This window comes from Patagioenas fasciata, chromosome 4 (assembly GCF_037038585.1).
Source record: "Patagioenas fasciata isolate bPatFas1 chromosome 4, bPatFas1.hap1, whole genome shotgun sequence".
Taxonomy (NCBI): Eukaryota; Metazoa; Chordata; class Aves; order Columbiformes; family Columbidae; genus Patagioenas; species Patagioenas fasciata.
The window spans coordinates 25,589,309-25,833,596 of record NC_092523.1 but is presented as its reverse complement, the minus strand read 5'-3'; the positions used below and the strand labels follow the sequence as shown (position 1 = coordinate 25,833,596).

The window sequence follows — 244,288 nt, the reverse complement described above, 5'->3', positions numbered from 1 at the left end:
TTTTCTGAGGGCTTGAAAGCACTGGGGCCTCCAGGAGAAATGCAGGGAAAAGAGTAAGATGCCAAGAAACTCTTCAGCCCTTGGACAGGTGAGAAGGAGCTGTGAGGGAGGACAAAGGAGAGTCCACTTCTCCATACCTCGAACATGGACTTTTGCTGGTTTTTCACTAAATCTGCTGCATTCCTTGCCATGAGCTTGGCAAGAGCACACGAACTTTCTGATTGCATTTGTATTTTTCAGTGGTCAAGGCTGTGAAACGCAGAGGGAAGAGAGATAGAGACAGGGTTTCTGCAGCCTATCCAAGAGAGGAGGCTATAGAGTGGACAACACATTCTAAATTCCAGGGTTCGCTTATCTGCCTCTTAAACTTCTGCCCCTCAATGCCTGAATGGAAATGACTTTATTGGAACATTCTGCATTTGAAAACTTCTGGTAATACAAAAACCATCCTCTGACTGATTTTTTTCTTACGAAAATGCCATTCAGAAGTATGAAGGGAGATGTTTACATCAACAGATATCCTTAGTTTATAACATGGTGAGTGATTGCGAAATTTAGGACTGACTTTCCAAACCTGTTTAAGTTCTCCAGTGATTGTAACACAGTTAACACATCCTTTACAGAAAACATGCACAAAAATAAGGAAATGAATGCTTAAACACGTAATAAATCTTTTGCTCTCCACAGAATAAATACACTGTCCTTATCAGGTATAAACTGTGGCCTATTTCTTCATAACCGTAATCATAAATCTGGCTCAGTTATTGTATACATTCTACTATCTGTGTATTTACTTTTGAAGAATACTGCTGTAAATTTCAAAAGATAAAGGGATTCATTTTTTTCATAGATATGTACAAGTTACTAGTTCTTGGTGGTAATAGCAGGAGTATTGTCAGAAAGGAAAGTATATGATGACAATTTATCTTAAAATTATTTATGCAACTGAAGTTGCACCTGGGATTTGAAATAGAATATTGATATTGCTTTTAAAACTCTTTAATATATACATTTTGAGATTATTGAAGAAAGAACATAAAATTTGGGGGGCACGATTGAAACAGTTGTGTTACATACAAACATACCTTTTGTTACAGTTTAAAAAGGAATGGCTGTTTTCCTTAGTGTTTTGGATGTGTAGGATCTAGGACACTTGCTGCTTTGCTTTTGGGGATGCAGCATCGGTGCTGCGGTAGCTCTCCAGCTGTAACACTTAAAAAGCCACCTTGCTGTAATGTGAGCTCTGTGCCCAGGCTGTTGGGCTGTCTGTGGGGATTTCACTAAGGGTTTTGACTTTGTGAGTCAAAGTAATTTGTTGATACCGCTATAAATTTGATGATCTAACAAGTCTTTTTATGCAGGGTGTTTTCATTCAGCGATATTTTTAGAAATGTTTTGTGGTTACAAACAGAGTTAAGTGAACTGACGTGTTGGCCCTGGTGTTACAGAGAACGAAGTTTGCTAAACTGCCGATGAGCACTAAGGATGCTGGCAGTGCCACTTACTCATGACACTGTTAAGATACAAGAGTCCTTATCATGAAGTAGTTATGTGCAAAGAGAAAGATAAGGGAGGAAACTGTCTATGACTTGTCATGTGTAAGCAGTTGTTTTTACTTAGCTCCTGCTCATAATGATAATCATTTGCACATTAATTTCTTCAAATGTCTTATCATACACTTGGATTTATGTTCACTCTGGAAAAAAGTCAGAAGTTATGTTTCAATCAGGACCATCTGGTTTGCTGTGGATGTTTAAAGTTTATATGGGTGCAAAAGCAATTGAAGAAATTAACTGAAGACAAATCTGTCAAGTGATATTACATGTAAAGTTACCCCATCTGTCTGTATGGTGTCCCTCCCACGCCCTGTAAACTGCTACAGCATGTAAAGGCACAGCACTATATGTTTAGTCTCTTATATTCTACCCCAAGGACATGCTATCGACCATTCGCAGATGTTGAACTAGTGTGCTTTTTGATGGGATCTTGTATAATGCTCTAATGCACTTTTTTCTTTTTTACCTTCGATGTGCTTTTTCGAGATGTCATAATGCTGATAGCGTCAGAAAAATTTTGGGCAGGGAAGCAAAGCATTTGGTAAGTTACAGTGCCATCTACAGAAGGAACACAGCACCAGCCGGTGTGTCATTGCCTTCAAAAACCTTATTTTGTACCTTCAACAACCAGGTCAACGTTTTAACCATCAGCTGGAACTAAACATTAAATCCAACAGAAAACTCTGAGCACCACACTGAATATTTAGGCATTACCGAAACCCTCAGAAAATCTGTTCAGCTTCTCCCTCCCTAGTTCCCTCAGACCATATTTTTCTGCCAGCATTGTCCCAGTGTCAAATTTGTTTTTTCTGGTGGGTCCCCATTTCCTGGTACCACAGAGTAGCTTCATGATCACAGTTAAGGGTCAGGAGACTCTTAAACTTGGCCTTCCCCTTGCCAAGGACGTGGGCTGCTACAGGTACATAGGTGAGGTTTTGCACGAGTCAGAATTGAGTGAAGTCTTACAATGCTCAGTGTGCACATCCAGGCACCAACTGGGAGGTTGGGGGTCTACCTTGTACCTGCAGCTGGTGCTTCCATATTTTAGGAGCTGGTGACCAGCAGCAGGCTGTTGCAGTTGTGCAGGTCTCTGAATTATGGTTTGCATAAAGAAACTGGATACATGCTAAGCCAAGGAGAGATGTTGAATTCATGATGAGTAGTCAGAAACTGGTGTGGAAGTGTCTAATTCAAGTTCCTATTCCAGTAAATATTTCATTGCTTATATACAGAGGACTACTACAGGAAGTAAGAGGGAGAGCCATTTACCAGGAAGTGCCAAATAGCTTAGCAGTTAAACTTGGCAGTTAAACATAGAGGGCTTCAGCAGATGTTTTGGCTGCAGAGCAGGGGAAAAAGCCTAGCCAGAGAAGGGACATAGCCCCGGGCTGTCTGGCATGTCTCTTCTTTTTCTCTCATTCAAAAGGGTGCCTAACATTGGGAGAATATTCATGGCGAGTGTATTAAGCAGGGATAAACACCTCCCTCTTGCCATCACAATGTGTTTAACTCCTTTTGGAGTAAACCGGTGCCCAGACTCAGTATTTCCCACTAGCTAGTTTAAGCAATGCCCCACTCAGCTTGTTGGTCTCTGTGCCCCACAGCCAGGAGCCCCTCATCTCTCCTGTTGGTTCTGTAGAGGATCGCACTGCCCAACTGAAGGCTGAGGTTTCCCCAAGTGACAGAGTATGTGGGAGTGGGGCTTCGGCCATGCAGTTTGCTTGAGAAAGCTGGGGGCAGAGCAGGACATTTAATGCAAAGCTCTGGTGACCTCATCTGACTGGTCAGCCCTCCTGCTCTTTTCTACCAGTTGGCCCCAGCACCATGGTTTATCACTAGGCATCCTCATTAATTGGTGCAATAATAGCTTTGACTTGTAAACTCTCCCTCTGCCTCTTATAAGTCTGTATATTTTGGTGAGGTGAGTAAAAGAAGACCCAGGATCTAATGTGGTACCATTTACCATCATGGGGCATTTAGCCACCAGCTTCAGCTGCCGTAGGAGCTGGTTTTATGACCCTGAAGAAACTGGATGAACTGTTCTTAAGCTAAATGAAAGAAATGGTTAACTCCAGTTACTTTTATAACATCTTCTTGTCCAAACTTCCTTCAGATCCTGATTCTGGATGACATAAGATAAAAAAAAAACCAGCTTCACTGTGCAGCTGAATTTTCTGTGCCTACTTACAGCAATCTGCTTCCATTCTCAACACTGGCAAAACCTTACTTGCAAGACACCTCTGAGAATATGAAAACAAAATAAATAAGACAAAAATTCAGAGACTTTTTAGAAACAAACAGTTTAAAATCTTGCGCTGCTGAAAACTATTTAAAAAATTTATTTGGTTTTCACAGAAAACGCTGTGTTATCTTTTCAAAAACCTTTGACTTCTTAGGTTGAGGGAACATATTTTGAATGAGCAGGGAGAATCGGCGTTTGCCTTCCAGCAGGACTAACGCTTAGAATCTTATTTCCGTAAAAGTAACAAAATCATTGTTAAATCACAGAAGGCTGACTAGCTGAGATGAGAGTCTAGATGTTCCCATTCCAGAAATACAGAGCTGTAGTTCTTTCACCACTGACACCTTCCTTTGCCCATCATCTAAGTGAATACATCTTTTTTTCTAAATGCCCAGCAGCCTGTAGAAAGTAGCACAGAGTAAGATGATACACCACAAAACATGAGGGCATGACAAAGAGAGTTGTTAGCTCTCATTGAGATGAGAGCTCCATGGAGTCTCTTGGGCAGATTTATTCTTTGCTCAACCAAGAAAAGCTGTCACCCTTCGAAATATGGTGGGAATAGGACAAAGACCTTTCCAGAAAATAATCCCCACACCACTGCATGCCAGCTAAACTTCAGCATAGCTCATGCTGTGTGGCTGCTGTGAAGGAATGCAGACCTGGGTTGCTTCTGTCTGTCTGTTGTGTCTCATCCTGAAGGGTTCCCAGACCAGCAGACTTAGAGATGTACTAAACCAAGCACATCTCGGCCACAAGACATCAGTGAAACTCGTTACTGATTCAAGTACAAAATCTGTATGTTAGAATACAGCACATCTCTATATAAGAAGACCATTCCAGACTGTGAACATTTTTCAGATCAGCAGTAGTTTTGAAGGAACTATGAAATGAAAGGCCTGTCCATCTGTACTGTGGGCAGCAGTTTTATACCTGAATACCATAAACATGTGCTGGCTGTAGCTCAGGAAGCCTTTTCTGTTGCAATAATTTTGGGTGTCCTGTCCTTTTTCAATGTAGAAAGGTCGACTATGATACTGTCCAAGAAATGAGATGAGTTTCAGTGCACTTTGCTACCTCATGGGTGATATTTTTCTTTTCACAGCTTGCAAAGTATGTCTGTTAGAGTTTGCAGAGGTTTCCTCCAGCTAGTTACCTTATATACATTGGACAGATTTTTCAAAGGTAATGCTTATTAAAGGTAACACTTTGTTATGGATTTCACTCTTCCTACTTCATTGGCACAAAACGTATGCACAGGCATTTATTTTGCCCTGGGTAAGAATAAGTATAAATAAATAAACAAACAAGCAGGCTTTGAAAGCCCATTCTAGTTCCTGCATCTGTGTTCCCCTCCTGAAACAGAAGTAATTCTGAAAGCTTCACTGAAAGCTTGCTTTGAAAATGAGCATTTTTGCAGACTGCTGACTGTGGTACTACATTTACTAAAGAGAAGCTGTCACACAATGGTTTGCCTCTGTATTATCTAGGTCATGGGCCAGAATTCTCCTGGCTGCTAACATTTTCAATTAAGCTGAACTTGCCAGTGCACAGTGGAGCTATTTTCCTTTTTAAAGCTGGTCCTAAATGAGCATGCTGAGTGTCATGCCTGGTTTAACTGTTTTTGATTCTGTGTAGAGTCAAGGGGTGAAGTCCTGTCTGCGAGGGACTGGCCACTCGCTCTGTCATGGCCAAGCATTAATCCACTGCCGGAGTTCCCTGGTTTACACACCCCACCCCATATGTTCACCACTGTTGATTTTATTAAGTGACTTTGTCAGTGTTGTAGGGGGATACCTGGAGGGGTAGCTTGCAATCATCCATAAAGGATCATAGCTCAACAAAATATAGTTTAAGCCATTCTCCTTAAACCAAGTTTAAGTATCAAGAGCCTAATTTAAATCTTAGAAATGTAAAAACTAGAATTTAAAACCTAGCCAATTGTAGTAGTCAGTGTGTGATATATTTTCCCTAAATTCAATGTAGTAACCTATCTCCTTTTTGTCCCTAACAAATCATTTTCCTGTTACATATGAATATACTTGTGAGCAGTAGCTCTATCCCAAGCATTTTAAAGAAGTACCATGCAGGATGTATGGACTGTGTTTAGGTTTTATGATTTCTTATTGAGCTTTAAAGATTTTAGATAATTCAGGACATGGTGATGATGATCCATGTTGTATGCTGCATATTTTGTACAATGCGGATAAGGTATTAAATGTTATATCCAAAAGAGAAACTAATTAATTCAGCCAGTGATTTGTTCAGGACAGTGCAAGAAAACCTAAAGATAAACTGTGTGACCAATTCCATCCCTCATTGCTGCTAGTTCTCTTCTTTTCTCTGGAAATAACCTTTTCTTCACCTATTGGGACATATTGTATGTATGAAGTTATTATATGGATATAACAAGAAGTATACCTTGGCATGACTGCTGAAGTACTAGAAAGAAGAATATTGAGATCTTCCCATAAGCATGAAGAATAATGTGGGACAGGATAAACCATATCCAACTTGTTATTGTCTTATTTCTTAAGAAGCTTTATAGAGCTTACTTCTTAAGAAGCTCTCCAGCAGCATTCTTATGAAAAAAGCCCTGAACAGAGGGAAGTTTCTCTGTTGGTGGTCACTGCTGCTGCAAAGTCCAAAAATCTCCTGTCTGAGAATGAAGGCAGAGACAGCCCACACAGGTCTGCCTGCTTCTAATACACACAAACATTATCTATTATATTGCAGTGTGCAAATATGCTAAAAATGTATACTTTATTTATACAAACTCATGTTACTACTGTGCTAAAAAATATTTTGGAAAGCAGTTGAACTCGTGAACGCTTGCACTTCAGACTATAGTTACATTGTTGAGATTCACATTTTCTGCCTGGTTATAATTTATAAACACTGGGTTTAGTCAGGGAAAGTCTTCATACAGCTTAACTGTAATTTCCTGCAGTTAATGGAGTCTGATGAGTGAGGATATGAAACCTTGGAAAAGTTTAATCATTCTGAGAAAAGCTGTCCCACTTGATGTAGTAGAATTGGTATAATTTTGTAAGAAGGATTGGTAGTTTGCTAACTCCCTGTCTGATCCAGAGTGAAAATTACCAAGTGAAGGGCTTCTGCTTGAAAGCAAAGGGATCTGAATCTAAGCAGATGTGGAAATATCATCAAGCGTCTGACTAAGGAAATCACTTCAGCCTACACATAAGTTCAACCATGTGCTCAAGTCGAACTGAAGGCTGATTTCAGCTGAAATCATGGACTAAATGTAAGCTGAGGTGTTTTGTAAAATCAGGGCCCCAGTGGTACACAGTGATTAAAAATAAGTTCTCCTGTTGCAGCCTAGGAGCTGAATTTAGCTAGTGTGTTTGAGCAGAGAACTTCCTGCCTCACCAAATCTAATGGATTCTACTGCCAATGTGATAAAATGACATTTCCTGACATGCATCTATCAAATAAATGTCAGTAACAAAAATAATGTTGCTGTGAAACTAATGTTTTAACCTTTTGAGAAGCATTTTTTCTCTCCTTTTGTTTGTAACTCACAGGGCCCCAGGTGTACTTGTAGATTTTGCTTTCAAATGTGCCAGTCAAGCCAGTACGATAAAAAAAAAACCCAAGACCTGCACATTGTTGGATGCTGGCGGGAGAAATATCTCAAGTTTCGAAAATCAAATAGATTTTAAATAAATTTCTTCCTACATTTTTTCAGTCTGTTGGTTCTCGGCTTGCAACATAACAAGCATATTCCCTGTGGAAAACACAGGCAGTGGCCACAGGCTCCCCTGGGACTCTCTCCTTGACAAGCCTCAGGAGTGCATGAGCTGCAGCTAGGCAGGGCACTGAAGTCAGTCATCTGAATGACCAGGTATCCCTGTGGCAGCCACAGTATTCAGGGTGGGAGGAATTAAACAACTTTTGTAAAACATGTTGTGCAAGATCTTCGGCTGCTTAACCAGCAGTTTCTCATTGCCCTGCAACACTGCACTTTCCCAAAGAGCTACTGCGTGCCTGTGGAAACATTTTCCTAAACCTTCACATCCTGACACAGGGCCACGAACATGCATCAGATTGATTCAAACCAAACAGAGGATTTTGCCACCTTTGCATGACATTTTACAGCAAGTTTGTCATCACTGCTTCCTGCACCAGTAATTTCTCAAAATGCAGAGAGTGTTACTTTATGACTTGTTGCAAGAGGGTCTTGTTGGGATACAGAAAATTGAAACCCAAGACCTAAACTGTGTGTCATAGTTAAGGGAGATCATGTCTGCCTCTGTTTGTAGCATTGGGCTGCATCAGAAACCTCAAAAGCTGCTTTCTGCAGTAGTGAAAAATTAACCACTCAGTATCTAATACCTTCTCTTGCTTTGTTCAGTAAAAAATGATCTTGACAAATGTGTTGTTCATTGGCATGACTTGATTTTCAGGTCCATCATTCAGTAAAAGGAGAAAGAATGGTTGGTAAAGTCAGAAAAAGCATCAAGATAGACAAAAAATTATATTATTTTATGAAAAATCTTGTTCCTTCATCAATACTTCTTCAAACCATTCCATAAAACTACCAGGAACATGACCCCAACTTTGCAGCCTGACTCTTCTGTCTGTCAGAAAACCTGAATACTGCAACCAGCCTCTTTTCTGTAATCATCTGCAGGTCAGATTTATGCATACTGCTCAACTTCCCAGTGTTGCTGAATATTTTTGTGGGATGGGAGGGGGGAAAGGAGTGAGAAAGTAATCTTTCTTGGGTCTCTTTAGCTTGGAGGAGACTGAGGGGTGACCTCATTAATGTTTACAGATATATAAAGGGTGAGTGTCACAAGGATGGAGCCAGGCTCTTCTCGGTGACAACCAATGATAGGACAAGGGGTAATGGGTACAAACTGCAACACAAAAGGTTCCACTTAAATTTGAGAAGAAACTTCTCAGTGAGAGTGACAGACACTGGAACAGGCTGCCCAGGGAGGTTGTAGAGTCTCCTACTCTGGAGACATTCAAAACTCGCCTGGACACCTTCCTGTGTAACCTCATCTAGGTGTTCCTGCTCCGGCAGGGGGATTGGACTCGATCTTTTGAGGTCCCTTCCAAACCCTCACATTCTGTGATTCTGTGAATCATGATGCAATAGAAGTCTACTGGAGAAACATCTTGAGGTGTTAGAAAGGGGCTCAACAGACCCTGTTTTGCAGACAGACATGAGTTCACCTGACTCTTCTACAAGTCAATCAAGTTGTGGTTAGCCTAACACTGAGCTTTAGCTAATAAGCCACGCTAAGAGGTAGGGTATATTAGCTCAGGCACAAAGCCAAACTAGCGTAAACATAAAACTCTGCCTGCAAAAGCTTCACATGTAGTTATAAAGTTAGTTTTAATTCCAACTCTGCCATCAGTTTCAAGTATCACCTTAGGCAAATCACTGAAATCTACATCTCAGTTCCTTACTTGCAAAGTAAGGACAGTAAAACTGTATTTCTCTTGCTCTCCATAGAGTAAGAGCGGAAGCTGTTCTGGTAAGATGTTAACATGCACATGTGTAAGACTTGAAAAGAAAATGCAATTCAGTCTTGCTACGTTGCTTTAAGTAATAGTATCTCTCAGTATGGTATCAAGTGTTATTCAGCAATGGAATTGACTGCTGTGTTTTTTATAGTAGTCTGCCTGAAATGCTAAACCCACTGGACTACCTTTGCCCAGTCTTGTTCCTTCAACATCACACAGATCTCCTCACAGTTTATATCTTGCTGCAGGCCTTGCACTATCAACTAACCACATCTGAAATTCATTTAAGCAAAAAGTACATAAGAAATTTTCCAATCAGTTCTGTGTTGCTTCTTACTTCTGCATTAGGCTTCATTTAGAACTTCATTTCTGATGCACGGCAATTCTCTAAGGGGTTGGGAAACTTCATTAAACCATCTCATGTTGTTTATGGTGCTGCTGGAAAGATGACTCTAAAAAAAAGCAGGAATTATCTCCTTTTCCCATTTTCCCTATCAAGCATTCTCTGCTCTTTTTCCTGCATTTCATTTCCAATAGGGTTCTCTGTTGCCCTCAGGGATGTTACCCACATTCTCAGGGAGGACTCCTCATACTTCTGTTTCTGATTCATGGGCTGTGGATGAGGTGCCTCAGATATGCCCCTGATCTTTGCTTTCCCCAACTCCTTGTGAAGAGAAAACCCTTCCATCAGTGGCAAAACCTGCACCTCCTCCTAGATGCATTGGCTGCTGTTCCTGCAGCCATTCTTGTCCTTTCACCCCAGCTTGAGCAGAAAAGCAGCAGTCAGCAGCACCAGCCTCCAGCCATTCCTGCAGGAACAGCTCCCCCACGCACGGCACAGAGAGGAGACTCACAATTAGCTCCTCATCAAGGAGCGCAGCGCTCCGTTCCCAAGGCTGGAGCTGCAGTGATCGCTGTTCCAGTTGTTTATACTGTAACAGGGCAGTTTAACAAAAGCTGGTTGTTAAGCCCTGGTCCCTTGCAAACTTCCAAGGATGGAGATGTTCCCATTTCTCTGATGACTTGTTCCAGTTCTTTACTACCTTTCCAGTGAAGAAGTACTCCTAGTTTCCAAATGACCCAAACTGAACCCTCTAGGCTGTAATTTGTGGTTACTGCGCTTTGATATACCATCTCCTACTATCAAGGAAAAAGATGGCTTTGTCATCTTTGCAAATGCCCTTGAAGCTGTTGTAGGCTACAATTAGATCCTCCCTTAGTCTCTGTGCCAGACGATACACGCCCAGCTCCATCAGCCTCTCCTTGTATGCCATATTCTGCATGCCTCTGGCTGCCTCAGTAGGCTTCTGCTGGACCCTCTCCAGATCCCTCTATGTCCTTCTTGGAGTTGCGGGACCCAGAGCAAGACATATTAGAGAGGGTTAGTAATTTCCCTCCATCTGCTAGCCTCAGTGCTCCCAACATAGTAGGCAATTTGCCTGACTCATGAAGAGAACACACAACATATGGGCTTATATTCAATTTGGCACCTATCATAACCCACAGGGCATGCAACTCAGCCCATTGCCTCCCAGCCTTTTAAGAGACATGCAGTGGTTCCAGCCAGGTGCCGAGCTCTGCACCTCACCATGTTGAACTCTGTGAGGTTTCTTCTAGCCCTGTCCTCTCATCTATTGAGGTCCCTCAGGTTTGTAGTATTTGGAACTTCAACCACTCCCTGTAACTTACTACCACCCTGTGCAAGAATTTAAAAATTACAAAACACGAGTTATATTTTAATTCCTTTGATCACAAAGGAATTTTAATGCTGTTACTGAGCTTCTGGCTACATTTTTCCCAGTTCTTGTTCACTTATATTTGGTCCACATTTACTGAGCTGCACTCCTGTCATCAGCCTCTTCTTGGCTGTTGGGAGCACCAGGAAACAGATCCTGCGACTACGAGGTTTATTGTCAGTCTTATTTTCTCCCTATGCCCAGCCCATAGGCTGGTGAACCAGCCCCTAACAATCCCTGGTACCTTTGCACCAAAGGCAGTAGGTACTAGTATGTCTAGTTCCCTTTTTCGACTAACTACTTCTCCATGTTAAATATTTATAGATGGGTAAACTGGTCTGTGCATCAAAAGCTGGATGCTGCTGGAGCTATTCTCACTCCTTCCTTAGTCCCCTCACAAAAGAATCCTATTTAGCATGGAAACAGTACTGCATATATTGTACAGCAGTATATACTGGACAAGGAGGTGGTGTGGTGCCCCATCAGCTGCAAATAAGCTACAAAAATGGCTAACAGGCTTTGGACACTACATCACATTCGAGTCAACAACTGACTAAATTAAGGACTGGTTATTTGGCTCTGAAATCAGAAATGTGCTTAAGAATGGGAGTGGTCCCACTGAAAGTGGTAGGACTACTTGTGAACTTAACATTACATACATGGCTGGACAAAACTGTGCCTGATTTGTTCTGCCTCTGGTGGCTCCTAAAACAGACTTGTTGAAAGTTTCCCAATGCTGCCACCTACAGAACAGGTTAGCTACAGCTTTCAACACAGCAGAGAAGAAAACTTCAGAAAATGATAAATTGTGCACAGTCAACACTGGATATGGTTCTAAATTAGCAATGTGCAGGTCTAAACAGATAAGCCTGAAATCCTACCTGAGATTCTTAAATGTTTCTGAAATATTTCCAAGAATAGTTATATATATAAGCTGTCAAAAGTCCACCTCCAGAAGGCAGCACAAAAATAGCAGAAAACCATCAAGTCAAAATAAATAATTTGCTCAGACTCCTCACATACCTGGAAGGGCAACGGTGGCAATAGCCATCCACAGGTTTCTCTCAAGAGTGGGCATAAAACACAAAACAGGCTCCACAAGCTCCTGCCATCCGCAGTAATTGTCACAGTGAAAATTCAGGAAAGGAACACAGGGCTTTAAACGAGAAACAGAGAGGGCCAAAAGAACTCATCATATTAAGGAGGATGAACACAAAATCAAGGAAAGGTGACAGTTCTATATGGAACTACCGATTTAAGATTAAAACCAAACAAACAAAGCCCAACAACAGTGTCCGTCCCCTCCCCCCACCCCGCAACAACCACCACAACAAAAAAAAAAACCAAACACACACATAAACTCACAACACAACCAACCACACAAAAAACCCAAAATCAACAAACAAAACCCCACAAAAATGCCACACACCTAAGAAGAGAAAACAAGGAGAGACAACAAACAAAATGAGCCTCACATTGGATAGGATGTGACCAACAGAAAATATTAAACTATCAGAAAGCATCTTCTCATGAAAACAACGTGCTTTGATTCATAGCATTCTCAAAAAAAGCCTACAGACATTTACACCTCTTGGCCAAAACACTTCTGGCTAAAGTATGAAAAAAAAGGGCAAAGATGAAGATTTGAAAACTTGCAAATAAGTAGAACTAGCTGGAATATAGCATTAAAAGCATTTGAGATTACACACAAAACATCTTCTATCCTTTCTATTTACAGTTTATTGTATATGGTTTTTGACTGGGCACATACACGTTTCCATGTATTGTGACTTTTCTTCTGAACGCAGTAACATATTAGGAACAGCTGCAGTTAGTATTGCAAAAGTTTCCATCTATTCACCTCACAGACCCTCACCCCTTATTTGAGGCCTCCTTCATCTGAGGCGACTCTACCCCAACTCCTGAGATCTCCAATCCCAGCAACTCATCTTCCTCTTTTTATCCAGGCTGTTTTAGAGCGCAGTCAAGCAGTTTGCCAGGCCCCTCTGGGAATTTTAGTGGGTGAGAACAGCCTTATTCTTGTGCTACACATGAGTGGATAGGTAACATTCATTCCCTACTTGTTCTCTTCATTTCCATCCTTTGAAGCTGTACCTGGGACCAGAAAAAAAGAAAACAAGGTCTGTCATAACCCTTCCCCTGTTTTCCTATAAGGCTAAAATTATTCAAATGTCACCTTTCGGTAGATTCTTAGCCCAGAAGCTTGAGCAAAACAGTGAAAAAAGTTTACTAAACACTAAAATAACTTCAGTAGAGGTAGACATTCCTATTGCTAGATTACAAAAAAAAACAAACAAAAAAAACCCGAAAACACAAACAAAAAAACCACAAACCCAGAAACATTTGACTGTTACAATCAGTATACATAAAAGAAAAATACAGTGGTATCTCAAAGGCACTATCAGGTTGTTTCAGCATTGATTGTCTGCCTGTGTAACCATACACAGGCACAGTTAGGGCAAGTACTCTTGGCCATGGCCTTAAAGGCATAAGAGGGGTCCCCTGCAGAATTACAGCAGCTCCCCCAGGTACGGCACACAGCTGACTGGGCTCTGCTCTCTCTCTTCTGCCCCCTCCTCCTACCATATCCAATTTTTATTGCTCCTTCCACCCTCCTGTGCTCATGCCACATGCATTTCCTCTCCTGCAGGCTTTGTTGCTAAGCAGCCCAAGCCACAGGCATGGCTGAGCCTGCGCTAGAGAAGAAGGCTGCAGAGATGCCCCAGGAGAACACCCCCTCCACCCTGCGACAACGTCCACTAACAGGCATAGTAAGATGGTGTTGTAGAGAAGAAACAAGTGATACCTAACAGACCTTTTTTTCCATTAAATACCTTTTACCTCCCTGCTAACAGAAACAGAGATTTTCAGAATTAAAAGGACTGAGCTTTAGTTAACCCTCAAAATTTGAATTAAAATATGTTGCAATCCCCAATAGCTTCAGCTATTGGGTAATTCTACAAGCAGTAACAAGGCCCAGTACTAAACACCCTCAGACCATGCACAGCTTTAATCAAAGCCTGGAAATCAGGAAGAGTTTGCAACACACACAGAGCACCAGTGACCACCTAAGAACATGAGTCACCCAGCACCATACAACATGTTTGGCAGGCACAGACTAGGACAAAACATTGGAAGAAAGGCCCAAGTTCAAGAAGGGTGCCTTACCCCTTCTTACAGCTACCTGAGGTATCAGCAAGGAGCTGCAGATAAACAGCAGCTAGACTCACGTAAGAGTTTCCACTGAAGGTCACAGACTTGAGGTCATTTTTTTAAATATGTATCTTCCCCTTGAACTCAAAATTTCATCCTACTAGTAAAAATTCAGGTAGTATGGGTTTCTCTTTAAGGTAATTTTGGAATGGATAGGTAGCATATGCTCTTCCAAGGCCTTCCTAACAGAATCACAAGTTAATAACCACACACTGTATAGCCAAGGACTGTGTTCAGCGCTAGCCAGCAGGTTTCTTTTAACCACAAGTAGGAAAAAAAAAAAAAATTCAAATGGTATCTCCTGCAAGGAAACACCAGCAGCCAATTCAGTGGCTATTCTGTTGCCTGTAGCATTAATACAAAGAGCCTCTATTTAAGGGGGGGACAGCTTTCACATTTGAGTGTTTGCTTATCACACCTTACCTCTCTAACTATAATATTCAGGGTGGCAAATTGCAGCTTAAGAGTTTCAGACTGGACATTATGAAAACCATTGCCAGAAGTGTAGTGCAGCACTGAAACATTGCACAGACAGTGGTGCTCCTCTCCATCCTTAGAGGCCTTTGGGACACTAGTAAAAGTAATCGTCCTCTTAACAGAAGGCTGATCTTTTTGCTCAGAGGAACACTTTGAGGGTACTTTGAAAACGAGGCTTATAGAGGATGGCACACAACTCTTTTCGGAGAAAGTGATCACATTAGTCCATTTACTCTTCCAGCAGAAGATTTTATTCTCATTTAGGACAAGGAAATATCAACCAATAGCTGAATTAACATGACACAGATTAAACAAGCCCTGTTAAGCATTTTCTACTCAACATGTGAAAAAAGAGTCTAAAGACATCTGCTGTGTCCGAACCATTCACATTAAAACTTGAGCTCATCCTTTAGCACAAGCTCAGCTGATGTTGCTCCTGTGTATAGCAAAAGGTGGAAACAATTTAAGTTACCAGAACAGCTGTGTTTAACAAGTACTGAAGCACTGGAGTTTAGACTGCATTTACTGGTGTGCTATTAGACTGTTTTCCTTGCATCTCTTCAGTGTCTCAGGCAGACTTGCACAAAGCCACAGCAGAAAAACGAACTTCCCCTTTTTCACGTTCTGTAAATTGCCTGCAGATCTTAGCAGAATCCTTGAAAGGAAAAAAAAGCTGTTAAGACTATCAGAACACACTTGTTGTAGAGACCAAGTCATTGCAGCTCCTCTCTGGGTCCCAAAGTCTCAAGGTCTTGTAGCACCAGCTAATAAATATACTTTGCAGATCACTAGCTCTGTGGCACAATACTACCTTGTTAGCACGGTGTAAGAAGCACCAACTTGTATAGCAAGTAGGTACAGCCACTATACACTGCATGCATGCCTCTCACCCTTTTATAAGCCTTGTTTTTAGGGAAACACAAAGGAGAAGTCTTACCTTCAGTAATAAGTCATCTGAGCTTGTGCCATGGTTTACAGGAAATGGCATACGCCCATCTGTGAAAGAAAGACTTGTCACTCAGTGTATTTAATATTATTTCCGAATTAGCAGAAGTGAGCATAGCAGGCCCAAGAAAACAAGTGCACACACAAAGACACTTCAGAGGTCAAAATAAATTGTCAATACATAGCTTCAGTGAGAAGGGGACTAAGTATTCCCAGCTCCACAGGAGATTACATGGTTTACAAGAGACCTAGGCCTTCAGTACAACCCATCTTCAACTAAAATATTCAAGTGAAGATATAAATTATTTATTGGCTTTGAGAGCCTCAATCAACAGTTTAACCAGCACCAAGTATCTAGCGTGAGCCCCCGCCACTGCTGTACAGTGTAAAGTAGGCCCAGTCCAACTCCAGAGCTCTCAGGACCTTACCCAGTTCATACAGATGCCCATCCACATTAACAAACAGGATGAAGTGGAAGTTCACACTGTTGTCATCAACCTTAGGAGAGACCATTAGATACATTTGTTAGACTGAAAAAAGCCTAGTACTGAGAACCCTACTCATGTCTACTCAGAGATGTCAGCAACAAAGCAACAGCAGAGGACTAAAAATTTAAGTTCACCTGAAGAGGTCTCTGCAAGACCTCTACAAGATCAAGTGCCAGAAATCCTAATGTAAAGTTATTTTCAGACTGAGTCTGAACCCAAATTTTCAATCCATGTTTGAGAAAGAAGCTCTACACAAGCATTCACCCACAAGTTACTAATTTTTGTTTCCTCATAAGCTGTAACAGCTATCAGCCAGGCAAAAGATTGTCTTGTTCCACCATCTTTATTAACCCCTTCTCCCAAGATTTTACATATTATCTTACCCGACATTGTCCTTCTTGTGCAACTGAATTGTGGACTTCTTGTATAGCCTTAAGAAAAAGCAGATACAGGTTACTACATCCCTAAGTGCTAATAACCATCAGCAGTTTGTGTGGTTCATATACCTTATTATTTGCAAAAAGTTTAGCTCTCTCTTCAGGAGACAGATCAGCTGTTTCTTCAAGAAACTTCTTCAGAGCAGATCCCTCATCTACACAACATAATAAAACAACTAATTTAGTATAGGTAGAGTACCAGTTAGAGTTCAGATGCAGCCCACAGTAACTAGTCCTTGTTGCACTAACTATGAGTCATTACACTCAGCCTGGAACCATCTCCAGCATAAGCATATTACGACTACCACTTGAAGTAAGATATTTATCCAGAAGCCATTAACAACAATCTACACAAACCGCCACAGTTCAAATACTGCAGGGTACTGCGGATATTCCTCTTGGAACTCACTTTCAAATGGGACTTAGCTTTTCTGATTCTCTCCTTGTAGATTCAGCAGAGGTGTTCAGCCCCATTTTGAAGAAATTCAAGAGGTGGCAGCCATAAGGACACATAAGTATCAACTAAGAGAATATGAGTAGATGGAATTGTCTCACTGCCTTCAGATGAACACAGTGCTTCCTCATCCTAGGATTACTTCATGGTTTTTTTTTTTTTCCAGAACATAAATTAGTAGCACAGTACTAATATCCACAGAGCTCTAGTGTTACATAAAAGATGTGCTGCAGAGAATCCTCAAGAAGGATCCAGCAAAGCTACTCTCATTTAGCCTTCCATATGTATTTTCCTTTGTATAAGAAGGAAGCCCACACCACCCAAAGGGTTCAAGTTCTCTTGGAATAATGAAAGTACGTTACATTTTGCAAATCTCTAGTCTTTGAATAAAGGACTTCCTGGACTCAACGACAACCCTGTTTTGACAAGTACTTGTAACCCTATTTCATATGAGCTTCAACCCACTCATTGCTTAGGCCAGTTTTATATTCTTCTGCATAGGAACAGAACCATCAGAACTATTATCTCTGCAGAAGTCTTATTACAGACCCTTATGGGATCATAAAATAGTTTGAGCTGGAACTCTTCAGAGGTCATCTAGTCCAACTCCCAATGACCCTACACTACTTTCCCAGCAAAAATAGAACATATTTTAGACTTATTTACAGGCTACTGTAAATAGCAAGTAAGAGCAAGTCTGTTCACATAAGTGGCATGAAGAACTTGATCTCTTCAGTTAACATCATCAGCACCAATGTCAATAGATACTTCTGAATATGATACTTCCTAATTACAGACAGACTTGCACTAGCCCTACTGTGCCCTTTTCCTATTGCATCACATTAGGGATGACACCACTGCAGATAGCAGACAAGAGCCAAAGTACATTCCTTCCTGCAATTCAGGCAGTAGATGAGACCACATGCCCCCCCCCCCCCCCCCCCCCCCCCCCCCCAAGCTAAAAAACCCACTTACCAACTGAAGCAGTACAGCATGCCCTAACTTGGCTTTCATCAAAGTCCCAGGTGCCTCCTATAGCCCATACCCAACTCAATCTTACTGTCACAAAAAAAATGGTAATTCAAGCACTTCAGAATATTCATACTCACCAAGCTTCAGTTTGTCTTTATTATTAGCAACTGCATGTATCAGACCAATTGTCCCACAGGAATTACTGACTGTCTGCTTCAGGAAATACACCTTGGAACTGATTTCTTGGTCCTTTATTTTCTCAGTCTGCTGTTTCCTGAAGTTCTCATGCTGTGAACATGTAACTGTTTTAAGCATTTCACCACAGTGGTATCTTTTCATTGTGCAAACTACTACACAAATGAGTTGTGCAGGAGAATCAATACCAAAACTGGATAAAGGTTTACCCAGAAAGTCATCTTCGTGGCATAGGTCCAGTAAAGCATTGTATGTTTATACTGGATACAGGCCAAATCTTGATGGCCTACCAGCATGACTCAGTCATACCCAAAGGCACTGTTCTTGGCCTCTCCATCTGTTCTGTATACTGGAAATAGCTTGGGGTGGGAAATCATATAATGGACAGGCTCTTTTATCTCTCTCTCCATTGTCTTGGTCCATTTAATGAGACTACTCAGCACATCTATGCAACAGTTTGCCTTTGTACCTTTATGTTACTCCCCATCACAAACCCCTCCCCCTCAGAATAATGCATAGACAAGTGTAAATAACACCCATCACTACTAAAAGGCTGAAGCCCTTCCTTTAAAGAACCCACTAAATATACTTTATTTCAACATCCATCTCCTCTTCTACTTCCTTAGCATCAACTGGACTAAATATATTAATCATACATAAGTATTTAGGCCTCTCCAGACAATGATTCAGCATGGTAACAGAATTGCTATTCCTCACACTTAAGACTGCTCATGTCTTTTTTCCTCAGTCTGATACAGAAAGTGTAATAGAAGCATTGAAATAAGAGATCTTGTTTTGTTGCTCAGTTCATTTTAGTTCAGGCTATTTGGAGTCTGGGACCAAGCGCCCAGCAGATACTGCCCATCACCCCCAACAAAAGCCAAACCCACTCCCAACCATCTGATGCTTGGAAAGATGACTCAGGCACACTCCTGAGAGCAGCCGCCACTACCCGCTGTCAGCCAGCAGGCACAGACATTGCTGCTAAAAGCCTGCTCTTTTCTCCAGGGGTGCTTGGGGCAGGCATGGCCTAGTTTGCCTGCCTAAGGTGACAGCAGAAACCCCATACAGCACTAGGGCAGTCACAGGCTCAGTGCCTGAGACCTGACCCATCCAGCCGTCACCTCCAGCCCTAAGGACCTGTGAAGGAGAGCCGTTCAGGAGCACCCCACGAGGGACACCACCCACCTGCTCGGTGAGGGGGAACAGCAGGAGCAGCGCACAGGCCGGGGCCGGCACAGCGCCCAGCGCCTCCTCCTCGAAGCCCAGCACGTCCACGAAGCGCCAGCCGGGACCCACCCCCAGGCGGGACAGCACCTGCAGGGGTCACAGGGGCCGGGAGGTAGGGCCGAGACACCCCCACCCCCACCCCCGCTGCCCCCCCAGTGACACAGCACAACGCGCGGTGCCGCGGCGCCACCTGCCGGCCGCGCCCGGGCGCCGCCGCCGCCGGCACCACCCGCCCGAGGGGGCGCCCCCTGGGGAGGGCGCGGCCTCAGCGCCGCTCCGCAGGTGCGGCCGCGCCCCGCGCAGCGGTACCGCTCCAACCGGGGCTGCCCCGGCACGGCGGGATGCCAAGGGATGGAGAGAGAAAGGGCGGTGTCCGCCTGCGGCGGGGACTCACTTTGTTCAGCATCTGGAAGACAATACAGGTGAAAAGCGGTGAGTGCTGGAGAGAGGGTGCCGCATCGCCCACCCCCATCCCAGCCTCACGACCCAGGCCCGATCCCTCAGCCCCCTCCTCTCCCCACGGCCCCGCCGCCCCTCACACACCTCGGGGTTGATCTCCATAGGCTGCCAGGCCATGGCTGCAGGGAGCAGGTAGGCTACGCCCCAGGCACGACAACGTTGACCGCACACAAACCCCACAACCGTCGACGCTGCAGCAGGGAGCCGCCCACCCACCTGTTATATAGGGGCGGGCTGGCCCACTTCGCGTCGCGGCGGGGGGAGAGGGAGGAGCAGGGCACGACCAAAGCGAGGGGGGCGCGGGGTGCGCCGGTGCCAGCCCGGGAGGGCGGGCGGTTGCGGGAGTCGGTGTCGGGAGAGCCGCGGGGCGGGAGGAGCTCGGCCGGGGCTGCCGGGGGTCGGAGGCACTGCCCGGCCCTGAGTCCCGCTTCCTCCGCGGGAGCGGGAGGACCCCGGCCCGCCTTACGCTGCTGTGGAGAAAGTGCCAGAAGCAGTGGGACCGGGGTGGGGACAGCGGCCCTTGCCCTTCACCCCCACGCTGTGTTGTATTGCATAAAGCATACGATGGTTTTGATACTCAAACATTAAATACTTATTTTTAAAATTTCAGTATGACTATAAAACCATCCCAAAATCTCCTGTCTGAGGATTACATCTATGCAGCGTGAACCAGTTCCTGAACCCACCCAGAGAAATTGGTTATAACATGCGGGGCTTTTTATCTTTTATTCATGACCTGACAGTTTCTCGACAGAATGTCTTTGGACTAAAGCATCTTTGAACAAAGAAACGAAACCAACCTACTTGAAATACTAGAAATCACGTGGAGTCCAAACAGGCTTTCAGACTTCACTGGTAAACAGCCAGATGGGAGCCTTGTGGATAGCCAAGAGATGCTCCACCATTACCTTTAAAACAATGTAAATACTGAGCAAAATAGTCAGCTGCCTGTCTGCAGTCTGTTTGGTTTTGATGGCTTTCTTTCTTTGGTTTCCCACACTGGTGCAGAATGATTTGGACCCCAGTGCGGCAAAAATTCTAAGTACTTGCCTACTTTCAAACAAATTTAACTGTAGATCTACGGCACTGTAAGTTAGTGGGGGACCATTCATATTAGGTGGTTGCACACACTATATATTTAAATTGGGACCTATTTATGAGTCTTCATGAGTTTACAATGAATGCCTGGGGAAAAAGACTGATGGTTTAATCTTTGAAATATGGCTGTAAAACATTCAAGATACAGTGTCACATTGGCTCCACCTGATACAAGACTTTGTGAAGAAAGGACAGGATAACAAAAAGTTTTTTGTATTTTATGTGCAAAGTTGGGATGTTTGTGGACAGGATAGAACCTTGAGCAACCCAGGCTGATCTTGTAGCTGATCATGCTTTTAGTAGGAGGTTGTTCTAGAGACATCCGGAGAGCCCTTCCAATCTGAAGTATCCCGTGATCCTGTGACTCAGTCTATCTCAGTACAGGTAAGAGCAGTACTTTGTTCAAAACCGAAGATTTTCAGGGAGAAGGGGGGTAAGGTTCACAGTGAATTACAGTATTATTTACTTCTGGGTTTTCCTCTCTCTTTTTAGCTGAAAACAGCCATTGATACCTATAAGCAAGCTAAAAAATGGCCCCAATATATTTATTATATATATAGTATCTTTGACTGTCTCACCTTTTGTGATCTTACCTTCACGCACTGTAAGATGCAAGTACAGCAAAGCAACTTGTATGCATAAGGATGATGCTAATGGACCTTGCAGGAGAGCCTGCACACAGCTCTGAGAGGATGGCAAAGCACACATCTTGCAGCCTACAACAGGGAAGGCTAAAAATGGCAAGAAAAATCCTATTTCTGAATTGCGCAGTGGCAAATGGTGGTTTTAATTTCAGCCTGCCTTGGAGCAATGGCCATGCTCAGATGCCCAGGTTACAGATGCATCACTGGGATGGCTTCTGTGCCTGGGCTGTCAGGTGAGACTGCAAACACTGTGCAGGGGCCATAGCAGGAGTGATCATTTCTAAAGGGGAATCTGCCAAATCTACCATTACATTAATTTTAAATAAACAGTGAGTCCAGCGCAGGGCAACAAAGATGATGGAGTGGAGCATCTCACTTATGAGGAAAGGCTGAGGGAGCTGGGTTTCTCTAGCTTGGAGAAGAGGAGACTGAGGGGTAACCATATTAATGTTTATAAATATATAAAGGGTGAGTGTCATGAGGATGGAGCCAGGCTCTTCTCGGTGACAACCAACAGTAGGACAAGGGGTAATGGGTTCAAACTGCAACACAAGAAGTTCCACTTAAATTTGAGAAGAAACTTCTTCTCAGTAAGGGTAACAGAGCACTGGAACAGGCTGCCCAGGGAGGTTGTGGAGTCTCTTTTTCTGGAGGCATTCAAAACCTGCCTGGACGCATCCCTGTGTAGCCTCATCTAGGTGTTCCTGCTCCGGCAGGAGGATTGGACTAGATGATCTTTTGAGGTCCCTTCCAATCCCCTAACATTCTGTGATTCTGTGATAGCAAAACTGCTAAAAACCTGCTACAGTTGCATAAAGATGCCTGCCTTGGGAAAGTCACATAAAAGTGAGTACTGTGTCATATCCAGAAGAGGAAGTCTCTGGACCATCCTTCCTCAGTGTAGGTAGATGTACCTAGCACATTTAACCCAATGCATTCCTGTTATTGCAATAAAATCAAGTCACCAGAAGAAGTGACTGGAAATACCTGTGAACTTTCTGCATTGTTCAAATATTACAGTACTTGTGGTATTATGACACTGTCTGTGAGTAAAGCTTTTTCTCTGATGTCTAATCTAGAAGGAGCATACAGAAAAATCTTTGCTGCATATATAACCTTTTGGCAGACTTCTTTCTCTTAAATGTGGGACTCAGGGTTAATATTTACTTTGTCTCCAAGTTTCAGTGGAAGGCTACGGTAAGGAAGAGTTCAGAAGATCTCCTAACAGAAGTAGCTATGACAAGCATGGTGGTGCTGGAGACAAAGCTGGCCTTAGACAATGCAGAAATGGAAGCTAAGGTTGAAAACTGTTCTTTAGAAAATAATTTTTCTATTCTTATGTGAAAATCTAAGCTCTGAGGCAGTGCAAGTCCCTTTCTTCAGTTACACTATCCACACATACCTAGCAAAACCCACAGACCTGTGTCTTTCCTAATTTTATTGTAGTATGACTTGCTCACCAAAAGAAGGACCCCAAACCCATTCCTGGAAATCTCCTTAATTCCCTACTCCCAACCTCTCCAACAAACAACTATTGTCCGTAGCTGGCTGGTGGTGCCCAGGGCAGCAGGGTGCAAGCACAGGAGCCACAGGAACCCATCACTGCATGTCACCATTCTCCTGGTTACTGCCTGTTTTTACTTACCCTACAGAGAGCTGAAGGTATTTAAGATTGCTGTGATTACTTACTGTAAGTACATCTGCTAGGCTGGGGTTAAACCCTGACTGCGGGCAGTTATGCTAGTTGAGTTATACCATAGTAGTGTGCTTGAGAAAGATTGATGTATGCAGAAATGCAGCATTCTTGAAGAGCTGCTAGGACTAATTTTGCCAAAGGCTAGTCCAGACAAGTCATAGTGCAGCTAAGGTAGCATCCATCCATCTGTTGTAGGGACATTTAGGATGCCTTCATAATCTGCAGCAAGAATAATAAATTTGATAGCATGAGTCAATGGACAAGAGATGTTAGCTCTGGGCTCAGACAAATTGTGCTCCAGAAACAGTAGTTTCTCTCCCTTGACTATAAAGAGAGCCTATGGGACACAGTTCAGGTGTAGAGGTTTACAGTGGGGACACTGGCTTTTAGATAGATGAATCCAACCTTGACTTCCTAGTGATGACAGAGGGATACATATTTTACCTTGCAGCTCACCACTTTATTTCTGTCCACAAGGACTACACAGGCTTCCCAAAAGCATAACAGGCTTTTAGCCTGGTAGATACCTGGCTGTGAAGTAAGACAATTTCCCATCATTTAGCAACTTGTATGCAGCAGGTAACTGGAAAGCTCATAAAACATTGCCTTTATTTTTCACCACTAATGTTTTCCATGTTAGGGTCTCTAAACATGTCTATGTCTGCAGTATTGTAAAGGACAGATGTAAAGGAATTGCCCCCAACTGCATTTGCATATAGGTTCCACCAAGTGATTATATTATATACTCTCTTTCACTGCTATACCACTATTCCTACTATCCAGCTATACCACCAAATGCATATAGCTTTTCCAAAATAAAGAATAGGTATTAGTTGAACACAGCCTTTCTCCCAGATTAGATGCTGGAGAAAGTCTTATATGTTGTGGGTTAACCGAAGTAGGAAGCTCAGCTCCACACAGCTGCTTGTTCACTCCCTCCCAGTGCAATGAGAGAGAGAATCAGAAGTGCAATAGCGAGAAAAGCTGTGAGTTGAGATAAAAGCAATTTAATAAGCAAAGGGGGAGGGAGAAGAAAAAATAAAATTATGCAAAAACCAGTCATTCACCACCAGCCAACTTATGCTCAGCCAGTCCCTGATCTATGGCCCTTGGAAAGCTCACCCCATCTCCCCCAGCTTTTATTGCTGAGCATGACACAATCTGGTGTGGGATATCTCCTTGGTCAGTTGGGGTCAGCTATCCCAGCTGTGTCCCTCCCAACTTTATGTGCACCCCCAGCCTTCTGGCTGAAGTGACACCGTGAGAAACAGAGAAGGCCTTGATGCTGTGCAAGCACTGCTCAGCAACAGCTAAACATCCCTGTGCTATCAGCACTGTTTTGGTCACAGGTCCAAAACACAGCCCCATACCATCTGCTGTGGAGAAAATTAACTCCATCCCAGCTAGATCCAGTACACTGTGTCACAAGGTACCAAACATAAAACATGACAAACATATCTAAGGCCACTGCAGTGACAGCGGGTATCAGGGGTGTGTGTAAGGCAGTAACATCCCCTTCTCTTCTGCTGAATTGTCTGGAGCACAGCAGTAATTCCTGCGTGTGAGTGCCCCAGCCTTTAATTAGAAGATCAGAGAGATCAAGAGGGCAAGCACAGATTACTGCTTTTATAGAGGGCCTGCGTCCATGAAAGCTTTGAGTAGGAAGAGAGGCCCATGTTGGTTTCTGAATTGCAGCCACATTAACTTAAATACTTCTGTGAGGAGTCTCAGTGACTGCAGCCCTGGGCTGTGGGGCAATGTAAGTCCAGTTACTGCTGCTGGCAGCCGTTCTCCAGGTCTATGGGCCAAGAGCTCTAGGCTAAAATGTCTCAAATGTCAAGCAGGGGTAAGACTGGGAAGTGTAAGAAATTCAAAGCAGCTCAGAGTCGAGTAGGGAACGGTGGAAAATCACCAAATCTTCCATTACTTAATGTAAAGGTTGGAAAAGTTAGGTTCTCCTGTCCCCTTCTCCACAAGGAGGGGATGTTTTGGTTAGATGTAATGACTAAGGACTGCTGAGGTGGAGACATGCTGAAGGATGTGGAGCTCTGGCTCTGACCTGTGATGAAGCTCCGCTGGAGAAAGGTAACACTGAGGCTACGCAGATAAAAGGGTCAGGCTGATAAGAGGGGCTGCTCTGCCAAGGACTCTCTTTGTGTGTATTGACTGCCACCAGTGATTCTGCAATTGCTCTGAACTACAGCCAAGTCCTCCAGTACACAAAACCCAAGCTCTAGAGAATGCAATGAATCTTCTGGAAATCTTTAAGTGTTAAAGTGCTAAAATGTATCTTTGAAGACCTGCTTTGAGAGTCTCAATTCTGAAGAATGTGGCTGTGGTTTTCTGGAATACAGATACATCTGGCAGGATGCTTAACATTCTTCACCTTCTTCCTCTGCAGAATTGTGTCCACCATATAGTGATGGTGTCTATCAAAGGCACAGTGATAGTATGTATATTGGCACCTAGGCAATTGGCATGTGTCTTCTTTCCCTCAAATGCTTTCTTTGGTGATGTTAGCAAGCCACCCTTTTTCCTCTATAGGTAGGAACAATCCATCTTTCTAGTCTAGTAGAGAACAGTCCTTCCTCCCTCTGTCTTTGTTTTGTTAGTGCTTTTATCTAGATAGGTAAAATATACATCTCAAGTAAGAGGACCTAATTTTGTGCAGTGTTTTAGTGTAATACACGTAACAGCTAATAATAATGAATCCTAATTTTGATCTAGCACTTGGATGATCTGTGATAAGGATTTACATTCCTACTTACATTTTCATCCAGTCAATGCTAACCTCAGATTAACAGACCCAAGAGAAAATAAGATGAGCCACGTGAATTAAACTACTGGTTGTGAGAGATGTAAATAGCAGCACCTGACCCTTGCAATACAGTCTTTTGTACAACACTGTACCTCTTCCCAAGTGCTGTGTTGTGCCAGGCCATCCTGGAGTGACCCCAGTCTGCTTCTCCCCTGCAGTCTTCAGTTGCTTCAGTCACAACTTAGTTAACAAATTCTGTCCTTAGATTTGCTTTTGAATACTTGCCAGCCACATATAGCACCCAGAAAGCATTCACAGCCTCTCCTCTGGGACTCCTGGAAGAGTCTGGCTGAATTTCCTCTGAAACAAAATGAAAGGCCACTCCAAATCATCTCCTGAGCACTATCTGCTCCTAAGTCAGAGGAGAGTAGGGGGGAAAAAATAAGAGAGCTGAGCAATGTTGTCAGTTAGTTGGAAGAATATAAATACAGTGACTCACAAGTATTTTCAAGGTGGTAGAGATGTTCTTCCTCAGGTGTATGAGGTGCTGAGGGAAAGGCACGGGCCACGTCTCAAACACCTCTTTATATCAGTGGTCACCATCCTCAAGAATGAAACATTTTCAGTGAAAGGACAGAATATGTGCCTTAGGGAGCTACTGAGGAAGGATCTAACTTCTGGACTAAGTCTGTTGTCACTTGTGGTCTTTTTACATGCTACTGTGGCCTTGAAGTTTCTCAGGAGAATCTGAGGAGCAAATGAAGAAATTGTCTTGGCCTGCTGTTGAATGAAGAGGTGAGAGCTAGGGCTCTGCCAGAAAGGAATAGCAAGAGCTTTTGTGTCTGTTGCCAAGAAAATGACCTCTTCCTGCTTGCATGACAACAGAGGCACCTGTAGACAAGGACTCTTCTGTGAACGGGGTTTATTGTGAAATGTTGTCACTCTTCCAGTTCAGCAGCACAAATCATCTCACACTATCTCCTGGAGGTCAGTTTATCTTCTTTTGTGGGAAGGGAAGAGGGGATAAATAGTGATGGGGATTAACCCAGATATAAAATGCATTCCTTCATCCTGACTTCTTTAAGCAAATTGAGACCTTTGGCAGAATTTAAAGTAGTTGACACTTGAAATCAGTGAACAAAGTCACATCATTAAAAAACCAAAAGGCTGTTTAGCTAACTCAGTCACAGAGTCCTGAAAGATGGCTGCTTTGTTCCAGACATCTGATGTGGTCCTGTACCCTTGCTGTATCTTCTAAGTAGTCTTCTGGTGACATGTTTCCGTCTGATTTTTATATACGTATTCAACCCCACCCATATAAAATCTGAAATAATGCATGCTCAGCATAGTCTCTGAAAACTCTACTTCCATAACAAAAATGTCTTGGGTAGTACAAGCTACCTTGAATTTCTGTACATCCACAGGGACATGGGTACCACAGTATTTACACCAACTTGTATTAAAGGATTTACTTCTTTATCTATGTGTGCACACTTTTGAGAAGTGTGCAGATTTTGTTTTTAATTAGAGACGTGCCCTGAAGTAAAGCCTCAGCCACAGACAGTTTGTGAGAAGTTCAAGCATGGTTCTTTTGTTAGACTTACTTCACCTGGGAAGTGATGTTGGCACAGAGCTGCTGCCAGTGCAGAAACTGAGACCCACCTGCCTATCTAATCCTGTCCTGAAGTGGGCTGGCTGTGTGGGACTGCATGGGAAAGACATTTTCTGCATCTGAGAGTCCCAAACTACCTCCTCTTCATCACTGCTAAGGCCTATGGCCTATCTTAGGGTTCCTAGCCACTATATATATATATGTGCATGTTTGGTGTGCAGCTCTGGCAGGCTGGTGACTAAGAAGTGACTCAGAGCAGAACAGCTCTGACTCTCAGGGTGACGATGGTAGACATAAAGCCCCACAGACCTAGATCTGAGCTGCTCTTGCTTCTCCTCTCTGTAATATTGTGTAGAAGCATTAAACGGATCCCTTAGTCATGCTAGCAGAATTCAGTACATGCTTTTTAGCCACTGAGATCTCCAAAGTCTTTCCTGTTCTTGTGTTAATTACAATTAACAGTAGCTATTCACTTGTCCTTATAAGACAAGGCTTTGATTTTGAAATGTGTAAGAATGGGAGACTTAACCCCACGTTAATAACCACTTTCCAGAAGTGCATCTGGTAGAACATAACCCTTGGTTAAGTTTTAATTCTGTCACAAAGCATTTTACATGTGGTGACCACCCAATGTATGGCTAATGCAAAGCAGTTGTGTTGTACGTGCTGCTCTTACCAGCTGGGGAATGCAGCAGCACAGGGGCCAACCACTCTGACACTGCTGGGGATGTTGCTCGTGGAAGGTTATTAGTCTTGGCTCAACTGCAAGCAATTAACATTAAAAACACAGTGAAACAAGCTCAGTTGGGAAACATCACTCCTTCCAGGCTTGTCTTTACTCTGAGCCACTCTCAGCCTGACTCCTGCACGTCTCTAGTGGCTGGTCTCAGAGCATTAGCTGTGCTGAGAAAGGGAGGCTTTTTTTCCATCTCTGCTCCAGGAATTTTTCCACGCTATTCAAGGAGTAGAGCATTTCCAACACCCCACCTTCAAAGATATCTTCACACTGTGTTTGTCAGTGATGGAGAAACTGTTTTTCTGAAGATCAGTTTAACAAGCACTGTTTTGAAGCATTTACCCAAAGCACAGGTGGGCATGGACAACACCATCATTTGGCCCTTGAGCCTTATTGTTTTAGTGGAGGTGCTTAGCTTAAGAATGTACTTATGGAAACAAATCCCTGTCTCAGCGGAGAAAAATATTTAGATGGTAAGGGGAACTACACTATGCATCAGGAAAACAATGGGACTGTATCACATTCTGCAGCTGCAAATATAAACACAAAACATGCTGCTCTTTCCAGTGTATGTTTATACACGAAGGGCAAAACTCTCATTGAGTACATTTGCAGCCTGGGTTTTTCTAGCTGTATTTAGGCCATTAGACACTGGACTTTTGTCTCTCTTGTTTCAGAGACAAAGTGCTGTTAGTAAACCTAGTGTTTCCCACTATATCTTAACTTTTACACCTCTTAATTAGCGTGTATTAGTGGAGGTGAATGTGTATCTATAGCATATGAGTGGGCTAGCCATTCTGTCCCTAGATGTGAATTTCCCAACTGCCTCACTAGGAGCTGCACTGCCCAGCGGGAAGCAGAACTGGCACCACAGCACTTCCAGGGAAAGTTCCAAGGTGTGAGAGCACCGGGGCTGAAAAGACAGCCACTGCCAGCAGTGGAGGGGTGTTCACCTAAAATTTCTAAGCTGTGCTTTATTTTGTGCTGTTTGTACAACTGCCTTCTCAAAATATGGAAAAATTGTATCTTCAAAGGCAAGTGGCATTCCAAAATCTCTATTTCATATACCCCTTTCTCAGATGTAAAGAAGTATTGGAGATCATATGTTCCAGCAGCTGCCAGAAAGCAAGGCTATACCTCCCATTTTGAGCACCCAAGGCAAGAAAATCTGGCTACACCTTAGCTTTGCAAGTATTAACTATTGTCTTTACTTAACTATAATTACAAGCCTTGCTCTGTGGCAACTTCTGAGTATTTTTGTTTGCCAGAGCCACATAAAACAGTAAAAACAGAGTTTGCTGAAAAGTCAGCTCTGAAAGCACCTGCTGCCTTCTAGCAGAGTGTTTAAGCAGCTTTTGAAGGATTTAGGAACTCTGCAGCTTTTTCTTACAAACAGCAGATTTCCCTGGCCTGCCCCCTGCCGCTAGAAGGAAGTCCAAAATGGACTGTTTTCCTGCAGTGGTCACTTGGTATGTTCTCATATTTCAAATATTGCAATTGTTTGCAACATAAGACAGTTACCCTGCTTGCCTGCCCCAGAACTTGCCTGTAATGGTGAAAAAGAAAAATGGAGCTGCCCCTTGTCTGGATGAGCAGGTGGGCTCAGTAAACACATCATGTCATCAGGGAGTTTCTGTGCCTGGGGGCCAGGCCAGCCCACCTTTTCTTCGCTTCACCCATAGGAAATCCCAATATACTGCTGTGTAACAGGCAGGGAAAGGCGAGAATCACATCCAGTCATATGTCTAAGAGATCATTTCTTACTTTACAACTGTTCCTAGATGCAAGCAAGGCTTTGCATCCTCAAGAGCTAAAAAGAAGCTTCAAAATTATCATTCTGCCTTGCTTGGCATATCAAGAAATCAGCAAACTGCCAGCCTGCAAATTGCTCCAGACTGAACTTGTACCCCTAGAGCCTTCATTAATATAGTGGTAACGTGGCCAAGATAGCTAATGCAGTGGATGGGTATAACAGGAACCCTTGATTTAGTTCCCGGCTTGATTAAACTACTGGAGTAATCTTATCTGAGACTGATGTCTCATGGTCTTTGCTTCTCCATAAATAACACAGGGAAGTTCCTCCATTGCAGAATTAGTCTTTCGTGATACACTTGCCCAGGGAGCACAAATGAGACAGGACTCAAAATAACCGGATCAATAGATGCTTTTGTACAGGTTCTGGGAAGCAATGCATCCAGGGCACTGAACCCTCTGAGCACGTTCAAGCCCATAATGAAAAATTATATGCTAAAAGTTTAATTCTTAAATCCCTTAGCTGCATGTGTAATGTAGGTGGTGTTTTTCATCCTTTCTGTCCTTTCTGGAAAATTATTTGATGTAATATTTTAAGATGTAGACTTGATGTCACGACGAGTTGTGTGAATACGTCAGGCAAAGAGTTCCAAAGAAAATTACCATTCTGCTATAACTGATTTTTCCTAATTAAATTTCTGTGTTAAGCTTGGGTTTAGGATCAATATATTCAGGGGAAAAAAGGCTGGTTGATAGTACAGTTTCCTCTGGAATATCGAAGTACTGTTGCACCACTAGATGGTAGCCTTGGTCATTTCATAGTCACCTCTGCTTTCCTCTGCACGGAGAAACAGGTTCTCAAGATACGGGATCACTGCATACTTTAGCTAACCCTTCAGTAAAAAGCTGGTACACAGAAGACAGCAGAGGGGGAAATGATTAATTTATCGTGAGAGAGCACTCGGGGCACAGGCAGCCCCGAAGTGGGGGCTGCAGACCCGGCTGTTCTGAGGAAGGTTGGGCAGAGGCTGACCTGCTGATGGAGACTCTGGCATACCTTTTTCCAGAGTCAGGTGGACATTGACAAAGATAAATTTGCAGTCATAGTTCAAACATAGAAACATCAAGATGATGATGAAATGATTTTGGTATGAGCTGATAATACAGAAAGGCCTCTTTTTTTTTTTTTTTTTCTTTCCTGTTATGTTTATAAACACTGTCTGATCAGATGTTTGTGTCTTATGCAGAGAGGCAGCAAGTGCTCTGTATCAATTCCTGAAGGCTCCAACTGCAGGAACTATTTCATTGTACTTGGGAAGTTAACACATCAGATCGCTCTGAACCAAGAGATGTATATTTGATGAGACTGGCTGAGCCTATGTGGGCAGAACGTTCACCTGGAAATGTTTCTGAGAAGTTTGATAAGTGTATTGAGCAGCTGTCCATTTAGGATGTATATGAAATGCCTTATTTAGTTTCCCCAACACTTCATTTTTATGACTCTGCTTACTGCACTGCAAACCAAAGTGCATTATATAGACTATGTAACTAAATGTTAATCATAATTTTAATCGCATAGCGAAAACCACAATGCAGTGCTTTTACACTTCTCATCAAAGGAACGTGAGTTTATTATTATCTTGCCTGGCCATTTCTGTCAGAGAAATATATTAATAGGCTGTGCACTAATAATCTCGGGTAACCTGATAGTTGTCTTGCATCTCTCCAATAGATACAGTGCAAATTCCAGGGTGAGTTCTGCTCCAGTACAATGTCAAAGCGTAAAAACTTTCCTGCTGGATGATGGGCTTTGCTGAAGGAGGAAGCACCCTGACTTGCAGACACTGGAATTTGGTGAACCACCTTTGGATGTCTCAGGAGGTCATCAGTCCTTCTGGAACTGATCATGGTGCCAGGTTTCTGTTACAGATCATTAGAATTATTTGGAGGCTCTTTTTTTGGAGCTTCATCATAGTTCTGGATTTAAAATTATGAGGTTTAGCTTATAAAAATGTTGCTCTTTTTAAGCAAATTAGAAGATTAAATCACACCTGATTTTAAGACAAATGGAAAAATGTGGGTACCACCAGAAACAAGAACAATGCATTTACAAGTAAGTTATTAAGTATTAAAGTGTAATTTCCAGGTGCTTTGCTCTGAATTATTACATCTTTGTCTAATTGTTGCTACTTCTTGTTCATCACTGTAGTGCTTGGAATTGCAATTTTTTTTTTAATGTTCTTTATGCTGGTGAATGCCAATATGATCTCCTAAAACTGTAAATATTTCTCTTTAAAGATGCTATATTCCTGTGCATCTTAATGGTCTCTTTAATTGTGCTCAGTTCATGAGCATTCTGCTGTTATGAGGAGCAGAGCTGTAAAGCCAGGGAACAAAATACTGAAGAAGGTTCTGGAATGCATAGGAAAAAGAATCCTTTCCAGATAAATAGATTTGCCATTATAAATGATGTGATACATTTTAAGTAGACTTAGACACTTCAGTAGGATTGTCAAATGTGTTTTTTGTTAAAGAGAAAAGGAGACTGGCCATTTCATTATTGTCATAGCCTTTTGTGATCTCCACATGTCTTTGGCACTCAGACACAGCACCATATTTTACTGCTAATTGTTTTGCATCTGTTCCGCAGACTTTGTAAAGAAGGTGTAGGAGTACAAGGTCTGTTAGCAGTTACATACTTTTCCACTGAGCTGCTGTCCCATGTTTTGCTTTAGCAATAAACGAGCAGTTTCTTCCCCTGTAATCTAAAAAGCCTATCTTGACAGAACAGACAAAATCCTGCATATTTGGAAGGCTTTAAACAGAAGGATCTTCCTATGGGTGCATTCTTTTGAGCCTCACTGCTAACTGTCTGGAGATGTTACTGTGATTCTCCACTCATTCAAATTGTGCCTAAGGATTCACTCTCAACCTTAGACTATGGTACTGTGAGTGTGAGGTTTCTAGCACTACTCCCTTTGCTCGTTTGTTTTCTGCACTTGAGAACACCCCGTTTATTTCTACCCATGCTGGCTACCTAACTGTTGAGACCCACCAGAACACACCTGCTTGGCGCACTACACTGAGTCAAGCACCCTCCATTAGTCCACAAACTAGAGGCATTTGCTGATGTTCATCAGCCACAGAGGTGTTCAACTCACCCCCATGTTGCTGCTGGATTCCGTAAACACCATGAAAAACCACCCATCCTTCTAGGTGGGCTACCCAGCCTACTTGATTATCTGGCTCTCCTTATTGCTGGAGGAGCCCTGGGATACCGCAGCTGGCATTTTGGGAGTGTCATTGCTACTGTCTCACCTTGCTGAGACTATTATTAGATTACCAACATAAGCCTTACTCTTCTTTTTCCCTCCACAAGGAGAAAAAATGTGGTGTGGTTGTGTTTCGTGGTGTGTTTTGTTGCCCCCACCCCCGCCCCCCGCCCGGGGTACACCTGCCCCCAGGCATAAAGTCTGCCCTTTCACACAAGGGCATCTGCTCTGGAGGCTGCAGACGAGCCGTGGACCAAGCAGCCCCCAGTGCCTCAGGGCAGCGGCCGCGGCCCGGGGGTGTCCGAGGCGGGAGCTGAGGCTGCTGGCCGCTCCTAGCGCCCCGGCCCGGCGGCGGGCTCACAACATGGCGCCGCGGCGCAGCCCCCCCACCCAGCCCCCTGCGGGCCGCGGCTCTGGGCGGCGGCCGGGGCGGCGGGAGAGGAGGAGGGGCGGCGGCCGGAATCGTTTCCTGGGTAAGCGCAGCGGCTGGGAAGCGTTTCCGGCAGGCTGGCCGCATCCCGCAGCGGGCTTACGGGCGCCTCCGGGAGCGACGCAACGCGGAGCGGCGCGGCGGGCAGGTGCGGTTCGCGGCCGGGCCGGGAGGGGAGAGGGGGCGGGCGGTGCCGTGCGCCCCGCGGCGGGGCTCCAGGTGCGCGGCCGCCTGCGGTGCTGCCGTTCCGACCGGCCCGGTGCGGGCGGGCGGGAGGCCGGGGGAGGGTGCCACTGCCTTTGCCCGGGGCTGCTCCGGCGCATCCTGGCCTCGGGCGTGCGGAGCCGGGGGTCCTGCCGCTTGCTGGTGCCCCCGCTTTCCCCCGCTGTCGCCGCCTTCCCAAGCCGTGCTGAAGCGCTGCGGTGCTGCTGCCGGGAGCTGGCCCGAGCGTCCGTGCGAACCCGGGCACTCCGCCCGTCGGCGGCGAATGGGGACGGCGGCCAGGCGTGTTCTGTTCTGGGGGTCAGGTAAAAAAGCATGAAAAGTGGCGAAAGTGCTTGTGGAAGTAGCTTTGTTTGTTTGTTTTTTGGTTATTAGAGTGGGCTTTGCGAGTTCAGCTCTGTGTTTAAATCATACTTAGGGGTTGCGCGCTGGGTCGCAAGTGGGAGTATCCAGCAATACAGTACTCGGAACAAAACGTGGACCCCGTTTAATCCCACTTGAGGTTCTCGGGAACTCGCTTGTATCCTGTCACAGCTTGAGAGAGAATGAATTCAAACAAATAAAATAGAAAGCGTAGTGGTTTGTGTTTGTGCTTCATTGCTTTGTCTGCTTTTTGGTGATGTTTTATAATTCTTGGCTGGGCTCCTGCTTGCTAGGGAGGATAAGTGCAGTTCTATGCTTTAAACACAAAATAACTAAAACCAATGAGAGGAAAAAAAACAACCAAACAAAAAACCACAACTGCACTAGTGATGGACTGGTAGGCTGTGTGTGTTGTGGATGCTGTTGGTAGCTGTACATGATAATGGTATTTGCAGTAAGATGTGTAGGATAACAGTATCTGCAGCAAGTTACAGTGCTTCGTTTAAGATCTGCTGTGTTGCCCCAGGAGCCAAGGCATGGGTTGCTGCTGCAGGATTGCTTTGTCCTCCATCTCACCACAGTGTTTCTGCAGTTTGTTCTAGAGCTGACATGTCTTCATCCTGCTATCTCATGCTCTGGTACTTTCTGAAAGCCGGAATGAGTTGTCTGTCTTGTTTTTAGAACTATTTTTTGCCTGTGTAATTGCATTTGGTTAAAATAAGGATGCAGGTGTCCTAGCACTTAAAAGGAGAGATATCCTTTTATGGTGACCTTGGGACAAAATCTTGGCTGATTAACTTCCTTGCCTGGAACAGCCATGCTGAGTGTGGGTATTTTTGTTTTTCCTTTACAGCGATGAGTGTTTGTTAGAATACTTCTTGGCTTGTATAGGTTTTTTTGCTACTTAAGAGAAAACGAGGTTTAGAGAAGACTCTTCAGTAGGAAGAATAGTTTTATTGTGTATAATGAAGAATGTTTGACTTGGTTGTAACAGAGAGGAAGATTTTTGGCTCTGAAGCAGCACAAGTGAGTGTGCCCTTCTTGGTGAGCAAGGTTTCTATGCAGTAGGTGGTAACAGTGTAGGAATCATTTCTAAGGAGAGGGGATGCATGGCTTGGGAACCTGGATTATTTCTTTTGTTTTTCAGTTCTACGGCTAAGACAGGAACAGCAACAAAAATGGTCATTTTTGGTGGGGTGTTGGGTGGACTCTGCTGTGCCCTCAGTCAAGAGAGGTGATGATTTCCTTAGGAAGTGTCCAAGGAACCTAGAGATGGCTGCTGCAGGATTTGAGCTGAAGAGAGTGGTGACTTCAGGATCTACTTAGGGAGTATTTGAGCATCTGAGATTGTCTAGTGTAAGAATTTTTTAGCAGAGACTGTGAAAACCTAAAATGAATTGTGATAGTTGGAAGGTGATTGATTGCATCTCTGTCATCTGCCAGATGGCAGATCTATGGACTTTGGAAGCTCTGACCTAGGTTGTGCAGTCACACTTGAGCAAATCATCTGCACTGAAAACAAACTATACCATATGTACACACCTTGCTAGTAGAAGATGAGGACTTGCCTTTGTTCCATGCTGCAAGCACAGAGCTCTGCTGCTGGGACTAGCAGACCAGGAGGCAGCTTGCTGACCAAGCTGCTGCTGTCCTTCTGTGGAGAAAGTAAAAGTGGTGGTGGGATGAGTTAGACCAGGACACTGGTAAGAGGGGTGGGATGGGTGCGAGCTCCCGGGGAGAGCCAGGCACAGGTCCTCTCACTTTTGCTGTGGATGGGACAGGTGCAGAGAGGGGCTGGTGGAAAGAAATGCTAATTTTAACAGAGGAGATGAGGAAAGCCTGGCTTGTTTAGCCTAGCAAGAGGCCTGAGAGAGGATATGATTGCAATCTGCAAATACAGCAGGGATATAAACACTAGAAAGGGAGAGGAGCTATTGAAGCTGAAGAACAATGTTGGCAGGAGAACAAACGTATATAAACTGACATGAATAAACTTAAGCTGGAATTTAGACCATTTCTTCCCTAAATGGAGTGAGGTTCTAGAACAACCTTCAAATGGGAGAAATGGGAGCAAGCCCCCTAACTGGCTCTTGAGGATATATCGAGGAAGTTTATACCGTGTGCTTGGCTGTGGCAGTAGGAGCTGAGGCTTGGTGACTCAGGAAAAACTTTTCCGTATGTCTGAGTTAACTGAATATAGATTTTCTGTGCTAGTGTTTCTTTCTTACTTTAAAAATGACATGCAAAACTGGCATAAAAATAAAATACTTCCTTTACAATTTGTGTCGCTGCTTAGAAAGGGTTGTGATGCGCTTAGTGGCCATTCTCTGAAATGTTTTACAGGTTAAGTTTTTATCCCCTCCAAAATAACAAGTGTTGGCTTACAGCTGCATCTAATTGTATGGAAATTCCTTTGTCTTTAAGTCAAAACTGTGCAAAAGGAGACTATATGTTAGTGTGTGTGGGAGCTGTTTGAGCTTATTATACTCCATGTTAAAAAATAAACTGCAGAATTATTTTTTTATTTTTCTGTTGAAGTAATTTGTAAATCCTCTCAAAAAAAGGGGTTTCTAGGGGACTGTACAGCAGAGCCAGATGGTGGGAACTGAGACCAGTGCTCCAAGCTATGCTGTGGCTGGAGGACTGGAATAAATGAAGTTTAAAGCGAGCTTGAAAACAAGTTTAGTTGAGCTCATTGTGTATGGGGTTTGTCTCATTTGCTGTTATACAGAACAGCTGAGAGTTATCTGGTGTGGTGGTTGCAGTAGCTGAGCTCATAAAGAAGTCTGTAGTCAGTTCTATAAACATTGTGCACGCATCACAGAATACAACCAGCTGTGGGTGATGTGTAATGAGTCCTATGACTGTCAGTAGTACCTGACCGCTTCTAGGAGAATGTCGTAAGTGATGGGCCAAACCAAGAGTTCTTCTCTGTAGCACAGAATGCCATACAGGACTCGAGCAAGCCACGTGGTGGCTGTTTTTGTCTCCAAACAGCACCTTGGAGATGCCTGCAAGTGCTTCTGCATTGTTTCCTTGTCCTATGACAGAAAGTGGCCTCTTGCCATCAGGAGGGATGAGGAGCTCTTGCAGGCTGACTTATACTTTAGGCTAGTTTATCACCTGCTGAAATCACATGTAAGAAAATTGAGGAGAGGTGAAAATGGGTGCATTTATGATGTGCTTCATTGACTCTGTGACTCACATCCCTTTTGCAGGGAAAAAGAGACCTTGGGACATGTACATCTAATGCATGAGGCTGCAGTTCCTCTTCTGGTTCCTTCAGAGCCTCTTCCTGAGCGTATGGGTGGGTTTTTTTTTTTTTAATTTATAGCTTCTCTGTCTGCCACCGCTATGAAAGAATGGGATCTTCTTGCCAGCCTCCTCCTGGCCCTGTCTGAGCTGACCACAGCCCAATGGGCTGATGGGCTCCAGGCTTGATGGGCAGTATCCCAGCACCTCTGGGCCTGTTTCTCTTTCCTTGTCTCATTATGGGTCTGGGCAGAGGACTAATTGCTGCTCTACCCAGAGACTTAAGGAGCAGAGGGTGCTGTTGGGATGCTCTGTGTGGTGCCCTGCTTTAGTTTCCTATTTTTTTAACGCTTCACCTTCAGTCTGCTCCTTTTTTGATCTGTTGCCTTCTACAACATTTTTTTTTTTTAATCTCCTTGTAAGCAGATGTCTAAGAAAAAATAAGAACAGGATGACCTTATTCAAAAACTCCTCTATAGATGTTCTCTGAGCCTCTGGCTATTCTCAGCTTAGGGCTGCCAGAGCTGGGTGCAACCTTTCCCTCTTCAGAAACATTTGGTGGCTTTTGGTTCCAAATGCTTGTCTGGTCTGTCTGCAGCCCACTGGGACCTTGTTGCAGCCTCCTCAGCCTTTGGCCAGGGCTGCTTCTGGCTGTGGAAAAATTTCCCTCCTCCTGCTTGTTCTCAGCTGGCTTCCTTCATTTGGTGGCTTTTAGCTTGTGTGTGTCAGAGATGGTTGGTGATCCTCTATTATGCCACTCATGATTTTGTAGGCCTCTGTCTTCCTCATCAAATTGATTTTTGACCTGCCTGAAGAGTTGCCTACTCAGGTGTTTTGTGTGGAAGCCATTCCTGAACATGAGCATCCCTTTCCTGGAGTCTGTCCCAGTTCTACATATTGTTTTAGGATGAGATCGGGACTCTATACAGCTTTCAACATGTAGGTGAACTCTGAGCTGTACAGTAGCATAATCGTGGTTTGTTTTCTTTCTTAATGATTTGTAATGTTTGCTTTGCTTTTTTGGACTGCTAGGGAGTTAATTTCGTGCATCTGTGAAATCCTAATGTCAGGATATTGCTCGGGAACATAGTTTGGAATCCCTCTGTTATGTGTAACCATAGTTGTGTCTTTTGCTTGTGCATCTTTTTACATTTATGTTTATTTGCATTAGCTTTTCTCTGTGCCGTTATTAACTCAGTCTCCCAGGACTCTCTGGAATTCCTCCTGTCCTGACCTTGCAACCACAATGAATTTATCATTGGCAAACTTCCTCAACTCGCTGCTCGTTCCCCTTTCATTGTCTCACATGAATGTGTCAAATAGCCGAAGTCTGAGCACGAGTCTTTGCCAAACTTCATTGGTGACTTCTGTTTGCTCCAAGAAGAGATTGTTTACTCTTATCCTTACCTGGTTTCCATTTTTCAACCATCTATCTCTCCACATAGGACTGTTTCTCTTACCTCTGTCTGCCTTGTTTCCTTAAGAAAGCCCTTAATTTATAAGAGGTTTGGTTGAAGTCCTTCTGGAAATTCAGTTAGCTCAGACTGAATGGATGTACCTTGTCAACAGGTGGCACCTTTGAAGAACTCAGGTTTGTTAGGCAGGGTTTCTCTCCGTACAAACCAAACTGACTCTTCTACAGCAGGCTATTTATCCAGGTGACCAAATTCTTTCCTTTTATCATTAGCATCATTTGAGTTAATTATTAGCCCAGTAGAGGTGTTAGGCTTTGCAGCTCTATATGTCCTTGGATTCCTACATGATTGTCATCTCTTTTGCCACTTTCTATTCACCTTCTGCAAAGGATGCTCTGGCAGAAGAATTTGACTGAGGCGTTGTGGAGAGTGCCCTGGGATTGCTGATGTACACTGGTTTAGCTGTGCCTTGTCTCAGGTGTCCTGGCTGCATAACCTATTGCCAAGGGTACAAGGGCAGATCTGGTAGGCTTGTGACTGGAAATTGATGTAGGAGTCTGCCCTGATAAAGACGGGACGCTTGGCCTCCAACACCTGTGGGATGATGAATAGACCTTGTGTGGTGGGCATTTTGTACGCTTTAAAAAGATCAAACTCGATTTAGCTTGAGATCTAAGGTGGACCTCATAAGTTCTCTCTTCTAAAGTTAAATCCATTTGCTTTTTTTAACTAAAATGTGCTGAGCTTCCATCTCCCCTGAAAATGTGATATTTGTTTGGGTAAGTGTTTAGATGGTGATTTTTACTGCTGAACAAACTTTACATCTGTGTGTAACACTGATTAGTGCCTTTTTAAAGTGGTCTGCATAACAATTAGGATGATGAACTAGATGCAGATTTCTGCCATTATCAGTAGTCTGTGCTGCGTTTGATACTGAACACTGATCTCAGATGAATGAAGTCAGATGCAGTTTACGCTAGGATATTCGTGAATGTAGACTAACTTGGAGCAGTAGTGCCTTAAGAGTAATAATATGACAGAAGAAGGTTTGCTGTAAAATATGTGAATTTTTTTCTTCTGATCTCAATGCCGACTAGCCAGTGTCTGTAATTCTGGTTTAACTAATGAATGGTGCTGCTGTAAAGTACTTGGAGCAAATTCCTGGCAGACTTATATTTGGCAGTTTAATCTTTTGGACTTCATAATTTAAAAACTGCTGCTAAAATCTTGGTGTCCTCCTGTAACTGTGCCAAAATAGAGTTGTAAACCATCGATTTAGTCATCTAGTTCTTACTGTTTGGTTGTCTTTTTTTCTGTAGAAATCTCACAGAAATTTTTCTCTTTTCCTTTGTCTTCCTTGCTGGATTATATTGCACCCCAGGTAATATATCCTGTCAGACAAGCATCGGCTCTGCCTGCCCTTGGGAAAACGCTTGGAAGCGCTAGACATGCTTTGCTATGATACGCTTTTAAGCAGTTTTGCAGTGTTTTTAGTTCTTTTGTTGAAGGTGGTATGTATGTGTGTGTTTTTTCGTCAGTGTGAGTGCAGTTTAATTTTCAGAGGCACTGAAAGTAACATCTCTAAACTACTTCTGCAGGTGTCAAGTGTAGAATACGTGTTTAAAAAATATGCCTTGGGTTTGATATCGGTGTTTCGTGCAGGACTCTGTTAGTCACAACTATTGGGTTGTATTTTCTTAGGTCTATTAGCTGGTTATGGAGGGAGGTTTCCTGGTACAATTATTGTGTGGAAAGGATGGATTCCAAAGGGAAGGAAGCTGGCAGTACCAAATGTTCCCTACCTTCGTGAATTAACTTGTTTGGACAGAAGAAACTGCCATAAACCTTACATATTTTGTTGTCTGTTGTAGAAACCTGTCACTCCTTTGCAGCATTCTTGCAGTAGAAAGCCCTCCAAACAGTTATTAAATGACAATAATTTGGTGTGACTAATATTGGCACAAATTAGTTAAACCTTTATCGGAAACCTCGTAAGTATAATTTCTCAGATGGGCTGGAGGGAGATGCTTCAGGGTGCTCACTGGCCAGCTGCCTAGTTCAGCAAATAAGAAGCTTGACATTAAGCCATCCTATGTATTTAATATAGAATTTCATTAAGGGGAACTGGAAGCAGTAGTTGGGTAAATATGACAACTAATTAATTGCTCCCACGTTTACATTTGCGTTGTTAATTCTATTTGCAAAGAGGATTATTGTTAGGAAGGGAAGTTTCTTAGCAAGGTATTGAATTGTGTTGCTATGGACAAAGTAATTTATGCAGATGTCTCTTGCTGTTTTTTCTTCCTTTTTGAAAGCGTAAATGGCCATTTTTTCTGCATGTTTAAAGTAGTTTTCTTCTGACACAGGAAAAGGTAGGAAATGGACAATATACAAGGTCTATGTTGCCATACCAGGAAAGTTTGAGGTCTGTTTTAATGTGTTAAAACATGTGGGGAGGAGCTGTGCTGCTGGGATAGAGGCAGTCCAGCGCTGTGCTAATGGAACAGGTACTTGATCTCCAGGGAGGCAGATGTGTGGAGCCCACGTGGTGTGGAAAAGGAAATCCAGGGCTAGTAGAGGGACCGCTCTATACCACCTGAACGGTTCCGTATGGCTTTGGTCTCGTTGCCAAAGGAGGTGCCATGGTCTGGGAGAAAAGCCTTTGCCCTGGGCTGGGAGGAAGGAGGTGGGCAGCCCTGCAGCATGGATCCGCATAACTGTGGGCTCTGAAGCCTATTAAAAATGTCGATAGGTTAAAACCCTATCTCAATAATATATAATTTCATGACACAGTAGTACATGGTGGGTGTGTGGTTGTGTAAAATGCCAATACCTCAACCAGATTTTCTGTTAATCTAGGCTAAGAAAACAGCATCGTACTCTGTGCTGCTTACTGTTACATTTTTATTGTGGTGTGAAATTTTAGGAGAAATGGAAATGTTAAAAAAAAACTTAATTTCTTAAAAGGCAAAGATTTTTAATCTAATATTATTTTTTTTTTCTGACTGTAAAAGCTTAAAAACACAACAGAAATTGAACATATACTGATAGTTAAGGAGGAGGAGAAAGGTTATAATTTCACTTGAATCTGAAAGACAGTGAGAACTGCTAGCTTGAGAAATAATATTTTTAGAGTCCTATGGGAGTCTATTTGACTTTTTTTTTTTCTCCTTTCTTCTGTTTTTTCCCACTGTACTTCAGGAAAGCTGTGAAAAACATGAGAACCATCACTAAAGGGAGTAGCTTAACTAACACATCTGTATATGAAAAGCTGCATCTATTCAGGCAAATAAGATTTATTATTATTAATTTGAGGACTTTGAGGTTTGTTAGATTAAAAAGTTGTTACATATAAGAAAAATAGATACATGTGTATTTGAAAACATAAGCATTAAAAATGTGTTTAGTTATTTGGTATTTGCTTCTTAGAAATGTCTGAGATTGGACTTATTGTTAAGTTTGTAGGCTGGTAAGATGACTACTCAAGGATATTGAAATAACTTGATGACAAAGCAGTATAGGCTTCAAACATGTGCTGTTATTTAAGCATGTGCAAGAGCTGCTGGCAGACCATGCTTGACTATATAAATATGTTTTAACCTCATTTTCATAATCTTTGCATGTTGTTACATCAGCATTCATCTAACTGCATTTTTTGCCAATTCTCGGCATGTATAAACTTTTTCAGTAAAATACCCCGTATGTTTCCCTTTTATGCAAGTATGGAATTAAACTTGGGTAAACGTAATGGTCCTATACGTTCCAAAATATAGGAAGTTCTCTTGAAGAGGCATATGGCCATTTAGGGACCAGTAGGTCTATTTTTGAAAACCAATATAGATAGATCCTAATGTGATAAAGATGATGCTGTTTGTCAGGGAAACTGCATGAGTGGTCCCTGGGAAATGTATCTTTGCAGCCTAACAGCACATTGATACTGTGATGTTCTGTCGCTGAAATGTAACTCTAATAGAAGACCACAGAAAATTCAGGTTTTGTCAGTGAGGGGTCTGTGTGGGGTAGGGGGATCAAAAGGGAGGATAGAGAGACTCCCAGGGGTGTCAGTGAGGCCTGATGCCAAGGAGGTCCTGGAGTGATGTGGCCCTCAAAGCATCGTTAAAGGTTTGTATGTCAGGCAGAGCATTGTGTTTCAGTTGTTTCTAGCGTGCTTTGGGCTAAAAATCAGGCAGCACTACTGCATGCTGGTTCTGAAATACAGTCTCCAGGCTCTGGTTTTGGCCAGCCAGTGCGTAACAACAGATGCAATGGTGTGATGTTGTTTTACTTATTTATTTTTGGGCAGAAAAATGGGGATTCCTCAGTGCTTCCCCAGTCCAGCCAGCAAGTCAGGAGGTGATGCTCCTTCTTCTGCTTCCCATGCGTGCACGCTTGTTGAGATGATGGGAGTGGCTGACAGGCGGGATATAGCGAGGCACATCCCTAAATTTGTGGCAGACCTTGCTGGTAAGAATTGTATGAAAGTGTTTCATGGTAGCAGTGGCTCTGATGACACTGGGAGCCCCAGAGACATAGCAGCTGAGAGCTGCCTCTGTCCTTGCGTGCAGCGACCGTAGACTTCAGTGCTCACACCTGCCCTCCAGTCTCTGAAGAGGCACAGGAGTCAGTGACCACTGGCCATCCTGCAGCACAGTGCTTCAATCTGCTGCTAAACCAGCAGGTAGGAGTGCTAGCTGGGTGGAAAACATTTTGTGGGTTTTGTCCAAAATAAATGCCTAATTTTACATGGGTGAGGCTGAAATTCTTTGGCTGTGCCTCCTTCCACAGCAGAAGAGAAACCCTCCTTCCTCGCTATGCTTTTCCAAAGCTTTTGTGCATGTACAATGTAAAAAGATTATTTTCCTGAATTTAAAGCTTGGAACATCCTTCTTTGAGTTCTCATGGATGCCTAAATCTTACTGCTTTGAAAACCCATTTGAAGACAGATAACCCAAACTTTTCTGAACCTTCCACAAAAGGTTCACATTGAGGCATTTGGCTGGCTTCTCTACTTCTGTTCTGCTCCTGCATAATCCTTAAAGTGTAAATATAGAGCTCGAAAAAATAACACTCAATCTGGTTGACAGTATTGCAGCTTGCACTAAGACTTAAATTAAGAAATATGAGCTTCTGCTATAAATCAGAAATTTGAGTTTGTAACCCCTTAATTTTTGGCCCAATAGATCCTGTAACTCCCAGAAAGCTGTTAACATTCATCTCTGTAAGTCCTGAGGATGTTCTAAATCTGTGGATTATTGAAGTAATGCATGTGCCAAGGTTTAAAATAAGACTGCTAACCCGCACATCACGCCGGCAGTAAAACCAGGAGTGGACAGTGTGGAGCTGATTCGGGATGTCCCAAGTGACTGATCCAACTTCAAACCTAACTAATGTTGAGCTTTAGCTCCTGCTGCCTGTACTGCTTTTGCTGCTGTACAGGTATGGAAAATTCACAGGATGCTGACGTTTGTACTAGTATAATTATTTTGTGCAAACTAATGGGGTGGATTCTGGTTGCATGATGGCATCTGGCTCTTGTAGGATATTCTTGCTTGGCACGTGGTATTAGTATGTCCTGAGTTTGCTGCTGAATGTGAATGCTTGAGGACTCCCTCAAGCAGCCAGTGTTCAAGCACAGAACTGAGTTTTCCCCATTTTGGGGTTGCTCTCTGAACTTGGACTGCAAGCAGATGTTTTTGGCACAATTAAATGTGGTGTGCTGTTATGGCAGGATGTCAAGCCTCCTTGCAGAAGGGTGGCTCAAAAGGAGGTGTTGGAATTCTAGATCCATCATGGTAGAGGATTAAACTGAATTTGTGTAGATTTTAAAAACTGATGGAGATAATGCTCAAGAGAGAGTGATGCATGTACCCTGCATTTCCAAAATGAAGATACTGGTCCTCTGAAAGGCTGGCTCAGGTGGTGGCAGGAGCTAGCACATAAATAGATAAAGAGGAATTTTATTTACACAGAGGAGTTAAATGATGAAATGGGCTGCAAAATGCAGCAGTATTTTACTAAATCACTTGCTCCTCTGTGGAGCAGTGGGGAAGCATGCTTCATACTGGGTACAATATAAACCCACTTAAAAATGTTTTCTTGACCCCTTCCCTGTTTTAAGGACAGTCCTGGAATATTCTAAAATTACCTACGTTTGAGAATAAATGTGTTCTGTTTCACAGAAATGGAAGTTTAGATCTAGGAGTTTCACATACAAGTTTTTTTCCTGTGCATTTGTTGGACATTCCTAATATAGTAGGGTCTGCAACTTTTGTTATTTCTGGTTCAGATGCGTGGGCTAACTCCAGTGCTTTCACAGCACAACGGGAAGTTTTAAAAGGCCTTGAGAGACCCTGTGCAAAGCTTGTCAAATGGCCACAGCTATTGGGTAAAAATGGACGATTAAAAAGTAGTGTTTTCCAAAGGGCTGTCAGTTGCATGTGTCAGGCTCATTGATGAGTCATGTTTCTGCCTGTCTCAGAAGCTGTGGGTGACAGAACCTTTTCTTCCAAGCAGAGCAGCGCACACATGAACACTTGGCTCTTCTGGAGGCTGATACAATCTGAGGTAGCAAGTATCTGCACACCATATGGAAAATGGTAGTAAAATTATTAGTGCTTTTGAAATGGATGTTTTCATAGTTGTTAGCCATAACTTGAAAGCACCACAATATCTTAAGCTCGATAAAATGCTTAAACTTAGAGCAAAACAGTTCCTTTAAAGGACCTTCAATTACAGAGAACCTCTCAGTTTTGCAAGGTGAGAGGGATGGAGCTGGAGCAGATTGATTTTACTGAAGACTGACAGGCAAAGCACTGTAGTGAAATAGTGTGGGTTTGATTCCCCTCTGATGGGGAACAGGTATTTAAAAAGAAAAATAAAAAGGCCCACTCTGTTGGGAAGTCTAACTCTAGTGTTGATATCTTAAGAGGCACCAGAAGTGGCTTCAGAAATTGAAATAGAAAAGCAGCTCATTATAAGAATCACAATCAGGAAACTTGCTTTCTTGATTCGGAGCAGGAATAGTCTTAAGAGACTTTTACATGTTCACTTCCTTCATATGCTCATTGCTGTTTCATGGTATAACAATTTCTGTGTTTAAAACAACCTTTAAAAAGAAAAAAAAAGATAAAGAGCAAAGTATTTATAATTTTAGTATGGGGTTGACATCTTTTAATTAGGTGCTTTAAATACGAAGTTAAGAAATGGCATGCCAACAGGAATTTTTAGATCTGGTTTTCCTGTTGTCACATGCATTTCTCCACATTGACACGTGATGTTAGACCTGCTCCCTGGTCTTGCAGATGAAGCTGTGCTGTCATCTCTGGTGAGGAGGTGTCCTCCCTCTGGTGAGGCCAGGGCTGGCTCTGTGTCCCATGAGACCCTGCATGAGAGGCTAAAAGGACAGGGATTCCCTCCCCAAAATACTGATCATGAGGCATGAGTTTCTTTAACTGTACTATAAACTTTAGATGCAGGTTGCACATTAGTGATGATGAAATTGCCGGGGGGGCTGTTGTTGCCAGCATTCAGGCAAACGGTATGGTTTGGCTTTTGTTCCTGTGAGATGATGATTGCCTGCTGGCCACATAATGAGGGCAGAAGAAGGTATTTCAGTGATGCTTGCACTAGGCATGTTTCAGCTGGGATACCTGACCTTTGGGGCATGGGAGTGTGCACCTTGGTTGCTTCCATGGGTCTCTAAGGGTCGCTCTTCTGAATCGAAAGGATTGGCACCTGCCAACCCCCTTCCCCCCCCCCAATAACAAGAGTGTTTTTTAAATGAGGAATAATTACTATTTTCATTTTCTGAGCTCGACCATTGATGATACAAAAGCCACTAGTCCATTATTTTGGGGTTTTTTTAGGATAAAAATAGGAGCTAGGAGTGATGATATGGTAGTCTACCAGACTCTTCATAGTTCTTTTTGTCAGAAGGAATCTGTTTGCCTGAATGTTCACTGGTAATCATTATCATTTAGGTTCTTCTGTCTCTTTTTCTAGAGGAAACAAATCTGACTTTTCTCCTGCATCCTGTTTTTGTGTAAATCACTAATTGCTCTTCTGTTTCATTAGGCTGTGGCCAGCTACCAGATTTGGGATCATAGTATTATTATTAAGGAACTCTGGTGTTTTAATAACATATGTGGGATGTGCTGGCCATGTGCCAGACTTTTGAGTGGTACGGAAGGGATGTTACGTGCTGCCTGGGCATCCCAGCAGGCGTAGTGAGAATTATACTTGGGACTTTTCCTGTGAATTTTTGAGTGACTGCTATTAAGACTGGCAAGTGTATCGAAGTCTTGAACATACAGAGCATTAATTGCTGCTCCAGCTAAACTTGGAATGTGTAACCAGTAGAGCTCTACTCTGCTGAGTTCGTTCTCATGCTCTCAGAGGTCAAAATTGGCTTAAATGTGGTGGCTTAGTTTCATGTCATTGACCCCTTTGTACAAATGCACACTGTGTGGGATGGCTGAGGAAGATGCTGTGAGCTGCTGACCGTGCCAGCTGGGCACCTGTGTCCTTTCCTGACACGGAGCAGCCCAACACCTCCTCCCAGGGCTGGTGGCACAGCTCACAACTGTGCTCCCCTGCAGTTGGTCGTTTGGCTGTTGCCAGCTTTGGTGGTTGCTGATGTTGGTTGCAGAGGTAGAAATGCCATTGCTCATGGCATTGCATGAAGGAGAGAAATTAATGAGTACGTTTTGTTAAGGAAAATGTGGTTTTTCTTGGGGCTGTTTTTCCTGATGGAAGGGAAAACACAAGATTTGAATTTCTGTTTCTTAGAGTGCTACTTCTTGCAGTAAGTGAACCAGAAGCTGTAAGAAAAGCTTTCATTTTCTTGGGTGACTAAACATTCGTTCTCCAGATACACATCAGCCCTGTTTGTAGTGAAAGTGAACTTCATGGGGTCTGGGTGTGGTGTATTTTTTTTTAAACAGATTTTAAACTTCTACCCTGAGTGGTGAAATATTGTTTCCATTCTTTGCATATTTCTTGGGTTTGGTTCTAATAGAATATGAACATGTGCAAAAGTTATTTATTTTCCTAAATGGTAACAGCTGTGGTGTGTTTGAAGCACTGTGTGGTGTGTTTACAGAAGAAACAGTCAGTCTTTTGATATGTAAAGTTTTAAAACAGATATTAAAGGAAGGAGTAATTAAAACCAAGAATGGAAAATGGGACAAAATGCAGCATAAGTTTATCTATAGGTAGATTGTGCCAAAGTAAATGACCCTTTTTTTTTTTTTTCCCCCAGCTTAAAATGCAAGTTAGGATAAATATATTGATTTTTATCTAGTCTTTAATAAAATGTTTTTTATGGCATGAAGTGGGAAACTCTGAGCTAGAGGAGCAGGTCATTAGACTTATAAAGCAGTTGAGGGTCTGGCTAAAGTTGAAATAATAGAAGAGCGAAGGAGACCCCCAGGCTGGGGAGGAGTAGTGATGGGATATTGCCACAAAACCTTTGGCAACCAGAAATTAGGAGTACACAGAAGACACGTTAATCTTGCTGGTATTTAATGAGATGATGTAGGCATGTAGATGTATCAAGCCATTATCTAGTGCACTGTAGAAGTTTTGTCTAGGAAGAAATGAATCATTTTGGTAATGAGAAGTGAGAAAGATAGGTTTAAACCCAACTTGGTATAAGAAGGTTCCTTGCTCTGAAAATGTGCATTGGCTTTGCCCCGAACATGTGCATTGGCTTTCCCCCAAGCAGTACCCAGCATTTTACAGGGAGATGCTCTGGGATTTCTTATCTCTTGTTTCCTCTGGTCTTCCCCAGTTTCTTTTCAAGCTCTGCATCAGTTTGCCTTTTTTATCACACTTTTTCTTTCTCAAGTCATACAGTACTCTTCTTTGTGCCGATGGCTCTGGAAAAGCTATTGAAAGGAGACTTTGCCAGTTGTGTTTGTAGATGGTGCTGAGGATGACTGGGCTGGCTCACTCAGCCGGGGAAGGGGGACAGGGCTCTGCAGCTGCTGGGCTTTGGGCTGCTGGTGGCCCTGCAGTTTCAAGGCTGAGGGTGCAGCCTCCCATGTGGCCTCTTGGATCATACCAGGAGGTGGATTTGAAAAGCATCAGCAGAGTTTTGCTTTTTCTCTGCTTGCTGTAAAGGCTTTGGCAAGGACTTTACTGCATACATGATTATAATAACAGTACATTAAATGAGAAGGCTGCATAATATGCTTCTATTTATTAAATACTGTTGTTATCTGAATTTAGTTCATGGTCAGATTGTGTGTAACCTGAAGCTCCTCAGGTTTAGGGCTTAGTTTGCGTTTTATAGCTGTCTTACTTAAAAATACCAGACAGCATCTCCCCTCCCCAGTGTTTTAAATGTCATCGTAGCCCTACTGTGGGTGATTTATCTTTGAAGGCAGTGATGGCAAAGGGTGAGCAGTCCTAGGAATAGTGTTAGGAGCTTCCTGCTACCGGCCTTCCTCAGTGTGTGGTAGGTCAGGAGCTGCCTTCATCTCCATCCCATAAAGACAGGGAGCGGTGATCCAAATAGTGTCTGTTCTTGTTCCTTGCAGACCTGCATAGCGAATTAAGGCAGCTCTGTAAGGTAGGCAAGGAAGATATTAGAGCAAGGATGAGGGAAGGCCTCCCTAAATGCTCCACTGTGTTTAAAATCTTCATGGCAGCAATTTGAGATTTTTATAGATAGTAATTGTTGAACCTTTTATTCAAGTGGTAAGTTCTGTCCTGTGTTAGACTCAAAGAACAGTGGAGGAAATAACATTTTTCTTCTCTTAAGGAAGGCGTTTGCCACCCTTGTTGATGATGTATGGTATGTTACTTCTAAGTAACCAGTTACAATTGGGTGAGCAAGAGAAGACTGACTGTGCCGACTTTGGGTCACTCATGGTCAGAAATTAAATAAGGCGTTGTGCATGCTTAAGTCCATAAAAGGTGTTGTTTCCAATATCCTGGAAGGCCTTTGGATCAGAATGGCGTGGGATGCTGCTATTAAGTTAAAACAGGGATTTTGATTTTTCTGGGAAAACCAGAAAAATATTTTGTCCATTTTGCGTAGCAATGTCTGATTTTTTTTTTTTTTGGCTTTAGTTTTGTATTTTAAGCACTACATCAATGCTTGCAGAACTTTCATTTTGGCCCACTGATGTTAATGAGATAGATGCGCTGAAGTACTTTCCTCTAAGTGGGGCCTGAAGCATGTTTGAAAGGCATGTTGCTTTGTTCATATGAATTATGCCTTCTTCCTCCCCAAATACTACAATATCTTGATATTGGGTCATTTGCATCCTGAAGAGCACAAGCCAGAGACAGCTTTGCTTTTGCTTGAAGTATTTGGCTCTCAACTGGTTTGGCTTTAGGCTGACAGTGTCTTAGGGCTGGCCAAGTTGGAGCGTGTTTTTGATGCTCTTAAGTGGCAAACATTGTGACCTTTGTAGTTTCAGGATATTGTTTTTCAGCTGGGCACTTTTAGCCCTAATGGTTCAGCTGGTACTTCTTTAAAATTGATGGATATCCAAGAATGAGGAGAAACTACTTGTCTGATGAGGAGATACTGGAAACTGAATTAGAATGGTGAAATATTGAGGTCAAGATACTCTTTAATTGAAAGCATTAGCTCTTCACATGTGGTGTGTCTTTATAGCAAGAATATAATTCTTGCAATGAAGAAGGTGCAGAACACAAGGCAAAATTACCCACAGCCAAAGATTTATTGACTTGGCTATGTTTTTTCTTCCCAAAACAGGCTGCAGTGTATTGTGAAGGAGGGCAGCTGTGTTTGGACTCAGAAGTGTTTAGCAATCACTTGCTGACTGCGATGGGTTTGATACAGAGCAGTGCTCAGAAAATGTATGGGTTTGTGTTGAAATCAGGAGCACAGCAGTGGAAGATTACTAATGGGGTTTGTATATGATTAAACGGGCAGAGACGGGGAAGCGGCGGCAGAGCAGAAGAGGCATAAGCACATGTGCCTTTTGGCTGTATTTCACTCTGCCGTGGTGGGTTGGGCCATCAGCATCTCTCCTACATCTTCCTTTTTTGTTTTTTTGCTCCTGGCTGAGGAAAATGTAAAGTTGCAGTCTTATTTGAGGTTTTTCTGTACAGACTTACCTTTTAACTGCAATAATGATGGGACCCCTACCTCCCCCATGGGTACCCTGTAGTAGCATTGCTCATGTCCCTGTGTAACCAGAAATGCAGAGAAGGATTAATAAAGCCTTGCCTGCTGCACAATGGTTTCCCTCCAAGTTCTAATGGACGGGAAAGTTCCATATGTGGCTGAGTTCTGATTTCTGCCTGCCTGCTCCCCCCCGCCCCAAAACAAATAATTAAAGGTTGCTGTTATATTCCCTTCATTTTCTTTTTAAGCCCTCAGGTCATATCAATGTGCCTAACTTCGGTGTTTTTGGCTTCAACTTAAGTAGTGTTTGGGGAAAGTGTTACATTTAGAAAAAACACTTTATTGTGGAACAGTTTTAACATTATATAGAAAACTAGTATTTAATGACCAATCAGATGATTTATGTTGCTAAGGCAACCATGTTGCAAGATATCAGAACAGTGGAGTTATGGGTATTTGTGCTGCGGAGGTGTGTGCCTTCAGTTTCCTGCATGACCACACTGTGCTTAATCATAAAATGATCTGTCTACATTTGCAGTGGTGGGGAATTTAAGACGTGCTATTATGTCTAGTTTATATAAAGATTCCTGCATATATTAAATATTTGGTTACTGTGCTCATGTGTTTTAGGGGAAAGAGTAGAGGGAGGTGGCTTGAGTGATGTCATGCAGTTGATAGTAAAATAGATATGCATCTGTCTTTTCTTGCTGAGTCACAAATTTGGCATGTAGGTGTCCACAGCCCCTCAGAAGGTTTTTCCACCTTTGTTGTTAGCACTGTTGCTGTGAGTGCCAGCGGCAAGCTAGCGTTTGGTCGTGTAGGTGATGACTGGCGTGGTAGATACACTGACAGGGATTGTGTGACATCCAGGAACTGGCATAGAGGAAGTTTGTCTGGCTGTTTGTTTACTTACAGCTCAGCTCTGCTTTTGTTGCAGATGGTTAAGACAAGAAAAGACTTCATTTATGACTTTGAGGCACTGCCAGGCTGTTTCTCCTTGAAAGACTAGCCAACAGATTGTTTAAAAACTTATAAACAACAAGAATTAGCAGCCTGGCAGCCTAAGCTGACACAGACTTTAAACAGCATGTTCTTGGGAGCATTTCTCCTTTGCCTTGTCAGGATAGCCGCATTTTACTACAGTTATTATGCTCCTTACAGGATTTAAAAACACATCCAGTCATGTGGGGCTCCTGACTCCCGTTGCTGGGGTGTTTTGTCTTTTCAGAGCATCTTAGGCTGCCTTCAATGCTTTTTATCTATCTGGCCTTACCACAACATGGAAACCAGAAAGAGTTGCATAGAAAGCTGCTGTTTGGACCATGATTAAAGTTACTTATGTGTTTCATCATACTCTTCTCCCAGCAGGACTCTATCTCTTTGGCCAGTGAGGACTGGAAAGGCCACCAGCTCATTTGCAACACAAGAAGCTGTGCTGGAGAAGTGTTCCCTGGTGCTGAGCTCTTTAAGTTGAAATGAGGAGACTTGCTTGAAAATGTAAGTTTTTAGGTGTTCTTGAGTAAAAAGAGATGACATATTTTCAAAACTTACCTGATGCCCTGAAATGTGCAGTTTGAAGTTTGGTCTAAGTTGTGATAAATCAGTACATTTAAATGAAAACCACCAAATGTTCACAGCTAAGGATTGCTGTTCAGCTCCTTAAAAGTGTTAATATTGAGTTATTCTGTTCCAAATTCTTTCTTTTCCTTAATGTAAATGTTATTTTTTCATACCGTGTTTGTGGGGTTTTTTTGTGCCTTGAAAGCTGCACTCTTAGTTTTAAATTAACTTACAGTAAGACGGGTAAAAACAAAAGGCTAAAAATGTCCTTTTTTTTCTCCTCTGCTTCTGAAGATTTAAGGCAGGGAAGCTGGGGGATGTTATAAAGTGGAGGCTTAGGGATTAGCTGTAGGCGTGGTTGTCCCATCTGCAGAGATACAAGAAACGTGCTGCTTTTAGCTCTTCCAAGAGCTAGTTGTTGAATCCAAAAGAAGTGTGACTTGGAAACCTTCAAAGACCCCATTCAGGCTAAATGCAGTATGTAGTTTTAGATTTGTGCTCTTTTTCAAGAGCCTCAGGCCCGTGTCACTGACAGCAAACGGTAAGAATATGTGGGGAAGTCAAATGAAGGATAATGTGCATCTCGCTGGAGTCAGTCACACTGTAACTTGGTACTGTCTCATCATTACAAAAGCAGTGGGCAGCATCCTGGGTTGGAAAAGCTTGTTGTGGAGGAGGATGCTGTCCAGCTTGGTGTTTCTAACTGAGGACATGTATATTTAATGGTTAAAAGAGCAATTTGGGAAAGATGTTGCTTATATGACTTCGGTATTGTGCAGTGTTAGGGCAGCTGCAGTTTATCTGTCTCTGACATGAGGGATGATAATAGCCTTCTTAACTCAAGTAGAAGTTGTATAAATTAGTACTTCAGAAATTCTTATCAACTGCTAAGATAAAAGATACACTGTGGTTAATGTGAATTACTGCCAAGGAATGATGATGAGATGAAAAATGGAGTATCAGACACCGTTTTCACTTAACAGCTGTGGTTTCAATGATAAAGACATAGAAATCCCTTCACATGGAACAAACCACAGTTTAGAAATTATTTTAAATATTTTAGCGTGTTTTGAATATATACTTAGATTTTAAAATACTTTAAATTCTGACAGGAAGTTTTTTTCTGTCTCCTTGATGGTCTCCAAAATCACAGAATCACAGAGAATGGTTGGGGTTGGAAGGCACCTCTCGAGATCATCTAGTCCAACCCACCTGCTAAAAGCATGTTCACCCAGAGCAGATTGTACAGGAATGTGTCCAGGTGGGTCTTGAATGTCTCCAGAGAAGGAGACTCCACAACCTCTCTGGGCAGCCTGTTCCAGTGCTCTGGCACCCTCAGTGTGAAGAAGTTTCTCCTCATATTCCGATGGAACCTCGTGTGCTTCAGTCTGTTCCTGTTGCCCCTCATCCTATCATTGGGCACCACTGAAAGGAGTCTGGTCCCATTGTCTTGACGTCCACTCTTGAAATAATTAAAAACATTGATGAGATCTCCTCTCAGCCTTCTCTTCTCCAGGCTGAACAGGCCCAGCTCTCTCAGTTTCTCCTCATAAGATGCTCCAGACTGCTGATGATCTTCGTAGCCTGCTGCTGGACTCCCTCCAGTAATTCCTTGTTCTTCTTAAACTGGAGAGCCCGGAACTGGACACAGTACTCCAGATGTGGCCTTACCAGGACAGAGTAGAGGGGGAGGAGAACCTCTCTCAACCTGCTGATCACAGTCTTCTTAATGCACCCCAGGATACCGTTGGCCTTCTTGGCCACAAGGGCACATTGTTGACTCATGGTCAGCCTGTTGTCAACATGAACTACCAAGTCCTTCTTTGCAGTGCTGCTTTCCAGCAAGTAAATCCTTTCAGTGAGAAGGGAAGGAGTGCTTAGAAAGCAATTTCTGATATTAAATGGCTGAATTTGGATTTGGGGAGTTCATAGGGTGGGAAGAATTTTATTGAGAAGCGGCTCATTGCACAGGGCCAGAGGTCAGCTGCCTTGGGGTGCTTTGGGCCCCAACGTCGGTCCGCAGCCATGCTCTGCTGCCAGAGATGGGGCTGGTGGGATGCGGCTGTCCCTTCCATGGGGCGCTGCTCCTAACCAGGGGACCGTGAAGCTGAACAAATGCCAGTGCTAGCCAAGCTTGTAATCAATTAGGCACAAGGTGAAAAGGGTAAGGAAGGAAAACAAAAAGCTGGGTGTGAAACATCAGCAGGGCTTCATTAAGGGTCATATGACTGACAGCTACTCAGCATCTTTGTGTGTGTGCAAGCTGGGCCAAGGCTTCCATTGCATCCGCTGCAAAGACTAATTTGATTGTATCCCCACATCTTAACTATTTTTTGCACATACGAGGGTGTCCTGTGCTTCTAAAATAACCAATCCTGTGTTGCTGCTCTACCCAGTACAGATATTTGCCTCCCCCTTGCTCCCCAAGAACCTTTGGTTTAAATGTTCAGACTAAACCCGATTTGTTCAGGTTCTTTAACTTTGTTCTCATTTGGTTTATGTCAGCAATTTTATACAGCCTTCTGAGGAGCTATGAACTCCTCTCACAGTTTTACGGTTTTTACTCGGCACACTACTTTTTTTTCTCCCCCTCTGTTAAAGAAGCTACATGCAAAGGGCATGAATCAGACTTGACAAAACCTCCACCAGCCCCTGCTGTGGCTCTTTGAGAGGGGGAACCAAAATCTGGAGGGAAAAACTGTTGCTATGGTAGCAGAAGTAATTTCTGATTGGTACTTGCTATTCAGATGCTGATTTCATGTTTCCTGTTTCAATCTCGAAAGAAGTCTGTGTTATATGATGAATTAAATGGCCTTTTAATAAGCACAGAACTAGTATCTCCCAAACTCTGTAATTTAGGCACTTATGTGAATAATAGCACATGATGTATAATAGCATGTTGCCTTCGATTTTCTAAACTAATATAGAGGGCAATGAGGCACAAGTATATAACTTAATTAGGTCTTAATTTTTTTGTACTTTGCAGCCCACTTTATGCAGATATCTTTATTTGTATTGTGGTGCAGTTGAATCACTGGAATAATCTGAGCAGCGAGGCTGCCCAATTATGGTTGCAATGAGTCTGCAGAGGTTAATAAATGAAACAACTCTTCTAGATTTTAGTTTTATTTTCCTCGGGCAAAGTGTGCTGGAAGGCACAGTTGGGGAAAAATAATCTGTTTTTACCTTGATGCATTAATATGCATTTCTATACTGGCACCCAATGCCTGTTAAGCGCCTGGTGTCTGCAGAAGGCGGCTGCCCCATGGCTGAACCTTTCCTCCGAGAGGTCGGGCTCTGAGCACCTTCATGCAATGGAGCAAGTGGTCCCAGTTCCCTCTGCTTTCTGTGCAGGCACCGCTGCTGCCGAGTGGCTGTGGGAAGGGGACTTGCAGCATGCTGTAACAGGGAGAGTAAACTTCCATGCTGTTTCTGGAAAGGACTGGCCAGGCACCTCCATGGAGTGTGGTGTGGGCTCTGTGAGCATCTTGCAGTGGGTAAGATTTCAGGCAAGTCCGAATATTCCCGTTTTCTCTGCTTTTTTTTTTTTTCACCCCATTTTTCCTTCCCTCCACACTGCGGGGCTTTCCACAGTGAAATTTTTAATGTGGTGCTGTACAATTTGCCACAGAAGTCTGTTTAGACATAATACCTGTTTTCCTGTTGGTGTCCCGCTTGGTTTTACATAGCCCTGCTTCTTGCAGGAACATCTTCTTGTTACAGCTGAAGCATCTTCCATTTGGGTAGAGGTGATGACTGAGCCTTCAGTAGGGAGAGAAACTGAATGGGCCCATGCAGACTAGAATGGGTTGCTTTTCTTGGCCTGTGTCTTGGGCCAAAGAGGCTTTTAAAAGCAGACCGTGTGGAGAAGATGGGGTTTAGATGAGCTGGAAGAGGCTACCTGCTGGACGAGCTAACGTCCTGGGAAAACAATGACTTGGACAACAAATACTGGTTGATCTTAGTGCAGAAAGGCAGGTGACATGACAAAACTTGATGGTCTCCAAATACCACTTAATTAACTCTGAACACAAAGAAATAAATCACATTTGTCTGGCTTATGAAATGGCAGAAAAAGGCATAAAACTGTTATTTTTCGTCAGTTGGGAAGAAATTCTTCTGGGCTTGTCTCAAGGGCAGCAAGTTGATTTAATCTAAAGACTATTGATTTATCTAAACTTCATGCCAGGATATTAGTTCTTAGAGAAAATAGATCTTTGCCCACACGTGACTCTAAATATATGCTTCCTGAGATGAAGGGGATGAAAAGTCTTTAGCATCACATGTAGTACTGAGAAAATCATTAAGGAATGTGTATGTTTGCAGATGCTGAGTATGCAATTTCTGAAACAGTTTAAACTTTGCTCAGTTTGTGTAGAGGGTCCCATTCTGTCTGTGTGGAGCAACGGGAGGAGGAGAGCTCTGTGGCTGGGGTATATGGTTTCCAGAAACGTCTGATAAATCTCCAGATGGAGAATGCACCACAGTGTCATCGAAGTCAATATTCTAGAGCTATGTAAGAGGCGGCTCTGAGATGAGCGTTCAGAGGAGAGCTTCTCTTCCTTCCTGAGCAGCAACCGGCTCTGCAAAAGTTCAGCCTTTCTCCGAGGGCCCTTGTGTGCTGTTGGTGTGTGGCCGTTGTCATTCCTGCTTGCATGAGGATCAGAGCCTCCAGTGTGCTGGGTCTTATGGCCATCTGTGTGGTCATCTTTCTAGCTCTTGTGTCTTTTTGGCTCTTGGCATTACATGATTGTTGCTTCCCTGTTTTCCCAGTCGGGCTGGTTTTGTGTAGGTGATGGCCAGGAGAGGCGGAGATGAGATTGTAGGGCAGGTAGAGCCATAGAATCACAGAATAGTTTGGGCTGGATTGTAAGGGACCTTTAAAGATCATCTAGTCCAAGAAGGCCCCTGCTGTGGGCAGGGACATCTTTCACTGGATCAGGTTGCTCGAAGCTCCATTTAACCAGACCTTGAACACTTCCAGTAATGGGTCATCCACAACTTCGCTGGGCAACCTGTTCCAGTGTCTTGCCACCCTCATCATAATTGCTTCCTTATGTCCAATCTGAATCTACTCTCTTTTCAGGTTAAAGCCTGGTCTAGTTTCAGCAGGTGATGCTGGTCCTTTTGACTGGTACCAGAGCCAGGCCCACTGTGGAGTGAACTTCACCTGTGCCAGCCAGATGGTGTTCTGTATGCTGTTTGAGATTGTGGTGATTGTCAGGGTGGATCAGACCCAGCGTCCCCCTCTTGTCGGTGTCTCATCTACAAGGTGTCAGTGCTATATGTTTCTAGAGGAAACAGTAGGAGAATCTCTGCTTTTTATGGGGTAATCTCTCCCACTGTTTTGTTATGGTATGTAATGATTAGAGGTAGACCTACGCCTTCAAGGTTGTTGATAAATGAATCTTAGTAATATACCTTGCATAAATGTAAAAACTATGCCTGGTCTTGGTCCTCACATAAAGCGTGCCATGCTTGACTTCCATGACTTCCTGCAGGAATTCAGTGTAGTTTGTGTTTATACACACAAACATTCTTGTATATGCAAACAAACTGTCAGATTTCCTTTTCCAAGTAATTTTCTGTCTTATCATACTTGGGTGTATTTCAGCAGATTTGGATTGTTCAGGAAGACAGTGTATTCTGAGAGTTTTTCCATTCCCAGAGCCAGGCATATTACCTCTTTCTTAAACAGGCATATGACCCTGGCTTAGGAGCACCTTTTGAGGTGTCTGGCACAGCATGCTATTATAGAGGAGTTTACACTGTTGTCTTCTAGAAGACATTTTTTACGCTAATGTTATACATCATCTCAATTTTGTCGATGCAAGGCTATGCAATTTGTGGTTCTGTTTTTCTGCATTTTAAAACCATGGCTCTGTCTTGAACAGAGACTTTAAAACACAAGGATGTGGGAGACAGATTGCTACTTGTCTTTGCTGTTTTGCACCCTGAGCCCTTATTCTCACCTTGCTGTTGGTCTCCCATCACTTGTCCATCACCTGCTTATCTGGGCAAGCCGGTGCTGCCTGGGGAGGTGTGCATGGCAGCCCTTCTCTCCCTCCTCCTTGGTTGGGTAGGCAACGCAAAGCTTGCGTTCTTCAGAATGCTTCAGCAACTACGGAATGTCAGAGCGGCTCTCGGACACCAGTGTGCATGTCATGGTTGGCCAGGGTTACCCTGTGTGGTGGTCGGAGAAGTTTGGATTTGTGTGGCAGTTACTGGTGGCCTTCATGCTGCAGTCTGGTATGTGCTCTTTTTTGCATTGTATTAGTTTTGTAAAATACATCAACATTGATAGTCTTATGTATGATGGACTTTTTGAAAGAATGAAGAGTAGGTCAGGTGAATAAGACAGTCTTGCCCTGGGAACTACAGCTATTTAAGAATTAGGAAAAAAAGTTTTGGCTGAAATGATCCAACGTGTTTTCTTCTTTGGCCAGTATATGCTAGTTGCTTTAGAGGCATTAAAAACTTGGATCTGTTCCAGTCCCATCTTCCAGCATTTCTTGTTCCTTTCCCCTCCTGTTTAGCTGTATGCCAAGAAACACACCAACTCTGATGATTCAAACATGAAAACTCTGCTACTTATTTTCATTTTTTAGCCCACCTTTTATATACACATGCATATATCATTAACTTAAAAAAAGCCAGTGTTTGGAATCAACAGTAAGCAGTAACAATGACAGTGTGTGTTTGATTCCACTGTGTAAAAACTTATAGTAGTTAAAACTTTTGGGAAGGGGGTCCCACATCCAGTGAGATGCGGATGCACAGCTGACAGATGCTGTCGGGTGCTCAGAACTGCAAAAGGGAGGGGGCTCAGGTCACGTCTCCAGCTCATTTCCACCATTTCTCATCCAAAATTAGTTGTTATGACTTCAGCATTTCTAGGTACATGACTGAAAAGCATAAACTTTGAAATACAGCTTTCCGAATATTTCTGTGTAGCAGTCAAGCTTTTCATAAGAAGTAAGGGGATAGTTCAGTATTAATTTTTAGTGGCCCACAATGGCTTTTTAAACTCAAAATGCGTTGTTTCTATCCTGAGCAACTAAGGCTTTATTGCTTTATTAAGTAAAACATCATGCCAGAGTCCATGGATGTGGCGAACTTGATGTAATGATGGTTAAAGTTCAGTTTGATAGCAGCGTCTATTCACATGGTGCTCTGGTTTGCTGTGCATGGACCTTAATTTTTAGAGATTCATATCTGTTTTGTATTCAAATGTTAAAAGAAATGTTGGGGTAGCTTCCGGCAATAAAAACTAAACTGACCAGCTTTCCTGTGAAACTTCCAGTACTTCCTGCTTCTGTTCTGGCTTAAAATTAATGGTGTTAAAAACACTCTTTCTTCTGTCATTTCCACTTTAGCCAGAATGTGAAAGCAAGGAAGCATTATAGCAGTAATAAATAAAAATTTAAAAATTCATTGTGATTGCTTTGTTTTCAAATGGCAATGGTCAGAGCTTCAGGTTTCTGTCATTGTTTTTATACAAAAAATGTTTCTATGCCTGCCTATGCTTCCATGTATTAAGATCTCAGTGTGCAATATATAGAGATAAACAGAGAGAGAAGGGGGAAAAGTGAGCAAAAGCAAGCAGCTGAACAAAGACAAATTCTATGTAAAAACTACTTGACTTGAGAAACATTGGGAGATTAGACCAGATAATGGTGAGTATGTTACTTTGGGGAAATTTATCACGCAGCATGTGAATGCTGCATTGCTGTTCCTGATGCAGGCCCAGCTGCCGAGATCAAATGGTGACTGAGTGTTAGTCAATAATTCTGTATGTGTGGGTCAAATATTTTCCAGCTCTTAATTGTCTTCTATTTATAGTGTCCTGATGATACCCATTATTTCTCTCGCCATTCAAGGCTGTAGCCGCTTTCTTCTTAATTTGTCTTTTTTAAATTTTTTTTTCCATAAATTTACATTACTTTAGAAGCATTGGAAACTTAATGTGTCGTGTCTAATTCATTTTGGCTTATATTTGTGATCCACCCGATACATCTTAGGTGCAGATATGACCAAGTGGTGTTCATTTAGTATAGTATAGTTATTTCTTTCCTTTACAGTGCTTGAAAAAACTTGCCGCATCACATTTGGCTTTTAGTGCTGAGCTGCAGTGAAAATGAAGGTATCTGGAAAAAGAGGATCACTTCAATTTTGTGTTGTAATAGTATATGATAAAAAGTGGAGTCCTGCAAGCAAACCCTTGCTCTGCAGTGTCTTCAGTCAGCTTGTACTCTTGAAAGGAAGTAGCTCTACTTCCAGTCTCCCCAAACACACAACTACAATTTTATGGTACGACATGTTTCTGCAACATTGTAGCCAACATGGAACAAAAGTATGGGAATGGAAGAAATTAAACCCAAGTTTTAACAGCACTGAAGAAATAAGAAAAGGGTTTAAAAATGAGGTGGTCATTACATATGTAGGTGAGTATAATTTTTCAAGTAGGTTTGATTTGTTGAGTTTAAAACTTGGATGTAAGGTAACTTTAGTGGTGTTTGTGGCAAGGTAAAAATGCAATAATGTAAGTGAATGGTTTTCCTGACTATTTTTTAATTTGGGTACAAGCAAGCATAGCAGTAACCCCCCAAGTGAGATTATTACTGAGTTATAGAATGTTTCCTTACAGCATTTTGAATTTGACCTTGTTGGAAGTAAGAACAATTACTCGAGTCCTGCATCTGCATAAACCTGATCTGAGTCTGATCCAGTATCTTCTCTTGAGATCAGGGTTTCAGGGTATGGTTCTCTGCTTTTTTTAGAGGTACTGCTCTGGCAAGTATTGTTTTAAAGGTTTTAATTGCAAGAATTTACAAGTGGTATGATGTAATAAATAGAGAACTAGATCAGGACACCTGAGCTGGTGGAATAGTGTCTGTGCTCTGCTGAATTCCAGCTGACTTCAGTGGAGTCAGGCTTTACTGTGTCTTTTCCACTCATGGTCACTGATGCTGGACTGATACTGCTGCTTGTGTGGTCTTTCTTCCTTTGCTTTACGAAAGGATATGTTTCCTTTCAGTTCATGAAGCTGGTATACTGAACTAAGAATGAGGAAACTGCAGCTTTCTTTTGCTTAAGTGGTACCCAGTAGCTACCCAGGCAGAACATTTCAGGTCAGGATTGCACATGCTACTTGACAGCTGTGTCTTGTTCAGTGAAGCATTGTTGGAATTTTTCTTGTATTGAATAGTCCCCCTGCACTTGGTTATCGTAGGAGGATTATCTGCATTGCACGCAAAGGTGCTGTGGCTGCGGAGGAGATCTGAGCTGGTCTCATGCGATCTGGCTCAGGGCCAGAAGCAATGTGGTTGAGCTTGGGCAGCCTTGGCAGTTTGGGCTGGTGCCATCTCAGGGATGGATCTCTGTGCTTTACAATTGTCATTGCTGATGTTTCTAATGTGCTCCTGCACCTTAGTTGGTATAACTTGTATTACTCTAGTTTTTACATTTGCAAGACTGTATTTAAAAGAAAAAGCTTTATAGGTTAAAAAAAAAAATCACTTGTGATAACAGTCACCTATCTAGGTATTCTGTCCTTTGCATCTTAACTTTATAATGTGAATAAAGTTATAAAACATGTAAACAACAACACTTGAACTCTACTATAATGTTATTTTATAGCACTATAACTGAAGGTCTTTAAGCCCTACTGTTTATAAATTGTCTTTGGGTTTCTGTGTGGAAAACAGTGCTGATATATTCATCAAATTTAAGGGACTAAGATGAGGAGGAAGTTAAATACAGTGAGAAGTGTGTTTGAATTGCAGAAGCACAAACAGGGTTGTATGAAAGATGTCGGGAAACAATCTGTTCTTTGTTACAGTTTGAGGTCTTCAGTGAAAGAGAACTTTTTTGGTTTTGCACGCCATGAGGAATGCACTCTCTTGCAGGTGGGGTACCTTTGAATGCTTTTAACAGCCTAATCAGCTCATGAACAAAACCATCCCAAAGGCTGTTTTTTTTTTTAGTGTAAGGACTCTGTGTGTGTGGTATGCAATTATGGCTAAATCCACGGGTTTTTTTCAAGGCCTTTTGCCTTTTTTTTTTTTGTTTTGTTTTGCAGTAACTCTCTGAACAAAACATTTGGAGAACACAGCCCTGTTATGTTCCGAGGTCTTCTCTCTTGTCAATGATCTGCTGTGTGAAAGCTGTCTCTCAGATAATATACCTGACTACTTTTTCAAAGTGTATCTTTGACATATTTCTGTGCTCTGCAGTTTTTAATATAAAGAAAAATACTACTGCAATGCACTCTTAAGGTGATGTTCACCAGCAACATAAGCCTGCATAAGCTGGTGGTTTTGGCGGTGGTGCCTTTGTAGGCAAGCTTCATGTGTTAGACTAGTGTTAGCACTAGGAGCTGCTACCCAATCGGACTTTTATATTAGAAGCAGCTGGATGTGTTTCATGATTTCTGGAGAAAGTAAGAATTCAGTGCCCTGGGGTGAATTTCCTTGATTAGCTTAGCTTGACTCTTAACTTTCCAAAAGCCATCTCTTATCTTATAATTGAAGCTGATGCCTGACTGAGGTCTGTGGTGAGAAGCAAGCAGAGCTCCCTGTACCCCCTTGTCCCTTGAAGAAGCTGGGCCCCTCAAGCGTGTGGGGGCTGCTGAGCATCATCTCCTCAGCTCAGTTTGCTTCCCTGCAGAGAACTGAGCCAAGCAAGTGATCTTGGACTTGCTGCTGCATTTTTCCCAACTGGCCTTTCCCTAGCAAGGGACATATATTTCACTCTAGCTAGCTTCTGGTGCTGCAGGGGTGCTGGCAGAAACAGTTCACAAGAGCAGAATAGTAATTCTTTAAAGATGCTGCAAATTGTAGAAGAATCTAAATTTCTCTAATGCTAGTATGTAACTGTAGTACCTTCATACTGCCTCCAGCTGATTGTTGGTTGGTTGGTTGTTTTCAAAGCCAGCTTGAGCACAGAGGAACCATTGCTGGCATTCAGTTCCACTTTCATCAGAAGACTTTGTGGATGGTTATATACGACCTCAAATTGCAAACCTTTAGTGGAGAACATTGGTGTTCCCTATGAATAGTTGTGCTCATGTGAGGTTGGGGTTTGTTGGTGCTTTCCCCTCCTCCTCGCCCTAGTCCTAGCCTGGGTTTTCTGTGGTTAATTAAATCTGGCTTTATTATTTTTTTTTTTTTCCCACTTACAGAAGCTTGTCAGTTGTCAGCTGAATTGTGTGCACATGTGCTCTCCTTTCATTGTACCTGGAGCCTAGAGGTATTATTCCAGGGACTTTTTGGTTTTTTAGAGTGTGGAGCCATTGGAACTGCACAGGGATTTTTGGTGTGTATATATAGTTTCTGTGCACTCTAAGCAACTGGTTATCAGTGATTCCATGTTAGAGTACTGAGTAGTTTGGGTATCAAGTTTTTGGTTACCTGAGTGAACAACAGGAACATCAGCTCAATCAAAATAAACAGAAGAATGAGCTAAAATGCACTGCAAATGGAAGTGAGTTGTTTTAGAGGACTTACTCCTTTTGGAAACATTTAGAGCAAAAACCATCCAAAGTCCTGCCTCCTTGTTCTTCTGAGCATTTTGCTCTGCAGCTGGCTGCATTTTTTTCAGTAGCAGCCCCCCTGGATTACAGTGCTACCCACCAGCATGACAGAACTCCTCGAGATGATCAGGGTGACAGCTCCTTTGTTATGCATGTGTGGTGTTCCCTCTTATGGAGATGTCTCTTTCTGTGCTGTAATATGTGGAAAGGAAGTAGCATAAATTTGTGTGGTGGTGTTTGTTTGTGTGTGTTGTGTTTTTTTTTTTTCCATCACTTCTTGTGTTCAAAAGCAAGTGCCCTTGCATAGGAGTATCACACTGCAATATTTTGTGCAACAGAAGGCTGGCTTGTGAGTGTATGAACAGAAATAGTGGGTAGTTTTTTTCTTCCCTATATATGTATATGATGGTGGACTGCTAAAGACACTTTACTGACATGCATGTCTTCCAGTTAGTGTAGGAAACTGTTCATGAAGACTTGAGCAAGGACCAAAAGCTGAGAGATCCTGTCCTGGCTACTGTTGTTGCTGATGGTGAGTCACCCTTATGCTGCTGTGATTCTGGGAGACACAGCAGCCATCTACAGCTGGGTTAAGGCTGTTCCGCTTGATTGGAGCAAGACAATGTTAACTGTATTGGACCTGCCCAGACAGTGTACCACAGCTGAAGTATGCTATTTTGGGTAGGTGCCCTTAGGACGTGGTTTGCCTTATCTTTTAATGGGAAGGGTGCTAATGCCCTAGAAGATGCCTGTCATTCTTGAGATGGATGTCAGTCTGGGCTTTCACAAGACAGAGCCTTGATGTTTATAACAAAAACAAAGGTGTGAGGCACTGGTGTGGCTTTGTGCCCCACTGTGCAGTAGCTCTCCAAACTACTGCTCTTGGTTGTTGTCCTTGGGACTGCTGTTGCTGAAGTAGGTTAAGTGTATCAGCTGTCTAGAAGAAACTGCTTTCTTCGCTGTAGGGTGGCTGCTGGCATGTGTTTTGAATTAAAATATGCTTAGGCATTTGGGTATATCTCTTTTTGTAAAGCTTCTGAATGCCTCTTTCAGTTCTTCTATCTCCCTGCTACTCCTGCCTCTTCTGAGCTCCAGCAGGGACAGCGTGGGTCTAGTCATCAAGTATGGGATGGATAGATGGTGTGTTTCTTGAGGATGCTGTAACCAAGGTTGGTGAGACAGTCAGGGAATCACTCATTAAGTGCAAAAAGAAGTTAGCTCAATACAATCAGTATCCTTCCCTATGGATATTTGTCTAAGCACAGATAAAAGTGCTTGTGGACCGAAGTTTAGTTTTGCTTCAGAACCTTAGTCAGCATGCAGCATTGTGAGTACACAGGAGATGCATTTTTAAGCTAGCATAATCAAGCAGAGAAGTAGTTTGAGTGCAAGAAGATGCCTCAGAGAAACTTCTCTGGTAAGAATGCAGTAAAGTGTACCACCTAAATGGTGAGTTGTTGTGGTTCTTTCAGGTGTGACTTGACATGTCCAAGGACTGAAGGAGGAAGTATTTGAGAGTGTAGCGGTGTGTTTTTCAGAAGATAGTGTAGTTGTCTCAGCAAAGCTCATGCTGGGAAGTTTCTAAGGGAGGGTTTGCTGTGAAGAGCATTCCAGGAGGCTTGGCTTGGAGGTGCAGAGGTGAACATGCTGCACTTTCGTTTGCAAGGAGCATGTCTCTGGCTGGTGTGTCTCATGGTGACCTTTGTGCTTTCTCCCTGTTTAAACTAGTTAGTTGCACTTGGTTTCCTTCAGTAATGTTGAAATTAACTGGATTTATGACATCAAGGGAGGAATATAAGCCACAGGTAGAAAACTTTCTGGTTTTGCTGTGTCTAACAAACTCTTACTTATTAATTTTATTGGACTGTGTAACGTTATGCTTTACTAGCCTGAAGTAAGCATTTTAACAAAACTGAGTGCTCACTCACTGGCTTCCATGTCCCACTGAAAGTCTGTGCTTTGCAAGTGCTTTCTGTTCCACAGAATTTCTGTTTTCTTTATTTTTTTTGGACGATTGCCTAGTGTTGCCATTTTGTGCTCCTGCCATGAAGTGGTGTGTTAAAACAGGATGGCTTTGTCTATGCTTAAGCACCACTGTTTTGAGGGAGGGAGCGGGTGGCTGGTGTTTACAGGCCCCCAGAGGAACCAGGCAAAATGATGCCTATTCATGGGGCCCTAGTAGTAAAATACACCTTCCCCAGTATTTCTCTGCTGTTTTACTTGGCTCTGCAAGTTGCCTGAGCCACACAGACCTCCTGACTCTCAGCTCTGAAAGACATTTTGGGTAGTTGAGGCTGGAGTGCCTCCACTGTCTTCCCTGTGGCTGCTGGCTGGGCATGGAGGTCCTGTGGTGTCGGGCCCTGACGAAGTCCTGTTTGTCCCATCGCAAGCATTCCTGAACCCAGGCTGACCCTGTGCTGATCAAGCTTTTGTGAAAGGAGCCTTGTGTCCCATGGTAGATAGGTTCAGCAAAAGATGAGTTTTGAAACTGAGTGGTCATTAGCTGTGACTGTAAGTAGCCACAGTGCAGTTGCCTTGGCTGTCTTCTGCTGCATCTGGCTTCTGGGCAATGGGAAGAGGACAAGGCAATGGAGGGCTCTTAATGTACTGCGTTCACTTTCCTTTAGATATTTTTGGGTTGTCTTGTTACCCAGTAGTCTTGTTGGAGTGCAGTAGTTCTCAAAGCCCTGTGCAGTTTCACTTGGGAATTGCGGATGTATAATAAAAGTCACAGCAGATGGGGGGAGGATTTCCTTTCTCCTTGATAAAAATAATCTTTGACTAAGGAGGAAAAATGATTCCCAGAAACTTAAATCTCTGCACTGGGCAAAAAATGGTGTGTTGGGAAGTGCTTGCTGCAGACTTGCTCGTGAGCCTCCCGGAGGGTAGGTGTGTGGTACCATCTCTGACAGCTGAAATGCTGCGAGGAGAGTAGCTGTTCATGGGACATGGGAGAGGAACATTCCATGGAAATCAGTTGTGACTGGCTGTGGATTAATTTCTCTGAGAGTTTTGGCAATTAGTCTTGGCTGTTTGGCACTAAAGATGAACTAACTGGTGTCTGGGGCTGGTGTCCTCTTTAGAAATGAAAACTAACAACAGGAGGGAACTGAGTACCTGAGATGACATACATTTCTGATAAAATGGATGTATTTTGTACATCATGAGAGGTGTAGATTTTTGTTTTGCTTTGCAGTTCTCCTTTTTAAAAAATTACCCTTTCTTGGAGCACTGGTTATTTATTTGCAAAACAGAGCAATTAGGTTGTCCTCCCTGATGTTTTATTATCCCTGAATTAGTCCAGAGGCACATATGTAGGAGGAAAACCCACAAAGGGGCAGTGTGGATTTGGGAGCTGGTGCTGCTTGCACTGGCTGTGTAGTGTTCACAGCAAGCAGAGGAAGGAGTGGGACCAGCCCAGCTGTAGGCTGCTCTGGAGGTATAGGGTGACTGCAGCACACTGTCCAACGCTCTTTCCATATTAATTGGTGGGGTTTAGTAATGAACAATGGTTCCTCCTGCGGTAACGGTACTGTGCTCCTGCAACAGGTACTGATTCTCGCAACATATCCGGTCCCTGATTCCTCATGAGTCAGAAGGAGAACAAAGTTGATCTTGTGTCCTCTGCCCAAGTTGTTTATTGGCAGGTAAGATGATGTAAGAGCAGAAATGAAATATTGGCAAGTTTTGACTGGTGGATAATGGATACCAGACTGGTTTTGTTACTAAGTCACATTAAACAGGGTAACTTCAATGAATGTACTGTTGCTGTGTTAGCGAAGACCTCCACCTCGAGGTAATCAGTAGACTCTGCTCTATTTAACTCAGTAATATGCTTGCTTATTGCTTCTTCCAACTTAAGAAAGAGCTGTGATTCTACTGTTTTGGACCGTGGGGAATGAAAATATTCAAAATATGAACTGTGGTCCTCTTACTTACCAGTTACCATAGAGATCTAAATAAAGAATGCTCTGCAAATATTGTAAATATAGCACTTAACTTTCACAGCTCTCACTTTCTTAAAAAGACATGCCCTTGTTCAGATTTCTGTAGTAACTGATCCATAAGGGCACACATTCTGAATAAAACTGCTGTAAAAGTGATGTATTTACACTGTCTGCCAGTATTCTCAGTATCAGAGAACTTTTAATGATTTTTTTTTAACGTTAGTTTGTTGAGACTGTCTGTGGTAAACGAGGTCAGTAAAAGCTGCCTTGCGTTCTTTGTGGGAGCTGCAAAGCGTTCAAGATTTTATAGATTATGAATGAGTCGCCTACAGAACTGTTCCTGTGATTCCAGTGAGAAACACGACCCAGTGACATGCGGAGCAGCCAGCTTAGCTGCAGCTAGAAATTCAGGAAACAACAAGATGTCTTGCCTGGAAATGTGCTGCTCTTCTGTGGACCGCTCAGGCTCTCCCCTGGTCTGATGTTCTCACTTGGCTCATTGCGTAGTCCAGAAATGGGGGGGTGGAGGTGAGCTGGCTGTTGGGTTGCGAAGTCAGTTTGTGACCTGCTATCCTTTTAGGAGTTGAGAGTTGTTGCAGAGTAAACCTGCTCCAAGTTTCTTCCGCTGGCCTTAGGAACACATATTGTGCATGTTTTATCTGGTGTGGGACCTGATGGTATTCTCACCACTTTTCATTGTTTTTGAAGGAATTAAGACTTTTTTTTAAAACAGTCACTGTGGTTTCATCGGTTTTCATCTGTTTTCTGTCACCTCATATAATGTAAATCACTTTCATATTCCATGGACTTTTTATTTTTGCCTAGGGCTGTCTGGCTGGCAGTAGTAACCTCCTTGCAGAAAGAGAGCTTAGCATGTAAGAATTTTAAATGATTTTCCATCTGGTGTTGGTTTTGGCTTGGTAACAGGAATAAAAATGTTTTGCATTTTTACAAAGTAGAGGATTTTTTTCTCCTGATAATTAAAATCTGAATCTAAAAAGCGAAATGGAAATTTACAGATTTCCAGAGCCAGGTCACTGAGCTGTGCTCTTAATCAGCATGCAGCTGAGGGAAACCAAAAACCATTTGCACCATGTGAGGGGTGGGCAAATTCGGGATTTTTATGGGCAAATCTGAGGTGGTGTGGCTTCTCAACAGCTCTCTGAGCAATGTAGCTGTACTCCTGAGATGCTGTGCTCTTAGAATCTTCTAAGTTAGCTCTACCAGCCATCTCTAGTTAATCCAAATACAGTCCCCATGTCTGTATCATATTCAGGTGTTAGAGTGGATAGTACTTCTGTGGATCTTGGCACTCCAATAGCTACTTATCAGCCTGGTGCAGGTTTGGAGAAAATGAGGCAGCAGTTCTGGAGGATGGGGAGGTTAATGCCACTTTCTTGAATTTTTTTGCCTAGGTGAGTTGGTTGGAACTCTTTGTCTGGGGGGCTCTGAGGCTTTTGCAGATGTCATTGGTTTTGCTGCATTTGTCCAGAAAATGCAGACACCTTTTTAATGAGTGGAATGATGTTGCCTGAGGATGGTCTTGGGAGGTCTGCTCTTGTTTCTCTGTGGCTGTGTTGTTATTTTGTGGGGTTGGTGCTCATCTGTTGCTGTCCCTCAGCTCTGTGCTGTGCAACTTGCAGAAATGGCCGTGGAGGGTTCTTCACCTTCGTTTCCCTGTGGTCTGACCAATGTGCCTGGCTCGGGGTGACTCTGTAGGGAAATGGGATTCCTTCCTGTGAAGGGTTGGTGCCTGAATGTGCCTCTCAAAGTGAGGAGGAATAATACAGATGTCATTTGCCATGGCTGACCCCTTTTCTTTTTGAGGTCAAAAGGATCAGGGGGATATATTTATTATTAACAGATATTTGATAATGTTTCAAGTTTTCTTTCTTGATGTCCTGCCAAAATAAAAACAGTTGTTTCAGTAGCACTTTTATGAGACTTCTGTGATAAGAAACTGATCTGAATGTAAAGTGGTTGTGTGGTTTTTTTTTCCTAAATGGATCTACAATTTTACTCTTTTTTTTTTTTTCTGTGTCCTGCTTTCTAAAAAGCCTATTCAGCAAATATGGCAACTATTATATCCGTTGACTATTGGCTGTATGTTTAGGTGCTTGCAAAAATAGTAGATGGTGGAGCTTTAGCTAAGCAATCCACTGCTTAGATCTATGCTAATATGGTGTTAGCATTTCTTTTTCTCCACTAAGTCATCAAAAATGAAGGCAGTTCTCACTAAGGCATATTATGATAAAGAAAGGTTTGATTTAGATGCAACTCTGCCAAGTAATTATTGTCTACTGCACTAATATAGGTGTAGCTTGAAATAAACTTAATTGCATTTGAAAGAATTTCAGTTGCAAGCCAGTTTTTGGTGTGTGGTGTTTTGTGGTGGTTTTTTTTTTTTTTTTTTTTTACTTTTGATGTTTTACTGTTTATGGCTATTGTTCTTTTTCTTTCTGTCCTCACAATAAAGAAATTTACAACATATTTCTTAGGTCAAGGGTTTTTCCGTGTTTCTCTCTTCTAAGACTGATTGACGAAACAGCATAAATTGCTAAACCAAAAGTCAGAAAATAAAGGTGAAAATTTTATGAGTTCCTGGCTTCTGACTTTGAGAGCAGGAACATTAATGCAGGATCTACCTGCAAAACTCATGAGCTGTGTCCAGGGAAATGCTTTAGCGTGGTGATGAATGGGGAGGTGGGGTTCTGCAGCTGTCAAGAGAAACAATGCTGCTTTTTTTTCTGTATTTGTTTACTTCTCAATGATTATCACCTGCAATGTCAAATTATATCATCAAACCTTGTAGCCCTGTGGTTTTATGAACTGCATGTAGGTGTGTCAGCCATTTGATTTTAAGCACTGCAGAAATAAAAACTTAACTGAATTGCTTCAGTTGTCATTGAAACAGAGAGGATGAGCGCATATGGGTACTAGATGTTTTCTAGGAGGGGTGTTCTTACAGAATCAAGAGCATCCTTTTAGCTAAATGGCTTTGACTAAAATGAAAATTAATATTACAGCGAAGCCAGTGAGTTACTGCTGGAATGGGCTGTCCTTACCTCATTTTTTCACACATTGTGTGATGTGGGCCTGCACCTTTGCTTCAGCTGTCTGGGGCTTTTTTATACCCATCCCTATTAAATACACTGCCTGGGTTCTTCCTACTCCCTCTGCCCCCTCCATGTTCTGCTGGGTTAATTCCCTGTGTAGGCTCCGTGCTCAATTAACCAGGTGCCAGAACAGGCCCAGGAGAGTTTGGAGGCGTGTAATGGGGTAAATGGGAATCCCACTGAACTGAAGCACTCTGGAAATCAAAGTTAAAGCATTTCTTGTGACGAGGAAGAAAGACCCATTGCAAAGAAGCAAAACTATTGCATAGTTCTGTAATTTCACAGGACACTGTGTCAAATTTTGAGTGTATTGGGTTTTATTTTTTCAGAAATATCACAAATTTCTTAGGATAGGGAAGCGATAAACTGTCAGGGCTCTTGAAAACTGGAATTACCCAAATTGAACACAGACATTGAAATGCAATGGTTATTTATCTCCATTCAGCTCTTCACAGTAGGTAAAAATACAGCTTTCTCCTCTTGAACCCTTAGTATCTTGCCGTTTATCACCATTGTTGCTGTTTCCAATCTGTGTTCCCAATCATCTGGTGATTGCGGGTGTGAATCGTCAGAGGTGCCCGTCTCCTGGGTTTCCTCACAGGTGTGCTGAGCAGGAGGCTGACCTCTGCACGCTCACAAGAAATAGTACTGTGAGAAATGGCCTCTTGCCTGCATAAAACCTGGCTTCTCCTCCAGAAGCAGAGTGGTTTCTGAGCCTTTTTTACTCACCCTGTTTGTCTTCCTCTGACGAAGTAAATATACACTAATTATCAGCTTGATTACATGGTGCGATTTCCTTGTTTATCTTAAATTGCAGCATTTCTGTGTCACTGCCAGCTTAAGGACCTTTGACACCTCTTTGGCCTTGAGTTTTGCAGACATCAGGTACATACTATGCTGCAGTAATCTGTCAGAACGTGCTGCAAGACATAAATGGACTTTGAGAATAAACATTTGTAATACTTCCCTAGCGTAAGCATCCGTGGTAAAAAGCTTTTGTGCTGTGGAAGACTGCTGCAGCTGGTATCAGATTTAAATCGGTCATTGTGTTTGACAGCTCTTCTGACAACCAGATCTCACAGTTGAGTACGCTGCAGCAGCATCATCTCTAGGGAGAGCTAAGATGTTGTATATGAGCTTGGGTCCCTCACTATGGAAGATTCATCCTTTTATGGAACTTTGCATAAGTATTAAATGCTTGGAAAAGCCTATATAAACAGATGCATTTTGGTAATATTTTTTAGTTGCCGTAGGTGGTGTTCTGTAAGGATCTGGTTATGCCCTGTAGGACACTGAGTATCATCTCCTGTAATTGCTAAGGAAAAATTGTGATTCATGATATTTTAACAATTGATCAGTCTTGAGCTTTTTTTGCTGTTTCTTGATCTAAAGCAAGAAGTCAACTTACTTTGCTGCATGTTTGCCCACAACTTAACCGTAGCCTAGCAAAATGGGTGAGGATCCAAACTACCCTGTATTGAGACATTTTGCTGTTGGAAGTTGCTTCTGTGGATTGCAGTGTTGATCACTAGTGAGCTGGTGCAGTAGTTACTCAAAAGACTAGCTCTGTTAGGAAAGAGAGCGCTCCTTACATGTCCCTGTCATGGGCTTGGATGTGTACATTATCCTGTAGCTTGTAAATTCTACAGTCTCAGGCTTAATATTGATCACAGTTGTATTCCACCAGAGCAACTAAATCGATTGCTTTAGAAGAAATGCTATTTCGTGGAGGATCATTTATAGACCCTTGGGTTTTCTGCAGCTGAAGATTAATCCTACAGTTAGCTTTGTGTTTCACTTAGATGTGGGTATTTATTACCTGTTTAATCATATCCCTCTGATGGTTAAACTGATACAGTAGATTTTTCTTGTTATTAGCTAGCCTAAATTGCTGCTTTATTTATCATGTGAAACAAAAAATCTTTGTATGGCTTTTTTGGTGGTGGTGTTTTTGTTGTAAAGTGCCTTACCTGTATCTAAAAGGAAGGAAACCATAAGAGCACAATGTAACAGTACGGCTTAGGTTTACTGATAATGTGTACTTGCATATTATCTTTGGTCAGTGGCTCAGGAGTTATTTTGGAGACTTTCAGCAAGCCTCTCATGTCCTGGAAATCAGGAGTTAAGAATATCAGAAGATGTATGACTCTAAACAGCAAGTTACATTATAGCAGTAGGTGACAGTAGGCCCTTCACTCATCTTGCCTGCCTCGTGTGGGCAGGTTTGGCTGAATTCCTGAAGATCCGTCTTATCTTGCAGGAGCTTTGGTGTAAGAATAGTTAGTCTGAGTCTCCTCTGACTGTTGAAATAATTTTGTTTGTGAGTAATTGGTGACTTTGGTTTTGTATGGCTCTGATCCTGTCTCATTTATCACTTTCTAGTAGCTTGCCATGTTCCCTGATTTGGAAATCATGGAGAGGAGAACTCCTCTGACTCAGTGTTTTGTGCACAGGATATACCTAAATGGAGGGTCTCTAAGCAGTGTCAAAATGAGTTATCGATACACATGTAAATGATTTTACAGTTTATCTCGTCCAGTTTTGTTTTGTTTTGATGCACCTGTCAAGAAGCCACAGGTACTACTTATGGTGTTTTTGGGTTTTAGTAGATTTGTAAACCATCCTATGGTGGTCTCAAGCAATTTGTACAAGGCCTTAGCATTAAATAAAATCCTTGATCTTCCAGTCTCTGAGCTGTTACTCTGTGTTTAGCCTCAGCTATGATTTTTCATTAGCTTAATACTTAAAGTAATATTGTATGTGATGCTTGTTCAGCTAATACATTATAAAAAAAAAATACAGTTGCCTCTAAGTGCTAGGTAAATTGTAGCTAACTAACAGGAATACTCACATAGCTGCATGGGTGCAGATATTTACCTTTTACGGTACTTGAGAGGGTGATTCAGCCCAGGGAAATCTGAGGTTTATTGGCATTTCAAGTGTGCTCTCTTACTGTGCAAATAAAGGAAACATTATCCTTGCCTAAACCTCATCTCTGAAGAAGAGATGGAGGCTTGAGAAACAAGTTGTAAGTTCAAAAGAAGAATCTGATATTTTAGCACTATCAGGTGAAATAAAATCTCTTGTTTCAAACCTCTGCATTATCTCTCATTTTTTTCTAACTGTAATAACTGTTCTTATGTTTCATTACCTCCAGTAATCACAATCACTTCTTTCTTTTTTGTGTAAAACTTGATTGCCACCTTTCCTCTGAACTGGGCCTTGTTGTATCTGTACACAGGTGAACAAGCTACATTCTGTGTCATGGGGAAGGTCTGCAGTAAAAAGGTGTGTGTGTGATTTCTTTATACTTGGTTTCTAGCTGTTATTTTATTTAGTAGAATTTAGAGAAAGCTTTGCTTGTGTAATAGGCAAATTGGAAGAAAAGTGTTTTCAACAGTTATTTTTAGAGGAACTCACTGTAAATCTGCAAAAGCAGTACAGTATTTTAAACTTCTGTAGTGCCTTGTACCTTCATCAGGAGAAGATAGGCTTTGTCTAAGTTGGGTTAAATTATACCATTAGTCACGTTGCATCAGAAAATTTACATTAATTTCAAAGCAACAGTTGTACTTTTCTAGTGAAAAATTGTAAACAGAATTTTTAGTCACTGTTTAAAACCAAACCTTTCCTCACAGCTAAAGAGAAAACGCAGTGCATGTTTGGAAAAAACAGACTGCTGTACTATGTATTTAGAGACCGATGTCCTCTGTTGCAGTGTGATGTGTAGATTAAACCATAAGAACTAAGTTTTTGAAGCAGTTGGTTAGACTATCTGCAGTATAAGCACAGTTTGGCTCGTAACTTGTTGGATGGTACTGGAGTTCCAAAGGGGCAGAAGGCACCTGGGGCAGCTGCCACAGCCTGGGCTGCTGGAGAGACCTCGTGACACCTCAGCCCAGCAGGCCTCTGTGGTTGTATTGGGTTTGCACAGCAAGGTTTTGGTAGCAGGGACTATGGGATGGCTTCTGAGAGAAGCTGCCAGAAGCTTCCCCTGTGTCTGATAAAAACAGTGCTAGCTGGCTGCAAGGTGGACCTGCCGATGGCTGAGGGTGAGCCCATCAGTGATGGTGTAACATAGGTTTAAAAAGTGCAACACCAGCAGCAGTCAGAAGAGAGTAATGAGACTATGTGAGAGACACCTCTGCACACACCAAGGTCAGTGAAGGAGGAGGGCAGGAGGTGTTCCAGGCACCGGAGCAGATGTTCCTCTGCAGCCTGAGGTGCAGACCATGGTGAGGCTGGCTGTCCCCTGGCAGCCCATGGAGGTCCATGGTGGACTGAGACCCGCCTGCAGCCTGGGGAGGACCCCACACCAGAGCAGGTGGATGTGACCAGAGGAGTCTGTGACCCCATGGGAAGCCCATGCTGGAGCAGATTTCTGACAGGAGCTGTGGCTCCATAAATAAGAGCCCATACTGGAGCAGATTTGCTGCCAGGACTCATGACCCTGTGTGGGACTCACACTGCAGCAGTCTGTTCCTGAAGGTCTGCACCCTGTGAAAGGGACCCACGCTGGATCAGTTTGTGAAGAATTGCAGCCCATGGGAAGGACTCACGTTGGAGAAGTTAATGGAGGAATGTTTCCCATGGGAGTGACCCCACACTGGAGCAGGGGAAGCGTGTGAGGAGTCCTTCCCTGGAGGAGGAAGGAGCAGCAGAGGCAATGTGTCATGAACTGACCGCAGCCCCCAGTCCCCATCCCCCTGAACCTCTGGTGGGGAGGAGGCAGAGAAAATAGTGAGTGAAGTTGAGCCTGGGAAGAAGGGAAGAGTGAGGGGAAGGTGTGTAGGATCAGAGTTTATTTTTCATTACCTTACTCTGATTTGATTTGTAATATATTAAACTAGTTTTCTAGGTCAATTCTGTTTTGCCCATGACAGTAACTGGTGAGCAATCTGTTCCTGTCCTTATCTTGACCCATGAGCCTTTTGTTATATTTTCTTTCCCCTGTCCAGCTGATGAGGGGAGTGATAGAGCAGCTTTGGTGGGCACCTGGTGTCCAACCAGGGTCAACCTGCTACAGTGACCTGGCTTCGATAAAACACATGCTAATTTGAAGGAAAAAAGGATTGTCATTGCCTTTGACAGGTATTTAATCAGCAGTCTTTTTATCCATTTTAATGTCAGCACTGATCTGTCCCAAATTAGTCAACTGGGGAGATGAGCTGGGGTTACTTTTTTACCGGATAGCCTCTCTTTTTTTTTTTTTTTTTGAGAAGCATAAGCAATTAAAATAAAATCATCAGGACCTACATGGCAGAATTTAAATTACTTTAAAGTATTCTTTACCAAGAGGGAATTGGATGTGGCCCTGGTGAGGAAATGCTGTCCCCAGTCTGGAATTGTTGGTGTCCATTGTACCTGAGATGGGGGAATGTGCCAGATGACTTGGGTAACATTTATTTCCTCTCCTGGGGTCAGTTTTATTTAAACCATCATAGTAGAAGTATTTGCTTGGCTTATACAAAGCACAGCCACTTCTTTTCCTGGCTGTCAGGATTCACAAAAATAACCTGGTTACGTTTTTTGGGGGGCTTCATAGGATTTTTGAAAGTCTTGTGAAAAAGATATCAAGTCTTTGTGGGTTTTTAAATGTTCTCCTCTTCCTTATTGCCAATTTCTTATACAGAAGTTGGTCGGGAAGCTGCTACTGCTTTTGGTCTGTCAGCCCTCTGGAAGTGCCTCTTGGGGTTGTGTGGCCAATCTTTGTTAGGTGTGAGGTGGACCACACTGTTACCTGCTAATGCAGTACTGTAGTCAAATAACTTGCTGTCACCGTAACCCAACTACTCCATGCCATTAAGTTTGAAAGCTCTGGTTTTGCTGACTTTCTAGCCACATTGGGGTAGTGTTAAATTTAAACATAAATCTTTATGTGCCTGTACAGTGAGCAACTCAGAAGGCTGTAGTTCATAATCTAGTGGTCCATTGCTAATATCTTCCGCAGTGTGCATTTTGCATACAAGTATCTCTAAATTGGATTTTTATCTTCTAGAGTAGTAGCACATTTAGTATGGCGAGTTTTTTAAAGTATTATGAATTTTTTGCTGATTTGATATGGTGATTTTGCAAAATGGTAAGCAGCAAAGTTTGTCTCCTAGGAATGCTTGCTGGCTGGCAGTAACTGGGTTTAAGCACTAACTGTTCATAATTTTTTTGTAGTAACTAGAAATAGAGTTGATTTTTTTATTTCTTTTAGTAGACTTTCTTTAGGTGAGTTCGAAAGGTCTGTGATAAAGTACAAACAGAAACAGGAAAGATAATCAGTAATAAATACCTCAGGAGGTCAGATGCTGACTGGCGTGAAAGCACTTAGAATTTTGAGCTGTGCTCTCAGGTCAGGTTTTTAAACACATACCTGCCGTGGCATGTTATATGGAAGATGTGTGGTGGTTTAAAAAATTTTTTGCTAGAAAAAAAAGGTTTGCTAGAGAACTGGCCAAATGTATACATAGTTGAAATGTGTTAATTATGGAAACAGTGCAGAATCCTAGCCCCACTGATTTCACTGGGAACAGGTTTTGTCTGCTAATTACTGCTATGAACAAAGTTTTCCCCTCACACCAAAGCATTCTCCAGTGATTTAAGACCACAGTTAAATTACTGTGACTGAAAGTATCTTTGCCAGTGGCGCTGTCTGTCTCCCTTAGGGGAGGGATGCAGAATGCTTCTCTGGTTTCTATTACATTTTCTCAATTTAAGCTGCTTTTGAACTGTCGTGTTGGTGCTTTCTCAAGCTTTATATTTACTCTAATACTATCGTAACTATCGCATAAACTGTATGACTTGCTGGAGCACTGGCATCTCTTTGTCAGGCAAATATTCCTCTGACCAGGTATCCAGTGTGCAGGAAGTCTCAGGATGTTTCTGTAAGTGAAACCCTATTGTTGCTTGTTGCACTCTGCCTCATGTGTCTGCTGAAGCTCACAGGGCTTCTGGGTATTGCCCAGCCTGGCTGATGTTTCTTACAAAAGGCATCTCTTTAAAAATGCTTGTTACTGTGGGCAGCATGCATCAGTTACTTGTAGATTATTTTGGGGGGCTTTTGCTTGATTGATGTTGGGTTCACCCTTCCTATCCTTTCCTAGGTGGCAAGGAGTGAGCAGGGCTGTCCTGCATCAACTCCTGCACCCTCCTTCTGGACTTCAGAGAAGAAGGAGAACCTATTTGTGTGTGCTCTGTGCTGAAATTAGATCCATCTCCCATCTTAAACTTATATGAACCCATGTGTGGATCTCTGTAAGCTTCAGCTATGACCCCAGTGGAGTTTCTGTTTGTGGTTTTGTTTGTTTGTTTTGCGTATTTTGTGTGTGTGTTTTGTTTGTTTGTTTGTGGGTTTTTTTGTTTTTGTTTGGGTTTTTTGTTTGTTTTTGTTCTCCTTGAAAGCACAGATTGGTCAGGATAAGAGTCAAGCACACTGGTGAGGTTGTGTGTCATCTGAGTCATTAGTGCTGGTGGTGCTTCTGGCCTGCAGCGTGTGCCAGATGGGACATCCTTCAACGAAGCTTAAAGGCGTGGTCAAATATTATGGGCATGGTTTCATATCATTTTGAACTACTTTGAAATTAACATTTTAAAAGCGGTTGCTGAGAACTACTGTTAAAGGGTGTCTGTTCATCTTCTTAAGTCATTAGTACACACCTTTTCCTCCTCCCTGGCACCCTTGTGGCCCCTCCCATCCCAGCTGATCAGTTTGAGGACCCATCTGAAAACCAGCCCCTCAAAGAACATGCATCCTTGTGACAGTGTTGCTGTGATGAGGTGGCTGAGCCAGTCTAAAGCCCAACTGCTGCTGAAAGGGCCAGTTGGCTTAAATCAGTGTGGATGTAAAACTGTACTGTTACATGGAGGATTTCAGCCTGCCGGCTGTGGAACAGCAACTTTGACTTTCTGCAGCTGAATGTACATGAAATGATTCTGTAAGCAGAGATGAGCACTGCATGTTTGTACTCAGAGTTTAACCTGTTTGAGTTCAGGACTCTGTATTCCATTTAAGTTCTGCATGCATGAAGTTAAGGACAGTTCCAGCTCTTGTTTATGCATATTTCAAGTTTATACTGTGCTTAATAGAAATACTAAATTTGACTGTTGCTTTTGACTATGTAAATAAGTTGCTTTTAAATGAAGACTCAGAGTTGGCTGGCCTTGCAGGCATCTATAATGTGTGCCTGTGTCCATCCACACGCGTACTTACACGTATGTAGATACGCACAGGCACTTATATCTTTGACAGGAAATCTTAGAGCCACTGATTCTCCCCCAGTAGCTCTGAGCACAGCAAGCTTCCCAGGTAAACTGGAAGCAATGGGAATTCTTCCTAATGGCTTCCGTAGACTTCAGCTGAAGTTGTAGGTGCTTCCTTCTCACAGTGCTTTCTAGCAACTCCTGACCCTGTTGAGGTTGTGGAGGCTCTGGTAGACAGTTTTAATGTTTTGAGAACTGGGGATCCTACTTCAGCCACGTGTGTTCAACCTTGAGCCTTGGAGTGACTGCTCAGTGATTATTTATTTATTTAGTTTTTTCCAGGAGCTGTAACTCTTCACTTGTACTCTAACAGGTTCTGAGACCTCTTGGAGGTGGCATGCCTGAGAAAAATACTTGTAAGCTCCAAAAGAGTTTTGAATTTTGTTTTTGAGTTGTGACAGAGACTGCAGTCTAGTTCTGTGAAAATAATGGTGTTGTGCTTGGACCCCAGCTGGCAACTGAGCATCACGCAGCCCCTCACTCACACCTCCCAAGTGGGGTGGGCAAGAGAATTGGAAAGGTAGAAGTGGGGAAACTTGTAAGTTGAGATAAAAAACAGCTTAATAGCTAAAGCAAAAGCTGCACACACAAGGAAAGCAAATCAAGGCATTCATTCGCTACTTGCCATGGGCAAGCAGGTGCTCAGGCATTTCCAGGGAAGCTGGGCTCCATCATGTGTAATGGTTACTTGGGAAGAAAAATAAAACGTGACTTCCTTCTTCTTTCTGCTTGTATATGCTCAGAATGACTTCAAATGGTATGGCATATCCCTTTGATCAGTTGGAGTCAGCTCTCCTGGCTGTGTCCCCTCCCAGCTTCTTGTGCACCCCCAGCTTACTCGCTGGTGGGGTGGTGTGAGGAGCAGAAAAGGCCTTGACACCGTGTAAGTGCTACTCAGCAATAACTAAAATATCCCTTTGTGATCAACGCTGTTTCCAGCACAAATCCAAACACAGCCTAATACTATAATAGCTACTATGAAGAAAGTTATCTCTACCCCAGTGAAAACCAGCACAGGTGGCTAAATTCTCATTGACTTACTGGAGGCTTTCTGAAGACTTTTCCATCAGTATTTCAGCTCATTGTTTTCTATCTATTGCATGCTTTATTTCTTGTTGTAGAGCACCACACCTTCTTTTTCATTTTTAACTTCACAATACCTTGCATCTTTTGTCACACTTTTGCTGGAGAATATCAATACTGAGAAAGTTCCAGAACTTTCCTGTCCAAGCCAGCATCTCTCTGCAGCTTCCAGTCATTACCAGTACTCATTTAAGAAGCTATCAAGCCCTCCTGTCACTAGCTAGAGGTTTGGGTTTTTTTTTAATCTTTTTTTTTTCTTTAATCTCTATTGATTAACTTGACTGTTTTAAGTAAATTTGACTGCCTTTGGCTACTTTACTGACCCTAGATTCCTGGAGTACCTCCAAGCAAAATGCTCAACATAGCTGTCATTCTTGGTACAGCATGAGTGGGCCTGTTGGGAATTCAGGAGTGCTAGGACAAAGCACTGCAGTGCGTATCCAGGGCAATCTTTTATATGGCAAAGAAAAAAAAAAGTCTTATTCTGTGTTAAATTCAGTTTGGGTGCACAACATTGAGAGATGAGGTTGCTCTTGCTGTGATTATGTGTGATGCCCCTTGGTCTCCTACTGGCATGGATGGTTCTGCATGGATTGGAAAAAAATCAGTGTACTATGAGAACAAATTCAGTGTAGTTCTCTGGAATTGAGGCCTTAGTTATAATGAAGGGGTGGCAGGAGGTTTTAATTCATAGCCAGAAATTATAGGGACGTAAGTGAGCTGAGGTGAGAGAATGTTATTAAGGTGAATTTTCTTGCTTCCTTTTGGAGCATCTACTAATAGCTGCTGTCAGGTCTGTTCTGAGATGGTGTTTCCTGTGTTTTAATGGAAGTGGTTATAGCAATGTACAGGTTATTTTACTGAATACTTGGTAACAATGCAGCAACATAATAATTTCTGTAGCTTGACTTTTTGGTATTGACATAAAGTGTAAATATAACCATTAGGCAGTGTAATTAAGTATATGTGACATCCTGTAGGAAAATTTCCTTCCAATTCAAGAAGAAAGTCATTTATAAATTTTCTGATTTAATGCAGGGATAGCTGCCTCTTGTGTATATGTGTATGAGCTTATTTAAAAAACAAACAAAACCAAAATGGCCACAAAACCAAAGAACAAAACCACAAAGCAAACCCTAAACCAAAAACAGAACAAAAAGAGCCATAACGCTTGCTAATGAACATCTAGGTCTTAAAACATGACGAATGGAGAACTTAGAACCTAAAAGAGCATATTTTGGGCACAGCAATATAGTTATTAATTAATCTGCACCCTTATTTTTGTTATTTTGTTAAATAAAACACTTATTATCTCATTCTTTTGAAAGAACTTCCTAATCAAGCTCCTTTTGGAAGAACTTCTTAATCAAGGACCAAGGACCAAGGATCAATAAATTAAATAAATTGTCAGGGTTTTTCAATTTAAGAATTTGCTTGTGTTGCAGGATATAATATTCTTAAGTTTAAGGGAATAAACTTTTGAAGCCTGTAGGATGATTAAGGAAAGCTCTGTATAATGTAAGGCCAAGATGCTGTCAATGCTGTTCTGGAGTCAAGTGTCATCCAAGGAACAACGGGAAGTCATTGATCCAGGTGGGAAGCAAATATATGACACAGGAGTAACATCTCTGGCATATGGGCACAAAACTTCTTGCCATCTGACAGCCACCCGTAGAGTTTGCTCTTTAGGTTGTGGGTCTGGTGACATTTCTGTAGCTGATGATTTTGTATCTTCTGTCTTCCTGATTTGTCTTCTGTGGAAAGCATATTTTTTTCCTGTTGTTGCTAGGGTAGTTAGTCACTGTTTTCTCAGGAGAAAATGCAGGATCTTTTCTACCAGTGGCTTCAAGTTGGTTTAAAATATATACTAAAAGTATAGGGATTAGGTGAGAAGTTTTAGCCTTAGGGCAGATTTTATGACACAGTGGGAGTATAGTTGTTTTTTGACAATGATCAGAAAATTAATCCTTTTTATCAGGCTACCGCACCATTAATCTCCCTATCAGAGGTGGGGTACTGAGAAAATACTGCACAGCACTAGAACTGCAGTGTTAAGCAAAAAAAAAAAAACAAAACTAAATATCCGTCTCTCTGTGAGAATTGTGAGACCGCAGCTGCTGTATCTTTTATCCACTTTGCTTCCTTAAGAGATCAGCCTTAGATGGTGAGTCAGCTAGCCAGCATGATTAATAAAGGAATAAGCTAAATAAAGATTTTTTTCTATTAACCAGCGGCTGTTCTGAGCGAGATATAGTCCAAGTACTCACTGACCCTGTGCTGTTAAAAAAAGAAAAGAAAAAAGGAAAAAAAAAAAGCCACCCTGAAACCCCCTCCTAAACCAACTAACCAAAAAAACCCAACAAAACAAAACAAGCCCACACAACACCCCCCCAACCAACAAACCAACAAACAACAAAACAAAGCTACACAAAATTCCCCCACCAGATTAAAAACAAAACACCTCCCCCCAAAAATTTTGTATTTGAGGTGATAGAAGTGGGATAGGTCTGACATTACTTCTAATAGTGGTTCTGCATTAATTCTACTAAGCACGTCTGTAATGATCTGTTCCAAACCTTTCCTAGGCTTACATAAGATCTTTTACTGTGGGGGAAAAAATGTGCTGCAATGGTTTTTTAACTTTATTCTACCCTTCTTCCCCCTTCCCTGACCCACAATGACAGAGGCTTGTAAGGTAGAGGGGATGATCCCATTTTACAGCTAAACAGATACTGTGCAAATTATTTTGAATATGTTGTCCCGGTGTGCAGAATCAGTATGATTTCTGGTAGTGCACGTTCCCTATGTTAAAGGTTCTTCATTGTCTTTTAGCTAGCTTTGAAACCAAAATTATGAGGACTTGCAACTGTATCATTAAAATTTATTATGACAAACTGGAGGGCGTCGGGTACCGAGGATGCTCTAAGATGGAGGAAACACCCTGTTGTGTGCAGCATAAGCTGGAAAGTACTGGAGAATATCAGGAGAGGTTAGGGAGAATTACACAGTGATAACAGTACTTAGAGTAGGAGTGAGTAGCTGAAGTCAGTTACTGGGAGAGTTTGTACTTAGAGCACAGGTGATAATGCCTTTTTAAAAAGGAGCTGACTTGCAAATTCAGATTTCACTTCAGTTTTGCAGTGGGCTTTAATAACCTGACTTCATTTAGGCTGGGTTACAAGCTAAGGCCGGTGTGGCTCCATTTTAATTTATCTTGGTTTAGCTAATGCTTTGTGAAATGATTTTTGTAATGGCGGGAAAGTACATCTCTTGGCAAAAGTAAACAGAGGACTACCTTGTTGGGAAAACGGTGTGTCTGGTTTGTGGAACTCTTGAGTTGAGCAGATGATTTTAACGTAATCTTGTGAGAGGATGTATTGCATTTCTGTTTGTGTCCCTATTTCTTCTGCAGCGATTCATCCTGTTTTGCTGGGTTTGACCTGTTAATGTATGTGCAGGACAGGAGGTGGAGAGAGAATAACTGAAACGCGGTGCTTGTGCCCTGGAGGGGAGAGGATGACTTAAGCTAAAAATGCTGCCTCCATATCCCATGGGTGTGATATGTGGGAGAGCGACTGGGTGTCCTGCATTATTCATTGCCACTGGCTTCTGCTGTGACGAGGGTGTTTATCACATGAATAGTAGTGCTGTGGGTTGCTGCAGGAAAGGTGTGTGTGACCTGAATACTCATCACCCACAGGGCTTTTTCCAAGTGACAGATAAAATCTGATCTGAAGTATGGAATGTCTGCTAAGAAGTCAAATCGTTTGGAGATGTTTTTCTCTCAGACAGCTTGTGGATGAACATCTTTACTTGCTTCTAACTCTCGTGGTTGGTCTCTGTCACATGTATGAATTCCCAGACTTAAAATTTGGTGCCTGTGTAAAAAGTAAGTTTAATTTTTAACATGTATTTGGAAAATTCCTCACCTGGCTAAGTTGTACCCCATTGTGCTAAGAATAAGATTTTTTTTTTTGAGAGAGAAATTCCAGGCTACTTTGTTTTCAAGTATTGATTCAAGTTTCTCTTTCTAGTTTTAATTTTTTTAAATTCTTTTAAACTCAGCTGCTTGAGCATTTTCAAAGCACACTTGTTTTGCTGCTGAAATGCTAACAACAAATTGTGTGTTGGGCTTTTGTGAGTTCTAAGCTTTGCTCATCCCTCCTGATGCAACAGAAAATATGGCTTGATTGCCATCCACTGGGGGGAAAACATGCTGCAGTGGTATTTGGTCTGTGCTTGAAGAGTTGCTGTTGAACAATACATTTCCCTATGTCAATCATGCTGTGATTTGGCATAATAACCTAGGAACCCAGGAACCTAGCCCAGATGTTTGCTCAGACAGTTGTGTAATGGAAGCTACTTCTCTGGTTCGTGTTATGAGTTGTGATAGCAGCGATGCTGAAAGCTGGAGGGAAGGGATGGGTTTGGGGACAGAAAGGGGGACACAAGGCTGGGTTGTGCTGTTGGGGATGCTCAGGGCAGTGCTCAGGGTGTTTCCACGCTCTCCTCCTCTTCCATTGGCTTTCGTGCCTTAGCTGTATGTGTGCTGAGACCAAGCACCGGAAGAGCATCGGTCTTTCTGGAACAGGTCCTTGCCCTGGCTGGCTGGTTCACCCTTAGGAAGCGAAATTACTCATCAGTGGAAATATCAGCTGCCTCAGGCTACAAGGACAGGGTGTTTCCATAACTGTTCTTATTGGTAGGGTATTATGATTTATGAGTAAGTATAGAAGCAGAACATTAATCAAAGAGGGTTTTTTGGATTGCACAGTCTGACAGGACCAGGTGATCTGTAGCCAGTGCTGTGCAGTGGTACATGTCAACCTCTCCAAGGCTGAAGAGGAATTCTGCTTCAGTGTCAACCCGGTGCTTTGCTCTCTTCTGCTTCAGTGCCTGTGCAGCATGGCTTGGTGAGCAGGAACACTTGAGAAAAGCAGTAAGTTATGCAGCTGAAGGACCAAAATAGCACCCTGGGGTTTGGGAGCTGTCACTGGCAATGTGGAGGTCTGTGTATATGATTTGGAGACAATGGTAGGGAGGATTTGCTAAAATGAAAACACAGATTTGGTCCAGAGTAGCCTGAAAGGAAAGTTTCTTGGCTCTCCTCCCTGCACCCCATTCTGTGCAAAACTTTAACAGGAAGAACAGAACCCACCTGAACATCTTCCGGTATCCACTTTGGACAATCTTAATAAAAGACATCACTAAGGCATCACTAAAATGAAGAAGACAGACTTGGGTATCATGCATAAATATCAAGACTTTCCTACCTCACAGTCTCTTCTGTAGTGACCCTGCAATCAGTGAGCATTGTGGGGCTGATGCCCATGTTCCTTTTTGAGCCAGGAGGACCTGACCCATCTGCTGCCCTTTCCAGGAAGGTGTCCAGAATATGCCTTTTAACCTGGAAGGGGAAGAGTGGGGCCCCTCCTGTGAATTGTGGATAACCAAAGCTCTTTGGCTTTGTTAATAAATAAAACAGTGCCATGTGCATTTCAGTGTTTTAGTCATTAATTGTGAGAGAAATGCTTCTTCCTGACCTTCAAAAACTTGGGAAGGTAGAATACCATCTAAGTTGAAGCTATTTTCCTTTTGGCCCTCTAGGGCAGTAAGTGAATTGATGTCTAAGATGCTTCCTTCTGTGGATTTGGCAAAAACTGCTGTCAAAGAAGGTAAGATGCAGACGAAGAAGGGTAGATGCTAAAAATGTCATGGAATTCTTGAGGTGGCAGTGGCAGCCTTCTCTTCCCCCCCCCCCCCCCCCCCCATTTTTAATCAGTCTTTTACCCGTCATTGTGTTATGAGAGTCCTCCACATCTGTCAGATGGCAGTGCCACTTGTTAATCCACCTGGCAGGTCTTTTTGTGTGGTTGGTTGGTTGTTGTGGGTTTTTTGTGCGGTGTTTTTGTTTGATTGTTTGGGTTTTTGGTATGTTTTTCTTTGTTCTTGTTTTGGATTTTTTTGGTAAGAAAATAGTCATTTGTTCTTTTGATTTCGTGTGGTGTGTATTTTTTTTTTTCCTTTAAAATTATTTCCCAAGTAAACCCCCTAGAAATGCCACAACAAAACTCAGCTCTTCCTTCTCTCCTTTCAAAAAACAAACTCCAGCAGCCTGGGTTCTTGGGGCCATTGCATGAGGCTCACCAGGAGGCTGGCTGATGGAGTGGAGATAGGACATCACCAGTCTCTTTCTAGAAGAAAAGAGAAAAATTTGTCCCTAAAATAGATGATCACGCTGTACTTACTAATTATTAATGTTATGCTGGACTGCTTCTTTCTTCTATTTTTAAATTGAAGGAAGAGGTGGAAATTTTAATGGAGAGAAAGGTGGGGTCCTGTAATTCCTGTTTCAAAGACGATTAAAGGCAGAGTCCCCAGTCTGATAATGTCAATGCAGTATGCCCGCACATCTGTGCGTGCCAAGAGAAAACTGCAGAATGAAAACTCTCACCAGTTTCATACTGACATCACTTCACTCATCCCTATATGATGAATACTCTGCATGTGTAATATCCTCAGCCTCGTGCATAGATTCACAACTGTGCTTCCATTCTAAAAGCACAGGAATCGAGAATTCTTTAGTTATTTTCCCAGAGCAACTGAATCCCTGCCAGATTGCGTGTTACTGATTTTACACCCTTCCACGCTGCCCAACACAGGCAGGTTTGCAGGCTGTGAGCAGTATATAGCCATTACTACAAGGCGTACAGGAGGAGTGCTTCAGAGTGATGTAATCCTGAAAGTTTCTATTCCCTGATGCAAATAGTTGGGTTTACAAAACAAGATTTCTGTTGCTCTCCTTGGAGAGCCGTGCCAGCCCCAAGCCCAGGCTGGCTGCTTTCTGCTGGGACCGTTGGAGATGCATCTGCCAAGCAGGGAATGGGGAAGAGTTGGTGAATATTTTTATTTTTTGGTGTCAGTTTTTCGATGGAGTGGATTTAAATCCGAGTATCAGTCTCTGTCTCTCTATCAGGTAAATGTTTCTCTGTTTTGAGAGATCTACAAAAGTAAGTTTTGTTCTAGCTTCTCAACGAGGGCGATAACTCAGTACTTTAATGCTGGCTGGTTTCTATTTGGTTTTATTATTTCTACTAACTGAATTTCTGTGATGTGCCCAAGATTATGTTCATGCTGACACCTGTAAGATCACTAGTTTCAGAGGCTGGCTGAGGACTGAATTGCAGATCTGCGTCCCATGGAAATGCAAATACCCAGGAATATCTAATCCCATCATAGCGTATGTTGTGGTTGCCCATCTTCACAAAAGAAGGAAATACGGGCTGTTTAATTCTTTTAATCTTGGTCTTAATATCACCTCAACCAGACAGTTGTTTATTTCATTAATTGTAACAGTATGTTCCTACTTTGGCATGTGTGGGCGTTTAGCATTTGCGAATTCTTATTCAAATAAGGGTATCGGTGCCTGTATGCTATCTGCCTTCCAGTTTACTGGTTTTTCATAAAGTCCTAAATGAATTATTCCAGTTTGCATAGGTCTGAGAGACTGGACTTGCTGCACTGTTGGCTGACTAAGCTTTTCTTTGAAATACTAAGATTTATAAACATGAAAAAATCCTCTCCTCCTCCCTGAGTTGTTGTTTTCAAGTCTGCCAATTTTCAAAGCAGGCAATGTGGTGTGAATGTGGGTGGAGAGAAGGACATGTTCATCAGGACACGGAGAAAAGGGAAGGACACTCAGGGTGGGGGAGAGATAATCCACTGGGAAATTAAAAATGCTGGGTGTGCAGCAGCACAATTTCAGGAATTTATGTCAACAGTGTTAATATCCCTTTGGATCTGAGCTCAGCTGTCTCTTGCTGAAACTTTGTTTTGCAATTTCCTATTGACTGTTTTGTTGGGGAGCTTGGTCATTCCTACCTTCGAGAGCTGTATTTTGTATTTCAGGCTTTCCTCTAAACCCAGAACTGGTGGCTGACCCTGTCTTAGTTTGGATCAAAAAATTCTCTTGTTCCAGAAGTAAAATGATTTTTGAGCTGATATCTACTTTTTATTTAATTAAGCACTGTTCTGTTACACTATGCTTAACCTAAAGCAAATTAGGTTTCATATGTAGGATAAGGAGAGTTAATGCCCATGCCAGCACAGATGGATGCATGTTTGCTTATCTCTGAAAGACACTCCTTAAAATTATTTGGAAAAAGTCTAGCAGGTGTGCCCAGTCTGTGGAAAAGATTGGGGTCTCAGCACTTACCCTAAAAAGTTCTGTTAATATAAAACCTGTGAATTTCAGACAGAAGAAAATCACTAGGTTCTTGGCTTTACTGGTATGAGATGTTAACATGTGCTTTCTTTCTTTTTTTTTTTCCCTTGAACATTGAAATCTTATAATGTGATACAGAAGTCCACAACTGTGCCTGCTAAATTGGGTTAGAATATTACTTGAATGAGCATTTTTGTGTTTTCTTCCTGCTCCCTTGAAGAGTGTTTTAAAAGTGCAATTTCATTATCAAAATAAAAATTAGTAATTTTCTTAATTTCTTCAAAAAGCTTTATAAAAAGGTTTATAAAAGGGTCCATTTCCAAGTTTCCAAATGAGAATTATGATTTTTTTTAACAAGAACACTTTTGTCTCTCTTAAATTATCTGTTCTGTTTCAGTACCTTCTAGGATTCGTAGTTCTGGAATCCTATTAGAACACGGACAGAAAAAAGAAATCTCTCTTCAAAACAAAATATAATTTGGCTTGATTTAGCCTGGCTTTTGTTTTAACAAATATATATGTATATATATTTAAAGCTCTACAGCAGATGAGATTTGCATCTTGGGTCTTTGCATATTTATTTTCTCTGGATGGAAGAACAAATATAAAGTTGAATAATACCTTGGATCCTAGAGCATCTTTTGACTGACAGATCTGCTGCCACTGGTGGAGAATCTTTTGATGGGGAGATAATCTCACTTCTGTCACCATGTGGCAGCAATCTCAGTATATTTTTCGTTACCAAACCCTGTAGCGTTAATGTAATAATTTACCAGAGGGCAAAATGGTTGGGGACTGACTGTGATGCAGCATATGGACTTCGCAAAAATAAAGTTTATACTTAATGTCTAGTGAACACAAGCATATTTGCAAAGATGATTTTTCACTTTATTTTCTAAATTAGATCAGGAACATGCTGTTTAGTGAGGACTTTTTGCTGCTTTTTTTCCTGCCTTGGAGGCTCATCTGTATAATTTTCTTTGTAATATTTGGTGTTTGTGCATGGAGAAGACAGCAGGTCAGTAATGCCGCACAGAGTGATGATTTAAAGCATGCTTTGCAGCGTGACTCTTGCATACCCAAGCTGTCGCAGTCCGACAGCAGCTTGGGCACCTGCCCTGTTTGGGAAGATCCCTGCACTGATTTTACTTCTCCTGCAAGCATGTTGCTGAATGCAGCTGGTTTTTGAGGATTTAAACTGAAGGTGGCTGCTTGAGCTACTCAGTCACTTTTGCTACTGGTCTGGTTCCCAGGCTCCCACTGCCTTGCTGACTCGGAGCGTGGCCGCCTGGGTTTCTTCTGGTAACCTGCAGCTTTGCAAGCTCAGTAGTTTTCATAAACGAAAACTCTACAATGGGACTTGTTTCTGTTTTGCAGCTTTCCTGATTTCTGCAACAACCGGAGGGGGTGCTGGTGCCCAGGACTGCAGGACTTGGTGCTCTGGTACGGGCTTCCCACCCACGAGCTGGGGAGAGTAAGTAACGTACTCCATGTCCAAGAATCCTCTGGGGTCGTGGGGCTCTTTCTGCACTTTTCTTGTCCCACGTCTCAAATGTAGAAATCTGAGATTTCTCCCAGCACAGAGACACCTTTGTTTTTATGCAGTATTTACATTGTTTATTATGATATTTGATAACAAAGATGCTCCAGCTTTTTTAGTGCTCCAGCAAGACCAGTTCTTTGTTTATCAATTCTTGCAGATTAGCTAGATTTGTGCAACAAAACACTACAACATGCTCTGCCAGCTCATGTGAGGAAAGACTGTATGCAACAGAGGTGCTTCATAGTAGTGCTGTTCCTCTGTGATGTCAGTGGTTTTGTGTGTTAATGCAGACACCTGTATTGGATTTCAACGTACTATGCAGCAGAAGTGCAGTCCCCTGCGATGTGTTCAAATAGTTCTGTGTGGGTCTTGCAGCGGGAGGGAGGCCCACAGCAGCAGCTGCTTTGTGGCTATCGATGTGGAGGGCTTGTCTGGTGGGACATACTTCCCAGTACCTGGCAAGCCGCAGGGCTGCTCATCTTCGGAAATAAGCTATGTGAGAGGTCTGGTGTTACCTGCCCACAAGGAAAGTGCTGCTAACTGGAAGTCTTGGGCTAAGCATGTCTGTAGGTTTACCTGCACCATACAAGCAGTTGTACTGGCAGAGTCCTGTGGAGAAACTGTGCTATTTACTGCCAGACAGAGAAAGTTTTTCCATCAAGATTGCTGCTTGACCTTCCTGAAATGCAGCAGGACTCTTTTGGGTTTTTGCTGATGTGATCCTTACCAGGATGTTATTTTTGTACAGTCCTAACTGATGGAAGTGAGCTGGCAAGAGCTCTCAGATGTACGGCAGCCTTGTAACCACTGAGTAAATCTTATGCATGCCTCGAGTTGTGGCTTTGCTTGCGGGGTGCATAGCTGCAAACCCTTATCCTGTAAGATTCTTCCTTAGCTGGTTAGTTAAAATGCAGAGAGGAGATAAATGCTAGTACCTAGCTGAGACATTGATTTAGAAAATGATCTTTCATGCTGCATGTTACTTTTCCCAAAGAATTCCTTCTTTACAAAGGACTTCTCATCGTGAAGAATTTCAGAGGTTTTATGTTTATGCCTTTTTTAACCTGTTTTATTTCCCTTCCTTAGATAAAGCTACGCTCTGGTGAGACAGGATATTTCTTATTAAAGTAGTCTTTGCACAAATAGAATGATGAGACTCCAGCCAGGGCTAATCTCATGTTGGTACGCAGTTGCGTGAGATGCAAACGTTTTAACCAGTGCAGTGAGATGGCTCTTTAGGGCTTATGTAAGGGTTCAGGGTTAGTCTTAGTCTTCACGCTTTTTGTGTATGTTAATGTTGTGGTTTAACCCAAGCTAGCAATACAACCACAATAGCTGCTCGCTCATCCCTTGCCCCCCGTTTCCCCAATAGAGTAGAGAATCAAAAGGGAAGGGAGAAACTGGGATTGAGATAAACACAGTTTAATAAAATAACGAAATACTAATACAGTACTAGTAAAACATATATATAAAATAGAAATAAAAGATAGCCAAGGCAATTCTTCATGGCTGTGCCACAGAGCGAGTGAGAGGACAAGAGCAGCAACCCAAAAGGTCCCAACTCCCATCTCCCCTTAAATACAAAGTATGACACTAATGGGATGGAATACTCTTATTGATCAGTCTAGATGTCAATCAAGCTCTGCCCCATCCATGTCCCCCCTCCCAGGTGCCTCACACCTGTGAGCAGAGTGCTCAGAGCGTCCTTGGCTCTCAGACCAGAGCAATTAAAAACATCATCTCTGTGCTGGGGTGTTATCTTCTTGTTCTCTAACCAAGTCCAAATAATGAGTGTGCTAACTATGAAAAAGAAAGGTTTTGAACTGCACGAAGAAAATTAACCCTTTTTCAGTCAAACCAGCACAGTTAATCAAGCAGACTTGTAATACTGTAATACAAAGGAGGCTGGGCTAATGATGCTGCTTTTTTTTCCAAGTTGTTTTTCTTTAGTCTCTATACCTACTTGTCAGAGCCTCAATTCTTCCATGGGAACTGAGCAGTATTCTTCTAAAACATAGAGTTGCCGTGTGAGTTATTAATTTGTAGCATATACCAGGTCATTCTCACGTCATCTTTTCTCTCTCCCCTCCTCCTTCCCTCTCATGTTCTCTTTGTCCTCTCCCTTTCACTAGAAGAGCCTGTAATTCCTCTTGCTGTCCTGAGTCATGTTATGTATCAGTAAGGGAATCTCATAAAACTGATTCCGGTCTTTCCCCTGGGGAAGAAGCTGTTGGGCTGAGGACCTTCACCTTAATAGGACCAGTCACCCTGCCTCATCTTGCTTTGCGGCCATGTCCAGTTCCCAAAGGGGCTGTCAGTCAGAGCATCTCTAGGTGAATTGCTCACTGCGTGATGCTTGGCTGGCCTCTGCTTTACTGTCAGGAAGCCAGGGCACAGTGCAACCATTGGCCTGGTGCTAGCTGAGTTTCTTGCAGGCAGCTTTGTGAGACCACCACTGCTAATCTGTAATCAGCATTATGTGCTTCTTGTGGCAGACTGCTTTGATGCCAAGCTGAGGGGAGTGGTGATTCAGTCATTGATTAATGCAGTTGAAACTCCTCACCCCAGCTGCTCAGGGAGGATACAGCTTGCCAGATATCAGCTTTTCAAATTAAAAGGAAAGTTTACTCCTTTTGTGATAACTGTGGGTTTTGGAGGTAATGGAGTTGGTGTGGGTTCAAATAACTGAGCAGCTATCCCTGCTTTTCAGAGTCTGTTAGCAGATGCAGCAATATCTCAGGTTGTCCTTCAGGCCACATCAGCATCTACCTCCATGCCCCAGTGGGATCTCTGCTGCTAATAACAAGGGAGTTTGGTTTTCATAGCTGTTCCAGTAATTCTGCTGAGACAGTGATTTCTGTAGTGTGTGTCCCTCTCTGTTACGGGTTGAACCAGAATCAATGATTTGTTTCATAGGCTAGTAGAAAATCCATGTTTGCTCCCACCTCAGGATGTACTTGTATTGTGACACCTCTTTAGTTAAGCAGTTTCTTGCTAAGAGTAATTTAAAACTGTTGCCCACAAAGCAACGTGGTTGCTTGAACCTGAACTTCAGGTCCAAGTGTGTCCCAAAAGACAAGTATGCTTTGATACTTCATGGGGAACCTGTAGGAGGTGAGTTAAATGGGTCCCATTCTAGCTGACCTCAGCTCAGCCTGTTTTGGGACTCTCAGTAGAGGAGCTGAAATCATAGATCATCTGTAGTACTTGTTGCTTGGCAAATGTGGCTGCGATACCTTCATGGTAGCTCCCCAGGACTGTGCTGCAAGCCTGCTTCTGTGGCTCAGCAGAGCTTATCAGAAACTTCCTGCTATGTTATCACCACTTTGGACTGAAGAGAATACCTTCTTGTTTGTGGAAGATGTTATTCACAAAATCAGGCTAATTCTCTGGTGCCTGATTTGGTAATAATAGTAATAGGTTGCAAAGGAGGCCCTGGGGGAACTTCTCAAATTGCAGCAGGTGAATGGAATAGCCTGTACTTGTGCTCCCAATGTTGTCATTGTTCACCATCACCTTTTGCTGCTGGTAACTGCAGCAGAAGATGTAGTAGTGGGTAGTATAGGACATGGTTCAGCCTTTTTTACTACTTTAGTATATCATACTTTCAAAAAGAAATACATTTCTTGCTATATTGATAGCAACTGTCCTTGCAAACCGAGGATGCAGCTCTTGGCCTTTGGGGAGGCTGTTGTAGGAGGGAACAGACCTGGAAATAATTGAATCTTAGCTGGTTGTTTGTCTTGAGCTGGTAGTTTATTGTCCCCAGACTCATTTGTCAAAAAATGGAAAATGGTACCATGATGTAGAAATTAACTGTATTTTAGAAAACGTTAAATAAAATAGTTTTTTTTAAATGAAGTGTTGCAATATTTAACGTGATTATTCATGACTCACTTAGAATTTGGAAGCATCAGTGACAACGTGAAACTCAAATCTGATTATCCTGCCAGATGTTTAATTATTAAAAAATTGTTTTTTCTTAAGAGCAAGTTCTTCCGTCAAGAAAGGTGGAAATCTTTTGCGGTAGTTGCAGTTAATGAACCATATCTTGACTTTTGACTCAGGTAATACATTTTTCTTTTCGGGTGCTGGGAATCATTTTCTCTACATTGTCACAGAAAAACGTGGCATGTGGCCTGTCAGTTTAGGGACAATTTACACTGTATTGCAATACATCATCAGCTGTGAAGGGGTACCCAGGAATATGTTTATATTATTCTAAATGTACATCAGCATTAGCTTTGAGGAAAGAATCAAGGAGCCCAAACAAGAGCCTGTCCTGTAACTGCTCTTCTGTTATTTGTGCAAGTGATTTTGGTGACTGACACCAGCATAAAACTGGATTCAGATGCAGCGTGAATTGTGTCCCTATGTCACTCAACATACGAAAAGGCTGACCAAAGTTTCATCCCAGTATGCTAGACATAGGTTTCAAATACTCTTTTAGTTAAATAAAACTACAAATCCTGCATTATATGACTTGACTGTCTCTTGTAGCCTTCATTTTTGAGGGAAGATGAGATTAAACAAGTACTTTGACCAAAACTCCAGTATAACTTCATTGTAATTGCTACTTTGTTAATTTTTCAGAAATATTTCAGGAGGACATTGATGCACGATCATGAGGTTTCACTATAGAGATGGTTTATGTAGCTTCCTTCTAGAAAGATGTGAAAAAAACCCAGGCTTTTATTTCCTTATGTAATTAACTGATATTAAAGTAATATTTTATCCTATCATGTTGCAGAAATTACTCTTTCCAACATTTCTTTATTTACTAAAATGCTGAGGGGTTTTGTATGACTGAACATCTGTATAGTCAATAGAGGGGTACTAAGAGAGTTCTCTGTGTTGAATGGTTCTGCTATAAAACCTGCCAAAACTGGAAACAAAGGAGAGGTGGATTTATTTTGTGTACTCTCTTTGGATACATCATTGTTGTCCATATGAGTTCCTAATGACTTTCAATTTTTTTTTTTCTCCTTCATATCCCTATGGTGTAAAAAAGCCAAACAAAACCCAGAGGGCTGAATTGTTTTCTTGTCGAAAATGTAAATGAGTTGCTTGCATCCTACAAATAAGACTCCAGTCCTTCCTTCAGTTCAGCAGCAAAAGAATCATAGAATGTCCTGGGTTGGAAGGGACCCACAAGGATCATCAAGTCCAGCTCCTGTCACCATGTGTCTGAGGGCGTTGTCCAGTCTCTTCTTGAACACTGTCAGGCCTGGGGCTGTGACACCTCCCTGGGGAGCCTGTTCAGTGCTTCACCATGCACTGCTGATGTTCTAGAGGTGTAGCTGTTCTCCAGTTATGACAAATTGAGACACTGACACATGCTTGGTAACTGTACAAAGAAAAAAAGGGCTTTTTAAGAAAAAAAGAAAAAAGTAGTAGAAACTGAAATCCTGAATCGTGCTTCAGAAATAACTCAACTGCTTTCAGTCATTCTGCTTTTGACTGCTTCAGAGAAGTCAGAAGGCCAGGGAATTGTACAGAAGGCAGAGTTAAAAAGCTATTCACAAAGTTTCTTCCAAATCCTATTAGATGAGAGCCATCTTATCCTTTGAAACTTGATACTTAAAATCTTAGGTGTTTCTTTGTGTCAACGTTTGGTTTGTTGTGTTGTTTTGTTGTATTTTTTTTTAAGCCACTTTGTGTTCTGGTTATTCTTGTTATTCACTAACTATGCAGTTTTATAACCCTGCTGGATTTCTGTCCAGAGGTGGTTGTTTAGATTTTCTTTAACTTCTTGGTGAATTCCTGGAAAAATTGTTGATGCTCTTTTTCTAATCAAAAAAAAAAAAAAAAAAAAAATTCACGTGAGAGAAAAGTATCTGCCATTCAGATGGTTGACCCCATCATATTACACAATTCATAACTTTAAAGATTTTTATTTTTATACCCTTTTGGAAGGCCATTCTTGGACCACCTTTCTCTTATGTTGGGTATGTTCTAATATTCAGCCTAAATTTACCAATGACTGCTTTACGTGCACACATTTACTGTGCCGATGTTACACTTCAAAGTTTTTGTTGCTTCTCTCAGCCTTCACTTTGCTGTAAGCCAAACCCTTAATATCCTTGTATGAGGTAGAAATCTGGTACCTTGATTATCTTCCAGTTTCCTGTGTTTTCCTGTAATCCCTGGTGTGTGAGGGACCAGATACTGCCGGGCTGGAACCAGAGCAGGTATTTGCCTTCCCCTGTGGACAGAGCTGGGTCTCTTTCTTCCATCGCAGCCCAGCACTGACAGCAGAATTCCTTAGTGATCCCCTGAATAAATGACCTTGTACCCTGTGTTACTTCATTACATTTCTGGTTTGCTCCTTCTCAGCATGCAGTTTTCCTTTTGGTGATTCCATCTTTTGCCTTGCAGCACCGTGTCCAAATTTTGTGTCAGGAGCAGATTTCACTAATACCTTTTATGACAAGATCATCAATGCTAATGTTAATTGAAATTTGTTTTTATCATCCAATATTTTCCACTCTTTTGGTTCATTTGTTTTCTGTTCTCCTGTTATTGTGTCAAAAGGAAAAATTGCCAGTTTGGTTCCACCGAACCATTTAATTGGACGTTTCTCTGTGTTCCCTCTTGTTAACTCCTCAGAGATAAACATTTTGTACTTTCCTCAGTGCATCAAAACTCGTGTACAGTAGCTTTGATAACTGTCAGTTCCCTAAGTCTTCTGGTTTTACGGTCTCTGAAAAACACTTGAAGATACTTCAAGGGCTTGTCTGGGCTGCTGAAGTTTGTATACTGCACCTGAGATCAAAACGAAACATGGAGGAAGCCCGTGTTAGTGTCATACAGCTTTCCATTGCCACAGGTAAAATAAGATTTTGGTAAAGTAACAGTTTGCTTCAGCGTCAGTCCTCTGCTGTGAATTGTAAATTGTATTTTAACTGGTTGTCCAGTGGTCAGGAGGGAGTTACACACACAAAATATGAAAATATATATATATATATATATATGCATATATAAAGCTTTATATATTTACCTATAAAACAGATGCATATATAAAAAATGTGTGTAGATCTATATAAAATGATACAGTAAACCATGGTTAAGCCTTCAAAGGGCTGAATGTAATTTTAGGACTGTATAAATGTAACTACTCCTACATTTTGACACCCTTGAGGTGAACTTTTTTAGAAGAATCTGTACCTTGAAATTTCAAAATACAACCCACACTACATTTGTTACTGCGTTTGCTACCACTAGGTCCTCAAGGAGCAGCAACAGCTAATGCTGTGACTGTTGCATTGCAGGCTGGGGTTATAATGCACTTGAAGTAAGTAAAAATAGGAAGCTCTGATGACAGAAGGAATGAGTAATAAGATATGAAAAGAATTGTTGTGATTTTTGTTTTGATATTTTGCTTTTGAGATGGAAGGAGTGGAGGCTGCTTGGGACAGCAATAAGGGAGGTCACAGGAGGTATCTGCTAGTGGTGGAACAACTGTTCCAGAAGGAACTTTTCGAAGAAATATCAGCACAGGGTTGGTTTTTTTTGTGTTGCTTTACAGTTTTCTTCTTCTGTCCTCACACCCTGGAAACCAACTGAGCTCAGCTTTATCTTGTGCTCAGCTTGTCTTTTGAGGGTTTTCTGGTAACCATGGGAGTTTGAAAGAGCCTTGGCTTGAAATCCTGGTCTTCTGGCACTCGGTGGGTTCTGCTGTGCTCACTGCTGCCATGGAAGGGTAAATCGGGGGTGCGGGTTAGATCATTTAGACACAAACAGGCAAGGGGGGTAAACTGGGAATTTTTGTCTCGAGTAATAAAATGAAGCGACTCTCTCTATTACATTTCAATATTTAATGGAAGATACCAGTGAGATGAAGGTGGTAATTTTTGGTTTTGTTTTTCTGTCTGAACAGCTGATGAGCATTTTTGGCTTATCAGATACATCAGTTTGGAGAGTGAAGCTGTGGTTCATCCCACTAGCCAGTTAAGAGCTGGCAAACAGAAATTATGACATTTTTCTGGAGTTTCTCATTCTGTTTTGTCTGTGCTTCCAAGTTTTGCATCCATTCTTGGAAGTACAGCAGCAATGTTGTGTTTATTCCTACAAGATACGAGGGGGAAAAATGGAGAGTAGTGTTGGAATGCTGTAACAGAAAGCCTAGCTTGTGCTTGAAAAGGTTCCCACAGAAAACAAAAGCACAGTGGCATCTCTAACTTCAGAAGAAATCAGCACCTTCTTGGTCAGAATTACTGCTGTTACCTGACTGCTTTGAAAAATACTTTTTGCTGATCTTGGTGTAAATGAGATTCAGAATGCATCCCTGCAACCCCAAATACCACCTTCTTGTTTTAGGCTTTACAGGAAGGTCTGCATTTACCTGGTGATGATTGCTTTGATCATGCGATGCCTTTGCAGGCCAGCGCAGCTCCACCCTCTGGCACCCAGCGCTGCCCCGGAGGCGCAGAGCACGGCACCAGTGGGCTCCTCAGCCCCAACTTTGAACTGTTTTTTTTTCCTTTATTGTGTGCAACTTTACTTCTAACTTAACAAATCTCCCCTCCCCAAAGAGCAAGTAAAATTGAGATTGTTAGCTGATGTCAGTTCACATAACTTAATTCACTCTGGTGCAGCTATCTTAATTCATAACAAACTGTCAATATCACAGACAGTGTTTTTCTTCATGTTAAAATATATGGACTGCATAGTTGCAAATAAAATATCCTGATGGTCTCTTTCACTGTTTGGTCGAACAAAATCTGCATTGTGATAACTTAATGTAGAATAAAAATATATAATATAAAAAGCAGGTGTGTTTTACTGAGAAAGTATCTATTGTCTTTGCAGGGATTAGAGCGACTTGGATTCAGCTTGCTCTACAAGATCTGGCTGTAGAAATATTGAAATGCTAAATTTTAGGGAAATACAATTTCGATGTGTTAGGTCCTCTATGACAAATCCTGATACATGCATTAAGGACACCATGGGAATTTTTTTTTTAAGTGACTGACAGTGATAATATCCTCCAGAACAGGGTGGGAAGTAATAACATCCATCCCTACATAGTGTATGGGAGCCTCAACTAAACGGGCAGGTGACATAGTACCTGGAATAAGAAAAGTACCAAGAATAAGAAAAGCCCTCATGAAAGTCTTCTCAAAAATTGGAGAAGAGGGAAATCATCCAAATAGGAGGAAGTTAGAAGCACAGAGGCAGCCAAAAAGTATAGAGGACAGAGAATTGCAAGTGAGAATGATTGCAAGAAATAAGAATTTGAGTAGTGTGAATTTTTTGGAAGGAGAAAAGGTGGAGTCACCAGGCTGTTTGGACAGGACATGACTTCTCAGGTCTCTGAGCATTTCTGGCATCTGGATTACGCTGCATCCCAGGCAGGTCCACATGCGGTAAGCTCATGGCAAGTGCAACAAGGCTGGAGTGCAGGCAGGACATCCGTCCCCTTGGCCATAGAGTTGTGGTTGTTGTTCTGGCTCCTGGAACGGTTTTATCCCACACCAGGGATTACAGGGAGCGAGTTGTTCAGTGAGCAAAGCCAGGTGATGGGAGAGCGTAACCTACGGGATGTGAGCGCTCCCAGACAAAACTGGAAAGGTGGTAGGTCTCTTGGGTAACAGAAGACTTAAAAAAAGTTTTGTCATTCCAGGGATTATTTTTTTTTAAGTGGTAGTTATTAGATAAAAAATAATGGATATCAATAATTTACTTTTTTTTGTTGTTGTTGTTATTACACCCATAATGAGAGAAGATATTTGGCTGGTAGACAACATCTTGCTTTCTCCAACAAGACAGTTTGATATGAGAGGTCAGATAGTTGTTCCCAGCACTGAAAATGAATGTGTTGCCCATCTATGTGCCTCCAGAAATTGGCAGCACAAATTCCCAGTGGCCCGGCTGTGCACTTCACTTCTTTAAATCGTGTTTCACTAATGTTGTTCTACATGTGATGCTCCAAGTGGCTGCTCTGAGTGCAGGCAAAGTGAGAAGCAGTTTACTGTGGGGAGCATGTTTGCATTACATATGCAAATATGTACCTAAGTATACAAAAATCTATGTGTATATACAAATATACTTAGCCTTACAGACTGTGGGTGTTGGGTTTGGGTTTTTTTGTTTGTTTGGTGGTGTTTTGTGGCTTTGTTGTTGTTGTTTGTTTGGTTTAGATCACCCTCTTTCAGTGTCTGAACCCTTTGCTTTAGTGGGCCTTTTTTTGTAGGACCTATGCCCCTATGTGTGTTTTCAAAACAATACAAGTCATTCCTATTACCCTTTCCCTAGCAGGGCTATTTCCTGGTATTCAAAGCAAGACTGTAAAGGTGGGATTCTGTTGTTTGTCAGAATATCACCCAGAGAGTATGGAAATGTCAGTTCTTGAGTAGGTGTCCCTTGAGATGCTAAATGGAAGAACCTTTTGTCTTTCCCTGCTGTGTGCAGCTGTTCCTTGTGAGCATTGTATGAAGTAGTCACACTTGAATGACTTAGGTAGGTATTTGCAGTAATCTCTTTTTTTTTTTTCATAGCCTTTTTCTTGGGCATGTGTAGGTAGGTCTGCTGGCAATCTGTTGTGTGAGATTATAGCAGCCAGTGTGAACATACTTACAATTGTGTTTGAACACACATGTATTTGTAGCAAATGTTGCTTGTAGAGAACAAAGGAAGGTCAAGGAATCAGCTGGTCATTTAATACCCTCATAAACAGTAGCATGCATGAACAAATAAACCCAAAAAGGCTTTAATGGCTGTTAAAGGTATAGAGGTTGGACTATGAGTTGTTTGTCCTCAAACAAAAGATAATAAAATTAGTTCAAGCAAACCTGATCCTGTGTGCCTGCTGTGTGGATGTAACTCTTGGTTTGACTCTTTTTTTTTTTTAAAAAAAAAGCACCAGAATTTGGGTGGGGTTTTTTTTTCAGTAGTGTCAAAAGATTAATGCAAGCAAAATGAAACTCTTACGTAGCAGTTATAAAAAATAAGAAATATGAAAGAGCTACAGCAAAAGAAGCTCTGTAAAGAAAATGGCTTAGGAAGATGACAGCCTCAGCTGGAAATCATGGCAGGCATCTCTGCACGGCATTTATGCCCTCGTTAGGTGAGATGATGAGTAGCTGGTTGCTCTGTCACTACAGCTCCTAGAAAATACTCGGTGTGAGGTGAAGGGGATGGGGCTTTCACGTGCTCCCCTGGGTGGCAGGTACCCAGTGACAGCCCTCAGGTTTTGTTTCCATGGTTTTCTCTACCTGCTTGGAGTGTGGGGCTGGTCAGCTGAGACAATTCAGGGAAGAACATGAATAAAAAAAAGAAGGACAAAAAAAATCTTCGGGCAGAGCCAAATCAAAATATTTCTTGAAGAGAAACCGTAAGGCTATATGTACATTTGTGTATATGTAGTTTTTCATTTAACAATATAAGAATGTAAAAATCACTATAAAATATTTTTAAAAGCAATTTTGTAGTAGACTAATAATCAAAATACCCAGAAAGCAGTTACAAAGCTGATTTGTTACTAAATAAATGTGAGTGAGCAAGTTAAAAACCCACACTGAGATGACCTGGTCTGTCATATTAAGTACATTCAGGTTTAACTCAGATTTGTTTGCCGTTGTGGACACAGAAGTTGAGTCAATTTAAAACCGAAACAAAACCCAAGCCTGTACCTTCATTGTACTTGAATCTTGTGAAACGAATATTTGATACCTCCTTCTATTTCATTTACTGTTCTCATGGACATATGTGGAAAACAAGTGCTAATTTTCGGATACTTGAAACATGGCATTTGGATACCAACAAGGCCACTCACATTTCTGTTGGAGTTCTGTGAGCTTGCAGAAGCTCAGGATTCTCTCCGAGATTCACCTAGGTGAGTGGGTGTGTTTAAAGGCAGGTCGCTACTGGTTGTCTTCTACACTGAGATTTCTGGGGCTTTAAAATGTGAGATTGAAAATGGTCCTACCTTTGGGTCTCCACCTGCTCTCTCCTAAGAGCGTTCTTTTTCCCTATGGTGGACACACTCCTTTAGGAAAAACATACCCTAGTTTAATTCAGCTGTTCGAGAGCATAATTGTGGGGTTTGGGATTTTTAATTTATATCTGCTAGGCTTTTTATTATGCACGTGCAGAAGGCTGTGCTGCTATGTAGGGAAGGTATAGCATGTCTCAAATGTAGCCATGTGAGATAAATTAGTGAGTTTTATTGCTTTAGAATCATAGAATGTCCAGAGTTGGAAAGGACCCACAAGGATCATTAAGTCTAACTTGTGCAACCCCACAGTTCACACCATGTGTCTTAAGGCATTGTCCAGTCTCTTCTTGAACACTCTCAGGCCTGGGGCTGTGACACCTCCCTGGGGAGCCTGTTCAGTGCTTCAGCACCCTCTGGGGGAAGAACCTTTTCCCGATGTCTAACCTAAACCTCCCTTGGCACATCTTCCTGACATTCCCTCGGGTTCTGTCGCAGGTCACTGAAGAGGAGAGTTCAATGCCTGCCCCTCCCCCTCCTCTTGTGAGAAAGCTGTAGACAGTGATGAAATCTCCTCTTAAGTCTCCTCTTCCCCAGGGTGAACAAACCCGGTGACTTTAGCCACTCCTTTATATCCTCTGGCACCCAGAACTACATACAGCGCTCCAGGTGAGGCCCCACCAGTGCAGAGCAGGAAAAGTGTGCACCTTCTAGAAAGAATGAGAATGCATTTGTGAAAAATGAGTAATCCTGCAGCTCCACACCTATTGATCAAGTTCTTTCACAAGCTAGAGAAAATAGTTGTAAATACTGTCATCCGGTTACAATTTTTGTTTCCCCTCAGTATTTTTGTTATTATTTTTTTTTTAATCCTTGCACAGCTAAGGACTATTCTGTTGTGTTCTGCTATGAATAATGAACTTGCTGCATAGGTATTCGAGGGGAGTAAAGATGTTAGTGAATTTGGGGTGAGGGGAGATGTAATTTTTTCTAGTAGTAAATATGTTTGAGGAATTTTTATTCCTGTGCATCAGGAAAGGGGAAACAGCCATCTGCAAGTTTTTTCCTTGTACAGCATTATAATTGTGTTGGATTAGTAGGCCACCACAGAAGTTTGGAAAGGTCTTTTTGGCCCATGGCAAGGAGTTGTCCCATATTGCCCTACAAAAGGTTACTTTGCCCTGGAGTTTTCTGACTGGATGTTAATGGTATTGTTTACTACTCACTTTTCATCTTAACAGCCAAAATTACCTTTTTTTTGTTGCAAGAGAGTACCTTCTCGTTGATTCACTCAAGTTGAGGAGAGTTGAACAGGACAGGCTTTGTCTGCACTGATTTGGGAAATAATGGAGATTGTTACCTGTTGTTTATTTGGGGCTTGCTTGTTTGTTTGTTTGTTTTTCACTGTCATATATGCAGCCTTGTAGGTGTCTGCATTTCAGGAGAAATTGCCAGAGGCTGTTGCAGTGTTATGTGATTACATTTGAAGTCAATTGAAGCACAAGCTGCCGTGGTCCCCAACCTTTCCATTTGCCCTCGCTAGCTACCAATACTGTTGCAAGCACTGTGATCCAGTTCAGGCGCCCAGTCTGGCTGAAAATACATCTTTATGTGGAGTTTTCAGCTTTGTTGGCTCCCAGACCAGCTCACTGGAGAACTGCATGGATGCCAATATATCTAAAAGGCTTATTTAATTCAAGAGTGAGCTGGTGTTCTGTTCAATTGGGGAACTGATAAATCTGAAGATGAGTGGAAGTCTCATAGTTTCAGTGCAGTGCTGTTTCATCTGTATCCTGATATTTCTCTCAATTTCCTGGATAGAACAAGCTTGTGCTTGTAGCAGTAGCTTGAGATAGTAAAAATTCCTGATGAATTAGAAAAAATGCTACCCAGAATTTGTTGCTTTTTTTGGTCCTTCCAGCAAAGCAGAGAATGAAATAAAAGGAAATGTATCTTTATAAATTGCGTAGTTGACATGCAATGTGTATTGGAAAACATCTGGGAATATGAATTCTATTCAAATAGACTAAGAAAAAAGTGAAGCTGAAAATCAGTTGAAAGCTGTATCTTAATACAAAATGTTATACCAAAGAATGAATAGTGGGACTTGGTTTTAGACTAAAAGATTTTATGCTAGTTATTTGACAGGTTCAGTAGCATTTCAGTTGGGATTTTGGATTTGTGATTTGTTATTCCAAACTGACCATAAGATGTGGTATGCGTTTGTTTGGTTGGGTTTTTGATATTTCAAGAAAACTGATACACTAGTAAATAGCCTGTATTCCTGTAAAGACACTTTGGTTTTTAGGGGCAGATTCAAAGTGATCAGTGGTATATAGCGTGCCTAAGTTTTGCTTCTATAGTGGGCTGTTCATGAAGTTGTTCCTTAATGATTGCTTCACAAAATTTAAGACGTTGTTATTAAATCTCACCTAGGGGCTAAATAGGTGTATTTAAAGCAGAAAGCAAAGTCTTTCCTACTGTGTTTGTTGTTTTGCCTGTATTGCGTGCCAAAAAAAAAAGCTACGGTATGACCTGAGACTGCCTTGTGCCTTAAAATTTATGAGCGCTTATTAATGGAGGCCAACCACTAATAATAAATTTGTGCTGCATGTATAGCACAACAGTTCATCTCCTCTGACAACATGACTATGAATAATTTATAGATGTAGTTATCCTGAAATTTGTAGGGGTCATTAGCATTTTAATGAAAAAGATATAGCTGATGTACTAAATCTTCACTTTCTTTTTTTCTTCTCCCTCAGTTAAGCATTTCGATCTGCACTTTGGAAGCAGCTGACAGCGCGCAGTAATGTGCTGACTGGCACTATGGGCAGGCGGTACCCGGGGGCTCACTATCGGCCAAGCAGCTCATGTATGTATGCAATTGCTCTAATTTATTTGTCACTTTATTACTTTTGAAGGCTGCTATGTTTATAAATTTTGAAATAGTATTTATAAAGGATGATGACATATTCTAATCGATGCCAGCTCTCCTGTGCTTATACTCAAATTGTAAGTTTATTGATTTTTGTTTAAACTGCAAAGGTGTTTTCTAGAGCATTAAAAAGCAGCTTGTAATGTGACTTCATCAAGTCTACTGCAGTGTGCCGTGTTTTGTGTTCAAGGTCTCCAACTTCATTTATTATAGGGTTCACAGCTTAACTGCTATTCCTCTACAATGCCATCTCAAGTTTTTAGTACCAGGTACCTTCAAATTAACAAAGTACTTGAGCTTATCCTAAAATGTCACTGTATACTATGGCTTTAATTGCTTACAACTGTGGCTAACATCTCCAGTTTAGATTATTTATCTGCTTGAGTTCAACACTATTCACGTTGTTTTTTCCTCTGAATTGTCTCCTATATATTACCATATCTCTTACTGAAAGTTGTCTTCTGTGGAAGTGCAAAAGCAGCTCCTAAAATCTATGCGTGTTCCATTGAGTAAGCAGACATCTCTCATGGTAGTGTAGATGGCAGCCACCACACCATGGTGGTTCCACAGTGTGTGAAATTAGCTTCCCTGGAGAGCTGTGTGGGGCAGCATCCTGACTCCAGAAGACTCCTACTGGTCCTTGTGCACTTTCTGTTGGTCACTCGGGCTGCTGAGGAGAAGCTATGGTAGGTTAACTTGGGTATTGACTCTTATTTCTGCTATAGCAGAACAACATGATCCCATGTGACTTTTTGTATCATCAAAGGTGGCTTAAGAAGCTCTTGCTTCTGTACTGTTCTTTCTGTTCCTTTAAAGACTTCTCTAAAAGCCTTGATCTCTTGAGGCATCCAGCTCCACACGTACTTGCATTGGCTGATGCAAGCAGTAAACTGCAGCAAGAGCTCACAGCTGTGACGGGCCAGGGACTCCTAGGGTGGCTTTGCCAATCAGACAGGAGGAACTGCACAGTGAGTTCCTGTATCCAGAACTTTGTGGGATTTTTCCTAACCCCAGAGCTAATTCCTAGGAAGTAGTAAAGAGTCTTTACTCTCTGCTGCCGACTAGTCATAGGTGTCATGAAGATGTGTGTTAAAATGGTGCATTTGAGCCAATTTAGATGCTACTTTTTTAGATTTAGATACACTTTTTTTTTTTTTCCAAAGAGTTTACCTTGAATATTACTTTTGGAATATCGTCTATACTAGAATGGGGGAAATAAATGATTGTTACAGTTTTAACAGGTCTCTGGTGGTCAAGTGCTGGAGTACAGAATTGGACTGTTGTGTCTGAATCACTTGACATTAAATGTGGACACTAAGCAGCCTTTAAACCTGGCCTCTCAGTGTACTACAGGGCATGATATCCATGCCTCATACATAGGCTTGAAGCTCAGAGATTTAAAATGATCTAGTGTAGATGTAGGTAATCAAGTGTTTCTTATTCCTACTTAAAGAGGACAAGTAATGGGCATTAAATTCTTACCAGAAAAGCCTAGGATGTTTTTCCTGTTGTATAGTTGAGCAATTGCAGGCAATGAAGAACTGGAATTGTTTGCTTGGGGAAATACTGGGGTTCCCATCATCTGCCAGGGCAGAATCTCACGTTAGAATCAGTTGATGCCAGAGCTCCCTCTGAGGACAGTGATATCAGAATATCTACTTCATAATTGTTTATGCTTTTGTTCAGCCAAGTTTCCCCTTTCCTTAACCTGGCAGGATTTCTAAGCCAGGAAACTTGCTTTAGTTTTCGGTTTTGTTAGTATATGAATTGTGCAACTTCCTGGTGCCTGACATCGTGAGTACTTTGGGCATCCAACAATAATGGCATTGAAATTGCCTGGTCTTTGGGAAATGTGAATCACAATGAAATCTCTGATGGCAGATTAGACCTCAGTGAAAGTGCTGGTGAAATACATCACTTGCTTTTGGTTTTTTTGCATAAATAATAAGTAATTGCACCATCTCAGCTATTGTATTTCACATTCACTGTTGTTGCAATCTTAATATTGTACCATTAAGGACTTGGTGCAGCCTTAAGCCTTAGTCCCTGACTTTTATCTGCTGTCTGTACATATATATGTGTGTGTATATATACATGTGTGTATACATAAAGAAAGCCTGTGAGGGGAAGAATTAGGTCTGTGTGGAGTATGGCAGTTGGATCACTTCTTTGGTGGTGAGATAACATTTCATCCATTTATTATTTGACTGTTTTGTTGAATAATTTAATAAATTTAATGAATATAGTACTGTGTAGTCTTAGGAGGATAACAAAACAATTTAAATAGAAAACAGCTTATTTGAAGCCCAGTGTTAGGAAATATATTTGAAATACAGGTGTGGAAATATAAGAAACAGCAAGGTGTTTAAAATATAAATTTGAAAGCTGTGAATTTAACAGAAGTGTGCTAGTTTAGACTCTTAAAAAGTGTAATTAAAGAGCAGTGGTCTCTCTTGATTACTGACATTAAGCAAAGCAGTCTTGGGTGCAGCCTTGGCTCTGTCTAGCACTGCTTGTCCTGGCTTAACACTCCCTCATGTGCTGTTTTGTTAGTTTTCAGTTTTTGTGTACTTTCCTTCTGAAAAACACAGACAAAGGATGTACAGTCTCCAGCTACTGAGAAGCTAGGTTTTGTAAACAGACTTTTTTCATTAATTTCTCCTGAGCTTTGTTTATGTTTTTCTAATATTTGCTCATATAACCCACTTTTCTGCATTGGCTGCAGCAGCTTTCCTTGAGACACGGTCCTGTTTGTGTTGTTAGAGAGCCTCAAATTTTCTTTCATTTTGTGGCTAAAAATTTTTGTTCCATGTACAGAGTTAAAAGGGTTTTGTATGTCTGAAAAAAACTAACAGGTTGTCTATGCGTATCCTGTCCCCAGCATAATAATTTGTTTCAGTTGTAGTGTTTTGCATGATACTGAAATCTAAGCAAAGTGTTCTGGAGAAAATTAAGTTGATTCCAGTACCATTCTGCTGGCATTAAATGCTCAGAAAGGGTTTAAAAAAATAGTAAAAATAAAGTTGACACTTTAAAAACAAACAAACAAAAGCCCTGATTTTCAGAAGGCACTGGAAATGAGGAAATGCAGGAATTTGGGCAGTATTTTTTGGCACTTTTTGACCCACTTGTGCCTGGAGCTCCATGCCCAGCCCTTGCTGCCCACAGAAGATGTTGTCACATCTCCCACCTTGTGGTCATCCTCCTGATCTGTGGCAGGTAGGGGGTTGGACTTTTAATTCTTATTAAACTCTTAAGCATCTCTTATTTAAAAACAACTCAGACTAGGGTTCATATGAAATGATTTATTTCTATAATTCTGCCTACATAATTATTAGAGCTGATTGGAGTTCTATTTCAGAAATTTCTGGTCAAGGGTGAGTGATTTCCACCCCCTGCCCCCAAGCAAACCTTTTTGGGAAAATATCATTTTAATAAAATGTTCATAAATCAAGGATGAGGATGGAAGGAAATATCCCTCATGGGAAAGACACTCTTCTGGACTACGGAAGCGAGAGGTTTGAGTCTCAGTTCATCCTGATCATCTCCCATGCTAGAGCTGCTCTCGTAAATAATTCAATATACTTGAGGGCGGAGAGAGCAGGGTTGATTTTATCAACTTGGGGTTTGATTTCCCTCCAGGCACAGTCGAATTCCTGCTCGGCCTGTGTCTCTCCAGCTTCCCAAGGAGTGCCTGGCTGTGACCTCCTTTGCACTGAGGCAGTCCCCCTCTGCTGCTCTTGCAAGGAGGCTGTTGCTTAGTGAAACTGCTGGAAGGTCTTCACTTTATTGCAGTGGAATAAGGAACCAAATCTAAGAATGGTGACATAAGTACAACAAATCCCTGAAAAAATCCCAAACTTCAATCTTGCAGCCAGTGCCAGTAATTACATTGCTATTGTTAGCCAAAGATGAATTGGTGTGAGAATGTACCATGGAGTGACTCTGGGCTTGACTTGAAGCCGCTTGCAGAGTAACAGAAAACTCAGCTGAAGAGGCACCCTGACCCCCAAGGAGGAGTGTGTACACTGTGCAACTCTTGGTAGAAATGTCCCAGTAAAGTTCTACATCTGCAAAATCTTACCCTGTATCTCCTGACCTTTTCTTCTAGAGAAAGATGTCTTGGTCTAAGCAAGACTCAAACTTTAGCACTGCTCAGGTCACGCTTAGTGGGGATGGTTTTCTATGAAGCTGCCGAAAAGCTCCATGTAATTATTGCTTAGCTGAGGAGAAGACAGGAACAAAGACTATTAATGGAGTAAAATTTACAAAAGAATCCAATGACACATATGTTGCTCTCTCTGTTAACACCTCTCTTGTTTAGGTTTCTATCTTTCCTAGGAATCTGTGTGGAGACTTGCACAACTGCATTGAGGACTCTGAGGTGATCCTGGTGAAACCCCAAAACAGGAGCTGACTCAGAGCCTGCAGATAAAAAGCTTTCTTTAAGAACTGTATATTACTCTGAATGTGTATCACCACTTCTGGTTTTATTTCTTAGCATAGTCAAATAGTACCTTTGTCCCAGAACCCTGGCAGGTCCATGTCTTCTTCATGGTGAAACCAGAGGTAGAGTTCTCTAAAGCTGAAGATTTCCTGGTGACTCCGCTTGGGCTTGTGCATGTTCATGGAGAGCCACCATGGTACCAGATTTGTATCACGTGTTTGTCCCCTTTCACAGGACAGGGGACACTTTGGTGTTAAAGTGCCTTGTAAAGATCTATGAGTTTGTAGATAAGAAAAAGAGTGAAGGGTTTGGGCTAGCATGTCAAGAACTCAAAGGTTCCCTTTGAAGTTCAGACCAGCAATACCAGCTGCTTCTTTTCCACTTGTTCAGTGTCTTCTACAGCCAAGTTTGCTGCTTGTTGAAGCTGAGCCCATACTTCAGTGTAATATAAATGCCAGTAAGTGCAGTTGCCTTTTTGTTATGTTCTCCTTCCACTATTATGGATTGTTTTGTTTAGTTTATGGGGACCATAAAACAAATAGGATACTTTGATTTTATTTATGAACATGTGGGTTTGTTTTATAAATAAGCACTATGGGTAGAAGTTTCTCAGTGTGGTACAACAGCATTCTCAAGGAGTTTTAGTTGCTACAGCAGGCCAAGATGGAAGTTAATCCTCTATTCTAGTACCATAAATACATTAGGGGAGTTACTGTAGGGTATGGCCATTTTAGTCATCTCTCAGCATTCCGTCAGCTCAAGCAGTACTGCTACACTTAGTTTATAATAAAGTGTGTGTTTGTTTTGAAGTATTTCTGATTTATCCCGTTCAGGTTTGGTTGAAGACAACACGTAACTTTGCAGGCAACTTTCAGCCTTGCTGAGATGTGCAAAATCTTAATTGCCTATCCTTGAGAGCCCTGATTGTCTCATTTTGCAAAACCTGGCAATCAGTCTAATGCTCTGTTCTGTGACTAAGAATTGGACTTTTTAATTTTTGCTCATGGGTCTCAACTTACCATTAACAATTTGAAATTATTTGCAAACACTTATGAATTAATGCATTTAGAATTTTTTCATTCTTTATATTGACACTTTTGATAGATGCGTATTTTTGGTCTTTATTTCTTTTCATATAGAGTTGTAGAGAATCTCCTGAAAGGTTATTTCATATTTATTTAATTTTCAGATTTCCATATCTAGAGCCCAATTTGACACTAAGTACAACCTTATAGCAACAAGACAACAATTTTGGTGTACCGTGCTCTTTTAAATGCTGTGAGGTAGTGACAATAAGTGCCTCAAAACTTTGCTACCAGTCTGGGTAATTTGAGGGTAAAAAGATTTCTGGATAACCTTGCTAAGAGCTTAATGTGTAACTAGCTAGAAATTTACTATATGTAATTCAGATGGCAGAAGGAGTTGTAGCAGGTGAAATCATGATGCCAGGCCATCAGAGTTTTAATTCTCAAAGTATGTTAGTTTAAAAAAAGAAGCTGAAATGTCTGCGTTTATGTGCATGCAGTTAGTTTTCCTTGGGGAAGCGAGTTGTGCTCAGGAGTCTGCAGTGTTGTTTCTGGGCTTTGCAGGAGCAGTCGAGCGTTTGCAAGCTGCAAATAGCAGGGCCACAGACAAGATGCTGTGCTGGAATGGAACTCATCCCTGCATCTGAGAGGGGCTCTGTTAACATTTCTGTTCCTTCTGTTAATAAAGCTGTGACCTGTGCTTAATCTCTTGCCTGCTTTTGCTGCCTGTGTCTCCTGATCAAAGAGCTTACCATTGGGCTACTGCCATTACCAACAGCTTGCAAGCTGGTGCTGGACCCTGCGGGTTTCTTTAACCCCGTCCAGAAACTGATCTTCTTTTGCATGGTTCTGCTTCCTGATTTAGCAGCCATCAAATGGTCTAAGTTAAATTTATGTGGGGCTGAAAAATCCCTGGTCTAATCAATCCAAGTCATTTTATATGCCAAATCCATGGCCATTGATTCCTTTGTATTAGGTGGGTGCAAAAGTAATTGCAGTTTTGGATCATGAATTTTAGATCATTGTAACTAGGCTCAAACACATCTTTATTAATCAATGTAGGAACCATTAAAATCAACACATTTTTGCCAACAAGAAAGAAGTTTGTTTATTCCTGTAGTTTAAAAATTTGTGCTTCAGGATTTGGTGAACTCTTGGGAAGCATATTATGCATCCTGCTGGTTCTGGAAGCATTTTCCCTGCCAAAAGTTCTCAAGATGCTCGATAGTTGGTTGATGAGAGGTCAGTTGAATATGACAGATGAGGCAAAACTTCGTAGCCCAGTTTGTTCAACTTTTGAAGCGTTGGTTGCACGACATGTGATTGGGTGTTGTCGTGGAGGAGAATTGGGCCCTTTCTTTTGACCAATGCCAGCTGCAGGTGTTGCAGTTTTCGGTGCATCTCACTGATTTGTTGAGCACACTCCTCGGATGTCACGGTTTCACTGGGATTCAGAAAGCTGTAGTGCATCAGACCAGCAGCAGACCATCAAACAGTGACTGTGTCCTTTTTTTGGTGCATGTTTGGCTTTGGGAAGATCTTTGAAGGTTCGTCTCCGTCCAGCCACTGAGCTGGTCATCACCGATTGTCATATAAAATCCACTTTTCGTTGCATGTCAAATCTGATCAAGAAATGGTTTGTTGTTGTTCTGTAGAATAAGAGGAGATGGCACTTCAAAACAGCCAGTTTTTTTTTTTATTTTTGGTCAGCTTCTGAGGCACCACTGATGGAGCTTTTTCACCTTTCCAGTTTGCTTCAAGCGTAGAACGGTTGAATTAGAGTTCTTCGGCAACTTCTCCTGTAGATGTCAGAGGCTCAGCTTTGGTTGCTCTCGGTTGTTGTCATCTTCTGCTGGCTGCAGCTACGCTCCTCATCTTCAAGGCTCTGGTCTCCTTTGTGAAACTTCTTGAACCATCACTGTACTGTACGTTTGTTTGCACTTCCTGGGCCAAATGTGTTGTTGATGTTGGGAGTTGTCTCCACTGCTTTATGACCTGTTTTGAACTCAAATAAGAAAATCACTCGATCATTTTGTTTTTGTCTAACGACATTTCCATAGTGTAAAATAAATATAAAGTAAACAGCAAGCGATAAGCCAGTAGCAAAAAAAAAAAAAGGCAAGAGGTGCATTGAAATGATGTATAAGATAACCACATTTATTTAAGAATGTGTTCCAGTATCAAACAGCAAATTTCAACAATGCAATGAGCACAGTTCCTTTTGCACCAACCTAATGCTACTCCCTTAAACATGTGAGTAGGCTGCTTGTCCTCCAAAGCATTTTGGTTGCCCTCTTTTCCCCCCCAAGACAGCTTATCCTGGCTTTCTTTTTCATATGGCACTGTGCTTTGGTTTTGGTAATTCTGATCACGTTTGATTACACATTGTTTACCTTCAGACCTGGTAAGGGTTATTTTTAGATGGCATTTGAAATTGAAGTTGCGGGATATAGAAGACCACATCCTTCCTGATTTATTAGTCATCTCAGTTGCAGAAATTTAAGTTACGATTTCTGAGTTTGAGTGTCTGTGTAAGAGAGCATGAAGTTTATGCTTGTGCTCTGTAATAGCTTGTGCATTTAAAGTAGAGTTTTTTGTAATTAACAAATAAGTCTGAGGTGTGACCTTTATTGTAGAGTTTGAGTAATTTATATGTTGGTTAAAAAAAAGTTAAGGCTCTGGAGTTTAATTTACACAAAAGGATTAGAAAAAATGACTGAGATTTACTTCAGCAAATGTTGCTGTGAATGTATAGATCAGATGACAGAAGGTCTTATTATCTGTGCTTGCAAGTAGCCAATAGCTAAAACACACTCCATCTTCTTGCCCTGACAACGCTGGTTTTGCCTGCCAGATTGTTCCATTCTACATGGGGGGGAAATCTAATTAAAGGCAGATTGAATTGAATTTGGAAAAGGCTTAGTTGCTGTCTTGTGTTGTCCCTTACTAAATACAGGATTAGTTGTGATTGCATGTCATGGTTATGCCTTACATAAATGAAAGAATTGCTCTTTATTTCTCCAAGTGATCATTTGATTTAAGAATACTCTGGCAGCATAAGGTGACCCAGGTCATCTGCAACATAGAGTTTCAGTCAGATAGTCAAATGTAGACTGATCATTTAAATGTATATATCTTGATAAAATTAAAAGTAAAGGAACAATGATGAAGCCTGTTTCTTTTTGTCATTGTTATTTTTATTGTTTTTCCTTTGTAGCTGTTAGAGTCTGATTCTGGAAGGCGTGTTGTCTCCGAGTTTTTGCTGGATGAGGAATTTGACTGTGTGGGAAGGAGGAGGAAAAAATGGGGAAATGGGAGGACATACTCCACTTGAGTGCCAGAACTCATTGCAGGGTCTGAAGGGCATTGCTAGAGCAGAGATGGCACTGCCGAGAGGCTGTTGCAGTCAGTTTGCAGCACGATTAGCTCTAAAAGGAAAAATGGCACTGTCGTGGCAGCAGGGGCTGACAGGGTGTCACCTGGGGACAGAGGGGCCAGGACAGAAAGCTGGTTACCAGATGGTGATTTCAGTAGGACTAGGTGAAGCAGAAATAGCTGGAAATGAAAGAAACTGCATTTAGCAAGCAGGTCAATGTGGTGATTTTGTTCTGATGTGAGGACAGAGCCAGGGAGGAGTAGAGTGAGCAGCAGTTGTGCTCTCTCTGGGCACAGGGGTTGGACTAGGTGATCTTGAAAAGGTTCTTCCCATCCTCAGCAGCTCTGAGGTTTGTGCAGAGGAGTCTGCAGATGGGTTTGAGTGTGCATGTGCAAGCTGCTTCTAGCTTTGCTTCTTTCCTGATCTTGCCTTCTCAAAACTGCTCTACCCACCACCAGAATTTGCTTTCCTGGCTTTGCTGAGTTTTTTCTCTCCAGCTTCTAAGCTCAGTCCAATGAAGATGTTGTTGCTGGAGGGAGTGGCGGGAAGAAAGCCCCTGGCTGTAGGAGCATCGTCTGTTGCTCTGATCTACCGCAGCACTTCATTCAAGTGTTTTCCTTCCTTTTTCCTTCTGTAAGTGTGGATATGTAGGCAAGAAGGAGCACTGTGACACTTGATGCCAAGAAACCTTCTGGTCTTGTTTTTGCTTTCAGCTACATTAATGTAAATCTAGACTTTATGAAGATGCTTTTGGCTATCATCTGTTTAACTGTTACCAGTTAGCTTGTCTAGGTTGAAGAATGAATGCAGGTGTGAAAAAACAGTGTGTTAACATACTTAAGAATTAATGTTTTAACACTGGGATTCACCATTTGCAGTGGAGGGAGTTAGCTGGTGTTGAGTTGCAATCCTTGTGTAATGGGGACATTATCTCCAGCTGCTTAGTCCTTAGCTAGAGCCAAAGCTCACAGGACCTGAGGCTGTAGCCCCATGACATGAGTTTGTTGTTAAATGTTTTGTACTCAACAGAAATCCTTGCAGAAAGGAAATCTGCTTTATGAAAAGGTTTGTATTATTTCTTTCCTATATTTCCTAGACACAATGGCAGAAATAGTTGTAAGTGCATAGAAATACCCTGTGTTTATTTTTTATCAATGCTGTTGTAGTTTCCCGACTAAGCTGTAATTGAGGAAAACCTCAGTTTATCTAGTGTCATGAAGTTTTTGCTACAATATGTTGATTGAAACTGAAGAATATTGTTGAACTTGTTCTTCTAGTAAAGCATCTGTAAAGAAAAATGCTGTGGTTATTTTTAATTACTTGCTGCCTTAGACTAGCTGCTTCTGTACTTTAATAACTGTCAAATATGATTGAAAGCTCAAAAGATCCTTACTGTCACGTTCTGGGGTTTGTTTAGGATGCTTTCTCTCCAGGAGCTTCTGAAATGTGGTGGTTTTGTTTTGTATTTTTCTTTGGTTTTAATTCTTCAATGATCCCTCTTTTCAGATTTCAAATTATAATCTATTTCCTGATGCATTGCTGACGCCCGTGAGCCATGTCAGAAGTACTTCCAGGTCAGATGCCCTTTAAAAGATTCTACTATGCAAATATATGAAACTTTCCTCTTCTCTTCCTTCTTCTTCTTCCCAGGCCCATATTTTGTTTTCATTTTGCACTTACACATGAAAAAGAACAAGCACTTGCTTTTCTTTTTAACAGTGCCTTTTAAAATAAACTCTGTATTCAGCTTTTTAAAAGCTATTTCTATAGACAATACAATGCAAAAAAGGTCTTATTAGAGGTAAAGATAAATCGGTCATGCACTGTTTTCTGTGTGCAATGGCATTATCTCTCTAGGGCTGTAAGGTTTATGACAAGACTGAAAAACATCAATAAAAGCCATTCAAGTAAAAGTGTTATTTGTAATATTACGATGCTTAGAAAATGGAGGCTACTTTGTTAAACATTATAGTGGTGAAGGTACATTAATCTTTATCTGTAGGTATGTGTCTAAACATTAGGAGTATGCAGTTGAGACTGGTTTGTTTTTAAAAGTAAATAAGCTAAAACCATTAATGAATTGCTATGGCAGGGCAGATCTACATAGCAAAGTGCTGTCTTTAAGCAGCAACAATTTAATAGTATGTTATTCCCAGTAACAATGTCCTAATTTTTCTTAGTTTTCCACCAGAGCCCAATATTTTTTTTATTATAATACCCTGTTTTTACTCCCTTATAACTTAGCACTGTTCACCTGCTTTGGCTGAGACACACGTATCAACTTGGTGATTCCTGGTCTGCTTGTCTTTGCTTTTCAGCAAAAGACAGAGGAGTTTAAGCAAGGGTGCCCTGTGCTGGTCCTTGCCGGTAGCCCTAGCAGGGGGGCCGGGGTCTGCCTGCAGCAGGGTGCTTGGGTGCCGGACCCCAGGCACAGGGGTGCAGGTTTGCTGGCAAGAGGAGCTGCTGCAGTGTGTGGCAAGGGAAGCAAGGTTGATGGGAGAGACAAGAGAAAAGAGACGGGAAGTTGGCTGTTGCAATTTTGGTCTTGAAATTGCAGGTGCAGGAAGAAGTTGCATTTCCTTGAAGATTCTAAATTAGGAAGTTGGGATGTGTTTCCTCTGGGAAAACTGAAGTGTTTTAAGCATCACCATGTCCTGTATAAAGGAGGGCCAGGCTATCACTTTTCTTCCTTGTGCTGTTCTACTGCGCAATCTAGGGTGTTTTTCAGTGCATTTAAGCATTTCCTTGCATTCAGACATTTTCCAGCACTTTAGTTAGTCCTGGTGTGGGAGCAAGTTCTGCCCTTGAGACACAAGATCTGCCCGTTCCTATCTGTATTTCTTGTTCTCTTTTTTTACCTCTTTTGTTGCTTCCCTTTTCCCTGCCTTTATAGCTGTTTCCGAGCGTGGAGGGAGCCTGGCAGGGTGTGCAGGGTGACGGCCAGGGAGCAAGGGCCAGTCCCTGGAGAGGACAGTCTGCTCTGCTCTGCGCTCACCTGGCGGCATTGATCATTTGATCGTGATGGCTTGGTCAGCAGATCGTTTGAAAGGGGGTCAGGAGAGGAGGTGGTGTCTAGTGAAAGGTTCATTTTGACATTTTTCTGCTTAAGATTGTACACCAACCAGTTTAGCACCCAGCTTGCAAACACTGCTTGGGTTGCGAAGACTTTGGGAGGCTTTGGCTCAGTTGTTGATCAATGTGCCAATGTTCTTCATAAAGCCATGAGGGGAGTTTTATCAAGCAGATTAGTAAAACATAACATTTTGTTTCAGTGTTTCTTTGTGCTTATTCTTAGAGTGTTTTTGATAAATGCTAAGGGCAGGAGGCTGGCTAAAGATAATCTGGTAGGCAAATACTTAAGCTTTATCTAGGAAGATTATTTTTTAAGAAATTTGTTCAGTAGTAAAAATAGTGGCGAACATTGCATGAAGCAGCTCACTTGTAACAAAGAACAAGTATACATTTCAGTCTTGTTCCAGATTGCAGCAGTTGTATTTGTTGATGGAAAAAATACGCTTGTTTTGATTTGCTAAACCATAAAATAAAATATAGTCTAGTGAAGTCTGTAGATGTGGTGCAATTCTGTAAGTTTTAAAGCTCAGGCAGTGGGTCAAAATTATCCTTCCCTTATTAATATATTTTTTTAATGCAACTTCCAGACTGTCACACTCTTAACTGATTCAAAAATATGTGAAGCAGCCAGTCCATAAGCACAGTCCATTTTGTGTTCTTAGATTGAAACATGTGCTTTGGTAACTCTATATAGGATGAGATGTGGCCTTGTTTACATTAGACTTGATTTGTTTTAGGCAAGATGCAGAAAGAAACATTAATTGATGTATTTATATGAGAAGTACATTTACAAAGTTACTTTAAATTATGTGATGGTTGTGTTTTAGAAGTCTTTTGTGGCTAAAGTTGAAATTGTCTATGGGAGGCTTGTAAACTGTTACCTAAGCTGTTGGCTTTTGGACAGTGAGTGTGGGTTGATCTGTCTTCTGAAGAATTTGCAGTTGGTCTGCACTGACTGACTGGGGCTTGAGGAAATGGCAGACATGAAAATTTGTAAAATTTATTTGAAATTCTGTTTTGAACAAGTTTTAGAAATTGTTCTAGGCAGGTGGTGCAGGGAACATTTGGTCTACTTGGTTTTAAATGAAGCAGAGAGATGGTTGGAAGTGCGCAGCTTTGGCAGCACATCAAAAAGAGCGAACACTAGAACTGTGTGCACATTTAGGTAATGTTGTGAAGTGCTTTTGTGCACTCTGTGTTTATGTATATGTTCTTTTAAAACCCATATATTTAATCTCTTGTAAATCTGTACAGCAGTCAGTTATGTCATATATCAAATATACAAGGATGCAGCACAGCTCAGCTGCAATGATCTGTCATCAGCTAGCTCAAATTATAGCTTTTCATTCCTGGGTGAGCTCCAGACACGTTTTCATGTGCAATATAAGCAGTCAGTGATATCTGAGAATTGCAAACAACAGAAAGGGTGTTTCGTGCTATGACAGATGGGAGTGATTTATTAAATGGCCTCTAATTTGGTTGCCAGGTGTCAAACAACAGTGACTACTACAGTATGTAAATTGAGGTGTTCATGGAGTAGTTAGGCAGATTAGTGGGAGCCATAAATAGGCAGTACAGGAACAAATGATAGCTTTTTTAAAAATATAGTTTTAATGTTTTTTCCATGGTCTAAAAATCTGTTCCCTCAACAAACTTAAAATTTTTCAAAATGTGAGCTGTGCCCTTGGCTAATAAAAATCAGAAAGCTGTCTACAAGTAGACAAAACAATGGTTTTAGTTAACTGTGGAATATTATCTGTACTCTGCCTTAGGATGTGTGTTTTATCCTTTAGTTTGAGCTTTGTGAGCTGTAGAGACAGTGAGCTGTCTTCATCCCTGGAGCAGCTCTTAAAGTTGATGTCAGTAGGATATTTTGTCAAGATCTGGGTTTTTGTTTTCCTCCCCATAGAAATCAAATAGAGTATTGTGATATACTCTACCTTTGGTATTCCCTGCCTTCTGACCCTCTTCTTCCCCCTTCCAAAAAACAAACAAACAAAACACAAACCAAACAAACACGAAACAAAACAAAAACATACACACACAAAACTAAACAAACAAAGAGAAGGTACAAGTGTTGTGTTAGGCAACAGCTGAGTGGCCAGTCTGGCTTAAAATTAACAGTGCCTGAGTTCTGCTCTAGATGAAAAAGGAGCAGTATCTGCTTGCAGTCTGCCTAGACATTTCTCAAATTTCTCTGTTTCCTAGTGATGAGCGCTCAAGGAGCTCTTTCCCTTCTCTTTGTTGGAAGTAGAGGTGAAATACTAAAATGAAATGATGGTAGGGATGACTTCTAGTCTCCCAGGCATTTGCAAAGGGCACCTCCCCTGTCCCCAAGCCTGTCTGCAGCAGGATCAGACATGAAAAACTGCCTTAAAATTGCCTTGTGTAGGGTCAAGCTTTCTGCTTTTTCTCAGCTTCGTGGTCCTGATGATCTCTCTATATTTTTCTGCTTCTGTTTTTCCTAAGCTTTTGTCTGTTCTCTTACCCACTTAGGTTGTGGTAATTTTCCTACTATAAAACAATAATGTAAAGTGCCACATCCCTTTACCAGAAGCCCTAGCAAAGTAGTGTAGATGATGATTGTGTTTCACAACTGTTTCTTTTGCTTTTCTAGTCGATTCCGGTGTGGACGCATTGGCAGTGTTTATGGCAAGCGGCAGCACGACAGACGTTGTGAACCGCAACAGCCCTGCCACCCCACCCAACACCCTGAACCTGCGCTCTTCACATAACGAACTTCTGAATGCGGAAATCAGGCACACGGAGACCAAGAACAGCACTCCTCCAAAATGCAGGAAAAAATATGCGCTGACTAACATTCAGACAGCCATGGGTCTTTCCGATCCTGCAGCGCAGCCTCTCCTGGGGAACAGCTCTGCCAATATAAAGCTGGTGAAGAATGGAGAAAACCAGCTCAGGAAAGCTGCTGAGCAGGGACAGCAGGATCCCAACAGAAACCTTAGTACCACTGCGGGCATGAATGTAACTTCTGAGAAGTTTGAAGGCAAAGAGCCGATCCCGCAGGATTCCTCTGGCTGTGAAATATTGCCCTTGCAACCAAGGAGGACCAAGAGCTTCCTGAATTACTACACAGATCTAGAGACATCTGCGAGAGAGCTAGAGCAGAGTTTTGTTGCCGTGGAAGATAAATCTGCTCAAAGCAACAGCCAGGCTTCTACCGTTATTGTCAATGGGGAAGTCTTGCCCCGGAAACAAAACAAGATGTCAAGCCCAGAGGATGGCCAAGTTGCCACAGTGTCGTCAAGCCCTGAGACTAAGAAGGACCACCCAAAAACTGGGGCGAAAACAGATTGTGCCCTCCATAGGATTCAAAACCTGGCCCCAAGCGATGAGGACTCCAGCTGGACTACGCTGTCCCAGGACAGTGCCTCGCCGAGCTCGCCTGATGAAACAGGTAGGCAAGTAAAAACTGCTTGTGGCTACAGTTTTAGAAATATGTTGCACAACCTCTCTCAGGTGGTGGTTGGAATGAGAGAGGCAACTTAGTGATGCTTTGGGACAGGAAGTGGATTGCATTGAAACACAAGTGTTGGGTTTGCAGGCAGCTCCTTGTCTGCTTGGAAACACTTGGAACCTGTCTGCTTGATCCTCGCAGCTTTAGTGCTGCTTTAGGAAGGGCACCAGAGAATGCTATAGACAGGGTCCTGAGAATATGCTAACTCCACCTTTTGCTACTTTATAAATAATTGCTATTCACTAATCAATGGGTACGTGTTGTGAGAAGTAGGTGATTGTCTGCAGATACTAAACTACTGATAGCTACCTACATACAAGAAACAAACTTTGTCTGAGCAGTGATTTTTAGGTTCAGCAAAGGTTTTTACTTTTCTAATTTAAATCCTAGTAGGTGTCCCCCCTGCTGCCCTCAAGTCATTTGATGATATTCTCTTATTTTAAAAAAAGTCCTCCCAAAGCTTGGGTCATTTAATTTCTGTAGCTTATTTTCTCTGTGCGGTGGTTCCATCAGTAACTGAGAAGCTGAAACCATGGCATGTCATGGCATATTTTAGAAGCCTGAGCTCATTAATTATTTGAACAGTAATTATGACTTGTGTGCTAGCTCTGTTGTGATTTACAACACATCTGTATTTTTTTTTAAACTCTAGAGATCTCATTTACTCTACTTAAGGGACTTTGTCACTTTTTTATATATCCAAGCCAATATAAAAGGGTACAACTTTGTCAAAATGAGGGGAAGGAATCTGATTCTCGATGATAACATGGGGCTAAAGAAGTTCATCAGATATTGTTTGTATTTTCATTTCATTATTACACCACAGAGATTTTGTACTGTTTGGAGGCCACCATGGTCCAAATCTGCAGCTCTGTTACTTGTCAGTCGTGCATGATTATTAAAATAGTCATTTTTATTTTTCACCTACGTTTTTTGAATCTGTGTGGCGCAAACAGCAGGAGTCAAGTGGACACTCCAGAGCCCAAGCCCAAGGAGAGGATGAGGGATGAGGCTCTGACACCAGTGCTGTTTTCTGTTTGTGGTTTTCTTTTTTTTTGTTTTTTGGATGGAGCTCACCAGAATGTCTGTAGAAGGCAGGCACTTCTCTTAAACTTCCTGTCACCTGAAAAGCATTTTCAGTGGACATTTATCCCTTCTTAGTGAAGTGCAGTTCTCTGTGTAATAACCTCAAATGAATTAGGAATGAGAATTCTCCGGGGAAGAAAAAAAAAAGAATTCTGTTTGCCTCAAAGCCAAGAAAAATACTGGAATTAGCTTTTGCATCTTATCTTACTTGAACAAAGCCCCCTCCTTCAGGAGCAGGGAATGTCACTCATGTAAATAGAGCCTGGTATTCTGAAAGAACAGTATGTCTGGGTAGAACGGCCCTCTAATACAATAAAAATTACAGCAAATCATGAACTGGTCAGGAAGATTTATACCAATAGTCAGTTTTGCCTCTGATTGTAACCAGCATCTTTGACAAAATTAAAATGGATATCCTCTTAAAAGCACCATTTTTCCTTTGCAGTACCTATCTGATAGAGACAAGTGTGTTATTTACTGCAGAACATGTTTTCTGTGTTCCCGAGTGTGGAAAAAGATTTATGGGAGTAAAAATACATTCAGTTACACTGTGGATAAACACAAGTCCTATAATACTAGAGAAAGAATATATTATCAACTATACAATTGTAGGCTCTTAGGTAAACATCCAATTTTCAGATTTTTGGGAATAAGAGGCTCTAGTTCACACCTGGTATGCTTCCTAATGGCCTGTCAACCTACATATTACTGATAACCATGTACGAAGAACAGTGCATATTTTATAGTTTCAGGCTTGACTTGACCATTTGCTGACTTCTTAAGAACTAGGAAGAGTGACTATTGCTGGATATTCCCAGGGTTTGTGTAGGTAATGTTCTGTATGTGGACTAACTGTGTTTATCTTCCTTTTAGCTACCCCTATAAGAGGATTTTAGGGAAGAAAAAGTTAGCCAGTTTAAAATAAATAAAGGCCACATGGTTACACAATGTTCACAGTAATGGTGAGCATTGAGGGTCTCCTGGTAGAAGGCTATAAAATAAATTGAACTTGAAAGATGACTCTCTCAAGGACGCACTACTGCGATCAGTTGCCTAGGGGGGCTGCTTGCTGTGTTTGGCCAGTCAGATCGGTTTTATGCTGGGAGTTCTCAGTGGAGCTACCTAAATCCATATCTTGAATGCTCACATAAGTGCTCACATGTGAAACCCGAAGTTTCCATGGTGAAGAGTGGTGATTGGCACCCTTTTGAATTGGGATAGTTAATAAAAATATGTATGTAAAAGTGAATTAATGTGCTTAAAATCAAGAAAGAGAGAATATGTCTTATATGGTAGTGATTAGCATCCTCTCCCAAACTCTGTGATTACCAGAATTTGGGACTGGAGAAGAGGCTTTCCAGGATGTGTTTTATGGTCACAGTTGCAGTTTCATAGTTACTATTTACCAGAAAGGTAGGGAACAATTCTTTTTCATCAAAGCCATTAATTTTCCTCCTTACGGAGGGCTTGATTCTGCTACCTTCCTGGTGTCCCTGGAGGTGCCTGGTGGTGTCCAAGACAGGCAGCAGACAGGAGGCAAGCGCTTGGACTTGCATTCTGGAGCAGCAGCCGCCCACTAAGCGGGCTGCATGTCGAGTAGCACAAATTAATTAACCAGGTGGAGAGGGCCTGCAGTATCTACCCCGCAGTACAGAAATGAAATGTGTTCCTTCTCTGGGTCTGGCTTTGTTTTTTAAAAATCACTCCATGGTTAATCTTTGCTATACTGTGCCTAAAGGGTCTAGGATGGTTTGTCAATATTCTCTCCAAACACAGCTCTCTCCCAGCGTGACATCTCTCCCTGGATGAGGGGAGGCTGAGTTTAAAGGCAGTTGACTCTCTAGTGGCTGTGCCCTGGCTACCAAAGCATTGCTGTGCCTGGCTTGGTGCTTTGGCTAATATAGTGTCAAATGTGGCCCTGTCCTAACAGAGCTCCATTAATTTTGACACTATTCCAGATGAACTTCTGCTACTTGATGGGAGTTTTATAAGCTGCCTTATTTTGCCCTTAGTATTTCATTTCTTGTTCGGAGCTTGCCTTTTCAGGGACACTTTCCTTGCTAGTGTAGTAAAGAACATAATTCCCAATCTGGACAGAATCAGAGTGCTGTTCCGTGTAAGTGCAGTGCTATGATTTGGAGTGTTTTAAAAATGGATATTTCCTACTCAGTAAAATGTATAGTTGTGGGGTAAACAAATGCCTCTGGATGTGGCTGCTGGAACATGTGGAATACTGGTGGTGGAAAGGTGACAACGGGGAATAGTGGTTGTAGCGATACAACGCTGGGAAATGAGTGCCACTGTCATACTACTGCCTGGGTGGAAGCTCTGCAGTAGTTCCCAAGATCTTGAGAGCACAAGTTCCCCCTAACTCCATAGTGCAGTTTACTGTACGTTTTTACACGTGTAATGTTAAAACATATTAGGACATGCCTTTTATATGAGGCTCCTTCTGTGTTGTAGCAAAGTGGAAGACTCTTCTGAGCATCTGCAGGGAAAACTTGGGTTTCAGAAATGGTGAATAGCTTATAATAATGTCTGGTACTTAACTTGACAGACTGGTTTTGGAGGATCAGGGATGGACAGGTGTAATTCTGGATCCTGCATGTTCTCTCTGAGGTTTAATGCATCTTACTGAAAAAGCTCTTTGGTGCCTAGGATTGTATGTTTTCACAGTTCTCTCCTGACACCATGGGAAGGGTTTAGGTCCAGTCAAACACACCACTAAGCAGAGAGGAAGGGAAAGCAAATGACGAAGAGAAACCAGAAAAGGCAGTAGGGAAAAGTAAGGATCCTGATAACTCTTTCAGAAGGATGGTAAGGCACAGGAAAAAACCCACCGTCAACTAATATCTGACTAACAACCGCCCCTTAAAAAAAAAGGTCGTAGTTCATAAAGCTATGTAAGTATTAACAAATTATGACCGAAAGGGATCCGGTGAAAACCTCTGCCTCAGCACTTTTGAATGCTGCATAGAACTCAGGCCAGACTTCAGTCCACCTGATTGATGCTTTGAAATGGTTTTAGAAATCTCTGAGGAAGGAAAGGAAAAAACAGTGTTACCTTTGGGAGGACCTGTTAACCTGCAGGCCCCTGTTGGTTAAGGCTGTGAACAAGGTTGTATTCTGCTCGGTGGGTTCTGTGTGCTCCAGAGCTCTTTGCAGCCTGGTTGGCTGCCTGTTTGTTGTCTTCTGTCCACCTGCATCTCAGCTGCAGGAGATGTGGTAGAGGAGCGGTATTGCTGCTCAGCAGAATGACTCTGTAAGTGTTTACAAGGGCCGCTGAGCTTTTGGAGGATGTCACAGTTGCTGAGGCAGCAGCGATTCACCTAGGTGTACAACACTGGGGATGGCTGGTACAGTTTGGGGAGTTTCCTGCTTAGGAGTGATTCCTGCCTCTTTGCAGCTGAATGCCTTGGAGCGTGGAAACCCAAAACCTGGGCTGCTGCAGTTGTTTCTCTGAGCATGTGCAGAGCGATACCAGCGTTGGGCCCCAGTAGCAGTGGTGAGGTCCTCTCACCACTGCTCTCAGCAGAGGAGAAAGCTGGTGGGGAAATAAGAAGCATTGTGGGGTGGGGAGGAAGGCTGGAAGACAGGTGTGCAACTTGGAGACTTGTTGAGAGGAGGGACCCACTGGAGAGAGAAGCAAAAGGAGAGTAACTGCAGCTATGGAGATAAATCAGAACTTGTCAAAACTGGGAGGAAGCTGGAATAAGCAGGAGCTGGAAGCAAGCAGGGGTGTTCATAGTCAGAAGGTCAGGCAAGCGGTTCTAGCACAAAGGCAATGACAATAAGCAGGATGGATTAAGAAAGTAAAGCAGCAGGAGTATTGGGGAATTTCTGTGTGCTTGAAACTGGGACATTATTTCACAGAAACTTTGAAAACCTACAGCAGGCCAAACCAGGGAATCTCTTAAGTTAAAGTTATTTAATCCTGAAGTACAGCTAAGAGAAAATCAAATCCTAGCTCAGGATTGGATTCAGGCCTAGGCAGAAGGAGATGTCTGTGCAGTAAGAGGGACAGACCTAAATTCCCCTTGAGTTCCTGCCCTGGTGTATTTGCTCCTGTAGGTATTTATTTTAATCTCCCCAAGTTAGTGGCTCCTTTAGACCCCAGTATCTCAGGGCTCTGTTTCCTCACGTGCTTAAATCTCACACAAGTCAGCTTTAGCTGATTGAAATTTAATTCAGCTTTAATTAATGACGTGGAATTGGCTGAATTGGGGTTGCGGGTCCCTTGAGTCACAACTGTGCTATTGCAGGCTGTGGTATTAAACACACAGAAACCTACAGCATGTACCACTGAGACATGGATCAGGAGAAGGGGGGCAGATTTGGGGCTGTACCGAGCCATCTCGGGCCAGGAGAGGTCGTGTATGATGGGACATGGCATGCTTCAAAGACCTTGCTCTGAACCCAGTCCTCACTTGAGAGTGGATGTATAGTCCCTGCCTTAAGGGACATGAAGCCTTTGTTAAGCAATCCCATGAAAGCACATACGTTTGCCATTAAGGCTCAATTGCTTCATTTTGAGATGGATGGAGCCCCTGGGTACTCGGCATTAGGCCATAAATGTCCAATATCAGGATGTCACAGAGCTCAAGATAATGACATTAAGTGGGTTTCCTGTAGTGTCTGAGATCTGGATTTCTAAAGCCCAGCAGTGCCTGTCCTTCAGTTTGTGCAGTGGATTTATCCGTGATACTTCAGTGATGAGAAATCCTCGAATGGAGGACAACCCCAAATCTGAAGCACATATTTTTGCTCCCTGCTCATAGTGTTTCTGGGGCATTTTTATCCATTTTTATATGGTGGTGTGTTACAGGCATTGTTTTTAACCACCGTTTGTTATATGGATCATTTTATATGTACATCATTTCATGCACTAGGCTAATTTATTACCTGATACAATTTTCAACAAAAAACCTTGGAAGTAGTCAGTCTCAGAACCATTAATGAAACTGTTTCTTAATGAAAGCATTTTTTTTATTAAACAGTGACATAATTCAATATTTACTAAACTATTTTTTTCCTTTTTTTTTTTTTAATTGCTTCTCTGTTGAGATTCTGCCGGGCTAAATATAAACATGAAACACTTCTTCAGTTATTAACTCAAAAAAAATAGTTGCAGTGCACTGAGAGGTACAATAGCACTGTCATCATACTCAAGTAAGAGCTGCAACTCTAAGAGTGCATTCTTTATACATAACTGATAAAATACTCTAAATCTAAAGTTATGACCTCTTTCACTTTTTAGAAGTGGATTTTCATCTCCTTCTCGAACCTGGGAAGTTTTCAGTGAGGGACAAACTAGTCCTTCCCTCCTCCTCAAAATGAAAGCCAAAATACACAACTCAGATGGGTAAAATAAATTTTAAAATTAGAATATATTCCCATTCAGACTTTAATTTTACTTCTGCTCTGCAAGAGAGAGAGTCAGTTACCCTGGTCATTTTGGCTGACGTGATTCTTGGCTTTGCTTAAATTATTGATTATAGCAAGGGGAGGGACTTCGTGATGAGAACAGCGCTCTCACTAATAGGAGCCTTTCACTAAATCAATTTCTCCCATTGCTGCAATGCACCTTTGGGGAGTCAGAGGTTAGCAGCTTTAACAAGAATTTTGTCTTCAAAGAGTGAATCTTTGCCATACGTTTTTCTAAGCTTTTTCTTTTTGTGTTTGTACAGGCAGCAAAGGAGGAAAATATAACGTGAAAATATTTCCAGGGGTTGATTTGCAGGGTGAGGGCTGTTCTGGTCCAAAGTTGAGCTGATTAAATCTTGATGTGATTGATATCTAAAGGCTTGTGGGCTGAAAGTACTGTTTCAAAAGCTTGTCTCCTGAGCAGAGTCAGTCAGAAAATACATCAATGTCTTGCAAACTGGAATCAATTCAGTAGAGAATGCACTATATGCACACACTGCTGTAATTCCTGTATAGCCATCTCTCCCATTTTTTCCTGGCTTATTAGAAAACGCAGTCATTTATATGGTCAACATGTGGCGTTTCCTCTGTTGCATCTACCGGTAGTTCAATAGGGGTGGCTTTTCTTTTCTCCTACCCAAAGCACCATTCCATGTTAGACTAATTAAGTAATTGCCTGTTTAAACATAGCAGTGTATTTTCCCATATTTGAGTTGGAGATGCTACACTGAAGGAGAATATGAAGCTGTTGGGACATGTATGTAGCAAACTTAAAGGATGCTGGTAGCAGATCAGTACATGTTGAATTATGCGGGAGCGTCTAGTAACTGTAAGTAGCACTTCCTTTCTATTTTACTTTTGTGTGGCTCTGGCTGATAGTGTCACTTAGCTCTGGATATTGAATACAATTATTTTATCTGTGAATAAAATTTCTGCTCAGTGGAAGATCAGCTGGTGTCTGACAGGATAAGTTGCGGAGTGCAGGGTGTGCAGTTCCTGCTGTAAAGGTGCCTTTCTGAATGCTCCTCATTGCAGCAGGGAATCGACAAGTGGTGTTTTAGACTTGCGATCCACAGAGCTCAAAGGTTTTTTACATAGGTTTAAAATCCATTATGATCCATTTCTCCTTCACAGGTCACAAATTCCTCTCCTGAGACTGCTTTATTTTCCTTGTAGTCAAAGCAAAGAAAAAAATCTGTCTAAATAATATAGGAGCACTACCCCCAGCCATTCCCTAAGGGTCAAGGTAAAGCAACTCTTGAGGGCTGAGGTTTTTTGGGTTAGAAATGTGTGGGGCAGGTTATAGCTGATATTTGGTTGGGATCTGTCAAAGAATGTTGACTAATATCTTGGGTAATTTTTTTTTTTTTTGTTCATGCTGCCAGCCATAAATCAATCAATTTGGTCAGGTCAGAAAAATGATCTTTTGTTAGAAAGCCGGTTCACACAAAACCTTTACACAACTTTTTGTCTTTGTGGAATTGTAATTAAACAGCATAATGGTATTTGCTCCTTACAAAACCAAACAAGTAATAAGAAATAGTGATCTGGTTTGGCTTCTGTAAAGTTATTTGAAATTTAGTTGAATATTTTTTTATTTTGTAGGCGAGCTAACATCGCTTGTCACACTCTGTAGCTGTAGCAGACTTTCAAAATAACATTTGGTCTTAAACTCAAATTACTTTATTTTCTTTTGTGCTTAACTAAACCAGAATAATGAATCTCCCTTTTTAGCCACTGGATCCTGTTAGCAGATGAACTAAGGAACTGTGTAGTCTTCTGACTGCATTAATTTCCCAGGGTTAAATGTGCTGAAATGCAACCAATGTGTTTTTGACTAAGAGATTTGAAAAGTAGGAAGAAGATATCAGAAAAACGGGGTTTCAGGACTAAGCTTCCCCTAGAGTTGGAAGCTTATTTGATTTTTTCATAGGAGATTGTTTTTTCTCCACTGAAATGAGTGTTTGGGGCTTTGTAAAATTACATTCAGGATATGTATGGTGAACAAGGTCCTTATACAGCTATCAGAATGAATGTCTGATCATTTACAGATCTTTTTTTCTGTATTTCTCTTGATTTTGTGTCACAATTGAATGCTCACTTCCATAACTATACTTCACATTTACGTACTTTAAATATACCAAGTGTACTTCTTTATGGGAAGTTCCTTTTTCCGAAGATTGTCTAATCCTATCATTATTTCTCAAGGAAAATGAAGATTCTTTAATAAGCTTCTTGGAGTAGGGCAATGTGGAAGTTACCCCAGTCTCTGTTCCTCCCAGTGTCTTCTGTCCACACACATCCACTTTGGTTTTAGTTTCAAGGGGCTGGTTCAGCAAGCAGAGTTGCACAGTCCAGAGGGCTTAACACTTCTCAGAAGTAAACTCCCTTTTTTGGGTGGTCGGGTGCCTCTAGCTTGAGAGATGCTTTTGTTAATCTGTGAGAAACTTCAGCAGTCCCAGCACAAAACCAATTGAGCAGCAACTTGGTAAGAGTTTTGGTTTCCCAGAAATGATGAGGTGGGGTGGGTTGTCTCTCAGGTGTCTCTGCCAGGAGTAGGTAGAGGTGCTATCTCTGAGTTTGACCAACAATTCAAGGTCACTGCTTCAAAATTTTGTGAATCTCAGCATAATAATTGATGTTATATCTATTAAAAAAAAAGACAAAAATCTACTTATTTAAAAGTTGTGCTTCCTGCAGACCACACCTGAAATATTCTAGCAATTTTAATTACTAGTTGTATTTTTTAACCTTTCGTTTTATATATTCAGGTATACAAAGGAAGTTTTCCTGTAGGTGAAGGGTTATATCTAGCCTTTGCAAAGTAGATCTCTCTTGTTTTCCTCTGCTAAACCACCTGCAAGCAGGGCAAGGGGGACAGACTGAGTGCTGGAAGCAGAAAGGCTCTTCAGAAGGGAGTGGAGGGAGTTTTCAAGTGTTGTTCTCTTTACTGTGAACTCATTTGTTTTACATCCTCTCTTTAATCACACAAGGACACTTATAAAATGTGTTTAGATAGGTTGTAGTACTAATGAACAAGAATGAATGCTCCAGTTTACACCAAAAAACCATTTTAAAACTAAATGAAAGCAAAGCTGTAATTTTTCTTCAAACAGATATACTGAGCTAGGGATTTTAAAAAGTAGCAGATACCACCAGACACAATACAAAATTTCTGTCAAAAATGCTGAAAATAAGTGTAAATTCACAACAGTAATATTTCTTTAGCATTTTAAAATTAAACTTTTTGAAATTAAAAAGCCTTGTGACTTCAATTCTGCAATGAAGAAGAGATCTACTATCTTATTTGGTAATATGCTAAAGGTCTTCTGATGGTATGTGCTTTTTTATTTTTGACTTGCTGACAAGCAATGTGATGGTCTAAGTTTAGAAGAGAGAGAAAAACCTTTCTGTCCTTCTGGTGAAATTGTTGCAAAAGGGTCAGTGTAAAGACCACCAGATCAGGTTATTTTGGCTTAGTTGTTTTTCCTTTTCACCTTACAGTCAGGACTGTATGTTGTGCTGCCCACTGTCTTTTATCTGGGTTCATTCTGCTTTCAGAAGGTGGCAGGATTTGCTGAGATTTTGGTATCACTGCAGAAACAGTGAATTTCTAAGTAGCATCTCACGTCCAGTTTCGGTCATCTCTCCTTGCTATTTCTGAATGCAAATAATGAGGGAAGCAAGACTGTAAATATTTACTGGCGTAAGAGCTCTTCTGAGCTGTAGTAATTGTCATATGTAAAAGCCTGTAGTGTAAGCAGTGTTAATTACCTCTTGAGAACAGTAAGCTCTGCAGTAATTACTAGCTGAGGTCTACTCTTAGTTACTGCTCTTTGTGGTATATCTAATATGTTCTCCTTTTCTTATTCATGAAGATATTTAAGCCCAATAGATATATTTGTCTACAGATACATTTTTGTCTATTAGATGGCTCTGTACAATTTAGCATAAAAGTAGTGTCATCTTCCTTTTAGATACATGTTAATATAAAATTGAAGGTGACAAATGTATAGGAATAATGATATTGAGTCTCAAAACTCCTGTATTGCTGTTGTCATATGAGGTTATTGTGTATCTCAGGGTAGGAAATTGTGTACCTTTATATTTAGGAGAACAAATTTATTGTGGATTTTCCTTCTGGGAATCAATCTATCTATATGTTTCCCTTAGAGGAAGCTTGGATACATTGGTTTGAGGGTTTTCATATGACATGTGGCTTTTTAATCTGACTCAGTGTGGTCGTTATGGTTACTTTTATTAAAGTGTATTTCAGTAATACTAGTTCCACTGTTTCGAATACAAACTAAGCACTGACTGGAAGGTAGAGCTCATTTTTGCAAGAATTAGAGAGGTTACAGTCCAATTTTGTACATCACCAGCTAGTACATCGACTTGTAAGAATGGCCATATCCAACAGACCTCAGGCTCCTTTAGTTCTTTACGGGTCGCCTTTGCAGTGGTCAGTAGGAGAAACTTATGGGAATAATAAAAACAAAAACCAGGGCAAGCTTAAAGAAGTTCTCTCCCTATTATATCTTCACCACTTTCAGCAATTGGTGGGTTTAGGGCTTTCAGACTTGGTATGTCATTCATGTTATCTTCTTTAATTGCTCTTGATAGACTTTTCTAACATGTATTTATTTAATCATTTTTGGTCTCATTTGTATTTCTGGCATCCATAACATCCTGTGACCATAAGCTCCATAATTTAATTAAGTGCCGTATGAAAAAGCACTTCCCTTAGTTATAAAATTGCTCTCCAGTAATTTCATTAGTTGCCCATTGCTTTTCTGTTATAGGAACCAGTAAATAACAGTGAATGATCATTTCCTTTCCATCCTTGCCTTCTTCCCACCATTCATGATTTTACAGACCTCTGTGACACCCTCCCCTCCTCCCTGTCTTTCTTCTCCGAGCTCCAGAGTCCCACTGCACTCCATGTCTCTGCCTGCAGAGCACTTTTATCTGTCTTTGTCTTTTCTAGTTCTGCTGGAAAAGGGTTGTAGCATGGATGGTGTTGGTCTCTTCTCCCAAGTAGCAAGTGACAGGACAAAAGGAAATGGCCTCGAATTGCGACAGGGAAGGTTGAGATTGGATATTAAGAAAAAATTCTTCACAGAAAGGGTTGTCAGGCATTGGAACAGGCTGCCCAGGGAAATGACGGAGTCACCACCCCTGGAGGTGTTTAAAAAGTGTTTAGATGAGATTCTTAGGGACATAGTTTAGTGCTAGAGTTAGGTTATGGTTGGACTCGATGATCGTGAGGATCTCTTCCAACTGAAATGACTCTGTGATTTTGTAATATTGCACAGGAAAGAGCGCACATTAGTCCTGTGTTAGTTGAACTCTACATTAAAGCAGTACGATTTTTGTCTTGATCTTTGGTCCTAACAAAACTTTGACTGCCAGTGAATACCAAGCTGCTGTTTTCAGAGAGCTCAGTGACCTTGATCCTTCCAGAGTGCCAGAAAGTAATTAATTGACTGCCGTTACATATGGCCATTTTAAGTAGCAGAACAGAAAAGTAACATTAAAGGAACTTTAATAAAGTAATAATAAACCAGGGCATGGACATCCGTGTGGTAAAGGAAACTTGAAAGTGAAGCCTCTACATTAGAAAAACAGTTCTCAAAACCATGTGTGTCCTAATCCTGTAGGAACTATTTGTAGTCTCCTCGTTTTGCACAGCAACAAAGGTAAATATCAATCCAGAAAGGGAAGTCTTCACGTGCTTTTCCTGCTTCCCAGGACCACCTGCAGCCCTTTGTGTCTGCAAATTGTAACATTTTCACCAAAGATGAGATACTGTTTTCAGCTGAGGGAAGGACCACACTGTTACCTGTTCATCTCTGGATGCTTTACTGTTTGTGACAATTCCTGATGAGAATCAGCTGTGTCTTTTCGATAGTGGTCATCGATCTCCATGGCTTGTGGTACATCATATACTGGAGATCTTTCGGTCCTTGTTTTTACTGTGCTTTGGCGTGTTTACTTTCTTACCAGGCAAACAGTTGTTTTGAGGGAGTCCTAGCTCAGGTTTCACAACAAAGGAAACTTTTGAAGTTGTTATATTCTGGGCATATGCAGCTTTAAGGAGCATTTGTCCTCAGCTTTTAAAAGTGAGTAGCTATTTGCTAATATACTTGGAATTGAAGGAGGTGCGAATTGAAAATGAAATTCTGTTGTGGTTCTGCAGAATTGCAAAATTAGTCCCTCCCTTTTTCTGTTTTTAAATGCTTGTCTGGCATAAGACTTCAGCTGATGTGTGTTAGGTTTGTTTTTGGCTACCGTTTGCTAAGTTAGACTTGCTTTTGTGAAGTTAGACTTGCCTGGGTGATGGGTGACAACAGGTAATTTTCTGAATTTTCTTCTAACTCTTTGTTAGTGATTATGTCAGAGATACCAGTTTTGTCGTCTTAAGCCTGGGTTTCTGCATCTAGTTTCAGTTGTGTGTAAAACCATCCCTGTGAAAAATAAATACAAAATTCTGGTGCTGGAGTGCCACAAAGTAAATACGAGCATGAAAATAATTTTTCTGGTGCTGGATGAATACTTCAAAAGATGGTTAATATCTGAGTTTGCTTAAAACCAAAATATGAGTGGAGCAATGTGAAATACTTAAACCTCTAAGTTAAGAGAGCTCCGCATGCGCTGTCCCTCACCGATGGGAGGTGAAATACAACCAGTTCCCCTGACACTTGCGTTTGCCCTCAAAAGCCCCTGTTCATAAAGCCTTCTCATTGTAGATGCTATATGTTGTGTTTCATATATGGCTCTGTGCGTTGTTCAGGAAAAGACTTAGTTCAACTGAAGCAAGATTAATTTTGAAAAGGTTAAGGTTGTGTTTTGTTTTGTTCTAAATAAAAACAAAAACCAAAAGTCCACAAGCTTGAGGGATGGGAAGTGGAGCTCAGTTCACATCTTACAAGGCCTCAGCTCAGCATTTAGCTGCCTGATGTGCCCGAGCTGCTCCTGTAACATCTTTCTTTCCAGGCAAACTATAGGCCCCGAGGGCCACCGAGTTCCTTCCTATGCTTGTGCAATGTTTCATGCTTATGCAGCTCTAATGGTAAAAGAGGATTTTCATCATAATAACTTCTCCCTTCCCTTCAGTAGTTTAGCAACATGAAATTAATCTGGAGGTGAGGAAACGTTAGGTCTTCAGCTTAAATGTTGGGGTAAAAAAAGGAGCCTTCAGCTTGTTCTGTAATGCTCATTCAGCTACAGCTTTAAGGTGGCAAACTAATCCATTATACAGATCGTTAAAAGTAACATTCTGGCTTTTGCTGATAGTACTAAACTGACTAAATTCGGTAGAATGGGGGAGGAATTACTTTTTTGCCACATCAGGAAGAGCAGCCCTTCCTGTGGAACAGGAGGGGACTCTGGCACATGGAGAGACTGAAGCACAATGTCTGGTCTCTTTTGATGCACCTTGGTCTTGTGGTTGGTGTTTGGGTGCTTGGAGCCTGCACAGGCCCCGGGGAGTCTGCAGAGTCTGGGCATCACACCAGGCAAGTTATTTAGTGCGTGTCAGACCCTTCTTTTCCTACCTCTGCCCGGCTTTGTTTACATTGATGCTTACACTCTCCTGCCTCACAAGGTTGGTGTGAAGGTGAAGTTGCTGTTTTCGTGGCATCCTAGAGCATTTCTTGTGCTGTGTGTGAAGCTATGCATACACATGGACTTGGGAATGAGTAGAACTTTTATCCGAGATGGGAAATGGCAGTTCTTGCAGATTTTGCTTTTTCATGAAGCGCAGCATTTAATTTCAGAGAGTAACTCTGTTATAATTCAATTTTATGTTCTGTTTTCATTGATTCACTAAATTCAGAAGGTTTTTCTAATGCATTTGCACAGTGCTGTAAATGAAGCTGTCAAAGAAAAGCAATTTTAGTCAAGCCACCATTTGAATTGCGTGTCTGCCACTGGCCAACTTCACTAGCTTTTAATTAGTCAATCATGTGCAGAAAACTCATTAATGAGCATTTCTATAAAATTTCAGACTATATCAATATATTTATGCAGTATGTTCTCTAGAGAAGTAGCCCTTTCTTTCTCTACCTTGTTTGCTCCTGAAGTCAGTAGACTTCATCATATTTTAGACGAAGAAAATTATCATTTACTCAGTACCTGACTTCTTAGGCAGATTTCTTTTTTCTACAGTCAGATTCCTTTTTCCATGCTCTAGCTTACTGCTTCTTTCATTCAGATTAAGGAGGCGTTCACTAACGTCACCAAATTTAAGCTGAGGCTCTTCCTATTCCTCAGTTGAAACAAATCTGATGAAGCTGTGGACTCCAAGCCTGTTGCTCTTCTTTAGCACCAGGACTTGATGGCAAAAGCATTGTAGCAAAGTAGAGACATAAGATCTTTCTGGTGTGGTGTGTGTCAAGGTAAGTAGCACCAGCTACTTGCAGAAGGTCTGAGGTAGATGGGACCCACTTGTGTCTACAGCCAACCTCAGCAAAACAGAGTTATGAGTTGGGAGTTTGTAATGTTTGATGCTTGTAAAACAGAGTTTTACCTGAAAATAAAGCCTTGTGGTGCAGCAGTTCCTGTGTGGAGAGCTGAGGCTGTTGAGGTGACCGTACTGCTGTACACCACACACTGGTGCAGTGTCTCCTCCTGCTCTGCAGGCATCTTGTGTCTTCAAGTCAGAAGGATGTCTGATTTTAACTGCTTTTGTGTCAGTATTTATAGACTGAATCTTCTTGTTTTGTGTGGTTATTCCAGATTATATTTGTTCATTGCCTGAAATGAAATCGTTAATGGTCTCTTCTGTGGATGGTTTGACACTAACATATCAATTTGTTTCGAGGGGACAGGAGATTCAGGCTCTTTATTTCAGGAGAGAAATACATAAATGCAGAGCTGTCACTGAAGTGATTTTTCTCTGTTTTTCTGCCAAGTGGTTGGCTGCTGTTGCTGAGACAGAGAAGTTTTGTGGGAATAGGGAAGGCTGGACTCTGTGCATGTACAAATTGCTTTTGCTGGGCATGCTGTGCAGTGTGTCTGCTGGCATGACAGGGCATGTGCAGGCTTTGCTGTGTGAGTCCGGGCTGAGATGGTAATTTAATTTTTTTCTTCTTTAACCTAGACAAACCCCTTCTTCTAAAACAATGCGAAGTAGTTAAATGGGATATGAACCCAGAACACAAGATCATATGCTGCCATCCTGCTCTTGGTGGGGAAAGGCATGGGAAGAAGAGATACTGTGCCAAAAAAAAAAAAGAGAAAAAAAAAAAAATATATATATATGTATGTATCAGAAAAGCAGGTGTAAATTGCTGCTGGACTATTTCAGCCCCAAAAGCTAACTCACAAGATCATTTTTAGTGATTTGCTAATGAAGGGAAGATACTGGTCTGGATGAATTATCTGTTGCTTAGAGTCCTCCATGGTGAGGAGGTCCCTGGGGGTGCAGTCCCACAATGTGCAATCGCAGTGGATTTAGACCAAGTTAGAGGGAGGTACACTCTGCTGTTTGTTGGACTGTTATTATTTTTAAGTAAAATCTTTTGCCATCTAGTGGTAAGAATAGAGAACTTACATTTCAAATAAAAAACTCGCTGATATGGGTCATATACCAAGTGTATTTCTAAGAAGGAATAACTCACTAGAACAGTAGCAAATTATTCTGACTTCTGTGGAAATCAGTTGGTAGAAATCTTCCAAGGGAATGGTGCATGTTGTTAACATAGTATTTGAGACTATATCTCATTTAAGCACATAGCTGGTCAACAGGGCATTCATTTGTGTGCTGCTCTCACTCATTTGGGACTCCTTTTCGTTCCACCCCAGGGAGTACCTACCTGCTTCTCCCTGGATCCTGCACTTGGCCAGTGTACTGTGAATGCCTCTGTGGTGGCTCATTCCCTCCACCAGTAGGATGAAGAAGAGAATTGGAAGGGCAAAAGTGAGAAAAACTCATGAGGCAAGATAAAGACAGCTTAATAAGTGAAGAAAAAAAAATAATGCCAAAAAAATCAAGCAATGCTAAGACAGTCACTGGCCACCGCCCACCACCAGATGGATGCCCAGCCAGTCTCTGGCTGGGAGCAGAGAAACAGAGAAGGTCTTGGCCCTATGCAAGCACTGCTCAGCAATAGCTAAACTACTGGTATGTTTTCAACACTTGTTTTGGTCACAGGTGTAAAACACAGTACCTTACAGGGTGCTATGAAGAAAAATTGACTTTATCCCAACCAGGCCCAGTATAGCCTCTTAGTTTCCAAACTCTCCTAATGTTTATCAGCTCCCTAATCAAGAGATGGAGCTCTCGTCACACAGTAAAGTCTGTGCAAGAGGTATATGTAGGATGTGCCTCCACTACAGCACTTCCAGGTAGCGATTCACCAGCCTTTTCTCCAGCAGAGGTGGTCCTTCCTCTATGTCCATCATTTCACATTGCCACCACTGCTTCATCTGGCTAAGCAGCTGCCCTCTCCAGGTGGGACAGGTCTTCCCAGAGCCTGGCTTCTTCCTGGTCCACAGCTTCTGCCATGACAGCCCCCTTGAGCCAGCACTTCAGGTCACCTCCACATCTTCCTTCCTTTGCTGGACTCTGCTTGTTTCATGACTGGATGGTTTTGGTTGGTGAACAGGCTAGTCCTCTTGTTCGTATCTATTTTTGACCCCTTTTCCAGGAAGGAACATGTAGACCTTCTTCACGGTCTTCTTGTGGTACTTTTCCCCACTGCTGCTGCTATTAGTATCAACTCCTGTAAACACAAGCTGCGGTGCTGGTTTTTCATGGCTTCATCTCTGGACGTCAGGCTGTATTGCCCCTGAGCAGACACCTCACAGAGCCTCAAAATTCTCCCAGTTAGGCAGGATGGGTAGTACCAGCCTGAGTACCTGTCCAGGGCTGTCATTAACAGTTCTTCTGAACTTTGCTCCTGAAGTCGCTTGCCCTTGGGTTTAGTTGGTTGTTGTGCTAGTACTTCAGTCCTTGGGGTTTGGTGGTTGAAAGGGAGGAGAAACCAGGACATGAAAGCAAGTGGATTTAGTAGTGTGGGGTTTTTTTCTGAATGTTGACAAATGTGGTTTCCTTTCTCTTCCTTAAGATTAGTCATATCTACTTGAATGCCTTGTATGCCTGTAGTAACTCCTGATTTATACAGCAGGACGAAGATCACATCACATTTAAGAAAAAAAAATACTACAGGTGATTCATCCCAAGCTTTCTTTGGATTTTTAAGAAGTCAGTCTTTTCTGATTATGGTTTATTGTACAGTTGATCAAAATGGCAATTCATTTTGACACAGATTGTGTCTTGTTACTGGTATGCCTGTAAAATCCCACATTTTGGTATGTTTTCCTGGAACCTGTTTGAGAATCATCTTCTCTGCAAACACATGTGGCAGGTTCAGCGATTCGGCAAGGAGGACGATGGCGTTGTCATGACAACCAGTTGCATGCTGTGAGAAAAGATGATGCCAAATGAACAGCTTTGGCTGTTTATCACTCCTCATTGAGTAATGTTCTCCAAATTAGACAGGCTTGTCAGATTTATAATTACTTGTCCTAGTGGCTTGCATTTTTGCTGCGTTTGTTTCTGAGATAGCATTGATGTGTCTTGCAATGATGCTCAGATGAGACTACCTGCTGACCATCATTACTGTGAATTATAAGAGTAGGTGGTACCATCAATTATGCTGTACTGTGTGCAAAGTGAGAAGAAAATTTGTCTTTGGGGTCTTTTTCTTGTTAAACCTGAGCAGCTTAAACACTTAAACTTGCACATTAAGCCTACTACAGGAAATAAATGGAACAAAAATATTCGTTGCCTGTGTTCTTTCTATTGTGCTGTTTAATGGAGAGTGCTCATTTAATTTTGTTTGCCTTTGCTTTACAACATGTCTTCCCCTCTCTTCCTGTGCTTGCCGTGGTCTTCAGTGTGCATATGGGGTGGGGGAGCAATATACTCCCTTTAGGATCAAGTCCCTGATCTGCTGAAGTCATTGGCATCTTTTCAAGAAGACTTCAGTTTCCGTGGCTTTCTTTTTGTCTGTTGGTGATTTTTGGTGTTGTTTTGTGGGATTTTTGTGGGATTTTTTTTGTTTGGTTTGGGTTTTGTTGTTGTTTGTTTGTGTGTTGTTGTGTGGTGGTTTTTTTTTTTTTTAAATTGGGTTTTTTGGTTGTTGTTTGGGGGTTTTTTTGTTTGTGGGTTTTGGGTTTTTTTGCTTTTGTATAGGCCCAGAAGAAAACCATCTTTATTTCATGATTTTGGAAGTTCAGGTGACTAGTTTACCTTCAGAAAGGGAAGAAGCTGGATTATGTTCCTTCTAGATGGGAGTGTTGAGATTTGTTATTGAAATGGTGTGGTATATTTCTAGTCTTTATCAAGAAGAGATCCTGATTAATTTAGCACAAGCACAATGGCATACAGCCAGGTTTTGGTACCAGATTGGTGATAAACCAACTTATGACAATGGCGGGTGGAGTATTTGGTTTGTTTTATACTGATAAATATGGTTTGCAAAGCACAGTGGAGAAGCCACTTCTGTAGTTAACAGAATGCGATACATAGAAAATCAAGTATCTTGCCAGTATTCTTCTGTTCCACTGTTGTCTTAACACCACATCATCCCTGATTGAACATTTTACTTCAATGTTGTTCTTTTTTTTTTTTCTTTAAAAAAAAGAAAGAGTAATTATTGTCTGAGAACTTTAACACTACTTGCTGTTAAATTAAGAGTATTGTGCTATACTTGCATTCCTGCTCTTCCAGAAACCGCCTCTGGAGCTCTTGCCATTCTCTTTCCATCTGTATTTGTTTCTAAATGACTGCCTTTCGCCTTCAGTGAAAGGCATTTCTAGCTGTGCCTCTAGAAGAAAGCCTAAACTAGTTAAAAGCTGCTTTGGTTTCATGGCATTTGATCTCTCTAATTACAAAATATCCACTAATTACATCAGCAGAGAATGGTGCTGACATGGCCAGGGATGGCAGCTGGAAAGCTGCATTGTGTTTGGATAGCAGCCGTGCTGTTTGCACCTGTTGCGATGCCACCAGTGCCACCTGTGCTTGGTGAGTGGCGACCCTGCCTTGCAGGGGATGCCTCTCACTGGGAAACAGTTCGTAGCATCACAAAATGATGGGAAAATAAATGGTCTCTATTTACAGCACAAGTTTATCTGCTCTGACAGATCTCGCTGAATGCGGTAGTTTTAATTTCTGTTTAATTGAACAAGGGCTAAGGAGTGATTCACAATGGCAGCGATTTGATTACTATCCTTTCCTTTGAAACAGCAGTGAAATAAGTGATAAAAATACTAATCTTGCCAAAGAGCTTGGTTACCGATCACATGTACTCTTCAGTGAATTAGTTATATTGTTTATTACAATCTCTTTTCAATGTCATAACACTGTTTCCTAGATCAGCCCCAGATAGTAAAGTAATTCTGGCTTGAAATACAAATGTAATTACTAACATTTCTAATTATTACATCAAACTTTTAGTATCTGAACTATAGCTACAGCATGGAATTTATCACTGCTCTATATCGGATAATAGGCAAAGGCTGACATTTGGAGAAGAGAATTACAAACAGCAATATGTTACATTATATGGGCTTTATCCTGTCTTCTTTAGAATACAATATGTGTTCATGAAGCTCTCCTAGCCAGAATTACCAATTGAATGTGGCTGTGCTTATGGTTTTGTGAAGGTACATCTCTGTTGCTGGTTGTTTTAAAAGAGTGAATTAATAGTTTTCGTTTTGTTTAATGGGCTTCATTTTTCCAGTATTTTTTAAGTTTTGACTGCTCTCTTCAGTTACGGTGATACTGGGCTGCAGGCTGTATTTGTTGGTTTGTTTTGTTTTTTTTTTTCTTTTACAAGCTTCATGTTTCAGCCATTCAGACAAAAATTCAGACACAAACATTTATTTGTGAGTGAAACTTGACCAGACAATTTCAGCAAGTGGGAGTATTTTCAGACTGTTTCACTCCTTTGTGCATTTATTAAAAATGAAAACAACTATTTCTACATTTTAAGTAAGTCTTTCTCTGGTACTTTTCTAAAGCCTTACTGCCTTTTTGTCAGTTACTTCTTTCTCTTTAGTTTAATTTTGAAAGAGATCTAACTAAAAATTCCCCATTTGGCTTTAAAGGAGAATTGTGAGGCATTTTAGGTGCTGCCCTCCCATTGGGCTCTCACTTCTGATTATTTCAAATTTTCATCATTTTCCCATCCTTTTAAAAATGTTGCTGTCATGGCTGTGTTGCTGAGTCTCTGGAGAGATGAGGGGAGGCTGTGTGGTAGAGTACAGCAAGCAGATTCATCTCTTTGCGTTCTGCAGAGACCACTGCCAAAGGCTTTTGGAGAGCAGCCCTGTGCCCCGTCATGCTAGACCCCATACGAAGGGATTATAGCAGCAGCTCTACATAAGCTCCAGGTAGAGGGGAAGGATCTGGATTCCTGAGGGATTTGTCAGGTCCTGGTGCAGGAAGGCGGTGGAGGCAGGAAGGCCCAGTGGAGTCCACTTTTTTTTTTTCAGTTTCCCCTCAAATGAAGTTAGCTTCTTGTCGTAAATCACGTCTTTCATGTTTTTTTAATATAATCTTCCATTTTAGTCCTCAAAATACTCTACCATGTTTCTTTTACTGTAATCTTTTTTTGCCAGAATTGTTCTGTACTGCTTCCATAATAACGTCCCTATGAAAAGCCAGTTTGCAGATCTTCCCCCATATGGGCAAAACCTTAACATCTGTCTTGAGTGAGACAAAACTCCAACTGAAAAAATATCAGTCCTCATTCTTCAACTTGTCCTTTCACGTCAATCTATGTGCAGGAAAGACCAGCTGTGAACTTCTAACCATGTTGACCTTTAAGCTGACAGTGCTGAGTGGTGACAGCTCACGCGTGTCTTGGGCAGGATTCCAGGGAGCAGCTCGCTGAGGAGGACTGGCAGGCGTGTCGGAGCCAGCGTGGGCAGCTCTGGGATCCACGGTGGCCACCCTTGCTAGTCACGGTTCTCGTGCACACCAAGTTTGGACAGGGATAGAGAGCAAGGTGAAGGGTTGGCTGCAAGCTGACTGCTCAGTCCCCCGTAGTCAGGGCTGAGTTTGGACTTATCTCCAGAGCATATGTAGGCAGTGGAGCCACCCTGTTCAGAAGGGTCTTTCTCCAGAAAAAGAGATGGCTTTCAAAGATCTGCAGTGCTGTGTAAATCATGAGACCTGGATAAAGGCAGACCTCATTCCTTTGCAGAGTTGTGAATTGGTTACATCTTAAAATGGTCTTTCTGCCAATAAAAATTTGACTCTCTTGCTGTAGAGAGAAGTTATACAGATAATATGAATCCAAGTTTATTGAAAAAACCCGAGAAAAGTGTCTGCTTTTTCATAGAGCTTAGCTACAGTGGCTCTCCTTATTCTAATTCAGTATTGTTTTTCTTACTCCTATTGCTTTCGGCGTTTTGTATAAGAAATGTCTTACAATAGAGCAATCCAGGAGATCACAGTTTACTGTAATACACATGGTAGGTAAACCAACATCAATACAAAACTATACATTCTTTTTGTACATCATGCTTTAAATTTCTATAGTAAACCATGCTTTCTGTTGTATCAGAGCACTAATACTTTCAAAACCAGAGCTTTATGAGCAACCATGTGGTCCTGATTCATTGACATTTCATCAACAAATCAGTAAAGAGCAGCAGGGAAGAGGCCAGTAGATGCCAGGTAGAACTTCACTTCCTGGGAATGACTGGGGAGGAATCTGAGAAAAGTTCCTGATGACCATAGATCATCTGCCATTGAGGAAGCATGTAGGGCTTAGCCACCCACAGACGAGAAGAAACCATTTCCATGTAATGTTTTTAGCTCCAAAACCTTGCAGACGTAAGGGAAGTTCTTAGTTTCCAATGAAATCCAATATGTTCAGTTCTGTTTCCTCCTGAGTTTATTCCATGCAAGTTGTTTAATGCCACGTCAACAGAATTGGATTGATGTACAAATATCTGCTGCTTTTCTCCCCATCTTGTGGCTGTCACTTTCTCTTCTACAAGAAAACTGGGGTTCAAAAGACCTGAATGTAACAGGAGATACATATATATATTGGTGTGATGCCTTCCTGTTGTTCTGGGCACCAAACACTGCCCTGATAAGGGACTGTTCTTGCACCAGCCTGTGCGACAAAAATTAGATGCTTTGACTCAGTGTCTTACCACTGAACGCAGTTTCATTCTCATAATTTTGAACAAGCAGTCTTTTAGATGTTGCAAGTAAATCCAGTGCAGGTTGTTTGATTGGTGTGGGGGGGTCTTTTGATAAGATGACTTTAATTAGGAGAAATATATGCTCTGCTACCGTGCATTGAGAAGCATGTGTGAAGAGGATAGAGTACAGCACAACTCCAGATATTTCTTTATATTCTGTCAGTTAATGTATTTGAAGCTAAACTTTATTAGAAGAACTAGTTTATCAGATGGTGTTAGATGGCTGCTGTATTAGAGCAGCTCTTTGGTAAGTAGTGTATTTTTTCCACTCTTTATAGGCCAGGTCAAACCAGGCTTTGTCACCTTACTTTGAGCCTCAATAATTCAGCATGTTTTTCTGGTGTTCATTTATACAGGAACTGTACAAGAGCCGAGCCAGCTGTGCATCACTTGCATCAGAGGCAGACCCAGGGAAGCACTGTTCATGTCTTAGTAATTATATTTTTTTTTCCTTCCCTGTTCCCAGCAGATATATGGAGTGATCATTCATTTCAGACAGACCCAGACTTACCACCTGGCTGGAAAAAAATCAATGACATTGCTGGGATCTACTACTGGCACATACCAACAGGAACAACTCAATGGCAACGTCCCGTATCCGTACCAGCGGATCTCCAGGGCTCACGAAAAGGATCACTTGGTTCCCTTACGCCGTCTCCTACTCCAGAAACTGAGGTAACATACTGTATTTTCTTAAGGGCAGTATACTGAAAAGAAAATGGAAATAACTTTGTGAACTTGCAGGTTTAACTGGTAGCTAAACTGAGCTTTAGAATGTGGGGCTGAATAACATCCCAAAATGTAGCTATTTGTTTATAATATGTCATAATTATCAATTTTCTATGTGCGTTTTTTAATGGCTGTGCCTCATGAAACACCCTAAACTTTGGATGTATAGGGTGAAATCAGACATATTTCAGATAAATTAGACAACCAATACTTGATGAATATGAAGCTACTGCAGTTCTGTAGCATGCGCTGGAGTGTTGCTGCATTACATGGGTATAGGATATGTAAAATTTTTGCACATTGCAGCAGTCTTTTGGCTGGAGTCTTTGTTTGCATCCTCCTTCTTCTTGGTTCACTTCATAGGAATATCACACAAAGATACACGAATCTTTATTTAAGACACTAGTTCTGTTACAGGGTAATTTCCATTGAATAAACACAAAGTAATCTCAGGTGTCTCTTAACATCTTGCGAGTACAAAATATCTGCGCAAGTGGATCACTGTGTTGCAGTCAGGACGAAATTCACCCTTTCTTCCACTTGTGCTGAAAGAGCAATATGTGATACCGCCTTTTAAAATAATCCTTTCAGGCATAGTCCAGGGGGTTGACTGACATCATGTAAGTAAAAAAATACATTATCAGAGAGATGAATATGCTTCAAAACATGCAATCACTTTGTTTTATTGTGCTGGGAAGACTTCTGTGGAGTTCAAAACAATTTGATTTTGTGTTAGTATTTAAATTTATTCTTTTTCATACTAACTTTTCAGACGAAGGTCCACAGTTTTATGAAATCAAAGGAAGTCTTTGTACTAGTTTTGAGGTTTGGATTAGGCAATCCTTCGGTTTTATTTATTTTTTTAAAATACATTTAGATACCAGATTTCTTCTGTTCTTGGTTTTGTTGATATATGCACCAAAATAGCTGAAGTGAAAGTTAAGAGGAGTTAAGGACATTCAAGTCTGTATTACCATCTTGACCTTGAAACTTTTTTCCTGTATAGGCTTAAACATGCACATTCTTGTTCTTTATTTTAGAAAGATTGCTCCCACATGTTCATAAATGCTACTCAGAAGGTTTGCGAACTTGACCACACCATGTCAGTTTTAGTTTGTATCAGTCAAGCTCCCGTAGAATGTACTGTGCACCAACCACACTGGAAGTTATTTCTGAGCGGGTTCACAGAGAAAAAGCAATTGTTATCATTCAAGTAGAAAACAAGAAAAAAAAAATATATATATATCCAGAAATGCAGAGTGTAAACTGCTGCACATGCTCCCAGGATAAATTCCTGTAATGTACATGTAAGTGATATAACTTCACCATTAAGTATTTTTCTTACTCTAAAATATGGAGAATAGGGCTTTAATTAGTAAGTTGTAGACATTTTTCACAAAAACTCAGAAATCAGTATGGTTGGTAAATTGCAGGGGGAAAATACATATATTCATTTCAAATGTTTTTCTACCTCTGTTTGAAATGTATTTACAATTAAAATTTCAGACATGCTGGTAGTGTGGCAGATGTCCCTTTAACCTTTCTGAGTTGTGTTTGCTTTACATGAATAATTTGTGATTATAAAAAGCTATAATTAATTCTCAGCAATGAAATGTACGAACTATAACAACGTAGATTTTAATACAGTGTTAAGTAAGGCATTTGAGGAGTCATTCTAAAATGCCATGTATGTGAATACGTAGAAGGCTTACCTAGGTTTTGATATGGCAGTTCTAATTCAGCAAGGCATTAGATCCAACAAAGATTTATGCATGTTCAGTTCTATGGCAGTATAAAGACCTTGTACGGTGATATAAAAGATGATACAGAAAATAGGTGAGTTTCCAAATTTTGTATTAGTATGATATTATATGGTTATTTTAATTGTGGGTATAGATGAAGGCATTTGTCTCTTGAAGGTTTCTGTATTAATTGATAAACATCTTGCATACCATTATTTAAACAATACTGATTTTTTGACCAAGTGGTTAAGATAGCATATACAATACCAGCAGACTTGCAGTAATGGAGTTCAAAACGAGAGTGTGAACTGCACTCAGGACTTTGTCCACTGCCAAATTCTGAAACTGCTACAAAGAAGGGGCAGACCTGGAGTTATGATGAGAACTCTTAGGAAAAGTCTTGTATTTCTTGAAATCACAGCTGTTGAGGTTTCTTAAGTGAGTACTAGAGAAAAAATCCTTTGGGATTCAGCTGGTTCTGAGCAGAACCCTGCTACAGAGCAGTAAGAGGGAAATAAGCCATGGCATGGGGTTAAGAGATGGGGGTAGGTATTTGTATTCTAGATTTAACACTGTCAGCCATTGTGAATCTCTGGGCTTTCATCTCTCTGCAATCAATATGTGCCAGCACCTAATCATCTCCAGGTCACTTGCAGGTGATACTGGTTTCAGTCCCTGTTCACTGCACTGCAGCCCTGCCCCAGGTCCTCCCCCTCTCCCTCCCTGTGAAGGATTAACCTGGATGTCTGTGATACCATCACTTCACAAAGGATGTGGAATTTGAGGTAGAATAGAGACTCCCAAACACCTCTATCCCAATTGTGGTGGATGCCTTCCAGCTGGACCACGTGTGAGCTGTTGTGCTGCTGGCACCCTCAGTGCAGGTTTTGGAAGCCTGTACCCCAAGATAATCTGCTTTGGAAGGGGTGGTTTAGCTCATTCCTATGTGCTGGAGTTTGTATTGCTTTCTTCTGAAAAGGTTGGGGAATATATAGGTTTTAGGCAGATCAGAGAGTATCATTTACCATTGAAGACTGGGGTTGGTAGTATTTCATAGGCTTTCATGAATCCATAAAATATGCTTTTATCTTTATCACATTTGTCTCTGAAGCATCACGTTCTGGTCTTGAGATGAGTTTATTTGAGCTATTTCAGCTTTTGGATTTCTCAAATCAACATTTTGAAACTTTTTTTTTACCCTTTGTCTTCTTTCCTCTTTTTTTTTTTTTTTTTGTTTTTGTTTTAATTTTGTGTCGCTGTCTCTTTAATGATGTGACATATAGAAGCTTTGCTTCATTTGGTAGAATGCAGCTCACAGCTGAGGGCAGTCAACAAAGAACAGATCAAGTCAGCCATTTTTCTGTTGTAGCTTACTCTGGATATTTTGCATAAAGAAAAGCGGTTACTATTGTTGAACAGAGAATCAGAAAAAATGGTTAGGGAGGAACAATGCTGCAATACATACAAATGGCAAAAAGGGTTTTAAAAAAGGAAAAAATGCAAAAATGTCCTTCTTTTGCACAGACTACAAGGCAATTTTTCTTTCACAAGATAATCAGTAAATATCAATTCAAAGCAATTATGGGTTAAGCATTATGCAAAAATCCTGCAGATTTAACAAAAATGCTAATAAATGCTAAATATGGATGACCTGGAATATTCCTTCCCCTCCTTCCCCTCAAAAGCATGAAAATTTATTTTGTTTTTGCACAGCTGATTGAATTTGACTTTGTTTTAGATGACTCTTTTCTCCTGTGTGTTGCCAAATCCTTCCTTGTGCATCTCGGGCTTTTGTAATGTTCTCTTCCAAACTGTAGAGATTTTGCAGCTGCTTTCCCATTTTCTGTGCAGAGAAAAAGCCATAGGGCTTCATTTTCAATAAGAGTTTCTTTGAGATCATGGCAGAATTTGGTGATGTTTGCTGTCTTCTTAAAGCCTGACTCATCCCAGGCCTGGATCACTACTCAAAGTTCTTCCATAGGTGACTTAACCACTAGCAGCTTATAATTAAAGATGAAGGACTTAGTAGGAAAAGCTAGTAACTCTTAATTCAAAAGCATATATGGAAGAGTTGCTCCTGGAAGTTGTTTCCCATGAGTAATTCCTCCAGTGGGGATGTCCTGGAGAGAGACATCCACCCTGCAATTTGATATATTGGGTCACATTAATAGGTACCACTTTATCTTAGGGCTGAGCTGAACAACCTGGGAGAGCTCATCTTAAAAAAGAGGCCACTAATTACAGGAATCCTTGATTTGGTGAAGCTGAAGAGAGGCGGCTGTGGGCCTCTTGGTAACTGAATCTCCTGTCCCACCTGGCTCTTATTCAGGACTGTGGGATTTCTGACCTCATGGGGGAGAGGAGAGGGGCAGCTCCGACACCAGCTGCTTCTGCCAGGCTTTACAGAGAAGGATGAACCTCAGGTTGCTGTTGTGCTAAATGCACTGCTGCTTGCTTGGTTGTGCCAGTGAATGCCTCTGAAAAAATGAAATGGAAAATGAGAGGGTGGGTGGTTTATTTTTTGTTGTTGTTTTCTTCTGTTTTTTGTTTGTTTGTTTGATTTTTTTAGTTTGTTTTTTAAAGCTGCTACATTACAAAACTACTTTTTCAGCGAGAAATCTGTCTGCACTCCTTAGTAATCCTCATTCCCTTTACTGTCCTTTTCTTGTGCTTTGTCTCTAGAAATATTTGATTTTTACCTTGTATGTATTTTATGCTTGTATATATCATTGTGTTTCAGTATTTCTAGTTCCAGTAGCATTAGTGTCTTAACAAAAGTGCCAATCGAATGGAAATATTACTGTTTCCACTTAATTGCTGTTTATGAAAGGCTGTAGCAGCTGTGGCCAACATTCATATTCAGATTCTTTTTGCTTGCTTTTAAGATCATAGTTAAAGAGTAGATTCATTGTCTGTTCCTAATTTATATTAACTTCCCTTGTTTCAATCATTTGTTTTGGTAAGTAACTGTTAGAGGCATGTCTTCTCTCCCCTTCCCTCCAAATGCCATGATATAGTGGAGTAATTAGTTGAAGTTTGAGGTGATCTGTTCCCTAACCCATCCTGTAAATATCAATGCTAACAACAGTGTCTTGTGTTTTTTCTTTTTCTTTTTTTTTCTTTTTTTTCTTTTTTTTTATCAATGTGCTTCTTCCTGTGTGAATAATTATGTGTCTAGAAACAGCCATGGAGTGATTTTGCTGTACTGAATGGGGGAAAGATTAATAGTGACATTTGGAAGGCAAGTATATTGTCAGATTTTAGAACCTTTGATACTATTACCTTTGTTTTTTGCATGGCAGTGGCTGTTTTTTTCCCCTTTTGTTTTTCCATGAATGTCATCCATAACCTAGGCCAGAGTGAATGGGGGTACTGCTAGGGATGTCTAGCTCACAAACATGCTGCCTTCTGATCTTTCCACTTGAAATGGATTCAGTCTGAACTAGCAGGGCAACTGCCATGATGTTACGAGTAAGATGCCTGCACTGAATGAACTGCAGCTTGGGAATATATGCATGCCTCTTTCTAACTTCAGCCAGAAATACTATCGCTTCTTTGCAGGCAGGATTTAGTTTCCCTTTGAAATAAGAAATAACATGGTGATGTACTTAATACTAAATTAATAGCACCTAATACTAGCACTAACAGCACTGCCTTTATCTCTAGGATCTGCATGCAGCCACTGTGAACCCAGACCCAAGTCTGAAAGAGTTTGAAGGAGCAACGTTACGCTATGCCTCTTTGAAGCTCAGGTACAATGACTTCAAAAGTGCCTGTGGAATAGCCAGCTCCATTTTGTGCTGTGCTGTAATCTTTATATGATTTTTAAGATTGATTTTTGTCTTCTTTTCTTTTTCTGCAACAGAAATGGTCCACAATCTGATGATGATGATTCTTGTAGCATCAACAGCGATCCAGAAACCAAGGTCTGTAAGAAGGTCTACAATGGAATAGCAATTAAAAATCTGCAGTTGTAAACAAACCTGAAAGGTGCAGAATGCCTCCTAGGTTTTTAAATTAACTGTACTCCTGCTCTTGCACAATGTAGATTGATCATGCCAGACTAATTCCATGAAAGGAATTTGCAGGTTTAAAGCTTTGTTCAGTTTGGTCAGGAAAGTGTGACTTACTTTAAAATCACATAAGCCAAGAAATTGAATGTTACAGCTCAGGGTTCTACTGTTCAACTGTAACAACTGACCCCTTGCACAACTAAGTGAGTTTTCTGTCCCAAGTGAGAGAGGACTCTGTTGTTTGTCATGGCTGGATAGCTTCCTGCAGCATTTGGTGATAGAATTTGCTCTTTATTTTTGAGTTTGTCCCTTTTTAAAAGTACTCTTCTTCCTTGTTTTTGTGGCTGCTTGAACTAGCAGCTAGTAACAAGGAAGTTACTTTTTAGAACAAAAACCTTTGTATTTCAGAACAGAGGATGCAACCTAGTTTGAAGATAAAATTCATAGATAAAAATGAGACTATTATGTGAACAAGCACCGTAATTAAATCAGAGCCTTTACTGTTGTGATCTAAGGTTTTTGAGGAGAAAGAAATAGCAGGAGGTTTTGAATGCTTGTATCTGTATCTCCAGATTTGTCTTGTGATGGTTTTGCCTTGTGCTTTCATCCATTTTTAAGGATGTACGTGAGTTTCTCTAATTGGAAATCCAAGTCATTTAAATAAGAGTTTTGGCTGCAATGACTGACAGGATCAGAAGCTACTTACGTGCAGGAAGATATGTATGTAACAGAGTTAATAATTATAATAGCATCAATAATATATTTTAGGAGAGAAAACAGTCTGATCAGGGTACTTAAGCTTCTTTGTCATCTTGATTATTTGGCTTGTGATGTTTAAATCAGATGTGAATAAGTGTGTTTTGCTTGGCAGGCTGGCAGTTGAAAAACAAGGCTTTCAGCTGCGCTTGTTACAATGACAAGCACTAAATTCTTAGCATGGTAAATGGAGTTGGAGGAGTGATGTGCATTCGGTGCCAGCCCTCAGAACCAGAAAGCTGGTCCTTTTAAGATAAGCCTTACTGTATGGAAAGCATTATAGGGAGACAGTATTTTGATATGTCTGACTCTTTACCGAATGGTTTGCACTGGGCAGAATTAGGAACGCTTCCTGCATGGAGAAATGTGGCAGTATTTGTGTGGGCAAATGACTCGTGTCATCATCAGCCTTCCCTCTCTCACTTACTGCTTAAACTTCAAAATTTATGGAGCTGATACCCATCTGGTGTCTGTGAAATGGGTCAGTGCCAAAAGCTTGTCCTCTTCTGTCTGTCACAGCTGGTTTTGTTTCTCTGCTTTAGGCAAAACTGTGCTGATGACACTTAAATGGGTAATCAAAACTGGGCGCTGAAGCATTCACAGAAGTGACTGAGAGGAGCAAGGCAAGATATGGAGAAGAAACTATTCATGTTTGGGCATGCGGTGGGGGTTTTTTTGGTTGTTGTTTTTGGTGTTGTGGTGTGGGGTTTTTTTTAATCGCGTGAGTCAAAGCACCTTGCTGTGGTCTGTCGCTGCCTGGTGGGATGTTGTTGTGCATGCTTCTGCACAGAGCCGGTTGGTGCCTCTGTGCCCAGGACAGGAGCAGCAGCTGCTGCATGGCTGAACCCCTCGGAGATGGGAAGTGGTCCAGAAACAGCAGGGAAAATCTTCATGTGGGGAAAATGCTCTGGGATCTATAATTCTCATATGCGTAGGGGTGTGGTAGGTGCATTCCTTGCTATCCCATTTTGCCCAAAATATTGCAAGACTGAAAGAAGTCTGGTAGGGTTTGAAACTGATGACCTGAGACTTTTTTCATTTTTTGTTCCTAATTTGGAAAATTAGGGTTTTTTTAGGTACTTATGTTCTCCTCTACCACATGATACACCTTAACAAGATTTGATTGAAGCTTGCTTTTGCGTGGCAGCAAGCACCTGTACCTTTTCTTCATTTCAGTGTAAGAGAAGGAAGCTTTTTTAAACTCATTAAGCTCTGTTAGAAGGATTTGTTAAAATGAACTTTGTTTAAGAGATCGTTTAGAGATCTTAAACCTATTTAAACCTATTTGTGACAGTGGCCAATACATTTGGGGAAAAAAAAAAAAAAAATAGGTTTCCTCAATGACACCAAGTAATTCTGTCTTTCAGCAAAGGGAACCGTGCCACCTTGTGGAAAGATCAAGTAGTTGTCTTCCCCCGGAATCTGTCAACTTCTGCAAAGATTATAGCACTGCCAAAATGTTAGTTTGGGGAAAAGTTTATGTAATTCTTGTAAGAGAAGTGATTTATGCAACAACATAATTAAGCATTCAAAGTTGTCAATAAACAACAAATGTTTCTCTCTATATCCCATGCGTAAGACGCAGTTCGGAGCTTCATATCCTCGGCATCTTGCTGCAGGCTGCCTGCACAAGGCCGTAAAAGAGAAGGGGAAGGAGGAGAAAGGGGAAAATGATTACATCCACCTTCTTGATTTCAGTGATTTATTTTGGTAGGAATTTCTTGAAGAGATGGTTCATTGTGCTTGATAAAGATCTAATTCTGCATGTGAGACATGCACAACTGGAAATGAGTTTTGAATTGGTACTTCCCAGGAGACAGATCGTAACCTTCTCGGTTAATTTATAGAGCAACCTGTGCCTTCGTAATTGAGTTTCAAGGGTGGTAGAAAGATGCTTTTACCAATCCTAGACTGTAAATTCCTCTGAGAGTTCTCTTTTTACAGTGTTCTAAAATATGATGGCCATGTGTAAAAGTATAGAAAGATGCTAATTTTTCTTTGTGGTTGTGCAAAGAAACTGAACCTCCTGGGAAACCTGTCCCTGTGAATGGGATGAAAAATTGAAAGCCTTTGTGACCCAGTTTCTCCAAAATATTTTCAGGACTGACCTGTTCACTCTGACATTTTGGCTTGCCTTTATTCTCTCCTTTTAAATGTGGTTTTCTGCTAAGGCTTAAATTAGTCTTTCAGTGTTAAGTGTGGATTTTCAAATTACCTGTCTACATTAGACTGTTCAGTGGAGCTTCACTTTCTAGCCTTGCCATTTGAGAATAGTTTCAGCTATAGATTCATGTCTAAGAAGTACTAGTACTAGAAGTACCTAGTACTACCTGTGGAAGTACTAGGCAGTTCCCCTCCAAAAGTCTGTTTTCCACTTTAGAAACCAGTAAATCCACAGGATCCCAAAAGAGTGGAGGAGAAGGAGATTATTTCCAAGAGGCATAGAGATAGGAGATGCTAATAGCAGGTATTTAAATTTAATTACTTAACTGTGAGTGAATTAAAACATATTTGAAGACATGATGATGATCTCCTATGGAGTACATGGACATTAGGGATTAGCCACTTGGACTATTTGGAGAGAAGTGAGGGGTTTTTCTGATAAGCTAACTTGTCAGACCACTTGTGGCTGTTGTTGAAGTGGCCTGTAAATAGCACTATTGAGAAGATTTTACAAAATACTGTGTGCCCCCCCAAACAGTTAATATCTGTCTCTGTGCTGCTTCTCTTGCTATGGAGGCAGGTATGTGTTTTTCAGAGACATCCTAAATTTGCTTGTTTCTGGTCTTCTCCAGAAGCAGCTATCCTGGCTAGACACAGGACCATTAGTAAATAATCAGCATGTCTCCTTGGTGATGGAGATGAGTCTGATTTCTGATGCAAGCGAAGACTTAACCAGAGAGGAAGGGATTTTGCCTTGTCAAGTAATTCCAGGAAAGGATCATCTTTTCACATCGAAGTCCATAATTCTCTCTCACAGTCCGAGTAGCTTCTAAAATTATGGGTGCAAACAGGAAGTATTCAACATTTCCCAGCAGTTCCACAGTCCACCTCATGCTAGGTATAATCTTCTCATGAGCACTTGAAACACTACAAAAAGCCTCAGTTCAGTTTATTTCAATTAACGGACTTGATTAGTGGACTCAATTCAATTAGTTGAATCCAAAGAGTTTATTCCATCTTAAGTCTCCTTACAAAAAAAGTTTAAAAGGAAGAGCCAGGTATCTTCAACAGTTTTTCTTCCCAAATGGTACTTCTGCTTGTTTTTGAGTAGGAATTTGTTTTGTTCAAAAACGATCCTTGGTTTTTCATTCCCTAGGAAATAGGGCCTGTCACAGGGGAGCAGGCCAGAAGAAATCTTGAAGCTGTTCCTTTATCCTTATAGGAAGCCACACTATATAATCCCATGTATTTCAATTTTCTTCTTAAACTTTTTTTTTTTCCCTTGATGACTCCTACTGGCAAACTGATTCAAGTATTGCCCTCCTTTGGTCAAAAACCTAAACTTTTTGAGCTCATTTTTTATTCTCTTATTCTGTGTTTCGCATTCTTCTAGTGCATTTATAGCAGGCAGTTATGTCTCTTCTTCAGCTCAGCTTCATTAAAATAAACAAGTCAAGTGCTTTTAATTATTCATAATGAAGCTAGAAGGGTTGCCACCTTCTGAGTCCCTGTTTCCCTGTCTGTTGTAGCAGCTCTGTGTTTTCTGTCTTGTCTTTTCACTGTGGCCCATCAGATTTGTTATCTTGGGTTGAGTTTTTCCAGGGTCACATAGGGTAGCTTTACAATGTCCATATTCACTGTTGGAAAGTTCTTGATGCATAATTTCATTTACTTTTTCAACTCCTGAGTAAGTAATCATTTTATTTGCAACTTAAACCATAATTAGAATCAGTGTTTGTAAGTGATATTCATACAAATGAGCGGAAGAAAAGTTCTGGTCTTCATCTTAACAACTTTAATAGCACCTTGGTCAGAAGGTCAGAGTTGGTTTGGTTTTTCTGAAGAATTTTCTTGCCAATAACTGAATGTTTCTTATGAAGAGCAAAATTTTTTATTTTGAGAATTAGCCCAACCAGTGTACACATAGTTTGCTTAACACTAAGCTGCAGCCAGTAGAAAACTAAGTGCACATTTGGAAATGCTGATTTTTTTGCATTGATTGGATAGTGTGGAAATGGTTTTGAAAAATGCAGGAAAGCAGATTATGTTCGGTGCTCATATATCTTCCTTAAATTATGTTCTGAAGTATTTAAAATAAAAACTACTGCAGAGTAAGGGTTCAGTAGTTTTTTTAAAAAAGTCCTTTTGGTATTGGCTTATTTTAGGCTTTCAGAGGGAAGAATGATAATCTGGGAATAAAATATTTTTAAAAACTAAGCAACAACACAAAAACCCCAACCCAAAAAACAAAATAAACATTGTAGTGGAGTTTGAAGAGGTTTTTTTTCCTTGTTTCTCTCAAACACAAAAAGGTGGCCTTAGTTCCTTCCCCCTCCCACCATCTGGACAGTCATTTTAGTAGCTTTCAAAACACAGATCTCCTGTTTGAAGCATCCAGTGAATAATCAAGGAGAGGTCAGTCTTGACAATCACTATAGGATAGCAAATATTTATCCATCTTTCCGTTCTTGCAGCTTCTGGGTAGCACTGAGGGGTGATGGGGACGGCAGTTTTGGAACTGGCTGGTTCTGAGTTGGGCCGTCTGCCATGTGCAGCGCTGAGACACCTCCCAGCTGTGGGAATGGGGCAGGTGCTCAAAACCATTCTGCTTGAAAGCAGTTTTAGAAATAGCAGAAGCAGCACTAGAATACATCTCGTCAGCATTTTTTTTTTTTTTTTAATAGCGTCTTCTTCATTTTGTACATTAGAACTTTTGCGGAGTGTTTACTCATTCATTCTCTCTCTGTGATTGATACTTATTACTCTTGACCTCTATTTTGTCATTAGGTGATGTTACAAGTGATAATGTCATGATGTGAGGTACACCATAATTTAGATTTCCATCTAGAGGATATTTACTTCGACCTTGTCCCTAAATGGACTCTTATTTAATCAAATATGGAGGTTGGTCCAGGGCAGAGGAAGGCACTGTATTTTTCTCAAATATAAGCTATTGACTTTTTCAATGTTATACAGAGCTAATAGTTATATGTATAATAACAATATCTGGGATAACATAGCTTAATTTCTTTAGACCTTAAAGATTTATAATTTGATCCTCAAAATATTACGTATCTTTCACTCTTAGAAATCTCAGGTATCTCTGGGGTCTTAACTAGATGTGAAGCTCTCATGCAGGATCAGGACATGGGTAACTGAACAACAGGAAAGGCACAGAGGGAGAGATTTTACTTGCAGCCTTCCTTAGAAAAATATGTTACAAAGCCATTCCTCATGTGAAGAGAAGGTAAACTGCTTTAAAATTTACCATTGATTTCCAGGTTTGTAGTGCAATAATTATGTGTGGAATTTTGGGGTATTATCCATATTTGATTTATTAAGGTATACCGTACAAAAGGTTTGCATTGGGATATTGGGATGCTGGGCTTCTACAGGTTTGGGAAAAGATAATATAATAGGTAAGAACACTTTCTCCCCCAAATCAAAATACCTTCTTTGCCTTGCTCTTAGAGATTTTTTTTTTTTTCTTGGAAGAAGCTGCACTTCCTAATATTTTAATGTTTCTTATTTTTAAGTGATTTTAATCCCAGTTTATTCACTGCTCTGTGGTACAGCACGGTAAACTTTCTGGGCCAGCAGTACTTTGTGTAGGGTTGATGAAGGAGCCCTCAGGAGTGGACAGAAACCAGGGGAAGAATCAGTCCTCATCATACTCGTGTCCCACAGGCAAAAGGCTCCTGTTGCTGTTCTGCAGACGGATGGATTTGGAGCACAGGCAGCTCCCATTTGGCTCAGGCTCTGCTGGTGTTGCTGGCAGACCTCCCCATCAGCTCGCTGCCGTCTTTGCGAACACAGTGCAGAGGTGATCGCTGCTTGTGGCTCTTCGTACACCCCTCTGGAGACCAACCATTTCACCTTTAAAACAATATATAGCCTCTGTCAGCTCCAGCTTTAGAACAGCTGGTTGGTCATGAACTGCCTCTTCAATATCTGGTCATCAACTGGCTACTACAAAATTAACTGTTCAGATGATATTTTTGTATTTCTCTTCAATTATTTATAATTGCTAGTTCAGGGTGGCTAAGGGAAGTAGCCTGTTCTAGTCTGCAGCATCGTGAAGTTTACCGTTCTGTTGCATAGATGTTTTGGGTTTTTTTTCAATGGAAAGAAGTACAGACTACATACTTATGTGTCTATATATATATATTTATGTATGTTATAAATATTATATATAATATATACACAGTTAGAAAACAGCATGGTAAACCTTGGTGTCGTGTTCATTGTGGACCTGATGAAAGGTACGTTTCTGGATTAAATTAATTTAAAAAGCAATTAAAATGGAACATTACATTGAATGAGAGAATATTATTTAGATAGCTATAGCCAGCAGGTATATTTATTTTGGCATGAGTTCTAGCTCTGAATTTCACTTTAAAGGAACAGAGGTCATGCTTGGCAAAATTTCCTGCATTCTATCAAAGAGAAAAAGCAGTGGGAGGTAATATTTACATCTTAAGGGCTTTAAAAACGTGAGATATGCAGTACATCATAATGTCACGATGCTCCTACGTGGGTAGGCATTATTCCGTATGCTTGAAGACAATTCCCCCGCGGTGCGGCAGGGAGGCAGCGTGAGAGTAAGTGGATCCTCAAAGGTGGGGGAGGCTCACCAGGGCTCAGGATTTCTGGACTCAGGATTCATGTTCATTTGAGTCTTTTCCAACGGGTGGAAATAAATCAGAAGTGATATAACCTCATTGACTTTGGATCCTGTTGTCAACACAATTTCTGCAGAAAATAAATTACTCTTAACATTATTGCTTCTAAAGAGACGTGGAATCCTAACTCTAGGGAAGATGAAAGATTTTCCCCCATTGATTCAGTAACATCAAGAGTTCACCTAAAGGATTTTTCTTTTTTCTTTTTCTTTTTTCTTTTTTTTTCTCTAAGCTGGATGCCATGCATATAACTTTTGAAATTACCACAGTACTAAATAAAGTGCTGCTGGCTGCATTAGAACCACTCACACCTATCAGCCTGCAGAAGAACCCTCATCAGAGAAATACAACATTTAAGGTTCAAGTGCATTCGTTGTTCAGAATTGAATGCACATGTTCTTTCATGCCCTGTAAGCTCCTGCAGGGCTTGTCTTTACTGATAAAGCATATGTGTGTTTGTTGGGGTCATTTTGTGTGTTGCAGGATGATGAAACCTGCTTGAGATATCTGAACAGATAGGCCCTAATTTGAGCATCATTTAAACAAATAATCCTTTATTAGTTTCTGGTGAAAAATATGACTGCCTTTTCTTCACTGAGGAAGCATGTTTTTTGCTTCACTGTGTTAAAATGAAACCCAAAACACCCTTGATAACTCAAAGCCAAGTCTATAAACCCGTTCCTGTAGGATGTGAAGTCTAGGTATCTATCTGCAAAACTTCTAACATCAGAGCCTATTCTTTACTGAGAAGACTGGAGAAAAGTGTAAGGTGATTTTAATTTATTCTTCAGAACTTCACCTAGCAAAAGGGTTTTAGTAGAGAATAATAGTGTCCATTCCATTTATGCTCAACTGTCTCAATTTTTTTACTTGATTCAGAAATACAGTAATGGATAAGAAATTGGGATTAAAAAAATCTTGAACCAGCACAATTGTTCTGCAGCATTTTCTTGCCTTGAGAGAGCAGATTTGACCTCTGGCTGTGAGCCAGCAGGAGCCACTGAGACAGAAGTATTAAACTCAAAACAAGAGAGGGACTTTTGTCGTCCTGCACATTGGAGTCTGCGAGTCTGGATAAAATGAGACTGTAGTGTCTTGGAGAATGAGTAAGGGACTGTGAGAGCGGGAAGTTCCATCTTGACCTGCTCTAGTGGTTATTTTACAGTATTTGTAAAGCCCTCATATTTTATTCCACAGAAGGTTAGTTTATAATCATCTGCTTGAAAAAGCAATTATTAGTGGGTTTCTGAATTCAGTTGTGATCTGAATATCTGTGTGCTTATTTTTGTATTGCATGCATATTTTCAGCAATTCAAATAATACAACATGAGCTGCGACAGAAAGCTGGAAATGTTGAAAAATCTTATTAGTATGTTTTTTTATTCTGCATTTTGAATTTTTTGTAATTAAAAATCTTTACGTGGCAACTGTCAGTATTCCTCCGAGAAAACGGATGCATTGCAGTCTATTAATGTAAATTAAATGAACGTGTTTCCTGGTTCATTAATTGCATCAGATCTCTTTATTCTTTTGTTACTCAGTTTACTTTTGATCATCTCCAATATGTTCATCTGGAATCAATGCAAGCTTTCTTGATGTGTAGCAGGCAAATATACTGGAACATACTTCTTTCTTGGAATGGAGTAGTTATGTTTTATAATACTTGATCTTCCAAAGCGTAAAATGATACTATAGTTTGTTTTATTTTAAAATGTTAAAGAAAATCTGAGTGGAATTTCCAAGATTATGTTGGCTGCACAAGAAGCAGTTAATTATATGATCTACATGCTGTGTCTCAGCCACAGACCTGCTCAGTGGTCTGTGATAAAAGGCCTTATTAAATACTGTAATGATTTACGTATGTCTGCAGGCAGATATAACCTTTAAAAAGGGAAAATATAAAGGGAAATAAAGGGAAACTTCTCAAGAAGTACTGTAGGCTCAGACGTAGAGGAGAAATTAGTAGCACAGATTTAAATCATCAAGACAAAAATACTGTAATGTAGATGTTTGTGGTGGCTGTCAACAGCTGGGTGATCTGAAAAACGATCATTCTGTGGTTTTGTAATGTACGCTAGTTTGCTGATGTTCTAATCCATTTGCTCCCTGTAATGGCATTTTTTCTAGCTATGGCCTTATGGTCCATCCAGTTTCCACTAGTACTGTGCCATCACTCATGTGTAATTGATCTCTTGTCCTCTGTCTAGCAGGGACTTGTATTTGCTTTGGTTTTCTTTATTTTATTTTTTTTTTAAGGTACGTTGTTAGCACTGTATGAGGCAACAGCTAGAGTGTGGCATTTGGTTGCATGCAGAGATTTGGCACAGTTCTGCATACCTGTCAAAGCTCCTTCTGGAGTTCCTTGTGGGAAAAACTGCTTCACCTGTGGCGAAGGTTCTGCAGTGCCAAAGAGCAGAATCATTCATCCCTTCAAACCCAAAGATCCCCAGTTTTGGGCTGTGTTTCAAATCAGAACTGCACTGCGAGGGAGGTTTACAGATTTTTACAGAGTTTGGATTACAGCATTTACAAGTTTGGTTCTTTGGCTACAGAACATTAACCCTGGAACATTAACTGAATATGCAGCCATGCAAACATATGTTCCCCAGCACTGTGAAACTGAGCAGCGACACCTGTGTTCTCATTTCTGTTCACCTGTCTTTTCATGGGGCAGCGTGTGATAAGGTGGCAGATTTCCCTGTGTAGTTTCTTTGCACAATGTCTTGTGTAGCCTAGCAGGAAATGTGAAGTCTCCAGTTGAGATGAAAATATAAGATTATTGACATCCATGGTTTAAATGACATTTTTTCCTTCACTTCTCTCGGACATGCAGTGTTTGTGGTATTATCTTTGATCTTCCCAATCCCAAACAGCAGTGATCTAAATCCAGTATACAGTTCCTCGATCGCTTTCATTCTACTGTATTTATCAACTTTCTTGTTTTTCCTCAAACCTGTTTTTCTTTGTCAGGTCTTGGAAAGAGTCTGACAAGCAGATAAGAGAATCCGATTTCACTTATCTTAATCACATATGGTTATTTAAATCACCCTTTCTAGAGTTTTCATTTTAAGGAAAAGCAGAGGGCCTGACCAGGCACAGAAAACTCTTAAGATCTTATTGTTTAAGTTAATAGTAATGTATGACATGATACAGGGCTTATTTGCTTATTCTCCAACAGGAAAAAGAAACTAGATAGACTACTGTAACCCAAAAGATGGTTTGGAATTATGATGGGCCAATAATTGATTTGCCAATAATTATCTGTGAACCTCAAATAGAGGTATTTGACCCAGTGATGTTACCAGGAATGCCTGCTTTGCTGAGCTCATAGACTCCTGGGCAAGGAGAGCTGCATTCTGGGTTTCAGCTGGGCTTGTTTTGACTCTGGATGTTGGTTCCAGGAGAAAATAGGGTGCGTTAGCAAAGCTCTGTCAGGCCAAAGGAAGCACGTTGTCTCTTGGGTAAGTATTGTTGGTGGGAGCCGGGGAACCGTGATGCTGCATTTGTGCTAGAGAACTAAGCAATTCTGCTGTCAAGGCTAGCTCAGCTAGCCCAGGTTTAAGAATTAGGTCATACCTAACTGGAGACACTACGTGGTTTGTTTCTGCTGGGTTTTGTGCTCTTTTGTTCTAAAGAGAAACTCTGAGTTAAATACTTAAGAGGATGAAAACCCATCAACAATAAAAAGTGAAGTAGATGTTTTATAAGACAGTTGCTGGCAATATGCAGAGAGAGGCAGCCAGGCAAGGTGTGTGTGTGCACACTGCCCCTGCGCTCCCACCCCACAGGGGTCTGTGTCTGTACTTCGCTTTTACTGATGATGATGAACCGTGGTGGGTATCACGTGTTACTCTGAGTCCTTGTATTTTCTGGCGCTGAAATCTGCAGGAAGGTCTGCCATCACTTCAGTTAACCAAGAAGTAGAAGGTTTTTGGTCTTTACATGTATTTGAAACAAAAGGATGTTTGTTGTGTGTGTATCCTCAGGTCAGTGCGGTGCCTTGTGAGTGGGGTGTTGAGTCTTTCTGGGTTTTCACAGAATCACAAAATGTTAGGGATTGGAAGGGACCTCGAAAGATCATCTAGTCCAATCCCCCTGCCGACTAGAGTGTCCCATTCACCTCATTCCAATGTTGTGACAGTGAGCTGGCAAGGGAAAGAAATGCAGCGGATGCCACCACTGGAGGATTTTAAACATTAAAAAAAATGATCGGGGGGGGAAAAAAAAAAAAAAAAAACAACACAACAAACCAGTCCTTTACTAATTAGAGATCTACCTTCTGTCAGCTTTAACTGTTTGTCTTTCAGCAGTGTTTTGCCTGCTTAAGGTATATTCTGTTCAGTGCAAGGGCTATATCTTTGTGTTCGGAAAGTAGCTGACAAATTGCAGATGCGGTTGAGATATGAAGAGTAATGAGGAAACAATATGTTCATTGTATATATTTAGTTTTTCAGCTCTCTTAAGATGGTTTAGAAGATGTATTTCTCTGCTAATATTCGGTTATGCACTTTAATATTGAAATACTTGTATAAAAAAACCTTTCTTCTGGCACAGGAAAAATCTGTAGTTTAAAAGCTTGCAAAGATAAATAATTAATACCCCAGTGGGCATTGCAGCACTTTCAGCGAGATTCATGAGCATCTGATGTACAAAAAGAAATTCTGTGATCTTGAAATTAGATGACCTTAATAATTGCTTAAAAATGGATATTTTAGTATCTCACGTAACCCTGAAGTGAAGAGCACCCCTGAGTGGTGACCCCTCCTCTGTTTCCTCTTTCACCTTCTTCCTTTAAAATCAGAAAGTCAGCACTTCCGTGGGTTTCCAGCAGCGCTGGGTGAGGAAGCAGCAACATAGGAGAATTTGCATATTTGCATATTGGTTTCTTTGTTTGCAAAGACAAAAAAAAAAAAATCTGGAGGCAGGAGAGTTTTTAATTTTTTCTCCACGCTCACTAAAGGGTTTCACACGATTTGCAGAGTGTATTTGCAGTCTGAAGCCTTAGATGAGATATCCCATTAGTGGCTGGCAGGAGTAGGTACCAGTGATCCAAGAGGCAGGCTCTTGGGCTCGGTGTTCTGCTTGGCTGGATGAGTGCGCTGTGCAAGCTGAAAGGATGAAGGAGAAGTTTAAAAGAGAAGGAAGGAAGGAGAAACTCGTTAATCTTCTTACCCACTGGTGAATTTAATTCCTCTCTTAGTTTGCCAAAGTTGATGTATTATGCATATTTAAATACCTTGGTGTCTTGGGGTATTTTTTTGAGGACAGTGGTTCTCAAATGGCATACCAGTGATGGTGTGTGAGCTTGATGTACTCACTGGCTTCACAGCAGTTTTTAGAAGGCAGCAAATGAATATTCAGTGTCTACTTTTGAACTCTGAGGCTGATCTATTTACTGCATCTCAAAAAGAGAGGGGTCAGTTGGTAACCCCAGTGTGGACCTGCTGTTGCGGCTCCTGTGAGGGCAGAGTCCCGCTGGGCGCAGCAGGGCTGCCAGCGGTCACCAGGGCCGCCGTCCTTGGAGCAGCTCCCAGGACCATTGCCTGCTCTCCGAGGACCCGTGGGATGCTGCTGGCAGCAAAGCAAGTTCTGTGGCATAAGGCAGCAGTGCTGGACAATGAGCCTTGGTCTTTGTGAGTTTAAAATTGTGCTGACTACCTAACAGGGGCCTGTATTGACTGAAACAATTGCAAGTGAGTTCCCCAGAACAACACAAAGTTTCAGGACAGCATAACATTTCAGAAGAAACATAAGAATGACACTGAAGCGAGCAGGGGACCAAGGACTGGGTACTACCTGACATCAATACTTGGTCAGTCTTGGCAAGGAGAGGCTCAAGGTGAAACAACAGAGATGTTATACGATGGCAGATTTTCAGTTATTAATTTTAAATTTTCTTGCTTCTACTTTTGGAACTTGTGCCTGCCGAATCCTGGACTTCTGTAGGAAGCATCATGACTAGCAAAGAGAATTTGGGTGTAAGAAGTGACTGCAGCTTCATGTCAGTGCTGGTGCAGTAGCTCACTGCTGGTGCAGTAGCTCATCACTGGCTCAGGCAAAGTGTTTCTTCATATTGTGCCAGGAAAGTGCAGCTCAGAGATGGGATAGTGTCCAGTGGTGGTGGCCATTGCCATGTTAAATACCTAAATGACAGCACGAATTAGGCGTGGGGTTGTTAAGGAGCTAGTATTGATGGACATTTAGGACCCATCATAAACGTTTGTTGTGCCTGTTAAGGGGGTACAGTAGTACTTGTGTCGTGCAGCCATGGCAGGCAGTGCATTGCCATTGGAGGGTGAGATTTGCCCATGAAGTTCTCCGGAGGAAATCTTGGTCTCAGAGGCAAACTCCCATTGACGTAGTGCGCAGACTGTATTTCACTGCAAAGCCCGAGAGCAGATACGCAGTGTTTTTTTAAGAGTTAAAGTTTTTTATTCCTTACTCTAGTAAATGTAGGGTAGAGATGGTGTCATTTAATTTATCCCATTTCGTTTTGTTTGCAAAAAGCACCATATGTGTAAAAAAAAAAATAAAGTCGCCTTGGCTTGTTCTGCCAACTGAGTGCTCTGGTTGGCTAAACATCCTTCTGCTAAAAAACTGTATAATTAGATTGTTTAATTTTAAAGGTCATTTTTAGTTTCTTCTAGAAAAAAGTCTGCTCTTCTCTTATGATAGCTTATATTTTTGTTAGTGCTTTGAATTTGTTATTGTTTACTACCTCAGTTAAACTTACTGAGGAAATGATTGCTGTAGTCCACAAAAAAAATATTCTGGTTAGAAGCCAGGCAGTGAGATACCATGAGTGTAAATCTCAAAGTAGATATAATCCGATAGTATTTTCTTTCTTTTCAATTAGAGCTCTAGATACTCTAAAATTTCAGTTCTACTGTACCTGTATTTGTGCTTTTTCTTTATTTCCCTGTGTTTGTGTATCCTGCTATTTACTGCTCCCTTGTTTCTTCCTTTACATTAAGAGAAGTATTTTGTTGTAAAGCATTGCTGTTATCTTCACAGCTACCTTTCCTGGCAGATTGTTCTTTGTTCCTTCAAATGTTTCCACTTAGCCATTCTCAAATTATATTTTAGTTTATTATTCTTTGATCATAAGCTCATGTACAAGACCTTGACTTTGTTCTTCTCCTAGCCAGGGATCTTTAACCTTAACTGACTCATTTCTGTTGCATGGCAAGATTTCCATAACTGGATACAGCAGCGTATTGTATGCTCTGATACATGTTCGGATATTTTCTGTTTTCTTTTTAGTGCTTTGCTGTGCGATCTCTGGGCTGGGTAGAAATGGCAGAAGAAGATCTCGCTCCTGGAAAAAGTAGCGTTGCTGTGAACAATTGCATCAGGCAACTCTCTTACTGTAAAAACGACATCAGAGACACTGTCGGCATTTGGGGAGAGGTAAGAATGGGGTGAACTTCTACTCTTGGAACATTCCTCTTGTATCGTAAAACATTTTGAAAGAACTTCTCTGTAGGCAAATGTGTCCATGCTGTGTGTTTGGGACTTCCTGTGCCAGTTGGTACTGCTAGAAGGTATAAAAGGGTTCAAGGAAAGTGTTGACAGTCTTGTTCCAAACCACAAAGACATCATTTTTGTGTTTTTATCTATACTGATACATACCTGTGCAACAATGTTGGGACAAACTTTTGAAATCAGTGGAAGTCTTTCTCCTGACCAGAGGTTTGAGTGTGATGCTTTGGGACAGCATTTTCACACATTTCACAGTGACAAAAGGGCTTCAAGAAAGCCTGGGCTGATGTGACCTTTGCTTCTAAGATGTATGAGAAGACTGAGACTGATGGACAGATGGCTTATTTTAAGATGATTATTTTATCAGTGTTTCAGAAGAAAATTAATTTTATGTCATCAGTCTGCCTGTGCCTTGTTGTCCAGTAGCTCTTGAATCTGTTCATCAGTGTCATCCAATTTTGAATTATGCCAAATTTCCACACACTGAGGGAAGAACAGAGCCCGGCTCTCTGCTTTCTTGGTTTGGTGACGGGTCAGTATACCTTCGTCAGCTGAACCATGCAAGCTCTGTGCTTCTTTCTGAATTGGCAGCAAAGACAGGATAACGCTCGGGGAGCTCAGGGGGAAACCTGGAGAAAGGCAGAGGTATTGCGGTGTGGGAAGGAGATGTGCTGGGGTCAGGTGAAGGGCTGGAAGGTGTGGAGGGATCAGTAAGTGAAACAAGAAGAAAAGAGAAGCTGGGGTTATAGTCATGGGGCATAAAGAGGACATCGGAGACAAACCCATAGTAAAACATTTCTGTTATGTGATTGATCATGGAGCAACTTAAACTTCAGCCAGATCTTATGCTCTACCTCTCCTGTTTTCAGGAGGGTTACAATAATGTGGGTTTACTACCCAAGATCTGAATGCAAAAATGAATTTTGTTACCTTCATTGATTTCTGTGATCTAAGAGAAACACCACTGCTGAACGGAAGAGGAACGAAAAGACTTGTCTCTTTCAGTAAAAATGTTATGGAAAATATCTTCCTGTCTTCCAAGTTACTGTTGCAGTCTAAGGCTTGTGTCCAGTGTCCTGCCTGTGACCACAGCAATGCAAAGATGCTTCTGAGTAGCAACTGGGAGAAAGAGCCTGTTTAAAAGTGAAAGTGGTGTTTCAAGGGACACAGTTAGAGTACCCCATCTATTTGAAGTAATTTCAGAAGATTTTTTAATATAAGAAAAATATATTGTATGTATAAATGAAAAATATCACTTTGGTCTCTCTTACTTCTGGGAACAGTTTTATTTAGTTAATAGAGCTTGGCAATCAGTGAAGGATGTGATGGTCATGGACTTTGGACTGACCGCTGACCCCAGGAGGAAAAAGCCCCCACTCCCTTTACATATGTGTACTTCTGTCCATTTTTCAGATGGCAGAACTTTGATCAACTTGAAATACATTGTGTACTTGGAAATCATGTGCTTTTTTTTAGTGTAAGAGTTCATGTTCACATTTTCCGTATTTCTCTCTGTCAATCTCATTGTTCTTTGCTGAAAACCCTTGGAGGTTTTCAAGCCAAACTGGTGAAAAGTTTTGGTCCTCTTGAATGGAAGTTTTAATTAAGAATGCTATTCATTAAAATATTTTTTAAAAAAATCATCCTGACAAAACAATAGAGACACTGTGCTTGAATAGGTGGCCCCTGAAGTAAATAGTCGTCTTGATTTTTAACAGAAATCATTGCAACCACATTTTTCTGCTGGCAGTGTAGTGCTTCAAGAATGATTAGAAGAGGGATGTTTTAGAGAGGAATCTGAAAAAGTGCACTAGTCACTGACATATCAGATGGAGCACATACAGCAGAAATCTATTATGAAGCAAGAACTGATGACTGCAGATAGAGGGTTTAAAATTGCCTAAAGATTTATTTTAGCTAGAATGTAATAGAAGTTAAATTGGGAGTAGGACCATCCCATAAGTTCTCGTTATTAAAATCCAAAACAAAACACAGAAAACCCAGGCACTCTGGGTAAAATCCTGACCCTGCAGAAGCTTTGTCACTGACTTTTAAGGTGGGATTTCATGCCCTCCACTCTCCTCCAAAAGAAATTCCCTGTAAATTTCTAACTTCCATGGTTATGTAAAATCTAAGAAGAAAAAAAACACAAGTGATCTGTGTTGCTACTTTCCCATGCATTATATTCTTATACATTGCAAAATCACTTACATGAAAAAGATATATTTTTGCTCTTGACCTATGTACCACAGTATATAATGTTTCTCTGAAAGAACGCTGGGATTGAGCCTGTCTTTCCTTTGTTAATTTTCCCCGCATGGCTCTTCCAGTAACAGCTGCCTTCATCTTGGGCCACCAGATCTCTGCATCTCTTCAACAGTCAGAGACAGTGAGGTCAATATTCAAGCTTCCAGCCTGTCTAAATAATTTCTTCTTGCCTTATGCAGTGTTTTCATATCTAAAATAGCTTTTGTATAATAAGCCAACAAAACTTAGTAAAATATATTGCTTCTGGCTGTGGCCAAGCTATCCCTTGAGCACTGCAAGGATAATTTCCTGTGACTTATGTTGCTTATCTGCCCATTCTCCAATCTTCTCCAGCTAATTTGGATGCAGTTTTATTACCTTAATCCCAGTCTATTTTGCATAATGAACAGGTTTTACCTTCTTGTAATGATTTCTTTCTGGAACAAGTATATGAATACAAAATGAGTCCAAAAAGCAGTCTTGTGACACTTGTCACATTCTTCACATAATCAGTCTCTTTACTGCTCTGACCTCCAAGTGAATTTCTCGCCCTTTTTCTGTTTTCTGTTTGGTTTCCTTCATTATCCAGGTCTGCCCGGTGCCATCCTGACTTCTGTGGGGTTTTTTGGTATATTTCTTTTTCTGCATACCACAAGCTGTTTCTCCTTCTCTAGGAGCAGCCAATATATTCAGCCTGTATATCCAGCCTTGCATCTCCGCCACAACTGTGATTTTTCCATCAGGCAAAATGTTCTTGTGTTGGTATCGCATATACCAGCCTGCAGCCCCTGCCGCACCCCTCTTGGTGCCTGCACTGCTGGCTCTGTGTCACAGGTCTCCTTTGAGTCCCTGGTAGGAGATTTAGGGGTGGGAGAGGTGGTTGGCAGTTCCTGCCCCTTGCTGCATGGCCTGGAAGCTCTAGAAGCAGGTACTCCAAGGGTGACATGAATGTGTGTCTTACCTAGACATAAAATTAGATATCATTAAGACTTGAGCCATAGTAACCAAGTGAGAAGAGGGTTTCTGTGTCACTGAGGTGAAGAAAAAAGGTCATTTTTGAAACATTTGTCAGTAGAAAGTCAGACCCTTTCCATTCTTTCTGTTCATTTATAGATTCTGGCACAATAGAGAGGAAACAAATTACTCTATATTTAGCTGATAGCTTCCACCTCCTTCTTCTTATGAGCAGGAGCTTGTCTTACATCTCAACAAGATATCCAGGATCATTTCCATGGGATCCCCTGGTCTGCAGAGTAGCTGTACAGCCTCTGAGAGGAGGGCTAGCAGATGTGGTAGAAAAGGCAGCAGACCTTTTGCAAATGCTAGCCATGGGAGGAAGATTAGCATTTGTGAATTAGCATCAAAAGGAAAATTGCCTCTGAATTTGTTTCCTCTAAGGGAAAAAAGCACTCTCCTTGTTCTTACATGCTGGAATAATTAGGGAAAAATCCTGGCTCCAGGATTCTGCAGTCACCGGCAGAATTCACCTTCATGTCTTAACGCTAGGCTTTCCCCTTTAATTAATCTTCCTTCAAAGAGTATCCTATAAATCCTTTGACATGTACAAATTGCTGTCTGTTCCCATGACCCATTGGTTAAAGTTTATGGAAACAAAGCACATTGTTTGCTGGAAGAAACTCCTCCTTAAAAGTAAAGGTTTTGATGTAAGCTTTTACTATTAAGACAGTTCTTGAGTTCTCATATATTTAGAAGAATTTACTGAAGAAAGAACAAATACATAATTTGATGAGTAACTCAGTAACTTTGGATTGAATGAGTCAAACAGTTGTGTTTAACAGACATCAAAGCTTTTTGTGATTGGGATCGTTTCATCCTATAGTAGTAGAAAATTACTGTCTTAGATCTTTTTCACACCAGAAGTGAATGAACTTGTTTTCAATTGCTCTTGGAATTAATTGAACCTTTGAGTTAAGAGGATTCAAGTCAGAAGAGCACAGGCATAACATCTTGATTCCAGTCGGTTTGAGTGAGGGACATACTGTGTAACTGTGCTTTGTCTGGAGTTGCAGGGCAAAGACATGTACCTCATACTGGAGAATGACATGCTGAACCTGATTGACCCCATGGACCGCACAGTTCTTCATTCGCAGCCCATTGTGAGCATCAGAGTCTGGGGAGTGGGGCGTGACAATGGCCGGTGAGTCTTCACTCTCCTCATCCCTCTCAACTTGGCGCTGTTTCTGTCTGCTGATGCAGAGTACACACACACACCCGGAGCACGTTAGCTATCAAACCTTTTTGTGTGATTGAGTAATCGTGTCCCAGGGGCTATGAGAGGATGGCACATTCTTCTTTTTCTTGCTGGTGTTACTTCTAAAAATCTCTGCTTTTCATAGTTTGTCACTTACATGCTGCCTTTGATACACCTCTATTGAGCAAACCTTTCAGATGAATTCAGCCAGGTGTATAAAATTGCACACACAACAGTATTTTGTTTCGGATATGTAGAATACTTTTTAATATAAAACTGTGTTTTCAAGTATGTCCTGTAGTATGTTCCTCCAGGCTGTGTGAAAGCATGTCTTTCTGCTGGTCCAAGTTAAATGCATGGCACATACACTGACTTGGATGCATGTCTTCACTTTCTGGAGATGTTTAATTTGATCGAGAAAAAAAAAAAAAATTGAGGGAAAAACTATTATTTTAAGCCATCGCTGTTACTTAAAGATCTCGATGCAAGAAAATTCCAAAGGGTGTTGCAGAAAACTCGGTTTGTGCCTGAAACCTGCGAGCTGGAGTTCCCCTCTGCCGTAGGGAGCAGCCAGGAGCGCCCTGGGGCCAGTCGCTCCTTCGTTCTTTCCTGACCAGTGTCTCTTGATAGCATCCTTCATGTCCGTGTAACAGTGCTGTGGGCACAGGGTTGTGAAGGTGACTGATTTAGAGCGGGACAGCGAGCTGTCTTCCTGTCCTGTTGAGCTTTTGGATCTGTCAGAAACATTTCGCTTCACATTGACTAATTCCAGGATCTTGGGGCAGTACCCGTCCTCAGCAATGGGTAGTAAGGATTGAATCACACTAACAAACTGCTGCTTTTTGCCTCTGCGTTCGATTATTTGAGATACTTGCAATCCTAGATTTGTGGGGCTTTTTGTCTCAGACTTTTGGTGGGAAATGTCATTTTGGACCTGAAAAATCGTTATCAGTGAAAGATTTTGTGAAAGTTCTTGAATTCCTCCCCTAACAAAACAAACTCGAAAAGTTTCTGATTATCTTTGGCTAAATTTCCAAAAGGAAAGTTCGTAACTTTTTCTGTGACCCAATTCCATCTTTCTAATTTTTTTTTTTTTTTTTACCATTTTTCACTTCCATGGGTGTGGATTTTTGAGAGATCTAAAAGGGCAAATCCAGTTTGAAATGGTGGGAAGTAAAAAGGTTTTAACTGCTTATGAATAAACCATTACAGTCCTTTGTTTGCCTCATAGAATGAGTGCATTGCACATTTCCCTTCAAGTCAGATTTTGTAGTAGCTTGCTTTGGTGGGGAAATAGAGCATCTTTAGAGGCATCTGATTGTGGTGCAACTTTACTCAATAAAGGAAACCAGCTTTGCTTTTCATTAATTTTTTAAGCACTTATAGTTATTCTTTTTTTCAAAATATTTACCTATTTTTTTGGAAAACAATCCAATTGTATCATTTATAAAATAAGATAAGTAACATTTCTCCAGGCTGGATACCTACTTTTCCTAAAGACAGAGCTGGTCATAGAAATGTGAATGTTGAAAGGGGATATTTAAGAGACATGTGTATTTTTGCTATCATATAGCACCAGGAATGTCATAAGCTTTTGGTGAAACGTATCTGGGGGTAGGAAGCAATAGCAAAGTCTCCTAGAATAATATAAGCCCCTTCAGTAGGACAGGAGATGGTGGGAAAGGTTGTGCGTGCACAGGTTATTCTGACTGCTCCAACCTATGGATCTGCTGTGGTATCCCACATTTACCAAAAGCTGGGTACAAGGCAGAGGAAGTAGTGTCTTTGATCCCCTTCCTGCCCAGTTTCACGCTCTATCAGGGGAACAAAGCTGAACTCCAGTTCTGTTGAGACTTCTACAGAAACTCATGTCTCTCTTAAGAAGAAGAATTAGTTATGGAATATGTCAGTGAAGTACATGTCAAAGTTTCAAAACAAAACCACCTCAGTGTTCTCCCTCTTGATCATAAAAGGCAGAAGCTTCTTCTACTGTTTTCCTGAAATTAGTAATGTCTTCTGGTCCAAGAGCCTATATAATAAAATATACTGGATTTGTTGTGTAAGGCAGACTTAAATTTTAAAAAATTGTAGAAATGTATATTTTTCTCAATTTGAGCTATTTTAACCCCACAACGATCTGCAAGCCCTCCTTTTTAACTCTGTTTTGCTTGTAGTAATATATTTGGGTAGATTTTGCTTTGGAAGATGAAAAGGTTTTCTAATGACACCTGAACAGATGATTTTCTAAGTTATGCCATAATGAAAGATTGATGAAATACAGAGATCTGCTGATGAAAGTTTAATCTGATGATGTGTCTGGTAACTCACCTCAGGCAGAAACATCTTCTGGGAGGCTGTAATCACTCTCTCCATACGTTACACTGTTCTCTTGACCTCTGAAGATTCTTTCTGTAACAGTTCTGTGATAAGCAAAGGCTTTGTTGTTTTGTGGACTTAGCTGTGTGGTGATTTTATGTTTTGAAAGGCAGCATCCCTTATTTTCAATTAATCAGTCAGTAAAATACGTTTGACCTTAAGAAAGGCTGGAGTGCCTTCATAAAATTATGAACAAAAGCAGGTTCCCACAAATTGGTGGTCATGCATATATGTGTATATGGGTAGACTCTGTTTGATACATATATATGGGCATTAAAGGAAAATAAAAGTAGTGGATCTGTCCATCCCTTTGGCAGAATTGTTTTTTAGCTGATACTGTGATTTTTTTAAGAGTAAAAGCCGTTGTATTCTGTACAGTCTTCCTCTCCTGCTGTACTGAAAACATGACAATTTATTTAGTATTATTTGTAAACGAAAGAAGTCCTCACACTTGCTTAAATAGTTGATTTCAAGATTGGTAAGGTCATTGTCACATGGAGGATTTATGGTATCATGGCTGTATCAGTGAATAATTGTCAGTGCTATGTTTGCTTCTTAGCAAGCCACCCATCACATGTTTTTTCTTCTGAGTTTCGAAAGCATGTTGGAAAATATTAGCCTGCTGAAGCTGTAAAAGGGTGGTTGTTTCCACTCGTGAGCTGCTGGACTGTGCGTTAATCATTCCTGGGCTTGGGCTTTGTCCCCCCCTCTGACCACTGGTTTGTGCCCTTTGCTTTCTGAGCAGCGCTAACAAGGAAGAGAGAACAGGTAATGGCCCATCAATTTTGTGAAAGAGTTTCCCTTAGCACGTTTCCATAAATCCTTTATCTTCATTGCTCTTCCACCACTCCAAAGCCCGCCTCTACCTATTTACCTGAAAGATCAGGGTTTCTTCTCTGCTGGTGTCTCCCTACACCAGCAGTATATTCCAGCTGAAGAACTCGGGGGTTGGCTGGCCAGGAGGGCTGGGGGGAATCAGGAGACAGCTGTGATGGGACTCAGTGTCGAACTGGTTACTGGATGGTGTGGGCAACTGGTGTGTTGGACAAAACACATAGCATGTGTCCACGTAGCGCAGGTTTGTTTGCTCTGTAGTTGGTGTTTTCCTGGCAGGCTGAGGAAGGAGCATGGTTTTTTATGGTTCTTAAGAGATGGAGAGGCAGATTCTCTGATATTAAGGTTTTCTGATTGTATGCTCTCTCACTAGACAGTGTGAAAGCATTGCACTCCCTCCTCTGCCCTAATAATGCCCATTTTGACAGGTGAGGGGAGGGGATCGCTTCGTCTGTCTGGATGTCCATTGTCCTGCTTATTTGAACTGCTGCTGTTTTTCCGGACATCAGGGAATAAAATGAGGCAGGGAATGAAAAACGGGAGAAAGGGGGAATGGACAACTGGATTGAAGAAAGTCAGACAATGCACGCATCGAAGATGAGGCTCAAGCAACCTCCAAAAGGGAGAGCAGACACCTGAACAGATAGATACCCCAAGTCAGATGGACATAATCCTGTAAGACTGGAAGAGAAGAAAGTCCGAACAACAAAACAGAAATTACCTGAGCTCTGGTATCTCAGGAGCTGTTAGGGCAAGAGCTGAGAGAACTGTGGGGCTCATGGGAATGAGACTATGGGACAAATCTGTTGAAAATTAAGAGGAAATGGTGTAAAGTGATGGTTCAGATTCCTCAGAATATGGGGAATTAAAAATAGTGTCCTATCTTGCTGTTTCAGCAGTTAAATAAAATTAGCCTGGTTTCAAAGGTGTTCAATAGCTGTACTGTTCACTGACTTCAGGAGGATCTCCATATGTTCAGTGTCTTTGGAAATCAAATGTCTAAATACAGATTAAGGAACCTTTCTCCAAACATCCAGAACTGGAAATTTTCACTTGAGCAACAATGCTACAGCAGGTTAAATGTTTTCTGTTTAGTTTTAAGCACGTGTCAAGCTCAGCCCTCTGAGGGACATGTCAGGAAAGGGATGAGTGGAGATCGTGAGAGCTGTGCTGCAGGTCCAGAGCCTGTCTCGTGGGCTTATGATCTGTATTTTTCCAGCTGTGACTGGGTGCTTACAGATATTACCCGGCTTGAGCTCCAGTGCATGTCTGTCACATGGACATGAGATTTTAGAAGGGATACCTGGCCTTAATTAGACACTTGAAAGTGAGGAGAAGTACAGACAATACATACAAGTTTAGTGTGTTTGGGATATCACAGAATGTTAGGGATTGGAAGCGACCTCGAAAGATCATCTAGTCCAATCCCCCTGCCGGAGCAGGAACACCTATCCTGTTATATCTGTAATTTATCATTCCTCTTTTCAGAAAATATTTCGTGTACAAGCAACACAACATCATGCTTCAGTGGTGCAGTATGGTTTACAACTGCCTCATTCAGGGAGGTGTTTAAGGTCTTTCTGCATTGCCTTCCCTTTGGGGTGATGACTGAATGTGCTCTGAGATTGAGTCTTTCTCCAGTGCCATGAGAGAACCTTATCAAGGTGTACAAGGTAATGAATAATAAACTTTCTCTTCTGCATTAAAGAGACTTGGTCAAGAAAAGCAGAAAATAAGTTAAAACTGGTATGGTGCTTGCACCTGCTCTTCTAAAAAGATAACAGCCTTCAAAGAACGTGTAATTCCAGCTGAACTCTTCAAACTCTGAGACACCATTGATCAATATTTCCTATTCCCCTCGGGCCCTGTAACCTTGGAGTAAGGACAAAACACACTATGAAGAATCATGTAAGTGGGGCATAGGTGAGGAATTACAGGGGAGGAAAAGGATTTTACTGGCTTTTCTGACCCGTATTCTCAGCTGCTTTTTTTTTTAGATTAATCTTTTGTTTTCTCACTTTTCCTACATCAACTGTATCTGAATATCCTTTTCTGTATGTTGTGACAGCATTTTCTCCTCTCACTAAAAAATAGTTTAGGTGCTTATGTATATAAAACTTTCCATTTATATCCGTAAAGCCTGATATTACTGTTTGCAAGTGCAGTGTGTTCTAGGAGGAGGTAATGAAACAATACAGCTGCAAAAGGGGAAATCCAGTCAAGCTTACAGAATTAATGTGTTTTCAAGCAACTATAGTTAAGTGGGTGCAAAAAGCTGTATGCGTACATTCTTTCTTTGATTAATGAAACTGGTTTATTTTAATTTCAGGATTGAACATGAAAGATGTGGTAGACTGAAGATGTGTTGAAATAGGCTCATATTAACTTGAAATACACAGACACAGTTTTGCACCAGTGAATGGTTTTGTATTGTTTGTGGCTTCAGCTGTGTTAGGGCAGCATCCCTCTATCTTTTCTGCTAATGCCACTAATGAGATAAAAAATGATTACATGTGACAGTGAGGGATTGATTTTTCCATGTTACAGATAAGGCTTGTGAGCAGCTCAGGTGCTTGTTAACGATGAATTCACCCTTTGACAACAGTGGAGAAAAAGGGATATGCTTAGGGAAATTTTGGCCATGGAGCTGTAGGTATTTGATAACCTTTGAAAAGCTTAAATGCAAAACTGGCACCTGAGGAGCATAGTACAATAGCAATAGATTACCACAAGTGCAGAAAAGTGTCATGGAGCAAGGGAATTGGGACAAAAACAGGAGAGAATTATGAGTGTTTCTACGGGAGAGGGGGACAGGAACAGAGCAACCCATGAAGGAGAGCTCATAGTGCTGAAGCATTTGCTTGACAAGAAGTTGGAAAAATGGCAGGAGGCTTCCCTTCTTATTAGGAAAAACAACCAGACTACCATTTAAAATGTCACTTCCTCTGCTAGCAGCTTGAGCATGGCAACGAATGCTTAGTCACCTTGAACAGAACCCTGTTAAGTATTTTATTGTATAATGTTTTTCTTATTCCATATTTGTTTTCAGGAAATGGTGGAAAATATTGCATATGATCTGGGAATTATATTTAGCGTTTCTTCTGGGAAGCAGGCTTTTTAAATAGCACTTGAAATTGTTCAGCTGTAAAGCTTTCAGTTAAGACAAATGATATGTCTAAACCTGGACTGCAGATAACCACTGTGATGTAGTCAGGTGTCTCAATTAATAAAAACTGTGACATACTGACTGAGTCCTTGGCATAAAGTTTTCACACAAATTTGTGCTAGAAAATCTTGACACTTTCCCTGTTTTTTCAGCTATCAAAGGCTTTAAGGTACTACTAGGGTGATGGGAGAACTGAAGTGGCTGTCGCTCAGGTCCCTTGAGAACAGCTGGAGCCACATGTGGAAGTGTCTGCAGCTCACGAGAGCTACTGACTGCCAGTTGGAGGGGGCAGATATAATGCTTTCTTCTATTATTCTTTTCACTGTATGTTAATCAAGCAGATGCTACATCCAGGCTGGATTCCTATATTTAACTGCTGCTCTAACTCAGTGGCACAACAGTGGTGCAAGTGATGCAAAAAGCAGCTGCTCCCCTGCTCCATAGCTGTGAACAGAAAACCTCTGGCTCTCAGGCTCTCCGCAGCCCTCCTTGTTTTCAACACCCGGTTAGAAGCTTTGGTCTTAAGTGACCACAGTCAAAGGTGGTTTAAACTTACCTGATTTGATTCACCTGATTATGCACTTGGGTGCATACACAACCTATTGCTTCCCCTCAGCAGAGGCTTTGCTAACAAAAAATAGCATCCTCCTTCCAAACCAGTCAGAGTTGATCGAAGGTGCCGACTTTTCTTTCACCCCCTTTACCTTCAGCAGCACTGAAGTTAGACTCTTAGTTACACACCTGTCAGGTGACATCTGAACTGCAAGAACTGCGTATAGGGCAAGCCACCTGTGGAATAAATTTTCACAAGAGAATTAGGCTTTGACAGCCTTATGAAGGTTGTTAAATGGTATCCAGTCAATAACACTTCTCTTAAAAAAACAAACAAAACTGTGTTTACTGTATTCTTTGTTCTCATCTCAAAACCTTGCCTAGTCTAAGGCCTGTGAAGCAGATGAGAGAAAACCAAATTAGTCCACTAGTGATTTCACTTTGCTAGTCTTATTTATATTGAAGCTGTTTAGTTGCTAGTAAGGTGAGCATGAAAAAAAACCTTCTGAGGGGAAAAGTCACAAAGAGCGTAGACAGCTGAAGAAAAGAGCAGTGTTTTAAGAAAAGCTGGGATAAGAATACCTACAAGCACCATGCTGGCCAAGATATTCGATATAGCTCTTTGTTAACTTGATTGTAGTATGTTTGTACAAGCAGTAGCAGACTTTTCTGTCGTGTGGTGGCTTAACTGAAAAAAACAACCTTTTGTAAAACTACGCTTATTGTTTCCTATTGTTGTCAAAAATTTGACTTCCTAAAAATTGTTACTATACGGGGCAAATAATTTATGAAAAAGTAATTCAGGGGAGAAAATTTACTGTGCAGTGGGAAGGGTTTCATTAGATTATTTCTGTTACATTACTTAATGAAATGTGGGACATTCACAACTTTCTAATATAGCAAATTAAAAAGCAAAAGTACAGACAAAAAATGACCTGTCTCTGGCTCTTCTTCTTGTCCAGTTTATGCCTGTACTGTACAGGTGGGTTAGAGAGAGGTAGGATGTTTCTATATATACCTTTACTGTGTAAATATTTATATCTACTTACATAAACACACTTTTCATGTTGGCATGAGTATTATACCACTGAAGGTCTTCAGGAACTTGGTATATGCTATAGTAAAATAAGGTCCAAATTTCACCCTGTGTCTGTCTCTAAGCAGAGTCACAAGCCTGACTGAACTTCACCGGAATAATATTTTGGAATGTGCCTCTAAAACATAAAAGGATGCTCAGGCTATCAACTTACCACTTCGATTATTTAAATGTCACATCTGCCTTGGGATGATTTTCCATGTTTGCCACTAGCTGATTGCAATTCGAATATTTATGTGTACTACATCTTTATGTAAATCATAGCATATACTGTCTTATCCATTACATGTATTTAGAAAGCATTTTTACTTCAGGCTTTTAATTCTGAGGATGGTGTGTTGTCTTATTTCCTAACATTGGCTCCACCAGGGAAAAGGGCTTTTGTCAGTGGGATTTAGCGCAATTTTCCTCTGGCAATGGAGGTAGATTGCCTACTGAAGTTTCTTTGATATGTGCAGATTGATTAGCAGAAACTTAAACACTAATGTGAGCAAACTAAAAGATTTATTTTAACAGATAATTCAAGTGTCTTAAACAGGGTTTTTTTACTGACTACTTTTTAATTCAGAAACTGTGTTACATGGGCTTCTGTATTTTTTCAAGAAGAAAATTGTGCTTAATGACATTGAAAAATCTGTGCATCTCCTGTGATGGTCTACTTCACATAAATACTATTCATCTTAATGCCATAAAAATAATTTCAATTTATAATTTGAATGATGCATTAAACATAGAAATCGTCTCTAAAATGTCAATATTTTACTGCTTGAAGTTCCCATCTCCCCACCTTGTTTAATGTCAAAGCTGGCTGGATGTACACTTTTGTGTCTCCTAGGTCTGACCAAATTCTCCTTCTAATTGATGGGAAGTTTTGTTTTAACTTCAGCATAAGTTGGATTAGTCCATAAGTTACTAATGTGGACCTGGAAAACCTGGGTACTGCTCAGCAAAATTAATGTAATATATCTAGGAGTGACAGGATGGTGTAAATGTTATTTCTTTAACAGGGCTAGGATTCATCTCATACAAGAACAACATAGCAGGTGAAAAGTAAGGAGCCTTAGAAGAGTGTGAAAGAGTGTGAGGTATGTGAGGTCAGGCAAGGTGGCTACCTTCGGTAGCTGACCTGGGATTCTGCTGATCTTAGAGTAAGTGAAGTTTTCCACTTCAGACAAGCACCCGTGGAAATGAGCTTTCCCATGTTGTGGGGTACCTGTTACTGACACAGAATCACAGAATGTTAGCGATTGGAAGAGACCTTGAAAGATCATCTAGTCCAATCCCCCTGCTGGGGGCTACACAGGAATGTGTCCAGGTGGGTTTTGAATGTCTCCAGAGAAGGAGACTCCACAACCTCCCTGGGCAGCCTGTTCCAGTATCTGTCACCCTTACTGAGAAGAAGTTTCTTCTCATATTTAAGTGGAACCTTATGTGTTCCAGTTGGTACCCATTACCCCTTGTTCTGTCATTGGTTGTCACCAAGAAGAGCCTGGCTCCATCCTCCTGACACTCACCCTTTACATATTTATAAACATTAATGAGGTCACCCCTCAGTCTCCTCCAAGCTAAAGAGACCCAGCTCCCTCAGCCTTTCCTCATACAGGAGATGCATGTGGCAGTGTTTGGGACAGTGCTGTATTTATCAAGAAGACGCATAAAGAGGAACTGTAGCTTGCTTAAAGAATATTTTTTCAGTAGCTCAGACTGGGAGGGTCCACCTGGGTCCTTATGGCCTGTCCTCTGCAATTGCAGACAATCTCATGACAGTTAAAAGTCCTTGTTCTGGCAAACTGGTCACAGGTGTAGTTCAGCTTGCTAAGGATTTATTGATTTGCTTTTGCTTTGTATTGTGCATCATCAGTCTTTCTTCAATGATTAAGAGGTTTATTTTATACCTGTTCCTTTTGGTGGTGTCTGAAGAATCTAAATAAACTTTATATGTGTATCTCCAACAGTGCAGATATACATTTAAGATAAAATGTACCCACACCTGCAGAGACAAAGATGCACTAAGGAACAGTTTGTTTGTTTATTTATTTATTCACTGTGGGTGGGGGACAGCGGTGTATTTTATTAGGAAAATTGCTTTTCATCTCTTCTTTTGCTGAGCTACCATCAGGAACATAATGAGATGAATTAGACAAAGTGAACTGAGCAAATACTCGTGCCCTCTATTCATTTATGAAGTACATACGTGGCTTCAAGGGCCTTAGTTTAAAAAAACAAAAAACAAAAACAAACAAACAAACAAAGCTCTTCTGGGATATTGTCAACCCAGGCATTCATAAATGGTATATTCATCTTGTCACTTTTGAGCCTTTAGGATTTAAGATAGTATGTCAGACTCTCTTCATCCGTCCATGGAAGCTGGAAACTTGTTTCGTAGTGTGTATGGAGATTCTCATACACCTGTCAGAATCCAGGATTTAAACTTTATGAAATGTTTTCTCACTTCTCCCTCCTCTTTTTGAAAATACTACAAAATTTCAGGTAAACTAGAAGATTCAGCACTGCTTTTGTTGCTTGATAACTTGTGATCAAAGTAGATGATCACAGTGATGGGAAGTTTTAACCTTCTAAATTGTTAAAGACTAAACAAAATTGTTGTTGTACTCTGAGTTTTGCTGAAAGAACTAATTTTTTGTTTCCTGGAATTGTCAAAATGTTTTGCTTCAGGATAGGATGAATGCCACAGAGCAGCAAAAGGCGGGGCAAGCTTGGGAAACGTTTTGCTTCCCATAGGGCAGAAGGGGAGCTTTGAATGCGGCGGGGGGGGGGGGGGGTGGAGCTGGGATGCAAACCTGCTTCTGTGTTTATCTCAAGCATAGGATTACAAGTCTGCAGGTCTACAAGTGTGAGCCAGCAGTGTGAGGGCAGCTGCTGGAGCTCACCACATCTCCACACACAAAAATACACTCCTGGCCTCACAATACCAATGTGTTGCTATAATACCATTTTCCTTTTGTTCAAACTGAAATAAACTGCAATCTGAATCCAGGTTCCTTACTCATAAATCTTTTTTTTTTTTTTTTCCCTTAAAATTTTCTGTGTGTGAAACCCTTGGATCCAGTCATTGCACATGCTGGGGGTGGGTATGAGGATCTCAGACGCTGATAGTATTTTTGTTTCTTTAGTCCAGCCCCACAGCTCTGCTGGAATTACCAGGACTGTGTGTGATGGCATACTTGGTATTTTCCTCAGAGGTAAACAGCTTCTGGCCATGAAATAGGAATATTTGAACAATTTGGGGAGAACATGGATCCCACTTCTGTGTTTAGAGTATAAGCTAATTTCGTTTACTTGGATGCCCTGCTGTTCCCTGGCAGTTTAACCAGAGAATTGGGCACATCATCACTGCCAAGCGTGTGGAGATCTGCCCAGATTCTTTATGGTGTTAAATATCCAGTTGCTGATTATGAGCCTGGCTGAACCTTATCTCCAGTGAGGAATGCAGCAGCTTGGGGACACATAATCCAGTTGGGGACCCATGAGAGGGCAGCACAGGAGGCTGGGAGAGGCTGGAACACCACATGTTGTATTTATGCAGCGGGCATGCCCCAGAACACCCCTGCTGCCTTGCACTTTGGGCAGTTGCAGGAGTTGAATTTGTTGAGTCTTCATGAGCTGAGAGCTCTCCTGGGCAGTTTCCACCTTGCCAGAGCTGGCTGCTTGTGATGGTTTTGTCAGTGTAAATTTGACCTGTTACCTGCTCACTTCTTTCACAGCCTGTAGGTAAACTGCAGTACAGAGATCCCTCCCATCTACAGATTTGGCTGCCCACTTGTAGACTGGCACTGCGAAATGGGACTCAGTGCAGGGTTTGCGCTGGAAGGCTTCTCACGTGGTTTATGGTAGCAGTTGTTGCTGGGGAGAGCCGATCAGCCAAACTCAGCAGCCAGTGCCGAGCACTACAACTTCCATGACTGGTCTCAAAACTTAAGTTATTGATGATCATTCTTTAAAGCACAGTTCATGGAAAATGACTTTTGTGTGAGTTTTGCCTTTTATTTTCAGAATACATAAATTGAGCAAAGTAAACTCAAAGGAATCAGAAAACAGATACCACCCAAAGCCTATATCTAAAATTTTAAATTCATGTTTGAATTTTGCATTTTTGGGTGGGATTGAGGAACGTGAGTTGGCCAGAATGATTAACACGAGGCACAGCCGTAGTTACCTAGCAAGTTGTGCGTGCACAAACGGGAAGACACTGGGCCCAAACCACTGCTGCATTTTCAGAAACTGCCTGCTGGCCAAGCCCTGGGAAATATTCCTGTTGCTGGAGATGGAGGTAAATCTGTTGCCCTTAAACAGCAACTAGAAGCAACAGGCTTAGAGGAGCAGGAAGCATGGAGCAAGGGAAAGGGAAGCTGAAACATGGATACCAAGGCAACTTATTTCTCAATAGCAGAGTCAGCATATTTGTATCTTGCCATGTCCTTACTGAAAGGAGCGCAGGCAGTAAGTTTTACATGTACCACATAGTAAAATATCCAAACCAACACAGGATTAGAATTCAGTCCCAGTTCATTTACTGGATAGCCATCTAAAAACTTGAAGACAGGACACAGTTTTAGTTATTACTTATTTTTGCAGGTTTCCAAAGTTCTGCTGGATCTCTTTTCTTGTGCTGAAGATAGGTTCAGGGAAGAGTGGTTCTCTCCCACAGACTCCTCCAGCATACTAAAATGGCAAAATTTGGCTTCTCTTCTTAGGAGCCTTTTAAGTTATAGTGTGACATTGTTCTCACAAGCGCCCTCATCCAGCCAGCTGGAAGTCTACCATACCCTGTTGTATGCTGCTTGCTGAGAGAGAAAGAGAACAGTGATGGAGAGGGTAGTTGTCATGATTAACAGATAAATTCTGTCTTCATTTGCAAGTTTAAGCAAGTTATGTTGAATGCACATTGAAACCTGGACTAAAAATGTAGCACATGTGTATTTTACAGCATCTAACCAGTTTCAAGTGTCATTTTGCTTGTCTATAAAATGCCCCTTCCTTTCCCCACAAGTGTGTTCCACACTTGTGTCAAGACTATCAATAATGCACTTGTTTGCTTCAGTGCAAAAATTATTATATGGCCTTGAATTCTCGTTAGCACTGGGCATGCAGCACATGCAAGAAGGGATTTGGATCTGTTTCTTCTCAGGAAGTATCAACAGATTTGTTTATTGCATTCCAACCTGTTACTCTTGTGGAAATCAGTGGAAAGCATTGAGGATGGCACAGGTTGTCTCTTCAGTGTAACTGATCCTGCCAAACCTTTTTGATGAAATGCAGGACGGAAGGAAGGAACCTCTCCAGACTCTCAGGGTATATTTATGCTGTGAACCAACATCCTGCTCCCAATGCATCCGTGCGGCTGGAAGAAGAGACTGCCAGCAAAGTGTCCTTGACTGCTCTTCACCCTCTCCAGTCTGCTGGTAGAAATACGTGTGGTCACGTTTCCTGCCTGCTTTCACTCGCATTGAGCTGAGCCAGTTTACAGAGGCTGGGTTGTGCTCGTTTGCCATGTTGGCTTGTTTTCCTCGAGGAGGGCAGGGTATGATCCTATGAATAGCTCTGCTGGCACGTTTGAAGGAGCGAGTCCCTTGGATGGAGAAGAGTGACGGGTAGGGAGGTGACCCGTGTCCTTTTACCATCACGGCTGTTCCTCGGTCGGAGTTTGCCTCTCCCCGATCCCTCCCGGCGCCCAGGAGGCATGCTGTGCGGTGCTGGCGGTGGCTGTGAAAGCTGAACGCCCTGGGATGGGATTCGAGCCCTGTCACATTTTGAGAGCAGTCCCTGTGATGGGGTTGCCACAAGGGATGAAGTTGGGCCTGGGCTGTCCCTGGGGCCGGGCAGCATCGTCCTGGGCATGAGGTAGGGAGTGAGCCAGTGGGGCACCCTGCTAAGCCACCGTTTGGGCACTGTTGGTCTCCCAGATTCTGGGGGCACACACTGCAGCTGGGGGGCAGCCTGTTTTCTGGCTGAAGGCCGTCACCCGTGTGCACCCCTGTGCACCCCTGTGCAGTGCTGCCTGTGGCTGTGCTGCTGGAGCCTGGCGGGATCCATGTGCTGGGCTCTCCGGGGAAGCGGTTCTTTGTTGCTGGTTGAGCACATCTGATGAGGAGTTTTGCCAAGTAAAAACTGGAGCTCTGGGAATGTTGTTTTCACTGCCACCTTTGGAGGAAGTAACACCTCTAAATTAGATTTACTGTTATTGCATGTGTCAGTTCTGGAAAATCAAATTATTTGGGGTGTTTGTTTTTACAGCTCAAGAATAAATCTCACTTCTAGCATAAGCAGGTGTAATTTCATTGAAGTAAATGCAGTTGTACTTCTGTCTGAATTCTTGGACTTGGCCATAAATCTTTGCTGCCTTTTAAAGAGACTTCCTTTCTCTGTTGCATTCAGTTTGGAATCACACTGTGAAAGCTTTGCACTGTTTTTGGAAAATTGGGAGGGGAAGACTCTCTGCACACTCCAGCTTTCCCCAAAAGATTGCTTCTGTCACAGCAGATTAGTCTTGGAAGTTTACAGGCTAGAAACACAACGTGGATCAACGAAGATTTGTTAAAGGGGGAGGAGAGGGGCCCCTCCTGCGGGTCGGAGCACGAGGAGCGTGCGGATGGTAAAAGCGATGGGAAGGGAGAAGACACACCCCTGATGGAGCGGTGCCTTCCGGGGAGATGCACCCGCTGCTCACAGCTGGAGCCGCGCAGCACAGGCGCGCACAGTCCGTGAGGAGAGGGGGAGCTGGCATGATGTGCTTCAGCTCGCTGCAACATGAATGAGCTGCTGTTCTCGGGGGGATTGGGCCCCCGTCGGTGAAGTACAAGTACAGGGCTGCATCAAGTGTACTTTGCATCTAGATACACACAAACGGAGATGGGGACCAGGCAGAGCATTGAGTTGGGTGTTTGTGTGTGACGTGCTTGGCATTAAATTCCTGTTTGCTGCAACAAAAAGGTAAGAAACTTAAAAAGTGACACAAAAAAAACCTCAGCCTCCCTCCACTAGACAACAGTCTCATGTTAGGAGTAGCCTTTGTCTCGAGCTGTATTTTCAAAGCTATGGTCCATTAGGCTAAAGCTTCTGTGTGGATGCCTGCAAGGCGAATTACAGCTCCTAGTGTGACAAAGGCAAGTCAGATTTCTTTTCTCCAAGAGCTGACACTTAGCAACCTTCAAGACAGCACTGTAGCAGAAATGCTGGACTGTGTGCTGAGCGGTGAGTATTCGATGCTGTTCTCCCTCTCCTTTATCCCTTCAGATGTTGCTCATTCGAGCAGTTAGCTAACTAATGGATCCTGATGATTAATAGCTTTGGGGGTCTGTGTTCAGCTTGGAATTACATGTTCCTAGACTGGTTGCGGTTACTGTCTGCATATTGACCAGCCTGATTGTGGAGACGATGATCATAATTTGTTTTTACTGGTAATGCTGTGTTAATGGTTAGAAACATGCTGCAGTTAAGAACAGCAGAAACCTCATTTACTGAAGAAAATAAACCTCTCTATGTTTCCCCCTTAAACCTACAGAACCTGTATAATTAATGTGTAATTGCCAGCTAACTTCTAGCAAGCCTGTCTTCTTTCAGCCCATAATTGACAATGGAGATTGTGCAAATTGAAATCTTTGTAGAGCTCCAAAAGAAGTAAACATGTTTAAAGAGAGAAGTATTGCAGTATGTATGGGGGTTATATGCATGTAAAAATATCATTCAGTTGAAGTGAAATGTTTAATGCCTCTTCTGACAGAAGAGGAAACTTTGTGATTTAAATGTAATATATTGTCTTGAGGTCTCTGTGCTTGCTTAATCCTATCTGTATTCATAAAGAATTTGCAGCAGGAGAAATTTCATTGATTTGTTAATTGATATATAGCTTTGAATCCTCATTATGCTGGGTGCAGAGGGGAGGGAAGAGAGACAAGCACATTCATCTTTTTCTTTAAACTCAGCAGCTTCACTCTTAAATTAGGTTTCTCTCATGTTATGGAACCTCATTGCTCTCTGCTCTGTGCATTAATTTTTGCTTTCTTAAAGGATAGTAAACATTGCTGAGTCTTGATCTCTATCAAGGAAGTACATGAAGTGTTTCATCTCTGTAAACTATGGCTTTAATTATGTTTTCATAGCTGTTGCCTTGCAGTTAATGTAATTATCACAACTTGTGAGCGAGGAAAAGGATGTTATTTAGCCCTGGTGTATTTCTCTGTAAAAATTGGCTTATTTGTTTTCATAAGGAGTTAAAAGAGAAAGATAGTGGGATTTTGTTGTGCAGTACCAGTTAGATTTTTTTTTTAAGTCCATGTTAGTTTTCTGTTCCACAACAATGGATGTATATCAATAAAAAACCCTGTATGTGAGGATACTTTAAACACTGATCAGGTGAATACAGATGAGGATCAAACAAACTGTGTGAATTATTTCAGATAATTAAGGTGTGTACTGAAGGTCTGTGGTGTTTCTTGAATGGCCACAGTCTGTTGGGTATCCTCTAGGGCAAAACTTTCTGGTTTGGCACTTGAAGTTTCCCGTGTTTTTGTGACGTGAAGTAAAACTCTGTGACTGGGGGCAAAATTCTGATCTAATTGATATTTGAGTGCTCGTATTGATTCAACTGCTCTATATGGCTTTAATGTGTGTTAGAGCGCAGACTTTGCTCCAGTGTAGTTTGAGATAGGCTGAAATAACCTTATTCTCTGGGTGAAGTTAATCCAGGTCAAAAACCGAAATGTCACAATTCTAAATCAGGGAGTATGAAGTCAGTAAGAAGCGTTCAGTTTCCTTCTATTACAGAGTAACTGGCATGTCCCTGAATTTGTTTTGGGACCTGCTACAGAAAACAACATCCTTTTTTTTTTCTTGTTGTATTTTGGTGTTATATGAAAGCCTTGTGTATATGTTTTTAGAAGTTTCCAAATTGGAAGTATCTTTACAGCTGAATTTAATAATTCTTTAAGAAAATAAAAACAGAAAATCTCAAATCTGATTGATCATCTAAAATGGTGGGCTGGCGATTTTGGGAAACGGTGGCCTGCTGTTCAAGGTTCTTTTCAGGTTTTCAGAAACATGTGTGTTTTCCCTAACAAGCCAAACAGCATTTCCTAAGGAGAGGGAAGTGGTCTGCAGTTTGTCATGAAAGATGCCCCTGGCTTAAATCAGAAGAGGAGGTGCCGGGGCTGGCCATGTGCTTCAGGGAGCTGTAAGTGCACCCACCCATCTCAGGTCTTCAGTCACTGTCCTTTAGTGTGTGCAGGTGAGGGAAACCCTGAAGAAATGGTAGAGTGACCTGAGCTTGCTTATTTACGAAGAGGACTTGAGGAATAACAAGGAACCAGCTTGCCTGTCAGGTACCAGTATGATGTCCAGCACCCAAACTATCAGTGGGATTTACTGATTCACAGCCTCCGATCTTAAGAATACAATGTACTCTTTCCAAAATGTGGATTCGTATGTGTCAGGCTGCCTCGTATTTTCTTTTCATTTTCAAAATAGAATCTGACTAGGTTGTAGTAGCCTTCATAATATATGATTAGCAACAGAAGGCTAGATCAAGCCATCAATTTTTAAGCAGAAATCTTCTTTGCTGCCAGTGGAGAATTACTTAAAAATTGATGGCACAATCTGGCCCACAATGAACAGGGGATTTCTAAAGAATGTGTTAGTTGTGCTTCAACTGAGTCTCCATCCTGGTGGTGACAGAGACCCAGAAACTCCAGGCTAGTCTGCTGGAATAGTCTGATACTTGTTGGAAAACAAAAGGCTTAAGGGGTATTAAAAAAAAAAAAAAAAGCTACCAAATCCTTAGAAAAAATATAAACCACAGGTATTTTTCTTTCAGTGAGACATACGTAAGTGAAGGACATAATCATCCTCTAAGCAACAGGGAGACTTCCAAATGCACAGAAATGAAGGCTGTTTCCCTAGGTTGTTCATGTTATATTGTTGAGATGTAAATACATTTTACATAAAACATTTTACTGCATTAAGTGCTACTAGACCTCATAATTACAAATTAGAAAACCAGAGTAGGACCTCTTCTGTGCTTCAGAGGATACACTTGGGCAAGTACTTGTAAATAAAGACAAAAGACTTGTGCCGTGCATCATTATTTTTGGTCAAGTAAAATGTGTTGTACTTAGCTAAAGCTCTACAGCAATTGAAAGCAAAGGCATTTCAGCTGGTTGTTATCTCTTAGGAAGAGAGATGGTGGGGGCTGCCGATGGGTGTAGTCCTGCATGAAGAAGTTTAAGGGCCGTGGAGGTTGGAGGGCAGACCTCTGTACTTGCCCAGGGTGCAGATGAGACATGGCAGCCTTATTTTTTCTGATCTGCTCATAAAAGACAACTAGGGAAATTGCAGTCAGCCAAACTCCAGAGGAAGCTATACAAGAATGAAGAGTTGTGAAGTGTCAGCATCTTCACCCTGTTAGCTGAATGCATCAGTCACAAAAATGCTTGGGCTGTGGACTTAAATTAATGCTGCCAGATACAGGGGAGTAGACGCCCAACACTCTCCCAGGCTCATGTGTAGTGTGGTGCCCAAATGAAATGTTAGCTGAGCATGGGAGCATCACCTTGATCCTTAAATACCTTGTTGGAGATGCCAACAAAACCTCTTGGATTTGTTGATGTGGTTGCTGTCCATCACATTGAAGTCTTACAGTAGCCCTTGTTTAAGTAGAAGACACAAGAATAGCAATTGTGGAGTACTTGGAGCCTAGGATGTCTGTCTTGGTCGCAGGGATGGATGGGCGTGCGGGGGACATGAGCTGCCAGGACTCTCGGGTATATCTTTTCAACCCTGCCACCCTCCCTCTGCTGAGACAGGCCTGTAGGCTGGTCATCTGCATAAGCACAGCATCGCCATGTCCATCTGCACTGCACGTCTTCATCCTGCGGGTTGAGGCAATTCTGTTAGAGGAAAAAAGTTACCCTGGAAAGGACCACAGCAGGTCATCTAGACCAGCCTCCTCCCCAAAGCTGGGCAGGGTTCAGGATTACCTGAGAGCTGTTCTTTGTTGATATTTTTTAAAACCTGCAAGAACAGGCATTGTGAGGCCTCTTAGGGTACCTCTCTGGGCTCACTCTCTTAGTGGAGAAATTTGGCTTCCCTGTATTTTTTAAACCCTCCCATGAGTGAGTTGTAGACACTAATTAGATCCTTCCTCCATTATCTCATCCTCAGGCTAAACAAGCCCACCTTCAGACTGAACAAATGGTGGCCCTTGGCTGAACTTGTGCCAGTTTGTCCCTCTCCCTGGGGTACTGGTGGGCCCAAACCTGGATGCAGAAATCCAGATGCCGTCTCGTGAGTGCTGTGTTGAGGGTGTTTTTTGGGGGATCGTGGTGTTACTACTGCATCTTTCATATTATTCACCTCCCAGTGAATACTCCATTATCCTTCAGCTTGTGGGGCGGACATTGTATTTTACCAATCAGCCTCCAAGATGGAACTTGCATCAGACACTGATCTATAAAACCCAAGGCTGGGAGGACAAATTGTCTTCTACTCAAGCACTGTCCCATACAGTGCAGAGCTCTCCCACAGGACGATGCCCTATCAGTGCTGCCGCTCTCTGCAGCTGTTGTGCCTCCACTGCATCCCCAAGCCGGGTACGACCCTCTGTGAGGGGAGGGCAGGTGACAGAGGGGATCAGGGAGGCAGGCACCCTCAGCAGTACCGTAATGTGCTGCCTCCAAAGGCGCTAGCTGGACAGCAACCTGGGATAAATGGGCCTGGCCAAAGTGGTGTGAAGGAGAAGGTTGTCACCCCCTTTCTGGGGAGGCAGCATCCCTTTGGGGCTTGCTTTGGAAGAGGGAGGGCTCCTTTCTCCCCCCCCCCTTCCCCTGCAGACTGGAAGATCATGGGCTGTTTTCCTTGGAGGTCTTGGCCTTTTCTCCTCAGAAATGAATCTCAAGTCCCACGTAAGCAGCCCTGACACAATTTCTAGGTATTATCTTCCCGTGTTATTGGCAGCCTCTGGCCTGACCCCTTTTAGCTCAAGCAGCTTGGAAAAGGATATGTAGAGCAACATATTGAAGCACTTGCACAGCTGCTCTTGCAGAATTTCTGGCTCTTAGAGACATCAACAAAATCTGCCATTTGAACTGAAATTTTCCATGTCTGCTTCTTGGCCTTGGAGTGATTGATTAGTTAGTTAGTTATTAACATTAGGTTTGAAGGTAGATTATTCAACCATATTTGAGCTACCAGAATGTGAAGGGAATACAGGCAAATAGTCTTTTGTGTGAGATTAATTAATAAATTACATGACATGGGGAGATATTGGGTTTATTGGAAAGCTGTAATTAATGGGTTAGAAGCAGGATGCAGCACCCCCTTGATTGACATGCATCCCGCGGTGTGGGAGCCCCCAGCCAGGGCCCTGCTCCTTCCTTGCTGCCTGGGGAAGTCCAGCAGCCCAGCTGCTGGTAGTTTTCTCTCACCTTCCTGAATTTCCTCCTGTGCTTTTTGCTTTCTGTGCTGGCAGCTGCAGTAGTGATTGTTCTGTACAATTGTATGTTGCATAAAGATAGGGGAATTAACAGATCTCCCCTTAAGAGGTTGCACCAGGAGGTCGTGTTTTTTATCTAATTGTGCTGTGTTCAAAATCAGCTAGATCCAAGAAATTTCTTTTTCCTCCCCCCAGTAGATTGTGTCTAAATTGCTGGAAGATTTTTCCAATATATAGCTTTTTCTGAGAGATAATGTCTGTTTGTTCACTTCATATAAAGCCAGTGATTAATGCACTAAGAAAATGATATATATAAATATATATGTTTCTTCTTATACTACTTTAAAATATTGACTGTATTTTCTAGGAAAGTGAAAGTAATACTACTTTTTCAATTCTGATTTTCAAATCGGGGCTGAAATACAGAATCAAGGTCCATTTAGACCTGAAAATTTTCCAGTATTTGCAATACTGAGATCTAATTTTAACCTCTTAATGTATAAAACGTTAGCAGTAGGCATGGTGAAGTCCTTGCTGATTCTGCAAAGCCCAGTAAAAAGCCCATGTAGCTGAAGGGAAGGAATGAGTGGGGCTTTGGCTGGGGAGATCAACACGGGTCACCACTGGATATTGAAAACGGGAAACTACCCAGTTCAGTTTATGGAAGGAAGTGGAACAGAGAGTTCTCTGTTTCCTCTTCTTTTTACAATGAGGCTAAGTCTCACAATTCCACTGTAAAATTTCTGGGTATGTCCAATTATATTTGTAAATATGGGTCTTCTTTCAAACTTGGCTGCTTTCACAGCATCATAGAACAGCGCGGGTTGGAAGGAATGTCATAAAACCACCTAATCTTACCTTTCATGGGAAAGGTGCCTAGATGGGATTGTCTAGCACCCTGTCCAGTCACATCTTCAAAAACTCCTATGATGGGGACTCTGCCATGTCCTGGAGAGGCTGTTCCCATGAATTATTGTTCTTCACAAGGAGCCACATGGAGATTACTAGGGGCAATGGATATAAGTTGCACCAGGAGAGTTTTCATCTTGACGTACAAAAGAAGTTAAACCTCTAGCTATGTACATCGGCATGCGTGTGTGACTTGCACCCCTGAGTTGAATGGATGCATTAGCTAACAATATGCATCTTTAGTTAAAACCTGGCTTAGAAAGCCTGTGTTTATTCCACATCTACTCAGTGAGCCATTTATAAGCAACAGACCAATTCCTGTAAGCTTGGGAAGCTTGCTGAGGTGAGATGTCTAATGGGAACTGGATCCCAGCCCTTCAGTGTGCTCTGTCTTTAATCCTGCCCTTATTACCTGAGTCAGGATGATTTTTTTCACTCCACTACTCTTTTCTCAGAGTCAGTTACAAACTAGGATGATGTAGGGTCCCACATTTTTGTGTATGGTGCATGAACTTTGCTTGAATGCTCACTGGAGATGAACCCTTCTTAAGAGGGGAGTTGTGAGATGCACACAGGAGGCAGGGGCAGGAGAGCAGGACTAAGCAGGTCTCTCCTAGAGCATAGTTATTAATATTATCCCTGTAGAGGCACTATATATTGCATGAAGTTTTGTCCTGCTTTTAAGGAGGTGTGGGCAGAAGCGGGCAGCAACACACCGTGTTCCCCAGCACAGCTAACCCTTTGTGGTAAGGGCATGGGAAACCCTGTGCTTTCTTCACCTGACAGCTCCAGAAGCTCTCATGTGCCCGGGAGCTCTCACAGCTGCTGTGACCCCAAAAGCAGGCAGCTGTGGGGACCTCAGCAAGCCCTCCCGGGGCTGGGGCAGGCAATGGGGCAGCTCTGTGGGACGGGGAAGAAGGGCTTGTGCCTCTCCTGCCCGCCTTTGCCTTTGGAAGGGGTGATAGTTAAGTTGTACCACGAGTTAGTGGTTGCTGAAGTGCTTCAGAAATGAAGGTGTGCGGTGATTTTCTATGTCCCAGCTGCAGCTCAGTGCTCCTGCGAGGTTGTTACCCCGGCTCTCGCTTCTTCAGGGTGCAGCTTTCAGAGCAACCCGAGTGACCTCAGGGTGTGAGCTTTTAGAAAAGACATTAAAAAACTCATGACAATCTTTCTACCATTTCAGTTTCGACAACGTAAGGTTTTCATTAAATAATTTTTCTTGTTCATCTTGTCAGTGTCTGCTTAAAATAGTTGGAAGAAGGAAGGTTCATGTGCTTTGTATGTCTGTTTATGCTTTCTGCATACTACTTCCCAGACTTGTGTGTGGTATTTTAAGCTTTATTTACCTCCCAGTGTTGACATGTCTGTGCTGCCTCTCTAAATTCAGCTGATGCCTGTTGGCTTCATCACATGTTTCCAAAAATACAGACTTGAGAGCAACAGGATTCAAGCAAAATAAGTATCAAAAGGAAATAGTGGCAGTGTGCTTAGACACGCTGTGCTACAAACAAACAGTGAACGCTAAATGTACAGCACTTCTTTCGGCTACCCTGTCTCATCATGTGCTGGAGCTCTGTTTACGTGAGTGCTTGCTAACTTGCTCTTTCTCTTTTTCCATGCTTCCCCGGATTCAGAGAGAGGTAAATGATTTTTGTTTTTCTATTATTCTCTGTGTTCATCCTTCCAGCATGCACCAAATAATGCTTGCATCAGTTTTCTTTTATCAGTGAACAGAAGCTAAACTTCAGTGAGTAAATCTATATCTCCCTGTCACCTTTTCACCTTGCTTTAACAGTATTTGTCAAGTTGATAATTGCCTGTTGGTTTGTTTTGGTTTTTTTTTTTTCTAGGTCCCAAACCCTTGAGCACTAGAACAATTTAAAATTGTGAGATGTGGTGATTTGGTGTTTGCTTCTGGTGTTTTGAGTTCAAAATTTACATGTCATTTTCTGTCACCTGAAATGCAGGACAGTGGTATTAAAATCCCACTTTTTAAAATTTCAAAACCAAACAACCGCACAGTGCTTAGAGCAGGGAATTCAAGAGCTAAATTTAGCATGACTTGGAAACAATGTTCATTTCTTATTTTTGGTATTTGTTTCGGGTCCAGCTGGACTGGTCGCTTGTCTTTCAGGTTTGAAGAAAAGTTGTGCCCAGTATGTTTGATTTGTTTCACTGTACAAAGGGATCATTTGCGATTTTCTACAATGCTTCCCGTTTCATGGGAGCGCAGACAGTAAGGCATTGTAGTCAGGTGCTTTGCAGCACAAGGCCTGCAGCCACTCCAAAGGCTCTTACTGATAGAATTGCATCCCTCGGATGAGATCTGGGGTTTGTTTGCACTTCCAAATTGGAAGGACTTGATACTGGGACTGGGCATAAGGAATGTGGTTTGGAGATGCGGACCGTTCCTCGCGTTTGCTTTGTGGAATATAATGAGAATGGTTTCCAGGCTTGACTGGTTTTTAATCAGTTCTTTAGGCGGCGTTGGCCTAGGGAAATGTTTGAACTTTCTTGAGTGTGGCTTTGCAATCTAATCTAGATTTTATGCATGTGGGAAGCGATGATCCTCCCAGACGAACACTATCCAAAGTGTGCTGCAAGCAGATTCATGGGTAGTGTCTGTGCCCGATTGCCGTGTTCTCTGTCTGAATAATAAAGAACAAAGGAGAACTAGTAAGCATTCCTTATAAAACAAATCACACTGGAGAGATTAACTGTTCTAGTGTAGTCTGCTGTCATCTTCAGTTAAATCTGTGGTAGTGCTTTGAGCATCTCAACTTGATGTATCTCTTTATTAAATCATAAAATATTCCGTATAAACAAAGGCCCACGTCTTCCAATTAGATCTGGAGTTAGAAGCATTGTCAAAAATATCTAAATACTAATTTATCAAAATCAGATTTACAGGATCTGCTGCAACGAGGCTGTTCAGAGGTTCACAGGCATAATAACACATTCAATTTACTTAAAGGAATTTCAGCTTTCATCAAAAATGCCAGACTGGCCATTCTTAGGAGTTAAACTACCACAAAGGAGAAACAGCAACTACAGTGGCCTTGACACCTACCTCATTTGTGTGCCTTTTCCTTAAAAACTGCTGCACAGGTTAGGAAGGCAGCCCCGTGCCCATGCACATCTCATAAATGTTGTGAAGCAATTAAGGAAAAAAAAAAAATAAAAATATGTGTCTTCCTTTAAGTCCATTTATAAAACAAGCTGAGCTGTACGCTGCTGCTTGACTTTTCCACTTGTGGTGTCTGTCTAGCAGTTGTTGAGCAGCAGCAAGCCCCGTCTGACCCCAGGCTCCAGCTGGATGGTGTGTACTTGTAGCTGGGCCCCGCTCGTGCTGCCGGTGCTACAGGAGCACAGAGTCTTCAGAGTCCTGGTGGTGACCATGGCACAGGTGACAGAGCGTCTTCCTTGCCCTGACAGTAGTACTTCAGCCATATGGTCATAGACTTGTAGAATGTCCTGAGTGGAGGGTACCCAGGAGGATAACTGAGTCCTGTCCCTGCATAGGACACAAAATTCACACCGTGTGTCTGAGGGCATTGTCCAGTCTCTTCTTGAACACTGTCAGGCCTGGGGCTGTGACACCTCCCTGGGGAGCCAGTTCCAGTGCTCCAGCACCCTCTGGGAAAATAACCTTTTCCTAATGTCCAACCTAAACCTCCCCCGGTGCATCTGCCTGCCATTCCCTCGGGTTCTGTCACTGGTCAGAGCCATCTTCTGGCCAGCAAGGCAGCAGTGGCAAGACCAACAGGAGTCCTGTCCCCTCCCCAGCAGGAGGAGGTGGTGGGCAGCGTAGAGACATGGGAGGCGTGTCTGGGGAGCGGCTCCTGCGGCTTGGTGAGGATCAGTCTGCAGGAAGGAAATCGGAGTGAAAGTCGTGCAAATGCTTTCAGGCTTGGCAGCGCTGGGCTTGGAGGGGCTGAGCTGGGTATCGAACATAACAGCTCTGTGAGGGTTTTAAGAAATTTCGGAAGCACGCAGAACTGGGGCAATGATAAGACATCAAAGAAAAACCAGCAGGCTGTGTGTTTTAGGGCTGCCAGATGAAAGCCTCGAGTATTGCACAAAGTAGCCATAGCTCCTCCTTGAGAGTTAGCAAGTGACGTTATCAAGGAATGAAACAAACAGCCTTTCAGCAGGGGATAATTTGCCCTACAAACTTTATGCATGAATTAGAAAAACAAGCTATGCTGTGTCAATGCCAGACCATTCGAGGAGAATTTAATAAACGCAGAACTGATGCTTTGCTGCAAGGAAACCAAATTTCGAGTTGCGTGAGAACTGAAATAAGAAAAGAATCCCAAAAGTCTCTGCTTGGGAGAACGTCCTAACTACCTGGATCAAAAATTAACCACCAGGGTAATGTAGTGGTAGCCAGGTCTGCCAGTCTGGGTTGTACCAGGGAGCACCAAACAGGTGCAGGAGCTCTGGGGGTGCATGGAGCGCTTGGAGTGAAGAAAAATTGCAAGGCTTTCATATATTTTTAGGATTGCCAGCAACTGCTAGAAATGTAAGTAAAATTCATTGTCTCCCACATCTCTTGCAAGTCTTATTGCCGAGGAGAGAGGAGTACATGTGGTTAAATGCACTGTGACTACCTGGGGGAAATGGGAAGAAGGCTTGTGGGAGTAGGCATTTTTCTTCCTCCTCCTGCATGATGTGACTCTGAAGTGTTTGGTGTAGTCACCTGGGGAAGGAGCTGTGGGTTTCCTTTGGAGGATGTGGAAGGAAAAACGGTGGTTTCATTCAGTGTCTGTCTGGTATCTGGTAGGGGAAATGGAAGTTGAAGGGTCCTCAGTATATCTTCTACAAACGAGTTTTGCAGCTTCTGTGAATCCCGTTTGTTTCATCTAGTTTTGGTTTCTTGTCTTTGGCTTTTTCTCCTTAACTTCACAAGCTCCTTGACATGAGCCTAATAAAAAGACAAGTGAACTGAACAGAGTCCCAGACTTCATTTCAGCTCTAAATCAGGCCCCTTCCTCTTATGTGAAAGCGTAGTCTTGTTAAAAATTTCAAATGTAAATCCAGAAGATCTGTAATTTTTGTCATACAAATTACTGCAGAATTTCTTGTACCTCATCTTCTGTGCCATCTGCGATACTAGAATATTTGTGTGTCACGGAGAAACCCCACCAGAGCATGATCTTGTTGGCATTATATTTATCTGCCTTTCTTCTTGTGTCTCCTCCCAGTCGCCCTGCTCTTCTCCTTCGCTGCTCATTTACTCTTCTCCCACAGACCTTCATGTCTCGCTGGTGAGCAGCAGCTGCCTGCCAGGTGCCTTCTGACCCCGCTCTGTCACAGTGGTGCCCACTCCTCCCTTTTCTCTTCCTGCGTTCACAAATCACTGCTCAGCCGTAGGCAGGAAAGCAAAGCGAAACCTGCAGGTTACAGCTCCAGGAATGGTTTCCCCACAGCCCGGCTCTGTGCTCTGTGACCCCGCAATCCCCGGGCTCTGCACAGGCACACCAGCCTGTGGAAATCAACACTGCACTTCTGTAGGCTGCTCTGGATGAATTTCGATCAATTTTAAGCCAAGCCCAGGGGATATAATTTTCCAGTTCAAGGATTCTTGTTACAATTTGTAATACATAAATCTGTAAAGCAGTTTTCATTTTCCTGTATGTGTATCGTTTTAACGTGGTTGTTTTAAATAGCGGCAATATAATTTTGATTGATAAGAGTGAAATTTTTTATTTCAGACTTCAAGGCTAGGGTGCTGGGGTTTTTTAGCCAAAAAAAAAAATAAAGGCGGGAAGTGGGGGACATAATGCAATTCTACACTCCTTTGAAGAAGTAAATTTATAGTGAGAAGGTAATAGATGTGCTGCTTTTTCAGGCTGTACTTAATTGGGATGTCCCCTAGGATGTTTGCCTAATAGTGCCAAACGGCTATGGCTGCTACTCAAACAGGACAGCATTAGCATAAATTGTATTTAATGTGATAGCCGCTCAACCCTGGATGAATATTAAGTGATGCTTAGCCAGGTGTTAAATAGGTATGGCTATCTCAGGTTTAGTCAATTACTGTAGACATTTGCCAATTAAGGAAGGTAAAAGAGCAAATAAAAATTAAATTCCTTTCTACTTAGCACCTCACATTGTCTTTGCAGTTCTCTAAATTGCTTTTTAAAATGTCTCTCTGTAGGTCTGTAGTCTTTCAAAGTTAATAAATTTCTACTGAATTTTTAACTGTTCAGCCCACTTGTGAAGCAAAATAATTTTCCTACCTATTTTTCTCATTTTATAGCTTTTTTTTTTCCAGAGTAGTCTTTTATGTCCAGTTCCTATAACCAGAAAGATACAAGTGGATCATGTAGTACATGTGCAAATGATGTAACAACAAAAAAAAGTCTACTATGCAGTACCCCATCTTTATAATCCTGTATCAACAGAAGTGGTACACTTACATTGTCAAGTTTTAAGAATACACAGCTTTTTTCTGCAACAAAAGACATTATTCTGCTACTAACCACCTTGCTGCTTTCCCCCACTGATATAGAAGGGAATTTTACCAGGAGGTGTGGTTCAAATCCCATAAATTTCATGTGCACACACACCCTATCCAGAAAGAGAAGACTTCAGCTGAATGAGATGTGATCTCTTCAGTCTGTGCTAGTTCTGTGTCCAGCCTTTTTTCCCCTTGTTTTCCCAGCAAGGCTGTCAAGACAGGAGGGTGGCAAGGGGAGGCTTACTTGGCACTTCATTATCAAAGGGGCTGGTTACAAATACATCTCACTTAAAAGTTAATTGGCTTCAAGTGATTTGCGGTCCAATGAAGGTTTGCACATGAAGCGACCCAGAAGGGATCCGAAGCAAAAGAATTAGAGAGCAGTCTTGGCGCCCATTTGATATGCAAGTCTTTGGACAAACAACAAGTTGTCGCCTTGTGTTCCTGTGTTTGTTATTGATGCTGCAGGAAGCAGATACTCTGGAATCCCCAAAGCCATACATTTCTTCTGCAAGAGGGAGTGCGGAGCTTGGTTTTGTTTTCCCAGCACCTAGAAATGCCTGCGGCAAGGCTGCAGGGCTCCCGCTGGCTTGGAGCAGCCCACTGTCACCAGCCCGCACTGCCACCTCCAGGTCCTGGCTGCTGGGCTGCTGTGTGGGACCGGTTCTGTGAGCACGGCATCCAGGTGACTTCGTGAATTAATGAAATCGGTTGTGTTGTTTGCACACTGGCAGAAGGGAGAAGGGCGGTTCATCTGCCAACTTCGCTTGATGATTTGAAAACAGATGTGCTGGCGGTGTTGCACGTGGTGCAGGACCACAGGTTTTGAAGAACTGGGCTTTCCTCCTCTGTCTCAACAGATTTACAGATGCCAGCCCTGTTTATCTAAAGGTTTATGCGGATTCACGATCCACGCATGTAATTAGATGATTTACTTCGTTCAAGCTGTTTGGGTACTTAAACACTGGTGTGTGCCTGAAACGCCACCATGAAGGTTTTATTAGCTTTCAGTATTTGAAACTGATGTACTAGCTGGTGTCTCATTTTCTCCTGTAATTGTCTGTACAGCCTTGTGTATGGATGTGTACCGTTGTGCACAGATATATTTATAGAAGCTGCAGGACCAAGCCCTGGAGAGGCCTGATGGAAGCGTTTTGTGCACCGCTGCAGCACTGGGGCAGCATTTGCTGAGCCAAGGTGACCAACCCAGCACCCACCAACACCCCCGTGGGTGGGAAGTGGCGTTTCTGGCACTTCCTCAAGGTGACTCAGCACAAGTGGAATTTCACAGGACAAAGACAAGACATTTCTCACAGCCTCAGGGCTTTTCCAGGCCAAGTGCTGGAGACTTGCTACAAACAGTAGAGGTATCAACATTTCTTCAAGAAGAACCCCCAGTATGAATACCAGCTGGTGGATGAAAAGCTGGACGTGAGCCAGCAACTTGCTTGCGGCCCAGAAGGCCAGCCATGGCCTGGGCTACACCAAAAGAAGCATGGCCAGTGCATTGAGGGAGATGATTCTCACCTGGAGTGCTGTACTCAGCTTTGGGGCCCCCAACATAAGGACATGGACCTGTTGGAGCAAGTCCTGAGGAGGCCACACACATGACCAGAGGCATGGAACACATCTCCTATGAAGACAGGCTGAGAGAGTTGGGGTTGGTTCAGCCTGGAGAAGAGAAGGCTCCAGGGAGACCTTATTGTGTCCTTTCAATACTTAAAGGGGACTGACAGAAGGATGAGAACAGATTAGTTCAGATTAGTTACAAGGAAGACATTTTTTATTATGAGGCTGGTGAAACACTGGCCCGGGTTGCCCAAGAGGTGGTAGATGCCCCATCCCTGGAGACATTCCAGGCCAGGCTGGATGGGGCTCTGAGCAACCTGATCCAGTTGAAGATGTCCCTGCTCATTACAGGAGTGTTGGACTAGATGGCCTTCAAAGGTCCCTTCCAGTCCAAACCGTAGGAGAAAAAAAAAAACACCACACCCTGCAGCAGTCCGTTGAGGAGAGCGTTAGGTAGCTTATATGCGGGGTGACTACCAGCTCCATCAGAAAATCAACACATTGCATTTTGATGAAAAACAACATCATTGTGGGCGGTATGTGCCCTTTCACAAATGCAGAGTAGGTCTGTGTCATCAGGACTGTTGTCATCTTCCTATTGCAGGGACAACAGGGTTGCAGGCACTGCTGTGGCAGGTGAGCCCCCTTGTCACCTGGAGCATCCCACTGCAGATAGCACATCCGTAACATGCATCAGACTCCTTCTCGCTGCCCTCACCACGCGTCTTCATGCAGAGAGGTTACTGAGCTGAGCTCTGCATGATGGCTTGTTCATTTGGCAGTTGTTAGCCTTCCAGGAACTGAGGAACGTTCTTACTGAAAAGCATGTGAGCTCGTTAGATGTCAGCATTACTCTCCACATTGGTGTCCTTTGGTCAGAAAAGTAAACTTAGGTTTGTAAGAGAAATGAGACTCAGCAAGCTGGCCCCAGTCCACCCTTCTGGCTTTAAAATACTGTTGAAAATACTCTCATCTAAGCTGTTCCCACTTACAGGGCATAATTATGAGTTGTGTTCTTTTATGACCAAAATCTTTGATCCTGACAGAACTCAGTCTTCAATTTAACAGTTTTAATTGTAGGCTCGTTTTTATCTCTGCAGCCCACTGAGTCCTACCTCTACTGGGAGATGATGTGCTGAATAAACATATTTAGTACTATCTCACAGGTTCGCTTAGGGCTGGAGATCCTTGCAGTTGAGCTTGGACCACAGATAAACTCTCTACAGGGTGTGATTTAATGTGGCCTTTGGGTTGTCCAGGCACTGGGGACTTTTTTTCAGAAAAGTTCTATATCTTAAACAGCCTGAGAACAAATAATAATAGTCCTGGCACTTCTGTCACCCGTGCTAGAAAGCTCTACTGTGTCATGGTGACTAACCAGTACAGTGCAAAAATCTCTTTTGTAGGGCAGCTTTATTTAACTTTTGAAAAAATAAGGTCAGAAATTTAGGCCAATTAGTGTAAGCGAAGCTCAGCAGGTTCACATCTCCCTTATGCAAGCAGATCTCTAATTACTATCTGCATATTTTAAACACTTTATACAGTCCTTTGAAAAACGATGTTTCTTCAACTAGAATCTTGTATGCGGTTTCTCAGATTTTTTAGCCTTTACAAGCTGCATCAGTTTTCTGTCTTAATTTGTAATTCTCTCCCCAGTTCTTCAATAAAATATTTGAGTAAATTTTCCTTTGGATTTACAGCTACAGTTAGAACTGTGGGTTTTAATTTCAGTAGGTTGCCATGGTTAGGAAACTGTAATGAGATCTTTAATTATATAGATTAAGCACCAAACTATAGCTGTGTGTTTCATGGATATGCAGTTTATTACATTTGTGGATCTGCTTTGTCTAAAGCATGCGTTTTATTGTTATTTGGTAGTCAAGACACACACCTTTTAAACTAAAGCAGGAGATAACTGCAGATTCTAATGCCTTAATTAGTTTTGCTTGTTTCTAATGCGTTGATTAATTTTGTTTACACAGAGACTTTGCTTATGTGGCAAGAGACAAGGACACAAGAATTCTGAAATGTCATGTGTTTCGATGTGACACACCTGCAAAAGCCATCGCCACAAGTCTACACGAAATCTGTTCAAAGGCAAGTAGATTTAAAGTCAGCTGCGTTCATCTGTTTAGGGGTCCCTGAACCTAATACGTACAATCAGAAATCGTATGCAGTGTTGGTTTAGTTTCTGTCACTGGCAATGAGAAATGGTGTGGAGGATTTGTAAAGGAAAGGATTCAAATGGATGGGAGTAATGGGAGGCTGAGCATTTAGACTTGAGGATGATATGTGCTTTTGATTTTGACAAGTGGATACAGAGACTGAAGGTTTTCTTGAATAATAAAGAAGCTGCAGGTTCCAAATGGAAAAAGAACACAATGCTTCAATTAATAATAAATGGTAATGTTAAACTCTGTAAGTAAATTAGACCTTGTTTGAATGGTATTATTCAATGGTATTATCCTGCAGGACAGCCAGGAAAATAGTTGCTAATGTTACTCTGCCCACTTCAAAAAAATCAGGGAGAAGAAGGGGTTTAAGCTACTCTAGACAGAAATACTGAAGGATCTTAGTTCCTGCTTGTGGTAGTGTTCTCTGTAAGACAGGAGAGGGCTGTTCTTTTCAGTTATTTTACCTTACACATTTGCCACCATCCCCTGGTTATTAATTTTGTTTTTCTTGCATGATCAGTTCATGAGTGTCCTCTGTGCAGTCATTTCATGCAGCAGCAGTGAGGCAGCACATCCGTTAGAGCAGGGAAATCTGATTGAAACGCTTCATAGAGAGGCAGTTAAGCCAATCTACTTAAAACTCTTTTTTATTCTTTTATTGAGCTGTGGTGGATTTGAGGCTGAGTCCCCCTTTTTAAAAAATATTTTAAAATGCTGCTCATTTTGGTTTTCCTTAAAACATGTCAGTTTGCATCACAGGAGAAGTGGGTCATGGGGATGAATAACCTTATCAGTTATCCCTGTGTACCTTGTCCCTCCTTGTGAGTCACAGCTCTTCTGGAAAAAGCTACTTAGCAAACCTTCAAATTGTAAAATTCTGCTGATTTACTGTATGCTTGTCATTTGCTTTTTACGTTTTGTCTTCCCATGAGCGAATGGAATCAGTGATGTCAAATTCCCTTCTGTAGCCAGTTACATGGTATAACAGTTTTTCAGTTTGGCAGCAGGGCAGACATGGCTACTGAACTTGTGACGTCTCACACCAACAACGTGAGCGTTTACACGGTGCACGTTAGGTGACCGCTGGGCAGCAGAGTTTTGCTGAGACAGAGGCAGAAGGTGTCCAGGAGCTCTGTGAAGCCTGGCAGGTCTGTGGGGCTGTGGGGTGCCTGGGGAAATGCAGGTGCAGGACTTGGGGAGCCGCTAGGGATGGCCAGAGAGCTGCAGGCTGCACTTGGTGGCAATTGACAGCAGGGATGGCAGCAGTCACTGCCCGGAAAACCCCGACCTGTCGTGTCCCTCAGCTTTCTCCTGCAGTTCTCCCTTCTCACAGATGTTTCCAGCAAGTCTAGCAGGGAAAACACGCTACACGGGCCCTGTCACAGCTGCTTTTATCCAGTAAGGTGAACGTGGAGTAGATGCCAGGGTAGCTGTGCACAGGTTGTCAGAAAGGCAGCAGAGCTGTCACAAGTGTAACTAGGACATAAAACCCCTGGCATGAATTTTGGAGAAGAGAGCAGCTAAGCATTTAAAACCATGGCTAAGAGTAGCACAATAAAACAGGGTAGCTTTGTTAAGTAGAGCATGTTCCTTCACAATTCAGCAACAGACAGAATCCTGATGCAGAGAAGCGCTTGGCATGTGCTGACTGACACACTGGACCCCTTCGCTGGGTCAGGGCTGTGTCCTAAGCTAGCGAGGTAACGTGTGTTGTTCTTCATCTGTGGGGGGAATATCGTCACGTGTCCCTGTAACAGAAAATACTTTGAAAATATAAAACATAAATAAATAAAAAATTAGAAACTTCCTAGAAGTATCTTCAGATCAGTTGTCGCCTGCTGAAACACCATTACCTTTATAGCTTAATTAGAATTAACAGTCCTAGCATTATAGCATAAAGAAGCAGATAGCAATGCTTTGTGTATGAGCTTTGGAGAACCTCTGTTAGCTTCCCTGGATCACTTTTCAGTCATATATTTGTAGGGAATTCTCTTTTGAAGTGTTTTTTCTTTTCCTCTTCTGCTAGTATTATACATTTTGGGAGAAGAACAGTTTGTAGTTTGCATGGGATTTTTAATTCCAGAAGAAACATAAAAATGGAGGAAGAAACTATACACAGTGGAAGGTAGATCAGAGAGGAACATGAATAATGAACACTCTTCTCTATGTGTTAAATATTTATATTTCTTACTATATTACTCCTCACTGCAATTTTGCTGTTGATAAAAATGGCTTTTTTTTTCCTCCTTCATCTATCTTTTATCTAGACTTGCATACCACTTAAATTCTTTATGTATTTAAGGAATGGTGAATAAACTGGAGGAAAATTAAATGTGTTATTTAAAAAGAATAAGCAGCTTGATCATGTAGCTTCTGACTTACTTCAGAAGCTAGGTTGTAATAGGAGTAAATTTATACTTGTAGTTGCTACTATACTATATTTTTTTAAAATACTGTATTATTACTATGTTCTTCAGATTATGGCCGAGCGGAAGAATGCTAAAGCTATGGCATGCAGCTCTTTGCAAGAGAGGACAAACGTCACCCTTGATGTTCCTCTGCAAGGTACCGTGTGTCACAGCTGCTGCCCTTGGCAGGGTCCTGGGTTAGAGACAATTTGTTTCTGATGCTGCTTTTGACCAAAATGGACCATGTTGGGCAGAGAGGTCTGGCGTGCAGTCCCGTCTTTTAATTACTGTATCTGACTGTAACTTGTTACTGCATTATATGTTTTTATTGGTTGTGCTGGTAGTTGCTCAATTATGTCAACTTGTACATTTCCTCTTTTATTTTGAAATACAGATTTTGCAAATGCAGTCTTACTTATTTGTAGCTAATTTCACATATTGTCTTTTTTAAATCAAAATACCTTGGAACTGCACAAATTGGCCCATCGTCCTTAAAACCAGAACATACTCCAGTTAATCCCTTGGATTCAGGGAAGCTGTAGGAAGACTCCTGGCTTTCAGCATCAATTTTAGCAACTTCCAAGGCAAGAGGTGCTAGTGGATTGTCATCCAGTTTACGGGCCTTTTGCACACTCTACTGCATGGTAAAAGGAAGTTGTCTTTGTGTGTCTTCATTAGTCATAGCTTAATAGTTACTATTTTGAAAGTATTCTAGAAGAACAAACATACTCTGTGTTAGCTGTCCAGGAAATTACATGCGTCTAGATCCACTGGTTTATACTGAGTATCTTACTCGTAATCTGTACATCAACTTGTGTAATTGTCTGCTCAGACAGTAGTATTGATTACTTGTAGACTGTGTTTAACATATTTACAAGGATGGTATTAAAAACAGATTCCAGATTTTACATAGTTATGCAGTGAAACTTAGGTCTGTATGTCTGAGACACATTTATCTCTATTTTCTGGTTTCTAACGTGACAGCAATATAACATGACCTTATTCTTAGCTCTAGATCACGAATTAGCAGATGCAGCTATTCCTGATTCCTTTAGAAATTATTGAGCATTGTTGTGGTCAGAGGTTGTGAAAATTGGTTTTAATCAATACAGTACCTTCAGACTACAATTGCTGGGTAAACTGTTCCATGCTATTGATGAAATAGAAGTGGTTTTCCCTGCTGTGAATGCTGATAAACAGAAATTGATTTTTGTTCCCATGCAGTAGATTTCCCAACACCAAAGACAGAACTGGTACAGAAGTTCCACGTCCAGTACCTGGGCATGCTGCCTGTAGCTAAACCTGTGGGTAGGTGACACTGAAGAATAAATGACTTCCGAAGTACCTTGCGTGAACTCTGAGGGCTGGGCTCGGCCAACCACTTGTAAATGTGTGATTTTCCAAGGGTGAGGCACAGAGATGTCTGATGTTCATGGCCTCAGCTGAACGTGGGGTTTGCAACCAGGGTATTTGGGAGCTGCCAAGACAACAGTTTGTTTCTACTGCTTGCTCTGAATATGAGCTCTGCTACTAGTGAGAAGGGCCCCAGAGAACTGAAATGGTGCAGCAGCTGAACAAGCTGCGATTCTGTTTTTTCTAAGCCAGAGGCACCTCTTCTGTTTCCGTAGTTGAAGAAAACCAAGTTCACAACCCTTCCTTTCATCCTCAAATTAATTTTAATAAGAAGTCCAAAACAATCTGTTTTCTGTACTACTGTGTGAAGATAAATATTGTGTTATTGTTTACTTAGGTATTTCTTTTTCATTATCACATTTTCTTCCGTTTTAGGAATGGACACTCTGAATAGTGCCATTGAAAGTCTAATGGCTTCCTCTAGCAAAGACGACTGGATGCCAGTTACCATGAATGTTGCTGATGCTACTGTCACCGTCATCAATGAAAGAGTAAGGCAGACTGTCTTGTTTGGAACATGTTTAACATAATATGAGCACTGAAAACCAGAAACACATAAACACTAGTAGAAAGAGTTCATTTGTACTAGAATTCATTTGTTTGTCTTGCATTTTATTTCCTTCCAGGACTGTGAATCTGCAGGGGCTCTTACTGCTTGTATCAGCTTCAGCTTTATTTACCATTCCAAGGATGTGCTTAAAAATGTAAATTATTATAAGTATTCATTAGTTATTTAAAACAAATTCAGCGTTATCCTTTCTAGGAGTTCTGAGCCTAAAATATTATAGGTTAAGCCCAAAGCAGCAATCCTAAATTCTAAACTGTATTTACTTTAATCGTAGTATGGAAGCCAAGAGTAATATGAAAATCTGTGTTTCACATCACCGTCCTTTGTAGAGCACTTTCCATAGAGACTAAGGCAATGAAAGTTTCCAAGAATGTCTTTTCTGTGTCTGTTGATGAGGTCAAACCAACATCTCTAACATACCAGCGCCAGGGCAGTATCCTCTGGAGTCATAATATCCATACATTTCTTCACAAAACAAGCAGTGCTGGAAATGCACGATGTGCTCAGTGCTGATGCTCAAAGCCTTTGTCTGCTGGTGGGAGCCTGGCAGGGGAGATCCAGCCCAGGCCTGAGCACACTGGGGACATGCAGATGGAAAGGTGTTCCACGATACTGCATCAACCTCTCCCCTTTCCAATCAACTTAGACTTGAAAGTAAAGTCACACAGAATATCCAGTAGCCATGATCAATCATTTGATTCGTCACCAGAGTGAAGAGGAGATCCTGGTGGAGTGTCGCGTGCGGTTCCTGTCCTTCATGGGAGTAGGCAAGGACGTTCACACCTTCGCCTTCATTATGGACACAGGAAACCAGCATTTCGAGTGCCACGTGTTTTGGTGTGAACCGAACGCAGGCAACGTATCGGAAGCTGTTCAGGCTGCTTGTATGGTAAGTGACCTCCTTCAAAGGCACCCGTAGCACTTACGGTGTTTCACTGCCTCCAGAAACAATTGTCTTTCCAAATTTTAATTTCAAAACAGAGAAAGAACAGATAAAACCAGGAATTGTGATTCTGGTATATTTAGTCAATTAGAACCCAAACATTTTTAAGTTTGAAATGTCAATTTTTAGTGAACAATGCCCCTTTAATAATCTTCCCTCCTGACCTCTGCAACATCTGAGTCAAAAATCTTTTCTTTCACTACACAGTTATCTAATGCTGGAACACGTTTTGCTTGGAGTTGTGTTATACAACCCAGTGGCAATGTAGTGAAAATAATCCTTGTTCAAGAACAGCTGAACCCAGAAAACTTATTTTTCAGTTTTCAAAGGGCTGTTTGTATGAGTGAGTGTCCGTCGTGTGCTAATGAACAGTTTCTGCCCACACACTGGCAGACCAATGTCCCATTAATTTCAGTTGGGCTGTTCGTCATGGCCAAAATGGACTATATTTAATGAGAAAGTATTAAAAGTGTATTTAAAGCGCTCTGTGAAAGTATTGGATGCAGTAAGGATGGCAGAATGCTTTTGCTTTGTTGCAGTTGCGGTACCAGAAGTGCTTAGTAGCCAGACCTCCTTCACAGAAAGTTCGACCGCCCCCGCCTCCTGCAGACTCGGTGACTCGAAGAGTTACAACGAACGTGAAAAGAGGAGTCTTGTCCCTCATTGACACTTTGAAACAGAAACGCCCGGTCACCGAGATGCCGTAGCGGCATCAGAGAGAAGATTCTCCTGCCATTTAACTGAAGATAGCAGTAGCTGCGCTAAGGAAAATAAACTGACGATGTCTGGCCTTCCATTTCAAATCGCTGATGCTTTGTCTTCAGAGCATTTACCCCTATCAAAACAATGTTAGACAAGCATGTTCTCTCGTTCTTGCCACCATCGTGTGATATGAAAAGAAGCATGAATAATTTTTTTGCCATCAATGAGTTACATCATGAGCAACGGAAGGTTTGATTGTAAATACATGAACGTTACCTAAACACACACAAAAGAGAATATGGCCGCGTCCCTCCCAGAGAACTCGTGCTGAAGTCCTTGGAGTGAGCGATGCCTGAGTTGATAGTTTCACCGTCTTGAGCTGAATTTGTCACAAACCAATCTTAAATCCTACAGCACTTTGCTCTGTTTTCAACACTGGAGTAGGTACCAAGTAGTAGCTACCCTTGAATTGCTGTAGATTAAAAACCAAGTTTTATTTTTTACAGAACTATACCTGTTAGTTTTAAATTGTTTGTCAGCATTGGTCTAGCAACCCCTTTAACATCTCCCTGACATGCTTTTGAATCATGGTGTCATTATTTTATCTCCTGGTTATACATTATGGTCTTAGAGAAGAATTGTGTTTTAATACCAAACCAATGCTGAAAAATGCAGAAGTGTTTTCAGTAATTGAGTCGCAGGGTGATCCACTGAAGCTTTTCAGCTTTAAACATACAAATGCAACTGTTGGCTGTTAAATTTATTCTTCTAAATCTGATACTAATTTATCAAAAATACCACTTATTTCACACAGGGCTCAAACCAATCATGAGTAAGAAAGAACTAATCAGTCATTTTGTTGTCTTACAACTCTTAGACTAAAATATTCCATACCTTTTCCACAAAAGTGTTTGTTGAAATGTTCAATTCAGCGTCTGGTTGCACAATTCCCCCTTTCCCCTCAGAATTTGTTGCTGAATGCTTAACATGCTACAAAAAGAACAATCGTGTTTCTTGTCATTTACAAAATTCCATTAATTTTTTTTTTTTTAACTTTTAATGCTCTTGTGACAAAATAAGAAGAGAGTTGTTTCCTAACAGGATAATGCTTCAGGTGGTACAACTTGATTTCAATGCTTTTGCTCCAAAGACTTCATCCAATTGCTTTGGTTTACACACCACTGCAGGCCCTGACAAAGTCAGCCCAGTATTGCCCCTTATAATTGTGCCTCTGGCTAATTTTCCAATGCAATTGGGCATCTGGCGTATCTTCCTTTGCCATCTTCTGTCTAGACCTGCAGATTGGTCCAAATTTTGGAAACGGCACATGAAAGATATTTGTAATTAGTGTTCAAAATGTTTTGCCTCCATTTATAGGAATGTTCCAAATTGTAACTCCCAAGTCTGCAAAACTGGTCACACTGTAATTGTAAAAGAACATCGGCAAGGTTGTTATTTCAAGAACTCTTTTTTTATTTTACTATGCAAGAGACTCTTATTAACAGTTTTATTTTTATTTCCTTGTTTAAAGAAATTAATGGCAACACCTGGGCAGAGCAGCTTAGGAACACAAGGGGAAAAGAATGATGATTCAAGAAATTTCTGCATTGAAAAATGCAGAAAAATCATTAAACTAAACTCAGCGTGATGTGTGAGCAAGTGCCAGGTGAAGGCCAGCTGTGCAACTATTGTAATTACATCCAGCTCTCCGAATGCCCGCTGGAGAGCTGATCCTCTACCCACCTCAGGTGTTTGCATGACTGTGATTCTTGCACCCCAGGCACTGAAGCAATTGTTTCCCCTGCCTGGGCTGAGGTTCCTGCTGTGTCCTGTGCACCAGCTCGATGGCTTGTGCAGTGGCGAAGTTCCTGATGCTCAGCAGGTCGGGGGAGAGAGAGCCTGGGCCGGGGGGATACAAACCAGCCCCCTTAGCAGAACTGGGTGTGAACTGGCCATGAAGCCAGAGCTGGAAGCGTGGAGGTGGCAGCTTGCACACAGGCTTTAGTTTCTACCATTGATCCCCCTGACGTCTGCTAGGAGCAGTGTGAAAACTCAGTCCCTGTCACAACTGCTGCCAAAACGTGGTGGCCAACAATGTACCTTTAGCTAGGATCGTGGGATAAAAGCTTCCTTATTTCTGATCATGCTAGTGATCCAAGCTTTGACTTTATTTTAAATTACAGAAAGTACTTTGACAGCGTCTTTTTAAAGTTCCAGCTGGAAACGCCAGGATTTGGGTTTTGCAACTGTTCATTTTAACAGAGTAATTAAATTTTGTAGTTGTTTTTGCACAGTGCCGATTCTCCCAAGAGAGATCTGAACTCTCTTTAAATTAAACCAACACTTAGCAAAGAGCAATGTAAAGGTTCTCCTATGTAGGTGTTGCCACAGCCTTGGACATCTGGCGAGCTTTGCCTGGCAAAGTGTTAAGTTGCAGGAGGGGCTGAGAAGACAGTAGAGTATTTGAAAAGCTGTAGGTCACTTGCCAATATGTTTTAAGATTGTGTCCGTTAACAAAACGTTGTTGCTTTTGCAAATACTTAAGTAGTGTGCTTAATGGTCTGACTATATGTGGCCTTTTTTGCTTCAGTAGAGCTCCTTCTTCTCCAAAAGATTAAATATACACCCAGGTGTTCGCAGAATCAGAGCCTAATATTGCAAAGCCAGTTATGTTTTTTTAAACAATATATTAAGGCACTCTTTTTACCATGGCCAAAAAAGTATGTATGGGGTATGTGTGTTTGAGCAACTGCCACTGTTTTAGTTGATGTTATAGCGACTCTTCAGTTATCTATGCATTTTTTTATAATAACTAGTGATTCTGTAGGCAGGCAGCCATGTTCACTATGCCTTGTATGTCTGATACCATATTTTAAATTAACCTGTTAAATACAGCTTGAAATATTTTTATTTTATTTATTCTATTTTTACTGAAATATCCTGCATTATTATGTTGATGTATTGTCTTTACTGGACGTGCTATTGTAACATTCTCCACTCTGTACACTATAGGTTGCCTAAAAAAAAGGCAGGCTTTGTAATTATTTGTAGTCACATTTTTATTGAAGTCTGTAGAAAAATCATGTAAAGCAGAGCTAATTTCTTAATTTTTTTCAATGCAAGTAGCAAGTTAGAGGCAAGTACCACATGTCAGTCATGTCATTATTATGCTCCCTTGCAGAAGCAAGGAGATTTGTATTTCACAGTCAACAACAGAGATGAAAACCTTTCTTTTGAAATCTGCAGTGCTGGCTGTAGGTTTTATTTAAGCCACTTACCATTTCATTTGACGGGGAGCAGGGCGGGCTGTGGGAGATGTAAAGCTACAGAGGCCACCTACAGGGTGGTTAAACATGAGTAACAAATCTGCATAGAAGGGCACAAAATCCATTCACAGTAAAATGCGTTCTTAGCCATATACTTCATTTGCAGAGTTACCTGTACCTATAGAAATAATACGCCCTTTTGTGACAGAGGAAGAAGAGCTGTGGACTGTCTCATAGCTTACACCAGTTCTGTTTCACCAAGAGTTCTATATCCCTTTAATTTTATCAAACGTTTCATAGATCATTTAACTAGGGATCTAGAACTGATAGTAAATCACCCATGGAAAAGAACTTTATTTCAACAGGTAATATGTGCTCAGCTGTTAGAGCATCACCATTAACGCCATTACTCCTTTCTTGGGCAGGTTAATTAATGCATTGCTACAACTTGTGCTGTACAGTCAGCAATAGCAGGTTTTAACAGCAGAAAGAAGGAAGGAAGGAAACACACCCACTGTTTATCAGCAGAGCTTGGTCTTGGGTAAATCACCTGATTGACGCCAACAAGGACAATTTTCCCCTCTGTTGACCACTTCTCCACATTTAAATGTAATCTGTTCTGAGAATAAATTTAGCTGCATAAAATGATTGTCTCAACTGTTACTGGTCCATAAAACTGGGAAATTATTTTGTTCCAAATTGTGGTTGAGGGGAGGGAAAAACATACCAGTGGTTTAGAGGCAATAGCAGTACAATGGACAATTTTGTATCTGGAAAGCTGAATCAACAGTTTCTAGTTGAAAATTACAAATACATAACTGGATTACAGAAAATGAGTTACATAAGATACCATTTTACTGTAAAAAGTCATCAAGTGTTTACTGAGCATAGAGGCTTCTACCTACATGTGCAGTCAGGTGCAGATGTTACCACCACGTCACATTCAGTGTTTACAAAGTAAGCTGCTGACCTGCAGATCAAATTCTTCACTACCAGCTCTTCATGATTCTTGGTAAAACATCAAGGTTCTAACTGCTTTGGCCTCCGTAACACTTCAAAGACTCAAACTCCTGAAAGCAAGATGAGGCCAATTGTGGGACATCATGATGCATATTATGTAAGTAGCCCAGAGCTTCTGTCACAGGTATGTTCATTTAGAAGTCATTTTAATTACATTTAATGATACAGATTTTGATTTAAAACAATAGTTCCGTTTTCTAACTGCAGAATGTCTAAATTTATTTTAAACATTTAACAAGCATATTGAAAAAAATACAAATCTCCTTACTGTCCATTCCTTTTATCTAACGTGTAGAACCTCTCCTCCTCCAAGATGGTTTTGAAATAAAATAGGGATATTTTTTTTCCAGTTCCATACATTGCGTGTGCACAGGTCTAGATCTATCCGTACAAGTTTGTTTAGGAATAAGAGCAGATGGAGTTCATCCTTTTACTGGAACAGGTAAGGAGCCTGGGTTACTCACAGGGTTTACAGGAGGTGAGCGAAGCCTTTGAACAGGACAGCTGGCTCAGATTAAAATGCAAAATGAAGTTTTCACTGATTCCATGAAGCAGCAATATTTGTCTGATGAAGAAGACCCAGGTCTCTACACTGCTGGTGGGACACCATTCACATCCTTTCTGAAGGTGGTGCAGTTCCAGCTGCAGGGGCTGGTGTGGGTGAGGAAAAAATAAGAGATGTTAAAACATTTTCCCTGGGTCTAAATCCACTCTCAGCTATATGTCAAATAGGGTAAGATTCCATACCGTATTGTCAACACTACTGGCAACATTTCTGTCAAATATCTGAACTGATTGCCCAGAGGAAAACTTCTCTTCTGGGCCATGACTACCTTTGCCCTTCTATATCGCTGTGCTGCCTTCGTTTCACTTCTCCAGCAGTATAACCTAAATAAATAAAATTCCTGAGGTGCCTCTTGCAGTCATTCCATCATTGTTTGCCATTTTCCTTCTTTATACTGTCCATATTTAATACTAAATCAGATTCTTATTAAAAGTATCTCCATGTGTTCCTTTTATCCTCTGCTCAGATTATACAATTGCAGGTATTTAACACTTATTTTATGTTTGCTGACATCAGGGAGCAGGTTACAAGCCTGCAGCTATTTCCAAAGAGAGACAAACTACTGTGTTCAGTCATTATTCAGCTGACTAGTGGTAGCATTTACAAAAATAACTTACTTTGGCCAGTTGCAGGTCTTTTCAACTAAGGCTGCTTAAGAAAGCTGGTGAAAAGCAGCCATGACCCATGTCACGGCCCGATATGACATTACGATGACAATTCAGTATTTTTAGCATGAGAATATTTATGCAGTTGTCATTGTTAATATTTTGAAGCACACCTGAGTAGAAGCCAAGGGAGTGAGAACCAGAAAGCCTGTGCATGGGCTTTAGTGTACTTGGCCAGTTACCCATAGGAAAGTTCACATCTAGTTTTTGAAATAAAGGTGAACTGAGTGGCTGCTGTGCAGGGCTGACTGTTCATGTGTCACAGTCTAAAAAGTAACGCACAAACATGGTATCTTGTGAAGAGAAATAGCCTCTTAAAAAATGCAGTCTCACTTACTTAAAAAAAAAAAAAAAAACAAACAGAAAAAACAAAGCAAAACTGAAATTTCAGTATTCCTACAAACTGTGTAGGTCATAGGGGAAAAAAAACCCTGTATGCTTTAACTTGTCACTTTGAAGTGTATAGAAGGAAGCTATAGCTCTTTGGTCTCACTCCCCCAGTAATCAGCCTTATGCAGCTGAGCTGCATTCACTTTAAGGTACAATTACCAGTTTAAAATTTCTACCTAACATGGATATTTCTGTGCAAATATCCCCATAATATGTTTCCCACAGCAAGATTATCCTGCATAAAGATATACTGTAATCTAAGTATATTTGTTAATGCATATAGGCCCTCTTTAACCCTTTCTATAAAGGTAGGAACAAAGTGTGAAGATTCTTACATCCATGGGCGAGGATGGCTGGGCACTGCTGCCTTGACCGCTTTAGGCAGAGCGAACATCCTGCCCCCTGCAGCTCTGGGCACTGCTGGCTTGACCACTTTAGGTGGAGGGAACATCCTGCCCCCTGCAGCCTTTGCTGCGTGACAGCAGTGCTGACTTGATGTCCTGGGGCTATTTCCTTGCGGCTTTCCATGTGGTGCATGTGGTGCTACTGCTGAAGGGAAAACAATGTCCACCGTCTTTGTTTCCATCCTCTTACGTTCTGTGCGTGCCTTCCTAGCAAGCGTCTGTCTGTCCTGGACCGTGTACTTTGGCACTCCAGGCAGAGCTGCGTCTGGAAGGGGGTGGAGAGGTTTCTTCAGCTCAACACGGCGGTTTGTTCCATTCATGCTCCTTAGCTGTATGTTACTGACTCCTTTAGACACAGATAATTCAGCTTTAATATTAGATAAAGTCTGACGGTGAAGGAACTCTGCACCAGCAACATTCCTTCTACATTGTGTTACTTTTGGTTGCTTTTTCTTCTTTTTCTTTGATTTTTCTGCAAGTGTGCCATCTAGTAGTCCTTTTGCTGCCGCACGAGCCAAAATGTCTTCATCAGACATATTTGCAGGAGACTCTTTCTGAAAATTTTGATGGAAACAACAGTAAATCTAACGACACAGACCTGCAAGCTCAATACTTTAATCCTGGATTCCTGAGAATCCATTCTGCAAGAAAACTGTGGCAGAATCTAGCAAAAATACTTAAGTCATACATGATAAATGCTAACCAAACAATTCAAGAAATTAAAGAACGTGACTGCTGTGACAAATGGCATCTGAGCATTTGCTCAGACTTTGCCCTCGACACGCCAGAAGAGGGGAAACCGAATTCTGGACTTGGTACCACACAGCTCCCACACTGAACTGCTCTCTAATGTATTTGTAATATTGTAGCATATATATGCATATGTGTGTGTGTGTATATCAGGAATAATTGCTAAAATCCAGAAATATTATCAATAACATTAAACATTCATAATTTTCATGATAATGAAAATCCTTGCTCATGAGACATAAGCAAGGAACTCTCAGATTAACTAGGAACCAGGTCAATATCTGTAAAGAGAAGGAATAGGAAGAAACTATTTACAAGTAGTCAAGAAGAGGGGTCAGTAGCTGAAAATGAGAAATTTCAGTTGAAATTATGCTGCTTAGTACACATTTTATGCCTCACATAAACGCTCATTTCCAGAGTTACCTAAAAACTGGCCATAGATGCAATTAGGAGCAATTGGTTCTGTGCATTAGAATTTGACTAAAAAAATACTGAAATCAACTAACTGAAACAAAAATGTTTCTTTGGAAGGCGAGAACATGGTAGACGGATGTTCACAGCATGATTAACTAAAACTTATTAGCTTAGGGAGCCAGGTTAAAAAACATTTCTACATTGAAAAGAGGTCAATAATAGATAACTTGAAAGGCTTTTCATGTGTGATTCTCTCACTCTTAATAAAATCTTCTAAAATGCCCCAAGACACAAGCTTCTTTCAAGCACTGTAATTGCAGTATGACAGAAAGCAGTACAAATAACCAAATAAGATCTCATATCTTTAATTTTCAATGACATTCTAATTAGGTTCCCCCCCCCCGGCCCCACTTCCACTTTTGGTGAAAAAAAGTCCTACTTTTCTCAGACACAAGAGGAAAACGTTGATTCTGAGGGATGCCAATGAGCCCTTGCAGGCATTTTCTCAAGACTGTTCCAGTTACAAAAGCCCCCTGCCTTTCAAGACAGATTTGCATTTGCCTTAGTTTTAGAAGGAAAAATATCCATACCGATTCAAGTTATACCAAAGTCTTAATCCCTACAGGTAACAGTGTCTGCTTGGATACTGGAAAATCCTGGGGACACATACAGACATAACAAATAACTTTACCAGACACCATTTGTCATGAGTCTACTCAAGCCGTGTATTTCATTCCAAGGTGTGACAGCAACACTGTATTTCCTCTAGATGTTCCTTGCACTGGCTTAGACCAACAAACTGCTCTGATCACAAACAGCTCCAAAAGAAAACGCCCATCTCAAAAGTTGTGCTCAGCATAAACCCCTAGAAGTGGCACATTTCAACTGCTCACCTATAATTTGTTCTTAAGACAACTGAAGAACAGCCAGGATTTTTTTTTACATAGAATCATTTAGGTTGGAAGAGACCCTCAAGACCATTGAACGTGTTCCATTTCATACAGTCTTTTGTGGAAGGCTGCAATATTCTTTTTCTGTGAAGTGTTTTTAGATGGTAATTTTCTTAGCTTACCTCTCTCTCTAGAACAGCAAGAAAACAGCCACTGCAAATTTCTGATGGCTCCATTTTGAAAAATATTTCAGTGGAAGCCACTGAGTTGGAGCAAGTAGAAAAAACAGGAGGAATGAGCCTGTAAAAAAATAAACAAATGACCAGAAAATAATATTTAAGGATATAAAAAGAAATAAACAAATACATGTTACAAATTATTTCCAAATTATGACTTTCAATGAGTCTTACAGAGTCTTAATTTCATTTAAAAAAAAACCAAAAACACAATTCAAGAAAGACATGAGAATTCATCTTTTTAGAATTCATTCTGGTTTTTTCATTTTTTCCAATAATTCCCATTTTTTTTTTTTTTCCAATAATTAAGTATATTAAGCACCAGATTAAGTATGTTTGAACATAATTAGCAACCACATTCTGTCTTGGGTTACTGGATTATCAAGTTGTCCATGAAGTTGGGGAATGCTCTGAAAAGACAGTACACAGAAATAGTAAAGGTGTTGACTTTGAGTTATTAAGGTCAATAAAACATAATATATAGATCTCAGCTAAAAGTCTTAGGTTAGAAGAATTTGCTGATTTGTAGTAATTGAGTGCTGTTTGTTCAAATTTTCAGTTTTGTAGTGCATCAGTGAGGACAGAGAACTAACCTTTTCTTGTGTTCTCCCGGTATTCCAGTAATCCCCACCTGTCACAAACAGGCCTCCAGGACTTGGCTCATAAGGCTGCTAAATAAGTACCAAGCTGTTTCAGCATAGAAAAATGCTACCAAAATGTCCTTATGCAATTGTTAACCGCTCTGCTTCGCACTGCTGAGGACTGGAAGATACAGCTCCCACCCTCCAAGCTGCACTGATCCCCTAGAGACAGAGCTTTGTTCAACGATGTTACTGAGAAATGCGTTCAGTATTTGTAAGCAATGTCCTAATTTGGCTGTCTGGGCCATTTCCAATGGGAAGTCTGCAAAACTGTGTGTTCCCAAGTTTTCTCCATAATCTGATTTTTTTTTTTTTTTTTTTTTTTGTTTTTTTTTTTGTTTTTTTTAATGTCTCTCAGAACTTGGCAGAACAGAATAAAAGGCTCACTCCTTGCATCACTAAATAAAACTCTATGCCACATGGCAGATTTTTGCTTTTAGATCTGGTCATCCAGTGCAAAAGAAGTGGTAATCTTTACTTTGATTGCTATGTACAGATTACTGTTACCAGAAATTTCTTTAACAGATGGTCTGGCTCTGAAAATTGATGCAGAAAATAAATCCAGTTTGATAGGCCAAAGGGGACTGCATGAAAGGTTTAGTATCTAGACACACCTGTTTGCCATGTGTACCCTTATGTAATGTAAAGCCTTTGCTATAAATTGTTTGTCATATCCTTAAGGTAAATTCAGATTAGACAGTGGGTGCAAGCTTGACCCCATCTTTATGATGAGACAGCCTTCAGCCCAGCTGTATGACCCCAAATTCCAGCACAGTATTAACTGGTTCAGCACCACTCCAGCACTGCAGAGTAATTCCAAAAGAGAATACACATAAACACAACGTCTGTAAGAGTTTCCTGAAAGCCCTCAGTTTTCTTAGAAAAGGAAATGAAGATTAAGTAGACCTGTGATGCTCACACAGGATGTTTTATTAGGATAACTCGCCTCTCAAAGCCACTACTGTGAGCACAGGAGTGAGTAATTCCACAATAGTTTTTAATTCTATCCTGCACTCTGCTAGTCAGATTAGTTACCTAATAAATTCTAAGGAAAGTGTAAAAGGAACTGTTGTAAGTAGCGCACACCTTAAATGGCTTGAGCTTTCATCTAAAGACAAGCATAATCACACTATATATTTTATGTATGGTGTTCTATTATTGCTGTTTCCGCTGGTACCAGCAGCTTCATTGTAGCAAGAACTATTCAGGAAAACATCCAAGAAATAAGCATGACAGCAAAGGAGGAACTGATGCTGGAATCATCATTTATGATGTTCAGTCAGTCTTCAGTCACAAATTTGCTCAGCTCTGCAAAAATCTTAATGTAATTTTATTCCCTTTTTCTTACCATTTGAGATTGCTTTGTATTTAAAGTATAATTTGGTGGCATGACAAGTTTTCTGATGTTTCTGCAAAACACTGGATAGGTTTTGGTTTGGTTTTGGGGGGTGTTTTAGACAAGGGGGAAATTTTATCTCAAAAAATCAAAGCTCCAGAAAAAAATAATCAATTTTTTGTAATATAAATTATACATATATGAATTTATGTATTACTTGCATTGAAATAATTCAGAGACCAATATGTTCCAAGGTCCCCCTAGTTATCCCCACAGATTAATAGCTGCATGGAGGTCACGACATGACACACTTCACAAAATTTTACAGCAAGAGTCATTAAATGCTTTTGAACTAGCACAGCATCATAGTCAAGACATACCCTGATTCTGTCCCATGTAGTGTAAAACTGGAAGCAGCGTGCTCTTTTCTATTGGTGATTTGCATTTTGTTGTACTATTTCTTAACATCTTCCATAACATACGTCTTTTAAAAATTCTTTGGACTGGTCACAGTAACATTTACCATTTCGATCATGCAAAATTTAAATATGCTGAATGGTACCTTGAACCACAGTATCTCTCTCCACAACGGCCAAGTCATTAACATCATCTAAAATAATATAAAATCTAAAATAAAATATTACTCCCCTCTGCTTTTGACAACATAAACTCTTAACCTGCATCCTGTAATCAACTATTACATCTGTGATGAAGCAAGTGCCAACTGTTTGCATTTATCTATTGTGACTGAAAGGAAAACACAGAACGTACCCATCAGGCTTTTAACAATGGCTCCTGCTGACAGGTTGTATGCAGTATAAAGTATACACAAGCACATACTTTGCTCATATATATTTGTATTTGTTACAATTGCACAGGATGTTCTCTTACTATAACCTGTCCCCCAAGTCATTCATCTGAATACAGGGACAAGCAATCCTGCAACAGGTTCTAATTCTTCTATATTATTCTGACATTTTAAGACTTGGTTTTCTGTTGGAACTGATGGGCTCAGGTCTGAAGCAGAGGGCAGGCTAGCAAGTGCCCTGATGTCTGGGCTCCATTTTGCCTTAAGCTACCTTCATTCTCTGATTACTGATAGGATGAAAGAAATAGCTCTATCAGAAGCCCACCACAATGTCATTTCCAGCCAGTGATGTTTCCCTCCCATCACAATTTCAGATGGGAACAAAAACATTATATAAAAGGGTCAAAAGGATGCTACTTAGTACTCTCCTAACATCAAAAGGAATGGAATGAGAGGCAGCAAAAAAATATTCTAACTGTTAATCTAATGCAAGACACAAATTAGTCTAAGATAAGAATTATGCTACAATTTAAAGTTATACTTTCATTTTTCCATAGATAAAACTACTCATTCCATACCTATATGGTTGTACTTTATTTTCTTCCAAAAGTTCAGATTCCAGTGCTTTTTTCACTACTAGTTCATTTTCTTCTGGGTAAAGTGAACAAGTGCAGTAAACAATAGCTTGTACTTTGTTAACTACAAAACAAACAAAAAATGTCCACTGTTCAAATTTTTCATACACACAGTAGTTTAGTAAGGACTGAAAGCATCATGAAAGTTATGCTTGGATGTCACTTTTACTGATGATAAAATATATCCTCCCACACACTTTAGAATTAGTATTCAATCTCTAGTGTTTTTTCATAATTAAAATCTTTTCAAATACTTGCAGGTTTCAGCACAAATTCAGAGCTGCATTCAGTCTTTAACAGGGAAGAAAGTAGCAGCATGAAGACAGAGTCAGACCACATTTACAGCTTTCCCATAGCAGAGTATGAATAAGCCCACAAGCCAGTTCTCTATGCAACACTGGACATTATTGTATTAATGGCTGGTGACCAACAGGACACAGAAGCACCTTCAGCCTTAAGAAGACCATTATTTAGGGGTTGTGGTTACACACTTACTGTTAATAATCATTGTATTTTTAACTATATAAAAACTGGTGAAAGTACAATGGAACTGATAGTACAACACAAGGTCTTCCCAGGAACTGGAGTGCCAGCACACTTACATTTCATTGCATGCATCAACTCATTAAGCTGCCTCTCAGCAAGAACATTGAGTTTATCCTCAGATACAGATCCCCGGAAAAAGTCTCTTAGGAATCCTGCATCTAAACGGACAGAGTTGTAAATTTGTTATTGTAATTTGTATCAGTGTCTTAAAATTCAGTTGTTTATAGAAAATGCTTCAGTAACAGACCTGGTTATTACTGGTGTAGCGCGAAGGCAGGTCTTACAAAGTACAAGACCAAGGAGTGCCTAAATGATTCTTCTTTCCCTCTTTATGTGTAATTACTACTGCCTCTTACCTGCTTCTGTTTAATGAGAACTGTACAGTGAATAAACTTATACAGTCAATAAAGGAAAGTAATCAATGGAAAATTATATACATGCTGGTATAATGAAATTAATTTTCTGCCTATAGTCTTTAAAAAAGGGTATATACACTCGACTCTCCAGAATAACCCTCAAACTTCATCCTATTGACTTGAAACTGCCTCTACAAAATGCTTTTAATCCCTCAGTGCCACCTAGAAAGATTTTGCTTTCTTATTGAGAATTCTAAGCTAGGCCAAATACGTTCTTGCTCACTTTGTGTGGAAAAATCATCTGTGTGATTGATTTATTCTCTTTTGTATTTCCATAGCAGTGTGCATACACATCACACATACAGAATCATGCAACTGATTCAAGATATACATTTTTATAGTAGTTAAAATAAAAAAGGAAGTGTTTTCTTAATAGAATGATAGAATTTACTCAAACAGCTATGATGTCCAGACCACAATACTTGAATACTATCTAGCAGAAAGCATGAGTTAGCTATTGTATCAGAAGTTACCTCCATGTTCATTGACAATGAAGTCTATCGGATTGCCAACACCCAGTCCAGAGCACTGTGGTAACAGCAAAATAACTTTTACGTTTTCAAGTCTCGGGTCTGTTGATCCTATCTCAGTAAAGTCTTCATGTAATAACCGAATATCTGGAAAAAAACAAAAAGGAAAATCCTCAACACTTCTAACACATGGGCAAGCCTGCCTAATGTTAATGTGATAAAGGTGAAAAGACAGTGGTGTTACACAGACTTTCACAGAGCTAGAGCCTGCTAGACCCAGACCCTTCAAAGCACGTCGCACTGATTTCAAAGAGACCAAAGGACTAGCTAGACCTTGGCATCTCCCACTGAAAAGACTGCTAATGGGGTTCCAGAGTCTTGTTGCATTCTGTTCTGATCATGTCCTCCAGGTAAACTGCACGAATGCATGGCAGTTGGATTAACATGCTCAAGAACAGCTGAAAAATCAGACTGAAAGCAACAAACAAAACACCAAATAAATAAATCCAAAAGTTCCCAGCTACACAACTGCTATACAGTAACTACTTATATGGAAAAATTCACCCTGACATTTCAGGAGCCTGCATCTATGGCATGGTTAATGTGAAATCTTTGATTAGCTTGACTGTAGCTGAAGAGATGTCAGTTCACCTTGTGACAAAAAATAAGTTGTTACTGCCCTCCCCAAGTCTTCAAAAAAGGCATCTCTGAATTCTGATAGAATTACGCCCTATTTATAGATATCACAAAAATCTACATTACAATACTTCAAGCATGCTAACTGTTTTAACACCTACTTTTACATTCCATGTGACTGAACAAGTTCCCCAGTTCATCTGCTTTTGCTGAAGATTTCACACCACAAACAAAAATGTTGGACGTGTTGCGAATTGTCAGCGCTGACATGTGGGCAATGGTCAGAGGGGAAGCTACGTGAGCCACTATAATGTCATCGCCTGTATTCAACAGCGCCTGTGCAGAGTGCACAGCAAGGCTGCGAGACTTATCCTAGAAAATAACAACACAAAAATTAAGTATGACCAACTAATTCGGTTTCTATGAATGCCAACCTACTTTTCCAAATTAGAAAAGTATTTCATTGTTTTCATGACAAATAGGAAGGAGAAAACTCATCAGGGATAGCTGCTAATACAGAATTAAATAAAGTACAAAACCAAATGTCTTATTAAGTCACTCACTAAATTTAAATAATTTAATTATAACTAATGCATAAGAAAGCCTAATATCTATAGGTGAAAAGAATGTAAGTGCATATCTGTCTCTTAAGGAGGAACTCTCAGCAACAGCTAGTTCCAGAAAAGACAAAGGCCACAATATGCAGAATTCATCCTCAGAGGCAGCTTAACAGAGAAATACAAAACTATTCACATAGCTCTTTATAATTATAAGAGAAATTAAGCCCTTACAGATCAAAGACCACGATTTTGCTGAAATTTGAAGAGAGGCAGATATGAATGCAGAAAGCATAGGGACCTCTCCACAAGAATATCTGATCTCATACTACAGGTGATGAAGAGAAAAAGAGAACATTATCTCTATCAAATTACTTTAAGAGGCAAAGAGTGAAGATATGGACCACAGCTATCATGTTTTGCAGCAAAATTGCTAGCACCGATGATAAAGGGGAGGTGGGGAAAAAAAACCATTAAACCTTTAAGTTTCCATCAATGTCTATGTATCACCTTACAGCACTCAAGTACCACCCTACCCCAATGACAGAGCTTTTGAGGGTTCCATTTCCTCACTTTGGATATTCTTAAGTAGTAATACTCAGAATTTGTTCCCATGACCTATGGAGCTCTCATGGATAGTTCTTTTCTGTAAGTTATCTATTCAAAATACATATACTGAAATTGAATATTGAATACCAAATTATTTTGTAAGTTGGGTAATAAATTTTGCAGCTAACATTTCCAGAAAATGCAAAACATCAAGTGAAAAGGCCCTTTGAAATGTTTCTGCTGGGCACTCAAAAATCATCAGACACTTTAGATAACTTGTGCTTGTGTGTTGTTGCACAGTTAGACCAAACCACCACTCTACAACAGGAACCTCTGGCCAGTCTCGCCTGGAGAGGCTAATGATGGCAAGTCAGGAAAAAAGATCAGTGGGGCTTATGGAGACTTCAGAACCACAGCGCACAAAATAGAAAAAACTGTCATCATTCCATCACAAAAATGCAGTTGAAGAGGGAGAAATATTATAAACCAAATATTAGGGCACCATTATCTACTAAGTGGGGTAAATGCATGTAGAGTTACATAGAAACTTTCCTCATATTTTCAGATGTGAGACAGCCTCTTCGACCACTTTTCATGTTTATTTCAACAGTTTAAATATCAAATTTAAAACAGTCTACTAACTTGTCGCTATCAATTATAAGCATTAACATTTGCATGCTAAATTTAGTAAGTGAATCAGTTTCTAACCTTCTAATTATTAAAAATTTCTAAAACCTTATGAGAGTCTGTTGCTGCCTGACCGATTAAACAGGACAGTCACATAATACATGACCTCATTCTAATGCAAAGCATTATTCTGGTCATATTATTCAAGGGTGACATCAACTCACCTGCAGTAAGAGTTTGCAATCTGCAAAAAGATCTAAATTAAGCAATTCTTCTTTAACGGAGGAAGGAAAAACCAATACATCAGGGCAATGTTGGTCCATACAGTACGTGTAACAGTCAAAGTCTGACACAGATTGAACTCTTGTGAATCCCTTGTTCTTCAAATCCCCCAAAACATCTTCAAGGCTGTTAACATACAACTCTGGCCATTAAATATACAACAGTTACTTAAGTAATACAGTTCACACTGATTATATGTAATTTTGCCTTTCATATTTTTAAGTGTGTGTCTATGTCTGTGTGTGTACATATAGATATCGATTTTAAAAAATAAGCAATACTCTCTGATGCAGGAGGGGAATTCAAACTATTTTAGGCATAAGTTCTGGTTTGAAACAATTAAGCTAGTAAGTCTGATAAAATAAATTAAGAAAGAGGTATGTGTCTCCAGAGGATGATTCAAAACATCAAAACATCAAAACATAAATGTCCATGTGCTCAGGGGACACATTTACTGCTATAACAGTTTTGTTCTTTCAATTGCTTTCAATTTAGCTCAGCTCGCTAATGAATTTAATGGCTGATACCTCAAATAATCCCTGTGTAGATGTAATAAAGGCATAAATGCTGAGGTTTGCAATTCAAATATCATAAAGATTTAAAGGTATATACACTAAGACTTGTTTGTTGAAATGCAGTTTCAGACAGTGCCATAAACTTATCTGGTACATTAAACATAGGGTCAACGCAGCAGCTTTCAGCTCAGTCTTAGTTAAGCGTTGCAAAATCACAACCAGAGTAAGACTCCTTGCTATCTTCAAGAGTCTATAACCTAAGCACAGAACATTGGTCGAAGGCAAGACTACAAAAACAAAATTATTGAGAACATGATAAAATGGATTACCTGTCTAGCAAGAGAACCTGGTATGGTCCATGTTACTAGTTTAGCACAGAACTGGGAACACCAGCCAACCAAATGTAAGGATTTTTAAAAGTGTATTTTTATTTCAAGTTTACACTATCCTTATGGAATAAACACCAGTATTAAGTACTGTATCTGTCTTAACACCCTTCGCCAACATTATGCCTTACAGTTATACACCCACTTTTTAAGAGGTTTTTCTCTTTCCCTATTTTTCGTCACCGTATACTCACCTATATATTTTTTTCTAACTTTATTTCCTCATTTATTTGGTGAAAGACCCACACAAGCAACAGAATAGTAAGAAACACTGTTTTAGAACTTTGTTACAGTTTACTAATACCACTACTGCAATACCTAAAAACTACAAACAAACATAAGGCAACGTCACTGAACTAAGCAGAATTTACTATAAGAAACTTAAATTACCGGTAATAATATAACCTGAAAATTCTGAAACAAGCATGTAGCAAACTGTATCACTTAATCTGTAAAAGCATCAATATTAGATGATACTTTAAAAACCTTACCTGATTTTAAATGTGTTTATCCAAACATATAAAGGTAAAGCAGAAGTCCTTTGTTGCTGCTCCCGTATGGCTTCTGGCAGAAGGTATTCAATTGAAAGAGCATCATGTTTGATGCGACATCTTGCTAGCGCAGCTGCCAACTTGGTCTTAAATCTACAAAAACAAAATCACAAGTTTACTAAGTGTTATAAATGCTTACAGCAGCTGTTAACATGCAAGACTTCTACTATAACACAATCTTGCTTAGAAACCAAAACTGAATGTAAGGCCTCATTTTGCAAGCTGCTACAGAAAATACACACTTAAAGGACATTTTCTACCCTCAAAAATGGTAGATGGAAGGTAGTAGTACATAGTTAATACTGGCTTACTTAAATGCACAAAAGACTGGAATTATGACAAATTACTCCGAAATACATCAATTTTCTCAGCTAAACAAACCAAGTATGTTTTGGAACTGAAATCCATGGAATACAATAATCCCATTTTTTTGTATGTTTAAAGATATAAATACATATATGTGCAGAATGAGCATTTGATGAAAGCTGACTTCCAAATGTGTACAGAAACAACGTAAGTATGATGACAACCAGCAGTCAGTTTGATTATTATTATGTGAAAATCTCAGAGGAAATATACCATCTTTTCTTGCTTTATGCATAATCTTAATAGGTGATAATTCAAAGCAAATAAAAATTGCCAGTGAGGTACTTTAGATGTCAACATGTATTACTTGCTGCCCTCCAGGAATACCTTGCACTTCAAATATTCACAAACTTTTGGAGTTATTCTAAATCCAGGAGCAACACAATTTTGTCCAACAAATGCCTGTTGAGTTCACCAAAAGACTGAAAAAAAAAATACTTGAACACTATTTAAAATGTTAAATTTACATTTTTTGTTCCCATTACTTAAAATAATAAATATTCAACAAAGTTCCACAATAGAAGTATTGCTAAATAAATGGATAGTATTCCATTCCATGGCCTCTTGACTCTCTTACACTCTCATTTATGAATGTTTACTGAGTCTTTCATAAAATTGTAAGAAAAAAGTTTCAACGACTCCAAAATAAAATGCCTTTTTTCTAGCAAAATATTCCACAATATAAAGATGGTTTGATAGTCATATTTTACCTCACTACAGGAATATGAAAGTTTCCCTTCAGACTAGGTTCTCACTACAAATTAAAAAAAAAGCCCACAAAATCTCAATCTGAAAGACAACTCCAATATTGACAATTATTAAAAAAAGGCACTGGTTATACAAATCTGTATTTCTGCCAACACATATCAACAAAAAAAGTTCTTAGCATATACACCTGTATAAATAACACTCTATTTTCCGAACTTCTGGTACAGGTTCCTCTTCATCAAAAACCTCTCGTGCTCGAAACTTTCGGTCTTGTAGGTCATAAAGCATCACAACAAGCAAACTGGTTAATTCTTCTGGCTGCAACAGAAAAGGAACTTGATAGAGAAAGTGACAAAAGGCATGCCTTTCTTCTGCAAAAACATCCACATCAAACACCAGTCCCCCACGTTAAGAGGCATTAAAAATTCCAACGAAAAGCTTGTTTGTAAGAATGTGAAAGTAATTCCTCGTGGATAGTTAGTAAAATACTGAAGAGTTTCTAAAAACTCAACTACACAATTGAAGTTATTTAGCTTATCAAAATTTAAAACATTCTCTATACACAGATAACATACTATATTTTAACAACTTCTAATGTTATCAGAATTTAAACTTTGAAATTATTTTCTCCTCATAAAGTATTTCCTTGAACAGCTAAGCTAACAAAACCTTCTTGTCTATCAATTTGTCTCTTGTGGGATTCTTCAGTATACAAAAACTGATAAGCTCAGTATATAACTATTCTGCAGTTGGGACATATGTAAAACCCCCTACCCATGTCTAAATGTCTAAAATGGGGAGCATCTCTTCCTTAGGGACAGTAATTAACAGCACTTCAGTTACTCTTGTCTACCTCTTTTCATGAAATTCCTGCAGTTCTTGCGCCTTCGAAAATTCTTGTCACAAATATTAGGTTGGTTCAAAAGTAACTGCAGTTTCAGACAGTGAATTTTAAATCACTATAACTAGGCTCAAACACATCTTTATCAATCAAAATAGAGAGCACTACAATCAACACATTTTTGCCAACAAGAAATAAGTTTGTTTATCTCTGTAGCATAAAAATCCATGTTTCGGGATCTGACAAACTCTTGGAAAGCATATTATGCATCCTGCTGTTTGTGGAAGCGTTTTCCCTGTAAAATGTTGTTGAGATGCTTGAAGAAGAGCTAGGTGGGTGGCAAGAGGTCAAGTGAATATGGCAGATGAAGCAGATGAGAAAATTCGTATCCCAATTAATTCAACTTTTGAAGCGTTGGTTATGCAACACGTGGTCAGGCATTGTCGTGGAGAAGAACTGGGCCCCTTCTTTTGACCAGTGCCAGCTGTAGGTGTTGCAGTTTTCAGTGCATCTCACTGATTTGTTGAGCACACTCCTCAGATGTCACGGTTTCACTGGGATTCAGAAAGCTGTAGTGCATCAGACCAGCAGCAGACCATCAAACAGTGACCGTGTCCTTTTTTTGGTGCAAGTTTGGCTTTGGAAAGTGCTTTGGAGGTTCTTCTTAGTCCAACCACTGAGCTGGTCACCACCAGCTATCATATAATATCTGCTTTTCATCGCACTCCAAAACAACCTTTTTTTTTTTATTTTCAGTCAGCTCCTGAGGCACCCACTGATGGAGCTTTTTCACCGTTCTAGTTTGCTTCAAGCGTAGAATGGTTGAATTAGAGTTCTTTGGCAACTTCTCCTGTAGCTGCCAGAGGCTCAGCTTTGGTTGCTCTCAGTTGGTTGTTGTCATCTTCTGCTGGCTGCCACTACACTCTTCATCTTCAAGGCTCTGGTCTCCTTTGTGAAACTTAGTGTATGTTCATTAGCAGTTCCTGGGCAAAATGCGTTGTTGATGTTGGGAGTTGTCTCCGCTGCTTTACAACCCATTTTGAACTCGAATAAGAAAATTGCTCAAATTTTTTTGTTTTCTCTAACAACATTTCCATACTCTAAAATAAATCTAAACAGCAAGTAATAAGTCATATTACAGCAAGAAATAAGCAAAAAATTAGCCAGAAAAGTGCATTAAAAGGGTGTATAACATAACCACATTTAAGAATGTATCCAATATCAAATGGCAAATTTCAACAATGCAAAAACTGCAACTACTTTTGCACAAACCTAATATGATCAAAATTAGCTAGAAAACTCACATTATTAGGGACATGCACCAAACACAAAATGTTACCATGTAGGTCTTACTTCCTTACAAAAACAAGCCAAAAATCTATTATTTGCCTGTTCACAACAATCTCCACAAATAACGTTGGTTCAATTAATCTTGGAATTTTCAAAGGCATCAAAGACTAAACTGAAAGCCAGTTTATTACTCTGCCTGATGTAGATCTTTTTCTCATATCAAAGCAGGAAAGCATATTAAGAGAGTAAACTGGACCAATTTTTGCCAGTACAGGTACAATATTTGTATACAACCACTTTGCCCAGGAAATGAAACATGGGTTCAATGCATTCTCTTCTCTGACGGGGTTCACTCCAGGCTTTCCAACTCCTAGGCACAGGAAAGGAGCAGGAATTTTTTTCCCCACTCACGGGGGGACACAGCTGGGAAGGAAAACACATGGACTGGCTCATGGACAACATCACTGTACAAAGTATTACACTGCAGTAAGCATTACAGTTCACTCTCCTACCTTCCTTCTTCCAAGGTTTTGATTCTCAGCAGCAAGGTGCAACAACAGCCTCACAAACAACATATCTTATACCTTGGAGATTGATGCTTTAGACAACTAACTAAAAAGGACAGCAATATTTCAGTCTCGGGTTACTGTATTGTTCAAAACAACAAACATTGTTTTGAATAATGTTGCAGAATCCTCAAAAAATATTCTAATTACATCCACTCAGAAAGTACACAATTTACTTCCCCACAAAAATGTTCACTTACTATTGAGTGGCACGGGTAAACACAACTATCTAACAACATTTCTTCAAGAAGATCTTGATCTGCAGAAAAAGAAAATACCGACAAGTTACACTGAAATCCACAAGATTCTATGGAGGAAAAACTTATAAATCACTAGAGAAAAAGCTGAAAGTTTAAACATCATGAAAATTAAGGGCAAATTCAATCAGAAACAGTTACAACTTTACATAATTCCTTTACAGGAAAAAGTATAGAGTTTAAATGTTTGATTTCACAAAATGCTAACAACACTTAGATATATTTAAATATTTGAGAGGTACGAGTAGTCCAGTAGTAACCTGTAGTTTAACAAAAAATTCCCCAGATCTCTCTGCCAGACAGAAACTAAACACTTCATTTTTACACGTTTTCTCTGCTGCATCACTTCTATTGGCAATTCTTGGAAAACTTTTGTACTTACACTTTAAAGCATTGAAAGCCAGTCCATAAGAAACACGCTGGGAATATTCATCTTTAAAAGTGAGCATGGGAGTTACTGAGCCATCACCATACCGCACCAATATTTTATCTTTACTCTTTTCAGTGTGAATGCCTTGAAAAATCTTAGCTGCATTCATGTATACAGAGTCATGATAGCCATTCTTCTCAATCAAAGTCATTGTTCTTTTTTCAACAGATTCTTTTTCATCTGAAATTTTCATTTCATTTAAGTCTGAAGTATCATTTATAACATCCTCATGTAAAGACACCAAGTTACTTTTAGAACCTGGCATTCTTCCAGTTGCTGATTGTGTAAATGCAAGTCACAATCTTGCAGCCTCTGCAAAAAACAAAGTTTGTATTGAATAATGATATTTTCTTTCACTAGAATACACTTTCCCCTTCATTTTCAGGTTTTCAATAGAATTTATTTTCTTTTTTAGGATCCAGTCCTTCAAATATGTATATACTTCTATCATCTATACTTCTATACTTATATCATCTCACATATAGGAAAGTATTTATAACATTTTTCTTACCTTTTTTATTTTCACTCATGTACATACAAAGACTAGTTACTTGTTTCAAAGAGACCTCTGCTTTGTAACAGATGATCCTAAACAGACTATATGCAGAGATTTGATTCTCTGTGTCTAATAAGAAGCATTATTGTTGCAGACAGAATAAGATCTCTTACTAGGAATTGTCCTTTAATAAAAAGACACTACAGAAATTTCAAAGCAGCCATCATCTCTTCCAAAGAACCATCTTGAAGAGAGTTGCAGTGAATTCCACATGCTTGTCCACTCAATTGCATTATCTGTTCCTAAAAATTGATAATAAAGATCACATAAGTGTTAATATATTTAATGTATTACTTAAACAGTACAATTTTAAATGTAGGAAATCCATTCTGACCATCTCTGAATATATTATCCAACTCTCCATAAGCCCATGTGCATTTATTAAATTTTCTGCACGTTACATAATCAATAAAATAAAAACTACCTTTCCCAGAGGTGGAACAGGGCTATTAAAAAACAAACAAACAAAGAAACAAACAGGAAGGAAAAAAAGAAAAACAAAAACAAAACAACCCACAACCGCAAACCAAAAAGCCCCGGTGTTAGTTGTATCCAAACATATGCTTAATTTCCCCATAAAACCTAGAACCTACTTTACTTAAAATATATTCATCGCACCACTTGGATTTACCTTACTTGTTCTGGTTACTAAAACATGCATTTATGACAATGCTCGGAGGCTTAGAAATCAGGTTAAATGTTCAGAAGAGGGCTAAGCTGAAACAAATTTAGTCACAGGGGAAAGATTTAAAAAAAACCCCAAATCTTAGTCTTCCTGTCTGGGGAAGAATAATACAAGAAAAATGTAAGGAATTCAGCAGCTTTAGCACAGACAGCTAGGCATAGATTTGGTGCTGACAAATAGTTCTGGATATTTTAGGATTAACAGCAGAGAATAGCAGAAGTTGTTCTTTTTGACAGTCTAAAAAATTCAAAAAGAAGGTGATACTCTGACCAAACATAATTGAGTTCCGTATAACAATTCTCAAACTTTTCCCCTGTGCTCCCCACATTCCTCAGGACAAACTACACACCTCTTCCCTGCAGGTCAGACATCCGTGCTCAGTATCCTTTTTTCCTCTCCCCTTTCCTGTCCCCATCACACAGAAAACAGTGGAGAGGAAGATGGCAGCGCACAGGGCTCGCAGGGAAAGGAGGAACATCAGCTCTTGTGCCCAGCCAGCAGCCATGTAATGCCCCATGCTGAGCCAGCATTTGCCCATTCAAACTCTCCCCAATCTCCTTCCCCAGTATTTGCTCCCCAAAACTGAAAGCTACTAAGTCTGTAGCAGCAACTTTTTCTGTATCTTTACAAAGGTCCTGGGCCTCAGACAAACAGCTTCTTCTGGTGGGAGTGAAGTACTGACAATCTTAGTGTTAGATCCAGCACCAATAGATCCATGGAACAAATGTAAATTTATTTTATGAAGCCATATAGAAACAAAACAAGAAGCGCTATCAAAAGAAAGCAATATTCTTCACTAGAATAAAGTACCAGATGATTAACTAAACCAAACTGAAACTCTTGTGCTTAGAAAGGAAAAAAATCCTAAATCCTTTCAGGATGTTTTATACTAATCTGACTGGAAGACCAGTATGACTTCATAGAAATGAGGACAGCATATAACAGGGACCGGGATCCCAAATCCCTTCACCAGCTGAACACAAAATACTCCTTTTTAGAATATGTAGGAAGGGAATTAATGTTTGTGGTGTCAGGACCTTCAAGAGTTGTAGGGTTCCCAATTACTGTTTGTAACTTCTTTGACAAAGCCATTTTTGCTGACCTGCTGACCTGCAAGACACACTCTATTAAGATGATTTGATGAATACACTTTCCAAAAGACAAATGTCATCTTAATAAAGATGAGATGACAGTGCTCTGCCATGTGTAGACTGTACAGCTGCAACACTGTAAATCACAGCTTGGATTACTAAACTCTGTGCCAATTAGAGAACACTAAGCTTGATTAATACAAAGCTCAGCTGAGAAGAACTAGAGAAAACACTCTGCCTTTGCCTATGGAAGAAGTGAGTTGAATCTCAGATTACTGAGTTGAGGGGAAAAAAACCCTCAAGGTCCGAAGGAGGTCATCATTCTCCTGAAAGAGAAAATGGCCTTCAAAGTTCAGAATTATTTTTTCCATTGTTTAGTTAAGAAAATCTTCAAATGAAACATTAAGTTGTTTTGTTAGAGGATCAAGAGAGGCAAAGAAAGAATATGAGGATAAAAAAAAAATAAAAATAAATATTTCTGAGTCTACAAACACTAAACTAATCTGATTTGGACACAAATCCAGCATCTCTCCATACAGTCTTACCCACTGATTCAATGTTAAAGATACGTCCATACTCTCAGTGACTTGGCTGACTAGAGATACAACTGCCCCATCTACCAAGCAGAAACTTGCAAGAAAATTTCCAAGTGCTTTCCAACATACTTCCTGTCCTGTTTTTGTTGAAAACAAGACCAGTTCTGTTTTAGTGATTTTTCTTTCAGCTAAGTTCTTCCAGGTGGCTGTACTTTTCTGAGTTTTAGCCTGCATATTTTTCCTAGGATGCTGTACTCGATGCTGATAAGAGACCAACGGAATGCTGAAGAAGCTTGTGTTTGCATTTATTACTATGGTAGCTAAGAAAGACTGATAAGTTTTCCCATGTTCCGTTGTGAGAGGGGCGTGTTTGAGGAGGGGTGGATGGAACAGGTGACTAGAACTGACCAACAGAAGTATTCCATCCCATAATCATCATACCCCCTATATAAGAGGGTGATCACGAGGGTCGAGCTCTCTTCGACCATGGCCGGCATCTAGAGAGGACCCTGTCTGTCTGCCTGTGCTCTACAGGCCTCAGGCCCTGCATCCCTGCAACCAGGTTCCGGTTTGCTGTGAAGTCCCGCCCGTGACTTCCAGGGGCTCGAGCTGCACCTGCTGGAGCCACCAGCTCCGCACACCCAGCTCCGCTGCCACAGTGATGCCAACTCCACATCGAGCATTCGAGACTGGTTTTGTATATTTTGTATATATAGTCTCTATTTATTAGTAGCATTAGTAAAACCCTTTAAAACTCTCCAACTTGAAGTCTAAGTCTCTCTTCCTTTCCTCGTATCTTTCCAATCATCTTTCTGATCTAAAGGAAGGGGTGGCAGGAAATGAGGGGATAACAGGGAGCATCTGCCACGGTTTACTGCCCCCTTGCATTAAACCTTGACACTTCCACACTCTTTTCCTTAAGCTTGATCAGAACTTAAAGACACGTGTGACTAAACTTCAATTGACAGTTATTGGCCAACTGTTCTCCATGACATCTAGAGCATGTGCTGCAAGCAGCAAGCACCTATCTCAGGACAACATTTGTTGTGAAAGCACAGAAAACAGGCAAGGAAGTATCTCCCCACTTACACTTTCAAGTCATAGTCCACTAAACTGATAACAGTGATCAGCACAACTCACTGCTAGCACAACAGTTCAACAAGCAGCACCAGAAGGCAAAGGGGACACTTCTGGTATCTGTTATCTGTGCAAAGGGATGTACAAATCTCACTTCTGAAAACACACATATTATGGATGCTGACAGACTCCCACAATACAAGTTACTGTTATCCAAGCACAATCAATACCAATAAAGAAGACTGCAGTTTCAAACAGTAGAGCAGGAACTAAACCAGGCTATACTGCTTTACAGTCAGGCACTGCAAGGTAGGAGGCCTGGAGGAGCTGACATTTTTCCCTATCTTTTTTCCAAAGGCTGCGTGAAGCTCTCAGCTGCTCTGGTAGGCTCTATATACAAAGCATTCAATACATCTAGGACCAAACCCACAAGAAAGCCAGGGGAAGAGCACCTGTATAGAATGTGGGTGAAACAGAAGAAAGACATCATGCTCATGCCCTGAGCAAGCTCCAGAACAAGGTGCTTGAGGTGACCTTTTTCTCACTCCTTAAGGCATTTGGGAAAAAGCAACACATCAGGTATCTGTCAGGTACCCTCACAGATGTCCACCAAATGGAACTGTCTCAAGACCAGCATGTTTAAATATGTAAGAGAGCTTTAATCATTGCTTCCCAATACCAGAGACACGCTAACTTTTTAGCCAGTATGCCTGTCAATGGAATTGAAGAAAAATTGCATTCACTTATTTGAATGTTCTCAGTTTCAAGTGAAGCTCTCCACAGACTGCAGGTGTTGCAATTATCAACACCACTGGAAAAATACAGTGTTTGTTGTACACAATATAAATCTATATGCACCTGAAACAAAAAATGTGTTTCTAGTTTATATGTAACTTAAAGTGGATGTTTATCATAAAAGTGAAAGTTTATCATAAACACTCAGCTTGAAGGATCACTCTAGCTTTGACTTAATGAACTCAAGTGAACAGAGTTATGACATTTATTCACTACACAGAATAGTGAAGCATTTCCACACACACTTCCCTATCAAAGTCACTAATTCCTCTGTTTATATAGCAATACATGTTTTTCCAGTTTCTTCAGTTATCACCTTTTTCAGTAGCCTCTACCATTATACAATTCAGGAAAAGATGTAAACAATAAACAACCTCACAGCATCTGTGTGGTATCACGCACAGCACACAGCCTGGCCACTTAGTACTAATCACATTAACTGGAATTGATGAAAAGTCGCTCTCTGAGCAGGGACATGGTTCCTCATACACCAACAGTAAATGCTTGACAGCCACATACTGTTGGGTTTTTTCTTACTAATATTACAGGTATATGTGACCACATCTGCTTTCTAACACCAGCTGAGACTGTCTGAGCAGAGCTCCAATGGATCACAAAGCTGCTGCTGCCCCCAGCTTCAGTTAAATAAGTTGGAGGGAAGGTAAGCTCAGCAGAAGTCAGGAAAAGGCAGCCAGGAGGCCATTCCCCCGCTCAACTTTGAGAAACTCAAAATTTATTGATGAAAAACTCATAAATAATGAGTCAACTCATATAATTTATGTCAACTCATAGTAGTCATACAGAAAAAAAACAAACAAACAAAAGAAACCACACAAAACCAAAAACTGATTTGTGTAAATACACAAAGCATTTCTTGAAACACTGGGCTGCAAGGTCTTAAAAAACAACGCCTCCAAAACCATACAGGTGCGGGCAGGACAACTGCTAACCCCTTGCCCCTCAGCAGTAACCCAAGGTTCCTTTTTTTCCTCACAGGGTTTCTGCCGGCCGCTGCGGGTGAGGCGGCCCCGCCACCGAACTGCCTCACGCTGCCGCCGGGCCTGAGGGGCTCCCGTGGGCCGCGTCGGGTCCGCCCGAGCACTGAAGCTCAGCGCCAGGGCTGGAGTTACCCACGCCGCCCCGGACACCCTGCCGGTGGCCCGCACGGTCCCGCGAACCCTTTCCCGCCTGCCAGCGGCTTCCCCCGGCCTGGCCACACACACACCTGCCGCGCCCGGGCTGCGGACCGTTGGGCTCAGCAAGGGGCGCCGCCACCCCCTGTCCTCCGGCGGGGGTGTCCGCCTGCACAGCTGCCCCGCCTGCCCGCCTCTCCCGCCAGCAGCCCCCCTCCGGGCCGGGGGCATTGGTTCGGGCCGTGGCGGCGCTGTGAGGAGACTCCGCTGTGAGGAGACTCCGCTCGGTCCCGCGTGGCCGCCCAGCGGAGAGTGTTCGGTGCGGGCTGCGCCTGCCGGGGCCAGGCGGAGCCCTTCCCTCTAGAGATTCTCCGAGAGTTGCGTAAGTCGTCAAGAAGCCACAACAAAATGCCCAGATCCGCGCTGGCAATGGCATGTGCGTATTTGAAACATGTTTCCCAAGGGTTGCCATCTCCCGACCTTCTCCAAAAATCCCTGCTTCCAGAACGAGAGCTGCTTTACTTTGTTTTTTTTTTAAAAAACTTGTTTACTTCCCAAACAGCATTAATTCTTGTGAACACTTTGAAAAATAAATCTTACCTACGCTTACATTTCTAACTGTATCAAAACACCATCAGTTACAGGATTGGGAACCCTGAAAATAACAGGAATATTCCCAGATAAGGTGCTGGATTTTCATTTGCAGTTGAAATTAGCGGGGTGGTATTCACTGTACACTCTGCTCTCATAATGTTTTAGCTGTTTCAACCTCACATTTTATTCAGTCTCAAAACACATAATTTGATCCGGCTTTCTAGTTGTTTCCAGGCTTTTTATTTACAATTTAAAAAAAAAAGTATTTCCTGAAATTACGCCAATAATCAAACAATGAATCAGTCATAACCTTGTCAGAAACCTACTTTTTCCACATAAACTTTGTTCTTGTTACATCAGTGCTGTTATGGTCAATCTTTAAATTCTCCTTAATAGGGAAAAATGGTGATATCCCCTGTGATTCGGTTAAAATCTGCAATGACTTTTGGTGTGACATTTCTCTGGTATGATGCTGCCTGGCCCCTTGCACAAGCACCTGCCACAGGTACAAAGGCTCTTATGTGAGGAAGGCAGCAGTTCTGACCCACTTCTGCAGTAGGGCTGCACAAGAACAGAACCAGGGTTTGGCCTAGGTCAACTGTACATTTAGGGAAGCTCAGACAAATCTTAGCACATCTGCGTTTTTACAATTGAGAGGTACCCGAGTTTTTTTGGGAACAAGCTTCATCGCAGCGCACAAGCCAGCACTTGTTAACCCTGCTAAAACGTGGATGTTAGCCAGATCCTTTCTGGTGTCAGTATTATCAGGTATCTAATCAAATCAAGCTGCAACTATGCAACGAAGCTGTGACTTTATGCAGTTGCGCACATCAGGACTAGAAAATTCGGAGAGTTAAAAGCAATCTTTAGTTTGCTGATAGGACAAAGACACCTTTCTGGTTTGGATCTGCTATGTGCTCCAGCAACACTGCTGCAATTGCGACAGCAGCCATTCATTACAACTCAAACCAAGCAGGCTGAGTAAGTTTTGTGCATAGTAGTTCAAACAAATCTTGAATTCTTCCTGATGAAGGGGAGGAATACGTGATTAATAGGTTGTGTGGATCAATGAGGCACTATACTAGCTACAATACAGAGGGCAAGGAGTTTTTTTCTGCTGTTTATTTCATTTTGTCCAGATACATGCGGCAGATCTTTTTAAAAGACGTGACTGGAAATTACTGCCCGAGGTCGTTGTCATTTCTGTGTGCTACTCTTTCACCTTAAAAGTGAAGGTGAATATTATTTCACCTTCAGGTGAATATTATACAGGTGAATATTATTTTGATACTGAAGATCAGGAAAAAAAATTCCATTCTTCTTGCTGGGTTTTATGAATTCATTTTATTCTTGAATTTGAGATGGCAGATTAATTACAAACACAACTGGCTTGAAGAGGAAGGTGATGGAAATCAAGTCATGCTTTTAAAGGCAATAGGATTTCTTCTTGTTTGAGAAGTAAAGGATTAAGCACTTCCAGTACAAACTGGAGTATGTCTAAATTCATCAAAAGCGTGCTTTTAAATTGAGACACCAAATAATTCACCAAATCATTCATGTGTCTGAATGGTTTAAATATTAAAATAATTTCCTCATGTGCATTTGAATAAAAACTTGGAAAATAAAGAGTTAGGAAGATGAGTACTTTTCCTATTCAAATGTCCAATGACTATGTGAAATCACTACAGATTTTCAAACTAGATCATAATGAAATAGGGCATGGCAGAACCAGCAAAGAGATGCTGCTGAGTACTTAAAAATTCTCCTTTTCCAGTGATCTAAACTCCATATTGTAAAGCACTACTCTGCTGGCTCAGGCAGAAGGAGATGTTTTAAAGTTGCAGTCTTCAGGTCTTCAGTCCCCTGGTTACCTGTGCATAAGAACTGTTTGGAGCAGTTTTGATAGTAGGCGCTTGAGCCAGATTTAGAGGAGTGGGATGGGAAGTTTTCTATCTCCTCAATTTGAATGTACACCATTTCTGGGTATTGAGCATCCACTGAGAAGTGTGTGTGACTGTTCTTTGCTCCAAGCACGTGATTTAGAATTCTCTGGAACTAAGAGAAAGTCTCTTTCCATGTCACTGAGGTCACTATTTTAATGTTAATTTTTCAATAATTTTGTCCATTGGTTTAATTCATACTCAAATTAATTTCTCCTGAATTGTTGAAAGTAAAATAAAAAAGTTATCAGAGCCAAAACCCTGCAAAGTTTTCTTCATTTCATTCATTTGCAACTGCAAAAATTCTCAGTTTTTCTAAGAGATGTACTAGGAGTTTTCAGTACTTGGAATTATTTATCTTTTTTTAAAAAAATACATATTAGCACCACCATCTCACCTCCTTTTTGACTCTGACATATTTAGTTACTGTCCTCCCACTGAAATCCCCTTTAAAATGACTTTCTATCTTAAGTTAGACTCTTTAGTCTGGATATCTTCAACTGATTCATGGATGGAAAAAAAAAAAAAAAACACCAGGAAATACTATTCTGTTTTTTCTAGGCCCCTTCTTCACAGAGTTTAACATGTTCTGGAAGCTGAGTAATCTCATTAGGGTTTATTCAGGGGGAGCTGAACTGGCTCACCAGTTTGCAGGCACAGCAACCTAAGCGGTGCATGAATGAACTGCTGACAGAGTTAGAGTAGAGCATTAAGAGTCAGAATAAAAGGTTAAATCTCATTTCCTTCCTGCACAAGTTGTAATATTTGAGCATGTTTGTTAGGCTAAATCATGTCAAATTTGGTATATGAATTTATGTCATTCAGGATGAGTATTAGGAAGCCATTAGTCTCTTTTATGCAAGCTAGTGGTTTAAATTATCTATAGCACCACTCAAGAACTGGGTATGGTAAAACCTGAACGTGGTGGCTCAGAGATGGTACAGAGCATTGGGTTGATACTTTTATGGAACCATCTATTATGGGAACAAGATCTTGCTCCTGAGTGACAACTCCCAGCTCAGACTTCACCTGCCTGTAGGTGAAGCCAGGTCTCTTTTTTTTCCGATGTACATAATTTATCTGATTTCTATTTGTCATTTTATTGACCACTCAGTAAAAAAACTAATTTCTAACACTTTCCGTCATCCTCGTTATGAATGCTTTAATAGTTCAGCAAACTGTCACATCTCATTGCTCCCCTCCTTTTCCAGGTTGTTGCTGGACAAAAAAAAAAAAACACAACATGAATTACTACAGAACTCCACTGATGACTTCGCTTCACACCTTTCCTTCCTGTCTTTTCACCAGTTATTCTTCCATGCAAGGACATTCTTTCTTATCCTTCTTATTTTGAAATTACATTCCAAGTATAATAAATTATGCAAAGGCAAAAACACCAAAATCTGCCAAACTGGTCATGCCTACAAACATCTTACCTGCTGATATTGTCCATGCTGATTTCTGAAACACTGAATTTCTCAAGGAAATCAAGAAACACCAAATATTTGATTTTTCAAATGGAGTGGCAGGTGCTGGTAAGATATAGAAAACCTAGCTGATCCGTTCATGAGAATTTCAATTCATCCAAGACTTTCACCTTGTAGAATTTTTCATTACTCATTTCATCCACAGGAACTTGGGTTTAGTAGCTTGCGAAGTTCTTCATAGTGAAAGATCAGTAAATAATTTACTTAAAGTAAATAAGTCATCCATAATATCTACCGGGGTGGCATGTGTAATGGGCATGTGTGTATTTCTCATCGTGTTCTTAGGGGTGTGAAACCTGACCCTTTGTGTTGTTGCTCTGTTTTGATAGCTCTTTCAGACATACTAGATTAAATATTAAATATATAAGGAAGGGTGCCATTTCTTTTTTATTCAATACAAGTTGCAGAATTGATGTGTAAACAGAGGTATTATATAGCAACTGGGAGTTGGTAACACAACAAAGACTTCAACAGCTTTCTCTCCTTTAAACACTCTGTGACTAACTGTGGTGTAAGTCAAACTGGAAATAAGGTTTTTTGCAGAAATTTTCAGAAATTTGATGGTTCAAAACTGAGAGTCACTGTAATATTTTGTTTGACACAAAGATATCTTTGTTTTATTTTTCAAACCATTTAACAGGTACCATGTTTTAAATTTAAAGCCTTTAGGGACCTATAGTGGTGAAAGACATGAGATCTTACCTTAAATTCTTGTTTTCTTTTATGCCATTCCTTCTTGTTGAGGTGTTGGATTTACCACAGATTTCTGAAATACTTGTTGATATCCTGGTTAGGGTTAGGTCTCCTACCTCAGACGTGGATGATTTGTGTTCTAGCGTGGAGAGTCTTCCTTTAAAGTTAGAAGTTAATCTGAATGCAGTATAACAACTGCAGTCTTAAATACCATTTAACCATACACAGACTTCTACCTGCACTCTAATGTAAGCTGAGAGCATAGGACTGAGGAAGTATTATAAAGGTGATAAAACAAGTCTTCCTCCTTTGCTTTTCTAGTCTACTTGCAAATCCAGCCAAAAATGTAAGAGGTTCATTCAAAAAACAATTTTGGAGATTTAGTTTTTCTGGATTTTTTTATTTTAGTTTTAAAGTTAATGACCAAATGAGTCCAAAAATTGCTCATAGCTTCAGAACTGTTCACTGGAAAGGTTGCCCAGATACGTGCTTTACTCAACTACTGTGCTTTCATTTAATTTTATCGTATAACAATTACAAGAAATCCTGGATTATGCTTTATAATAAGGAAAAAAAGCAAGTTGGGTTTAATCTGGAATGTTATAATGTTTCCCCATTCACTCTTCTGACTATTTATTTTACAACATGGAGGAGTGTGACTGTAACTCAGAATAGCACAGAACAGGCTTTGGCTTGAGAGTAATAAATACCCCAGTAGAAAACATTCGGCTAGATAAAGCATTATTTTAGCAATTTGAAGTGTGGAGGAGAAGGGAAATCTGACTGTGAGGTCTGAGGAAGAAACCTGGACATCAGACACCTGAATAGTTGCTATTAATATGTGGGAGGAAAGTGAGCTGCCTCAGGGATAACAGGAGTAAGAGACAGAGGAAACAGAGCCGAAGTTTCTAGCCAAAGCCTTCTCTGATGAGAAGGAGGACCAAAGAAGAATAGTGGAGCTTCCAATCACAGAGAAACAGAATAAAATAGCCATCGCTGCAGCAGTAATTAACTTTTTTTAGCCCTTATAACCTTAGCTTTCCAATTCTTCAAATAGAATGATTAAGACTTTTTGTAAAAACACGGCCATCAGGTTATTAATAAAACATTCCTCTCTGGTGTCATTGGTTTATAGGTTACGTAAATACATTATATATAGGTTATGTAAATACATTTCTATTGTTTCTTTACCAAGAAAAATGCAAAGCTGAGTTCCTTGTTTCTGATGGTTATGACCTTTAACTAATATCGTGATCATTGCTGCTAACATTAAAATTCAACAGTGATTTTCTATTCACAAATACTTTTCATAGACATTTCCATCACAGGCAGAAATCCTTCTGGCATAAGTGCACAATTAGCAAAATAATATTGGTTAGCAAATCTAAAGTTTGACATATCTATACAAAACAAGCAAACAAACAAACAAAAACATAAAAACAAAAGCACAAACCTTGCAAGTGTTCTTAAAATAAATGTAGATACATTGATAATATTATTCTTTGAAGTTAAGAACAGGAAAACGATTACCAGTACAAACATTTCCCTGTGTAATCTAATTACAGCTCAAATGTAAGGATGTAACATATAAGTCACCTCAGTTGACAATGTTTATAGTTTATCAAGAAAAACAAAAGTACTGCATACATTCCATAGAAACTCTCTGTGCAAGACAATGTTGATTTATGTATATACTAATAAAATCGCGAAAATGTCTACCAGGAAGATAAAGGAGATAAAGGACAGAGAAGTAAAGCACAGGCAGATAATTTGACCCCAAAAAGCAGTAGTCGTGTGGTTTGGCAACATGTGAGAGAGAACATTCTTTCACCTGTCGGGGACAACATGTTCAGGTTTTAGTGACATAAACAGCTCATTTAATTTTCATCTTGTACAAACGTAAGCACATCTATACAAAATGGAAAGCCCTGAAGCTATAAATGTGTAATGAACTGAAGCTCAAAAGATTTGTTCGTATCACTGCAGTTGCAAGTAAAATTATAACCTGCCTGGTTAGTACATTTTTTGTGGAACGTGTCTAAAGTAGTGCACATTTTCTCTGTTTTCCTCCTTTCTCCTGTAACTTAGGTTTAGAGACAATCTACATGTCTAGGACAACTTGAGCAGATGCAAAGAAGTGGGACCCTCTGTTCTTCTCCAGCACCCCTGAACAGGTAACAGTAGCCAACAGGACAGATTTAGGCTCCTGAGGCCCCAGCAGCCTTTCCTCTCCCCACCTGCATCCACTGAGCTGAATTTAAACACTCTTACTGAGTTCAGGGTTACAAGATCAGGCTTTGTTGCCTTGTGCTTCTGCCCAGATAATATCCGCCAGTGGTGTCAGCTTTGAGATCCTTAATTCATTATGCCAGTTCTTCCTAATAATTTTAATTCCATTCACAAGGAAATTTTAAGTATCCAGCTGCATGGGAGGACTGGTGGACTGGAGTTGTGCATGTTCCCCTCTACACTCTGGCTTTGCACTCTATTGCTGATATCCCTCTTACTGGTGGCAAGGTTTCATTTACAGAGACCACAAATCTGTGCATGCTAGTTCTACCTTAAATCCAAATTCACTGCTGTCCATGTCTGTCCTGTGATCTTGCCTCTTCTGTAAGAGTCACGTCAAGGCCAAAGTGAACATATCTGTGTGCCTAAAGCAAGTGAACACACATGCTGCTAATGTCCACAAGCACCTACTTTACTGTGTTCAGTTTTATTGTTAGTGCAATGATATGCCCAAGAATCCTCCTGAGCTTAGTTGATTTTTCCTCCTTTTGTCTGGAGAATCCCAGTCTTCAAATCCCTTCCACCTCCAGGTGAGGCTCCAACCTCTTACTTATAAAACTAAGAGTATCTGTCTGCCAGATCAAACAGCTCTGACAATTGTGCCTGTTTATACAGTGCACCCACCCCTGATGTCGGGGTGATTTAGCAGGTGAGCTCTGCATTCCAATAGTCCTCCCTGTGACTCGCTATCATCTAACAGCATACTTTTCAGGTACTTCAGCCAAGGCTATTTTCATGTGACTCTTAAAAGTTTGCAATATGTGTTAGGCAGTGTTATAAAAAAAGCTGTACATCTTAAAAAGATAGAGATTTGTACTTCCAGGGCTCAAACCCTTAACAACATAGGCACGTATTGTACGAAATCTTGTTACAATCCAGTAGATTTTACAGGGTCGGGCTGTTAACTACAAACTAAGGCAGAAAATGAGCATATTTGTCATGATTTTCCTGCTTTCTTTGCCTACTGAAAATTATTCATCTAAGAGCTAAGTCTCAATTGAATATCAGCACACTGACTTTGCAATTTAAGATACACCTGTTTGTTACAGGACATCTTCCTGATTAAGAGCATTCATCACAGTGCCTGCACATATTTTTCTCTGCTGATGAAGCTGGGTCCTGTTTCGGAAATCTCTGGCACTGCTCTGCAGATAAGAATATTGTAGAGAAAGCCACAACTGTAACTCTCCTTGGAATGCTGCCAAGCATTTTAAGTCTCAAAATTAACTTAACTCAACCCTATTCAAAAGATCCATCAGTTCCCTCTCAAATCTATTTTATGTGAATCAGAGTTTTGAAAAATGTTTCTTAAGCAATACAGTTTCAATGAAGCTATTGTGGCAGTGCATATGCATCATCAAATCATTGGCTGGGGATGAGGTTGTTTGATCTATTATGCAGCCACAGGAATAAAAAACATGCTGTGCTTCTATTTGTTTCTTTTTACCGTTTGCAGCTTGCCTGATAAGTGCCCATGCATGAATTTGTCTATTTTCCATTTCTGAATACTGCGTCACAATTTTCCAGCAGTAATAACGAAATAGCCTGTTAGTAACATGAATTGACAAGTTGTGACCGTTGCATTTTCACCAGTATCTATCAGATGGAGATAATTAAAAGGCATGTTCTTTGTCCTGACAAGTCACAGTTGCATTTTCATGTTCTTGAACGAATGGAAATTAAATGGTTCTCCCAAACAGAGATTAAAAGAATTGAATTCACTCAGCCAGCAGAGGCACCATAAGAGCATTCATCAAAGTTTGGAGGATAAAGAGAAGGCATAGTGGTTTTGAATCACAGTTTGTGCTTTCCTCTTCTGCTGGAGTTAAATTTTGCTCAGAACATAATTTGAAATTAGAAGAATATGGCACTGGGTGCCTTGTGGTACACCTCAGATTAGTGGCTTTTTAAAAAACTATTTCTGTAAAACAGGTAACCTGCATACCCCAGTGACTTCCCAACTTGGCTTTTTGTTGTGTAATCAGACAGATACTGCCAAGACTTTGAGCCTGTCCTCACAGTGCCTGTCCTTTCCCCTCTTTGTATTCCTCATTTCTTTCAGGGAGCAAACAACAGCAGTGACCTGATGTAAAGTCTGGCACTTCCCTAACCTCCACCCTGCACTGTTTAAGTACTCTGTAAAATAGGGTAGGCTTTAGAAAACACAGCCTTCCAACCGATTGCATGCATGTAATAATACCCTTA

At 41.1% G+C, this 244,288-nt stretch overlaps 3 protein-coding genes across 23 annotated transcripts; 1 reads left to right on the top strand and 2 right to left on the bottom strand.

The window, feature by feature from the left end:
* Positions 1 to 14,972: 14,972 nt before the first annotated feature.
* Positions 14,973 to 20,130, bottom strand: UCHL1 (ubiquitin C-terminal hydrolase L1). The gene is made up of 9 exons (XM_065836805.2): positions 20,009 to 20,130; positions 19,860 to 19,871; positions 19,424 to 19,552; positions 18,178 to 18,328; positions 16,684 to 16,769; positions 16,561 to 16,608; positions 16,118 to 16,187; positions 15,682 to 15,740; positions 14,973 to 15,399 (listed from the first exon to the last, which is right to left on the bottom strand). The coding sequence occupies exons 1-9, from the start codon at positions 20,039 to 20,041 to the stop codon at positions 15,313 to 15,315; spliced, it is 675 nt and encodes a 224-aa protein (XP_065692877.1). The 5' UTR covers positions 20,042 to 20,130; the 3' UTR covers positions 14,973 to 15,312.
* Positions 20,131 to 33,968: 13,838 nt separating this feature from the next.
* Positions 33,969 to 211,105, top strand: APBB2 (amyloid beta precursor protein binding family B member 2). 18 transcript variants are annotated; one of them, XM_065837833.2, is made up of 18 exons: positions 33,975 to 34,070; positions 52,649 to 52,777; positions 90,368 to 90,464; positions 105,234 to 105,343; positions 115,761 to 115,828; positions 119,944 to 120,744; positions 144,017 to 144,222; positions 149,197 to 149,259; positions 149,685 to 149,770; positions 149,884 to 149,944; positions 164,896 to 165,042; positions 169,392 to 169,519; positions 200,969 to 201,083; positions 203,638 to 203,725; positions 204,793 to 204,876; positions 205,357 to 205,472; positions 206,259 to 206,438; positions 207,032 to 211,105. In XM_065837833.2, the coding sequence occupies exons 5-18, from the start codon at positions 115,810 to 115,812 to the stop codon at positions 207,197 to 207,199; spliced, it is 2,262 nt and encodes a 753-aa protein (XP_065693905.1). In that variant the 5' UTR covers positions 33,975 to 34,070; positions 52,649 to 52,777; positions 90,368 to 90,464; positions 105,234 to 105,343; positions 115,761 to 115,809; the 3' UTR covers positions 207,200 to 211,105. The 18 variants fall into 18 exon arrangements, with proteins under 18 accessions (XP_065693901.1, XP_065693905.1, XP_065693904.1 ...); XM_065837832.2 differs by having other exon boundaries at positions 144,014 to 144,222; XM_065837831.2 differs by lacking the exon at positions 115,761 to 115,828.
* Positions 211,106 to 211,255: 150 nt separating this feature from the next.
* NSUN7 (NOP2/Sun RNA methyltransferase family member 7) lies at positions 211,256 to 235,411 on the bottom strand. Of its 4 annotated transcripts, none has more exons than XM_065837841.2 (14): positions 235,173 to 235,411; positions 229,719 to 230,005; positions 229,160 to 229,519; positions 228,721 to 228,779; positions 226,011 to 226,141; positions 224,690 to 224,842; positions 223,240 to 223,423; positions 221,444 to 221,654; positions 220,650 to 220,793; positions 219,817 to 219,918; positions 219,158 to 219,278; positions 215,741 to 215,858; positions 213,436 to 214,058; positions 211,256 to 212,131 (listed from the first exon to the last, which is right to left on the bottom strand). In XM_065837841.2, exons 3-14 carry the CDS (start codon positions 229,470 to 229,472, stop codon positions 212,068 to 212,070), a joined length of 2,223 nt encoding a protein of 740 aa, XP_065693913.1. In that variant the 5' UTR covers positions 229,473 to 229,519; positions 229,719 to 230,005; positions 235,173 to 235,411; the 3' UTR covers positions 211,256 to 212,067. The 4 variants fall into 4 exon arrangements, with proteins under 4 accessions (XP_065693913.1, XP_065693914.1, XP_071663516.1 ...); XM_065837842.2 differs by having other exon boundaries at positions 229,877 to 230,005; XM_071807415.1 differs by lacking the exon at positions 235,173 to 235,411 and adding an exon at positions 234,942 to 235,159.
* Between the last annotated feature and the right edge of the window lie 8,877 nt (positions 235,412 to 244,288).

What these genes read in the sequence shown, in the direction of transcription:
- NSUN7 (XM_065837841.2), bottom strand. Translation starts at nt 229,472, where the DNA reads ATGCCAGGTTCTAAAAGTAACTTGGTGTCTTTACATGAGGATGTTATA. An exon ending in CAGTCACATGGAATGTAAAA is followed by an intron (nt 220,794 to 221,443) that starts GTAGGTGTTAAA and finishes GTTTTTTTCCAG; the next exon opens with ATATTCGGTTATTACATGAA. An exon ending in AGCCATCCTCGCCCATGGAT is followed by an intron (nt 212,132 to 213,435) that starts GTAAGAATCTTC and finishes CACCCACACCAG; the next exon opens with CCCCTGCAGCTGGAACTGCA.
- APBB2 (XM_065837829.2), top strand. Translation starts at nt 105,298, where the DNA reads ATGGGCAGGCGGTACCCGGGGGCTCACTATCGGCCAAGCAGCTCAT. An exon ending in TACACGAAATCTGTTCAAAG is followed by an intron (nt 201,084 to 203,637) that starts GCAAGTAGATTT and finishes TATGTTCTTCAG; the next exon opens with ATTATGGCCGAGCGGAAGAA. An exon ending in CTGTTCAGGCTGCTTGTATG is followed by an intron (nt 206,439 to 207,031) that starts GTAAGTGACCTC and finishes GCTTTGTTGCAG; the next exon opens with TTGCGGTACCAGAAGTGCTT.
- UCHL1 (XM_065836805.2), bottom strand. Translation starts at nt 20,041, where the DNA reads ATGGCCTGGCAGCCTATGGAGATCAACCCCGAG. An exon ending in TAAAGACAAACTGAAGCTTG is followed by an intron (nt 16,770 to 18,177) that starts GTGAGTATGAAT and finishes TATGTTGTGTAG; the next exon opens with ATGAGGGATCTGCTCTGAAG. An exon ending in CAGATGACTTATTACTGAAG is followed by an intron (nt 15,400 to 15,681) that starts GTAAGACTTCTC and finishes TTTCCTTTCAAG; the next exon opens with GATTCTGCTAAGATCTGCAG.